The sequence below is a fragment of the Anabrus simplex genome, chromosome X (genome assembly GCF_040414725.1).
Source record: "Anabrus simplex isolate iqAnaSimp1 chromosome X, ASM4041472v1, whole genome shotgun sequence".
NCBI classification, from domain to species: Eukaryota; Metazoa; Arthropoda; class Insecta; order Orthoptera; family Tettigoniidae; genus Anabrus; species Anabrus simplex.
Genome location: NC_090279.1, coordinates 181,241,364 through 181,529,721, shown reverse-complemented (window position 1 = coordinate 181,529,721; position 288,358 = coordinate 181,241,364). Strand labels below are relative to the sequence as shown.

At 40.7% G+C, this 288,358-nt stretch overlaps 1 protein-coding gene across 5 annotated transcripts; it reads right to left on the bottom strand.

Moving 5' to 3' along the window:
• Nucleotides 1–113,503: 113,503 nt before the first annotated feature.
• LOC136886178 (calponin homology domain-containing protein DDB_G0272472) lies at nt 113,504–269,745 on the bottom strand. 5 transcript variants are annotated; one of them, XM_067158916.2, is made up of 13 exons: nt 269,650–269,745; nt 228,014–228,158; nt 192,098–192,294; nt 186,710–186,888; nt 182,101–182,247; nt 172,818–173,202; nt 153,697–153,878; nt 149,608–149,722; nt 141,983–142,176; nt 141,765–141,866; nt 132,469–132,636; nt 129,187–129,423; nt 113,504–117,157 (listed from the first exon to the last, which is right to left on the bottom strand). In XM_067158916.2, coding segments are annotated over exons 2-13 (2,379 nt in total). In that variant the 5' UTR covers nt 228,016–228,158; nt 269,650–269,745; the 3' UTR covers nt 113,504–116,686. The 5 variants fall into 5 exon arrangements, with proteins under 5 accessions (XP_067015017.2, XP_067015016.2, XP_067015020.2 ...); XM_067158915.2 differs by having other exon boundaries at nt 269,613–269,737; XM_067158919.2 differs by lacking the exon at nt 182,101–182,247 and having other exon boundaries at nt 269,613–269,737.
• Nucleotides 269,746–288,358: the final 18,613 nt, after the last annotated feature.

Genomic DNA, 288,358 nt, shown 5'->3' with positions numbered 1-288,358 from the left:
ATGGGGCACTGTGAAACAGATCCACTGATTGTTTTGGACTCATGGTCACTTTTTCATTATCATTCGTTTTACATTTTAGTCAGTGGATACATTTTGAAGTTTTAATTATTGTTTCAACATCATCATCAAACTCAACCATATTTATACCAATTCCCTCAAACAAGTATTCCTGCCACCTTCAATCACTCTCGGTCTCTCTCCATTTCTTACAGGGTTGATGACCTTAGATGTTAGGCCCCTTTAAACAGCAACCTTCATCATCATCATCATCATCATCATCATCATTTCTTACAGATTTCTTTCTCTTGAATCTAGTCAACTAAACCCTTATATTTCCAAACATCTTCATAGAACTTAAGACTGAACTTGCCACCCACTTACACCATTATGAATATCTTATCTTACCCCCTTAACTATGAAACTTTTCTCCAGTCCAAAGGTCTTGGTTTCTGCCCTTTCAAAATGTCTGCTCCATTCCAAATTCATGCTGATGCTCAATCCTTTGGAGAAAAACCCCACCACTGTTTCGATTGCAAACACCTATTAGCAGAGACGTATCATTATAACCAAGTGACATTCTAAAACCATCCAAAAAAGAACCTCAACCAATTTCACTTGACTATCTCCTTCAGTCTCTATCATTCTCTCAAACAGCCTATTAGACCCTAAATTTTTTAACTTGTCTCACTAAGCACAACTTGATGCACCTTGAGGACTACAATGCAACCCATATATCCTACAAAGAGTCAGTTATTGTCATCATTAACAGTCAAAGGCACAATCAGGAGACCCTATGTTAACTAGGACAACCTTTGCATCCAACAAGTGTTCTTTCATAGAACCCATGTTTGTGCCAGCTGTCCTACATCAGGCCTCAGCAAAAGTAAGCAGGAACACTGTCATATGCAGTGAGGAAGCTGTCCCCACTTTCCACAAAGTGACTGCCAGTATTTGCAGCAGTTCAGCTGCCCAAACCACTCCTTCTCTTCTCTCGTCTCACATTGCTCAAACCTTCTGAACACACCGATTCGTTCCTAGCACTATTTTCTATTTGCTTATTTGGCTCAACATTCTTCATAGATTGTTTTGTAGAAAATAATATTGAGTTGAGCAGACAACAAGAATATCTGTAGTGCCAAATGTATTCAAAACAAACAAGAAGCTGCCTTCTGTCCCCCTCCCTGTGTAGAGAATTGGCAGGTAGGGGCAGAGGGAGGGATAGCCTGCTGTCTTTGCTCCAGCAATAGAGCAGGAATGCTAACTTATGCTGTGACAATAACTAGAAGCAACATGTGTGAGCTGTTCACTTTCTCAGTACTGTCCTATATGGTGTAAGAATTATATTATATTATATTATATTATATTATATTATATTATATTATATTATATTATATTATATTATATTATATTATATTATATTATATTATATTATATTATATTATATTATATTATATTATATTATATTATATTATATTATATTATATTATATTGAATAATTTGAAATCATTCCTTCTATCAGTTTTCTACTTAGTCATCGTCTTGGGCTCTGCTCAAGTCGATGAATGTTTGAAGTATTAATCTGATGTTTATGCACGCCTTTCTACAGAATGCAATGGGAATTAAATCGAATTCCTCAATAATAACCTGGAGCAGATGAGCTTTATCTCTTGAATACCCCCAAAGAAAAAATGTGGTGGTGTTAGGTTGACGGATCTTGCGGGCCATTCAATAGGACCCTGATGTCCAGTCTACATGTTTGGATACTATTCGTCAAACTAATCTTGTACCATCGTACCGTAATGCGGCAGAGTTTTGTCTTGCTGCCACCATAAGTGTTCGAAGTCATCCCGTGCCAGTAAGAGTGGACCAATATTACACTGCAGCAGTTCCAGATACGTTTCTACTGTGATGTTCTGATTGAAAAAGAAAGGCCCAATTAAGCCCTGGTACATCACTCCCACCACACCATTACTTCTGGAGATAGGTAATTGTGCTGAACAGTAACATTTGGGTTTTCACATCTCCAGTAAACGCAGTTATGTCTGTTAACAGATCCTGACACAGGAAAATTGGCCTCGTCAGATGAAACAACGTGCTGTTCCAAGTCAGGATCATTTTCCAGTATCAAAAACTAGGTGTCAGCGAGTTGAAGGTGCTGATGGAAATCATCTTTGTTTCATGCATATAATAGCCTTGGTCAGTAAAAGTACAGTTTCAAGTCAATCACGATCTTCTGAAAACTGGTTTCCTTGATACCTAGCGTGATAGACAGCTGATGTTGAGACTTCATTTTGTGAGGAGAATGTGCTAATTCTTCGGCCATATGTTCTTTATTCTTTTGAGTTTGAACTGACCTGGGACAATCTGGCTTCTTTGGATAACAGACACTTCCTGCTTCATTTAACATCTTGTTTTAGTCATGTAGATCCATACAATTCTGTCATTTGGTGTTTAACCTCAGAAGCATTATTCGACACAGAATACAATCAAGTGCATTGAACTTATTTCTCCAAAGACAGTCTCACTTCTGCCATTTTCACTAATAATGTACAGTGATAAAAGGGATTCAGAATAAAAACAAAACAAAAGGCTTATAGAATACAAATGAGCATAATGGACCTACATAATCACATACAGTAATTACACATGTTCAAACATTTCCCCTTATTTCATGGCCACTCTGTATACCCATTGTATGATTTCTCGGTTAATGTAAACATAACGTCAGTTTCTTCCAGAAACATCTTACCACCCTTCTTAATAATTTTCCTTCAGACTGTCTCCATTTCCCCATCAGTATCGTCTCATTTTACACAAATGTCTTCCATACCAAGAGACTTAGGCCATTGAGTTTTCTCAACATGCAACAACCTAACAACCTATTATCACTTCTCTCGTGTCCCACATCATCCTAATCCCCAAATGTTTCACCAAGAGAAGAGCATTATATCACATTTCTGGACTGTGTAGCCATGTGGTGATTATAACCAGGGGAGACCCTATTCTACTTCAAATTCTTCATGGGAAAAACTCCTCATTTCTAACCCCTACAGCTCCTAGTCTGGTAGAATGTCATAGACAATATCCTCTTCCTTGGGCACATGTTCAAACATTTCCCCTTATTTCATGGCCACTCTGTATACCCATTGTATGATTTCTCGGTTAATGTAAACATAACGTCAGTTTCTTCCAGAAACATCTTACCACCCTTCTTAATAATTTTCCTTCAGACTGTCTCCATTTCCCCATCAGAATCGTCTCATTTTACACAACTCTTCAACTCTTCAACTCCTTCCTGAGCTGGATCAACTCATGTCCATTTCACCTGACAACATCTACTCCCCTCATGTCTTGACATCAATCTCCATGATGGCATAGTTGAAACTGCCATTTATATGAAACCCACCATAACATGTCAATCACTGTCATTCAGTTCTGCCATTTGGTTAAAACAGATTTGTTCAACCACTCCTGCAATAAAAACAACCTAAATAAAATTGACCTTAATCAACTGGCTGACAACAAGTTGTCAGAACTTCTACAAAACCAAACACAGTTCATGTCATAACCACCTTCTGTTCTGATCTTCACAAAATCAATTGTCTTAAACATCAATATCACTACCTCCCACAATACATTTTGGCATTTCCCAAATCTCATCTTTGACCATATCATCTCCTACTTAACTCTATGAAGATAATCATTGCAAGATCTGCCTTCATAGTGGAATGATTAGAACTATTAGCTGCTGCCCTCAAAGGATCAGGTTTGATTCCCGATACTGCCAGACATTTAACCTCTGAAGCGAGTATTTATCTTTACTCTGTTGAGTCATTTATTTTGGTCATCTTTCCCTCGTCAAGTATGGACATTTTTTCACTAGGGCAAAGTTAACGAATATAAAAATGTCAAACACACATACACTGTCTCTCCCATGCTATCAGTTCTGCTAGTTCTTCAGAAAATAAATGTTCGAAAATAATTATAGTTCGTCTTTGTTCTGTATCGGGTTTTGTGTAGCACTACATCCAGGTGCTCAAAAATATCTGTAGGTTCAGAGTTGTTCTCAAAGTGTACATGCAAACCAGCATCAGCAGTAAATAAAAACCTATTGTGCCATTCCAAAATTCCACCCACTCGGAATGTATATAATGACATTGTCACCTGCGTCATCTTCAGCATCTTTGTCACCACATGGATCACTAAAGCTGAGTCGAGTGGCTCAGATGGTTGAGACACTGGCCTTCTGACCACAACTCGGCAGGTTTGATCCTGGCTCAGTCCGGTGGTATTTGAAGGTGCTCAAATACGTCAACCTCGTGTCAGTAGATTTACAGGCATGTAAAAGAACTCCTGCGGTACTAAATTCCAGCACCTCAGCATCAGTTAGTGGGACATAAGGCAAATAAAATAATTATGGATCATTGAAATAACTGTCACTATCAACATCACTGTCTTCTGAATCTAACAACATACATATAATATATTTTTTGACTAAATCCTTCAATTTGTTTTTGCCTCCAGAACCACTGTAAGTTGCCATCCTAATAGCACTGCCTTCTAGATGCAAGAGCAGTGTGCCGTAGACGGGACAGGCGGAGCTCCTGCAAGCAATTTCCCCGCCCTTAACTTGAGTTCTGTGATCAGCAAGGTATACAACCAACACTCAACAAATGGCAGAAAGGTTCAGAAAAGATTTTATGCTTATAAGCAGGTCGTGCAATGTTCAGTGCTAATTTGAAATGGCTTGATGTTTGAAAGTGGTTCACACAACTAGCAGACAGTATGCCATGAAGCGTGTAAGCAACTAATACCAATACAAATGGTCCGTTATTGGACATTATAAATTTTCCAGCTAACTCATTCCTTGTTGCCAGCGTTTCGCCCCCGTGTGCTAGGCTGGGCTCATCAGTTGGTACCTAGCACACCTACCAAGACGCATGGCCAGTGCATACCGTGGAGGCCACTGCGTAGGCTAAGGCTGATGACACACGGAGCGGTTTTTGCCGAGTCGGCGCATGTTTCTATTGTTTCAGATGGGATGAAACAGACACAGCGGTGTTCGCCGACAGGCGGCAGATTTGCCGACCTGGCCTGTCGTTTAGCTGGCGGTGCAGCGAGCGTTTTGGAGAGTTTGTGCGCGCTTTAGCGCCATTGATTTAATACATTCAGCTGAATCACGACCGACTTGATGCATCACTCTAGCGATAGATCCAGTCGGCCGTGGCTGAATTTACGCGGCGATTGTATCATTGGTAAGTATTCCTGTATTAGATATCATGAAGTATCTTTGAAATTCAATAATATACACGTAAAAGGACATATAGAGTAAGTAGACTGTTGGAATAAGAACAATAATTTATTTTTATATAATGTTAGCTAACTTCCTCACCTGACGTCGCGCTCGCTAATGTGTTTTGTCCACTGCCAGCTCGATACGCACCTGATGACTGCTTATAAGCAGTCATTTTAGGTGCAGATCGAGCAGGCAGTGGTTTCATCACAGTCGGCAAAATCCGCTCTGTGTATCAATCACAGGCGGCGGCCGACGCGGCTGCCGACTCGGCAAAAACCGCTCCGTGTGTCATCAGCCTAATTGTAGCCACCGGCAGTGCCAATGCACTTTGAGAGACTTTGTCTCACTACCAAAAATTGATGCCTGCTTGGCCATCAGATGATACAGATGTTGATTCCCAAAGGGAATCTGAAATATTTGTTCTGAATGAGTAAATTTACAATACCAATACAAATGGTCTGTTATTGGACATTATAAATTTTCCAGCTAACTCTTCCCTATGAGAATCAACATCTGTATCATCTGATGGCCAAGCAGGCATCAATTTCTGGTAGTGAGACAAAGTCTCTCAAAGTGCATTGGCACTGCCGGTGGCTACAATTAGCCTACGCAGTGGCCTCCACTGTATGCACTGGCCATGCATCTTGGTAGATGTGCTAGGTACCAACTGATGAGCCCAGCCTAACACACGGGGACGAAACGCTGGCAACAAGGAACGAGTTAGCTGGAAAATTTATAATATCCAATAACGGACCATTTGTATTGGTATTATAAATTTACTCATTCGGAACAAATATTTCAGATTCCATATGGGAATCACATCTGTATCATCCGATGGCCAAGAAGGCATCAATTTTTGGTAGTGAGACAAAGTCTCTCAAAGTACATTGGCACTGCTGGTGGCTACAATTAGCGTACGCAGTGGCCTCCACGGTATGCACTGGCCATGCGTCTTGGTAGGTGTGCTAGGTACCAACTGATGAGCCCAGCCTAGCACACGGGGGCGAAACGCTGGCAACAAGGAATGAGTTAGCTGGAAAATTTATAATGTCCAATAACGGACCATTTGTATTGGTATTATAAATTTACTCATTCAGAACAAATATTTCAGATTTCCTATGGGAATCAACATCTGTATCATATAAGCAACTGACATGGCTAAACGGTATAGAATGGTAGGAGGAACAACACATGGTTACAATGGTACATTGGGAGTGTACCACCTCAGGACAAAGATATGAGTTTACTTTACTTACCATTGTTAAGATCTTCAACCAGTATAATATTAATCAGGAATACTACCAACAAAATCTTACCCTTTACTGCCATAAAAACGCCTTAACCAACATTATCTGTCAGCTTTCATAAGGAGCATGCTCAGCCTTCCATCACTGTATTGTTTCATCCTGAGAGACACTGAGTTGGACATCATTTGGTTCTCAGGTCCAGTGAAGCACTTGGCCTCAACAACAGATACTGTAATTACTTCTTTTTTATAATTATCTTCTCCCTCATCCTTTACACCATGAATCAAAATTCAGCTTAACTAACAAGGATAGTTTAATTGAAAATACTCTATATGTGCAATGTCTTCTTTACCTTTTTATGGATTCTAGTGGCATAGCAGTACAAATTGTGGTGTAAACTATACCTTAAAATATCTGCTGCAGTAAACTGTACAAAGGCCTGGTATTCTATCTTCTGTTCAACAGGTGGTACCTATGAGAACAGGACACAGAACTTAGCAACACTGAATACAAAAACAAAGAAAAATGTACCGTAAAGTGGGGTAACTTCGGCCATACAGGGTAACTTCGGCCACTAACGAATAGCAACACTTATTTTCTCCTGCCTCCTATACTGGAAAAGATGAACCACTTGCAACAACTAAAATGAACATACAATAGAATGCTCTATCAACACTCAGTAGTCCAAATAACATTGACGGGCTCATTGTTGAGTCAATCGATTTTTTTCGCAGCCCCGACTATGGTCTTGTCTGGTAACAGCAGAAAACAAACTGTTCTCTAGCCCCAGCATTCAATTCAACATTCCAGTGGTTTATGGGGTCAAAATTTAAGTTCATCTGGTAACTGATCAACACAATTTGATGCATTTTATTCAAATAGGTTTTTCAGGGAATAGTTTTGTGATAAAAGTTGTCCTCTTCGGGGTAACTTCGGCCATGTCAAGAACGTACAGAAAAACATTACGCGGCCGCGGATATTGTAATTACAATCCTGTTTGCTTCAAGAACGCTTTAGAAGAGATTAATAAAGGCACAATAACAATAAACGGGGAAGTTTATCCCGACAGGGAGGGGAAAGACAGTTTCCATTTTCAATGATAAATAGACGGATATCAGTTGACATGGACGATACACATTTAAGAACTTGATTGACGGCCCAGATATTTTCTAATTTAGAAGACAGTGTATTCTGAGAACAGTCTACAAGATTGCTACTTTTCCGACCGCCTTTTCTCTCCATACGATTGGGCTTTATGATTTCCGTACCTTTTATTTATTATCTTTTGTACCATTACAAATATTTATGCAATGCCACATGTAATTTGTAATATCATACAATGCTTGAACACTTAGGCTAAATAAAATAGTTTCTTTGGAGAAAATGTGAGTTTGATCACTATACATCTGTTTCACCATAAATCATTTAAATTTGTTTTTGATTGTTGATACTGGGCATTTTTCAGGTTTCTAAAAAACATTCACGGCGGCCGAAGTAACACTACATCGAAGAAAACTTCGTTTCTTGAGGTATTTTTATGGCGGTCGAAGTTACCCCAAAACACGGGGTAACTCCGGCCACTCTTTCGATAATCATTATTCATTACTGAATAACAATGAGAATTATGTTCATATTTAAAAATGAAGAACAAACATGGCAGAATTTATATTATATTTTTCAGAAAATTAGAGGGAATATTTCACATTTTAGTTTTAAAAATATACGAAAAAGTGGCCGGTAATAAAAATAATAACAGATACTGATAGATGTTGTTTACATCATTGGAGTTAGGAGCTCTCCCCATTCTCTGTAAGAATTCATTCCATAGGAAATGCTTTGACAAAACACAAATTGTGATTGAAGTTCAGCATCGGTAGCACACATTAACAAATCTCATTTGGCCTACTTTACTCTTCCTATAACCTATTAACAATAACAAACTGTGGACAGCTTTAAGAGATTACTTTCAAAAATGTTAAACAGGTTGTACGGGAATAAAACAATAATTTTCAAAGTCATGTTTATTCCTGGAAGATTACTTTCAAGAATATTAATCACATTGAGTTTCAAATGTTGTGTTTGTTCCTGGAAGACTACTTTGAATGATGTCAGACAAGTCAGACACGGAAAGTGAGAGAGGAGTAACACCCCTTTAGAAAACCTTGGTCCACCTGGCCCGACTGGTAACACCTTGTGAGGGTCTCTTGCAGTCAGTGGTGGCCGGTTGTCTCTCAGGTCGTGGGGGAGAAGTGGAGAGGGCGGCAGCCACAGTTGTTTTTCCTACAACTCTTTCTTTGCTACTAGCCAGTATCACCACACTCATTCAAGTCTTCCGAGTGAAAACAAACTAATTCACTGTTGCCAGCCCCCCACAAAACGTGGGATGCAAACCAGAGGCCCAATTTGAATCAAAATTACTGGTCTCAATTATTGCATATTAGTATAGTTATTTCTTATTTTTCTTCTTAAAATATAAATAATAGGGCAAACAAGGTCATAAATTATGATTTAATTTTACTGCATGAGACCATGGAGATTTGGCTGGCGCATGCTCGTACAGGGGTTTGTGAGGACATCTTTACAGTTACACTGCTACGGACTCTGCCCAAGTGAATGCCTCTTCCCACACCCTTCCTTCCCCCCACAACTGTCCACCAGCATGCTTCCCCCTTACATCTCAACCCCTTCACCAGCACTATATCCTCGGACGGAAGCTCGAGAGTCCGTGCCTTATCTTCAGCCTAAAAACATTCACCAGTGAACTGTGCGCTGAAAGTCAGTCAGTCAGTCAGTCAGTCAGTCAGTCAGTCAGTCAGTCAGTCAGTCAGTCAGTCACCTAAGTTTGATATTGCCAAACACTTTTCCTTATTGATAAGAATTTACAGTTTTACAATGAAATGTAATTTTCTTAGCATTATTCGAGTCCAGTATTTGACTTCAAATGTCGAGAGAAAATAAAAAGAACCTTTCCGTTCTCTAGGGAGGACACCATCCAGGAGTCCTTCAGGGCCGGCCACCATCCAGGAGCCCTTCAGGGCTGGCCACTACTGCTTGCAGCTTCGGTGGAGAAGATCTTCAGAATGGCATGGTTGACAAATGAGAAATTCCAGTAATCAATCTGCTGCCTTCTGGCTAAAGTAGGGGATTACTAGAGGCTAAGGGAATTTACGTTGAAAGAAAAACCCTCCACTGTGTTAGGCATTGCAAGTCAGCAGAAGAGGAAAATTAAGAATTGCTTTCAACAATAATAGATCAATCCTAAGGGTTCATTCCCACACCCGGCCTGCTGGAGTGTAGGATGATGATGATGAAAGGGCAGAAAAATAATAAAAACAATAATACCCATATAGCCTCAGCAATTGTGAGTAGGCATTTCAATGTGATGCAATTTAAACTGCTTGCATGTCAATTTTGATGTTCCGTTCTACTCTACCAAATGGCATAACAACCAGAATTCTACTGAGTGACCTACTGCTGAGTTTCATTACACTGACAAGTAAACACAAATGGTGTCAAACAATCATCATTTACATGTACATGCTAACATTGTAGAACATAGAGTATCATTAAAAAAGTATACCCACCCTTCCAGAATCTGACTATTTTTGCTGAATTCAAACCCACAATCAAGGGATCCCGAGACCACCTGAAATTAAATTTCTGAGAAGTATGTTAACCTAGATGACGAGGAGAGACAGACTGAGAAATGAAGAGAAATTGTAAGTATAAAGTTGGGTACCGACACATAAAATTATAAAATGGAAAAAAAAATAGAGTGAAAGGGTTCCAACACACTGTAATAAATAAATGAATGAGGAACTAAAGAATTATAAATGAAATGAAAGAAAGGCAAGTAGGATTATGGTGAAGAAGTATATAAGTAATAAGTAAATAAATAAGTTACAAGATTGCGAGAAACTGCAAAATTACCTCGATAATGTTGTGAGATGGACAGTAGACAATGGTATGATGATAAACGGGGTTAAAAGTCAGGTTGTGAGTTTCACAAATAGGAAAAGTCCTCTCAGTTTTAATTACTGCATTGATGGGATGAAAGTTTCTTTTGGGGATCACTGTAAGTACCTAGGTGTTAATATAAGAAAAGATCTTCATTGGGGTAATCACATAAATGGGATTGTAAATAAAGGGTACAGATCTCTGCACATGGTTATAAGGGTGTTTAGGGGTTATAATAAGGTTGTAAAAGAGAGGGCATATAAGTCTCTGGTAAGACCCCAAATAGAGGAAAAGTCCTCTCAGTTTTAATTACTGCATTGATGGGATGAAAGTTCCTTTGGGGGATCACTGTAAGTACCTAGGTGTTAATATAAGAAAAGATCTTCATTGGGGTAATCACATAAATGGGATTGTAAATAAAGGGTACAGATCTCTGCACATGGTTATAAGGGTGTTTAGGGGTTATAATAAGGTTGTAAAAGAGAGGGCATATAAGTCTCTGGTAAGACCCCAAATAGAGTAAGGTTCCAGTGCAGTGGACCCTCACCAGGATTACTTGATTTAAGAACTGCAAAAAAATCCAAAGAAAAGCAGCTCGATTTGTTCCGGGTGATTTCTGACAAAAGAGTAGCGTTACAAAAATTTTGCGAAGTTTGGGCTGGGAAGACTTGGGAGAAAGGAGACGAGCTGCTTGACTAAGTGGTATGTTAAAGATGTTGATTCCCATAGGGAACTTGAAATATTTGTTTGGAATGAGTACATTTATAATACCAATATAGTTGCACTAGGTGCATATGGCCCTGAGGTTCACTCAGCCTACACCAAAAATGAGTACCAGGTTAATTCCTGGGGGTAAAGGCGGCCGGGCGTAGAGCTAACCACTCTACCCCATCACATGCCAAGGTTAACAATGGTGGAAGCCTTTACCTTCCACTCCTCCAAGGGCCTTCATGGCCTGTACGGAGGTGACTTTGCTTTGCAATATAGTTGCACTAGCCATGCAAGTGTTATGTTCCGAGCTGTCAGTGGAGAGATGGCGTGGAATGACATTATTAGGTGAATAAGTGTGAGTGGTGTCTTTAAAAGTAGGAAAGATCACAATATGAAGATAAAGTTGGAATTCAAAAGGACAAATTGGGGCAAATATTCATTTATAGGAAGGAGAGTTTGGGATTAGAATAACTTACCAAGGGAGATGTTCAATAAATTTCCAATTTCTTTGAAATCATTTAAGAAAAGGCTAGGAAAACAACAGATAGGGAATCTGCCACCTGGGCGACTGCCCTAAATGCAGATCAGTAGTGACTGAGTGATTGAGAAATAGAACTAATTAAGAACAGCTAGAGGTACAAAATTACTGATCAGAAGACTGTAAACAATCACTTTGTAAGGATAAAAGTGTACTATATAACACTGATCTTTGTGAAATTCATGCTCCTGTGTGAAGATTTCCTCAGGCTGATAGCAATGGTGCAGAGATAAAGTAAATTAGGGAGAAACCTTGCTTGCCCCAGCATGACTGCATCTGGATGAGGGGAAATGATGAAGATAGCGAAAATAAGAATGATGGTTCTTCAGTGATGACATCAGCCACAAGATTTGCCAGACAATTTTTGTTATACATTATTCTGCATGATCTAGGTCAAGGCAAGGGGCATCTTTCCCATCTTACCTCTCCTGCTAACTTTCTTGGAGGATTCCATTTAGGCCTCTTCACTTTCTTTGGAGTCCACTCTTCATCACTTTCTTTCTGAAGCTTCTGTATTCTTGTCTTGTTTATTCTTGACAACATAAAGTCTGGCTTCCTTGGTGAAAAACCTGTAACAACACATCCAAAGACCAATTGCTATCATATGTTAATGACTTACTACTACTAATAATAATAAAGGTGTAGATAACATTATCTCAGAAGCCCTAAAGGTAGATCCAGATTTAACAGCAGAAATTATGGAGCCACTTCTAACACTAATATGGAATGAAGAACACCTTCCTGAGGAGTGGAAGAAGGGTGTCCTCATCAAGATACCGAAGAAGGGTGACCTCTCAGATTGCAATAACTGGAGGGGAATAATATTGCTCTCATATGGGGGAAAAGTGATGTCAAGAGTCATACTGAACAGAATAAGCATAGCCGCTGACAGGAGACTACATCAAGAACAAGCAGGTTTCAGAGAAGGTCGGTCTACTGTGGATCAGATTAACACACTAAGGCTAATCATTGAACAATTTGCTGAGTATCAGACATCTCTGTATATACTTTTCATTGATTTTGAAAAGGCCTTTGACTCTGTCAACCGGAGGAAAATGTGGAAGGCAATGGAAAAGTCTGGAATTCCACAAAAGATAGTCCATCTTACACAGGCAATGCATGATGGATATACTTGTCAAGTAGAACATAAAGGGAAGCTGTCTGAACCTTTTGCTGTAAAATCTGGAGTAGGACAAGGATGTCTACTGTCGCCAATCTTGTTTATCATGACACTGGATTGTATGCTGAGAGAGGCAACGAATAGAAAGCGTGGCATTCAGTGGGGATTAAATAACCTAGAACTGGATTATGCAGATGACCTTTGTCTTCTTGCAGAATGTTTTCGGGACATGGAAATCAAACTGAATTACTTAAAAGTAGAAGCTAAAGAAGTAGACTTACCCAAGATTAATAACAAAGAGACTAAAGAAATGTGCATAAACCATCGTAACAGTTGTAGCTTGACTTTAGATGGAATGGTAATAGAAAGGGTAGAGGAAATTTGCTACTTAGGAAGCATGGTAAGCCAGGATGGAGGTGCTTTTAGAGATGTGGTGAATCTTATAAATAAAGCCAAAGGAACTTTTGCACAGTTACGACCAATATGGAGATCCCCTCACATTTGTATAAAAGCGAAGCTAAGGATATTCAACTCAAATGTTAAATCTGTGTTACTGTATGGAAGTGAGACCTGGAAAGTGACCAAAGACATTACCACAAGGTTACAGACTTTTATAAATCGGTGTTTGAGGTACATTACGAGAATATGGTGGCCAAAGACCATCTCAAACAAAGACCTTTGGGAGGCCAAAAGTCAAAGTCCCATACAGGAATAGTGGAGATGGATTGGGCACACTCTGAGAAGACCACAAGAAAGTATCACAAGGCAGGCATTGAGTTGGAATCCAGAAGGCAGTTGCAGGCAAGGCAGACCGAGGATTACCTGGAAGAGAACCATAGACAAGGAAATTGCTGGAGTTAACAAGACATGGAGGAAGGTGAAAGCAATGGCGGCAGATAGAACAGGCTGGAGAAATTTCGTCGAGGCCTATGTTACACCTGGAATTAAAGGAAATAAGTCAAGGAAGTCAATAATAATAATAACAATAATAATAATAATAATCATAATACTCTAAGATAGAGAAGATCACGGACACAATGCGTAAAGGCAGAGTTCGCTTCTACGGTCATATACAATGGATGATCGACTCTCGATGGCCGAAACGTATCTTCAGTATTATTTATTTATTTATTTACATATTTTACGCCCACATTGGAGCACTGAAATCAATACATTTGAGATAATTTCTTCTTCTTCTTCTCCCAGAACTTTTTCATCCTCTCCGACCTGGAAGCCCTTTGTGTGTCCGATATAGTATATTGTTTCCGTTCAACTGCTTTTAGTTTGAGACTTATGCTTTTGTTCTTCAAAATCCTCTTCTCTTTTCTGTCTTTGATTTGTTGCCGAGTTATACCCAATTCTTCCAAATCGTCCTGAACTTCTTTGAACCAATTATTATTGATTTTATTCTTCAAAAAGTAATCGAATAGTTGTTTCAATATCCTGGTGTCTGCTAATCTTGATACGTGACAGAAAAAGGAAATTCTTCTTTTACGCATTGTAGATATTATTGATTCACATTCACGATAGACAATGTTGTTAGGCAACAATCTCCACTGTCCATCAACTTGGTGTTTTTTATTAATAATTGTTCTAAGAATTCTTCTCTCAGTTTTCTGTAATTTGTCTGTTGTAGATTTTACATTTAATTTGAATAAAGTTTCACTAGCATAGGTTGCCTCTGGTTTAACTATGGAATTATAGTGTTTCAGCTTAGCGTTTATCGAAAGAGATTTTTTTTTATAGGTTGGCCAGGTAAGTCTTTGTGCTTGTTTAAATTTAGTTGTTCTGTGTTCTATTGCTTCTTTTTCATTTGTGTTCCATGTTATTATTTCCCCAAGATATTTGAATTTCTGAACAATTTTAATCTCTTTATTACTGTTCAGCTGAATAACTGGTAAATCAACTTTAAAAGTTGGCATCATTTCTGTTTTTTCAAATGAAATTTGTAATCCCATTTTTTTAGCTATAATTTCTAGTTGTTCAATTTGAAATTTAGCCTCTTCTATTGTATTTGCAAGTAATGCTAAATCGTCCGCAAAAGCAAGGGAGTTGAGTTTAATATTTCTACCGATCTTGATAGTTGGTTGGCATTTCTTGTTCCATTCACGCATAACCTTCTCCAATGCACAATTAAATAACAATGGTGAAAGTCCGTCTCCTTGTCGAAGTCCAGTTCTTATAGTGAATGATTCTGATAATTCACCTCTAAATTTAACTTTTGCCTTCGTATTTTTAAAAGTCATATTAATGAGGTTAACAAGTTTTTGATGTAAGCCAAATTCTTTAAGGCTTTTTAATAATGAGTCACGATGAATACTGTCGTATGCTTTTTTAAAATCTACAAACGTGATGACCAGACCCTTACTTCGAACTCTTTGGTGCTTCATTATCCATTTTAAACTAATGATTTGATCTGGACAGCTTCTACCTGGTCGAAATCCTCCCTGATATTCTCCAAGTTCTTGGTCGAGTTGTTCTTGGATTCTTGTGTATATAATCTTGGATAAAATCTTGTATGTAATATCAAGTAAGGATATCCCCCGATAATTATTTGGATCGGAGCGATCACCTTTCTTGTGCAGCGGGTGGATTATCGCTGTATTCCATTCCTCAGGAAGCTTCTCCGTGTTCCAAATATCAATGATGTATTTATGTAGGTTTTGAATAGTCTGATCATTAGCATTCTTCCATATTTCTGCTACTATTTGATTCTCTCCTGCTGCTTTGTAGTTTTTAAGTGCATTAATTGCCGTTTTCACTTCATTGTAAACTGGTGGTATAATCTTTTGTAATGGAGTTTTATTTTTTGGGTTAGGATCAAATTCTAAATGTTCCACAGGATCCTCACAATTAAGTAACTCTTTAAAGTATTCTGCAAGAATGTTAGCATTATCCTGATTATTGTGTGCCATTTTACCATTTTTATTTCTTAACATAAGTGTGGGAGGGGTAAATTTAGATTGATATTGCTTGAATGTTTTGTAATAGTCTCTTGTTTTATGCTGATTGAATGTTTCTTCTATAGTGCTAAGCATTTCCTTTTGATAATTCCTTTTAATTGTCCTAATTTCTTTAGCTGTTTGTCTTCTGGCATTAATTAGTTCTTCTCGAGATTTTTCCGTTTTCCTCTGTTGATCATTTATCCATGCCTTGTGTCTTGCTTGAATTGCTTTGTCACATTCCTCGTTCCACCACGCATGTTTCTTTCTCCTTTTGATTGGGGCAATTTCTTCAGCTATGTTTTTAAGTTTGTTGATCATTGTCTCTAATTTGTCATTTAAAGGTGTTTTGGATCTCTCTAAATATATTTTATTATTTATTAAGTAACTGGGATCATAATTTCTCCTTGCTTTGAGATGATTATGTTTGTGTTTCCTTTTTGGTGTTAACTTGATTTTTATTTTTGAGATATAATGATCCGAGTCAATGTCTACCCCACGGAGGACTCTGACATTATAAATTTCTTTATGATAATCTTTATCCATGGCAACATGATCAATCTGAAACTCTCCCAATTTTACGTTAGGGCATTTCCATGTCATAAGTTTATGTGGTCGCCTCATGAATCTGGTGGTTTCCAAAACGAGTCTATGATCTGCACAAAGTTCAATTAATCTTTGGCCATTTTTGTTCGTTAATTTATGAGCTGGCCATTTTCCTACAACTGTGCGATACTTCTTTTCTCTGCCTATTTTAGCATTGAAATCTCCAAGTAAGATTTTTATATGCTCATCAGGGATCTTCGCTAATATGTAATCAAGTTCCTCCCAAAAGTTTTCAACTCCTTCTCTATCTTTATTGTTTTTGTCATTTGTTGGTGCATGGTATGTTAATGTCAAGAAAGATCTTAAAGAACTGGGCCTACAAGCAGAAGATGCACAAGACCAAAATCTTTTCAGAGCAGCCATCAAGACTTTTGGGACTTTCCGGGACAAAAAATGGGCAACTGGTGCTAAATGGACAGACGAACGTCGTGCTAAACACAGTGAGCTAATGAAGACGATGTGGATCAAGTGAAAAATGAACAAATGCCAGAATGTAAAGTGAGGCTTATCGTGGTCCCTAGTTGACCGATTAGCAAAGTTGAATGACTAATAATGTTGTTTGAGTCATCAGTCCATAGACTGGTTTGATGCAGCTCTCCATGCCACAATATCCTGTGCTAACCTTTTCATATCTATGTAACTATTGCATCCTACATCTGCTGTAATCTGCTTGTCATATTCATACCTTGGTCTACCCCTACCGTTCTTACCACCTACACTTGCTTCAAAAACTAACTGAACAAGTCCTGGGTGTCTTAAGTTGTGTCCTATCATTCTATCTCTTCTTCTCGTCAAATTTAGCCAAATCGATCTCCTCTCACCAATTCGATTCAGTATCTCTTCATTCGTGATTCGATCTATCCATCTCACCTTCAGCATTCTTCTGTAACACCACATTTCAAAAGCTTCTATTCTCTTTCTTTCTGAGCTAGTTATCGTCCATGTTTCACTTCCATACAATGCCACGCTCCACACGAAAGTCTTCAAAAATATCTTTCTAATTCCGATATCAATGTTTGAAGTGAGCAAATTTCTTTTCTTAAGAAAGCTCTTCCTTGCTTGTGCTAGTCTGCATTTTATGTCCTCCTTACTTCTGCCATCGTTAGTTATTTTACTACCCAAGTAACAATATTCATCTACTTCCTTTAAGACTTCATTTCCTAATCTAATATTTCCTACATCACCTGCCTTCGTTCAACTGCAGTCCATTACTTTTGTTTTGGACTTATTTATTTTCATCTTGTACTCCTTACCCAAGACTTCATCCATACCATTCAGCAACTTCTCGAGATCTTCTGCAGTCTCAGATAAAATAACAATACCATCGGCAAATCTCAAGGTTTTGATTTCCTCTCCTTGGACTGTGATTCCCTTTCCAAATTTCTCTTTGATTTCTTTTACTGCCTGTTCTATGTAAACACTGAAAAGGAGAGGGGACAAACTGCAGCCTTGCCTCACTCCTTTCTGGATTGCTGCTTCTTTTTCAAAGTCCTCGATTCTTATCACTACAGACTGAGTTTTATACAGATTGTAAATAATTCTTCGTTCTCGGTATCTGATCCCTATCTTCTTCAGAATCATAAATAGCTTGGTCCAATCAACATTATCGAATGCCTTTTCTAGATCTACGAATGCCATGTACGTGGGCTTGTCCTTCTTGATTCGATCCTCTAAGATCAGACATAAAGTCAGGATTGCTTCACGTGTTCCTACATTTCTTCTGAAGCCAAATTGATCTTCTCCCAACTCAGCTTCAACTTGTTTTTCCATTCTTCTGTAAATAATACGTGTTAAAATTTTGCAGGCATGAGATACTAAACTAATGGTGCGGTAGTTTTCACACCTGTCAGCACCGGCATTCTTGGGAATAGGTATAACAACATTCTTCCGAAAATCGGATGGGACTTCTCCTGTCTCATACATCTTGCACACTAAATGGAATAACCTTGCCATGCTGGTTTCTCCTAAGGCAGTCAGTAATTCAGAGGGAATGTCATCAATTCCAGGTGCCTTGTTCCTATTGAGGTCACTCACAGCTCTGTCAAACTCTGACCTCAAAATTGGGTCTCCCATTTCATCAGCATCAACAGCCTCTTCATGTTCCAGAACCAAATTATCTACATCTTTACCTTGATACAACTGTTGGATATCCTCCTGCCATCTTTCTGCTTTGTCTTCTTTCCCTAGAAGTGGCTTTCCATCTGAACTCTTGATATCCATACATCTAGATTTCCTTTCTCCAAAGGTTTCCTTGATTTTCCTGTATGCAGCATCTACCTTTCCCAGGACCATACAACCTTTGACATCCTTGCACTTCTCCTTCAGCCATTCTTCCTTAGCTGCCTTGCACTTTCTATCCACTTCATTCTTTAATCGCCTGTATTCTTTTCTGTCCTCTTCATTTCTAGCATTCTTGTATTTTCGTCGTTCATCAATCAGGTCTAGTATCTCCTGAGTTTCTTCCTTCCTAACATTTCTTCAGCAGCCCTACTAACTTCATTTTTCATGACTATCCATTCTTCCTCTATTATGTTTCCTTCAGCCTTTTCATTTAGTCCTTGTGCAACATGTTCCTTGAAACAATCCCTCACACTCTTTTCTTTCAACTTGTCTAGATCCCCTCTTTTTTGAATTCTTTCCTTTCTTCAATTTCTTCAACTTCAGATGGCATTTCATGACCAACAAGTTGTGGTCAGAGTCCATGCCTGCTCCGGGGAAAGTTTTGCAATCCAACACCTGGTTTCTGAATCTCTGCCTAATCATAATGAAGTCTATTTGATACCTTCCAGTGTCTCCAGGTCTCGTCCACGTATACAGCTGTCGTTTGTGGTGTTTGAACCAAGTATTGGCAAGGACTAAATTATGATCAGTGCAGAATTCAACCAGCCGACTTCCTCTTTCGTTCCTTTGTCCCAATCCAAATTCTCCTACTGTACTATCTTCTCTTCCTTGGCCTACCACTGCATTCCAGTCTCCCATCACAATTATATTCTCGTCACCTTTTACATATTGTATCAAATCTTCTATCTCCTCGTATATTCTTTCGATTTCTTCATCATCCGCTGAACTAGTAGGCATATAGACCTGCACTATTGTGGTGGGCATTGGTTTGGTGTCTATCTTGACGACAATAATTCTGTCACTATGCTGGTCATAGTAGCTTACCTGCTGCCCTATTTTCTTATTCATTATTAAACCAACTCCTGCATTTCCCCTGTTTGATTTTGTGTTGATAATTCGGTAATCGCCTGACCAAAAATCTTGTTCTTCCTGCCAACGTACTTCACTTGTACCAACTACATCTAACTTTAACCTATCCATCTCCCTTTTCAGGTTCTCTAACCTACCACAACGATTCAAACTTCTAACATTCCACGCTCCGACTCGCAGAATGTCAGTATCCATCTTCCTGATGATCGCCCCTTCTCGTGTAGTCCCCACCCAGAGATCCGAATGGGGGACTAGTTTACCTACGGAATATTTTACCCGAGAGGAAGCCATCATCAGTACATCATTCATACAGAGAGAGCTGCATGTCCTCGGGAGTTAGTTACGGCTGTAGTTTCCCGTTCCTTTCAGCCGTGTAGCAGTATCAACACAGCTAAGCCATGTTGAGTATTATTAGAAGGCCGTATCAGTCAATCATCTAGACTGCCACCCTTGCAACTACCGAAAAGCTGCTACCCCCCTTTCGATGAACCATTCGTTAGTCTGGTCTCTCGACAGATACCCATCCGATATGGTTGCACCTGCGGCTTGGCTATCTGCATCATTGGGACACGCAAGCCTCCCCACCGCGGCAAGGTCACATGGTTTGCAGAGGAGGGAGTAATAATAATAATAATAATCATCATCAATTTACAGTTCCAGTTTCCCGGGTACTGTTGGCGAGCCTCTTCCATTCTGTCTTATTGCGATACGTTCTGTTGTTAATGACATCCTCCAGTGTCCTTCCCCAATCTGCAATGTACATGCAGTGGGCTCTTGGTCTTCCCACCATCTGTTTCCCTGCCATATGTCTCTCCAAGTTAACATATGCTGTCCTTGTTGACTCCATCCTCATTACATGCCCAAACCACCTCACTCTGGACATGCTGACCCGATCAAACAATGATGTCTCAATCCCAGCTTCCTTCCTAACCACATCATTCCTTAACTTGTCCAGTTTGGTTTTCTTAATTGTGAACGTAAGGAACTTCATCTTGGATGCCTGCAACCTTGATGAGTCTTTCTTAGTGAGGGTGCAGGTTTCAATACAATAGGTTAAGATTGGTATGAAGTACTGACTGAACATCACCAGCTTTGATTTTGTTGGTACTTTGGGATTCCAGAGGAGTCTTCGTACTTGTTGGTAAAAGTGAGAGTTCTTCTGCACTCTATTTGAGGCTATTAGTATCAAAAGGAGCAATCTCCACCTTCCTGCACTTTACAGTGGGAGTGATTTTTTAACTAATGCATTTCGATTCACTCTATCTGGGTGATTTTTGTCTTATATACACAACAGGCAGGCTGTGAGCGAGTAATCAAAGAAAACCTACCATATAATTAATGGTTAATTAGGTATTTTAAATTGTATTTCGGAGATTGTCCCTTTTGATACTAACTTTCAGATTTTCGTCTTTTTGATACCAACATGTAAGGAGATTGCTCTTTTTGCTAATAACTTACAGAATTGTGATACCTACACTATTTTTCTTTACACTAGATTGAAAGGTCAAGAATGTCACTATAATGTACTGTACATTTATTTAAGAGTTACTAAAATGATGAATAATATTACCTAGACTGAAAAACGGAAGACCACCAGCACCAAACACATCAGTTTAGATTTGCAAACAATCTTATTGCCAATACATTCAATATAGGGTACAATAAAATTCAAAAATTAGCATTATCTTTCAGATAGTCAGTAAAAAGAAGGAAGAGAAGTCTGTAAACTAAGGATAGCTGTTATATTTTTTGCTAGTTGCTTTACGTCGCACTGACACAGATAGCTCTTATGGCGACGATGGGACAGGAAAGGGCTAGGAGTGAAAATGGGAAACCACGGAAAACCATCTTCAGGGCTGTCGACAGTGGGCTTCGAATCTACTGTCTTCCGAATACTGGATGCTGGCTGCACTTAAGCGACTGCAGCGGATAGCTGTTATAATAAAGCGCCCTGAGGTTATGATCAGTTCATATGGATATTGACTGTACAAGAGTATATAAGTCCATTTCCCAATTCAATTTCTACCTGGTAAGAAAATATTTACTGACTGAATGTTATTGCCACTTTTTTGCAACAACTGATTTCCATTTCCTATGATCGTGAGTCTATTCCCTCACTTTTGTGGGTGACACACGTGTCACGTTTTGCGGCAGCATGTCCATCACAGAACACACTGAAGAAAGCTACAGTTTATTTTGGTAATATAATATGTTCGTGCACGTTCATATACTTTCAAAACACCGAAAATACCTCCAGTATTACTATAAAACCGAAAAATAGGCATGCATAAGCAAGACAGTCTCAATTTATAACTCAGTTGAACCAATATGGCAGCACTCACATGGCGTGAGCAGAAAGAGCTGATTGGTAGCTCTGGAGATTGTCCCTTTTGATACCAACCGATGGCGGAGATTGTTCTGTTTGAAAGTCACACTGTACTTTCGTGGTCTAAAACGATGGTATTTTGTTCTTTTTGAAAAAGACAAACAACATAGTTTTATAGACAGCTATTTATACAATATAACGGTATCAATAACTCATTTCCAACGAAGAGTGGAGATTGCTCCTTTTGATACCAATAGCCTCATTTGCCACCTCCTTTGTGGCTAGTGTATCTTGAGATATTGCACTGTCGAGGTATGTAAAACTTCCCACACATTCTAGTGGATGGTTTCCTAGCATGATGTTCGCTGGTCATCCCTCTCTGTTTATTGCCATCACTACTGTTTTGAGTTCGCTTATTTTGAGACTGAACTCCTGGAACTTAACCTTCCATTCATTGAGTCTCGACTGTACTTCTTCCTCAGTTTCTCCCCAGATCATAACATCATAAGCGAAGGCCATTGCATTAAGTTCACCAGAGGTTTTCTTGATGTTATTCATTATGTCATCCATGATGGTCATAAACAATCATGGGGGTAGTGCACTGCCTTCCTGGACTCCACTTTCGGTCTTGAACCAGGATGAATGTCCGTCACCCAATCGCACACAGCTGGTACTGTTCTCGTACAGCATGTGAATTTTCCTCATCAGTCCCTCTGGCGCATTCCTTTTTCTCAGGCATTCCCATATCTTCTCTCTTGCAATGCTGTCATATGCCTTCTCAATGTCAAGGAAAACCATAAACAGATCTTTCTTTGCCTTTTTCCCAATACTTTTCCATTAACATACGGACACTGAAGATTAGGTCTGTTGTGGACCTGTTAGGCCTATAGCCATACTGTTCCTCTTCAAACTGTGGCTCTAATATGACTCGATCTGCTCTCTAATATTTTCTCAAGAATCTTAAGGGGACACTATAGTAAAATTTCATGAATTTCGAGGAAAATACCAAAATTGGGTTTAGAACTCTAAAAAATGCCCTGATGTGTGTTCTTTCGAAACATGCTATTATTTTCTAAATGCCACCATTTTTAAAGCCCACAGCACCTCCTTTAAATGGCGCTGCGCTAGCATTTAACTGTCCCATGCTCTACTGGACATGCCCCTCCAGTTGCTGCTTTCTCTTTCTTACGTCTCTCATTTGAATTTCAAATGTAATCTAAGCATTGAGTAGGTAATGTGGTATTCTGTATGGTGTAGTTTTAGAAATAATGCCAACATATCAAAGACTTGCATCAGATGCACTTATACAAAGGTGCACAAAAGGGAAGACACAAAATCTAAACGAGAACCTTCACAGTGTTCTTTGGAATAAATGTCCAAAAGAAGTATTTGTTACTAGGAATAAACTTCAGCTTGGTATTGTGAGTGCTGTAAGTGAGTTCAATATTGGGTGTGTTAGAACACTTGAAGTCCTTCAGTCCATCAGAAGGAAGCCAGTACCAACTTCTGCTGTGGACATCAGTCACCAGCGAGACCAAAGGCGCATACAGCAAAGCAGGAAAAGGAGCTCAGGTGAAAGCAAAGAGCTAAGGAAAAAGAATAATGTGATGAAAATATCACTGGAGGAAAGAAGTCTGAAGGGCATACTTATTGTGCAGGACAGTTCTAAAGTGAGTGAAGTTGCATAAATTTTTATTTTGCATTTTATGGCTTAGCAAAATCTTCATGATTTCTTTCAGAAAAATAATCCCTTATCATGCAATTTTTGTCTGATGTAGGTGAAATTTTACACAGTAGTAGTTAGATAGATGATGCATAATTATCAGTGTGCATTTTGATGTTTAATGTGATTCAATTCTTTTTTTTTACCTACCAAATGTATGTACACATACTTTTTTAAAAAAATTTAAACATTACAATTAAAAAACTTTTACAAGCCAATATATTTATCAAACAACAAAGTTTGATACTGATGTTTGTTGGCATAACTATACAGCATATTTGTGCAAAATTTGGTGCCAAATAGGGAAATATTGTGAAGCAAGGGACTTTTTTTTTTACAATGTTGGAAAAAGGAAAGTAAAAAAATTCCTACTCAAAAAGTTGTATAGATACAATATTGAAAGTTGGTTGCATTACTATATCTGAGGAGTTACACCTCAGAAAAAAAAAAAATTGTAAAAATTAATTGATAAATATAGAAGTTAGAAATTTCACTATAGTGTCCCCTTAAGCTCATGAGAAAGGAGAGTTATTCCCCGGTAGTTGGAACATTTTTGACGATTTCCTTTCTTAAACAGGGGGATAATGACACCCTTGCTCCAATCAATAGGTATCTTGCCATCTTTCCAAACTCCATTGAGCACTCTGTGTAGCCACTGTAAACCCTGGACTCCTGCTGCTTTAAGCATGTCCGTGCTGACTTCATCGATTCCTGGGGATTTCCCTTGCGGCATCTTCTTAATGGCTGCTTCTGTTTCTGCCCATGTAATGGGAGGTTCCTCTGTGCAGGTTTCAACAGCTGGTCCTTTTGTTCCCTGATCTGCTTCTGTCCTGTTCAATAGGTGATCAAAATGATTCCTCAGAACATCTGTGATGTCCTCTTCTTTCCTGGCCAGGTTTCCATTAGGATCCTCAATTGCTTTTGATGGTTTCAACTGAATTCCTTTTGTTTTTGATCACTCTGAACAATAGTTTCATATTGCCTCTGCTGTCTTCCTTCCGTTTTTGAGTAAATTTCTCCCAGCATTTTATCTTCTCCTCTTCTACTACTCTTTTAACACTCAATTTCTTGTCCCAGTAAACTTGCTCGAGGTCTCTGATCTTCCCCTCGTCTCTTACTTGTTCTGGCTTAGATATCTCTCTATCTCATTCTTTTTATGCTATGTTCCTTTCCTTTATTGAGGATCTTACTCTTTCATTCCACCAGGGTGTCTCTTTTTCCCTTACTCTCGGACTTGTCTTCCCACAAACCTCTATTGCTTCTTTTATCAAGGTGTTTTTAAATCTTGTCCACTCTAACTCACCACTCTCCACTTCTTCTGTAGGCAGTTGTCCTCTTATACGATCCTGATAGTCGGTCCTTTTTCCAATCTGTTGTAGTTCCCACGCCTTAATCTTAGGTGATTTCCTGGTTGTTCTCTTTGGTACATTAATGTCTTTCAGATCTGCTAGTAATAACCGGTGGTCACTATTGAGATTCTCACTTGGAATCACCTTTAAATCAGCCACAAGAATACTTCTTTCTTTATCTGTAATGACATAGTCAAAGACTGTCTTGCTCTTTCCATCCCAGCTGTAACGGGTTATCTTGTGACTGACTCTTTTGTTGAACCAACTGTTTTTTACTACCAAAAAGTTTCTTATGCAGAAGTCTAGAAGATGTTCCCCTCCTGAATTCCTTCTCCCATAGCCATGTGGTCCCATCACCTTCGTATAGCCATTCCTCTCTGTCCTGAGCTGTGCGTCGAGGTTCCCGATGATGATTGCCCCCTCTTTACTGATGGTCTCTTCTAGGTCTTCGAGAAACTTGTTCTTTTCATCTTGACTGAAACCCATCTGAGGGGCATATACTTGAACCAGTGTCAGCTTCTCTTTCCCAAGGTGAACTGCTGCCTTTATTATCCTCTCACTGATGTACTGGATCTTTGTAATACCATCTAAATCGTTAGACAATATCAATCCTACTCCATTTCTCATCTCTCTGTTGTTACCATTCCAGTAGAGGGTACAGTTTTTCCTCAACTCTTTCTTCCCTTTACCTTTCCATTTAGTTTCACTTAGTCCTAGGATTGATATTTCCCTTCTCTCCATGATGTCCACTAACTCTTCACATTTCCCAGTCTAACTCAGTACAATGATTGTTCCTATTCGAGTGTGTTGTCTTCTCCGGGGTTATTGCACAATTGCAAGGCTTGGCCTATCATCAGGCTGTAAGCCATCATACGTGGGGTGGCTCTACGGGTGCTGTTGTCTACTCTGAGTTCTTTGTTTGCATCCTAGGCTCGTTTAAGTGTTGAAAGCGATTGCAGCTACTCTTCAACTGACTTGCTAGGCCTAATGTTAGAGAAGATTTTCTGTCAGGGTTATCTCCCTTAGCCTTTAGCAGTCCCCTGCCACATCTGCAAGGCAGCAGCTTCCAGTTGAATTTATGTGTCATTTCCTACACAATGGCTTCAACAAGCCTCCTAAAGGTGAACTCCTCTGCCCATAGCCATTGGTTCTCCCTTAGTTTGTCAGGTTTGGTAACAGCTGCCCAACCCTCGGCCAGACAGTTGCAGGTAGTACCGTCTACTGTTGCATACAGTAGCAGGATGTACCTGACCTGACCATTAATGATGATGATGATGATGATGATGATGATGATGATGATGATGATAATAATAATAATAATAATAATAATAATAATAATAATAATAATAATAATAATAATAATAATAATGTTGATGATACACTGTTTAGAGCATCCCTTTTGATGTATTTTTATGTAAGACAAAAGAACAAGATTTGAGTCTTAAGAACTCAAAAAAATACAGGGAGAGGCAGCAAAAAGTTACAGGCACTTAAGCTGGTTTTACCATGCAGGTGGACTGGGGAATTACTTGCTTTGTTCCCGTGTAGTGGGGATAGATTGTGCAGTCAGACAGCGCAGCGAACATAGTTAGCGGTAAGAATACGGAATGAATGTTAAATTTATGGGTGCATTAACCGATTCTCCTATTGACGGCTGCAGTATGTTTTGCATATAAAGTTCAAAATTAACTGTATCATAAAAGAAAATTGGGCCAGTTATTCTGTGTGTAATAATGCTACATCATACACTAATTTTCTGATCGTGAAGAGGATTGTCAGTGTCTCAATACCTCAAAATTCTGATAATTTACATAACCACTTAAGTGGAAATAAGCTTTGTTCATCATAATTTAAAGAGAAGGATCGACAACACCACCATGGACAGATTGCGACATCTGACAGAAATTTACTCAGAAAGCTGGATCCTGTGGTATTAACAGTTGAACCACTGACGCTTTGTAAGGATAAAAGTGTTCTACATAATGGTGATGATTGTGAAATACCACACTCCTGCATCAATCAGCATGAAGATTTTCTCAGGCTGATACCGATTATTCTTGCTTGAATATCTGCTAGCTTCTCCTTCGTTAATATACTCTTCTTTGGTTCTCAGACCCTGTTACTCATCATTTCCTGAATAACTTGGTTATGTATTGTCTCAAAGGCATTGCAGCACCAAAGAAATAATGTAGAAATTTACAAATGGTTTGTCATTCACTTTCTTCCTTAGTAGAAATGTCTCGATTAGAAATATCCATTGTCCAATACTATACATCACCATACTGATAACTGATACACAGTACCAGCGATTGGGAATTAGAAGTTTGGGGGGGGGGGGGATAAAAATGTATAAACAACAAAAAGTACCCGGGTCCAGGGATATAGTGGCAGGGTTAGACATCAAAATTGAAAAAAATTGCTATAAAAAATTTCTGATGCTCTCTGAGCAAATTTTGATTGAGATGTTAACGTTGACAGTCTACCAACTTAAGTGAGGTAATAATTGTACTATACAATAAAACATTCACCAAAGGAACAATAATTACACATGTATGACAATTAAGTAGAGGTACAGTATGATTATACAATTAAAAAGTAATTCAATATTTAACTACACGTTAACAAAGCGACACACTAGACAGAACTGAACAGACATATTGACTGAGTGAGACTGCCAGACTGACAAAAGTGCGCGACAAGCAGGTGACCTTGGTAAAAATATACCCCTGCTACCCTTTGTCGCAGAACATGCTATAGATTGTTCCACAGGTCTCCACTACTTGCTGTGACGCTGTACTATTCGGTTAGCCATGACGAACGACATTTTGTGCGTGTTTCCGCTAATTTTTTTAAATAATAAAAGAAATTAAAGGAAAGAATTAGCTGAAAAGACAACAGGGTTTATACATTTCTAAAAATAATTCCCAGTTTCAGGCAGCTAAAATGGAATAAAAATTTAATTTTTCCTCCACAAAGTGGCGGGGGCAACTAACCCCCCTCGCCTCCCTCCCTCCTAATCGCCGCTACTGCTGATACAAATAACATTCAACCAGTGTAGAAATGCAAATTCAAAAACACTAATAATTTACGCTCACCACAAACTCCTCCCGTAAACTAAACATTCATTCCGTGTGCTTACCGCTAACCATGCTCGCTGCGCTGTCTGACTGCGCAATCTGTCCCCACTACTCAGGAACAAAGGAAGTATTTCCCCAGTCTACATGCATGGTAAAACCAGCTTAAGTGCTAGTAAATTTTTTGCTGGCCTCTCACTGTACTTACCACTTCTTGTGATATTATGGATGTGGAATTCTTCTCCTGGAACTGAAATGTTCACTGTAGGGACAGAAAAAAATTGAAAGAAGGGGAAATATTCATACCAGTGAAAAAAAATGTTAAAGCTATGAAAAAGTTAAGGATGAAAAACACGAAATTCTAGCTGTAAAGTTCATCTTGAAAGATAACATCTTGATGTTTTTGGGGTGTAGACCTAGAAGGGCTGACAATGATGAAGAATTATTTGATAAGATAATCAGTTATATGGGGAACAACTCAAAAAGGAATGTGATTGTTGCAGGTGATTTCAAATTACCAGATGTTAACTGAGAATGTAATGCGATTGACAGAAAGCATGTCCAACAAATGGTAAATAATTAAACTGGGAAGGATGACTAAATCAGAAAGTGATGCAGCCAACTAGAGGGAAGAACGTTATCGAGAAACTAAAGTGATTGATAGTACACTGACTGACAGAGCAAATGCAACACCAAGGAGGAGTGGTCAGAACTTTATGCCAATTGCAGGGTAGACTGACGTCACTGAGGTATGCTCATGATGTGAAATGCGCCGCTGTGCTGTGCACATAGCGAACGATAAATGGGACACGGCGTTGGCGAATGGCCCACTTCGTACCGTGATTTCTCAGCCGACAGTCATTGTAGAACGTGTTGTCGTGTGCCACAGGACACGTGTATAGCTAAGAATGCCAGGCCGCCATCAACGGAGGCATTTCCAGCAGACAGACGACTTTACGAGGGGTATGGTGATCGGGCTGAGAAGGGCAGGTTGGTCGCTTCGTCAAATCGCAGCCGATACCCATAGGGATGTGTCCACGGTGCAGCGCCTGTGGCGAAGATGGTTGGCGCAGGGACATGTGGCACGTGCGAGGGGTCCAGGCGCAGCCCGAGTGACGTCAGCACGCGAGGATCGGCGCATCCGCCGCCAAGCGGTGGCAGCCCCGCACGCCACGTCAACCGCCATTCTTCAGCATGTGCAAGACACCCTGGCTGTTCCAATATCGACCAGAACAATTTCCCGTCGATTGGTTGAAGGAGGCCTGCACTCCCGGCGTCCGCTCAGAAGACTACCATTGACTCCACAGCATAGACGTGCACGCCTGGCATGGTGCCGGGCTAGAGCGACTTGGATGAGGGAATGGCGGAACGTCGTGTTCTCCGATGAGTCACGCTTCTGTTCTGTCAGTGATAGTCACCGCAGAAGAGTGTGGCGTCGGCGTGGAGAAAGGTCAAATCCGGCAGTAACTGTGGAGCGCCCTACCGCTAGACAACGCGGCATCATGGTTTGGGGCGCTATTGCGTATGATTCCACGTCACCTCTAGTGCGTATTCAAGGCACGTTAAATGCCCACCGCTACGTGCAGCATGTGCTGCGGCCGGTGCCACTCCCGTACCTTCAGGGGCTGCCCAATGCTCTGTTTCAGCAGGATAATGCCCGCCCACACACTGCTCGCATCTCCCAACAGGCTCTACGAGGTGTACAGATGCTTCCGTGGCCAGCCGGATCTCTCACCAATCGAACACGTGTGGGATCTCATTGGACGCCGTTTGCAAACTCTGCCCCAGCCTCGTACGGACGACCAACTGTGGCAAATGGTTGACAGAGAATGGAGAACCATCCCTCAGGACACCATCTGCACTCTTATTGACTCTGTACCTCGACGTGTTTCTGCGTGCATCGCCGCTCGCGGTGGTCCTACATCCTACTGAGTCGATGCCGTGCGCATTGTGTAACCTGCATATCGGTTTGAAATAAACATCAATTATTCGCCCGTGCCGTCTCTGTTTTTTCCCCAACTTTCATCCCTTTCGAACCACTCCTCCTTGGTGTTGCATTGTCACTGTCAGTCAGTGTATAAGTGATCACAAAGCTGTTTTGAGTCATAAGATTATAACGGAGAAATAAAGAGTTTAAAGAGGAGATGTACCCAGGTTAGAAAGAAACAGTTAGGAATAGTCATGGAAGTAAGGAGAGACTGAAGGAACTTACTGGAAAATTTATTTATTTATTCGTATCGTATCGTATCAAATAGTGTCTGCCCAGAATTTTGCCAAATCACGGACATTAGGTGTTGCAGCCATCAAGTCCTCCAATTTGCAACTTAAAGGACACTTACTGCAGTTCATGAAATGGGCTGTGGTTTGGTCTTCACCGTATTCACATAGCCTGGATGTGCCAGGAAAGCCCCACTTTACAATATTGATTCTTGATCTACCAACCTCAGTGCAAAGCCTGTTCAACGATTTCCAAGTAGACCAATGTTCAATTTGTAGCATCCAACCAGCAAGTTGAGGATTTCTAGTTCTCCATAATCTCAGCCTTGTGGATTTAACAGATTCGTTTAGATCTTGGTTGTATTCAGGAAACTCCTCCCAGACCTCAGTCTTCTGTGGGCAGGGTCATTTCCGTACAATGGATGTGCACATGAGGCAAGTGCTTTAGTTCTCTCATTCATGGGCGTAACATCTCTTCCAATACCTGGTGGAGCTATTCCAGCCAAACAGTAGATTCTATCTCGTGGTCTCAAACAGCCAGTAATAAGTTGACATGTTTCATTTAAAGAAATGTCAACTTGTTTAGCATGACTGGATCTGTACCAAACAGGGCAAGCATACTCTGCAGCGGAGTAACACAGAGCCAGGGCTGTAGTTCTCACCATCTTTGGATGTGTACCCCAATTGGTTCCAGACAACTTGCGAAGGATGTTGTTTCTAGCTGACACTTTCTGCTTGATGTTCATGCAGTGTTGTTTGTAGGTGAGAGCATGATCCAATGTTACACCTAGATACTTAGATGTTGGGTAGTGATCTAGTTGAGTATCTTCTCATACTACCTGCAATTTCCTTGACGCCTGCCTGTTCTTTTAATGGAAGGCACATACCTGAGTTTTAGATGGGTTAGGCTTCAATTGGTTTCCTCTGTAGTAGTAGGATAGTTCAGAAAGAGCCTCTGATAACTTTTCTTCTTTGCTTGAGTAGCAATAATCTGATCATCCGCATATATGAAGCTTCTGGTGCCAACTGGAAGAGGTTGGTCATTCGTATATAGACATTGAAGAGCATAGGGGTAAGAACACTGCCTTGCGGCTAACCATTCTTTTGTTTCCTCCATTGACTATTCTGATCTTGAAATTCGAAGGAGAACCTATGATTTTGGAGAGGATTGCTAATGACTTAAGTCATCTTGTAATCCTTTGTCATGTTGCATAGTTTGCACAACAGTATACGATGATTAACTGTATCATATGTGTCGCTGGTGGTGAGTTAAGTAGGAGGAATCATTTAATTCTTGACATTATACTAAAAATTTGTCATGAAACCGTCATTGAAAGAAACTAAGGAACTGACATTTTTGACGAATTCAATTAAATATTTGTTTTCTTGTTGCTGTAAATTTATGTAAATATGTGTTTTATTTGTTGTGAAAGAATTTTCAGGACTCACAGAAGAGACAGTCATATTTATTTAATAATGGAGTGTTAAAAGGAAAAGACACATTGACAGTGATTTTAGGTATTTGAGATCTCCAGAAGTGTACATGTTGTAACCCATTGTTTGTATCACCCTGTAGTTGCCACGTGGAGGCTTCGATCACAAAATCGCTGAGTTATGCAATTGAAACCTCTAGAATATGTTTCCCACGTTACCATATTAGATAAAGTATTTTCATTGGCTGGAATAACAGCCACTTTGGTTGGTGAAAACTTCGGGTTGAATCATAGGTAGCTTCCCTGATTGGCTGTTTGAGTGTTTCTCAATTTCCGGCCCTTGGGCTCCTTAGCAGGAGCAAGGCTCTGTTCAGCGTCTTTGGTTTTCGTACGTCTTAATGATCGGACGCACCTTGTAAGGTGGTCCACTCAGCGGCTCCAGTCATCCCGGGGTAAGCATGTTTTCTTTTCTCAAATGTTAAATTAATATGTAAATTCATTTGTTCAGAGTTTACCTTAGACCCTGCTTTTCACCGTTTTGTTTTTGTAATGCCATAGTTCATCAGCTAGGCATATCCTTTGTTTTGGAGGCAATTCCTTTTATTAACCTTTTGTGTAAATGTAAATTTTAATTTTTCCGTTCAGGTTGCCTCCAGTAATTCCGCGTCAATTTAGTGTATACTTGTTGAGCTATGTGTCCCTCGCTGATGTGTATTAGGAGAGGACTGCACCTCTAAAGGCCCCTGCACAAAATTTAAATTTCCGTTGTTTTCTTTCCTTGTAAACTCTTTTCCATTTGCCTTGTAAGATGGTTGTAATTATGTCATATTCCCTGTTAAATTTTCCTTGTAAATTTCATTGTCGAAGTTATGCTCATCTATGTAAATGTAATATTGTGTAGAGATTTACTTTTCTGAAGAACCACCAATAGGAACCTCATGGTTCGATTTAACCTTCTTCTTAATTGATAATGTTATCCTTTTAATTTGTGTTTTTATACCTTGTTAAAATTCTATATGTTAAGTAAAACAGACTAAAGGGTCAATGTTCTCACGTTTCTTTCCCTACAACGTCACGTAAGATCTCTTCCTCTGTAGGGTTTCCCGGCCTGCTTCCCATTCATTGTTTCTCTAGTTATCATGTTGGTAGCCCTGCCTAGCCATGTGTTGTTGAAATTTAAAATGTTTTTCCTGGTGTATCATCAGCTGACGTTATTCATTCAGGTTTGTTATTTTTGGATTATTACATCATTACTTGTTTCATATGTACCTTGTATTATGTGCACTCTTCTGTAAAAGGGGGGGGTTACATCTGGAACTTAGATACACCCTTAAATAGAGCAGAGGTAAATTAGCAAACATTTGAGAAACAGCAGGCGTAATAGGTACCTGAGAAAGACCGGATTGGTTATGGGAAGGAATCACAGTTGTATAGTAATCTTGGTTCAAGCGCCCTTGGGAAAAAGTTGGAGTGCGGAAAGTGAGGTTAGGACTGTAACTAGATTGCAACGAAACCGGCGCCGATATTCGCATCTGCGAAACATTTTTGCACATTTGAGAAACAACCGAAGTGTTTGACATAGATGGCCCTTGGGCTCGGGGATAACTTTGCATAATTGGAAGAGAAATCGCTTGTGTTGCAACAGAAGTTTGAGATAAAGGTACCATTAAATTAACAGTTTCCATGGGAATGATAGACATACCAACTTGCGTAAAAGAACCATCACTGGCATTATTCACGGGCAGAGAAGCACTTGTAAATATAACAGGAGAAGATTGCAGGGGAACATTATCACAAGTTACCACATTACTAATTTGTGAAGCAGTTGATATAGAGATAGTGTCACTGTCACAAGTTTCAGATGGAGCAGACACATTAACTACAGAACTGGAGCTAGACGACGCATTGCCTTGTAGCAAGCCTACTATTTTATTGAAAATATCGGAAAACTTTGATAACAACAGCTCACATTCCTGTCGCTCGTTTATAGATAAATTAAGTTAACAGGTCGCAAATCCTGTCCACGTAATGCTGTGCTTGGACTTTCACATGTGTTAACTGAGCATTAGACGGTTTAGAGCAACAAAAGGACAAAAGAATAGCTTCAACTTCGGTAAATTTATCTTTAACAAGGGTCAAAGATGCACACACTTCGTCTGTTGATAGACTGGGCACGGCGATTGGTACATTAAGTGATTGCTTTAACAAGCTCGTGTCATCCCTAACCCTTCCTGTCGAATTCAATTTACAAATACGAAGTTCGTAAACTAATTCCTCAAATGGAATGGGACAGGGACCACACGAGATATATTAACAAGAAACTGCGTTAGGAGATAATACCAGGTTATTTTTTAGGTTAGAGAAGGGTTATTGCTTTCGCATCTCTTTCTTCCACAACCACGCTCTGCAACCAGATATAACCCCTCCACTTTTACAGAACAGTGTACATAATACAAGGTATATATAAAACAAGTAATGATGTAATAATCCAAAAATAACAAACCTGAATGAATAACGTCAGCTGATGATACACCAGGAAAAACATTTTAAATTTCAACAACACATGGCTACGCAGGGTTACCAACATGACAACTAGAGAAAGGATGAATGGGAAGCAGGCCGGGAAACCCTACAGAGGAAGAGATCTTACGTGACATTGTAGGGAAAGAAACATGAGAACATTGACCCTTTAGTCTGTTTTACTCAACATATAGAATTTTAACAAGGTATAAAAACACAAATTAAAAGGATAACATTATCAATTAAGAAAAAGGTTAAATCGAACCACGAGGTTCCTACTGGTGGTTCTTCAGAAAAGTAAATCTCTACACAATATTACATTTACATAGATGAGCATAACTTCTACGATGAAATTTACAAGGAAAATTTAACAGGGAATATGACATAATTACAACCATCTTACAAGGCAAATGGAAAAGAGTTTACAAGGAAAGAAAACAACGGAAATTTAAATTTAGCGCAGAGGCCTTTAGAGGTGCAGTCCTCTCCTAATACACATCAGCGAGGGACACATAGCTCAACAGGTGTACACTAAATTGACGCGGAATTACTGGAGGCAACCCGAACGGAAAAATTAAAATTTACATTTACACAAAAGGTTAATAAAAGGAATTGCCTTCAAAACAAAGGATATGCCTAACTGACAAACTATGGCATTACAAAAACAAAATGGTGAAAACCAGGGCCTAAGGTAAACTCCGAACAAATGAATTTACATATTAATTTAACATTTGAGAAAAGAAACATGCTTACCCCGGGATGACTGGAGCCGCTTAGCGGACCACCTTACAAGGTGTGTTCGATCGTTAAGACGTATGAAAACCAAAGACGCTGAACAGAGCCTTGCTCCTGCTAAGGAGCCCAAAAGCTGGAAATTGAGAAACACTCAAACAGCCAATCAGGGAAGCTACCTATGATTTGACTTCAGAATAAAGGAATTGAGAGGGATTATGAGCAGGAGACTGGGAAATTGAACATAGCAGAAACATCAGCTAAGGATAACATTTCACCAGCATAATTGACAGTCATAAATTTTACCAAAAAATGGAAGTGTATGTTTAGGTTAAGGAAAAACCAGGTTGCAGGAAGGATATTCCAGGAATCATAAATGAACAAAGGGAGTGTATATTTAAGAATTAACAAAAGGCAAAATTTTTCAGTCAGCAAGCAGTATGTAAAGATAGTTGGACGTAAGAATGATGTCCAGATAGAGGAGGTGACTAATACAGTACTAACGAAGTGCTGAAAATTATCTATGATAATAAAGATACAAAAAATTGAAAGCTGGAATTGATAAGATTTTTGGGGAAATGCTAAATGCAATGGGTTGGAATATAGTACCACATCTGAAATATTTATTTCATTACTGTTCACATGAAGGAGCTATCGAAAATGAATGGAGTGTTTCTATAGAAGCCACAGTATACAAAGAAAAGGTGGTGGTGGTGATTATTGTTTTAAGAGAAAGTACAACTAGGCAACCATCCTCTATATAACACTAATGAGAGGGAAATAATGGAAGGGATCTGACACATTGAAAAATGAAGATATCAGCCAAAAGAAGTCAAGGGCCACAAAGGGCATGAAAATGAAAGACTCCCTAGGCCTTGAGTGCTCTAATACCATCGGTATCAGAAAAGAACAAGGATTGACCTAGCGAAGTCAGGCAGGATAGATGAAAATGAGGATCCTGACACAAGTAAGTGGAAGCAATGCTAGGACTCAGCTAAGGGCCCTGTGGTCACCAACCCATGCTCCAGAGTTCAGAGCCCCTGGGGCCCCTTTTAGTCACCTCTTACAACAGGCGGGGATACTGTGGGTGTCATTCTACTGCCCCGGTGGTGGTGGTGGTGGTGGTGGTGGTGGTGATTATTGTTTTAAGAGGAAGTACAACTAGGCAACCATCCTCTATATAACACTAATCAGAGGGAAAAATGGAAGGGATCCGACGCTTCGAAAAATGAAGATATCGGTCAAAGAAAGACAAGGGCCACGAAGGGCGTGAAAATGAAAGACTCCCTAGCCTTCGCAAACCTAATAGCGTTGGGGTCGGAAAAAACAAGAGTTGACCAAGGAAGGTCGGATAGGATAGATGAAAGTGAGGAGCCTGCCACAAGTAAGTGGAAGCAATGCCAGGACTCAGCTAAGGGCCTCGTGGTCGCCAATCCACGCTCCAAAGTTCAGAGCCCCTGAGGCCATTCTACTGCCCCCACCCACAGGGGGATACAAAGCAAAGAGTGATGAACAAAGCAGATAATTACAGGCCGGTAATCTTGACATATGTTGCATGTAAGCTCTGCTTACATTAGACACATTAGACACATTTGTCAAATTACTAATTGGTTTGATTAAAAGCAGTTTGTGTTTAGGAAAGATAATTCCATTGAGGCTCAACTTGCAGGATTCCAGTATGGATAGTAGATATTTTAAATTCAGCAGGGCAAGTGGACTGTATTGCTATTGACCTATCTACAGTTTTTGATAGGGTAGATTATGGGAGAGGGGCTGCCTGGCCGAGGCAGTAAAGGTGTGTTCGGTTCGCCCGGAAGGATGTGGGTTCGAATCCCCATCAGGAAGTTGCAAAATTTACGAAACGAGACTTCCACTTCCGGAGGTGCATATGGCCCTGAGGTTCACTCAGCCTACACCAAAAATGAGTACCAGGTTAATTCCTGGGGGCAAAGGTGGCCGGGCGTAGAGCTAACCACTCTACCCCATCAGGTGCCGAGGTTAACAATGGTGGAAGCCTTTACCTTCCACTCCTCCAAGGGCCTTCATGGCCTGTACGGAGGTGGCTTTGCTTTGCTTTTTAAATTATGGAAGACTACTCATGAAAATGACTGTTTGACTAGAGAAAAGAGTGATAGAATGGGTGGCCAAATTTTCTAGAAAATAGAACTCAAAGAATTAGAGTAGGAAGCATTATCTGATCCTGTAGTGATTAATAGCAGTGTTCTGCAAGTCAGAATTATGGTACCTTTATGTTTTTTATATATACAAATAATATGTGTAAAGAACTAGAATCACAGATAAGACTATTTGCAGATGATGTTATGCTGTATAGAGTAATAAATAAGTTACAGACTGCATAAAAGACCTCAACAGTCATAAATTTTACCAAAAAATGGAAGTGTATGTTTAGGTTAAGGAAAAACCAGGTTGCAGGAAGGATATTCCAGGAATCATAAATGAACAAAGGGAGTGTATATTTAAGAATTAACAAAAGGCAAAATTTTTCAGTCAGCAAGCAGTATGTAAAGATAGTTGGACGTAAGGATGATGTCCAGATAGAGGAGGTGACTAATACAGTACTAACGAAGTGCTGAAAATTATCTATGATAATAAAGATACAAAAAATTGAAAAATTGGATGGACATCAGACAATGGTATGATGGTAAATGAGGCAAAAATTCAGGTTGAAAGTTTCACCAAGAGGAGAAGTCCTCTTTGTTTTAACTACTGTATTGATGGGGTGAAAGCGCCTCATGGGGATCCCTGTAAGTACCTAGGTGTTAATATAAGTTAAGATCTTCACTGAGGTAATCAAATTCAAGGGGTTGTAAATTTACAGATCTCTTCATATGGTAATGAGGGTATTCAGGGGTTGTAGTAAGGCTGTAAAGCAGAGGACGTATAAGTCACGAATAAGACCATAATTAGTGTATGGTTCCAGTGTGTGGGACCCTCAACAGGATTACCTGATTTCAGAACTGGAAAAGATCCAAAGGAAAGCAGCACGATTTATTCAGGGTGATTTTCAGCAAAAAAAAAAAAAAAAATTGAAAAAATGTTTGAAACGTTGTCTGGGAGGACTTTGGAGTAAAGAGATGAGTTCCTTCCGAACTGTCAGTAGAGAGATGGCGTGGAATGACGTTAGTATACGAATAGATTTGAGGAGAGTTTTTAAAAGTAGGAAAGATCATAATATAAAGTTGAAATTCAAGAGGACAAATTGGGGCAAACATTCATTTATAGCATGAGGAATTAGGGAATGGAATAATTTACCAGGGAAGATGTTTGATACTTTTTCTAACTTCTTTGAAATAATTTAAGAGAATACTAGGTAAACATCCGATAAGGAATCTGCCACCTGGGTGACAGCCTTAAGTGCAGATCAGTAGTGATTGATTGAGATTAATAATCTCTTTCTAGTATCCTCCTAAACACTTTCCCCATTATAATATAATTCCAAGTACATGCCTCCAGTTCTTTCACTCGACCACCTTTTGAATAAACTCTTCCACCTGAGATTTCCTTTGCATGCTACCTATACTGCTAGTGGTTCTGTGGTCCCCTCTCCCACACTTGCTGCATTCCTCTGTACTCCCTCCACTTCATATTTTAAGTAATCTTGTTCAATGCCGAGCAGAATGACCAATTGCTCAAAACAGTCATTTAAATACAGCCAGGTCACTGCCCCCCATAACAGCTCTCTGTAAGCAAACAGATATTGCTTTTCTGAGAAAATCCCTTGCAGGTAACATTCACATCAACCCCTTCAACCGCTTACACCCGAACTACCGTTCCGCTCAAAGAGGTCGAGGTGTGTAGGCTGTTGAATGAACTCTTCCTACAGAAAAAAGAAGTTCCTACCAAAATTTTTTGTGAAGTTGTAAAATGAATGTATATTAATGAAACATTCTGTATATAACATCAATTCTTACTTGTGTGAATGTTCAGTATGCGTGGGAGGACGGATGAAAGTTTATGTGATCCAGAGTGTGTGGGACTGTATGTGGGTATGAATGAACCAGCCTCACTGGGGTATATGTGGGGATTTGCGTGTGTATAAGTATAGTACGCAGACCTTTTCTTGATCCCAAGTTCCCATTCAGCACTATGGAGCTCAGGGATCAAGAAAAGGTTTGCGTACTATAGAATTACCTGAATGTTGACCAGGACCTCTGAATAATATGTCTATGTAAATACGGTATTTGTATATAAGCACATTCTCTAGCCCATAATTATAATTATTAATAGGTATTCTAATGTTAAGTGGCAAGAGGTGGTGGTGATTATTGTTTTAAGAGGAAGTACAACTATGCAGAGAGGAAAAAATGGAAGGGATCCAACACTTCAAAAAATGAAGCTATCAGCCAAAAGTAACACAAGGGCCACGGAGGGCATGAAAATGAACGACTCCCTAGGCCTCGAGTGCTCTAATACCGTCAGCATCGGAAAAGAACAAGGGAGGCTGGGTAGGATAGATGAAAGTGAGGAGCCTAACACAAGTAGGGCCTAAGTGAAAGCAATGTCAACACTCAACTAAGTGCCCAGTGGTTGCCAATCCACATTCCCAAGTTCAGAGCCCCTGGGGGACCTTTCAGTCACCTCTTACAACAGGCAGGGGATACTGTGGGTGTTTTTAAGTGGGAATGGAGGCACCTTCATGTATGTGGGGCTATGCCCTTACTCCATTCACCATCCCTGAATTGTATCTTCAATTTGTGGAAAATACCATATTTACACGAATAATCCCCACGACCGAATAATCCCCGCACCCTAACTTTAGGAAGGCTGATTTTGAAAAAAAAAAATGCCGATATTGACGCAAATAAAACGTGCACTCCAATTTCGTGCCTCAAATTTTTTAAAAATGTATGGGTATTATTCACGTAAATACGGGTATTTACGCAGAAAATCCCACACCCTAACTTTAGGAAGGCTGATTTTAAAAAATGCCAACATTGACGCAAATAAAACCAGCATCCCAATTTTGTGCCTCAATTTTTTTTTAAAATGTGCGGGTATTATTCGCGTAAATACGGTAAATAATAATAATAACAAGTAGCAGCAGCATCAGTAGTGGTAGCAGTAATAGTAGTAATAGCAGCAGTAGTAGTAGTCCCACACCCCTGAGGCATACTCCATTTGAAGTCTTACAAGTGTTAAATATACCATTTCATTTTGTATCTTTTTACATCTGAAGTCTTAGAAGTGTTTAAATATACCATTTCATTTTGTATCTTATTACATACATCTGTATTACCACATGCAGTGACCTAAGTGCCTTTTTGATCACATCCCTTACATATATTCCCCCATGAAATGTGATCTGTAGGGTAGGGAGAATCCCAGGTTCTGTCACATTTACCCGTACAAATATCAGAGTGATGATGATGATGATGATGATGATGACTACTTTTACAACTCATCAATGGCTTTATTTTCTTCTAATTTTCACTTACTGTTGCATCCACTATGACTAACTATTCAACTGAGTATCGTAATGATATATCTCAAAGTCATGCATGAAGGCTGGCTTCATAATATCTAATATCTAGAACTGATAAAGATCAACAAGGATATAATTGATGCTAGCATTTATAAGATTTGCTTTCATGTGACAGGATATTCAAAAAGTGAACCCCATGATCCAAACAGCTTTAAAATACTCACCTAACTCACACATCTTGTTGTAGTTAATCAGGAGATTGTGGAAGCGATTCTTTTCATATTCAGGAAGATCATTCCACTCTTGAAGAGGGAAGTATTTAGATACTTCCTCATATTTATTGACTGTATCCATTGTCAATAAACCTAAAACATAAATTTCACACATCATTAGAACTTTCAGCCCATATTCTGATGAATTATCTTAATGTAGGTCAAATGCAAGTCTGTGATCCATCTAAGGATACCGAAAGTCCTGGATAACTTGTTATTACAAATTCTGCAGGGAAGTACCCACTACCACAACAGCACAGATCCCAAGTTAATTTTTTTTTTTTTTTTTTTTTACAACTTGCTTTACGTTGCACCGACACAGATAGGTCTCATGGTGACGATAGGATAGGAAAGGCCGAGGAGTGGGAAGGAATAGGCCGTGGCCTTAAATATGGTACAGCCCCAGCATTTGCATGGTATGAAAATGGGAAACCACAGAAAACCACCTTCAGGGCTGTCGACAATGGGGCTTGAACTCACTATCCCCCGGATGCAAGCTCACAGCTGCGCGACCCTAACCGCACGGCCAACTCGCCCAGTCAAGTTTGTATTACACCAGAGAGCCATGACTGTCATCATGAAAATGTTAACGATGGTGCTCGAGTGATTACCACGTTAGCTTCTTGTATTGAAGATTGTGGGTTAAATCCTAATCTAGACCAGAGAATACCTGTTAGTGTGAGTGATGCTGGTGGTGATTACTGTTTTATGAGGAAGTTAAATTGGGCAACCTTACTCTGTTAACACTAATCAGAGGGAAAATATGGAAGGGATCCAACACTTTGAAAACTGAAGGTATTGGTCAAGGAAAGAGAAGGGCCACGAAGGGCATGAAAATGAAAAAAAAACCCTAGGTTTTGCAACCTAATATATTTGGGGTAGAAAAGAACAAGATTTGACCAAGGGAGATGAAAGGGTAGATGAAAGTGAGGAGCCTGGCACACGGAAGTGGAAACAAGGCCACTGCTTCTTTTGCAATGCTGGTCGCAGACTAAGTTCCAAAAATGAATAGTAACACTCCACATTCACAATCTGTCCTTCGGGTACAGTATGTGTTAGAATAACACCATCAGAGTCATAAACTAGAATCAACACCACCTACACATTGCTGGGGTTCTGACAAACTATTGATTTTCATAGGGACCAATAATTACGGTATTTTTTCGATTGGTGTTTATATTTTTGGCTCATATGATCGGCCGCGTCTCATCCAGCATAATGATATGGCATAGGAAAGCCCCCCTTTTATACTCGTAGAGCTCCACATCCATTTGCACAGCATCATATTATTGCTATCCCTGCAGTTTCATCATATGGTGTGGAAACCATCGCCATGCAATGTTTCTCATAGTGGTGGTGGTGATTACTGTTTTAAGAGGAAGTACAACTTCTATATAACACTAATCATAGAGGAAAAATGGAAGGGACCCGACACTACTACTCGCTACACCTCAAGTGCTCTAATACAATGGGGGTCAGAAAAGAACAAGAGTTGACCAAGGGAGGACGGATAGGATAGATGAAATTGAGGAGCCTGGCATAAGTAAGTGGAAGCAATGCCAGGACTCAGCTAAGGGCCCCGTGGTCGCCAAGTCGCACTTCAAAGTACAGAGCCCCAGGGGCCCCTTTTAGTCGCCTCTTACTACAGGCAGGGGATACCGTGGGTGTTATTCTACCGCCCCCACCCCGCAGTTTTTTTTTCTCATACCCAGGTGATCCTTCAGCATATGAAACATAGTCTTAGGCATTATTCCTTTGTCCCAGGCTAACTCATAAATCATCTGGCTGGTAGATGTTTAAAGTCAAAAACTTCATTATTGGTTCCATATTGAATCGAGATTCACAAATAAACAAGGGAATTATAAGGTCCACCTATTAAATACTGAAGAAAATTATGTGATAAATTCTACAAGTCTGTTAAATCTTCACATTTCATTTATTTAGTCATATGGGACTGGTTTCGACAAAATTGTGTATGATGTAGATGTTGATTCCCATAGGGAATCAGAAATAATTGTTCCGAATGAGTAAATTTATAATACCAATATAAATGGTCCGTTATTGGACATTATAAATTTTCCAGCTAACTCATTCCTGGCTGCCAGCGTTTCGCCCCCGTGTGCTAGGCTGGGCTCATCAGTTGGTACCTAGCACACCTACCAAGACGCTGGATAGTGCACACCGTGGAGGCCACTGCGTAGGCTAATTGTAGCCACCGGCAGTGCCAATGCACTATGAGAGACATTGTCTCACCATCAAAAATTGATGCCTGCTTGGCCATCAGATGATGTAGATGTTGATTCCCATAGGGAATCAGAAATAATTGTTCTGAATGAGTAAATTTATAATACCAATATAAATGGTCCGTTATTGGACATTATAAATTTTCCAGCTAACTCATTCCTGGCTGCCAGCGTTTCGCCCCCGTGTGCTAGGCTGGGCTCATCAGTTAGTACCTAGCACACCTACCATGACGCTGGATAGTGCACACCGTGGAGGCCACTGCGTAGGCTAATTGTAGCCACCGGCAGTGCCAATGCACTATGAGAGACATTGTCTCACCATCAAAAAATTGATGCCTGCTTGGCCATCAGATGATGTAGATGTTGATTCCTATAGGGAATCAGAAATAATTGTTCCGAATGAGTAAATTTATAATACCAATATAAATGGTCCGTTATTGGACATTATAAATTTTCCAGCTAACTCATTCCTGGCTGCCAGCATTTCGCCCCTGTGTGTCAGGCTGGGCTCATCAGTTGGTACCTAGCACACCTACCAAAACGCTGGATAGTGCACACCGTGGAGGCCACTGCGTAGGCTAATTGTAGCCACCGGCAGTGCCAATGCAACGGACCATTTATATTGGTATTATAAATTTACTCATTCGGAACAATTATTTCTGATTCCCTATGGGAATCAACATCTACATCATCTGATGGCCAAGCAGGCATCAATTTTTGATGGTGAGACAATGTCTCTCATAGTGCATTGGCACTGCCGGTGGCTACAATTAGCCTACGCAGTGGCCTCCACGGTGTGCACTATCCAGCGTCTTGGTAGGTGTGCTAGGTACTAACTGATGAGCCCAGCCTAGCACACGGGGGCGAAACGCTGGCAGCCAGGAATGAGTTAGCTGGAAAATTTATGTCCAATAACGGACCATTTATATTGGTATTAAAAATTGTGTATGTCATCATCAGCCAAAAAAAGAGAACAAAGACATAAGAAATACATTAAAATTTACATCTCTAGTAAAAATATTCCAATAATTTACAAAATTATTCACATCAGGGCTAAAATTTTAATACAAACATGGACTGGTAATCATATTACATCAGTGTATGTTTTATATGATGAGGTGTACACCATAATAATTGTAAATTGAGAGATATGCTAAAAATCTTTTTACAATACGCCTTGTGAAAGGGATACAATTGTCAATTTTTGGTATTAAGTAAGTGTAATATTTTTGTTTACACACTATTTAATACATTATTAAAAATAGATGGGCATTGTAATCAAGTTTTATGAGGCTAAAAAACAGGTACTCAATTATAAGTCGTTGCACAAAAGTATAAACAATGATGGTGTTAGAACATTCTAATTGGAATACAGCCTTTGTACTTAACAGAAATAATGAAGTTAAGTTCTATCAGCTTAGCACCCGAGGTTCCGTCTTGGTTCGAGACCGTTCTAGACCCACCTATGTAACCACGGATTTTTCATATAAGATCCTTTTTCAACACACTTTTTAACAAGAGCCTTGGTCATTTTATATTAATCAACCTCATATCATAATTTATTATGACAATCATGGACATAAAAGTGAAGCAAGCTGTTATAAAAACTTTATTTTAGTACTTTGGTTTTAATACCAAGACATCAGCGATCTATAAACTCAACCTGCCTACTTTGTTTAAATTGGCAGTTACTATATTTTAATCATTATTTCTGTTAAGTACAAAGGCTGTATTCCAATTAGAATGTTCTAACACCATCATTGTTTATACTTTTGTGCAACGATTTAGAATTGAGTACCTGTTTTTTAGCCTCATGAAACTTGGTTACAATCATCATCATCATTGTCATCGTTGACCAACTCCAGTTTCCCAGGTGTAGTATACGAGCCCCTTCCATTTCGTTCTGTCCATGAACCATTCTTCGTTCACAATCCACTCCCAATCCTGACCTCTCTCCTCTACATCCTTCTTCACTAAGTCTGTCCATTTTTCAATAGGTCTGCCTACTGGTCTCTTTCCCCCGATTTCTCTTTCATACTCCTTTCTTGCAGACCTGTTGGCACTCATTCTTTTCACATGACCAAACCACTTCAGTCTTGCCTTTTGGATCTTCTGGAATAAGGAATCTTCTGGTCCTACGTCTTTTCTGACATTTTCATTCCTGATTTTATCCCTCCTGGTCTTCTGGATCATTGTGCGTAGGAACTTCATTTCTGCTGCTTGGAGATTTGAGTAATCCTTTCTTGTTAATGTAGCGGTTTCCAGGCTGTATGTGAGGATAGGGGTGTAGTATGATTTATACAGTGTCATCTTGGTTTTGAGTGGTACAGTACTTGTTTATCCCATAGTAGCTGTCTTACTTGGAGGTAAAAATGTATTGCTTTGCTGATTTGACTATTTACTTCATATTTAGCTAAGTTATCCTTGGACATTATACTACCCAAGTACTTAAATTCTGTGACACTGTCCAGCTTAGTGTCATTTAGCATGATTTCTGGCTGATTGTCACCCTTCTGTACCTTCAACACCACTGTTTTAGCCTTGTTGATGATGAAACTTGATTACAATATCCATCTATTTCAATAATGTATTAAATAGTGTGTAAACAAAAATATTACACTTATTTAGTACCGAAAATTGACAATTGTATCCAATTTACTACAAGCCGTATTGTAGAAAGATTTTTAACATATCTCTCAATTACTGATGTAATACGATTACCAGTCCATGTTTGTATTAACATTTTAACCCTAATGTGAATAATTTTGTAAATTATTGGAATATTTTTACTAGAGATGTAAGTTTTAATGTATTTCTTATGTCTTTGTTCTCTTTTCTTGGCTGATGATGACATACAATTTTGTCGAAACCGGTCCCATATGACTAAATAAATGAAATGTGAAGATTTAACAGACTTGTAGAATCTATCACATAATTTTCTTCAGTATTGAATAGGCGAACCTTATAATTCCCTTGTTTATTTGGTAAATGTTACCAAAACTGGCCTGATTGAGGCATGTTGGCCATAAGGAGTCTGTCTTTGAAGGATTTGTACCCACTGTGCCACATTTCTTTCAGGCAATGCTGACTCCCCGCTTGCCGCACAAAGATCTTGATCACACTGTCATGTGGTATGGCTGCAGGCGCGTATGATCTTTATCTAAATGTGCTGTTCCCGTATCGAGAACATTGTGGCTCCTCACTTCCAGGCTGCCTGTTGACAAGCAACGCATTCTTCTTTAGTGTGGCACATGCGTAGAGCACAGGATGGAGGGTCCGTATACCGAAAGGCAGGTTAGGTAACAACATAACGTGTGATAGAGCCGAGAGAAACCATATTCATTGCCTGGAGTATACACAAATGCGTTGCCACTATTAAAGTACCAGTGCCAACCCTTGTATATTTTCCTTTTTATCCTAGACTTCTTGCATCACCGAGCAAGTTGACTGTGCAGTGAGCTTGCATTCGGGAGATAGTGGGCAGCCCTGACTGGCTTCCCATCTTCACACCAGGCAAATGCTGGGGCTGTACATTAATTAAGGCCATGGCCGCTTCCTTCCCACTTCTAGCCTTTCCCTATTCCATCGTTGGCATTAGATCTATCTGTGTCAGTGCTATCTAAAGCAACTTGTAAAAAAGCTTCCTTGCATCAAAACTGAAGATTCCTCAGTAATGGATGACACATTGAGATGGATGCCACCCACAATAACGAAGATGGGAAGCAGAAATAAACTCATTGGGGACTGACAAGAAATAGACCTTAATAAACTGAGATTTCTGGTGGTGGTGATTATTGTTTTAAGAGGAAGTACAACTGGTCAACCACCCTCTATTAACACTCCTCAGCATGAGCGGCGATTGGGGATTAAAAGTGCGGGGGAAAAAAGTATACAGACAACAAACAGTACCCGTGTTTGTGAGATATAGCAGACAGGGATAGGGGTGGGGATGATAAAACATCAAAACTGAAGAAACAAGCTACAAAATGGTAAGTTTTCTGATGGTCTCTGAGCGAATTTCAACAGAGAGGTAAAGGTTGAGAGTTTACCAATGTAAGCGCGGTAGTAATAGATTTTTTTTATTTTTAAGATTTTGATCCAATACTACACAATAAAACTTACACCAAAGGAACAATATTACACATTTATTACAATTAAATAGAAGTATGGCATGATTATACAATAAAAATCATTTAAGTTATTATTTAATATTAAGAATTTCATTATGGTCTGTATTGAATCGAGATTTACAATGCTTATTGAAGATTTGACTACACACTAAGAAACTAACAGACACTGAAGAGAATGCCAGACTGACGAATGCGCGCAGCAAACGGGTGAATCAAACCTGTGTCCATGACCTTGGCAAAAAAAAAAATATATATACACCTGTTGTGGCGCTACACAAATTGGTTAGCCGGGATGAATGACATTTTGTGTGTATGTCCGTTAATAATTAAAGAAAATTAAGGAAAGAATTAGCTGATAAGACAACAGGGCTTGTACAAATTGCTTTTTTAAAATCATTCCTAAGTTTCAGCCAGCAAAAATGTGAATAAAAATTTAATATGTTCTCCAAAAAGTGGGGGAGGGGACTACCCCCCCCCCCCCAAAATCGCCATTACTGCTTCTCAGAGGGAAATTGGAAGAGAGCTCATACTTAAAAAAATGAAGGTATCAGCAAAAGAAAGAGAAGGGCCATAAATGTCAAGACTGACTAAGCCTTACAAACATAATATCTTCGGGGTCACAAAAGCACCAGAAAAGGTGGGTAAATGAAAGACTGCTAGACCTCCAAACCTTTAACAGTTGGATGGGTAAAAGTCGACTAAAGGAAATATATAACAGAGAAAACCAGTGTTAAGTTGAAAACTTTTGCTAGTAGTTAAACCTTGCACCTACACATTGAAGGTTTTCAGCATGGCAAGGATAGGAAAGGGATAGAATTGGGATGGTAGCAACTGTGGCCTTAATCAAGGTATAAGGCCAGTATTTCCCTAATGTGAAAATAGCAAACAAAGGAAAACCATCTTCAGGACTGCCGATGGTGGGATTTGAACCCACCATCTCCCGAATGCAAACTCACAGCTACGCGACCCAAACCGTACAGCTAAGTTTAAAACAAGCCAGATTCATCGATAGGGGATGTGTAGGTTTTTGAGGATTAACAATATCATTCTGAGGCAGTCAAATTCATGTAGGCCTAAATCATCAATAAAATAATAGAATATTTCTATATTTTCGAACTTAGTAAATATATATTAAAATCGTCACAGACCTCACCGTCAGATATAATTGAGAGATGATATCTGTCCAATCAGGCCAACAGCTTAATTGTAAAACAATGCCTGTACAAAGACGGACATTTTTAAGCATCATCCTGCTCTGCTCTTAAATTACATTACAACCAAGGATCATTTAAGAGAAATAGATCCGTCACTCCTGTGTAATAAAGTTGGCTGAGAAAACAGGTCATGGAAGCTACAGTGGCCACTCTCTCTCTGCCAACATAAGGAAATAAATCCCACGATAGTACCTCGTAGTAAGCACGATGATGATAGTTGTTACTTTGTTAAAATTTTAGTTGTGATAGAGATAATGATTGTATTTCGGTAGGAAAGTTGTATCTAAAGCTTCTCTCGTGTCTTTTACTTGAAAAGTAAATTGCAATTACCGTATTTGTATGTTGGCAATACTGTTATAACGCTAGCTTGTATCGTTGTTTCATCGTTCGCATTTTAATGTAACTTTACATCTATTAAGTGATAAATTCAACATTGATTACTGAAAATGTTAATGCAATTCATATAAAACTCCAAAACGCCCATACTTGCCTAAATCACGATCTAACATAACCTCATTCTTTCATTCGTTCGTTGAACACTTCCCACGACTTTTATGTATGGGAATGGAAAACACGAGAAGGAAAGGATGAAGGTAAAACACAGCATAATGCACACAGTTTATATTTTGAATTTATTTATTCTAAACAGCAGGTAAGAAGCACAATCACACAGACGTTTACTCGCAACAGCTAGGTAGTTCAATGTGAAGTATGTTCATGATCATAATACTATTTCTTCACACTAAGAACGCGCATAATTATAATTTCACACCATACTCTCAAAAAACGGGATCAAAAATCTCGTTCAATGCGAAAGAATCTCAACAAATTTTCGTCTAACAAACACTATTACATACCGTACGACCAAGGTCCCTTCGCGCGCAACGATAACGGTGTTGTGTTTTGAATTTGCTGTACCACGCAACTGAATGTGTAATGCCAACTTCTGCCTTCTAAATTAACCCTCTGAAAGAGAATTTTAGTTTTCATTAGTTGGCAGAGATCGATTGGCCCATCTCAGAACTGCTTCGGACGCTCCCTATGAAGTGTCACCCCCCTGATTACAACTAATTACAATTCTTCTTGGGTTTTATATTATAAAACAAGGATATTCACTCGAGTACTTACGGTATCATACGACAGAAGTGTCCAATCATAGATTACTTTCATCAGTTCCTGCAGTTTACTGGTTACATTTCCGTTAACTTCTATAACGGACCTTGAAGTTCAATGCAACTCTCGTTAGTTTTATCTCTCTCTCTTAATTCGCTACAGAAACTAAGCTTTCATAAAATTCACTGAAGTATTCCGCTAGAAATCGTAAATATGTTTCATATTTAAGTAAAACAATACGTGGATGAGGTATTTATATAGGTTGTTTGTAAGAATTAGTAAATTTCAATCCAGCTAAATAACAGCTAAGAACGTCTGTTTCAAGTCGCCCGCTTTTTTCCTACCCTCTACTGGTCGCATCCCAAATCACGACACAATAGGGAACAAATGCCAACACTCAAAATAAAAAAAATTAATACATTCTCACACATTCTCGAGGTAATATTCCAACGACATTAAATAAATATTTAATTGCGCACAATGTGCATGAATACAAGTATTACACTGATTCACAAAAGTGTCTCAGAGATTCTGTTCTCAATTTGCACCTTAGTACATGGTATCTCTCACAGAGTTCACCACATCTTCTGCACTTACAGTCATGGCAGGGGTCATGAAATTGCATGGATTCACACAGTTTATGGTGAAATCCATGCACGGCGAGCCTTGTTGATATATGTCTTAATTTATAACCTCCTTGCATCCACTCTAAATTAATCATTGCGTCACTGAGGTAAAAATCGTCCGATATGTTGTTCCTCTTTTGAAGAAGTTCCTGCAGTAGTGCCTTATACGCCGCGGTGGTGGGAAGCAGGAACTTCAGACGCAGCTCTTCTACATAGAACAGTTCTCTTGTCAGTACGTAAACGAGGCGCGAAGGAGTGTACTTGGATAGACAAAGTACTCTTTTAAGAAATGCTGATTTTACATTCTCTAAACTTTGCAATTGTGCCTTGGTAAGATGCACCCATATGTTTTCTATTCCGTAGGACGCAACTGGACTGACTTTGAGATGAAACAACTCTATGGCCGTCGTCAGTGACAAGCTGCTGAGAAGTTTGATGTCACCCATTGCTTTAATGGCCGCGTTTAGTCTTTCTTTGACATGAAGGGAAAATTGTTTTCCAGCCGATTGAAATGTTATTCCCAAGTACCGGAAACTTGATACTGATCTTAACTGCCGGTCTCCGTAGTAAAATGTTCCATTCTTGCCTCCTCTCCTAAAAGTCATCGAGACGGTCTTATCCTCATTCAGTCTCAGCTTAGTATCTTCTGCCCATTTACTCACTTTGTTAAAATTACTTTGCAGGTCAGACTCTGAGATGGACGTTAAGGCCATGTCATCTGCATACATGAGTAATTTGACATTACTAGACGTTATCGATTTTGTAATGTCTGCCGTAGCAATAATGAAGAGCAAAGGGCTCAACGGGTCACCTTGGAGTACACCAATAGTTTGTAAAATGGGACCTGATTTGGTAATGCCATCACTGATTTCTATCCAATTGCTGGTGAGCAGATCTTTGATTAGTGGAAGAAGATAGAAACTATGGTCGGTGATATTTTGTAACTTCTCTAATAGAATAGTTCTGTCAATCGTGTCAAAAGCCTTTGAATAATCAATGAAGATGGCATGAAGTTTTCCTCTAGGTTGATCCAAGGCTTCCTCTATGTCCCGTTGAAGGCACTGAACTGCCTGAAGTGTTGACCTACCACTCCTGAAACCAAATTGAGAATCTGGGAGTTTGTCCGCAATGAACTCTGTAATGCGTTTATGAACTAAAGCAGTCAAGGTCTTTAAGAGAATACACTCCAGTGCGATACCTCTATAAGAATTGGGATCTGCTGTATCACCTTTCCCTTTATATAACATCTTAATTGTCGATCGTTTCCAACTTTCTGGTACTCTACCTTGACGCATACATTCGTTTAGTAGTAGTGATATCGAGTTCTGTAATACTGGGAAAGTAGCTTTCAAATGTTCGTTGAATAAGAGATCAGGGCCACATGCTTTCTTGTCTTTCAGGTTATAGATGGTATCTGATATTTCATCAAGTGTGAATTCCTCGTAATGGACGCTAGCCTCCGTGTGGGCTAAATGAAAGTTAACCGGCCGCGTATCTCTCTCCTGTAGGATTGCAGTTAGATGTGTCTCCCATACACTCATCGGTATATTCTTTGGGAATGATGGTTGCCTTGGGCGAAGGGCTTTATATGGATTCTGTTTCGCTTCCTCAATTAGTAGTCTCTCTTCCTTCTCTCTGAACTGTTTCTTAGCTTCTGCGACAATGACTTTATAATCTCTTCTTAACCTAGCGTAAACTGCTAACCGTTCCTTTGTCCGTTGCACTTTTGCATCCTGTAAGGCTTGTAAAGCAATTTTCCTTGCATTGAAACACGCCATAGTAAACCAAGGCTTCGCTTTTCTTTGGCGAATGTCGTTGGAGATGACAGCCTTTTTAATGATCTTTTCTAGTTTTGTTGCTGCCTCTGACAGAGTGCCACTTTGTAGTTTTTCAATAATTATCCTATTTTCTGAGTCACCAATTAAGGACAAATCAATCCGCCTGCTCACTTGAGTTGGTAGTACTTCTGGGCACGAGTAAAAGTTAACTAGTTTCAATCTCGTCTCAACTGGTAAATGTTTTTTCTCTGTTTCTGCTCTGACTACTTGACTGATTAGAGTTAATTTTGAGTTAATGAATACAAGGTCTATCGTACTCATGCCATTGTAGCAAATATATGTCCTCTGATCCTTATTATTGAGTAGATGAAAACCCTCCTCCTCTAAGTAACTACTGACCTCTTTTGTTTTCTGAAGTGGAATGTCTATACGGCAGTTAAGATCTCCCGCCAGGACTACTGCATCCTCTCTTTTTGTCACTTGCAAACAGCGGCTAATTTCATCAATAATATCCGTTGAACTGGCGTAAGGTTGAAAATAAACACCAATGAGAACACAGAGTCTAGTGCCTTGTGTATCTCGTAGGCACCGCCGTCTCGATCCTCTTATACTGCCTGCTCTATGCCACTAGTTTAACACAGGAAGGCGCGACTACCAATATTTCTCCAAGTCGCCGTAAGAGTGCAGCAGTAGACGCACAATCTTCGCTATCAGTGTGGGTGTAACACTGTGTTATTGGTGCATGAATGTGTGTGAAAACCTGAGTTATTTCGTATAATGAGTAAACGTGTCTGGTCACTTCCGTTCGTACAAGAGATATTTTGTATAGAACTGTGAAATGAATTAATCATGTTATGCTTATAGACACTTCAAAAGTGATTTTAAGGTGTTGGTACTTGTTTCTTTCCGTTTGTGCAAGGTATATTTTTCGCAGAACTGAAACTTCAGATTCTTTCCCCGAAATATTCAATTGTTGTGTACCATTTTGCCAATCTCGGCAAGGTGGTTCGCAGCCAGAAAAGATAAGACTCAATGAAATACCGTCTAGAAGGGAATTGGGAGAATAGCGGCTGTCGGCTTTATCTAGGCAAGGACCTAATAAAGGAAGTAATTGGATATCTTCAGATTACCCTCGTATCTGTGCCTTTACACCTTATTTCAGAAGGTGATGGAGCCTCCGCGGCTCAGGCGACAGCGCGCCGGCCTCTCACCGCTGGGTTCTGTGGTTCAAACCCGATCACTCCATGTGAGATTTGTGCTGGACAAAGCGGAGGCGGGACAGGTTTTTCTCTGGATACTCCGGTTTTCCATGTCATATTTCATTCCAGGAACACTCTCGAATATCATTTCATTTCATCTGTCATTCATTAATCATTGCCCCGGAGGAGTGCGACAGGATTCGATAGCCGGCACAATTCCTATCCTCGCTGCTAGATGGGGGCTTCATTCATTCCATTCCTGACCCGGTCGAATGACTGGAAACAGGCTGCGGATTTTTTTCAGAAAGTGATTAAAGCCGTGGAGGATAGTGAATTCCTTGTGATAAGAATTGTGACGGACAATCACAAAACAAACGTCTTCATGTTTAGACATTTTGGGCAACCTCATAGGCCCTATATCCAAACAATAATATTCCAATCAAGCTAGAAACAGGAAATCAAATCCTAATTTGCGGGTTATACGTTCGTGTTGTTGAAGAGAGGATGGAGTGTGACATTTGTGTCAGCAACATCTCACTGCCTAGAGCTTCGACACCGCTAAATGGAACTGATTATGCATCAGGACAGAGGAGGAGTTCGATGCCCGAAACCTTATTTTGTTGCTCTGGTGAAGCATCTGCAGGAGTTCGTTTAAGCTGCTGTGCCCTTTTGTCGAAGTCCTTCAAACGTACGAGCGTAATGTGAGGAGTTGCAACGTCTTCCCTTTCAGAATACCGGGCGAGTTGGCCGTGCGGTTAGGAGCGCGCAGTTGTGGGCTTGCATCCAGGAGATAGTGCGTTCGAACCCCACTGTCAGCAGCCCTGAAGATGGTTTTCCGTGGTTTCCCATTTTCACATCAGGAAAATGCTGGGGCTGTACCTTAATTAAGGCCACGGCCACTTCCTTCCAATTTCTAGGCCTTTTCTATCCCATCATCGCCATAAGACCTATATGTGTTGATGCGAAGTAAAACAAATAGCAAAAAAAAAAAAAAATCTTTCAGAATGTGTTTTGTTAGAGTGTGAAGTCAAAGAACATCAGCAAACTGTTAGTGATATTATCCTAACCAAGTTCGTAAGACCCCTGTTATTTGATATTGCGTTGGCAAGAACACAAAAAGTACGGTACCACGCCAAGCGTTCGTACAGGCAAATCGTTAAATTGTGCATGAAGAGGCCAACTGCGACTTCATACAGGTAATATTGCCGATATTTAATATTACTGATGTAATTTACGAGCTTCAGTGAACATATGACCATACTGCATAGTGTTTTATAGGCTGCCGTCATTAGAATAAGTTTAGAACATTGTGCGTCTATGTCTGCCATCTAGCGGAGAAATGTTGTCGCAGCGTAGTCGCAAAAAGGCTCGCATAGAGCAGGCAGTATAGGAGGATCGAGACGGCGGTGCTCGTAGGCAACGGCTAAACATACGGTACTCGTTACAGCGCCCCTGGTTGAAGCACAGCGAACTAACTTTTGCCTACAACTGTCATGGCGGCTGCCACATCTTCGTCTTGACAGTTAGCCCTTATCAGTTCAATGAATTGATGAGATTATACGTTATTGCAAATTAAAGATATATTTAAGAATAAACACGACATTTTCAAACATGCTTAATGTTGCATTGATGTTATAATGAAATAAGCGCAGTGAATATGGTGAGCATTTGCTTGGTTAAAACGAGAATTACGTACCGTATGTAGAAGAATGGATAATTCGGCGTCATGCACTAACGATAAAGTCATTCACTACAGAAAGACATGTTATACGTACAGCAGTTCATTGAGGAATTCACACCCGTAGAGAAAGATACCCTGCCTTTTCATGACATACCTTCAGTGTCATTCTGGTATAATTTTTGAATTTTGCTTCTTTGTCTGGTTTGTTACGTTTTATGCTTTTTGCTACTTATGGCTACTTTCTAAGAACAGCTGTGTAACATGTAGCACAGACGTCCGTTGGTTGCGGTGTACAATATCTCTACGGCATCCTCTGCCTGTCGTAAGGGGCCACTAAATGGGGTAACCCCAGATTCTAAAGTTGAGAACACCTGACCCCTGGTTGAGTGCAGCATTTCTTCCACATACGGTATCCTACCAGCTTTACCACTTTAATATTTCTACCGGACCTCTCTTGGTCAAACCTCGCCTGACTTCATTCGACAGAATTCATAGTAAGTATTTATTTATTTATTTATTTACCGGTATTTATTTATTTATTTTAACCTTGCACACCTTCTCAAAGACCGTACTCCATCACACAACAACTTCTGCATAGCCTTTCTATGGCAGATTCAGAGGAAATAAGCATATGTTTTGCCTACAAGTGTCACGGCTGCCAGTGGTTCAAGTAGATTCAAAGATGGCCATCAGATTAGCAGTCTATATTTTTAATGTCGTTGTAATATTCCGATTCAGTGTTGAGATACCCTAAGTAATATTAAAGTCTTTGGAGATATCATTATGAAAGTTATAATTACGAATGTAACTATATATGCCAGTAAGTGCGTCCAACGGTCCAAGAGACTTTGCTAAAATTTCAACCGATAATCAAGTGTTCCTTTTGTAATTCAAAACAAGCCAAGGATTTCTGAAACTGCATTGTTCCGTTCCTCGTGTTGGCTGGTAAAATTACGTTATGTCGCTGAAGTAAGGAGGACTATAGAGTGGCGAAGCCAAGGAAGAAATGAGTGGGAATTTCCGCCCCAACACTAACAAAACCACACAGCTAAAACTGCTGCTATGGAACACGGGAGGTGAGAAATGCCTTGATACATATTCCCCACGAAACACTTGTAAACATAGATATTATAATCGCAACAGAGACTTTCCTCTTAGAACCAGTACACATCCAAGGATTTTACAGTACACATTCATTCGCAAAGTCTACCGACGGCAGGCCGGAGGGAGGTGTTTCATGCTTCTTCAAACCGACTATTGGAAACATAACCAGCGCCACGAAAGAAGACAATTTGCTAATTACAAGAACAACACTTCTCACAACAGTAGGCCTGTACATGCCCCCACACTGGACAACGGAAGATGCAATAGAACATGTAATGAAAGCATTGACGGTGGTGAAACATGATGAGTCAGTCCTTTTAGCTGGATATCTTAACTGCAGAATAGATAAAATCAGTAACAAGACCGAACTGATCCTGGAAACACTCAGCGAGGAAGGCTTCAAACTCGTAAACGACCCAGAACTCAAAACATACTTCCGCACACAACGGCACCAGTTCAATTGATTTAGTATTTTATAGAGGAAAATATGTCCGAAATCTGGCCCAAGAAGGTTTATGGTCGTCTTCTGCAGCACCAATCAGAAAACATATCCCCATTGAAACTACATTTGAAATAGAAAATATGCAGACAAAATACTTTCTAAGACCACCAACGACAGACCATCAAGAAAGATTGATATAAATATCCTCAAACAAAACGAGACCCAAATAGAAACTTCAGTGCAGCTCATAGATGAGGGCAACACAACTGGAGCATTAGAACTAATAAATAACATACTTCAACGAGCTCTTATTCTACCAAGACAACGTAGAGCTCAGCCCTGGTTTAATGAAAAATGTTACAAAATGCGTACAGAAACACTAGAAGCGTTACACGTAGCCAAAAAGACAGGAAGAGATGAAGATCTTAAAACCTATGCAACTAAGAGGAGAAATTACAAGCAACTTTTGAAGGAAACGAAAACTGCATTCATGGAAGAGGAAGCGAATAGAATCGCAGAAGCAGCAAAGAAAGACCCATTCATTTCCCTGAGGAAACGAAATGTAACACAAGCCACAGTTATACCGATGAAAGAATGGGAAGAACACTTCAAGAAAATACTAAATCAACAGAACATTAATGTAGCTGTGTGCAGAAGCATAACTGAGGAACGGACTCAAAACCCACCACCGATAACACCAGAAGAGATTACAGACGTCATCACTAAAGCGAAAAGTAAGAAAGCCCCTGGGCCAGATAATATTTGCATGGAAATCTTAAAAGACTCATTGGAAACACTACGGTACTTCCTTTATGGACCAACCTCTTCAACAAATGCCTGCAATCAGGGACAATACTGGAAAGCTGGAGAACCGCGAAGATTAAAATGCTATACAAAGGTAAAGGGGAAACAAAAGACACAAATTCATACAGAGGAATAGCACTGGAGAATAACACCTTCAAAATCTATACTAAAATACTAACGAGGAGACTTGAACAGGAAGTAGACCCAAAAATACCAGAATGCCAATTCGGGTTCAGGAAGGGTAGAAACACAACACAAGCTGTAAAATTTCTTCTGGACGAAATAGAATCAGCACTAAGAATGCCCAAGGGAAAATACTACGCAGTCTTCATTGATTATAAAAAGGCTTTCAATCTCATAGACAGAAAACAACTACTACAAAACATCGAAGACATGATTGGAAAGACACACTACATTAGTAAAATAATAGAAGACATCTTGACATACAACGACATTGTAGTAGATGATGGAATAACAACATCTAACAAAATCAGCCAGACAAATGGTGTACTACAAGGGGACCCCATTAGCACAACACTGTTCAACATAGCCACTGCGAACATCACCAATATCCTTCGAAATACAATGGAGACGACGCTCCTGATGTACGCCGACGATATGGTCATAGCGGGCCCCAACAAAGAGGAATTACAGACGACATTAAACGCCCTGGCAAAATGGGCACTGGAGAATGGTTTCGAGATAAACATGAAGAAATCAGCGCAGATGACATTCAGGAAAGGGGGAACAACATCACCAAAGGACACGCTATTATTGAACAACGAAGAGATGGAAGTGCTTAATAAATTTAAATACCTAGGCATCACCCTGCAGACAACGGGTCGATCATTCAGCTACCATGTGGAAGAAAGGACAACAACGGCTATTAAATACATATGGCTAGGTATACTATTGATAGGGAAGCTGCCACCTGGGCGATCTAACACCTTCACTCACGTGCATCTCTGAAGATCCTGATGGAATAAGGTGGCAGGCGCATAATGTAATAATCTACTGGACTCAAGAACCTTCATCGCTTATCGCTGAATACAGCTATGACTCTTTTCGACGCCACAATAACACCAATAATAACATATGGCATAGAACTAATATGGGAAAATCTAACGTACAAGAACGTCGAGAGAATTGAAAAGGTGAAAGCAAGATTCATAAAGCACTGCCTGCGAATAGGGAAGTATGCACCATCGAGACTTGCCTATGAATTAGCAAGAGAGACCTTCTTCATAGAGGATATCAGGTATAAGCTAAGCTTGCCATCTACTGACGCTTACCAGGCACTTCTAGCTGCTAGACAAAGGAAACGAATGGACATCGACTTGGAATTTTACAGTACCGATGCAATGCAAGACAGATCATGGACAAACGCTAACGAAGAACAAAGACACACAATCACAAGACTAGCCATTCATGGCTACCACCACAAGTTATGTACCAATAAGAAATTCCACCTACCAAACGGGAATTGCATATGTTCGCTCTGTGGAAAGTGCTGCGAAAAATACCATATTGTGTTATGTTCAAAAAGGACCAAAAGCATCACGCAAATTAGCAAAGAATAATTTCAAATTTGATGTAATCACATTAAATATGCCCTTTCGGGTGCTTTTCGTATTATTATTATTATTCGACCGCCATATTTGAATCTTCTTGAACGCCGCGTCCGCCATACTATTAGCGATCAAAACAAGTGGGCGTGGCGATCGAACTACAACTCGTTGGTGATTGAGAACACAAAGTGCACGAAAAATAATCGTCACATTTTCTTCATTGCGAAAGTACTGAAAGGCGCATAATGTATTCTGCAAGTGTATACATTATTACGTATTAAACAAAGAAGAGAAATCAACGAATTTCCAGTACGGTTCCATAATTACACTGTCATTAAGCATTACAACACATGGAGAATGAAAATAATAGAACAGAAATCACTGAAGGTACGAAATACATACACTCTAAATGTACATTACCTGCAATAAAACTTGTTTTTGCTAGTGGCTTTACGTCGCACCGACACAGATAGTTCTTATGGCGACGATGGGATAGGAAAGGCCTTACAGCACATGGAGAATGAAAATAGAACGATAGGAAAGGCCTAGGAATTGGAAGGAAGCGGCCGTGGCCTTAATTAAGGTACAGCCCCAGCATTTGCCTGGCGTGAACATGGAAAACCATCTTCTGGGCTGCTGACAGTGGGATTCGAACCCACTATCTCCCAGATACAAGCTCACAGCCGCGCGCCCCGCAATAAACTTATTACCGGTATTAAATGTACATTAGGCCAGTCCAATGATTTAGAAAGAGGACACCTCTTTATACCTCGTGCCTATCAATAACAGACTCGTAAATGTATTTTTATCTTTTATTTTACAAAATATGGAATGTACTTTCTTCTTCGCAAGTAAAACTGCCGTTTCATGTTCATTTTAAAGTTCTCCAGAAAAATGGTTTTATATTTAAATCTCTTAAACGGACATAGGTCTATCTTTTACAACATTATAAATTGCCTGGTCATGGTTTAGGTGGTTTATTACAAAGGCAACCTTCTGTCGCTCATACATTCAAAGTTGTGAAATGTGCGGCACGTTAGGACTTGGGCAAAAGGGAAATGTTCAATAAATTTCCAAGTTTTTTGAAAACATTGGACAAATGGCTAGGTATACTATTGATAGGGAAGCTGCCACATGGGCGATCTAACACCTTCACTCACGTGCATCTCTGAAGATCCTGATGGAATAAGGTGGCAGTAGCATGGGCATATGACATGCTGAAAGCAACAAATACCGATTCTTCCAGCGAGTTGTTTCACTTTGTCGACCAGCAACAGTTCATTTCTTCCTGAAACTTTTTAAAATTTTGGAGAAAACACTCTCACTCACACCAACATTAGCGACACACACTTTCACATCCGTGTCACAATTTGATTATGGTCAGTAGCAGAAATGGGTACTCTTGCCATGCTTACCCAAGTCCTACACATGCTGTCTATATACCACCAACCTTCCAAGCGATGATGTTGAACTAATGGACAAGACAAATGCCTATCGGACAAATATCAAACCTGATCTGGGGTTAGATTCTCAGTGTATCTCAGATATTGGCCTATAGTACATACTGTAAATACGTCTGAGGTACCATGACATATACCATGTTAAATCAACGTGAAACCATTTTGAGCCATGAACAAAAATTCCTTCATCTATAGTTCTTTTTGGTACATTTATTTCAATGCAATACAGAGCATGATGAACCAATCCTACTGGTGTGCTAGCTGTGGAGACCTTAATTTCAATCAATCATCATTAATTTGCATTTAGAGCAGTTTCTATGTGGGGTGAGGGCATATGATTCTGCTGATGGCGACTCATCTGTTGGATGGGGATGCCAGGCTTGCTCAGACCCCTTAATAGGAGTAAGGTAAGTGCCACCACCGGGTTTCATCCTCTCCCTACCTTCGTCATACGCAGATGCACAAGTCGCTCATGAGCATAAGCTAGAAAGTCCTGCCTGCTTCTGGCCTCTCCAGACCACATAACATCATGTAATGGATTAGAATGATTTCCGATTTCATCCCCAGTGAAAGCATGGTGCCTTTATAATAATCTGCTAATACATTATGACTGTTTCCTTCCTACTACTTTCCCTAGTTGACTGCAAATACCAAACCACTTAAGCAGAAGTCATCAGACTGATGGCCATAATTGTAACATAATATTTATAATTTCATATTTTACAGCTTTGTACTGGTAGTTTATTGTAGGGACATGCTGCTCATTTTGAGTAGTGCCTGTTGGCTCAGTTTTGACATAAGTTTTTCACTCACCTTTGCAGCTGCCATTCAAAACTTGAGCCAGTAACATGCAAGATTTTCAATGAAACTGTAGCTTGATGATCTTAAAATCATGAGATTTAGAGTCTTGTGAAATTTTTACATTTTCTGTGTTGATCAATATGCTTTTTTAATGTAATGTATTAAGGAGAAAGTAAGTCAGCTTGTGTTCTTGTAACTGACACATCTGTCTGCATGTATGTATAAGTATTAATAAAGAGATGCAGTTTTATTTGGTACACCTATCTAGTACTTCAACAAGATACTGCTAGTTTTACATAGAGAATGTCACAGAGACAGTCAATGTCCAAGCAAAAAGTACTTTTCAGAAAGAGCAAGATATTTTCTTGCTTCATATACAGATACTCATATTGCAAAATATTCCAAGACAGGTGTTAGTTGGACCGTGAACTTATTTCAAAATGAAATGTGAATTATGACAGTAGTAAAATGACTGGAATCTACTGAACGAAGGTTATGAACTTTAATCCTGATTCTGACACTGTGAAACAGTTGACAACCTACCCACACGCACAGGCTCATCAGTATTTTAAGGACCTAAAACAAATGGGTGTGGTGATGGATCAAGGACACAGGGTGCAGGAAAAATGAACAGTACACAATTTTCTTCATTAGAAAATCATTAAAGTCTAATATATTTTCAGAAAGCAGTAACAATACAAAATTGCTTATTACATAAAGAAAAAAATCATAATATACTCATCAAAAATATTAAGTTTAACGTATTTCCTGAGGTACTGATAGGCTCGTGAGGAATAAAAATGTAGCGTCAAAGCAAATATTCTTATCTTATCAGTATAATTCTGAATCCTTGATCTGAAGTTCTAGAAGTTCCTTCAGTACACCTGTAAAACATTTGTCTAAAATTTCAGAGCCAGATTCACACAGTCTTTTATTAAGTCCTAAAATTAGCTGCTGGTAATTAATTATTTTACTCCTCTTTCTATTAATGTTCTGTTGAAGACATTTAATTTTTTTCTTTAAATTGGCATTTTCTTCCATTGCATTGTCATACATTCTTTTCATTTTGCGTGGACTAGGGACACAGTATGCATGATCATTTCGTATGATCTACAGTTCAGCACTTTCTGAAAAGAGGAAAAAAGTAAAAGTGAAACAAACGAATACACACAATCCACTGTTTCCGGTAGCATTACTATCGACAAATAAGGACTAGATGTTTCTACAAGGAAAAAATTGCCAGTTTACTGGATGTAGCGGCATTCCGAGAGACTACATCTATGATGACTTGAGACATGCTAAAGGAAAGCTATACAGTATTCAGACTTTACAAAAGCATTTGATAGTATTAACAGACAACAATACGTTAAAACCATGATGATAGGAAAGGACCACTTATTGGTAATTACTAAAATAGTTAGCCTACCGTATTTACTCATGTATTAGACCCCTTCGCGTATTACACCCCCCCCCCTTGGCTTTTCGAGTCGAATAAAATGAAAAAATAAAACTTACATACAAGACCCCCCCCAATGTAATTCATCAAAGAACGATTATGCTTTGAAGCAGCTACAAGCCTTACGCAGCTCTGATGACATCACACGAATTTGTGAATAGTTTCGTCCGTACGACTCACGCAATGATAACATGCGTCAAAGTCATGCGGTACATCTGTGTTTTGTAGTTAAGAAATGCCCTGTAGCGTAGGCCTACTGCAGCTCAGATGATGTCGCACAAATAGTTGAACAGTTTCGTGTCTGACCCGCGCATTGCAAGCACGCATCGGTCATGTATATACGTCTGTGTTTTGCAGTTAAGAATGTCCGCCAGCGTAATGGTTAGCACTATTAGCTGCTGTTCTCGGGAGCCAGAGTTTGATTCCCCGTACCATATTGCCAGAGATTTACGAATGGCAGGAAGGTTGATTTGCAGTAAAAATAGTACGTGCAACTCCCTTCCACTGGGAGCCTGTCTAAAAAAGAGCTGCACCACCTCGGTATGAAGGAACAAATTTACTTTAGTTAAGAAATATTCACGGTTGTTGCTAGGCCTATTAATGTAGGCAGGCGAGATCATTAACAAAGTGATATTTTAATATCTCGTAACTCGGGCCAATATAGGGGTTTTTGGGAGAGAAGTAGGTTTAAAACATAATTTTAAAAATCCAATCACAATTGTTTTACTTGCCAACATACCTAACAAATAATAATTTTTTTTAATGTCCCCACTTACTTTCTTTATTTTTGGAGAAGCCAAACAAAACATACTAGGGTATGCATTAATAAAAAATGGGAGACAACGAACGCGTGAAATTAAACATTATGATAATAAAACGCATTACCGCCACACCTGTAGATATCCATAAAAGCGGCAAACTTCCCTATTATTTATTTCTATTCTATCAGTCTTGGAACTTTTGGCACCATTCGGGCAATACCATACCTAACCTACACAATGCAGTCTCTCTTATCTTATTTACAGCTGTTTAGGTAAATCCTGATGTGATAAATGTAGAGAAATAGGCATGAAATGTGCTTAAAAATAAGGGTCTGACTTTCAAAAGCTGCAGTTATCAAAACAATGCTTCCAGTCACTATGTATTACGTTCGGAAATACAACTCGTAACATACCCTAGTTATCAGCTGGTGCTTTTGCACGCTTTCAACATGGCTTTATTCAGAAGGAGTAGCTTCTGCTACAAATACATCAGCTGGGAATAGCTTCACACAGTTTGGACTCTACAGTTGGGAACGAAACTATTTTTAAAAGGTTCAAAAAGACAGGACCTCGAATGCTCTCGGCCTTGATTGCAGTTGCAGCGCATGGCTGACGAGGTAGCAGTGAATATGACGTCACTTGGAATGACGACACACCGGTAGCAGGGAAGTTAGCTGCACAAGACAATTAAAATGATAGCATGTTGGAGCAGCCTACTATATACCTTCATCCAATACATCCGGTAAATTCTCACTCCCCAAACATGCTTCTATCTTCACTGCTGAAGCATTTGCTATTCGACAGGCCCTATTATATGTCAAACTTCATGCTATACCCAAAACCATTATATTTTCTGATTCACTGAGTGTTCTGAAATGCATACATTCAACTCAAAATCGCAGTTCGTGGTATGTTCTCAATATTAAAAAACTATTATTTAACCTAGCTCAAAACCATCAGGATATAACGTTGGTCTGGATTCCAGGACATTCTAATATTCATGGTAATCTTAAAGCTGATTTTCTTGCCAAAGACGCTGCTTTAGGACATGGGTTCAACTGTAACATCGCTCTTCCCGCTACTGATGTTCAACCTCTCATCAAACAGGCACTTTGTCAGGAATGGCAGGATGATTGGAAAGGATCTGCGACTTTTAAGGGTGGTTTTTATTTTAGTGTGCAACCTTCTATCTGTTTACGGCCATGGTTTGCTAAAGGGAACTACACACGTCGGCATGTTACCACTATCATTCGCCTTCGTTTCAACCATGTACTAACACCAGCTTATAAATTTAAATTAACTGACTCACCGCTATGTAACTGTGGTACCGCTATTAGGAATGCTAATCACATTATTCTTCAATGTAAAACATTTAACTCACAACAAAATATTCTTTTTCGTAGATTATTAGAACAAAAGGTTGCCTTTCCCACTTGTGTCTCTTGCCTGTTACCCAATCCCACACCGGAAATTGTACTAGCCATCACGGACTACTTAAACCAATGTAATATTTGTCTTTGAATCCTCCCACACACTTGAAATTCCTCAATGTGATGTATCTCGCTCTACGTAATTTCAACATTCATTTTTTTTGTTACTAATAATTAATTGTTCTAATCGTATAAATGTACTTTTCATATAATAATAAAACATAGAGACTAAAGTGTTCAAGCGAGTGTACAATTGGTGACTGGGTAAATTGCGTGTGTGCAGCGCCCAACAACACAAAGAAAGAAGAAAAAAAAAAAGAAATGATAGCAGTTACCGTATCAAGTTTTCTGTGTAGTACTGTAGGCCTACTGCTCAACTGACAGACAAAAGACTGGCCACTGAGTTATTTTGTATCAATATTGCATAATGTGATAATATGATACCCTTATCCCTTTTCTCTGTGGGGTCGAGTATAAGTGAGGCAAATCTTTGTAGCAAGTTTTTAAGTCATTGTTTTCCTTGGCAACCGTAGAGAGGTGTTGTTTGAACTTCAGCAAATAGCTCCAACGCCGTGTTCTGATTTTGATCCGTCAGTAAAAATACTTACTTCCCTTATGTAGAGGGAAAGTCGAATACGTTTAGTTGCAAGAGGGGAAAGAGGAGTAGAATGTGTTAGACAAGAAAATGATTCAGAAGAAGATATAATTACTTGAGGACAAAAGGACTGACTGTCATAAGGGATATAGTATAAAGGCAATGTGGGTAAACGGAGGAGCTCAAATTCTCTTGGTATAAGAGAACGAAATGCGGTATATAAAGCAGGGACACGGTTTCCACGGGGAGATTTGGAAGAATAATAAGAATGTAAAAGTCGTAGCTTAGGGATAAGCTGAGACCGGGTGACAGTAAAATGTTTGAGGACATACTTAGCGGCTATGGTCTGTCGCCGAATCTGTTTCCAGTTATTCGACCGGGTCAGGAATGGAATGAATGAAGTCCGAATTGTGCCGGCTGTCGAAACCTGTCACATTCCTCTGGGGCAATGATTAGTGACTGACAGATAAACCGAAATGATATTGGAGAGTGTTGCCGGAATGAAAGATGACAGAAGAAACCAAAGTACCCGGAGAAAAATCTGTCCCGCCTCCACTTTGTCCAGCACAAATCTCACATGGAGTGACTGGGATTTGAACCACAGAACCCAGTGGTGAGAGGCTGGTACACTGCTGCCTGAGCCACAGAGGCTGAGGGAATTAATTATTTATATAAAATCCATTTTTACAGTCGGAGGTGCATACTTCCCCTAGTGCACCGTCACAGCATTGTCCTACACAGCAGGCTTGTAGTGGTGTCTCAATGGCGCACTGTCCAACTCGTTGGCTGAACGGTCAGCGTACTGGCCTTCGGTTCAGAGGGTCCCGGTTTCGATTCCCGGCCGGGTCGGGGATTTTAACCTTAATTGGTTAATTCCAATGGCACGGGGGCTGGGTGTATGTGTTGTCTTCATCATCATTTCATCCTCATCACGACACCCAGGTCGTCTACAGGCGTCAAACAGAAAGACTTGCACCTGGCAAGTCGAACCCGTCCTGGGATATCCCGGCACTAAAAGCCATACGACATTTTAATGGCGCACTAGCCGCCAGCGTCTTGGAAAGGTGTAGCAATCCAACTGATGAGCCCACTACTACACTGGGGTGAAACGCTTGTACTTTCAAGATTAATAACAGCCTAAATAGCTCAAATGTTTTTAATAATGATTGCAATTGATGAAATTAAATTATGGTTTCCTTCTGGGTTGATTACAGGTTGCTTAAAGCCTACTCCGACAGATAAGCTCTATTACCTGGCTGGAATAGTGCCACCCTGTATATGTAGAAAAGTAGCTGCCAACAGGGAAAGGCTTAAAGTGGAATAGAAATGCGCCCACCTGCTGCAAGAACATATGAAGAGCTTCTTGAGGACATCTGAGGTGCTTGCTGTCTCACCAGAAAAGGCAAGACTGGTGCTGTGGAAGAAGAGGACTCCTCACCCCCGCTGATGCCAGCAATTGAGTAGTTACCACCTGGACATAATGAAAGCTGGCTAGTGTGGAAGTCCCTGAAGAGGCTACGATCAGGAGTGGCAAGATCCAGGGATTACTTGAAGAAATGGGGGCTCAGCACAAGTGATACAAGGTATGAATGTGGACAAGAACAAAATACGAGCCACATACTTCGGTGGCCACTGTGTCCAACATCTTGCACAGAGGAAGATCTACAAGCCATTCCGAGAGCATTGGAATTGCAAAATACTGGTCATGAGTAATATGATCTCACATGTTATGTTTTGTGTAATTCAAACTGACTTGTACATTGACTGTAAATTTTATATGTTTTTGACTCAAGTATAAAAGTCTGAAAATTCAGTAGGATTCCAGCAAGGTGTACCAGATATTTTAGATTCAGGAGGTTAAATGGATTGTATCACTATTGACCTATCCAAGGCTTCAGATAGGGCAGATCATGGGACATTACTGATAAAAATGAGGCTATTGGACCACTTTTAATTAAGTTGTTTCTTTTTCTGATATAATTATGTTATCATACAAGGGTTGGGGCAAAAGTCTTAGGAACTATTGTTTTTTTTCTTGAAGATACCAGTCCGGTTGGAAAATGTGACATATACAGACGAACGGACAAGGTGTTAAATACATGTGTGGACAAGGAATAGCACTTAAATATCGTAACACACTAATTTATTACAGTAGTATACAGGGCAATATGGCCTTCCTGGTGCAAAAGAATGAGAACACAGTACACATAAAGTTGATATGACAAACCTGGGCCTAAAGACCCTCAAGGTAGTCCCCTGCTACTGACACCACACTCTGCCAACGATGTGGGAGGCGCTGAATACCATCTGCCTCAGCATTTGCCGCACCTTGTGTGAGTCGGGTCACCTGTTGGCGCACAGCATTAGCAATGTCCTCTCGTGTTGCAAACCACCTACCACGTAGTGGTTCCTTAATCTTTCAAATGAGATCAAAGTCACAGGGCGAAATGTCGGGAGAGTACGGTGGGTGCTCCAATTTTTCCCATTCCCAGCATCGCAGTAGCTGCCCTACACACTCTGCTTTATGTGGATTTTCATTGTCGTGCAGGATTATTGCACTGTCCACAAGATCCAGACGTTTCTCCCGAACGCCACATCGTTCTTGTCGCACCAGGAAGTCCCTGTAGTACTGTGCGTTCACTGTTCTGCCATGTGGAACAAAGTGGTAAACAATGACACCCCTGACATCATACGCGATGATCATCATCAATTTGACTGAGGAAGAATTCTGGTGGACCTTCTGCCTCCTTGCTGATCCAGCATGTCGCCACTCCGCGGACTGACGTTTCAGTTCTGGTTCGTATGCCCTGGCCCAAAATTCATCGATGACGATTATTCGTGACAAGAATTGATTACTGTCCTGTTGCCAGCATGCAAGGTGGTCGGAGCATATTGCATAGCGCACCCACCTTTGAACTTCCGTCAGTGCATGCGGTACCCACCGCGATGCGATGTTGCACAGTTGCAGCTCATTACCCAATATGCTGTGGACAGTGCGTTTCTTGATGCCACTTGCCCTCTCTAACTCCAGTAGCATCCATCGTCTGTCTTCATCCAGGAGCTGCTCAATGACGGCACGTGCCATGTCGGTCCGCACACTGACAGGTCGTCCCGAATGTTGCTCATCAGTGGTTGACACACGTCCTTGCTGAAACTTTCCTATCCACCGTGCTACTGTACGGTATAGTAGGGCATTATTCCCAAGGGCTTCCACTAATTCACTGTGACATTCCATCACATTTCTCCCTCGCAGAACGGCTATTTTGATGTAAGCGCGCTGCTCAACACGGGTTACTTCCATCTCGCACGACACTCACCAACTGACTGACTTTACAGCACTCGCTGCGCTACTACCAGCTATCACAGAGCCATCTGTTGTTCTGCATGCACACTATGCCTGTAGAACTTCCACACGACACATATACATTTGTGATCCGTTCACATATCTACAAGAAAAAAGTAGTTGCCATGACTTTTGCCCCAATCCTCGTATGTTTTCTTTTTCAGGTAGTTTCTAAATTTATTTATTCATAAACTAGTTTTTTTTTGTTTTTTTTTTGCTAGTTGTTTTACGTCGCGCCGACACAGATAGGTCTTACGGCGACGATGGGACATTAAATGGCTAGGAGTGGGAAGGAAGCGGCGGTGGCATTAATTAAGGTACAGCCCCAGCATTCGCCTGGTGTGAAAATGGGAAACCACGGAAAACCATTTTCAGGGCTGCCGACAGTGGGGCTCGAACCTACTATCTCCCGAATACTGGACACTGGCCGCACTTAAGCGACTGCAGCTATCGAGCTCGGTCATAAACTAGTTTTGACAGACTGAAGAACCTATAGCTAGCCATTCACTGTGCTGCTTGGAGGATGCTGTGCTGAATGCATTCAGCCAATACACACTCCTGCATACTATCCAGCCTCAGCAATTTGTCTACATGTCTTGATGACCTGGGTTCGCGACTTGCCCGTGGCATCATCCACTTAAAAAACTAGCCTGTTGCAACTCAGACAAGAAGTTGTCATATTTCAGCCTGGTCCACAAGTGTGTTCGACCTTCCATTGTTTCAATGTACCCCTCCCACACCCACCTACTCCCCACCCTTCCATCACTAACCAACCCAAAATCTACTCCCACCATGCCCAGACACCAGTACAATCCTGGTGGATCAAATAGACAGGTCCCTGGCCTCCTCCCTACTATCAGCCCCCTCCTGCTATTAACAAGAATTCCAAGAGAGTAACCCAGGCACTTTTCTCCCCCAGTTGGTCCTCTAATAGCAATTTTGACCCCACTCCCCCATCACCAGCCCCCTCCCATGCCTCAACCTCTACATCCTACTCATACTCTGACTCTGAGCCCCTAATTAAGAATACCCTTTAAATATATTCTTTTGTATTGACAAGGCGTCTGACTCATTGGCTGAATGGTCAGCATACTGGACTTCGGTTCAGAGGGTCCCGGGTTCAATTCTCGGCTGGGTCAGAGATTATAACCTTGATTGGTTAATTCCAATGGCTCGGGGGCTGGGTGTTTGTGCTGCCCCCAACATCCCTGCTACTCAAACACCACACATAACACTATCCTCCACCACAATAACATGCAGTTACCAACATATGGCAGATGCCACCCACCCTCATCGGAGGTTCTGCCCTTACAAGGGCTGCACTCGGCTAGAAATAGCCACACAAAATTTTTATTGACAAGGTGGACCAATACAATATTTGTAGCAGTCAATACAGTCCAATTAGACCAAATATGGTTAAAATCATAGGTTCTTACCCTTTTTGATCTGTCAGGAAAGACTCTGTTTTCTCAGTATCCCCAAAATGCAAAATTCTTATATTTCCACTTGCACTTCAAGGACCAGTGCCCATGACCTAGAACACTATACTGGAAGCCATGACTGATATCATTCCAACACACATAGCATTAATCAAAGAGTCACATAATAATGATCACCCCTATTCAAAATTACTACCAATAAGATATCCTTGAAAGAATAATTCCACTTCAATACATCCCCCACCCCATTCTCATTTGTCTCACCCCCTGGCCCAGAAACACAAGAGAATAATAATAATAAGAAGAAGAAGAAGAAGATGCCAGTATCCAAACCTCCTTCCTCCAATCACTGTGATTACAGAAACCCAAAACTTATCAAGCCGACACTGAAACCGAACCCATCAAAGAACCTAATTTAATCCATACAGATAGCCAGACCACCCAACTTACAGTCTCACAAACCACCTAACAACCTCCTGACACCCAACTAACCCTGCCCGTCACTCTACCAGGGCGTCAGATTCAACTCATCCATGTAAACCACTGTTCCACCCAAGAAACAAATCCGTACCACCCACAATAAATCACAAAGCTGCCTACCCTGATGACCATGTGCTACAACTGCACCATTCAGTTGTAGAATGCACCAACTACACCTGCTGCTACAGATGTGGTAATCATCTCCACCACTCTGTATGTCTGGTACCACGGGAGCAGGTGAAGTGTGCTAACTGTCTCAGCAACCATGCAACTTCATATCCTGACTGACCGGGCGAGTTGGCCATGTCGTTAGGGGCACGCAGCTGTGAGCTTGCATCTAGGAGATAGTGGGTTCGAACCCCACTGTTGGCAGCCCTGAACATGGTTTTTCGTGGTTTCCCATTTTCATGCCAGGCAAATGCTGGGGCTGTACCTGAATGAAGGCCACAGCCACTTCCTTCCCAGCCCTAGCCCTTTCCTATCCCATCGTCGCCATAAGACCTATCTGTGTCGGTGCGACGTAAAGCAAAAAAAATCCTGGATGCCCTTTCTTCAAGAAGGCCATATCAAGGCACATTATGCCAGGAAAAGATAATTATTCTCAACACAGTATCAACATAACCAACCCCTGTCTCTGTTAAACCTAAAAATCAGACACACCTACACACATCCACACCCCATCACAATCAACCGTACCCCACATTCGTCCACCATAGAACTCTTTCAAGCTCTCCTAGCACTTAGAACTAACTACAACTAACCCACTCAAGACAGCCCCTCACCAGCCACTCCTCCCCCTACCCATCAATAGTTACTGCATACCTCAAATATTTAGCATCCCCCTGTATTACAAACTCCCAATACTTCTCCCTCCTTCCTCAACCTCTGGAGCACTACCTCATTCAGATCTTCCAGGTCCAGCTGATCCAGAGCATTCAGTATTAAACCCACATCTCAAAAGTGGCCTCCTTCACCACTGTATCTGTAGTTCAGTTTCCATGCTATGGAAGAGGCTACAAACAATGTAACATCTACAGTGTGAGATCAAGACTACAGAGGACGGACTTCATGGAGCTGAACAGTGAATGCTAAATAGTAATCATGTCATGGCAATCACGCGCTGCTGAAGATTTTGAATGACATTCCTGAGGTGTGTTGGACACAGAAGTTACATTGGAACTGGAAAATCTGCTAATTAAAAGTAATAGTGCCTCTGTGAAGATGGCAGAATACATCAACAGTATCCCTTGCCTGTCCTAAGAGATGAGTAAAAAGGAACCCCGAGGTCCTTGAATCAGGAATGTGGGTTGGCAATTATGGGTCCCTAGCTGAGGCTGGCATTGCATCCACTTAGTTGTGCCAGGCTCCTAACCCTCATCTTTTCTCCCTTGGTCAACTCTCGATCTCCTCTGACCCCTGTGGTATTAGGTTTCTAAGACCTAGGGAGTCTTTCAGTTTCCTGCCTAATGTGTCTTTTGCTTTTTCTTGTTGAAACCTTCAATCTTTGAAGAATCAGACTTCTTCCCTTTTTCTTCTGATTAGTGTTAAGCAAGGATGTTTGGCAAGTTGCACTTACCAGTATAAATGGTCCGTTATTGGACATTAAATTTACTCATTTGGGACAAATTATTCAGGTTCTGTATGGGAATCAACATTTATATCAAGTTGTACTTCCTCTTATCAATTAATCACAACTAATATGTATTAAAGAATGTTATCCAAGTGGCAGATTACCTACCAGTTGTTCACCTAGCTAGCTGAATGGTTAGTGTACTGGCCTTTGGTCACAGGGGTCCTGGATTCGATTCCCGGCAGGGTCGGGAATTTTAATCATTGTTGGTTAATTTCACTGACACGGGGCCTGGGTGCATATGTCATCTTCATCATCATTTCATCCTTATCACGATGCGCAGGTCATCTACGGGTGTCAAATCAAAAGACTTGCACCTGGCGAGCCGAGCATGTGCTCAGACACTCCTGGGACTAAAATCCATAAGCCATTTCATTTCTAAGAAGTTGGAAATTTATCAAACATCTCCTGTGGTAAATTATTCCAACCCCTAATTCCTCTTCCTCTAAACAAATATTTGTCCCAATCTGTCCTCTTGAATTTTAACTTTATCTTCATAATATTATGATCCTCTTACTTTTATAAACTCCATTCAAATTTACCTGTCTACTAATGTCATTCCATGCCAGCTCTCCACTGGCAGCTTGAAACATCCCAGCTAGCCAAGCTGTTTGTCTCTTTACTCCCACGTCACAGCCCAAAGTTTGCAACATTTTTGTAACACGACTCTCTTGTCAGAAATCACCCAGAATAAATCATGCTGCTATTCTTTGGGTCTTTTCCAGTTCTCTAATCAAGTAATTCTATGCAATAGAACTATAGTCTAATTGAGCTGTTATCTGTGAGTTATATGCCATCTCCTTTACATCTTTACTACAAACCCTAAATACCTTCAGAACCATATGAAGAGATCTGTAACCTACTGAGTGAGTTGCTCATGTGGTGAGGGTCGTGTAGTTTGCATTCAAGAGATGGTAGGTTTGAACTGGGGCTGTACCTTAATAAAGGCCATGGCTACTGCCTTCCCAATCTTAGCCCTTTCCCATCCTTGCATCGCTGAAAATCTTGGATGTGTTAGTGCAATATTAAACCAATAGAAAAAAGAAGAAAAAAAAGCAAGAAAAATATCTGTAATGTTTATTTACAACCTCATTAATGCAGTTAGTCAAATGAAGATCTTTCCCTATATTAAAACCTAGGTACTTACAGTGATCCCAATGATCACCACCACCACTGCCTGAGATGAAGATTAGCACCATGAAGATGATTCAGGAAGTGGCAGTTGAGAGGAGAAAGATTCATTGACATTTTAATTTGGAGGTCAAGACTGAATGTAAGTTTGGCTTCTGTTGCATATAACAGATCGCAATGGTATATATACTCATCTTTACACTGGTTAACACTATAACCTAGCCAGCCTAAGTTGCTCAAAGGGTGGATCACAGGCTTTCTGAGCCCAATCTGATTGGTTTGATCCTTGCTCAGTTCGGTGGTATTTGAAGGTGCTTGAAAATGCAGGCTTGTGTTGGTAGATTCATCATATGTAAAGGATCGATCAATCAATCATCTGATACAGGCCAGAATTCTGACACCTTGGTGTCTACCAGAAAGTAATTGGTGGGATGCAAAACCAATAACATTAGAGTGAACGTAACATTATAATAATAATTTTCTTGCTCATATAAATTCTTACATAAAGAGTTGAACCTGGACCAAGAGGTAATATCATTTTCTGGGGAGCCAAACTACCAGCTGTGAAGAGAGAGCATCACCTCCAAAATCTGAACCTGCACTCTCTGGGCATTCATATATCTGTACATTTGAGTATAATATTGGCATTATACCACGAAATGAAATGGCGTATGGCTTTTTAGTGCCGGGAGTGTCCGAGGAGAAGTTCGGCTCGCCAGATGCAGGTCTTTCGATTTGAAGCCCGTATGCAACCTGTGTGTCGTGATGAAGATGAAATGATGATGAAGACGACACATACACCCAGTCCCCGTGCCAGCGAAATTAACCAATGATGGTTGATGCTATTGAATAGACTAAATAACAGTGGTCAAATTACTGTCATCATTTCTAGTCTGAATTCTTTGTCTCAACAATGTTTTAAAATTCTTTTATTGTTGAATTATGCTTAACACTGCACTGCTCACATTGTGAATTCTAACGTGAGTGCTCATGTGGATGGCACATGTCATCCATTTTCTGTTGTTGTACCTTACGTATTAATATATGTATTTTATAGGTCATTTTGTCTATTAAATAACAATCTTATTTATTCATAAAAGTATATATTTTAATTTTGAAAAACTTAGTATCACGTGCTACAAACAATCTATTAAAGAATATGACAGAACTTCCCTTGTCTCTAGCCTTCTGTTCTTCCCTACTGTTTATGTAACCAAAATAGTTCGTATCTCATAACCTCTTTGTTGGTGGAGTTGGGCAGGAAGCACGTGTTTCATAGAGAAGACGGATCGAGAGCTTAATTTCCACTGTGTAGGTAATGTCCCAAGTTCTTGTATACTGGTAAGATAAAAGTTATAGATAAATTAAAAACTCCAGGGCTTACATGGATGACTATTGTCATCCTCTTGCTTTTGAGTGGTAAAGTAATGGAAGCATCTGGAGATATTAACCTTAAACTTCAGAAACATCTTTTTAGTAATTTTTTTTTTTTAGGATTATATAAAATACTCAAAGTATTTTAAAATGTACAATACTAAGTGAACTGTATCCGTGGATGACAATAGTCAACTGTGTGAACACCGGAGTGTTAACAAAGCTTTATTATGCAGTGTTCCCAAATATGTGGGAAGTAATCAGGGATGGAGGATGGATAATACTCACCAAAACAACACAAGAACTCGCTGTAAACATATGCCCTATATTCGATCATTTACGAGTTACAGACCTACCAAATTTGTACTGGAAGTATTGGTAATAGCCTTAACTGGCACATTCCACATTGGGAAGCTGTCACCACATTGGTATTCCAACAGGGATACTGCATTCTAATACAAGAAGTGCTCAAAACGTCCACCATGTGGCTGAATGCACATTTAAACACTCTGCCTCATTGATTGTAGGTCACAATCGAACACTCCAGGTATTGCACGTGTTTGATGGGCAACCTTCTTCCATATGCTGGCAAAGTACTGCAGTGTCCATAACAGCACGCCTGACTCCAAACTTAATCCTAAATGAAATATGCCTCATTTCTAACAAGTAACTCAAACAGGCATAGCTCGTAAATGATCGATGTTAGGGCATACATTCATAGGGACGTTTTGTGTTGTTTTGGGGTGTACTATCCACCATCCCAATTACTTATCTCTATAAATTCTGAACTCTGGACTTTGCTAGGTTTAGGAAGCATTGACATAAGTCCAGATATTGTGTTGTTGCAGTAGAGTTTTGGCAGTGGAGATGAAAACCTCATCTGAAGAAGATTTTTCTATTTCTTAATCCCAATGTTTATATAGAACTGGCAGTAAAGGAAATCAAAGTGGAATTTGGAAAGGAAATCACAATCCAAGGACAGGGAATCTAAACTCATAGATTTGCCGATGATATTGTTATTTTATCTGAGTGTGTAGAAGTTCTGGAGAAGTTGCTAAATGGTATGGCCATAGTGTTGGAGAAGGAATACACGATGAAAACAAATACCTAAGTCAAAAACAAAAGTAATGGAGAACAGTCAAACAAAGTCAGGTGATGCAGGAAGTATTAGATTAATAAATGAAGTCTTAAAGGAAGTAGATGAATATTTTCACTTGGGTAGAAGAATAACTAACAAAGGCAAAGGTAAGAAGGACATAATATGCAGACTAGCACAAGAAAGGAAGGCCTTCCTTAAGAAAAGAAATTTGCTCACTTTGAACATTGATATAGGAATTAGAAAAATGTTTTCTTTTGTCTGGAGTGTGGCACTGTATGGAAGTGAAACACAGACAACAACTAGCTCAGAAAGAAAGAGAATGGAAGATCCCAAAATGTGATGTTACAGAAGAAAGCTGAAGGAGAGATGGGTAGATTGAATCATCAATTCAATCAATACTGATCTGCATTTAGGGCAGTCGCCCAGGTGGCAGATTCCCTATCTGTTGCTTTCCTAGCCTTTTCCGAAATGATTTCAAAGAAATTGGAAATTTATTGAACATCTCCCTTGGTAAGTTATTTCAATCCCTAACTCCCCTTCCTATAAATGAATATTTGCCCCAGTTTGTCCTCTTGAATTCCAACTTTATCTTCATATTGTGATCTTTCCTACTTTTATAGACGCCATTCAAATCTATTCGTCTACTAATGTCATTCCACGCCATCTCTCCACTGACAGCTCGGAACATACCACTTAGTCGAGCAGCTCTTCTTCTTTCTCTCAATTCTTCCCAACCCAAACATTGCAATATTTTTTGTAACGCTACTCTTTTGTCGGAAATCACCCAGAACAAATCGAGCTGCTTTTCTTTGGATTTTTTCCAGTTCTTGAATCAGGTAATCCTGGTGAGGGTCCCATACACTGGAACCATACTCTAGTTGGGGTCTTACCAGAGACTTATATGCACTCTCCTTTACATCCTTACTACAACCCCTAAACACCCTCATAACCATGTGCAGAGATCGGTACCCTTTATTTACAATCCCATTTATGTGATTACCCCAATGAAGATCTTTCCTTACATTAACACCTAGGTACTTACAATGATCCCCATTTCACCCCATCAACGCAGTAATTAAAACTGAGAGGACTTTTCCTATTTGTGAAACTCACAAAGAGAAACTGAATCAACTTAGCAAAAGGAGATTGATTTGGCTAAATTTGACCAGAAGAAGAAATAAAATGATAGGACACCCAGGAAGTGTAATTGGTAAGAACAGTAGGGGTAGACCAAGGTATGAATATGACAAACAGATTAGAGTAGATGTAGGATATAGTAGTTACGTAGAAATGAAAAGGTTAGCACAGGGTAGGGTGCCATTGAGAGCAGCATCAAAGGAGTCTATGGACTGCCCATCCAAACAACAACACAATTCTAATCCAACTACATGGTATTTTGCTGGAAAATAAAAATAATTTGTAGTTCATCTTTTGAACTAAAAATGACAGTAGTGTCGTGTCATACCTATGGTTAATGATTTAAGACAGTTTCCCAAATGAAGCAGAGACTTTTGTTGGTTTCCGTAATAGTTTACTGTTTGGAATACGTGAACACAGGTTGTAAAGACTGATGTATGTATGACATATCTGCCATAGTACAATATTGCCTCAGTGGTTGAAGCAAGTGTCCCATTGGTCCACTAGATGATGGATACCTCGAGCTGTGGAACCATACTTCAGCAGCATCTTGGACTCATATTGATTGCGAGCCGGCATCCATTGATGGTTTTCTTTTTCATTTTCTCACCAGACTGTCCACTGTGCCCAACCTGGGTTTGGCATGTCCTTACTCATCTATGATGGAATTCTTATCAACATTTAGTGATATACACTTATTCGTACACACATCCTTCACATGACGGTAAATGCCATCGTAGACTAAATAACCAATGTTGGGTAATTCTGGACGAATTCATGGCAAAACTATACCTAATAACTTTGTTTCTGCACAGACAAACAACACTTTCTGATGATACCAGATTTCTTCCTGAGATGTGTAACCATCCACTGATGCATGCACAGTATTCTCTTCCTCCGAATAATAAGTAGCGGCGATGAGGGAGGGGGGGGGGGGGGGCAATCTGAAGGGGGAAAAAACCATTTTTATTCCATTTTAGCCAACTGACTACTTTTAAGTTTCGGTAGACTGAAGAACCTAACAGTTATTTTAAAAAATCGCCTCAAACTAGGAATTATAAAAAAAAGGTAATTTGTACAGTCCCTATTATATTTTCAGCTAATTCCTTACTTTAATTTCTTTAATTATTAAGAAAAATACTCAGTGGAAATATGCACAAAATGTTGTTTGTTACAGCTAATTGATTCGTAGAGTGCCACAGCAAGTAGTGGAAACTCACGCGGCAGCGTGTAATTTGGGCTCTGATTAAGGGTAGCAGGGGTATATTTTTGCAGAGGTAATGGACACTGAAGTATGATTCACCCACTTGCCGCGCTCATTCGTCAGTCTGGCAGTCTCGCTCATTCAGTGTGTCTGTGTAGTTCTATCTAGTGGCTGTTACTTTGTTAGTGTGCAGTCAAATACTAAATATTTTAATTGTATAATCGTGCCAGACTTTTATTTAATTGTAATACATGTGTAATAGTACTATTATTACTGCACTAGAGATGGTAGACTCAACCTTTACGTCTCTATCGAAATTTGCTCAGGGAGCATTACAAAACGAACCATTTTGTAGGTTGTTTGTCTTTCCAAATTTGAGATCCTCCCCCCCACTGACCCCACTGCTATAGCTCGCAGACCCGGGTAACTTTTTATTTTTGTGCCCCCCCACTTCTAACTCCCAATCGCTGCTTCTGCGAATAACGATGCTTGTACTTAAATCTAAGTTTCTTTTGGGCAACCCTGATGACAATTACTACATTCAGTTAACTTATATCTTTGACAAAATGAATTTGTTAATAATTATACAACACTTGAATATGACTGTCACCAAGCTCTCAGCACAATGAGATGAAGACTAAGCAAATGGAAGATCAATTTTCAGATGCAGTCCCGGGGTTGGTACATAGCTTGGCATGAAGGTAGGTGCAAAATACAGTGTTCTGTTATGACCATTACCACTTGATTACACATCTTATTTTGCAGTTGAGTGCGAGGTCAAGGTGCGGATGAGGCTTAAAACCATAGCCTCCCTGTAGTTTGCACGTGTAGTAAAACCTCATTAATGTAGACCCCATTAGTCCGGACTTTGCTTAATTCAGACAGATATTTAATAATAATACATCAAAGCAATTACAATTTCAGATCCATGATTTTCAATTTTTCATCTGTTGTCAATGATATAAAAACCATAAACTTTGATTAAGTTGTGGAAGAAGCTTTTAATAAATGAAGAGGTTGAACCAGATACAGCTGGATTGGAAATAGAGGATTTTCACAGCATCCTCCACCAAGGTGCTGAAAATTCAGCAACACTGGAAGAATTGAGTTGTGGCTAGAAGCAGATGAAGATGGTTCAGCTTATCACATTTTAACTGAGGAGGATATTGTTGAAAGTGTCATTGCTGCACAAAGCTCTGAAACGGATGAATATGAGCAGGATGAAGCAGGGTGATATTTTTAACCCTAAGCCAAAACTTGGTGAAATTAAAGACCATCTAAACATTGTCATTAAATACGTTGAAGATAACGTTGAAAACATATCTGCATATTATGAATATTTGAGGCATCTTTATGAGTTAATTATTAAAGAAATTAATGTCAAAGGAAGACAAAAAAAGTTCAGCAGTTTCTTCAGTCTAGTAAGTATATCAAGTGTGGTCACTTGCTCTAATTCTGTACTTCACTAGTTATTCTTTATTTTGTAGGGCCTAATACTGTTTGGCATTATATTTTGTACTAATAAATAACCTTTGTATTTCTTAAATTTAAAATGCTGTACTGTACACAGTACATGTTCCTTTTACTGAACAAAGTGTGTAAATATATTCCTTGGCTCATGTCATAAGTTATTTTGTTTAATCTGGACTTTCATTAATTCAGACAACCTAGAGCCTCAGTCAGTCTGGATTGATGAGGTTCTACTGTATTCTGATCAGACTTCTGTGAAAGATTATTCTCTGTGTTTTCATAACTAAAAGACATTATGGTCGTACAGCTGATAGCATGAAGTTTTTGGTTGATAGGGCTGAGTGGTTCAGATAGTTACAACACTGGTGTTCGGAGCCCAAGTTGGTAAGTTTCTCCAAGGAGATTTTGGTCTGGTAGGTTAGATTCAAACTATTCATTTTTTGTGTCTTCAAAAGCTAATACTTACCAGTATGCAACCTTATTCTGGCGGTTTTTTCTTCCTAAATTGTTAGAGTTCAACACTGCATGTAGATCTAAGCCTGTTTTTGAATCATATGGCCTTCCTGACGTCTAATGTAATTGGAGGATGTATTTGCTCTTGTGTATTTCTGTGGCAGTTGGTAGTATGACGAAGAGGTGTATTTTAAGCCCAATGCATACACCTACTTGAACCAGAGGAATTAACCAACATGCGACTAAAATCCTCGACCCTACCGGAAATCGTTACCTAGAGGCTCTTAAACCAGGTGTTTGCTTGCAAACCTCAAATTCTTAAACTCATTATCTATGCTCTGCTTCCCTACCTGACCAAACCCTACATTCAGAAAAGGGATTTACACAAGTAATTGTACTAAATATTATTTTTAAATTTACAATTTACATTTATTTGAACTGTAAATATAAGTTATAGCATAATACAGCCTAAAGCTGATGAAATGATTTGTTAAAGTATTTTATTTGGTCACAGGAGTTGTATGGTGGTGAAATGTGGCCAATGAGCTCCAACGTGACTGGCATTTGAGATGTGGTGTTGGAGGCACCTGCTTATGATCCCCTGGACGGGTTGAGTTACAAATAACAAGTTACAAATTCAATCAAGTTGGTGAAGGAATATTAATTCTTAGGCACTGCATGAAAGATGAGTCGCCTGGATTGGATACACACCCTTATGGCATGGAGTCTTGCTATGGGTCAGGAGGGAAAGAAACATCGAGGAAGACCATGTCACACTTATAGACCATCTAAAACAAGAAGCAAACCAGCCAAATGGCTGATATGTTATGATCGGATCAACTTCACAATAATATCTATCAAAACAGTGTACTGTGATGCTTTTCAGTAGCAGCTATTGACTCGAATATTCAGAAAATCCTCAATATGATGGATAGACTTGATGGAGAGATACGATTTTTAATATTACTTGCAACGGAACCCTTGAGACTTCTTTCAAAACTCCCTAAGATATCTTTCTCCACTATACACTTTTAAAAACTGTGAATAATATAAATTGTAGTACTCCTACACTTTCACTTGCATCTTATATGTATTTTGGCTGATAGGGCTGAGTGGCTCAGATGGTTAGATCACTGGCTGACTGAGCACAAGTTGGTAAGTTTGATTCCAGCTCAGTCTGATGGTGTTTGAAGATGCTCAAATATGTCAGCCTCGTCTCAAAAGATGTACCGGCATGTAAAAGAACTCTGACTTTTTATGAAGCTCAGTAATAATGCATGCATTAACAGTAGTGAAGTAGTTTGTTTTTGAGTTCTATCTTGAGTCAGGCAACCTGAAAGCGCCTTTTGGTAAAATGTAAGTCAGAAATTATGTTTAAACATTATCTGAGCTCAATTCCTACAGGAAAATGCATCTAATTGAAAAATACTTATAATTGGATTTTTAAAAAACTCTCTGGCTTTAGAAACTTAGAAAATTAGGACTGGAAATAAGAGGTAACCAAGAGTAAGAATAAGGCAGTGAGGAAGAATGTAAAAATTAAGCTACCGGTATGTACTGGCCTGTGATCCCTACAGATTGTAGGTTTCTGGAAGGTTTGAGATTATACCCCACCAAAATTTGAATCAAATAATTGTTAACCCTCTGAAGGTAAGATTTCTAGCTAATTATTTCTCCAAGTGCTGGATTGGGAATGCTATTTCTGTCGACAGGATTTGTGATTCGAACCAGAGACAAAAGAACTTTCTCATGGCTTCGCATGTGTGGAATTCTTTCCCTTTTGATATCAGGGCGGCCATACCTTAGTGCTGAAGTGCTGCAGCACATTGTCTATTTAAAAAGTAAATTACTTTAATAATATTATCTACAATCAAATACAGTGCAATGAAAAAGACACCAGCCAAAGAATAACAAATCATTCAACTTCCCTCACAACCAGGTATTTAGTCATGCGCTCCATGCTGGGTGCTGGCTGTGCAGATCACAGCTCAGCAAGAATTTCTAAGCCTTTTGCCAGAAAGCAGAAACTCTGCCTTTTGCGCATGCGTGCCCAAGATTTCCGATATGTTGTGGAAGCCCAAGATTTCCGATATGTTGTGGAAAGAACAGCCAAGACATCACTTCACAGTGAGTCTTCGTTCAACCACATAGAGGCATTTCGACCAAAATGAGAACATGGCAGGTGGCACCCTCTTGACTCAGCGGTAGTATTTAAGAGGGGACCGCTCAAAGCAAACGGGAAAATAGAATCCTGTAGAGCAAGCCATCAGCTGTTCCTGTCAGGTCTTCAAATACTCCCAACTTACCAATTCCATAGCCACATTTGTAAATTGTTGAACTATAAAAAATGTACTTTTTATGTTGTCAAAATAAGGGCAAAATATTGTGACTTCCTTTCATTACAAAATGTCTAGTTTATAAATTTCACTAAAACAACAAAACATGTAATTTTGTATTACAACGTTTCTGGTTTTATTTCAATGATTTTAAGTTGCTTGTTGCTTTCTCTCCTTGTTGCTTTCTCTTAGTAACCTTTGATACGTCGTGTTTCATTTTTCTGTTTCTCCTGAAGAAGAAAGGCTAGGTTCCTTTTGAAACGTGTTGAGAATGTTTATATAGTTCATTATATGGCATAAACCCAAAATATACTTCATGAAATGTTGAGAAGTTCTGTTTTTGCACGCTCACATCAAGTTTTTCTGAGTTTGTGAATGTTTTGTCATTACAGGTGTTGTTGTGTGTTTAATTAGTTTTTTATGAGGAATGTGTATATGTGTTGTGATTGTTTGTATGTTTTTATTTATTTACAATTTGCTTTATGTCGCACCGACACAGATAGGTCTTATGGCGACGATGGAATAGGAAAGGCGTAGGAGTGGGAATGAAGCGGCCGTAGCCTTAATGAAGGTACAGCCCCGACATTTGCCTGGTGCGAAAATGGGAAACCATCAAAACCATTTTCAGGGCTGCCGACAGTGGGGTTCGAACTACGTCTCTCGGATGCAAGCTCAGAGCTGTGCGGCCCTAACCGCATGGCCAACTCACCCAGTTTTGCATGTTTGTTCAGTATGAAAAATCTCATCAGTGGAGAGCCTCCTGAAAACCACGTATGTTTCTAAATATTTTTTTGGAGAGGGTATGGGTTACAGCTCACAACTAATTTTCTGTATCACCTGCCACTGCACTGTATCTGCTTTTCTGTGAGACAAAAAAAAAAACAACCAAACAGTCAATGTTTCAAGTACTTCATGCAAATAGCATTCTCATTGCCAGTTCACGAACTTGCTGCACGACGTGGAAATGCTTCCTTAACACCTAGTAGGCCCTAAAGAGCACATTTCTAGCAAATTGTTTGAGTTAGGAAGAAAACGCATTTGTGTATTTTTGTTTGTTACTTGTTTAACATCACACTAGCACATTGAAGGTTTTTGGCGACGGAAGGATAGGAAAGGGTTAGGATTGGGAAGGTAGCAGAAGGTACATTTGCCTGATTTAAAATGGGAAACCACGGAAAACCATCTTCAGGGCTGCCGACGGTGGGATTTGAACCCATTATCTCCCACATGCAAGCTCAGCTCACAGCTGCGCGACCCTAACCGCACGGCCAGCTCGCTCGGTATGTGTATTTCTATAGAAACTTTGATTCGCTTCTAAATCCTTTATGTAACTTATGCTACTTTTGTTTGTAAGACTAACCGCTTACTCGTTATTTTGGGTTTCTTTGAATTAAGCGTGCGCCAAAATAGAGAGAACCATTTCTTCCCCCTGGAAAACTGTTAAGGTTAGGAAAAAAATGCATACCGGTACCATCAATATTTTTCTACTAAATTGAACTGTACACTTGGTGACCTTCGGCTTTTGACAAGACTAACCGTTTTTTTGTTTCTTTTTCAAGAGTCCTGGGAGTACATTGCCTCTGACTTGCTTCACGTTAAGAGACAGCCTATATATGTTAATTGACTGTACCAGCTATAGGGATGGGCTTAGCAGTTATTTTTTATTAACGGTTATAACTGGAGCGGTTACACAAAAATACTCGTTAACGTTAACGGTTAAAAATAACCTCTAGTGCCGAAATGAGTGGCTGAGACGTTTGAGGCTCTGGTTCGATCCTGGCTCAGTCCGGTGGTATTTGAATACGTCAGCCTCGTGTCGGTAGATTTACTAGCACGTAAAAGAACTCCTGCGGGACTAAATTCCGACACCTCGTCTTCTCTGAAAACCGTAAAAGTAGTTAGTGGGACGTAAAGTCAATAAAAGTATTGTTGTTATTATTATTATAACCTATAGTACAAGAGGGGTACCTAATATTCGCTGCACAAAGGAAATACGGTGCCAGTAGCGATTTTCAACTGCATCTGAGAGCTGCTTCGAGAGGTCCACGTGTTTATACACTTGAGAAGCTATCTGACGGTGATGACGGCCTTGGTCAAAAATGCCGAGAATAACGACCGGGAGGATTCGTTACGCTGACCACGCGTCACCTCATAATATGCAGACATGCGGGGTGAGGAGCGGTCGCTTAGTAGGCCAAATGTCCTTCAAAGCAGGAAGCATTAGGGAGATATAGTACGTGCACCGGTGCATCAAAGAAACTGCTAGCAAATCTGACTGAGAAGAGAGAAGAAGTCCAACCAGACTTCTATGGCACAGGGGCAATGATAGATCGCTCGTGGACAAAAGCTAATTTTGAATTAAGACATGTCATTACAAGATTAGCAGTTCACGGTTTTCATCACCTACTCTGCAAATCAAAACACTTCCATGACCCAAGTATAGACTGTGAGTGTAAACTATGTGGAAAAACGTGTGAACAGTACCACATTGAATTCTGTACAAGAAGAACAATGTCTATAAGTGATTATGCAAATATGTAACCCATCAATGTAATCCTATATTCTCTGTTATGGCTATTTGGCTGCATTAAATATATTATTATAGTACGTGCACCAACTGCAAGGTTGACGTAAGGAGCGTAAGCTAAGTCATAATTCCCTTCTATGTAATTGCTATCGTCGCCATAAGACCTATCTGTGTCGGTGCGACGTAAAGCCCCTAGCAAAAAAAAAAAAAAAAAAAAAAAAATGTAATTGCTACATACATGAAGTCGATCAGTTTAAGAATGACGAAAAATTACCTCCAAATAACAGAAAGATACAGTAAATGAATGTAAAAATACATGCTTAAGTAACTTTATAGGAAAGCCAGAAGCATGAACAAGGAACACAACAAAAATTTAATCCACCATCATTTAAGAATATTGTTAATTACAAGCTGAAATAATTTGCATAAATTCTGATTACTGTGATGGAAACTGGTACTGAGTACGGCCGCACGGCTCTGCTCATTTCATAATTCCCGTAACTCTTAAAAACACGTCTACGAGTCAGTACTGATTACTTGAGGCGGCTACTGGTAGCGTGCAGGACCGCGCGGTGCCCTCGTTAACCGAGTACACACGAGTATTGGCGAGCCGCTGTTATTTCAGTAACTGGATATTATAATACTAGTTAGTAAAAATACTAGTTACGGGAGGCAGTTACTGGTAACGACTTCGTCCGCACACTGGCCTCGTTAACCGAGTACACACGAGTATTGCCGAGCCGCTGTTATTTCAGTAACTGGATATTATAATACTAGTTAGTAAAAATACTAGTTACGGGAGGCAGTTACTGGTAACGACTTCGTCCGCACACTGGCCTCGTTAACCGAGTACACACGAGTATTGCCGAGTCGCTGTTATTTCAGTACAGTGTATCTCCTGTAATCGTAACAAGCTCCAATCGCGTACTGGTAAAAGATCCTTGTTAAGTTATTTACCAGCCACAATTTTCATGGTAATATCATTTCCTGTCTGTAAAGTCTGCAAGGTAGATGCAAGTAGAGTAAGTTAAGCTTCGTAATTTCCTATTACGTACTATTTTGTCCGTCTCCATTGTACAACCGTCATCCACAGACAAATATATTAAGTCGTCATTTAAAAAAAGAACTAAACTGCCAAAAAAAAAAAAAAAAAAAAAAAAGGAATCCTACTTATTAACAGAGAACTGTACTGTAAAATGAATGTAAAAGGCACGCATAAACAACTATTTAGAGAAAAACTGAGGCAAGTGCTGAACAGGAATTATAATATGTTTAACAATACGGTAATTACAATAATTAAAAATACAACAGAATATTACCCTAAATAATATAAGAGGCAAATGAATGCAAAATACAAGCTTAAGTAAATATTCAAAGAAACAATACAATTTTGCTTTAGGTCGCACCGACACAGATAGGTTTTATGGCGCCGATGGGATAGGGAAGACCTAGGAGTGGGAAGGAAACGGCCGTGGCTTTAATTAAGGTACAGCCCCAGCATTTGTCTGGTGTGAAAATGTGAAACCACGGAAAACCATCTTCAAGGCTTCCGACAGTGGGGTTCGAACCCACTATTTCCCGAGTACAAGCTGCGTGGAACCAAGCCACGTGGCCACTTGCTCCGTACATATTTAGAGAAAAACCAAGGCAACTGCTAAATAGGAACTTAAATTTTTAATAATATAGTAACACAAATACAACAAATTGAACTCCACATAATAGACCTATACCGAGCTCGATAGCTGCAGTCGCTTAAGTGCGGCCAGTATCCAGTATTCGGGAGATAGTAGGTTCGAACCCCACTGTCGGCAGCCCTGAAAATGGTTTTCCGTGGTTTCCCATTTTCACACCAGGCAAATGCTGGGGCTGTACCTTAATTAAGGCCACGGCCGCTTCCTTCCCACTCCTAGCCCTTCCCTGTCCCATCGTCGCCATAAGACCTATCTGAGTCGGTGCGACGTAAAGCAACTAGCAAAAAAAAAAAAAAAAAAAAAAAAAAAATAGACCTATAAGAATAATATAAATGAATGCGAAATGTAAGCTTAAATAACTACTATTTGTCCAACAACTGGCCCGTTTCTTTGCGGAGCCGGGTATGTTCCTTTACAGTTTTGCTTTACGTCGCACTGACACAGATAGGTCTTACGGCGACGAGGTAGGAAAGGGCTAAGAGCGGCAAGGAAGCGTCCGTCGCCTTAGTTAATATGCAGCTCCAGCATTTGCCTGGTGTGAAAATGGGAAACCACGGAAAACAATTTTCAGGGCTGCCGACAGTGGGATTCGAACCCACTATCTTCCGGATGTTGCAAACTCACAGCTGCGCGCCCCTAACCATATGGCCAGCTCACCCCGTAGGGTCAAGTATGAAGTGAGATGAAGCTTCGTAGGAAATTTTACGACGGGATGCCCTTCCCGACGACAAACTCATCAGAGGACTTAATGAAATGATATGGCGTGTATGGCTTTTAGTATCGGGGTGCCAGGATCAGGTCTTTTGATTTGATGCCCGTAGGCGACCTGCGCGTCGTGATGAGGATGAAATGATGATGAAGATGTGAGATGAAGCTTCGTAGCAATTTTTTACGATCGGATGCTCTTCCTGGCGTCAAACTCATCGGAGGACTTAATCAGAGTTTCGATATTTACAGGTAATATCAGCAGGTAATAATGATAATATACCGAGCGAGATGGTTCTTGGTTTAGGGCACGTATTAGGTAGACTGAGAGTTCGAACCCCACTGTCGGAATTTCTGAAAATGGTTTTTCGTGCTTTCCCATTTTCACACCAAACAAATTAAGGCCACGGTCACTTCCTTCCCAGTCCTAGCCCTGCCCTATTCTATTGTCGCCATAAGACCTGTCTGTGTCGGTGCGACGTAAAACAAGTCTACTACTACTACTACTACTACTACTACTACTAATAATAATAATAATAATAATAATAAATAATTAACAATAATAATATAATTCTGTTCAAATCTTTTTTCAACTGTTATAGGTTTTTGAGAGACATCGGGGTTGCGGCATTTCATCGTGAAAAAAGGTTCTTCTTTAATTAACTGGCACGAGTCTCTTAAATTGGATTCCGCAACACTGGGCAAAGAGAGGCAGAGAGATACAAAACCTATAGAACACTTATGCACTTGCCGCACTTTTACCTTGCCTGCTTACATTAAAGAGTATGGACACAAAATTGGTTTACTTAAAAAATACTTATCTCGACTGCTGGCATTGCTATTTTTAATTAATTGTTGGATGAATCCTTTCCACGCGTTGTTTTAAATTTGATATGGAAAACTTATGCCTTTGCTGGCGAGATATAGTGTTTACAGTGCACTATGTCTTCTGGTATGGGCTATATCAAATTTGTTACTTTCATTGACCGGTTTCAGTCTCATCCTTGGCTTTGACAATATGAAAATGACTGAGGTATGAGTGATGCTAGTAATATCACTCCTTATGCAGCCAGTCCCTGTTATGAATGGCGTAAAAATATCACTCATAGGGTCGGTTGGTGCATGTATTTCAGTGGGCTTGGCAGACTGATATGTAATAGCAACTGCTGGCTCAGTGAGGAAAGCAACGGGAAACTACCTCACTCCTCATTTCCCTAGTACGCCTCTTCAGTGACACCTAAGCTATTTATGACAGCTGTTGGCGGAGCTGCAGAGGATCAAACCAGCCTTCGGGCTGAATACCCAACATACAAACATGGAAAGCTTGTAAGAGCATTTCTTCCCGCACATAGGACGGAAAAGTATGACCACATAAAGCTCGTCTTTACCCTCTTCAAAACGTTGAGGATATAAATGCATGGTTACAACTCAATACTGGTCAGTAAATTCCGCGTTAAGAGTAAAATACTAGTTAATAGAGGCGGTTACTGCTGGGGAATACGGCCACGCGCTTCCGGTGTTAACCGAGTTCATCCGAGTATTGCCGAGCTTCTGTGAGGATAAAAATCCGCGTTAAGAGTAAAATACTAGTTAATAGAGGCGGTTACTGCTGGGGAATACGGCCACGCGCTTCCGGTGTTAACCGAGTTCATCCGAGTATTGCCGAGCTTCTGTGAGGATAAAAATCCGCGTTAAGAGTAAAATACTAGTTACTAGAGGCGGTTACTGCTGGGGAGTACGGCCACGCGCTGCCGGTGTTAACCGAGTTTACCCGAGTATTGTCGATTCGCAGTTCAGTAACTGGATATCTCCTGTAACCGTTATATGCTATAACCGTTACAAGCGCGTACTTGTTAAAAATACTCGTTACGTTATTTACCAGCCATCACTAACCAGCTATGAGTTTTCCAAATTTGAACACGATCGGTCGAGTCATTCTTTTCTTACGCGAAAGATAGACATACAGACAGAGACGGACAAACATTCAGATTTTATACATCTGATTAAGGATTTTCCTTTTACATTTAAATCCGCTATCAAGGACGATTTGGGTGCATCCTCGAGCATCTTTGCTTTAGTGTGGTCGTGTGGGCAATATGGAATTTATTTTTAAGACGGGAAAGGAACAGTTTGACATTTTCGTAGTGCTGATAGCCGTACGGGGTAGTAAACCCTTCCCGGTGGTGCGGATCGTATTTGTGGTTTAATTATATTCCAGTTTTCGATTACGTGTTGAATTATCGCTCATTCAGTTTTCACCAATATACGGTGCGTTTTATGGAGTGGATTTGTAGTTTTAATGTGACAGTGTTGTGACAAACTGCTGAAGATTTTTATAATTCCACCTCTAAGGTACAGTAGGCACCATAATTGATTTTTTACAATCAACTTCAAAATACATGTAATATACCGGTACGGTAACGAAAGTTGATGGATGACAGAACTTGCGCTTTCTAGTGAAAGGTACTTTTCCCTAATATAATGTACAGTTTTGAGAATAGTTTTGTGAATTTCCGAGTCACGAATAATTAAAATGTTACCATAGAAACTCGATGATTATGACATTGTTTTCATTTTTGTTTAAAGAGATCCGACAATTTAGATGTTTAACATTTTAGACATCACGTTCTAGCAATTATCTGTGCCATTTATTCCTGTATTTATTCCTGCAGTCAATTCTTGTTCTTTTCCATTCACAGTAGAAACGTTCTGAATTTTCGAGGTTATCTTTTATTCTCCCCACCTTTCATGGCTTTCCTTTTTTTTTTTTCCTGATATGGTGCCGTATTGAATTTTCAAGAGTCTAGGAGTTGGGCTTTTTCAAAAAACTCCATTATCGTCATGTTAAGTCCTTCAGGCTCATCCCCACTCTGGGTGGGGGCGTTAGAATAATATCCACGGTAATCCCTCCTTGTCGTAAGAGGCGACTGACAGTGGCTTTTAACATGGGAGTGTGGGTTGACGACCACAGTGCTCTTAGCTGAATCCTGCCATTGCTTCCACTTATTTTTGCCAGGCTCCTCACGTTCATCTAGGCCTTATTCGACCTCCCCCTTGTGGGTGGGAGCTGTAGAATATCACCCACGGTAATCCTTCCCTGTTGTAAGAGGTGACTAAAGGGGGCCCCAGGTGATCTTAATTTGGGAGTGTGGTTTAGTGACCACTGGTCCCTAGCTGAATCCTGGCATTGCTTCCACTTATTTTTTTAGGCTCCTCACTTTCATCTAGGCCTATCATACCTAACCTCCCCTTGTGGGTGGGGGCAGTAGAATAACACCCACAATATCCCCTGCCTGTCATAGGAGGTGACTTAAAGGTCCCCCAGAGGCTCCTGACTTGGGAGCATGGGTTGGCGGCCACTGGGCTCTTAGCTGAGTCCTGGCATTGCTTCCACTTATTTTTCGAAGTGTTGGACCCTTTACATTCCTCCGTCTGATTAGTGTTAATAGAGGATGGTTGCCAAGTTGTACTTCCTCTTAAAACAATAATCACCGGGCGAGTTGGCCGTGAGCGTAGAGGCGCGCGGCTGTTAGCTTGCATCCGGGAGATAGTAGGTTCGAATCCCACTATCGGCAGCCTTGAAAATGGTTTTCCGTGGTTTTCCATTTTCACACCAGGCAAATGCTGGGGCTATACCTTAATTAAGGCCACGGCCGCTTCCTTCCAACTCCTAGGCATTTCCTATCCCATCGTCGCCATAAGACCTATCTGTGTCGGCGCGACGTAAAGCCCCTAGCAAAAAAAAAAAAAAAAAAAAACAATAATCACCACCACCACCTTCTTCAACCTGATCTGTCAATCTACTTGTGAGTTCAAGAATAGACAATCGTGAGCTGTCAAGGACTAACCTAGATAGCTAAATCTTCCTTCAGGTGAGTTTGGCCGTGGTTTGCTTTTCAACATTCTCCGTTCTCCGTTCCCATTTCCATTTCTCTCCTGGGTCGGGTCATTATTTTATTATTTCCGATCTCCCTACCACTTTTTTCCTGCTTCCAGCATTTCTTCTATCTTTCCTCCTTTCTTGTCTATACCCTTTTCCAGTGTACCCATCCACCTCTTTTAAGGCCTTCCTTGTGATATCTTTCCTGTTGGTTTCTCTGTTTCAGATACCTTATTTGTAACTTGTTCTTCTCTCATTCACATGATTTATCTGTTCCATTTCAGCTTGCTGGTTTCTATCCTGTCCTGTAGTTTTGAAACTCAAATCCTCATTCTAATTTCTTAGTTTATGATTCTGTCTTACCTCTAAAGAATTTCATCTCGGCTGCCTGAACTCTGCTCTTATCCTGTTTGACCTGCTCCATATGTCAATCAATCAATCAATCAATCAATCAATCAATCAATCAATCAATCAATCAATCAATCAATCAATCAATCAATCAATCAATCAATCAATCAATCAATCAATCAATCAATCAATCAATCAATCAATCAATCAATCAATCAATCAATCAATCAATCAATCAATCAATCAATCAATCAATCAATCAATCAATCAATTCTGTTGTTTATGTCATCTTTACTTCAATAACTTAATTGCAAAAACTTTGGAAATTTACTGAACATCTCCCTTGGTAAATTATTCCAATACCTAGGCCTAACTCAGGGCCTCGCAAACGCCCAAAATCTCACGTATGCAAATTGAGGTGCAGAGGTCCTGTGCACAGTGCATCTGTCCCACTCGGCTCGGTTTGGACCAGCGCATCACCTCGGGGCGACTCGGCTAAGCTCGGCTCAACTCGGCTCAACTCGGCTCGGATTTCGAGTGCTACGGAGCAAGTGAGGAAGAGGGAGACAGGCGGAGTGAGCGAGACAGGCGTGGGGAAAGAGAGACAGCGCTGCTGCTCCAAATCGAGGAGTGGGGGTCTGCACTCTGGTCAACTAAGCGAAGTCGTCTTTTGCACCGTGCAATGCACTGGTGCATGCATCCTGAGAGGCCCTGGCCTAACTTCTCCACTGATAGCTCTGAACATACTACTAAGTCAAGCAGCACGTCTCCTTTCTTCCAAGCCTTCCCAGCCCAAACTTTGCAACATTTTTGTAATTGTACTCTTTTGTCGGGAATCCCCAGAACAAATCAAGTTACTTTTCTTTGGATTTTTCCAGTTCTCCAATCAAGTAATCCTGGTGAGGGTCCCATACATGTAAACCATTCTCTAGTTGGGGTCTTTCCAGAGACTTACATGCCCTCCCCTTTACATCCTTACTATAATTATTGGCAGGTCGAATATGGAACTTCTTGGTTCCACAGTAGCCTATACCTCTCACACTCTTTGCTTGTTTTTACTCTTTCTAGTCTTCCCAGTTATCGTCCCATTTTCTGTGATTAATGTACTTCCCAAGTAGGACATTTACTGTACTTCTGTCTTTCCTCTTCCTACCTATAGTCATTGCTACTGTTTTTATTGTTCTCTATGCTTATTCCTAACTCTTCTATCACTTAACTCTGTTCTTGTTCTTGTACTTCCTTTTCATGTTCTCCCCATATCACTCTATCATCTGCAGATGGTAGGTTGTTTGCTGTGTTAATTCCCATTTTCTGTTATACACTTGTGGATTTCACGCATGACTGTGATGTCTTGTTTTCACAACAAACCATTTTGCTCCTTCTGTCTTGGTTTTTACACTTCTAACACATTTTTTATACAAAGTTTTCATAATTTTCACTTCTGCTCTGTCTACTTATTTTTTTCCTCAGTGCATCCCAGAAAGAGCTGTCTCATGGTACACTGTAATGGACCTTCTCTACATACCATACATAAATGTCATACACAAATCTTTCCCAAACTCCCACCTTTTCTACATCATGTACCTTAATGTGATGATCAGGTGAAATATTGATATGTCTTTCCTAAAAGCCATATTACCGAGCTCGATAGCTGCAGTCCCTTAAGTGCGGCCAGTATCCAGTAATCGGGAGATAGTGGGTTCGAGCCCCACTGTCGGCAGCCCTGAAGATGGTTTTCCGTGGTTTCCCATTTTCACACCAGGCAAATGCCGGGGCTGTACCTTAATTAAGGCCACGGCCACTTCCTTCCACTTCCTGGGCCTTTCCTATCCCATCGACGCCAAAGACCTATCTGTGTTGGTGCGACGTAAAAAAAAAAAAAAAAAAAAAAAGCCTTATTGTTCTTCCAGTGGTAGCTGGTGCAGAAAATCAGTTGTGTGCTGTAACCCATCGCCACTCCAAAAAATAAAAATATTTAGAAACATACCAGTATGTGGTTTTCAAGAGGCTCTCCACTGAGTTATCCACACTGAGCAAACACGCAAACAACCCAAACATTTATACACATTCCTCATAAAAACAAAACTATACAACTATATAATTGAACACACAATAACACCTGCAATGGCAAAATATTCACGATCTCAAACACTTGGTGTGAGCACGCAAAAACAGAACTTCCCATTGTTACCAATATCATTGAAATAAAACCAACAACGTCGTAATGCAAAATTATATGTTAAGTTTTTATAGTGTCATTTATAAACTAGACATTTTTAATTAAATAAAATCACAATATCATGTCCTTATTTTGACAACATAAAAAGTTCAATTTTTATAGTTCATCGATGTACAAATGTGGCTATGGAATAGGCAAGTTGGTAGTATTCTATCCAGTGGCAGCTGGTGGTTTAAAAGTTCAGTGGTGCACAATTTTTACCATTGATATAATATGATTACAGGCTAATTTTCAAATCCAGATACATCAACAATACATTTTATTATTAAAAAGAAAACAAACATTTTACATTTCTATTTTCAGGAATATTACTACAACCCAGTAACATTTTTTTCATTTAAAAACTGTTTTACCTATTGAAATGAAACACTTTGAGGTAGCCTAATTCCGGTATTGTATCTGGTTTCGAAATTAAACGTCACGTGGGCCTACCCATTCGTTTCACCTCGGATTTTTCTCCGGCAGTCTGTTGCGGAAACGGCCTAGACATTAAAGACTGCACCGAATTCATGATCTGGCAAAATACCACTAACTTATAAAAACGCACAATAATAAAAACACACAGCTGACATGAATGTTTACACAGTGAAATCAATAAGCTACGTATCTTGTACGCACATAACAAAGCTCACAACTACACAACTATACTGAAAGAAATGGTGGTTTTTATTTTCAAATTTAAAGCCATTAGTTATTTATCCAACCACCGCCGTCTCAAACCTATATACTGCCTGCTCTATGCTATGTGGTTAACATTCTTCTCAGCGTGAGCTCTTAGTGTCACGAACCTCTGCTAAGGGCACCAGCTAATGCACCCAACGTATCTCCGTACCCACGTTGTTGTGTTCCAGTGTGTTTGCATCGAGCATTTATGTGTGTGTGTCTGGTTCTAAAATGATTAATTGTTGTGTTCCTCTTTGTATATCAAAGCAGGAAATCCAAATTATTCAGGTGTGAGGATTCCTGTTATCACCCCAAGTAAAGAACTCTGGGAAAATTGGCTTAACGCTGTATCAAGGCAAGGATCAACCAAGCATAATCAATGGATTCCATCCAATTATTCCCTTGTTTGAAGCTTGAATTTTAGAGATGGTGGTAAAAGATAAAACTAAAATAAAAGTATATTGAAGCCAGGGAGCGTGCCTAGTCGGTCTTCGAATTATCCCCATTACCTTCAAACCAGAAAAATAGCTCCACGAAAGACCAGACAGCGACAAGATACTTCTTCGGAAGAAATCTGTGATGAAACAAGCTCTTCAACCGCAGGAAATACATTGGATGATGAGTATGAAATTCATTTGAAAAACAATGTATCAATCGAAGCCAGTATTCCAACGAGTAAGAATGACAGCAGTGATCAGAAAATCAGACATTAGAGGCTACGATCAAGAATTCTGAGACTGCGATAATAGCTGATGACTGACTAACCATAATTAAGTTAAAAGTCTACAGAGACAATTCGAAGACAACCCAGAAATTGATTGTTCGAATAAAGTAAAGGAAGCAGCCAAATATAATGGAAAAACGACCATTTTAAAAAATCAAATCTATAATTTTCACAAGACAAGATCCGGACAGTCAGAACAAATCATGCGGTAGTAGGGTGGCGTGAGGAATAGTATCCCAAACGGTTACGAATATGGCAGGACTTCTGGTCTAGTGTCATCTCCGTCACAAAATACTCTGGACAGGCAGCCTAAATGGAAAATGTTGATTGTGTTTGTCGCGATTTCCGAATTAGTGAAAGGAAGACTTAGAGCTGAATGTAAAACTCTCAGACCAACTGAGAGGAGTGCAACAGTGATCGCTGATTACATGGCTAATTAGGTACAGCTCCTCTACAACCGAACCAGTGACAAGGTCGTTTGCGTGGTCAACGTTGAAAGTGTATGCGGCACAGATATTGTAACATTTCCTGCTCTCGCGAATAAACTGTTGTGTTTTCTTGTAATCCGGCTTTCAAAGAAGTTATCTAGTCCTGCTGCCTACTTCCTCATTAAAGGCTAAGAAGTCTCCGATCTATCCCTTGTAGTTCAGAAATGATTATTGTAATGCCTTTTGGCAAAGCAATCCAGATTGTGTGCATTTCTATTCATCAGCTGATAAAATACATACAATGGTTGAATGATGATTTCATCAAGTACTTTAAAATAATTTGGTTGGAATCAAAACGTGAAAAACTGAAGTGTCTGACTAATGAGACGACAGATGCTGTCTTGCTAACTGTGAAATCTATAGTGGAATGTGTGTCTTATCTGTTATAAAATCGGTTATTTTATGTTCTCACTAAATGATTTTCTGGAGACGCAATAGAAGCTCTATTAAATTCATTGAGATTGGGTGGTGGATTTAATGACATGATGAACGCACGCACTGTATTATGTGCTATAAAACGTATCCTGAAAATTGGTCTTAAACAAAGGGTCAGCGAAATAGTGATAGAATTTTTTTTACGCCCTTTGCTGGTATATAACAGTAAGAAAAGTACGGAAAACGTGCTGTGTTATTTGTGTCGAGAAAATTCTGAAATTGGTATGTACCATGCAGCATGGGATGATCCTAATATAATATGTACTGTAACTGGTAAGATTTTATTATTTTACGTTTCTATATATTAAGCCAAGCTCAACTGTCAAATGTTGGTTTCTGTATGTTCATTATCTTCTCAATTAGTAACATGTTAAAGATTATTTTTCATTTTATATTGGTGTTACATGTGCTCTGGGTGTGGTAAGTGCTGCCATCTGCAATGTCGCTGTAAACGCAATTCTCGCGGCACAGAACAGGCAGTATATAGAGATTGAGACGGCGGTGTATCCAACAGATGAGCTTCCATCCAATGTCGCTAGGGGACATCCCTGTTCTATAACAGACTCTCACACTGAGCGCCAACTGTCTGTAGTGACTTTGCTAGTAAGTAGTTGGTTTTGTAGGAGCACGGCCGACTGGATCCCTCGCTGCGCTGCAACGAGCTAGCTAGAGTGATGCATCAAGTCGGCTGTGGTAGGAGGAGCCAGGTTGATAAACCTCCATTTAAGCAATGTATAAGAAGCCATGCCTACCTTTTCCTCTCCCCGCGCACCCCTCTAGCAGCCTAAAAGCACCCCTCGATCAGCCCCGTGCACCCCTCTGGCAGCCCAGGTTTCATCCTACCTCAGGTTGACTCTCTGCTGCAAACTTTGTGGCTCCTGCAGTGAACATCTAAGAGTACCGGCTTGTAGTCTCCTGTAGTCAGTATTTGCTCTTTCAAGCTCTTGAAAGGTTTATCTTGTTGAATGAAAATACAGTAGTTGAGTAATCCAAATTATAAAACTTATCTAAAATAAACATAAAAAATTAATGGGGGGTAGCGCAAACCTGCAATCTTATGGAGAAACCGCCCCTGATTCTGTCCTCTTTGGTATTAAGAGACCTGGTGCGAACAGCTCTATAGTATTTTGTTTTCCGTTTGCTTTGAGCGATCCCCTGTTAAATACTACCGCTGAGTTAAGAGGGTGCCAGCTGCTACGTTCTCATATCAGTCGTAATGCAAGTGTGAATAGTGCAAGTGCTGCCTCTCTGTGGTCGAACGAAGAATCGCTGTGAAGTGATGTCTTGGCTGTTGTTTCCACAGCCTATCGGAACACATTCTCTTTGTATCGGGAAAGTTCAGCACGCATGCGCAAAAGGCAGAGTTCCTGGTTTCTGGCTAAAAGCTCGCTGAGCTGTGATCGCACAGCACCCGACGTGGAGCGCACCAGTAGTTACCTGGTTGTGAGGGGAGTTGAATAATTTGCTATTCTTTGGCTGATGTCTTTTTCAATGCACTGTATTTGATTGTAGATAATATTTTTAAACTAATTTATTTTCCCTAATAGGCAATGTACTGCAGCACTTCTTCCATTTTTATCTAATTTCATCTTCAGTCTTAGAATATTCTCTCAATTATCTTAACAACATGCAAAGTAAGGGTGATTCCTGTTTAGTTGTTTCATTCCCTCTGATCACCTTTCTTGAATAATGGGATTATTAGACCCGTACCCCAATCTTCTGGAATTTCTTTTTTTTTTTTCCTTATCCCTCTAAATGATCAATACAACCACTGTAGACCTATTCCTACTGAGCCTGCTGCCTTTATCATCTCTGTATCTACCCCTGGTGGTTTGCCACACTTCATCTTGGGTTCTCCTATAACTAGCACCTGCTACCAGTATGTTATTCTTTGTTCTTCTCCAATCAATTTTTCTTCATGCTCCTTTCAACAATTAATTGTGTGAACCTAATATTCAGTCATTTTGGAAAATACTCTTCCCGTCTGCGGGGTATATCGCCTTTCTTGTGTCAAAATCTGTCCAGCTTCTGTCTTTACAAACTTTGTATCCTATCTTTTTTGTACTCTCTTCTTTACCAATCGATATAACACCTTTGTTACATATTGTGTAATAATAATAATTATATTCTGACAATATGCTCCAGTAGGCAGATATCATAACAACTTCAATAGAGCAAAAGCCATCTATCTTGCCCTACAAAATCTGATTTATAGAGTCAGTTCATTTGGAAAAGCAGTCCTACTCACCGATTCATTAGCTGCCATACAAGCAGTATCCTCAAATACCAATCCCCATTTATCAAGAATTCATGGCATTAAACATCTACTAAAAAAATTAAAACTTAAAGAGAACCATGACTTTACAATGGATCCCCCCCCCCCCCCCGCACATGTAGGAGTAGAAGGCAATGAACCGGCAGATAAACCAGCAAAAAAACCTGCACTAGTACCTACATGAGAACCAAACCTCTGGCAGCTAACTCAATCAAGAAGATAATCACAAATAAAAACCTTGAAAACTGGAAGGAAAAACCTACCCTTCTTACTACAATAAAGAAATGGAAAAAAAATAAATGACCTATGGGACAAAAATAAAAGCAAGCTGAGGAAAGAAGCAGTGACTATCTTCAGATTAGAAACAGGACATGACTGCTTAGCTGCACATCTAGCTAAAATCAAAATATACCCGACAGAAAAGTGTACCATCTCCAAAGTTACTGGATCGGTGATGGACTCGAAACACCTACTTCAGTGTACAGGACTCAACCGAACCCAACCCAACCCAACAAAAACAAGGAAATTTACCAGCCATATACTGGACAGCCAGCAACAGGATGAAACAAGACACTGTTCGCTAATAAATTTGTACATTATTATTGTTATTTGTATAATAATGTTGTTTAGGGATATCAATTTTTTTATTGAAGTTACTTCCGAATAAAGCCATAGGTTACAACAAAAAACACACACTAAATTCCCAGCCCAGCCAGGAATAGAACCTGGGACCCCTGGACCAAAGGCCAGCACGCTAACCATTTAACCATGGAGCTGGACATTGCACAATTAAACAAGGATTGGACTCATTTATTAACAAATCTATTTAACACATTCTGTTCAAAAAAACACTAGACATAACATATACATGTAGACTTTCAAAAAATATCATGTAAAGACCAAAGTCCACATTGGTGCTACCACATTCTGCCACCTAATTTTTTGAAAATAAAATTATTAAAACTGGGCAATAAGGTTTACAAAGTTCAAAACAAACAGCCTTATTCACTGCAACTCCAACTTATGTGGCACTTTCACTGGTCTTCCACATCAAGTTACTTTAGCTCCAATCACTAATAATGGTTGTTTCTGAATGACGACCTCAGGTGTCTTGGCATGGTCTCAAGAATCTGGAGCAGAAGCCACAGCAGAAATGAACTAGTTGCCTCCTCTTCAGGGTAATTGTCAAGCTGCCCTCCAATCTCCAATGGAAACACACATTGTAATGGGCGAGTCAAGGTTTCTTTTGTAGTTCTCAACTTAGTACTTGTATATTGCCATCACATCCCTGAATTAAGTCTTCTATATGTGCAAGAGGCCAGTCCATTCTTTTGGCATCGTCCAAGCCAATTAATACGATTTCTCCCACTGTAGGCTGATGAGTCATGTTACGATGAATACACTTCAGTGAGCCCAATATACTGAGTGGAATAGAGCTCTCACCTTTTCGTGAGTTTGTGTCAGTACTGTAGGCAACACTCTAAACTGTTCTTCTCAGTCTCATCTAAATCCACAGTTCCACTGCAATGAATATCTTAGAGGAAGACTGCAGGTATCAAGAGAACAGGATCTTGGTTGGTCTCTGAAGAAACAGTGATTGGTCTGAAGTTGAAAAGACTTCCACATTCGTAGTGAATGGTGTACAACTCACCCAGATTCAATGATGATCTTGCCAAGATCCATCAGAGAATCTGCTTAACAGTTTGACCCCCCCCCATGGCACTACAGCCCTTGAAGGGCCTTGGCCTAAAACAGTTTGAACCATCCTCTTGTAGAATCCTTCCCACCAGGAGGCAATTGGTAGGTTAATCTGTTATATTCTTTCAACTGAGCAGTACATCTTGATTTTGTCCCAATCAAGAGCTGTAATAGTATTCTCAGCACCTCAAAAACAAGTTGCATTGTCACTGTAGATCACACTCGTTTGCCTCTATATGCAACAAACCTTTGCAGAGCTAATGAAAATGAGTCAGTAATCTGAGAGAGGTGACGAACTCCAAATGCGTAGCTCTGTAGACTCCACTTGTGAATGGAGCTACCCACACCTTTTGGCCACCTTTTTAATATGAAAAGGCTTGCATAATCAGTCCCATGCACTTCTTACACTGAGGCATTGTTAGCTCTAGACTGAGAGTGGCTGGAAATCAGCATCAAAATTCTTACCGGCATGACGGCGACAGGCAATACACTTTCTCACCACTTTACATGTTGTTTGATGTCTTTTCAGTATTGACATATTGTCTCTCAAAATTGATCAAAGCACAGAGCAACAACATTCTTTTTTTTATTTATGTGATGATGGTGAATAAAAATCTTCAATGGGTGGTCATTGGGAATAATGACCAGAGTGGTAAAGAATATGCATAATCACTTTCAGTCAATCAGATCTTCACACATATCACATCATCATCCTTATAGGGGAACAGGTCACACATCTCGGGGTCATCCAATGACTGAAAATTTCTTCTTCCACGAGTCTCCAGACAGTGCTCTCAACAAGATGAAGTTGTTCTGCTGACAATGGACCATGCCTCTTTTCATTCTAAAAAAGGCCATTGTGCTTGGACCAAAACATCTAAGCAACCATATGAACAATTTGTTTGTGCATCCCCTACAAGGAAGATCTGCAAGTTTCAAAGGACAAGGGATGTGGTTTCACTCAACATCCTATGTTGATACTTGAATCCCTTTAACCCGATTCCTGACATAGACCGATCCCTCTTCTTACTGTTAGATCCAGGCAAACACTATGCTCGAGTCACTCCATGCATAAACAGGTTCAGTGCTCCAACCAGTGACACGTTGAACTGGCTTTGGTATTCTCGCTCCGATGGTACCTCCCATCAACTCCAATTGTGGCATTGTAAGTCCCTTGGCTTGTGCAATTCTTGACTTTGACTGTACTAAACTGTCAATAATATTTCCATCTTCAGTTTCATGGTGCAATAACAGTCTAGTCAACATCGAGAGTTCCACTGCGATGAATATCATTGAGGAAGACCGGAGGTGTCAAAAGAACAGGATCTTGGTTGGTCTGAGAAGAAACAGTGATTGGTCTGGAGTTGACAAGACTTTCACTTTCACAGATAATGGTGTACCACTCATCCAGGTTCAGTGATGCTCTCCCCAAGATTCATCCAAGAAGCATGGGCTATTGTCAACGGAACAACTTCAACTCGCTGAGAGGACTGTTTGGAGACTAGTGCAAGAAGAAAAAATTCAGTCATTGGATGATCCCAATATCTGTCAACTGTTCCCCCTTACCACTTATGCCAACGAAGAAGTGCAGTGAACGATTGTGTGATGCCCGAATATATTGATGGATGGTTATTTCTTTGAGCACATGAACTCGTTGGAGCCAAGCATTAAAAATCTTCGTATTTTGATTATCTGTAAGGTCGTGTCAGTACACTTTCTTCTCCCACAGGCTCTACAGTATCACCTTCAGGCTCGAAGTTGCAGGTCCACTGTAGCCAGTCGGATCGAATATCAAGGTGAGAGCATTCCTCTTTGTGAGAGAGTGTGCCTAAATATCTTTCTCCCACCAAAGGATGTTTAGACTGTGCGTGTCACACTTACGTCCCATTTTAGCCCCAGAATGGGAACCAGTTCTTCAAAACATCACCTGAGAACTCTCCCCCTATGAGATTGAAACCTGCTCTAGCCATAACACTTGTAGTCAGCGCCCGCAGATACTCGCATCTGACCGATTGTCTACACTCATTTTTAAATTATCAACATAAAATTTTGTCTAACTTTTCCAACCTTAGGCTACAATACTTTTTTACAGGACATTCTTCAATACATTTGCTGAGATGGTGATCGAGGACTGCGGTCTGGAGGAAAGGACTACAGGACCCTCAGAAAACCTACGCGGGAGCACCTCAGTGTCACCAATTTGCCTCAATAGTTCCACCACAGGAATTTCAGATACTCTGGGTTTTCTGGATGAATCGCAATCTGTAGAAAGGCTTTCTCAATGTTAGCTGAGACCCGGCGGTTTTCTTTCGAAATCACAGCAAAATGTCAGCTTACAGTTCGATGAGATTCGATCCTTGCTCCAAACAGTCATTGAGACACGGATAACTACCAGTTTTGGACATGGGTGGAGAGCAAACCAGGAGCGGAGGGGTAGGCGCAATCTTGAGAGCGCTAGCAGTTAGCGGCGAAGTTATGACATAAGAAGGAGATAATGCAGAAGCTGCTGTTATGACTGGAGGGATATTTAAGGGTTTATAATTGAAAATTCTTATGAAATTATTATATCATATACCGACGTGGATTTTACCCAAGAAAGCATGCCTAACCTCACAGCCGCTATCTTGGAGAGGCCTAACCTCAGTTTTACTGTGAGATGCCCTTCCCGACATGAATTGCACAAGATGGCGGCTATACACAGGCTTTTATGAGACTAACTTCTAGAACCTGGATCAGAGGTTACTGTGCAAGATGACGGCTATACACAGGCTCTTATGAGACGGCCTAGAGGCGCTTGGGCAAGATGGCGGCTATACACAGACTCTTACGAAGAAAGCTTGCGCAGGGGATACTGCGCAAGATGGTGGCTATACATAGACTCTTATGGAGAATGCTGGTCTAGAGGAGACATAGGATTTAAGGAGACGGCCTAAGGGCGCTTGTGCAAGATGGCGGCTATACACAGGCTCTTATGGAGAAAGCTAGCCTAGAGGTTACTGCGCAAGATGGCGGCTATACATAGGCAATTATGGAAAAAGATGGCTCAGGGGAGACCTAGAACTTAAGGAGACAGGCTAGGGGTGATTGTGCAAGATGGTGGCTATACACAGGCTCTTATGGAGAAAATTAGCCCAGGGGCTACTGCGCAAGATAGTGGCTATACATAGGCTCTTGTGGCCTCCTCCTTCTCTGATGTGCAGACGTGGCATGCTGCCCTTCTAGACACGACCCTTCTCCGACATAGTTTTTATGCTTCTCGACATGATCCTTCCCAACATAGCATGCTCCCCTTCTCGACCATATTTTGGAGAGAGGATTAAGCAAGCATTTGACAAAAGGGCTTCCTCCTCCTGGCTAAAGGACAAAAGGTCTCCTCCTCCTGGTAAAAGGGCAAAAGCGCACCGGCAAAAGGGCAACTCATCCTCCTCACAGTTACTGAGGTTAGCTCAATCCCTCCTCTTACGGACAGATGCCTTCCTGCACAAATAGAATTGAACGTCACATTACAAACAAATTAGTGCAGATATAGTTCCGTTATTAAACAGGTGTAGCGCTGTCCTCTTGTTCTCGTCGCATAAGATTTTACCTCTTTCGATTGTAGAGGGAGCGGCAGGAGGAGGAGGAGGAGGAGGCGGTATGGAGAAGGTAATACTTCTTCGTTTGCAATCAGCGCGCAAAAATATAGAATTGAATGTAGGACAAGCAAATGCTGTGTGTTACCATCCAACAAGGAAAACAAGTTCAATCCTGTTACAATTAGCACACACTAGAATTGACTGTAAAACAAGTTGACTATTAAACAGGAAAGATTTATAACACAATAGTTACTGTGCTATATGCCTCCATTCGACAAGACACGTTCATTCCTGTTACAATTAGCACACACTTGATTGTAGAACAAGCCAATGTTGCATGTGTTTATCCGACAGGTTGACAATTAGTGTTCAGAACAGAAAAACGTATAACACAAAACATTTGTTGATACGTACAGTTGTACTTCTTTTTTTGCTAGTGGCTTTACGTCGCACCGACACAATTAGGTCTTATGGAGACGATGGGATAGGAAAGGCCTAGGAGTTGGGAGGAAGCGGCCGTGGCCTTAATTAAGGTACAGCCCCAGCATTTTCCTGATGTGAAAATGGGAAACCACGGAAAACCACCTTCAGGGCTACCGACAATGGGATTCGAACCCACTATCTCCCGGATGAAGCTCACAGCCGCGCGCCTCTAACCGCACGGCCAACTCGCCCTGTGTACTACTTCTTAATCACTGCAGATAAAATGATTACTACTTAGCAGGGGATACATTTGTTCTAAGGTGATGGATTTTGCGGGATTCGAACACATGCAACATCTGTACAGTGATCCAGTTACCGTAACAGAATAAAAATCATACTACTGTGCAGATAAAATGATTTTACTACTTAGCAGGTTATACCTTTGTCCTACATCATGTTGTGTTAAGGAGAAAAATCATGGATTCAAACCCTGTTCTAACACCATAAAAATCGAACTTTGTTCACAAGGGAGAGGAATAGAAGTGTACTTCCTCTTAAATCAATAATCACTACCACCATGGAGATAAATGAGCTGTGAGAGGGATCGGAAATATATACACTGACTGACAGAGCAAATGCAACACCAAGAAGGAGTGGTCAGAACTTTATGTCAATTGCAGGGTAGACTGACGTCACTGAGGTATGCTCATGATGTGAAATGCGCCGCTGTGCTGCGCACGTAGCGAACGATAAATGGGACACGGCGTTGGCGAATGGCCCACTTCGTACCGTGATTTCTCAGCCGACAGTCATAGTAGAACGTGTTGTCGTGTGCCACAGGACACGTGTATAGCTAAGAATGCCAGGCCGCCGTCAACGGAGGCATTTCCAGCAGCCAGACGACTTTACGAGGGGTACGGTGATCGGGCTGAGAAGGGCAGGTTGGTCGCTTCGTCAAATCGCAGCCGATACCCATAGGGATGTGTCAACGGTGCAGCGCCTGTGGCGAAGATGGTTGGCGCAGGGACATGTGGCACGTGCGAGGGGTCCAGGCGCAGCCCGAGTGACGTCAGCACGCGAGGATCAGCGCATCCGCCGCCAAGCGGTGGCAGCCCCGCACGCCACGTCAACCGCCATTCTTCAGCATGTGCAAGACACCCTGGCTGTTACAATATCGACCAGAACAATTTCCCGTCGATTGGTTGAAGGAGGCCTGCACTCCCGGTGTCCGCTCAGACGACTACCATTGACTCCACAGCATAGACGTGCACGCCTGGCATGGTGCCGGGCTAGAGCGACTTGGATGAGGGAATGGCGGAACGTCGTGTTCTCCGATGAGTCACGCTTCTGTTCTGTCAGTGATAGTCACCGCAGACGAGTGTGGCGTCGGCGTGGAGAAAGGTCAAATCCGGCAGTAACTGTGGAGCGCCCTACCGCTAGACAACGCGGCATCATGGTTTGGGGCGCTATTGCGTATGATTCCACGTCACCTCTAGTGCGTATTCAAGGCACGTTAAATGCCCACCGCTACGTGCAGCATGTGCTGCGGCCGGTGGCACTCCCGTACCTTCAGGGGCTGCCCAATGCTCTGTTTCAGCAGGATAATGCCCGCCCACACACTGCTCGCATCTCCCAACAGGCTCTACGAGGTGTACAGATGCTTCCGTGGCCAGCGTACTCTCCGGATCTCTCACCAATCGAACACATGTGGGATCTCATTGGACGCCGTTTGCAAACTCTGCCCCAGCCTCGTACGGACGACCAACTGTGGCAAATGGTTGACAGAGAATGGAGAACCATCCCTCAGGACACCATCCGCACTCTTATTGACTCTGTACCTCGACGTGTTTCTGCGTGCATCGCCGCTCGCGGTGGTCCTACATCCTACTGAGTCGATGCCGTGCGCATTGTGTAACCTGCATATCGGTTTGAAATAAACATCAATTATTCGTCCGTGCCGTCTCTGTTTTTTCCCCAACTTTCATCCCTTTCGAACCACTCCTCCTTGGTGTTGCATTGTCACTGTCAGTCAGTGTATTGTTAACTTACCTTGATTTTAGGGACGGCTACTCACGCGACCCTCTCTTTTCTCTTTTGACTACATTATAAAAAGAATTACAACTTGCCACCGCCAGCTATTTACAGTCGTGTGTAAATTCGGTTTTTTGTCATAGAAGTCCCGGGTTCGATTCCCGACACTGTCTAGAATTTTAACAAAAGGCACACAGCATAAAATAAATTTCTATGATCACATCGTAGATTATATATACACTTACCTTTGAATACACATGCCTTAACCGCGCAGCCAATTCGGTTGCTGTTGCATTAGCAACTCTACTTTACAAAATATCATTGCAACTAAGATACATCTTCCATTATTTGCCTGGCGCGAAAATCAGAAACCGCGGAAACACATATCCTAACCGCGCAGCCGTTTCGCTCGGTGTAAAAAGCATTACAGCTTGCCACCGCCAGCTATTTACAGTCGTGTGCAAATTCGGTTTTTGTCATAGAAGTCCCGGGTTCGATTCCCAACACTGTCTAGAATTTTAACAGAGGCACATAGTATAAAATAAATTACTATTATCACATCGTAGATTATATATACACTTACCTTTGAATACACATACCCTAACAGCGCAGCCAATTCGCTCGGTGTTGCAATAGCAACTTTACAAAATATGAATACACTAAACCATCACCACCAAGTACTTCTGGTATGGTTCTGAAACAACACGCTTCAGTTGTTCCTTCCTGTGACTTGGCAACGTCGTGAATGGGCATACCAGGATCTAATTTTCGCTTACAGTACTCATATATATTAAACGCTTGCTCTCTGGCTTGCTTATAGAGAAACTTATGCATGCTGTTCACCTTCCATGATTTAATATGCGAAACAACAACGGCTCACTTCATTTGACCTGTACATCAATATTTACCTAGCCATCACAGGCACGAGACGTTTATTAATCTGATTGGCTTTCTGCGGAGTAGTGACGTAACTGATTAATGTTTAGAGCTAAGAACAATGTATTTTAAATCAGTGTGTTAAGTTTCATGATTCTAACCATATAGTATCCAAGTTAAGGAGAATGTATAGAATCAATGAATTTTCATGCACGTCTCCCCTTAAGTAAACACACAGTTCAACAAAATGACTGTCTCATCAACAATTTTTGCTATTTTGCTTTGCGCCGCACCGACACAGATAGGTTATATGGCGACGATGGGACAGGAAAGGAAGCCGCGTGGCCTTAATTAAGGTACAGCCCCAGCATTTGCCTGGTGTGAAAATGGGAAACCACGGAAAACCATCTTCAGGCCTGCCGATAGTGGGGTTCGAACCCACTATCTCCCGGATGCGAGCTCAGAGCTGCGCGCTCCTAACCGCACGGCCCACTCGCCCGGTCAAGAATTGTTAATACTAATACATTCTTAATATTTGTGTTAAATTAACATGGCACTAACTGTGTGTTAAACCTCTTAACAACTATTAACATTTCAAAATGGTAGCATATAGAAGACGTACGTTTGAAGCTTTACTGCTGTATGAAGACTATATATAAAGTGAAGAAGGCAAAGAACGACCCAAGTAAGAAAAACATGACTTTATAAAGTTGTCAAGAGAATGATTTCTACAAGGTACCTATTTACCAAAGCCATGACGAACAAGGAACTAGAAGAAATTGAAAATAGGTTAGTTTCCCACAGAGTGAAAGTTACCAGTGTCTCCACTGGAGCAATTGCTTCTAATTCTTAGATATTATGCTTCAGACTATTTTCGTGTAATTGTAGGTGACTATGTTCATGCGTCCAAGACAAGAGTATGTAGAACTGTGCAAAGAGTTTCTGCTACCATTGCAGAATTGGCAAGGCGTTACCTACATTTTTTTCCCCGCAGTAAAAGAATGCCCGAAAATCATTCAAGACATATCAGTTATCACATTTTCCCGGTGCTGTAGGAGATTAGATTGCACTCATATTATGATATAGCCGACCGTTCTTTCACTCTTCAAGCACGCTTGCACAGTTTAAAATTCAATCTATAATAACGTTTGTCTCGTAATCATTATAATAACGCTTTTGTTGTCTCTTACTGCACATGTTGACTTATTATCAGCTTCCGCTAACCGTAACCTATAATAATGTCAATCACGTGTGAGAACATAACCTATAGGCCTGCCGCTCTGAGCGCTTTATGAAAAGGGAACAAATTACGTTCATTGCCAAACGCGTTCAGAAATCTCACGGAAACGTGTTAATTTGTCTTCAGCAGTAATCGTTTCTTACCAGATGTTGGAAATGTGTTCGCGAAACTCGGGACTTTAACCGAAGTGTTAAATTAATAACAATTGCTAGTTGACATTTGTTTTAAGTAAAATTAAACACGGAGTTAAACTGGACATAAGTGTTTAAAGTGCTGTTACTCAGCTTATAGAAAGCGTTGTAGCTTGTGTTGGTATTCCGGTTCACTCTCTGCAATTCAACCTCACGAATCTGCAAAGTGTCGTGTGAATTGCATATGAAAATCTACAACACACGGAAGTACGCTGCCTAACACTTAATTCAGATGCCATGACATACACTAAACTGCTGCGTAAGAAACAATCGGGCTGTAATCTGTACGGAAGCTTATCGCAGACTGAGACTGTGACATCAGCGGGTGAGCTACATGGGACAGATGGCTATTGCATCATGCACTCGTCCAGACACGGCATCCCCTGTGGGTGGGGGCGGTAGAATAACACCCTCAGTATCCCCTGCCTTTCGTAAGAGGCGACTAAAAGGGGCCCGAGGGCTCTGAACTTTGGAGCATAGTATGGCGACCACGGGGCCCTCAGCTGAGTCATGACATTGCTTTCACTTGTGCCAGGCTCCTCACTTTCATCTATCCTATCCGACCTCCCTTGGTCAACTCTTGTTCTTTTCCGACCCCGACGGTATTACGTATGGAGCCCTAGGGAGTTTTCATTTTCACGCCCTTCGTGGCCCTTGTCTTCCTTTGGCCGATACCTTCAATTTTCGAAGTGTTGGACCCCTTCCATTTTCTTTCTGATTAGTGTTATATAGAAGATGGTTGCTTAGTTGTACTTCCTCTTAAAACAATAATCACCACCACCACCAGACACGGCATAGGGAATAATCGGTAACTTGACTGAGAATCGCACTGTGTGTGTCCTGTGAATTGATCGGTGAAGGGTTTTTATTGTGGAAGTAGGGGTAGTATGAAGGCAAAAAGTTGAAGCACCCAGAAGGGGAGGTGGAGACGAAATGAAACTTCACGGGTTGAGAGGGTATGTGATGTTATTTCAGTTATTACAAAATCGAGTCAAATTTACGAAGACATTGGCAGAACGAGCCCACTTATCACTATGATATTGCACTGTCTCTGACCTGGGTGCATGCACTGATTCGATTGGGAAGGGTATCATAAAGCTATTGTATCCTCTCCTGAGGCAAGCTGGCCCTCTACTGTTGTAACTGGTCCTTTATATCCTAGATACTGGCACTCAGACGGAGTTGACTTCCGGGCTGGCCCCCACACATGTTCTATTGGGAACAGATCTGGAGATCTGCTGCCCAAGGAAGTACCTCAACATCGCGCAGACAGTTCATTAGAGACACGTACCGTGTGTGGACGAGCATTGTTCTGTTGAACACCACGATACTGTCGCATGAGAGGTAACATATGAGGACGCAGAATGTCCGTGACGTACCGTTGTGCCGTCAGAGTTGTCTCAGTCACTACCAGCCATGACCTGAAGCCATATCCAATGGCTCCCTGCACCATAACGTCAGGAGTAGCACCAGTATGCTTCTCCAAAATATTGGAAGAATGGGACCTTTCCCGAAGTCACCGCCATACTTGCAGACGATGAATATCCGGGGCAATAGAGAACCGCGATTCTTCGCTGAACATAGTGCGACGCCAGTAATCCGAAGTCCATGCTTCCCGGTCAAGGCGCCACCCCAAACGCAACCGTTTGTGTTGTGGTATCAACGGCAGCCTATGCATGGGACGGCAATTCCCTAGTCCGGCTGTTGCTAGTCTCCGACCACTTGAGCGGGATGACAGAGAATGTTGAAGGGAGTCCATTACTTATCCTCGGATGGCAGGCGCAGATGTGAAGGGATTACGGTGTGCTTGATGCACAATACGGCGTCTCTCTTTGTAGTGGTCAGACGTGGTCGACCGGAACCTTGGTGACGAATATTTCTGTTCTCACGTTCCTATGCAGTCCAACATCGGGCCACTGTAACATCCGAATGCCCCACAAATCTTGAAATTGCACGATTCCATCAGCCAGCCAAATGGAGACCCACAGCAAAACTCCTTTCAACTCTGTCAGGTACTGATAACGCTTCCTGACACGAGAACGCGGCATCTCCGTTGTCTTCACAGGGATCACTCAACAGTAGTAGACCACACATCTCAACGGATATGTTTATTACTCCATTTCAATGTTTACATGATCTTTCTCAAAGTAGTCCCCCTCCTACTTCAATGCACTTTTTATAGCATCTCTGCCAGTCCTTGAACACATGCTGCAGACCATTCCTTGTTAGGTCCTTGAGAATCGCCTCAGTTTTCTTGAGCACTGCTTCAGAGTTCTCAAATCGAATACCCCGAAGGTTTGCCTTTAGCGATGGGAATAAAAATAAATCACAGGGTGCAAGATCAGGGATATAAGGTGGATGCTGTACACAGGCCATGTTGAATCGAGCCAGAAACTGCGTGACTTGATTTGCGACGTGAGGGCGTGCATTGTCACGATGAAGTCGTCAAACAGTCCGAGAAAGCTCTGGTCGTTTCTTCACAATGTGATTCCTCAGTGTAGTCAGTACTGACGTGTAGTATGCTGCTGTAACAGTAGTGTGAGGGGAAATTGCATGCTGGTAAATCATTGTCTGGTATGCGAAATGCACGTCTACAAAATAGAGCGTTACTACCAACCTAGAGATACGAGAGTGCTGCCGCCAACGGACATTATACATGGAAACCCGCTCGTTTAAAATATGTATGTTACAGATAGGAAACTATCACGGGAGCTACAAGAAAAAATCAGTCTCTGTCTTTGTCCATCAGTCCTCGTATTTAAGATCCAGTACAATATCCTAGATAATTCATAATAGATATACATCAAGAACTCACTCAGCACCCCCCACCATCACCTCTACTACTGTATCTTAGAAGTGAAGCTTGCAGCACGGTGTGTAGAATTATTTAGTTCTTTTTCCTTGCCGAACCGTGTTGTTTTTTGTACATTTCGTACAAAGGGCACCAAAAGTTTTGCAATACGCAAAAACGGTTGGCTGGACACCCCTGTTATGATGAGGAATGAAAAGAGGGGTAAAAACCGGCCTAGAAGAAAGCAAGCCCCGAACTTCACACCAGTTGTTACCAAGCAGTGGGATTGAAAGCAAATTAAGATGTCAGTGTGGTCTAAAGGCGAATATCGCGCAATTATCCGCTACAGTTTTCCTCGTGGATTTACTGTTGACCAGTGCCTGGAGAAAATTACTCCTGTGCTGGGGAAAGACTGTCCACGTCGGACAACAATTTTCCGCTGGTACAAATAGTTCCAGAGGCAAATTTTGGGGTTGAAGACGATTCTCGTTCTGGGCGACCGTCTGAATCAGTGACTGAGGAAAACATTGAAGCTGCGAGGAAAATGTTGCAGCAAGAGAGGCGGTTGACATATCGGCAGGTAGAAGAGACCCTCCACATCCCTGCACCAGCTATTCATTCTATTCTACACGACCATCTCCATGTTAGAAAGGTTTGTTCTCTTTGGGTGCCCCATTCACTTTCAGAGGAACAAAGGGCACATCGAGTGAAATGGTGCCGAAAAATGCTAAAACAGTTTGAAAATGGGACTTCGCGTAACATCAATAGCATCGTTACAGGTGACGAAACTTGGGCTTATTATTACGATGTGCCAACAAAATCCCAGAACAAGTTGTGGCTGTTTGAAGATGAGGGTTCTCTTGTGATTGTGCGAAAGTCAAGCTCAGCGAAGAAAAGGATGATTGCAGTATTCTTCACTAAATGGGGCACCCTGACTCTGCCTCTGCTAGAAACACAAAGGAAAGTTACTGCGAAGTGTTACAGTGAGACTTGTCTGCCTCAGGTCATCCAGGCTCTCAATCAGCTCCGTCCAAGGTCACGGCTCAACACTTGGCTCTTGCATCACGACAATATTGTAGCACATCGTGCTGATGTAGCAATGGATTTTCTTGCCAGATCTGGGTTGACTGTGCTTGATCACCCTCCATACAGTCCTGATCTTGCCCCATGTGACTTCGCACTCTTCCCAGAAGTGAAGCTGAAGCTCAAAGGGCGGCGTTTTGCATCCGACGGGGAGCTTCTGGCAGCATTGGATCGAGAGTGTGAAAATGTAACCGAAGAAAAGTGGCAGAGTTGGATCAGTGGCTGGTTTCGACGTATGAAGAAGTGTATTGAGTGTGGTGGAAATTATTCTGAAAAAGTCTAAAGCGTTCACTCACATTGCAAAACTTTCCTAGTGCCCTTCGTACAGTTTGCAATTGCTGCCTGGGAGACTGATTACCTCGGATCGCAGTAAATAGAGAAGTGGATGATCCGCCTAGTCAATACTGCTATGTGTTAAAAATGTATTTACATTTCACATTTACATTATATCTAGTAGCCTACATATTTCGATAATATGTTAATTCTCTTCTTAAGCTAATTAGGTTAAAATTCGTGTATTAGAATAAGATCTAATGAAAATTCAAGTAGGATGATATTAAAGGATGTATTTTTAATATTATCCTACTTGAATTTTATAAGGGAGTATTGGATCAACAAGGACACAGTGACGTCACATCGCAACAGTGCTCATTGCTCAACATTTTATCCACGTAGACATCATCCTACTGTGTTTATATTGAGATGACAAGATGGAATTTAATTCCATGCCACCATTCATCAATTTTTAATATGTTATATTGTACTTGTCACAGTTTTAGCTTTCTTAGCGGGGGCCACCTGTTTCATTAGGTCTTACTGTAATACACGAATTTTAACCTAATTAGTTGAAGAAGAGAATGAACATATTCTCCAAACATGTACAAGATATATTGTAAATATTTTTAACACATAGTATTGACCAGGCGGACCATCCATCTCTCTATTTACTGTGATTAAGTCAATATGGACCCAATACTGGCCATTATGATCAAGATTATTAATATCTCGGATCGAGTAGGGGTAGTTCGGTCGCCTTGACAAAGAATACTGCAATGTATTGGAAATGTCGGCAAAACTGTACGAAATGTACAAAAAACAACACGGTTCAACCCGGAAAAATTAACTAAATACCCGTACCACTGATGTTTTAGAACCTCCATTAATGAAGATGAATCGATGTGTCTCAATTGTCTTCACTTCAGTACTTGGTTAACCATGCGTCAGTTTAGAATACAGGAGCCGTGTGGTCATTCATTACAGCTAAACTAATGTCTTTTTGAATAAATACATTTATATTCTGTTCGTTAGGGGAGAGGAAGATACAATATCACATATAATGTTTATGAACTTCAGTTGGAATGTGTGATTGCGATTTGAAGGGTATTATGAGTGAAGGTGATATCTTTAGTGTAAAGAGTAAGTGTATTTGTTTTTTTTTTCTCCAATTGTATACAGACGTGTTAGTGAACTCTTAAGTTACATAACGCTTGTGAGAAGGAACATGACTTAAACAACTATTGTTAATTTTTACTAACAAATTGTTTACTTTATTTTATTTCTCACATACTTCATATATATATAGATAATTCAGTTATTGACTATTAATATTGTTTTGATATTCACATCACAGTAATATTAAAAACATAAGCTTTACATACGACACATTAATAGCTCTCCTGTGGGAAATTTTCTTTTCGAAGCTGTTGTAGTTAATATTCCTTTGCTTGTGCGTTCTTGTCCGTTTACTGTTTTACTTAGCGTTACTTGTGTCCACATTTGCTGCATATTTAAGTGGAAAGATACTATATAATGGCTCCTGAAAATCCGCTGTTGATGATGATGATCATTGGTTAAAGATAAAAATATAACTGGTCTTGAAGGTATACCAGCGTGTCTCATTTTAAATTTACTAGCCTTGTATGGCAGGGCCTGGAATCTGGGGATGATAGATTTGAACTTGTAAGTTTTGAGTGAATGGCAGGTATATAGCTTCATGCTATGTAATCGGCAATAAAGAAAGATAATATGCGTTGTTTATTCCAAATATGAGATCATTACAGGTGTGAAGATAGGAAGTCTTTAAAGAAAATTGGTAGAAAGCAAAATTCGCGTCGACGGGTCGAGTTGCGTTCATCAAGTAATTCTTTACAAGATTTCCTGCACTTGCTGATGAGCTCAGGAGGGGGATTGGGGGGGGGGCGGTTGTCATGGTAAGAAGTAAAAGTAAGGTCAGGTTTTTTGTTCTCTCCACTGTCGAATGTGGATGTGTGACAATAACTTCCCGTGAAGAGGTGTAATCGGAAAATGTTTTACCAAAACACAGTGAGAAGGGTACAGATTTGCTAGTTAATTTTTATCCATGAGCAGAAAGAAGACGAGTGACAAGTGATTTCCATTTGCCTTCCGCATGGATTGTTAAGAGCTGATACGATCAGCATTTGAATGTTCCATTCATACCTATTTAAACATTCTCTCTCTGTCTCACAAATATATTTTAAATGAGCCAAGACAGCGTGGTGAAAAGTGGAACGGCACAAATAAGACTCGTTCTGCGTATTTATTTACGAGTATTGAGAAACTCGTAATCATGACCAGAGCACCACGATCCACTGAGAATGTATTTCTAACGGTTTAAAGAGTAAAGCGGGTAACGAAATCTATGAACTTCTTTCGGAAATGGTAAGAAAGGAAATATTGCCAGCTCATAAACAGATTGCGGGTAATTTTCTGAATAATGAAGTCACGCAGAATTAAACGGAGCATTGTAGCCGAGAACAATCTTGCCAACTCATTTTCTGAAATTTGTAGCCGAGAACAATCTTGCCAACTCATTTTCTGTAATATCCCTGTAGAATATTCAAAATGTCTCCATCTTCACGTTCAAAATCCCTTCTCCAGAGAAAGTATAAGAATGTGAATATTGTACGAAAAACATCTAATACTCATTGATATAATTACTGTTTATGAAGAGAAATCCCTCTTTATAACATGGAAGCTATGCATTAAATAAATTGAAGTGAACACCCGTTAGGTTCTTATTCTTCTTCCCTCGCTTTCCTCAATGTTTATTTTTGGCTTTACTGCTCATTTCCTCCAAGGTCTCCCCGTAGTCATATTTTTCTTTACGGCGTTGAAACCATCAATTACCGCTACCGTCGCGGTATTTTAAAAACTTAAATACTGAAAACTATACCGCATGAAGTGCTTATCAAACTATGCATTTTAAAGAACTGACTTCAAATGCTTTCATTATTTTAATTTATTGTATACGTTGCAAAGAATTCAAAGATCATTTTTCGAAGTAAAGAAAATATACACTAGTGGGAGGAAAGATTTAGAAAGTGGAGATATTTAAGTACCTTGGAGAGTGGATGGACAACATCCTGTCAGAAGAAAACTGGTATCGAGAATGAACAAGATGAACTTGGCGTACAAACTAATTATGAGCATGTATTTTCAGCAAGAAGAATATCTCGATCAATTCAAAACTCAGACATCACCACACAGTGATCCGTCCGAAATCCTTGTATTCAGCTGAATATTTGAACCTGTCAGAAATAGGATTAGTGAAGAAGTTGGAGCTAGTGGAGAGAAAAACTTTGAGGAACATATCGGGACCATAAAGGACAGAGGATGGATCATACAGGAAGAAAGGAAACCAACAATTGTATCTCAGGTCGGAGAAAGATCTCAAACACCCCCCGGAAGAACCATGTTCTTCAGACATATCTACAGAATAGACAGGGGAAGACTGACCAACCAGACGAAAAGGTTTAAAAGACCAGAAAAAGTACGGTTCGCTGGCAACAGGTGATGAAGAAGGTGCTTAAAGAAATGAGAATTCAAGGAACGGAAGTCGGCAATAGGGAAGCTTACAAGTTGAGAATGAAGAACACCGAGAATTTTCAACAAAACAAGTTAAATCCCAGACCCAAACGCTGTGGACGGAAGGGAGGAGGAGACTGCAGAGTGAAAGAATGGAGCATCGGGCTAGGATCGAAACCCAGAAGCATCTGAAGTAGAATTAACGTGGTCCATAGGCGACCAAACTGAAAGTATAATAGTATTTTTTGGATAATTTCGTCAAAAGCTTTAGACCCATGGAAAAAGCAACAGGAATTATTCTACAACAGGTTTTCTACTTTATACAGGAGATGATGATGATGAAAATTAGAGAAACTGATAAATTTATTCTTTAGAAATATCACCTACCAGGTAAGACATTTTCCCTGTATATATTTGGTCGGTGAGTTTGATTGTTTTATTAAAAAAATGCTTTGAGTATAAAAGTGTAAAATAAGGTGACATTTCAGAAGTAGACTATTCACCGTTCTTTGTTTGTACACCTCGTCAAGAAGATTGCCCATCAGAGGAGATATGTTTGTCTGATACTGCCTGTAAGTACAGTACAACTGAATACATAGTTTTTGATCGAAGAATACATTAGGTTAACTGTACCCTCAGACTTCTTGTACATCTCAGGTCCTACACTCATTTCCGTGGCTGTCTTCTTTCCCAGGTGTAATGTGAAGAGCCCTTCTACTATGTTACAGATCGAGTTCCCATGGTTTACCACATTGTGTGTTTCATCCTAGCTCTGCCAACACTGAATTTAAGTCTTCTTGTAATGCTACTGACATTTCCTTTTGCTTAAAGAGGTCGTCCTTAAGTTTGTCTACGTTAGCCTTGAGAAGATAATTTCCTTTCCGTAAGACTGATAAAATGTTCTCATGTCTCTTAGCCCGTTCTGTGTAGTTTTTCTTTCGATCTTCTACTGGAGCATCTGCTGGAAGGTCTCCTTCACTTTCTTCCACTTCCGACTCCTCTGAGGAGCTTTCCTCGCTTTCTTCCTCCTCAGATTCCTCTTCTTCCTCGTCTTCTTCTTCCTCTTCTTCATCATCTTCATTCATTAGTTTGGACATCTTATCTACCTCTTTCTGAAGTTCTTTGTATTTCTTCTTTTCTGCTTTCAGAGCCGCTTGTTGGTTCTTGAGCTGCATGCGAAGTGCCCTCCTTTCTTTTCTGGCATTGTCCTCTTTTTCTTTCAGTGAATATACCTGTAGAACAAAAGAAGAAAATAAGAGAAAAATAATAATGATACAAGATGCAAGTTAAGCCTTATTACATTTCCTTATTAGTCTGAAAATAAGCCGCATCGTTAAAAAGTGAGGGTAGAAAATGAAAGAAATAAAAATAAAGAAGGAAAGAAAGAAAATGAAATTCTGCCTGCATAATAATAATAATAATAATAATAATAATAATAATAATAATAATAATAATAATAATAATAATAATAATAATCTACTAGCAGTTTCCTGTTGGCTCCGCCCGCAATGTACAAAGTAAGGTGATGTTCGTTACTATCCTCACGGATGTATTTGCAAAGTTTCGAGTTAATGAAATAAAGCACATGATCTGCTATGGTAATAGAATGTAATATTATGTCAACAAAACACTTGAAAATACATCATACAAATAAATTGAATTAAACGTTCCTTGGAACAACACTACACGCCGAACTGTTAAAAAGTCCTTCAAAGATCTTCGTCATGGAGACAAATGTACTCATAACTTATCTCAGAATCTACCAGTTTAAGTAGTTATTGCCTCATAAGAAAGCTCTTGATCCACCGAGTGTTTTTAGACCAAAACGAACTGCGTACCTCAATTAGAACGAAAGATATGATAGCTTCAATGAGAAAAAATGTTGAAGAATGAGATGTCAAATTGAATGTGCGCTCATAACTTTCCCTAGAACCAACAAATTTGAATATTTAAGAGCTGAAATTAAAGAGCTTGATCCACTGAGTGTTCTTAGGCCAAAACGAACTCCGTACCTCAATTAGAACAAAAGATATGATTGCTTCAAACACACAAAATGTTGAAAAAATCAATTTATTTGAGGAAGGCGGAAGTTAAGTGATTTATAGTACCTGATGACAAATCTGTGCATGAATACCTTTCAGTTAAAAAAATAAAGACAATCGACCGGATAGAATGGCCCCACTGCCTGTCTTTAGTTTTCACAATTTTTTAAAAATATATAGATATATTAAAAGAGTTTACTAAAACAGCTTTGGAAAATCTGTCCGTCCGTTCTACTGGACCGATTTGCTACATTTCTGTTGTATTCTCTCCGAAATTACCTGTCGGTGAATCATGAGACATTGATACGCCTCTAAGTTCAGCCAACTTTGAGTAATCATAAAATCAATTCTTTAAATGATCACTCCAGTAATTGCAGGCGAAGGCTTACCCTAAGCCGCAATACATTCTGTACTTAGCAGGTTGCTAAGCGACTAACACTTTCATTAATATTTTGATATATGCGATTTTCATCCTTAATAATGTCATTGCATGCAGCCATGTTTGATTACTACCTGTCAAGCCAGAGAGTATACACTTCCTCTGATCACGGAAGAATACTATTCCTTGCTATACTAGACTTAACTAAAGTTGGCGTCTGACAGGTAAGGTTGGAAGGAGGAGCACTGCACGTGCCATTTCACGATGTTGCCACATTCCAGCATTCCTTTCTACGTGCTCTTACCCCTCGCTTCCGGCTCACTTGTTCCCTCCTTCATTCTGACCGCTGTGATCTGTTGTAGACTACCTGGCCAGGCGGTGTCGTCCCATTTGCGATCACTCTTATACAAACAATCAGGTTCTTATCAGTGACAGTGACAGGTTTGGCAACTCCCAGAAAGACGAGCTTCCCTGAAGTTTTTATCTCCATGGCAACCGCAGTCGCCCCACCCTCGTTTCAATGGCAACCACACAGCCGCTCCCTTTATCCCGCCTCGGCAGGCAGTAAACGGACCTCCCTCTAAGAAATGTCAGACACCAACTCTTATTATTAGCAGTATAGATACTACTAACCTCTGAGCTCACAAGACAACCGTTCTATATAGAAGAACTGCGATTAAAAATGCCATTGCCTTCTACGACACAATATCTAGCTTAATTAAGAAGTGCAAGATAAAAAAAAAGCGAATATATGGATGGATTTTTACCGAACACACGGCATGATGACGTCAGACTGGATGAATTCTGACTACGAACCGCGCATAGCATAACGCGCTTCCTATGAAATGTTCACAAAACCACTAAAGAGGGCAGGCAAAACTATATGACTACGACAGGCGTATCAAGACGAGTTAATCGACCTATTTATAACGAATGTTGCGGAGCAGCGCGGGTCCTACATATTAAAAATGTTTACGAAAACAGATTTGTCCAGTCCCTCCGTCCGTTCTACTGGACCGATTTACTTCATTTTTGTGTTATTCTCTCCAGAATTACCTGCTAGTGAATCATCAGGCATTGATAGATCTTTAAGTTCAGTCAACTTCGAGTAATCCTAAAATCAAATAATTAAATGGTCACTTCGATAATATTGCAGGCAAAGGCTTGCCTAGCCGGTAATGCATTCTACTGTATACTGAGCGGGTTGCACACAGTTAAGGAGCGATATCTTTACGTAGAGATACCGACGAAGGTAAATGATTAAAAATTACGGCGGCTGTAGTCAAACCTACTATTTCAACCGAACTTGGTACACATATGACTTAATACTATCTGAAGAGAAATACCATGGGGGTAAGACACACTTAGCACCCCTAGGGATGGAGTACGGAGTGAGCGACATGTAAAAATAATCGAAAACTGTGTATATTAGTGTTGAATACATAGTTTTAAGGGTCGCTGAGATGAATTGTGACACTCTGGATGCCGTTTGAGTCTAAATTCAACCTCCACCAGAAAGCAGGTCATAAAGGGTGAGAAAGAAAATGTCCCAAATGACCGAGATTAGTATTGAATTAACAGTTTTCGGGTTCACTAGGCTGATCGGTGACAATCCCAATGACATTTGGAATTTTGTACTTCATATCCATAGCTTGACGCGTAAATATATAAACTTAAAGTTATCACTTATTTTCTTCATCTGAAAATATCAACTACTTCCAGACAATCTGGGCTGCCAAAAGGAAGTTCCACGCGAAACAAAATAATATAAAGCTAAAACTTCAAATTAAACACACAAGAATAATCGTAGAGATAGGATAGGAAAGGTGGGAGGGGGAGTTTTCATTCTGGTGAAAGAAGAATTTGTAAGCTACGAAAAAGTTAAAGATGAGACACATGAAATTCTAGGTGTAAGGCTCATTTCTAAAGATAATAGGCAACTTGATATATTTGGAGTGTACAGATCGGGAAAGGGTAGCACTGATACGGATTCGGAATTATTTGATAGGATAGTCAGCTATGTGGGAAACAACATGGAAAGAAATGTGATTGTAGCGGGAGATCTGAATTTGCCAGATGTCAATTGGGAAGGAAATGCGAACGACAGGAAGCATGACCAACAAATGGCAAATAAGTTAATATGGGAAGGACAGCTGATTCAGAAAGTGATGGAACCAACCAGAGGGAAAAATATTTTGGATGTGGTGCTGATAAAACCAGATGAGCTCTATAGGGAAACTGAAGTAATAGATGGTATTAGTGATCATGAAGCTGTTTTTGTGGTAGTTAAAAATAAATGTGATAGAAAGGAAGGTCTTAAAAGTAGGACTGTTAGGCAGTACCATATGGCTGATAAAGCAGGTATGAGGCAGTTTCTAAAACGTAACTATGATCCGTGGAAAACGGTAAATAAAAATGTAAACAGACTCTGGGATGGGTTTAAAGAAATTGTTGAGGAATGCGAAAACAGGTTTGTACCTTTAAAGGTGGTAAGGAATGGTAAAGACCCACCTTATTATAATAGAGAAATAAAGAGACTAAGAAGGAGGTGCAGACTGGAAAGAAATAGAGTTAGAAATGGCTGTGGAAGTAAGGAGAAATTGAAGGAACTTACTAGAAAATTGAATCTAGCAAAGAAGGCAGCTAAGGATAACATGATGGCAAGCATAATTGGCAGTCATACAAATTTTAGTGAAAAATGGAAGGGTATGTATAGGTATTTTAAGGCAGAAACAGGTTCCAAGAAGGACATTCCAGGAATAATTAATGAACAAGGGGAGTGTGTATGTGAGGATCTTCAAAAGGCAGAAGTATTCAGTCAGCAGTATGTAAAGATTGTTGGTTACAAGGATAATGTCGAGATAGAGGAAGAGACTAAGGCCAAAGAAGTAATAAAATTTACGTATGATAACAATGGCATTTACAATAAGATACAAAAGTTGAAAACTAGAAAAGCGGCTGGAATTGATCAGATTTCTGGGGATATACTAAAGACAATGGGTTGGGATATAGTACCATATCTGAAGTACTTATTTGATTATTGTTTGGCCGAAGGAGCTATACCAGATGAATGGAGAGTTGCTATAGTAGCCCCTGTGTATAAAGGAAAGGGTGATAGACATAAAGCTGAAAATTACAGGCCAGTAAGTTTGACATGCATTGTATGTAAGCTTTGGGAAGGCATTCTTTCTGATTATATTAGACATGTTTGTGAAATTAATAACTGGTTCGATAGAAGGCAATTCGGTTTTAGGAAAGGTTATTCCACTGAAGCTCAACTTGTAGGATTCCAGCAAGATATAGCAGATATCTTGGATTCTGGAGGTCAAATGGACTGTATCGCGATTGACATGTCTAAAGCATTTGATAGGGTGGATCATGGGAGACTACTGGCAAAAATGAGTGCAATTGGACTAGACAAAAGAGTGACTGAATGGGTTGCTATATTTCTAGAAAATAGATCTCAGAGAGTTAGAGTAGGTGAAGCTTTGTCTGACCCTGTAATAGTTGAGAGGGGAGTTCCTCAGGGCAGTGTTATCGGACCTTTATGTTTTCTTATATATATAAATGATATGAGTAAAGGAGTGGAATCGGAGGTAAGGCTTTTTGCGGATGATGTTATTCTCTACAGAGTGATAAATAAGTTACAAGATTGTGAGCAACTGCAACGTGACCTCGAAAATATTGTGAGATGGACAGCAAGCAATGGTATGTTGATAAACGGGGCTAAAAGTCAGGTTGTGAGTTTCACAAATAGGAAAAGTCCTCTCAGTTTTAATTACTGCGTTGATGGGGTGAAAGTTCCTTTTGGGGATCATTGTAAGTATCTAGGTGTTAATATAAGGAAAGATCTTCACTGGGGTAATCACATAAATGGGATTGTAAATAAAGGGTACCGATCTCTGCACATGGTTATGAGGGTGTTTAGGGGTTATAGTAAGGATGTAAAGGAGAGTGCATATAAGTCTCTGGTAAGACCCCAACTAGAGTATGGTTCCAGTGTATGGGACCCTCACCAGGATTACCTGATTCAAGAACTGGAAAAAATCCAAAGAAAAGCAGCTCGATTTGTTCTGGGTGATTTCCGACAAAAGAGTAGCGTTACAAAAATGTTGCAATGTTTGGGTTGGGAAGAATTGAGAGAAAGAAGAAGAGCTGCTCGACTAAGTGGTATGTTCCGAGCTGTCAGCGGAGAGATGGCGTGGAATGACATTAGTAGACGAATAGGTTTGAATGGCGTTTATAAAAGTAGGAAAGATCACGATATGAAGATAAAGTTGGAATTCAAGAGGATAAACTGGGGCAAATATTCATTTATAGGAAGGGGAGTTAGGGATTGGAATAACTTACCAAGGGAGATGTTCAATAAATTTCCAATTTCTTTGAAATCATTTCGGAAAAGGCTAGGAAAGCAACAGATAGGGAATCTGCCACCTGGGCGACTGCCCTAAATGCAGATCAGTATTGATTGATTGATTGATTGAACTCTAAAACTACAAAATAGTTCGTAAAAACCGAGCGAGTGGTTGCGCGGTTTGGTCATGCACTTGTCAGCTTGCATTGGGAGATAGTGGGTTCGAACTCTACTGTCGGCAGCTCTGAAGATAGTTTTACGTGGTTTCCTATTTTCACACCAAGCAAAGGCACCGACTGTGCCTTAATTAACGCCACGGTCGCTTCCTTCCCACTCCTAGCCCTTTCCTATCCTATCGTCGCCATAAGACCTGTCTGTGTCGGTGCGACATAAAGCAACTTGTGTGTGTGTGTATATATAACGAATGAACGGGTCGTATAATAATAATAATAATAATAATAATAATAATAATAATAATAATAATAATAATAATAATAATAATAATAATAATAATAATAATAATAATAATAATAATAATAATAATAATAATTGTACCGGGTGGTACACCTCCGCGCCGCTAATTCAAACTTTGCGCCAGTTGAAACTCCTCTACTGGAGGAAGCCTGAACTTTAACAACCATGTTAATTCTAAAGTTTCTCAGAAGATGTCTCTACTGTAAATTTTGAAGTGTTCTGAACATTCTCTAACAGATGTCTCTACCAAAACTGATAACGCTCTCTGGTGTAAAGGAATGAACTGTGCGGAAGAAATTTAACATTCATAAGTTTTGTTTTTGCTAAATTTTGTTCTGTGGTTTGAGAGTTGGCAATATAATCCTTTCTTTCCGCCTGTTTTGAATGTAGCCAATCAGGAATTTCTGTAAATAATTTTCCACCAATAAGGTGTTTCTTCTTCGTCTGGTGTATAAGTTTTTGCTGTTATCCAATAAAATTGTGTGGGCGGGTTGTAATCATTCATGAAACGTCTCGAATTTTCCGCGAGGATATATAAACTGCTGATTTTCTGGTCTCCTCGCCACTTCAGTAACATCTTTCCTAGTGTGATTATATAGCAGGGGGCGGGAAGCGCCTCTTTCTTCAGGCGGCAGTTCATCCATCAGGTAATGGCCTTTTAATAACTTCTTGGCTTGCTAGCTCAGCAGTTTAACCCTCGGGGCAAGTTAGAAACTTTTATCATGTAATCTTCCTTTAAAATGTAAAAGACACTCGGTATAAATTCCGTCTCTTTAACTACCAATCGGGATAGAGAGTGCCTAACCCTCTCGAGCTCCCTCTTATAGTGTTTTTGAGGTGACTACGTTTTCATAACCTTTTTTTTTCTTCGCTTCATAATGTAATAAAGTTTTCCTATCGTGTCACCTCCGTAGTATGAGATTAGCCCTTGCATTAGCGGCCTAGTGCCAAATAGGTTTTAAAAAGGTGTATTAGGAGTGCAAGTTACGCCTCCACTCAAGTTGGTATTTTGGGGCCATGTAATTGACCTGTTTCTTTACTTAATAGGCCTCAGTAGATTGGGTATTATTACCCCTGTTCTTATGTCCTGGAGGGCAGCTTAAAGGTGGAGTTTGGTTTGGCTTTTGAATAGGCTTGAACTTTGAGAGCGGGCTGCTCTTTCTTAAATTTTCTAAATTTGGTTTTTGTGTGCCTCGAGCAGGCTTAACTGGTAATTGGGAGCTAGTGCTCCTTGGCATGATTGGGCATGATTGGGGTTTTCTGCCCCTTTGTTGAACCTTGTTCATAAGTAAAGTTGAGCTCATTGCTCAGGGATTGTGAATCTGGGGCTCGAAGCCCAAAATCCATTAATAAACTGTAATTGTACATCCTTAACTTGTTGATATGCTACTGAGTACCTGTTATTCTTGTTATTTCTTGATCTTGAAAAGAAAATATAACCTTTGTTAAAGTTTTAAATTAACTTTAATTTCGTAAGTTGAGACCTATTCATCCCAGCACCTTCTTTCACCTCTAACTACCACGGATAACTCCGTAACAATAATAATAGGCCCCTTAAAACAACAAGCATCATCATCAATAATAATAATAATAATAATAATAATAATAATAATAATAATAATAATAATAATACACCTAGTATCGGACCTCTTTCTTTATCACTTCTGATCATAAATACGGGAGGATAGTTCCCTTGTTGTATTTCCTCTTCAAATAATAATGAGAAATGAGAGCCGGTGTTGTTCAGTGGTTACGAAATACCTGCAGAATAGATGGAGAAAGGAAACTTAGTGACTTCGAATGTGAAATGATTATTGGTTGTCGCATCAATGAGGGCGATTTCTATCTTTCTCAAGCTGCCCAAGTCAACTATTGGGGACATGTTTCAAACGCGGATACATAATCTCAACGAAACTATGGCAGCGGGGGCCACGCATATTAACCGATAGGGACTATCAAGTATTGAAAAAAGATGTACGAGGAAATCTCTTGACATTGTGTGGTACTATAGCCCCAGTGCCGAATTGTGCAGCTAGTACTGTACTACGGCAGTGCGCTGTTCAGGAAGTGTGGTGTGTCGCCAGCGACCTGGAAAGCTGCCTGTGTTCTTGGTACAAGTTCATCTTCTCTTTCTACGGGGTTCACATAGTAGTCAGTTTGTGCAGACCAAACTGTACATTGCCTACTGGGGCTGGGAAGCGACTATGCGAAGACGCGTGGATTCGCACCGAGCATTGCCTCTGTCTCCCACTTCCCTTCACTTCCCTCCTCTGTCGCACAGCAACAGGCAGCGGCTGGCTTTCTGGCACAGCAAATACAAGTTCGTCAATTTGAATGACGCACCCGAAAGGAACAAATTACCTAATTTTCTCGAAAAGAACAATCTTCTCCGCCAATCCGATTGTACCATCGTTCCTACCGTAACACGAAGAGCATTCCTGATGTTTTTGTCGGTGTAGTTCTGGTACGATGCGGCAGCCAGGTTGGAGGGGTGTCGTTGCGTTTCGCCAATGGTATTATTATTATTATTATTATTATTATTATTATTATTATTATTATTATTATTATTATTATTATTTATTATTATTTATCGATACGGCCACCTGTGGGCCACGTTTACACAATCTTCCTCCTGTCACGCAGACTGATATCCTTCTCTTTACACTCTCGCCAAAGATTCTTGAGTCTTTGACTTCTTCTTGCTCGTTCTTCCACCGAGATGTTCCGTGGCTTCGCATGTTGCTCTTCAGACGCATTCCTCAATCCCGCAACCTTCTTCCTAAATGATGTCCTTTCGTTTATATCCTCCTCCTTGATACCTATTTCTTCCAAGTCATTGTGCACCTGTGTAAGCCATCCCGGTTGTTTTTTCCACCTTTCCTGCAGAAGAAGTATCCTGTTGGCCAATCTCTCAGGGTTTATTCTTTTGATATGTCCATAAAACGCGTCTCCTTTTTTATTATTTAATGGTATTATTATTATTATTATTATTATCGTATGGCATTATTTAATGGTATTAGTGTTTGATACTTAACTTTAGAGGTACTATGCTGTATTGTTTTATTCTTTATATAACAGTAATAGCAACTGCAGTTTTGTCTTATCAAATTTAAAGAAGGGTGCGGAAAATTATTTGGGCCGGAGGCGTTGCAGTAGTTAAATTCGGCCTTGCTCGTATTACTAAAGAGCACGTAAACGCTGGAAGGATATACGGACAGTTTGACCAGCTGCGTGCTGTGGTGAGCACTGTGTGTTTTCAGCATGATAATGCTCCCTGCCATAAAGCAGGCTCTGTTCGTGAGTGCATTGTGGACAGCAAGGTTCCAGAAGTGGATTGCTTAGTCCTGAATCCCATCGAACACGCCTGGAATTAACCAAAATGGGGCCTTCGCTCCAGACCGCCTTTCCTCCAGAGACGCCTCACACCCCCTTCCACAGAGTTCGAGCTGCGTTGAAGTCTCCGCATTAATATAAACTACTGGGAAGTATATCCGAGGAATACTTAGGCCCCGTATTCACCAATGTCAGTTAGTTTTCCTGTTTTCTTAGATTTCCAAAACTCGGTTAATGTCATCGTCTCGGATAACGCTCACTTTCGTATTCACCACAGAATTTATTATCTCGGTTTACCAAAACTAAGTTTTCGTTTCAATCCGAATCTGAACCGTAATTTTTTTATACTGACACACGGGAAATAAATGAATATGTGGTTGTCGCCACTATCGAAATGTGGACTAGTTTTTGATTCCACTCGTGGTTTGCAAATAATTTGCATAAATTATGTCCGCTATTGAGCAGAAACGAAGAAAGACGCCTAATATGACTTTCCAAGAGAGTGAATTGTTGTTGAATTTGATGTTAGAAAGCACTAACCACATAGAGAACAAGAAAACAAATTATAACCTACACATTGTACATTTCACTCAAAAAATAAGGCAGTATTTCTTAATTCTTCATAAAAAAAGGCATCCAGTCTTGTACCGTACAAGGTGTACGCTATAATCGGGAACTCATCTTAGGCCTACCTATGTTTTCGGAATTCCAGGTTATGTTCCATCATGGATAACACTGACAATGTCAAACCTGCAGATAAATTGTGTCTGAAAATCAGTGTCGTCGTAGTCCTCGATATATGTCCACCTAGGACATTTATTATTTACATGCCGTAATCTTGATTATATTACTCGTGGATGTGATTTTCTCTTTCAGTTAGATATTCCAGTCGTCTACGAGCTGCCATCTTAGAAGCGTATTATCTAAGATTTCCCATTTTACCGGCCAACCAATCTCCGGTAAAATTTTAAACCGATATAATACTCGTTATCCGAGATAATGTTGTTGGTGAATACAAAGGTAATTGTTATCTCGGTTTACCTACCACGGACCTACTACGCAGGCGTAGCAGGGGGAGAGGTGTTACTCCCACGTGGCGCGTCCCAGGTGGCAGATAAGGGGACTTGAGTGAAATAAAATAGGTCTCGCGCACCAGACACACAACCTCCTGTGGGTGGGGGACGCAGACGAAGAATACACCCACGGTATCCCCTGCCTTCGTAAGAGGCGACTAGAAGGGGCGACCAAGGGATGATTGAATTAGGACCATGAGACTACTTGTAATTAGTACCATCACGCGGGGAACGCCACGTGTCCTCTTTACTTGAGAGTAGCACCACTATGTTAGGTACATAATAGGCATGTGATTAGTAGCAATAGTGTGTGAATCAGGATGGGTTTTACAGTACCCGTGATTACCACTATGTGAGGAACACCATGGGATAGTACGAGTCCCTGTGATTAGTACATCTATGTGAGGAACACCATACGTTTGCGTTGCTTGTAAGTGGAGCCGTAATGTGAGAAACACCATAGGTCTTCGTTACATGTGCGTATTACATTACCTGAGAGTAGTACCACAATGTGTGGAATGCCGTGAGTCTGTGCTACTTTTGATTAGTACCGCAACATGACAAATACCATGGTTCTACCTTTACTAGCGATACGTACCATTATGAGGGACCGATGACCTAGATTTTGGACCCCTTTAGACAACATCATCGATTCAAAATTGTGCTTTGGAAACAGTCCTTTGGTCAGTAATACTATTTATTGGTTTACGATAGTTTCTGGGAATGTGAGGCGTTGCGGGTCTGATCCACTGATTGTTTTAAATTCATATTCATGCATTCATTCGTCGTCATCACGTTTTGAATTCTGGTCAGTGGATGATTTTGTAATTTTAAATTGTCGTTACATTTCGTCCTATTTTTTTACCATTAGGGGCCGATGACCTAGATGTTAGGGCCCTTTAAACAACAAGCATCATCATCATCATTATCATCATTAGAGCCCGGATTTTTATGCATTAATAGGTTAGAATGCAAACTTACTGAAGCGAGTAACTGTATAGTCTACCTTCACAACCATTGTGCTATAGGATTTGCATAAACATTAGGGGTATGGCCCATCAGAACCCCTATCCTCCTCAGTCCGTATGTAGCATATGCTCTACATGTGGTTTTGTTTACTTACAATAATACAAAATAATTTAAGGAAAAAGTAATAATGGTAGGAAAGTAAACTTTGAGTCCTGATGTAGCATATATGCTACACGCATAAAATAACTTGGTGAAACACGCTAATTTTCTATGGTGAATTTTTTAAAATTATTTGAGCAAAATATAATACATTGAATGCAAAAAAAGTTCGGGACTGAAGAGGCTATAATTTATGTTACTCTTGCTACATTATGGACGAGCGGGTGGCCGACACTTCCTACTAACCAAATTAGTTTGCAGTCTAACCTGTTAACTTACTGCATAAAAATCCGGGCTTTAATCATCATCATCATCATCATCATCATCTCCGTTTACCCAGCTTTGAACTAAGATAAAGCTATTACTCGAATTGGTGAATACGGGCCTTAGAGGACAATTTCGAGTAGGTAGCCGTATACTTTTGATCAGGAACTGTAAATCCTGAGAGTAGGACTACAGACAAAAGAAGAATATCTACCTTTGTATTGAGCAGCCTGAGTTCCCTCTGTATCCTCTTCTCCCTCAATGCTGCTGCCTTCTCTTCGTCTTCAGAGCTGTCTTCTTCTTCCTCTGTCTCTGTGTACTCCTCGTATTCCGATTCTTCATCCTCCTCGTTTTCCTGATTTGGTCCTGCCATTGCATTTGCAGCAGCTGCATTTACGTTGGTCATGGATGCGAGTTTCTTATTGGAAGGCTGCTTTGTCAGTGGAAGATCCTGTAAAAAGAAAGCACAGAGTTAATTGCTGTCACCGTCTTACAGATATTTTTATTATTACTTTAGAACAGAGGTGCTCACGCTGGACATTACGTCCCGCGGGTGCCCAGGGCTGTAAGTGGGCGGACTGGCAGGCGATGAGCGCAGCGTATGCTATTCAACCACAGTGACATGGTTACGTTACAGGCCGTGAAGGTTGGGCGAAGTTCTTCCAGTCACTCTCGACCACTGCGACGATATCGGTGTTTGAAATGGAGGCAGCAAATAATTAAAGAAAGAGAGAAGAAATCCACGTTATTTTCAATTTACGTTATATAAGTTATTTACCTTCATTGCAGTTCATGTATTTTGACCGAATAAAATAAAGAGTTAGGTCTACAACCTCAAATATGTTTATAATGTACATAATGAATTACAGTTTTCACTGTTACAGTTTAAGAGGTGCTTTAGAAGTAGTTTTAGTATAATACGGAGTTAAGGTTGCCTCCACGACTCAAGCGGCAGCGCGTCGGCCTCTTACTGCTGGGTTTCGTGGTTCAAATCCCGGTCGCTCCATGTGAGATTTGTGCTGGACAAAGCGGAGGCGGACAGGTTTTCTCCGGGTACTCGAGTTTTTCTTGTCATCTTTCATTCCAGCAATACTCTCCAATATCATTTAATTTCATTTGTCAGTCATTAATCATTGCCCCAGAGGAGTGCGACAGGCCTTGGCAGCCGGCACAATTCCTACCCTCGCCGCAAGATGGGGGCTTCATTCATTCCATCCCTGACCCTATCACTGACTGGAAAACAGGTTGTAGGTTTTCATTTTTACGGAGTTAAGGTGGATAAGCTGTGGCTTGTAGTTGTTACCGCAAATAACATCGGTTAGGTTATTTATTTCAAGGCATGCTGTATTTCTATCTGGTAGATATATTTGCATTGTTGTTGTACTTTAATCTTGGACAGGAAATGCCATGCCCTCTTTCGTGATGAAACTCCCTCCCGCCATTTAGAGGCTAGCTCTTATCATTGGACTCCTATTAAATTTTAAATATCACCGAGCTCGATAGCTGCAGTCGCTTAAGTGCGGCCAGTACCCAGTATTCGGGAGATAGTAGGTTCGAACCCCACTTCTGGCAGCCCTGAAAATGGTTTTCCGTAGTTTACCATCTTCACACCAGGCAAATGCTGGGGTTGTACCTCAATTAAGGCCACGGCCGCTTCCTTCCCACTCCCAGCCCTTCTCTGTCCCATCATCGCCATAAGACCTATCTGTGTCGGTGCGATGTAAAGCAACTAGCAAAAAAAAAAAAAAAATTAAAAAAATACTATTTTCAGAAATTCGGTGAACTTCTTGAATTACATAACTATATTACTTTTTGCTTAATAAATAACGGAAATTATACTTTTTAAAAGGAAGGAAATACTGTCATGTCCATCCAAGGAATTGTAAATCGTACCTTTATTGATTGTAGCAAAGAAAAAAATCATGACGTGTCAGTTTTGTTTGAATGAATAAATATAAGAAAATGAAACTGACTCTTCATATCGAGCGCAGTGTAATTCACTCTGGAATATCTTGAAAACGTCAGTATCTTTTTGCGATTATAGCATTTTGTTTTAAAAACTGCAGCCCAGTCAGCATTTCGTTTGAGTAGTGGAGGAGAGCTTTATAATCACAAGCGAACGTCAAAGCTGCCTCCCTTCATTGCAAAGTGTATTCGCTCTCTCGCTTCACTGTGACGTATGCTTGTTACGTAAGCTGCCCTGCCGCGCTGGGCTAGCCTCAACGGGCGCCCAGCTGACCACCTCTGCTTCAGAACTAGATACACATTCAAGAGAAGTTGTCGGAGTAACTGAGTGTGTGAACTACATACATACAACCTCGTTGATATGGAAATTGAACCAATGCACTGGATTCATTCAGCTGATTCAGTAAAAATTGCACACACAAAATATAACAAATTTACACTGACAGGAGAAAAAGTGAGCTAGAAACTGGCTCTGGTATAGCAATATTTTAATATAACATATTCTTGAAGAGCTTGAAATACAAGTTAAACACAAATATTCTAATAATCAGGCAGAACAACTTCATACTAAAAGCCCTAGAACAAATAACATCCATAAATATTGATGAAAGAACAGTTAGCATTTTAATTATACCGACAGCCGCATAACGTTACGACTACTCAAGAATAGGAAGACATCTGATAGAATACATTAAGAAAAACATTAACATGCTTGAGGTGCATAAGTGGATAGTTGAATTCAAATGGATTAAGGCACATACAGGGCAGGAGGGAAATGAGCTTGCTGTTCAACTAGCGAAAAAGGCCGTGATTAGGGAAAGACATCCTGGAGTGTTATACTGTGTGTATGTAAATCTGTAGTATACTACAGTAATCAAAGCGATCTCAGTATAGTAATGTGTCAAAATGAATGGAATTAAAGCACTAAAGGCAATATCATAAAATCATACTTTACAAACAAACTCGACAGACTGAAACTAAAGTTAGATTTAAATCCATATTTAACAAATATGCTAACAGGACATGGTCATATCAAGTCGTATTTGTACAGGTTCAAAATTATAGACAATCCAATGTGTCCTTGTGGTTCGAGTGTAAACTAATAAATCAAGAAAGAGACATGTTAATGGGAGTAATACTGACGGAAGAAAAATGGCCAGTAAACAGACTTATAGGTAAATACAAAGACAAATTCTTAAAATCATAACTAGTCTAAGGGACAAAGTTATGTCTAACTAAATAATAGATTAGCATTATTTGTTCATATTCCATTTTGCAATTATGTAAAGGAACAATCTTTATAGAACATAGATTAAGAAAATACCTTTACATATAATATTATTCCTGTAATGGAGCGTGAGGAATGAATTTCAATAAAATAAAAAAATACATACATACATACATACGAGGGCTGAAAAAAAAGTAGTGACTGTAATAACCTACCCATAAGCCCGTCTGGTAGCAATGCTTGTTCCATAAATAATTTTCTTAGATTTATGCATGAACTATCTTGTGAGTTAACATTTCTTACCTTGCCAATATTTGCTAATTTTCGTTCTAGCGCTGCCGTTTTTCTCCTTTCCTCTTCTAGATCAGTTCGCGCCATGTCTAGCTGACTCGCAGCCTCGTGGTACTTCTCTTCAATTTCTTGCGTCTGCTTTTGGGTTTCCTTTAGTTCTTCTTTTAGTTTTACCACCTCCTGTTCATCACAGAAAGAAGAAATACATTTTAAGAAAGTTCTTCATGATTACACCTTGTTAATTTGGGTGCATTTCAAATACTGAATAAACTATCCTATCTACTTTGAACCAGAACTGGTATGGGGTGGAGGAGGGAAAGGGCAGTGCGAAGATAAAACTCAGATCATTTGTCAGTTAAAGATGCCAAAATTCCGGGAAGGGTGCGAAGGAGAGGTTAGGGAGTAAAGCAAGTAAGCTTGCATTTTTCCGTGGTTAAGAATCATATGGTTCTGAACCAGGTTAACATTGACTTTGCGGCTACTCCGGTTCGAAACTAACAGATAATGGACAGTAAAACTTTGAGGACATCGATGTCATACAGCTGGGTGTAAGGGGCACCATTCCTAAACTGCTGGTCACCTACTTAAGACACAGTGGGCCGATTGCAGCAACGATAACTAGTTTTAAGCCTCAGACATCGTCTACCTAAACAACGTCTAAATCGTTCACGATCTTCCATTGCATAAATAATGTTCAGTCGATGTTTAACTAGACATCTCTTAAAGTTTCAAATTTGGTTTGAAAATGGAGACAGAAGTATCTTTCATGCAACTCTTTGATTGTCGCAACCAATGAAATTCGTCGGTGCGCGCGCCGAACGCCAGTCAGCTGTTTGTCTTCCTACACATTATTAAAATATGGCTGATCATGACTTGCCCACAGATAAGAGTATCGCTTTCGGTGGAAATAATCTCATAATATTATCGACACTAAAGCGACACACCATCGTACGGGAAAGTGTAGCTTTGATTATAGCGTTGTTACAGAGAGTGTAATCTACTCATAAATACGGTAGCTTCGACGAAGGGAAGATGAAGCAATAGTAATGTGTAACCGAGTGCTTGTACGGGCCATATAGATGTAGCTTGCATTCTGGAAATCGTAGGTTCGAAACGCATCATCGGCAGCCGTGAATAATGTTTCCCGTAGTTTCCCTATTTTTACACCAGACAAATACTACGCCTGTTATTATGGCCAGGTCACTTCTTCCCCAGTCCTCTTTAAATGATAATCACCACCACTTGCCTTTTCCTATCTGATAGTTGCCGAAAACTTATACGATTATATACACTGACTGACAGTGACAATGCAACACCAAGGAGAGGTGGTTCGAAAGGGATGAAAGTTGGGGAAAAAACAGAGACGGCACGGATGAATAATTGATGTTTATTTCAAACCGATATGCAGATTACACAATGCGCACGGCATCGACTCAGTAGGATGTAGGACCACCGCGAGCGGCGATGCACGCAGAAACACGTCGAGGTACAGAGTCAATAAGAGTGCGGATGGTGTCCTGAGGGATGGTTCTCCATTCTCTGTTAACCATTTGCCACAGTTGGTCGTCCGTACGAGGCTGGGGCAGAGTTTGCAAACGGCGTCCAATGAGATCCCACACGTGTTCGATTGGTGAGAGATCCGGAGAGTACGCTGGCCACGGAAGCATCTGTACACCTCGTAGAGCCTATTGGGAGATGCGAGCAGTGTGTGGGCGGGCATTATCCTGCTGAAACAGAGCATTGGGCAGCCCCTGAAGGTACGGGAGTGCCACCGGCCACAGCACATGCTGCACGTAGCGGTGGGTATTTAACGTGCCTTGAATACGCACTAGAGGTGACGTGGAATCATACGCCATAGCGCCCCAAACCATGATGCCGCGTTGTCTAGCGGTTGGGCGCTCCACAGTTACTGCCGGATTTGACCTTTCTCCACGCCGACGCCACACTCGTCTGCGGTGACTATCACTGACAGAACAGAAGCGTGACTCATCGGAGAACACGACGTTCCGCCATTCCCTCATCCAAGTCGCTCTAGCCCGGCACCATGCCAGGCGTGCACGTCTATGATGTGGAGTCAATGGTAGTCTTCTGAGCGGACGCCGGGAGTGCAGGCCTCCTTCAACCAAACGACGGGAAATTGTTCTGGTCGATATTGGAACAGCGGTTGACGTGGCGTGCGGGGCTGCCACCGCGTGGCGGCGGATGCGCCGATCCTCGCGTGCTGACGTCACTCGGGCTGCGCCTGAACCCCTCGCACGTGCCACATGTCCCTGCGCCAACCATCTTCGCCACAGGCGCTGCACCGTGGACACATCCCTATGGGTATCGGCTGCGATTTGACGAAGCGACCAACCTGCCCTTCTCAGCCCGATCACCATACCCCTCGTAAAGTCGTCTGTCTGCTGGAAATGCCTCCGTTGACGGCGGCCTGGCATTCTTATTAGCTATACACGTGTTTTGTGGCACACGACAACACGTTCTACAATGACTGTCGGCTGAGAAATCACGGTACGAAGTGGGCCATTCGCCAACGCCGTGTCCCATTTATCGTTCGCTACGTGCGCAGCACAGCGGCGCATTTCACATCATGAGCATACCTCAGTGACGTCAGTCTACCCTGCAATTGGCATAAAGTTCTGACCACTCCTTCTTGGTGTTGCATTTGCTCTGTCAGTCAGTGTATATAAAAATCCCATACAACCTACTTTTTAGTTTTCACTATTATGTATGTTTACTTGTCAGTAAATACAAGGGAATCACTTCCGGTTGATGTATGTGACAGCCCTCTGACGATCGGGACACGCAATTCGGATATGTATGTAGTCGAAGTGACCTATAATTCCATGGAAATTACCCCATGTACATAATAAAATATATCGGTTGCCAAGAATTGTATTCAAGTTGACATTTACCGGACTGTCCCTTTGTCAGTCCCACGAACCTGCTACGCGTAGCAGGGGGAGAGGTGATACTCCCACGTGGCGCGTCCCAGGTGGCGGATAGGGGGGTCCTAACCGGCTTGCCGGCGGACTTGAGGGAAATAAAATACCTCTCGCGGACCAAACACACTACCCCCTGCGGGTGGGGGACGCACATGTAGAATACACCCGCGGTATCCCCTGCCTGTCGTAAGAGGCGACTAAAAGGGGCGACCAAGGGCTGACTGAATTAGAGCCATGCAACTAATTTTGACTCGTACCATCACGCGGGGAACACCATAGGTTGCCTGTACTTGCGAGTAGTACCACTAAATTCGGTACGAAATAGGTTTGCGATTAATAGCAGTAAAAGCCTGGCCTGGTGGATTCCAGTACCCGTGCGTCGTACCCATGTGTGCAACACCGCGGGTCTGGGCGTAGCCTGTGAGTTGTACCACTATATGAGCAGCACCGTGGGTCTGCGTTGCCTGTGATTAGTACCCACTATGTGAGGAACACCACGGGAATACCGGCGCCCGTGTTTAATACACCTAGGTGGGGAACCCTCTCGGTTTGCGTTGACTCTGAGTTGGGCCATTGTGTGACACACCATAGGTCTGCGTTACTTGTACGTATTGCAATACTTGTGAGTAGTACCATCTTTTGTGGAACACCGTGAGTCTTCGCTACTTGTGATTAATACCCCAACATGACACATACCATGGTTCTCTTTTACTCGCGACATGTACCATTCTGTGGGGCCTTAGACGTGGATTTTGCACCCCCTTTAGACACCAAGCATAATTGTGCTTTATAAGTGGTTCCTTGGTCGGTAATAATGTTATTTTCGATCTATATTGAGTCCGATCCAGTGGTTTTTGTTTGTTTGTTTTGTGTTTTGTTGAGTTCCTGTCCATCCATTCATTCTTCATGCCATATTTTATTTTTATTTTGGTCAGTGGATGCCTTTGCAATTTTTGTTCTTTCATTTCGTTCCATTAGGGGCCGATGCCCTTCGATGTTAGGCCCCTTAAAACAACAAGCATCATCATCATCAACCTTTGTCAGTCTCAAGAAACAAGTCTCTTGAAAAGCGAAGCCTTATTTTAAGATCTATCTAACCGTACATGTCAAATTAATTCCTGCGATTTAGCAGCGGGCGACCCACAGAGTGGCCGTCGGACTAACCTTTGTTCCCGGAATCGTCTCAACATGATAATACAAATTGCATGTTTCATGGTACATAACCTCTGATTGTGATTCAGTCCTCTCATTTGAGGTTAAACAGTGCTCTCGGTAGTGTTTAAACATGACCGGTTGAACATCGGTTTTAGACAGTGTCTAAGTGATAAATAACGTCTCTGCAATGCGGCAGCCATACTCAGGTATTGTTTAACCGTAGACATCGCCTAAACACCGTTTGTGCAACCGGTCCATAGTTTCCATCAATGAAAGTTTATCATCTTTTCTCAATACCGCATAGCCCAGTTTTGTTCATATCTATACTGACAGATCCAAGACCTTAACAGGCGTGCGTTATGCGTTCTTCTGTGTTGCATCTCAGGTGTCAATAAAGTACTCCTTACTTCAAGAGACGTCTATCGTTAATACAGAAATTTTAGTTATTCACTCAGCCATTAGCTATGGAATGGGTTACTTCTGTAAGATTCTAATACTTTCTGACTCACAATGTGCCCTTCAAATGCTAGAAAATTCTCGCTGGGACCTGTCTACTCATCATTATGTAGTTGACATTTTGAACTTAATCCATACCGCCCAGAAAGCAGCTCAGGAAGTACGTCTCCTATGGATTAGTGAAAGAAGCCACAACATGTGAACGCCGCCTCTACAAACAGTTACCATATTCTGATTTCCTGCCTACATTCAAGCAACAGGCCTACAGAAAATGGTCTAAGAAATGGAAAACGTCACAGCTTGCAAGAGGTAAGCACTGTGCTAAAATTCAGCCCACCATCCTAACATAAGTCTGGTTCAAGAATTTGAAACTAACACGGTGACAGCTTTCATCTAATAAGAATGCGTCTGGGTCATGGATGCTATTCGTCTCCACAGGATCAAGGTATTGGACACCCCTCACTTCCCCCGAAGACCCTGAAAAAACAGCCGACTTGAACCAAGCCTACTGTCATGTAAGAAGTAGGCCCTACTCCCAATAGCAGAACCATCTGTACTCTTCTCTAGTGAAGTTAAACTACCCCACTACCAACTTCAATCATCGTCCTCTTACCAAAACCTAACTCCACAGTTATGCGCTGTAATTTGTCAATATTTATCAGACTGTAATATTAAATTATGACTCTATTTCTACCACGAAGACCTATTAATGTATGCTCTCTAACTCTGCAAATGCTGGCCGCATGGTCTTCCGAGGCCGAACGCCATTAGTAGTAATTCAAAAAATAATAATACAGACGACACTTTGATGTGACGAATGAGACTATTGTGAGCTGAGGCATACATACATTATACATTATACATTATACTATTATCATCATTGTTTTAATATACAAAATAAGAAGGTTTATCCGAAATATGTACAAATATCGAACTACTGTGATAATAGAGCGATACGATAGAGAACCAACTATCTGTAAACGAATGGAATCCAGCAAGAGATAGTCGGTAGCCCTGATGATGATTTTCTATTTTTACACCATGCAAATTCTGGGGCTGTACGTTAATTAAGGCCACGGTCGCTTCCTGGCCCTTTCCATCGTTGCCACAAGACCTATCTGTATGTCGGTGCGACGTAAAGCAAATAATTGTAAAATAAAAAAGCCAAGTGGGACAGCATTATCTAGGTTTTCTCAAAAGTATTTTGTACCTACTTAACCATTCCATATTCATCCGTAGCGTCATTGTCACTATCTTGTAGTAAATATGTCTCTTTTTAATTTCATTTACAAAATTCAGTGTCTTTCCAGTCCTACCCCTGTTCGCGGTACTCGCAATTGATTCTCAGCACTCACTGATATAAAACACGACGCATGCATTTGCCAAGAAATGGTCAATTTCTCAAACTAAATACTGCGGGCGCGCAAAACATGGCAGTAAACACCTAGTGAGTCCCTGCAAGGATCACGTTCTGGGTCGTACAGAGCACATGGCTGTCGTATTGGAGCGCATAAAGGAATTTACGGAAAGACGAGCAATACTCAAACTTACTGGAAAGGTTTTCTAAAATTCACCAATAGATAGCAAAAGCGATTATAGATAGCCAGGATACCTATTGGTGGATAACCCAACTTACGAATACATTCTGAATCGAAAAACACCTAAAAAGTATCAAATCCACTACGTAAGTGCTGTTAACGCCTTTAGGTGTTTAGCTCAGCCCCAGTTGAGGGGTTAATTTTTGATCCCGACGTCACAGTTACTGCAATAATCTCTTCATCATCCATTCTGAAACTGCTGTTCGCTCGACAAGCGACGAAGCTGGTATACTTGGAGACAAAACATGATGGTCAAAGTTCCTGGAAGCGAGCTGGAAGCCAGCAGTTAATCACACCCAGCATCCTGCTGAGTTAACGAGTTCTAAGTGATCCTTGTTTGGTGTGGAGAGGTTGCCAAACCACTTTCTTCCACACTCTCTTCAGTTTTTACTCTTTCTTCGTATCGAGTGCAGTAGACGATTTGGCAACTCCGGCTACAGTAGACGTAGTAAATCATATAAGGGCTCTCGTCCATTGGAAGTGGAAACCTGCGAAAAGCTGCGATGACGAATTCGCACGAACACGCGCGAAAACGGCCGAACGATCCAAACAGTAGAATTCAAGCGGGACTGCGTCCTTTGGAACCGGCGTTGTTCGTCAGTGAACGCACGAATACCTGCCAACTGCGAACTATCCAGATTGGTTTGGATTTTTCGGCCGAAGAGCTGCGTTTTATCATTAATGCTGAAAAGCTGATACTTCCGGTACAAGATGGGAAGTTTTTGTAGGACCAGTGATAGTCTAATTACCACATGGGGCATGTGCAGAAGTTGATATGGAATGAGATGGCGAGAGAAATGGGTGAGCCAGGTAAATTTAATTTTATATAGTTTATTCATGTTATACCACTTTAGGCCTACTTGATTTTTATATCTAAAGATTCTCTACAACACAAGTTCAAAGTGTAATTTTCATTAAAAACTCTAGCAATATTTGTTTTCCCGTCCGAACACTTCATACCTACGTCTGATTATTTTTTGTAAAATAGGTTCTAAAAGTGCCGTGTATAATAAATCATTGCCTCCAGTGTTCAAATTATAGTAAATAAAGGTGAAGTTTCTCATTCCATGTAAATGTTAACATTCTGTGACTTGACAACGAAACTCCACACATACGCCCAAGTGCTGTGGCCGCTCGAACCAACCTTTATCTCACTGATGGGAGAGAATCATTTCCCCTATTTCTATTACCTCTCGCTGTTACAAAACATATATACTCTGGGATAGTAGAAGATTTCCTTTGACTGGGAATTAGGAAATGAATCTTAAAATTGGAAAAAATAGGTAGAAGGGGAGAAATTCTCCAGCTCCCCACTTCAAAATGAACATTGCTTACTTCATAGTTACAGCTGAACGTTTTTTAGGTGAAACAGTTTCTCGAAAGTTACTGTATTTCTTTAATTAATATTGTATTTTTTGTAATATGTATCGAAATGTTTAACATTTCATACGAAAATAAACGAAGTACTGTCTCTGGTCCTCTTCCAGATCAGCCCACATATGTGAAAATTCCCCAAACATTTGTCCTTCCGATAAAATATAACTTAACCACTCCCGCCGCCTCTTCTGTGCTCTTCTCGCTAGCAGGAGTGTACCTCACACAGATCTTAAGGAAGCGCCGTTACTTCACGCATATACCTGCTAATAACTCAGCCGAATACGCAATCAAAGAACGATAGCGGTCGCACGATTTCGGACGAACTGACTTCGCACAGATTTGTCCGAGCTAGCAGTTTGCATGTTTCCGCTTCCAGTGAAGGAGTATCCTAAGCCGCAAATATACACTGGGTTGCCGCTGGAGATTAGTGGTGTCAGACGAGGTCGTAATGTTTTGTCTCCAAGTATTGTGTGTTGGCTGTACAGCATACGCGGCGTCTTTTCTGGTAGCTGGACGCCATGCAAACGCTGTTGATGTCGCTGTCACGGCATTTTCATTTGTAGGCATGCGTGCCAAGACTATTCGACTATGTCTCTTCTAGAGCTATAGAGGAGGGGTTGTCAACTTCTTGATTAGGGCACAGGAGCTGGATGAATAATTCTGTGAGATAAAAGGATACATTTGTATATGGCCCATTGCACGGAAAGGGACCTAAGTCCTTTTTTAAATTTTTGAGATGTTTGTGGTTTTAAACTGACATAAGATGCTGAGCACTTTGAAAACAAGAGTTCATGATTCTAGTTCAATACTTCAGAAGATATTAACCTTGACTGTTGCTATTAAGAACGCTGTATTTTGAGACACACGCAGTTCCAGCTTTCACTAATTTTCGTACCAACTGTCCAAAGTTTTCAGCACATCGAGTGGTGAAGACTCGAACTGCTGCGTAACTTAGTTTGTTAAGAAGACTTACAGGTAGCGCAAGAAGTCAAAACATAGAAATTCAATTTTTACACCTCAGACACTTTTGTTAAGGGGTCCGGGAAGTGTGAATCAACTTAAAGGCGCCGCTTTCCATATTACTCTACGTATCTCAGAAAGTATCGGAGATATTTAATTGATTTTTTCTACCTTATTCAGAACGGTTTAATTATTATGCGTGCGGAGTTTGAATGTTCTGTCCCAAATTAAATACGCTTTTGAAATATTGTAATTAAAGTTGATAAAAAATAAATATTCATTTTATGTACCATTTCCTGGTAAACTACTTGCAATACACAAAAGAAGCTTGCTGTGTCTACTTAATATATATTCGATGAGCTGCAAAAGCAAGTTTTCTATCGTATTTTATACATAAGCGGAGAAATTATTTTTAAAGTTTTATCTTGATATTTAAATCATTTTGTGAAATTTTCAGCGCGTATCTAGTTTATCTCCATTAACTGATCAAGACATTTGAATAACTTTACTTCTACAGCTACACGTATACGTTCTATAACAAAATGCGACGTTTCAAGAAGATTGAGCGTACAGATTTTCAGGAAAAGGTACATTAATTTCAAAAAATATTGAGCAACAATGTTCTTACAATGTGCTTTTTAAAAATGTTATTTTTAACAAAAATATTTGATATGGAATATTCAGATTTTGCGCTCATAATAATGAAAGTGTTCTAAATACGTTCAAAAATGTTCAGTTACATATTTCAGATACTGAGATAAATATCCATTGCCGCGCAAAGGATCACACATAAAATATAATCTTATTAAGAAGGACATACCTTTTCTACTTCACTTTTCTTTTCCTGTGCACTCGGCGCCTCCGACTTCTGTTTGGCTAATTTCTCCTTCTCCAACTCTACCTCCAGATTGAGTATCCTGGCCTGAAACAAAACATTATCATAGAATTATGTACGTAGTTTTAATTTTTTCAGTTGTAATCGTGAGGGCATTGCGTGATTTTAAGGCATAATACACAGTGGCATGACTATGTTCTTACCAGCAGCCTTTTGTTTTCTCTCTCCACCGCCTCCTTGTTCCTCAACTCCAGTGCCAACATCTGTTTGGTAGACTGCAGATCGTCCCGCACTTTGTCGATGTCGTCCAACTCGTCGGGCTCAGCTTCCACCGCTTCCACTTCCGCTTTCTGTATCTGCTCCTCGATGGTCAACTGCCGCCTGAATTTTCGGAGACCTGCCAAAAATAAGTTGTCTCTTGAGTCAAGATAAACAAATAAAATACTCTCAAATGATGCAAGGACAAGAGAAGGAAATAGACTGACGCGGAAGTAACCCTTGTTAATGGACAGGACAACTGTCCATCACAGAAAATACTGGAAACCGTGATTTCGATGCACCAATTGGTTGCTGTCACATGTCTGCACATGCTCATATCCTGCATGCCCCGAGTACGTCACTGTGTCATTACGTGTGGTGATTGAGTGACCAGTTGAATGCAACACAAAATGGCGCTCACTATAAAACAGCGCGTGTTCATTGTCGATTGTTATTCGAAGCACGTTTCGTGGAAAACCTGTGCGGACCTGCTTTGGCAAAACTTCCAGCAAAGTCTGCAATGCGAAACTTATTTGGCAAAATGGCGTGAAACGGGCGCTGTAGCGAATAAAATCCCTCGCTATCCCGAAAGAGTTTGAACACAAGAAAACATTGCTCGAGTGGAGGAAAGCCTGGACATGACCTTGTTGTCGTTTCAAATACACATGGCATCGAGATACTTTGGTTTAAATTTCACGTATTTACATCATATCATTTTTCACCGACCCCGCGTGTCTAAATCACGTCTGGGGAACTGGTGAAATCGAGGACACATCGTCTTAGTCCTAGAACATTTTCACAGGAAGCTACCATGACCGCTTTTCTTAACAGCGTGACTATTTTGCTTACGATACTCAGGAACTCGCCTTGATCCTGCCAGGCTCAAAATGGAAGTAAGAAAAAGCGTTATGTGTTATTTATTTGTACCTGCGATTAATTAATAGTCGAAAACGGAGAAATACTGTAGAAGATTTTACAAGAGAGATCAAGAAAGGGCATATTTTGTACACTGCACTTTGATTTCGGGAAGAATTCAGACAAGTTTTTCACTTTTCTGTGCATACTCCGATTGTCCGCCTGTTGCCATTTCTTGATGGATGCAGTATTTTTGTATCCGTCTCTTGGCACAGGCCAGAGCAAAGTGTAGCTTCCACCGAAGTCCCAATCTCATCCATGGCTGTGACAATATGGAAGCTGCTGGGGTATGGGTGGTGCTGAGTAATGACATTCAGAGCACGGCAGTGTGTCTGAGTGTTACGAAAGGTGTTGCTCGTAGGATCAGTCGTGCTGCAGTAGCACCTTCTGGTCCAATGAGGAAAGCAATGGCAAACTACCTCACTTCTCATCTTGCCTCGTATTCCTCATTTGGACTCTGCCATTGGTTTTTGCGGTTTCCTATAACTGCATAGCCTTTGTTAGTGCTATTTGAGGATCCAACCAGCCTTTGGGCTGATGACCTGGCCTAACAGACAGGCACTCCAATTGTGGCCTCTTATGTACATCCTTATTACGACCCCTAAATAACCTCATAACCATATGAAGAAACCAGTAACCTTTATATACAATCTCGTTCATATGATTACCCCAATGATGAGCTTTCCTTATATTAACACCTAAGTACTTACAGTGATCCCCTTGAGGAACTTCAAACCTATTAACACGGTAATAAAAACTCTTGCGTGAAAAGCACGACCTGACTTTTTCATTCCGTTTATAATCATACCATTGTCTGCTGTCCATCTCACAATCCTGTAACTCTGCCTGACAAGTCCCCTGTCATACCGAGGCGAAACGCTGGCAATTTTACGATTGAAAAGAGGTTGAAACATTGTTGCTGGCTTAGGAAGCCTACAAGATTTATAGCGACTGACCAAGCGAGTCGTGGAGGCAAGTGACCAATGGAACTCAACACTTAATGTAAATAATACACGTTTTATGGCAGTATCCCGAATACAACACCAAGAGAACTTGATGATCATTGGAGAGACAGTACAGCAAGAGAAGAAATACAAGTATTTAGGAACAAATGTGAACTACAACATAAACTGTATTGAGGAAATAAAGTCCAGAAATGCATTCAATAAAATGAGGAGAGTGTTCTGTAGCAGAAACCTTAGTTTACATCTAAAAATTAGACTTCTGAGATGTTACGTCGTCTCCACCTTGTTCTATGGAGTTGAGACCTGGACCATAAAGAAAAGAGAAATGGGCAGATTAGAGGCGTTTGAGTTATGGGCGTACATAAGGATACTACGGTTGATTTGCACGGATAAAGTCACAAGCGATGAGGTAATGAGGCGAATGGGAAAGAGAAAGGAAACATTAAATGCTGTCAAAATCAGAAAGCTGCCGTATCTCGGTCATATGATGCGAGAAGAGAAATATCATTTACTGCAGTTGGTCATTCAAGGGAAGATACAAGGCAAAAGAAGACACATTTCTTGGATTATAATCTGAAACCTTGGTTCAACTGTTCCACTGTTGAGCTGCTTCGCGCTGCATCATCTAAAACAAGGAGATGGCACTTGAAGAAGAAGAAGAAGAAGAAGAAGAAGAAGAAGAAGAAGAAGAAGATTGCAATAACTGATTACTCCCTCCCTAGTTTTAGGTGATGAGAAACTGGGGGATGGGAGTATACTATTCTATTCTTAAAACAATACTTTAACGTCTCTTAAGGTTTAAAATTAAGCCAAAGTGATATTTATTCGGCAATAACAAAACTGGAATAAACAAAAATGGGGTAAAGTTACATAAATTGAGAGATAAGCGTCAGAATGGCACGTCAGGATAATAAACTGTTACCTACGACACTATTAAAGGTTTTTAACTCGTGCAACGGACACATTAGAGCGAATACCCAACCGGGGTGAAGGAGTCACTGAATTAACGCATGCATAAAAGGCAACCTTGATGTAAAGCTTACCCATTATCAATTTGATGAGGTGGTGCACAAAGACGTTCTCTCGTCAGCGAGAGAATGTTAGGTTTGATCCACAAGGCCAGTAGAAGCAAGTAAACAATATTCTATTGCGTTCTAAATAGTTTGGACAGAGTTCAAATTGGAATGTCCATGATTTCTCTAATTAGTAGTGATTGGCAAGTGTTGACTGAGTCCATCTTGCGCAAGAAGGTATGGCGAACGTGTTTTTTGTACACAGTAGAACGACTGCAGCTAGGTACATAAACGCGTTGTGTATGACCTTGAATTTAGTGGGAACTAGCCCAGTAGTAAATAATGTTATTCCTCATCTCCCGTCATACCACTTCATTTTTTACTCTGGTTTGACATTCGCAGGTTAGTCAACAATTTGGTGTGATATTACAGTAAATGTCCTTAACACGAAATCCAAGGGACCGGAAAATAAAGAGCTCACGTTAAGAAAATTCGTGTTATACGAGTAAATTTAGAGTTTGAATGTCAGTCACTTTATAGTACGGTATTACAGATCATTGGTGCATATTAAAACAAGCATAAAAATATCATAAATGGTCATTAACCAAGTGAACCTACATGTGTTATTTCTTGGGTTAAGTAATGTTTGGAATGCTCTGATTCCCCCCCCCCCCCAAAAAAATGCGAGTTTAAAGCAAAATCCAGGCTAAAAGTGTAAAACAAAATGCAGTTTATTAAACCTAACCTTCTATAATATACATTCTAAAATTGTAAAATTTGACTATTGCTAGTAGATAACATTTAGGTGTTAGAAACATTGCAACTTAATACGTCGGCAATTTCCTTGAATGTGGTAGAAACTAACAGATATTGCTGGTCAGTGTACCAGCATTCGAGACAATGTGGTCTATTTCTAAACAACTACGAACAAAATTAATAAATATTTGTGTAGAAGAAAGGGTCTTGAAAAAGTCTTGAAAGAAATTGCCGGAATTTTCAACGAAAAAACCACGAAAACTGCTGTATCCATGGCCATCTATAGGTACGGAGGTAAAGTCTTTATTATTTATATTATACGTTCGTTGTCGCCGCACTTTTATTAATGCATGATAATTATTTGTTGGGTATATTGAAAAGTAAAGCAATCGTTATGCTTTGACCAAGTAGATCACACTATAAACCTATTTCTCCTAAAATTGCGTAGACCTAGCTTACGAGATATGAAACGATTACATGTGTAATCACCTGTTATATTAATGCAACTTTTGTGAATATTTCGTAACTACAAGCCATAGACATACCATGTCATTGCATTGCGCGGGTCGGATTAAGGAAACAGTTCGCCTCTTTGCGTGACGTCATCGAAGCTACAGTACACGGCATGTACATCATGAAGGAAGTGATTCTGTTCATCATGAGTGATGTAGTAGTGAAACAATTAATTGACAGGAACTGTCGATGCCTTTGACATGTGGTGAAGCCAAACTGGCAAGCTTCGTTAGGAATCGTGGCCAAAGACTTCCGATTACATCTAGAAGTGATGCAAGTATTAGTACCATTCGCTGGGAGGTGTTTACATTTGCATTCCATAGGCCAGCTGTGGCATAAGGATCACTAAACTGAACGCTTACCGCCGATTACAGTGGTGCAAAACACGTCGCCTGTGGACTATAGAGCAACGGAGAGACGAACCACGCTGCACGTTGTGCGAATTCGATGGACATATAATGGAACTGACGAATACATACTGGAGTGCATTGTGTGAAATTTGGTGGAGGAGGCGTTATGGCGTGGACCTGCTTTCCGTGGTTTAGACTTCATTCACTGTTTTAGTTCCTCGAACCATGAATCGCGAAGTCTGTCGGGAAATATTGGACAATTCTATTCTAACCATCCTATACCAGCTATTAGGAACTGACCCTTTTCATTTTCAACTTAACCCTCGACTGGCGTTGTGAAGACTTTGGTACGTAAATGGCGTTGTGGGGTCGAAAATTATACCATAGAGTAGATGACCACAAACACCTTTTATTTAAGTTTCAAAAATACACATCAATTATGTTCCTTTATACGTTTTGCATTACCTACAATGAAAAATAACATCTTTACTGGTTACAGATTGTGGGATAATGCACAATTGTTTTACCGTCATTGATTTTAAAAGAAAATGGCACTCCCATGAATTAAATTTGAATGAAAACACATTTTAAATGTTCATTGCTCCAAAACAAATTCAAAGGTACATTTAAGTATTATAGTATACAAAACTCACAAAAAATTTGAATTTCACAGTCATTTACGTCATTTTCACAATCACTTAAAACCCACTACATGTCTTCTTCTCCACAATCCTTACACACCACGGAACGGCAAGTTTGGCAGGTTGGACGGTCACATTTTACACAGTACTGATTTGTCTTTTTTTCAGCAGAGCGAAGACACAGTGCACATCACTTCTTTTGAGTTTTGATTGGATGATTGCACCTTTGGAACAGTTTTCTTATTAACAATTCTTGACACTACCAATTAATTGACCATCCAATGTTTTCAGAAACTGAAAGCTAGTGACAGGCATGCAGTTTTTGAGCGATGTCTGTACAATGAAGGAATTTATTCCAGTAATATTGAGGATAGTGAAGAAAATCGCGAGAGGCCATCTGCTCGTCCTGATCCTATATAGGATCACACACTGACATGCCAGGGCGAGATGTGTAAGCCTTAACGAAGAAAAAGTGCCAAACACGCACTTCGAATGAAATATGAACACTTAAAAATTTTTAAGTCACGACAGACTTCGTAACACAACGCCGTTGTGGGGTCGTAAACGGCACCGCAGAATATTTAAATCAAGTTTCTGAGAAAACCAATATTTACTAAAAGCTACAAATCAAGACAGCAGTTGACTTTGCACTAAGTGACAGCTACAGTGAATGGCGATAGCCAAAATTGAATGCAGAGGGAACGCCAGGGGTGTACAAAGTCACTGGTATCTTTAAAGACCCCACAACGCCAGTCGAGGGTTAACAATGCACTCTTTCATAAATAGTAGGTTATGAGTGAGGTGGTTTGTCGAAATTTGAGTAAATGAAATAGACTGTCTGGCCCAAAGCTACAGTATACCCAATTAAGCATCTCGGGGATGAGTAACAGCGCTGTTTTACAGGAGGAATGGAAGAAATACCTTCAGACTTCTACCGAAAGTTAGTGGAAATTATTATCAGAAGCATACAGGCTATGACAACAGCGAAGGGTGGTTCGACGTCATACAGATATCATAGCAGCCATATCTAAGTCAGTACCTAGGGCTGTCCGGTCATTAATTGCAATATTGTCCTAAAGTTTTGAGAAGAGGGGTAATGGTGCAAAATTTATTGAACTCATGAGCGCTGCAGCAGTTAAAATCGACCATGACTTTTGTTGAAAGAAATGCACACTCACTGACAAAATGGTACGCACCTGCTAGGATTTATTGGATCCAAATTACATATGGTAAAAGTTGCGCAAGAATTTTATCTCACTTATTAAAAACAAAACTAATGAAATGTACCACAAATGGAGAAGGAAAGGCGGAAATCAGGTCGGACGGAGAAAAGCTGCCATAGGTGAAAAGTTTCCTCTACCGTGGCAGCTTAATTTTCATCTGATGGAAGGAGCCAAAATGAGATAAGCATAATATCACAAGCCAAGGAAGTCGTACACAAGAAAAGATCGTTGCTCACATCTAAAGAAACTATCCGCCTCATGTGATCTGTCACGCAAAGAATGGGAGGAAAACCCATTGTCAGCTAGTTGCCGGTGGGGTCCGATATCTGACCACACGAGGCGGGGCTGGGAGTGGTGTCTCGTGTTGGACGGGCAGTTTTCCTTACCAGGGAAGATATCACGACCAGCCAGTTCTTTTAATTTAGTTTTAGGCAGTAGAATACCTAGTTAGGATGTTAGTGTAGATTGTAGTTAAGGTAGTATCTTACATGTGGTGCTGGATATCCGCGCAGTGCGGGATGCTACAGAGTAGATTTTTGTAAATTTAGACAAAGAAGATTTAGGTTAAATTAGTTATAGATTTAGTTGTAGTTAAGTAGTTAGTCCAGTCAAGTACTATTTTATTTATTTCCTTATACCGATAGTTCGTAACTATCGTGGGGTAATAAAGATGTAATGTAATGTAACCTAAGGCAACTAGCATAGACGTTCGCAAGGAACACATAAAAACATCTGTATGGAGTGTTGGACTGTATGGGTCGGAGACCTGGTCTCTCATGGACAGGATAAAAGTAAAACCCAGGTCTTTGAAATGTGGTGATGGCGTCGTGTGCTAAAATACCATGGACCAGTAGGGTAAGCAATGAAGAATGCTTAAAAGTTTGAATGAAAACTACCAGCTGGTAAAAGTAACAGAAAGTAGAAGGAATAGATTCATAGGTCACCTCTTAATACATTCAAACTGGTGCGCCAATCTAACGGAGGAAAGGATTGAGGCTAAAAGGAGAAGAGGATGACCTGGAAAATAATTTACGACGGACATCAAGAATGGACAACCGTACGCAACCGTAAAGAAGTTAGCACTGGAGAGAATACCTTACTTCTGTCATGAGTATGATGCTCACCGACCATGTAAGGTCGAGGAGATCAAGAAGAGAATAGTATATTTTTATTAGAGTTCTAATGAAGACTTACCTTCGAGATTGGGTTTACTACGGTCGTTGCACTGCACTCTCTTGAGTGGAACACCACCTTCTATCTCCTTAAGTAGTCGGTTGTGCACGTTAGGTTTTTCAGACTCGTACATAAACTGTGAACAGAAATAATAATAACTTATATTACCAAAACATAGACAACAGATAGGTCCGGGAGCACAAGGGTCTAACCTACTGCGAATGGAGAGAAGGCATTAAGATGATCACGAATGTGTCAGCTGTTAAGACGGTACCGGGCAGATCCCAGAGAAACATTTGTCACATTACCGCATTTTCACTAAATCTAACACCCACGTCTACAACGGTATTGTTCCTTCGGGTAGGTAACTGCGGGCTCATATGCCGGGTGTTTACGTGATGATAGAAACTTTCAGAGATACTGCAGAGGGGCACAAGTATCAGTGTGAGGTAGGAAACTTTTCGTTCCTGTGGTATCCAAATTCTGAAACCTTTGGACTGCTCCGCATATCCGCATACCACGTGGGGTAGAATTTTCCCATGTTCGGCGATTGGTTTAGGCAGTAGTATTCACATCCAACTTTTTTCTTTCGAATTTGTAAACATTTGGCTTTATAAGGAGTTAGTACACACAGTTTGCTTGTAGGACACATATTCCTAACGCAATTCGCTGTTGAAACAGCCTCTTCCCAGAAAGAAGGAGGGAGTCAGGGCTTCGCGCTTCTCTGTGTTTCCGAACGTTTTCTGAAGTCCTGAAACTTATTAACGATTTCATTTTCCTGAGGAAGAAACTTGACTTCGCACCATCCAGTCGCTTCGTCGACGAATGTGACGAAGTAACACGCGTTTCCGTTCTCGCATGGAGCCTCAAATGTCTGAGTGAATCAACTCCCCTTCGGAAAGAGGATACGTGCCATCTTTCCTTGACGACAAATCTCACATTCAAAAGCCCTCTTCAGTGTCAATGACTTCGATTTCCTCTTTTATATGAGCGACAAATGAGGTACTATCGTTCACACGTCTGTAACTCGAATGGATGTTTTGTCGAACACTACGTGGTGACCCTTGTCTTCAATCTTCCCGACTGACGGTAGGTTAGTACGCAGATCAGGCACATATAATGTATTGCACAGGTTTAAAAAGACATTGTCACAACACCTTTTGCACTTATTTTCGTCGTGGAACAGCTCGCTAATTTTAAATTTTCATAAACATCAGTTTCCACCAGTGAAAAACAGTCCAGAGTTTTACACACATGCGACTGCAGCCGCTTTTGAGGCACCACATTTTAGTCCATCACGAATTAGACGAGTTCAGTTCTGACGATATGTAGCGAGGTAGTTTCTTGGGCCTTAAGTTAGCCTCTATGGCTCAGGCGGCAGCGTCCTGGCCTCTGGGTTCCGTGGTTCAAGCCATATGAGATTTATGCTGGACAAAACGGAGGCGGGAGAGGTTTATCTCCGGGTACTCCCTGTTATCTTTTATTCCAACAACACTCTCCGACATAATTTCATCTGTTAGTAATTTATCATTGCCCCAGAGGAGTGCGACAAGTTTTGACAGTCGGCACATTTCCTATCCTCGCCGCTAGATGGGGTTTCATTCATTCCATTCCTGACCCGGCCGAATGACTGGGACCAGGCTGTGGATTTTCACTTCCTTCGGTCTTCTGGACATTAACCTTTTTACTCGTTTTGCACTCCTTCGCCTTGTGACCTCTCTTTTTACATCCATAGCAACGAGGAGTAGCGAATCCTCCTTTTTTCGCCTTTATCCATCTTGCTTGTAGGCTTTTATAATTCTTGTTCTTGTAGTTTTCTTCGGCAGTATAGTGTTTTGCATCACGTATCGGTCACTGCTTGTTGCGTCACTTTCTCCAACGATTTTTGGAAGTTCGTCGCGGGACTCTATCGCGCATCGAAAATAATAAAAACTGACTGGCAAGCTTTACAGAAGTAATATGGATAACAAATCGTCGATTGATTGACACGTCCATACCATTCACTTGTCCACGGCGTCGAAAACCCCCGTAAATGGTGACGTAAGTCTCCATCTACATTCATTCTTTGAAGCACGATTTGCTTTAATATTGCTTTCCGCGTGGCTCCTTCGATTTGTAAATCGACTCTAGTTTCAGCCATAGTTCGCGCGAAGTGGCAAAATCTGTTATCCATTTCAATGCGGAGGGTTTAATTAGCAAGATAATATCTGACATTCCCTCACTGTCACGTTCTTTCCATTCTGTAATAGCGGCCGCGTTGTGGTTCGAACCCACTATCTTCCGGATGGAAGTTCACAGCTGCACGCGTCTAACCGCACGGCCAACTCGCCCAGTTTATTCGATTCTGTGGATCACCGGGATGGGCGAAGCAGTAGTACAGTATTTATAATCTGGGGCCATCCCCGCGTTTATATATACACATATAAGAAAATGGAAATTGCAACACCATGAAGGCATTGGTCGTTTGTGTTAATTTTCAAGATATGGAACTATGCCATGTAGATATGTAAACGATCAAAGTTTCAGACCCATTGGATTGTTGCTACAGGTCTCCCCACGTGATTGGTCGCGGAGGAATCAACTCCAGTATACGGACTCTGGTGTGGCGCAGTTGACTTGCAGTCTGTGCAGTGAAGTGTTCCCCGTCAAACATGCCTCGACGACAGAGAAGAGCACGCTATCAACAACTGTCGCCGTTTGAGAGGGCTCGGATAATTGGGCTGTGTGAGGCTGGATTATCGCTAAGGACTGTCGCTGCACGTGTTGGCCGACAGGGATCTACGGTACAACGTGTATGGCAGCAGTGGTCAAATGAAGGTACCAACACTCGTAGACCTGGCACAGGCCCAGCGCGACAGACAACTGTGAGAGAGGGTCGACACATCATTCGGATGGCCGGGATGGAACCCCATGCAACAGCAGCGCAAATTCGAGCAGCTGTAGCACCCCACATTACACAACAAACAATTGGCAATCGCCTGCGTGCAGCTGGCTTACGATCCCCTGTCCCTGCAGAAGGTGTTCCATTGACCCCATAACAGCGACGTGGAAGGCTGGCCTGGTGTCGAGAAAGATCGACGTGGGTCGACGAATGGCATAGGGTCGTCTTTAGTGATGAATCGCGCTTCTGTCTTGCCCGCAGTGATCGCCGGAATCGTGTGCGCCGACGTACCGGGGAGGAGGGGCCGCCCAGATCTTATTGTCGAGAGGCACACAGGGCCAACACCAAGCATTATGGTCTGGGGAGCTATTGGCTTTAATGTGAAATCACAATTAGTGCTTGTTGAGGGCACTATGACTGCTCGACAGTACGTTGATAGGGTACTCAATCCAGCAGTTGTCCCTATGATGGCGAACATTGCTAATGGGATGTTTCAGCAGGACAATGCCCGGGTTCACACTGCACGCATCTCCAGAGAAGCTCTCCACGACATCACAACCTTAGAATGGCCAGCCAGATCCCCGGACCTCAGTCCTATTGAGCATGTGTGGTACATGATGGGCCGACAACTGGCCAACTGTCCTCAGCCACCCACAACTCTGGAACAACTGACCCGTGCAGTGCAGCAAGCATGAGTCACAATTCCTCAGGAAGCGATCCAGGGCCTTATTGACTCCATGCCTCGACGAATTCATCAGTGTATTGCAGCTCGTGGTGGGCACATCCTGTATTGATTGTTGTCCAAACTTGCGGTCAGAGGGCCCTGATTGTGTAATCATCGAAGCACAACCGAACACTCGTCCTGCCTGTTCAATTGCAGCAATGTAGCACCACTCCTGCTGGGTGTTGCAATTTCCATTTTCTTCAGTGTACTACCAATAGGTAACACCAAAATAATAGCTAACACGAGTGTAAGAATGTAACGTTAATAACGGCAATAACATGCGCTCAGTAGGAAATCTACTCGTAAACTATACATTCATTCCGTACGTTTACCGCTAACCGTGCTCACTACGATTCCTGACCGCGCACTCTTTTTCCCGCCATTCGGAAACAAAGCAAGCATTTTCCCAGTCTACCTGCACGGCGACACCGCCGAAGAGCTGGCAACTTTTCGCTACTCTTACAAATTAACACATTTTTTAAAGAGCATATATATGTATACTTACTGTGTCTTTTACCTTGACCTTGGGTAGCAGCGGACTACTGCGGTCATTACATTGGACGTGCTTCAATCTTTTGTTTGCGACTTCCACTTCCTTCATCATGGCTGCCCAGTCAGGGCGCTTGCGCGGCCTGCTCCGCAGTGCTTCCAGTTTGGCTGCTTTCTCTGGTGGGAGAGGTTTGCGATCTGGAAAGAGAATAATCATTGAAAGAACTTGCTGGTCTGCCCTTTGATGAAGAACAAATGTTCAAAAGAAGATCTTAAGGCTGCAAATACTAAAGCCGTAACTGTTGCTACTCACTAGCAAAATGTTATCTGCTTCGGACACGGAAATGAATGAATGAATGAATGAATGAATGAATGAATGAATGAATGAATGAATGAATGAATGAATGAATGATTACCAAAGTATAATTCTCCTCCCATGTGATAAAAACCCTGGAGAGATAGTGGGTTTGAACCCCACTGTTGGCAGCGCTGAAGATGGTTTTCCGTGGTTTCCCCACTTTCACACCAGGCAAATACTGTGGCTGTACTTTAATTAAGGCCACGGCCGTTTCTTTCCTACTCCTAGCCCTTTCCTACCCCATCTGTGTCGGTACGACGTAAAGCAACTTGTGATGTGTATTTTCTTTGCAACTAAAGCACAGTTTACATTCTCCGTTCAATTCTCATGCGCGCACATCTCCCTAGCGTCTGCATTCCTGGTGTCGTAAAACTTTGTCCGAAGAAACTAGTTTGCAGTTGACGTGCAATCCTTGTGGGTAGCAGTCAGGAGTGCGTAGTGTTACTGTTAATTTAATTCAACTGTGACTCATGTAGTGCATTTTCGTCCGGCTCCATGACTAAATGGTCAGCGTGCTGGTCTTTGGTCATAGGGGTCCCGGGTTCGATTCCCGACACTGTCGGGAAGTTTAAGCGTCATTGGTTAATTTCGCTGGCACGGGGGCTGGGTGTGTGTGTCGTCCTCATCATCATTTCATCCTCATCACGACGCGCAGTTCGCCTACGGGGGTCAAATCAAAAGATCTGGATCTGGCGAACCGAACAGGTCCACGGACACTCCCGCCACTAAAAGCCATACGCCATTTCATTTCATTGCATTTCCACAATGAATGAGTTACAAAGGAAAGAGGGTTCCAACCCCACTGTCGGCAGCCCTGAAGACGGTTTTCCGTGGTTTCCCATTTTCACACACCTTAATTAAGGCCACGACCTCTTCCTTCCCGCTCCTAGCCCTTTCCTGTCCCATCTTCGCCATCTGCGTCGGTGCGACATTAAGCAACTCGTAAAAAAAAAAAAGGGCACATGGCACCTTTCATTGCTCTAGAGAACTCAATTTCAAGTCCACTTTCTAGGATTTTATTTGTCCATTATTTTCGTTTTTTTTTTTTGGATGAATTATGCACAGGTTCAGTAAATACCTGCATACTAATAGCCGCCATTTTCAAAGTGTTAATTATTGAACATTTATTGTAAGCTTGTATATGAACTGAATATTTGAGATATATCCATGCCATATTTCAGCTCAGTTGGTCCAATAGTTTAATCGTGATTGAGCGAGAAGTGGTAAAGATACCATCTAATTTTAAACTGCCGGGGTGAGTGGCTCAGAGGGTTAAGGCGCTGGCCTTCTGACCCCAACTTGGCAGGTTCGATCCTGGCTCAGTCCGGTGGTATTTGAAGTTGCTCAAATACGTCAGCCTCGTGTCGGTAGATTTACTGGTTCGTAAAAGACACCTGCGGGACTAAATTCCGGCACCTCGGCGTCTCCGAAAACCGTAAAAGAGTAGTTAGTGGGAGGTAAAACAAATAACATTATTATTATTATTAATTTTTAACTGATACGATTTTCTTTAAAAGAAAATCGCAAATATTATTATGTTCAGGTCAATATCTTGTAACAAAACATAGCAGATTCATTTAGTTTCACACCTCTTATAATTAGATAGTTAAAAACCAAGTCTAACTATCGTCGACTTGGTCTCCCTCTAGTTATTTTACCCTCCAAGGTCCAGTCCGTTATTCTCCTAGACCTAGATAACCTCTCCCCCCCATTTGCCTCACATGACCGCGCTACCGAAGCTGATTGATACGCACAGCTTCATTATCGAGTTTATTCCTAACTGAAGTTTTTATCTCCCCATTTCGAGTACCCTCCTGCGATTATTCTCGCCTGTTTATACCAGCATTATTACTTTCATTTCTGTCCGGCTCCGTGGCTAAATGGTTAGCGTGCTGGTCTTTGGGCACAGGGGTCCCACTTTCGATTCCCAACAGGGTCTGGAATTTAACCATAATTGGTTAATTCCGCTGGTACGGGATCTCGGTGTATGTTTTGTCTTCATCATCATTTCATCCTCATCTCGATGCGCAGGTCGTCATATCAAAAGACCTGCATTTGGCGAGCCGAACATGTCCTCGGACACTCCCGGCACTAAAAGCTATATGCCATTTCATTTCATTTTCCTTTGGCCGATACCTTCATTTTTCGAAGTGTCGGGCCCCTTCCTTTTTCCCCCTCTGATTAGTGTTATGCAGAGGATGGTTGCCCAGTTGTACTTCCTCTTAAAACAATAATCACCACCACCACTCTAATTCGAATAAAATAAAGAAGCAAAATAAAACATTTGCATTTTACTGTCCCATAAATACGGGATTTTTGGCGTCCTGTACGGAATCAATTGGGGAACACCTGGCAACTCAATGAATTTGTAACACACTTACAGGCTGGTAATTATTCGGGGGGGGGGGGATGATTAACATGAACACAGGCATGTGAAATGAACAACAATTATTAATGTAGTAAAAATATTCACAAACAATAATAGAGTTTGTTTCTCAAATACATTTTTGAACGAGTCTTATGCACGGAGTTTTCAATAATATTCACAAGTGAACAGAAAAATAGATCTTGATTCATAAATACAGTAAATTTTTTGATGGAATGTTTTATGTTATGATAAATAATCACAAGTACAACTTCCTTCATAAATACACTTTCTTAATAAATGTCCTATTACTGTACATTGAACCTCCGTGGCTCAGACAGCAGAGTGCCGGCCTCTCACCGCTGGGTTCCGTGGTTCAAATCCCGGTCACTCCATGTGAGATTTGTGCTGGACAAAGCGAAGGCGAGACAGGTTTTTCTCCGGGTACTTCGGTTTTCCCTGTCATATTTCATTCCAGTAACACTCTTCAATATCATTTCATTTCATCTGTCATTCATTAATCATTGCCCCAGAGGAATGCGACAGGCTTCGGCATCCGGTGCAATTCCTATCCTTGCCGCTAGATGGGGGCTTCATTCATTTCATTCCTGACCGGGTCGAATGACTGGAAATAGGCTGTGGATTTTCATATACTGTACGTTATGCATTTCATGGTACGAAATGTGGAAAGTTCTACCAGCAGATGTACCGCTTGAACAGTCTCCATTGGTAAATGTAGTTGTCTAAAGCAATGCTCGCTTTCTAATCTCATTTATTGATATAAAACCATCTACCACGTTCTCCAGATTTAATGCCCTTGCAGCCTCCGAAGACTACGAATCTCAACGATTTAAGGGGACTTAACATCTAGGATGAGAATTTTTTTCGGGGGGTGGAAATGGCACTCTGCTCCCTCTGCCTCCACCCCCCCCCCCCCCCAAAGTCGGCACCACTGCACACTAAGCCGCGTTTACATGTGCATTAACGATATTATTATTATTACAAACTTCCCCCATGAGGAGGCTGCCACAAGGACAAAGTATGTCGACTGCACGGTACTTTGTTTTCTAAGTTACTGTTGACTTTGCTACTGTGCCAGGTAGAATAATCCCAAGGCTCAGGAATAAATGTGCAATATTGTTGTTCAAATGCTATATAGATGATTGCGGAGTATGGTCACTGAACCTCGTATTGCGGCGATAGCGATGTCGTGAAGTCGTGTCCGGCTGAGGCCGAGAGAATCCCATAGCTGTACAAGAAATTTAGGGATTGTGCCTCGAGCTCCGATCATGAGTCCATGGACGGAAATATTGTCTAGGTGATATTTATCTTTATAGTAGTTTACAGTTGGCTGGCAAACTGACTTCTTTTCGGCGTATTGTGGGATCTAAGATTAGGCCTTGCTTGCTAGCAGGTTGAAAAGCTATCATGTCAATACGCCTGTTACTCCCGTCGGAAGCTAGGCCAGAGACATCTTCGTGCACCGTGAAACCGTGATCCCTCAGCGAGGTCGCAATCATGTGTCGTATTGTATGATGGCGGGAATTTCTCAATACCTCCCCGTGAGGGCAGGCTCCCAGGACATGGGCAAGAGTTTCGTGCTCTCTGTGGCAACGCCGACAAAGGGTGTTAGCCTTCACTCATGCAGGGAATGTGACAATTGAGAATGTTTCTTCGAGATTGGTGTTAACTAAAATTTCCGCCATCTGTTGGGAATATAATCCAGTCTTTCCAGGTGGTGACTTCCGGTAACCGTTCAGCCACCATCTCCTATGGGAGATATCTATCTTCTAGATGAACGACGCAGAAGTTACGTCATTCAGTTTTTGATTTTGCGTTCATCCTTCATGGAGGTAGTTTATTTGGGGCGATGAGTCAATAAGTGAGGAGATTGGCGAATTGCCTCGCGTGGCTCGCGGCATCTGGACCAATCTTAGAGAGTCATTGCCAAAGTATTTATATCTTTCTACTACTGGCTCGTGTTGTGACCAGCATGTCGATTGATGTGTGGGTGGTACTGGCAGACATATGTTTTATACAGTCAGACGCGTAAAGTAATGTCGAGACTGAAAGATTAAACATGTGTCTATATTCTTCGGAGAATCAGTGAAGTTGCTCAAGGCACTGTTTCTCAACTGCCGAAATCTCAGATGGATCTTAGCAGGAGGCGGGATGATCTCGCTTGGCTGAAGAGTTTGCAGTGAACTCCTGAAACAGGTTACGACTAGGATGATGGTAAATAACGTCAATGACAAATTAACACGCCGATTGTTCGAAATTGCTAACAGTGACAGGTTAGGCCGGGATTGTCAGAAAATGACCATGGATCAGTATGGTGTTTCTGCCTGCGGATCCTAATTTCGCGGATCTAAACCAGGCGGAGTTAGTGGAATGTTTGCATGGCGGGTTAAAATCTATTAGCCACGCGATGCGGTACGATGTCGTCATGTAAAAGATCTCTGGTGACGCGTTTGTTGTTTACCCAACAAAATTTCAGTGACACTCTAGATTTCTACGTTTACAAGGAAGTCTTTCAGTAGTGCTATGAAAGATTTCCGTCCGCTGACGATCCGGAAGGAGGAGGAGAATTCGCGTTCTATTCCCGGGAACGAATTCAAATTTAACTTTATCGTTTTAGACACGGTGGTTGGAAACAGCGTGAACCGGGTGGGGGCGGTAGACTAACACCCACGATATTCCCTGCCTGTCGTTAGCGGGGACTAAAAGGGGCCCGGGAGCTCTGAACTTGGGAGCGTGAGTTGGCGACCACGGGCCTCTTAGCTGAGTCCTGACATTGCTTCACCTTACTTGTGCGAGGCTCCTAACTTTCATCTATCCTATCCGACCTCCCTTGGTCAACTCTTGTTCTTTTCCGACCCCGACGGTATTACGTATGGAGGCCTAAGGAGTCTTTCATTTTCGCGCCATTCGTGGCCCTTGTCTCCTTTTGGCCGATGTCTTCATTTTCGAAGTGTCGGATCCCTTCCAATTTTCTCTCTGATAAGTGTTTTATAGAGGATGGTTGCCTAGTTGTACTTCCTCTTAAAACAATAATCACCACCACCACTGACTTCGAAAAAATTAATTCGATATTTCGCCCTGTTGTCATTTTATCAGCTGCTTAAAGTCAGCGGATATTCGCGGATTTCTATGTACGAATGTAAAATAAACTGACAAAATCAAAATAAAGTACATTATATCCGACTTAAATACATGATCACAGTTATATCGGTATTGCAAGGGAAAAGGGTTAAGTAAAACTCAGTCTTGGTTCGCCCAACAGGGATTCGTTCCTCTGCTGTCTGGTGGAGTAAAAAAAACGTCGAAATTGAAATCAGGCAGCCGAAATGGCATCATATAAAAATACCTGCACACCTTAGCTGAGGACATACGATTATTATTATTATTATTAAGTTGATGCAATGCCAGGACTCAGCTAACGGGCCCGTGATCACCAATTCACTTCTTCTTATTATTATTTTTCATCTGTTTACCCTCCAGGTTCGGTTTTTCCCTCGGACTCAGCGAGGGATCCCACCTCTACCGCCTCAAGGGCAGTGTCCTGGAGCTTCAGACTCTTGGTCGGGGGATACAACTGGGGAGTATGACCAGTACCTCGCCCAGGCGGCCTCACCTGCTATGGTGAACAGGGGCCTTGTAGGGGGATGGGAAGATTGGAAGGGATAGACAAGGAAGAGGAAAGGAAGCGGCCGTGGCCCTAAGTTAGGTACCATCCCGACATTCGCCTGGAGGTGAAGTGGGAAACCACGGAAAACAACTTCGAGGATGGCTGAGGTGGGAATCGAACCCACCTCTACTCAGTTGACCTCCCGAGGCTGAGTGGACCCCGTTCCAGCCCTCGTACCACTTTTCAAATTTCGTGGCAGAGCCGGGAATTGAACCAGGACCTCCGGGGGTGGCAGCTAATCACGCTAACCACTACACCACAGAGGCGGACATATTATTATTATTAATTATTATTATTATCAACAACAGCAAGTTCGGTTCGGTTTCTTCAAATATGTGCAAGTTAGCTTTACTCTTTACGAAATTTACCTTTACGGCATGTCTGGTTATTCGAAGATTATTAGTCAGGTTGTTTACATTTTTAGAAAATAGACTTAAGTTGTAGGTTATGTTTAAAAAAAATATTTGTGGCAAGTTAGGTCACGTTTTTCCTCAAAGTATTGCAAGTGACAGGTTAGGTTTACGTTTTTCGAAAATTACGTACACTACTAAAATTATTAGTGATAGGTTAGATTTAGTTTATCGAAAATGATTATTATTGGCAGGTTAGGTTCAAAAAACCTGTGGATGGGGGACGCAGATGAAGAATACACCCACGGTATCCCCGGCCTGTCGTAAGAGGTGACTAAAAGGGGCCCCAGGGTCTCTCAACTTCGGAGCGTGGGTTGGCGACCACGGGACCCTTCGTTCAGTCATGGCATTGCTTTCACTTACATGTGCCAGACTCTTCACTTTCACCTGTCCTATCCGACCTCTCTTGGTCAACTCTTGTTCTTTTCCGACCCCGACGGCCTTAGAGCATTCGAGGCCCAGGGAGACTTTCATTTACACGCCCTTCGTAGCCCTTGTCTTTCCTTGTCGGGTACTTCATTTTCGGAGTGTCAGATCCCTTATATTTTCTCTCTCTCTACCCCCTGTGGGTGGGGGACGCAGACGAAGAATACACCCACGGTATCCCCTGCCTGTCTTAAGAGGCGATTTAAAGGGATGACCAAGGGATGCTGAATTTTGAACCATGACCTTAGCTGTGATTAGTACCATCACGCTGGGAGCACCATGAGACGACGGTTCTTGCGATTAGTACAGCTACATGAGGAACACCATGGTTCTACTTTACTAGCAATAAGTACCAATACGAGGGGCCGTTGACCTGAATTTTGGTCTCCTTTTAGACAACAAGCATCAGTCGATTCAGGATTGTGCTTTGAAAGCAGCCCATTAGCCAGTATATACACTACCATTGTTTTAAGTTTGTTTCTGGCAAGGTGGGGCAGTGTGGGTCGGATCCACTGATTGTTTTAAGTTCGTACTTATTGTTCATGGTCGTGTTTTTTTAATTCTAGCCAGGGGATTGATTTTGGAATTATTTTTAACTTTTAATGTTGTGAGTTGGAACCGCTGTTTACATTCTTTCTTCATCATCAAGTTTTGAATTTTGGTCAGTGGATGAATTTTAGAATGTTAAATTGTCATTACATTTCATCTCATTTCGTACCTTTAGGGGCCGATGACCTAGATGTTAGGCCCTTTAAACAACAAACATAAGCATCATCATCATTATCAGGTTAAAACATGAACGAGTAGAAAGTTAGATTTTCCCTCTTTCGAAAGTTACTGTGTCATGTTCAATTCTGATTACTTCGAAATTTCTATCATTGGTAGAATCGGTTCGCGTTGTTACACACATTATAGTTACGAGTTCGCTCTGGATTGTTCGAAAATCCCTTTCCGTGAAGGAAATTACAGCAATTGACGATACTCACGGATAGGTCTTATGATTGTTCTTAACTTAGAATGACCTTTACTAGTGTGGACGAAAACAAATATTAACGTACTTGTATGGGCAAAGTCGGGAGTCAAACCTTGTACACCTATCTAGTGTAGGTATCAGGCTAGGGATATGTACGTACTAAAATTAGCTTTATCATTTCAGCGTGTTTGCAATGGTATCGAAGGTGTTGATTAGTTTTGTGAGAAATGGGTTTAGTTTTAGCTATGACACTTGTGTTGGAGACGTTTTATTTCTGAACATATTTTCAGTTTCAACACGAGTTGCGATATACAGAAACACATTTGGCAGACATAACTTGGCCGTGTGCCTTCACTAGAAATTTATGTTAATACAACTATGGTATTCTTCGACTCTCTCTCATTTGTTTTCTATTTCCTCGAGACCAATAGTTTCATTCGTATTACGCCCCTTTTATGATAAGTAGGCCGTCTTCTGGCGCTGTCATAAAATACAATTGGTAACCATAATGGGATATATACAGAATGAACCGAAATTTGCACACTCGGGCGTCACAGCGAAACTCCTCACATGCCAGCAATTAAAAAAAAAAAGTCTATCTCACAAAATTTCGTCCTGCGAGCATATCCGGCAGAAAAAGGACGTTGAAGAGTGGCAATCTGGCAACACTGTAACCACATGTACGGTAACTATCTCTGTCAGCACATATTAGCCCTGCTGTACTGTTTGTGCAGTGGATAGAGTTTTGGGTGAGCATGTAGGAGGTCGAGGGGTCGGTCCTGGGTTGAGGCGTATGTTTTTTATTTTATGAATGTAGTCCAGGTGGTATGGTATCTGGCATCTTAATCGTCAACAGTGATTGCAGCGGGTCCTCTAGAAACCATTTGCACTTACATACTACGATCCTAGAAATGGACGTACAATCGTTTTCATTGGTCAGCTTGGAAAGACGCCCGAATGCGCGAATTTAATTTAAGTTCACTCTGTATATTCGTATTTTCGTATTTTGCGCTTCACGTACCGTGGATGTTGAACTACTGTTGGAGGTTTCGTGTTCAGCATAATTTTCTCCGCCCAAATCCACATTTTCTTTCTATCTTGCCTTCTTTGGTTGTATCATGCTGTATTTGTCATCTCGGAAGATGTGACCGAGAAATGCTGCCATTTTTGCGAGGGTTAAAACTTCGCATTACTCTCCGACACGACAGAGTGCCTCCTCGTTGCTGATTTTCCCTGTCCACGAGATTTTCGACATTCGGCGATACTTCAACCATTCAAAAGCCTGCAGTCCGTAGATAGGTGTAGTCGTCATCCTGCAGCAGCAGGCACAAAGGTAACCATCCTTCATGCATTTCTGTTTAACTAGGTCGTTTCATGTCTTGATACTTCATGCAGTGTGGAGTGTGGTCAGTATACTGGCCTACGGTTCAGAGGGTCCCGGGTTCGACTCCCGGCCCGGTCGGGGATTTTAACCTTCATTGGTTACTTCCATTTGCCCGGGGGCTGGGTGTTTGTGCTGTCCCCAACATCCCTGCAACTCACACACCACACATAACACTATCCTCCACCACAATAACACGCAGTTACCTACATATGGCAGATGCCGCCCACCCTCATCGGAAGGTCTGCCTTACAAAGGCCGCACTCGGCTAGAAATAGCCATGCGAAATTATTATTATTACTTCATGCAGCGAACATCTTTGTTGTGAATTTGTTGAATATAAGATGCTCTTGGTCTTCGTCTACTGTTTTTTTCTTTCATGTCGTCCCTCTAGTATGATCAATAAGATCTCTTCGTGCCTCAGGATATAATCTACTAGGCTCCATCTTCGTCTGATAAAGTTTTTCCAGGCTCCGTTCTTTGTGTATTTGCATCAGGACTTGTTCATTTGCCATCTTTCTGTCCAGCCAATTTTGAGCTTTCGCCTGTAACACCACAGCTGCACAACTTCAAGTCCTGCACTTTTCATATTTTCTCACCGCCCAAGTCTTAACGAACTTTTTCCTGACCTCATTACTCAAGATCTTCGATGTTAGGGCACTTTTCTTTTTGAAGAATTCCTTTTTGGTCTGAAAGATTCGACTATTGATATCAGCCTTACTTCACTCGTCAGATGTAAATTTACTGCCCAGATAAAAAGATACCTCAAACATAAACAAGATTTTATGTTAGCCTACGGTATTTCTATAAGTACAGGTAGTAGACAAAGGAGTATTTAGTTCATAAATGTCAAAATAATTAATTTTGTTTCCTGATATGAAGATAATTAAACGTATTTACTTAGCGTTTGTATACAAAATAATTTATTTTCTTTCGTCGCCATGATCTCATGAAGTGAATAGAACGAGACGTCAGACACAATAAAACAGAAGTTTAAATCTGGTTACATACACGCCCCTTCACTAGTTGTAACCGAGAGTCGTGAAAGCAGCTGCTAGGCTGTAACTTCCGTCAGAGCGCATACTCTGCTCCTTTACCTGCCTGAGCTGGAACACTGCTCAGAGACTCTGACAGAAATACACTGACTGACAGAGCAAATGCAACACCAAGAAGGAGTGGTCAGAACTTTATGCCAATTGCAGGGTAGACTGACGTCACTGAGGTATGCTCATGATGTGAAATGCGCCGTTGTGCTGCGCACGTAGCGAACGATAAATGGGACACGGCGTTGGCGAATGGCCCACTTCGTACCGTGATTTTTCAGCCGACAGTCATTGTAGAACGTGTTGTCGTGTGCCACAGGACACGTGTATAGCGAAGAATGCCAGGCCGCCGTCAACGGAGGCATTTCCAGCAGACAGACGACTTTACGAGGGGTATGGTGATCGGGCTGAGAAGGGCAGGTTGGTCGCTTCGTCAAATCGCAGCCGATACCCTTAGGGATGTGTCCACGGTGCAGCGCCTGTGGCGAAGATGGTTGGCGCAGGGACATGTGGCACGTGCGAGGGGTCCAGGCGCAGCCCGAGTGACGTCAGCACGCGAGGATCGGCGCATCCGCCGCCAAGCGGTGGCAGCCCCGCACGCCACGTCAACCGCCATTCTTCAGCATGTGCAAGACACCCTGGCTGTTCCAATATCGACCAGAACAATTTCCCGTCGATTGGTTGAAGGAGGCCTGCACTCCCGGCGTCCGCTCAGAAGACTACCATTGACTCCACAGCATAGACGTACACGCCTGGCATGGTGCCGGGCTAGAGCGACTTGGATAAGGGAATGGCGGAAAGTCGTGTTCTCCGATGAGTCACGCTTCTGTTCTGTCAGTGATAGTCACCGCAGACGAGTGTGGCGTCGGCGTGGAGAAAGGTCAAATCCGGCAGTAACTGTGCAGCGCCCTACCGCTAGACAACGCGGCATCATGGTTTGGGGCGCTATTGCGTATGATTCCACGTCATCTCTAGTGCGTATTCAAGGCACGTTAAATGCCAACCGCTACGTGCAGCATGTGCTGCGGCCGGTGGCACTCCCGTACCTTCAGGGGCTGCCCAATGCTCTGTTTCAGCAGGATAATGCCCGCCCACACACTGCTCGCATCTCCCAACAGGCTCTACGAGGTGTACAGATGCTTCCGTGGCCAGCGTACTCTCCGGATCTCTCACCAATCGAACACGTGTGGGATGTCATTGGACGCCGTTTGCAAACTCTGCCCCAGCCTCGTACGGACGACCAACTGTGGCAAATGGTTGACAGAGAATGGAGAAGCATCCCTCAGGACACCATCCGCACTCTTATTGACTCTGTACCTCGACGTGTTTCTGCGTGCATCGCCGCTCGCGGTGGTCCTACATCCTACTGAGTCGATGCCGTGCGCATTGTGTAACCTGCATATCGGTTTGAAATAAACATCAATTATTCATCCGTGCCGTCTCTGTTTTTTCCCCAACTTTCATCCCTTTCGAACCACTCCTCCTTGGTGTTGCATTGTCACTGTCAGTCAGTGTATATTGACCACTAAGTACGGTTGTCTTCACTTCATCCAGCCGGTATTCACGCGATTCTGTTATGTCTTCATTGATGTGGAAATTATTTATATTTGCACATACATATTAGAGATATATTGGAGTGCTTGTGGTGTCCCGAGGAATAAAATAATCTCACAATTCTTCACTGTAAGATCTTCGTAGGCATTGTTGACCCATGTGATTGACAGCCTTTCAGCGACACAATCTCAACATCGCACTTACAGGAGATCCCCACATTACACCGTGGATGATCTGAATTCGATTCGGTTTCGATCAGATTTTTCTAGACTGAACAAACCCGGGCTTCTGCTCGGTTGTGCATAGCATTTCTGAGCACTCTGGAGGGGCAAACAAGTTCCATTCATGAGAACATCTTTAAGCCAGGTTGAATTTGTTAGCTACAAGATTCTCCGTCGTACAAATAGGTGACCGAGCTCGATAGCTGCAGTCGCTTAAGTGCGGCCAGTATCCAGTATTCGGGAGACAGTAGGTTCGAACCTGACTGTCGGCAGCTCTGAAGGTGGTTTTCCGTGGTTTCCCATTTTCACACCAAGCAAATGCTGGACTGTACCTTAATTAAGGCCACGGCCGCTTCCTTCCAACTCCTAGCTATTCCCTGTCCCATCGTCGCCATAAGACCTATCCGTGTTGGTGCGACGTAAAGCAACTAGCAAAAAAAAAAAAAAGGTGGATATCGTGAGCGTAATCGGTACACATGTAGATAATTAACGTCCACCATGCATAGGTAATTAGTGGGTTGGTTTGGATCAATGTTATATCGCCGCAGCGAAACAAGGAGCTAACAGAAAGTGATGTTATCATTGCAAGATAGTACTGAGCCGTCTCAAACACCGCTGACAAAAAACAACCGCGTTGAACTTGTGTGGAGAAAATATTATAGTGAGTCTCTCAACAGCAACATCCGTTTCCTCATATTCTTTGCCTGAAACAATATGCAAATTGAAGCTATTTCCGCACTGGCCATGAAGGCCTTTGGATCAGCGGAAGGTAAAGTCTTCCATTATACGTAACCTCGACGCTCAGTGGGTTAGGCTAGTAACATCTATGCCCTCACGCCTATGCCCCATCATTTAACCTGGCACTCATTTTTCGTGTAGGTTGAACGAGCCTAAGGACCATGTGCCTCTTCAGAAGTACATATCTCCTTTCTAAATTTTCGACTTTCGAACCAACGTCCTTCCACGTGAACGTTTATGGCTTGACCTGACAGCCCCTCTAAAACAACCTCAAAATTTTTAAATAATATTTCCAGCAGTCTGCAATACGACGTTTCAAAGAGTGACGTGCAGACTGTTTGACCTAGTCTCTGTGAGAATTCGAAGTAATTTCTTAACTGCGGAGTGTTTCGTTTGTTTTCCCCTGTAAAATAACATCGGTTCCTTCGAAATGCCCGTCTTTGTACGTTTCTCTGTATTTTGTAATTACATCGATATACATATCTGGAGCATATTTCAAAGTAGAGAACCTTGAATGAATTAAAGATAAAGGAGCTAACAGATGGTCAGTACACACGCTCTTATTTGTCCCAGTTGGAACGAGGCCAGCTTTGATATGTGTATTATCCGCACACTTTATCTTGGTGCATTTACACTCTAGTGCTGAATCGGTCGACCTCGGCGATCTTCGAGATTCGTACTGGCAACCTTTGAAGCACAAATTATGAATCGCTTAAGCATCGTTGTGCGACATCTGGCGTACACTTTACGTACTAGTACTGTTGTTGTTTACACAACAAAGCCAAAGTATAGAATTCATGCTAGGAACAAGATTCGCATCGAAAAATGTTTTATAATGTTATATAATGTGTATGTGACATAGTTGTTGGGTTAAGATGATAACGGTTTAGACATTTCATATCGATCGATCATATTCTCGATTCAATTCAGATTTCATTTTCATTCGGTTGGCAGCACCAGGCAGCACTATCGATACCGGGACAGCTCCCTCCTTACTCCTCACCCCCGTACACAAATGCACCAAGATAAAGTGTGCGGATAATAGTGCGTTCTGCAACTCCTCCTTTTGGTGTAACTGACTGAAGGTGAAATGAATTGTAGGATGGTGATGATGATGAGGATGATGAAGATAATAATAATAATCCCTTATCGAAGCTAACCACAATGAGACCAGGAAATGGTCCGAGGAACGCAAGGTATAGTACAGCAAGGAAATGAAGTATTTTTGAGCCATCAGAAAATCTCTAGGTATCAACATAAAATCAGCCGTCAAACCTCTCGCTAAAACAAAAGAAGCGGCAAACAACAACAACAACACAGCTTAAGCACAAGCATCGTGGTTCAAGGGTGGCCTAAACGAACTCAAAAAAGATTAAAATAATAGATTAACAATAATACGACCACAACTAGTGTGGACAGGCTTCTTGATCTGACGTTATTCTGACTAAATGCATGTCCATTTTGACCTTTCGTTTTACTGTAGCAGATGACAGAGAAACCGAAGCCCTCTTGGACGATCTACTGCATTTTGTTTGGTAAACATTGCATGTGTCGTCAGATCTATTTTACTGTCCATAATAATACATAACTGCGAACAACTCTCGACAGATCCTTGTTTTTCAAACGACACCTCTCTGATATGGCTGCTAAGTGTAAAACACGTAAATATATCTCCAAAAAACTTGTTGGTTCCTCTTGGCGAGATAACGTTCATATCCTAAGATCCACAGCTTTAGCCATATCGTATTCTGTTGCTGAATACGGCTATTCGACTTCGTTGAACAGCGATCACTGCAAGAAGATAGCTGTGCAAATCAGTCCACCTCTCCTCATGTGAGTATTGGGCTTCGAACTTCCCAGACGCCAGTGAAGGATCATCAACCCGATCCGCACAGGACAAGGCAGATGAGGATATCTCCTGCAAATCGTACTCGATCTTAACTGGGAAGCGTGGATTGACGACCACGGGGCCCTTAGCTGAGTCTTGGCATTGCTTCCACTCACTTGTGCGAGGTTCCTCACTTTAATCTATCATAGCCTATACGGCCTCCCTTTGTCAACTCTTGTTCTTGTCCGGTCCTGATGCTATTAGATCATTTGAGGCCTAGGGAGTCTTTCATTTTCACGCCCTCGGTGGCCTTTGGCCGATACCTTCATTTCTCGAAGTGTCGGGCATCTTCCATGTTTCTCTCTCTGATTAGTGTTAATAGAAGGTAGTTACCCAGTTGTACTTCGCCTTAAAACAATAATCACCACCACAACCACCACCACCACCATATCCTACAAACGTTACAACATATTGTCACAGACTGCCGGATACGGCCATTTCACGGCTCAGTAATGGGGTTACAATACGTCTCTGCTGAAGCGCCTGAAAGGATTAAAGCCTAAGATTTCACGAACTTGAGATTTACTCACTTTATTTACCTTATGTATACGTAAATAACCCTGGATTCCAAAAGTCCCCGGAAAATTATATTTTTTGTTTTTAATGTAAAGATAGTACGCCTAAAGGATACTATTTTTATGGAGTATTGGTAACATTTATGACGTCACTTCCATAGAATATTCATAATCAGAACGATGTTCTCTTTGCTTGGCAACCCGTTTTTGTTGTTGTGCTATCTCGCAACGAAATTCGAATTCCACTAGACGGATACTGAGACTGAATTATTTTAACTTTGCATATACTGATAACATTATTATTATTATTATTATTATTATTATTATTATTATTATTATTATTATTATTATTATTATTATTATTAATGTCTGCTTGTCCGCTTCCTTGGCTGAATGGTCAGCGTTGAGACCCTTAGTTCAGAGAGTTCCGCGTTCGATTCCCGGCCGGGTCGGGATTTTAATCGCGTCTGATTCATTCTTCTGTCTCGGGGACTGGGTGTTTGTGTTTGTCCCAACACTTTCGTCTTCATATTCAGACAACACACTACACTACCAATCACCACAGAAACGCACAGTAGTGATTAGATCCTTTCATATAGGGTTAGCGTCAGGAAGGACATCCGGTCGTAAAACAGGGCCAAATCCACATGTGCTGCTCAGTTTGCACCCGCGACCCCAAAGGTGTGGGAAAAGTGGTAGAAGAATAAGAAGAAGAATATATACCACACTTGGTGAGACAGTTAATGTAGTCTAGAATTGAACATTTGGTTTAAATTGAGCAAATAGTTTCGAAAAAGGTATGATTTTTTTTTCAAACTGCTCCAGGTGAAATATTTTTTGTTTTTCTGGCTTGAAGCTTGGTTGTTAAATTTAGGAAGGTCAAATATTTCTTAATAATTGAGAGAGAGAACCGAGGGAGTTAGTCGCGTGGTTAGGGGCGCGTAGCGATTAGCTTGCATTCGGGAGATAGTGGATTCGAATCCCACCATCGGCATGCGAATAATTACAGGATGTATACGTTGCTCAAACACTCTACGGTTCCCCTCTGTCAGTGTCACAGTCCTGACGATGGTTTTCCGTGGTTTCCCATTTTCATACCAGGCCAATGCTGGAGCTATACCTTATTTTAAGGCTATGGCTGCTACCTTCCCAATCCTAGCCTTTTCCTATGCTTGCATCGCTGAAAACCTTAAACCACTTGCATGTTAGGCCCCTTTAAACAACAAGCATCATCATCAAACTACTTGCAAACAATTAAGAGTTTACATGTGTACTTTTTTTTTAATAATTAGAGCTTTGTGAACATCGTTGATTTTTGTATGGCTCAAAGTACTTTTTTGAAACTTTTTAACAATTTTTAGTATAGATACCAGAAATTATTGACTGCATATTGATGCATGTTTGTGCAAAATTTGGAGTTATTCAGATGAAAACTTTGTTTGTTCTTTGTTTTACGTCGCTCAGTCGACGAAGCGATAGGGCGACAGGGAAGGGAGCCCCAGCATTTACCTGGTTTTAAAACGGGAAAACATGGAAAAACATCTTCAGAACTGCTGACAGTGCGATTGTGGAATCCATCTCCAGAATGCAAAGTCATAGCTATGTGATGCGAACCGCATATCCAATTTGCTCAATTGAAACTGATTTGGCTGGAAGCATTTTGAATACCGGACCGCTGAATAGGCATACCTAGTTAAGGGAAGATTGTACCTTGTATACTGACAATGTTAAATTTGTCTCATTTAGGTACATTTATCTCAAGAACTATCCATAATAAGAAAGTACCATTTTAGTGACTGGTAGGGTATGATAGTCTCTCCCAAATGTCATTTTTGTAGCTAGATAGTTTGCATAATTTGGTTTTATAAATCATTTTTAAGTTATTAAAAATCCATATTTTTTCAATTTAATTAAAATTACCAATTTTTCAGAAACTATCTTAGGACAATGAAAATTACACATATTGCAAAGGATAAGCTTGATTAAAATAGTTATGTAATTATCAATTAATTAAGTTGAAAAATATGGATTTTTTCATAACTTACGAAACGATTTTAAAAAACCACTTTATGCAAACTGTCTAGCTACAAAAATGGCATTTGGAAGAGATAATCATTCTCTACCAACCACTAAAATTTTACTTTCTTAACATGCATAGTTCTTGAGATAAATGTACCTAAATGAGACAAATTTAATATTTGTCAGTATACAAGGTACAATCTCACCTTAAAGGGGTGCGCAAGTGTGATTCAAATGTCTCCAGAGAACCGTTAAAAATAGCGTCACATGAAAAGAAAGAAAGAAAGAAAGAAAGAAAGAAAGAAAGAAAGAAAGAAAGAAATGATGCTACCATATTTCCCAAAATTCGGTATATTTACTAGCATTATAATCTCACTGTAATCCTTTTTTTCGTTGTTATGGTCCAAAATCTCAATAGGATCCCCACTTAATGCATTATTCTCTTGAGAGTTTGCGGATAATATTCCATTGGAGTTTGGAATAGTCCTGGATTGCGTTCGAAATGTCCAGACATGAAGAAAGTACTGTGTATCCTTTTAATATCACAACTTTCTTCTGGCGCTCTTGACTTCACATTCTTCATATTCAGCAGCTACCATTTTGCACACAGGTATATATTTGCGTTCTGTATCAGATATGACTTAATTTCTGACGATTCCCATGATCGTTTGGAACAAGGATAGGACTACGAGCTTTTTTCTGTCGTCGTTGTCGACCGCAAACATGGTTCATGTCTGGTCGGTTGTCTCGGCTTTGCCGTTACCATATACTGCAATGGGAAGAATACTTCCCATTTTCCTCGACCACACGTGAACCACTGTTGTCTGCTGTAGCCAATCACTTCCATTGACCACTGCCCAACTGCAGCGCTTTCCTTTTCACAGGGGTGATATATCAACCACATCATGACAAGTTCCTGCTGGAAGTTACCATGATGTCAATACGGCCTTCCTCATCGACGCATCTCTCCTTGAAATAATTCGTCCAAATTCCTGTGGTAGCTCTATGAAAGCATTTGTAGACATTTTGAAGAACTGGAAAAATTTATCCAGATGATTGTAAAGTTCGTGATATAAAGAATGAAACTGCCCAAACTGTAGCCGGAATTTTACAATTGGATTGAACTACATTCTTCGCGTTTTTCTCCATCTTTTTCAGCGTCGTCGCATGAGCAAAGGAAGTACAGCCTCCTCATCAGAATTAATACCTTTAATGATTGAAGTTCCAACTATCAAACGAAATTACTCCATACGCGGTGAAGCTGGCCGGACCACATTTTGACGCAGGTCTAGCCACAATGTGTGGTTATACTGATCTACAGAAGTGACTGGGCCGGCGACAAAGAGTGCATTTTTGTTGTCGACAGGAAAATGTTATGATTAAGAGTAATGGGGTATGTTATTTCTAAACAGGCATTTTCTGTAGCGCATAGCGGTCTACACCGTTGCACTGTTCTGATGTAAATGTTATTTTGGAACTTAACCTTAGATGTACCTTCAATTATATAACTTTTACTGATAAATCTTAACAAAAAAATGTAATGTAAATGTGTACTTACCGAAGCCTGGTGGAGGTGGAGGTGGCATGGGGGGTGCTGGCGGTTTTGGTGGTATCGAGGTCTGGCTTGACTTCCTCTGTAACGGCGTGGCGTCCGCGCTGCTCTTCCTTTGAGCGGGAGGTGCTGTATCTGTGCTGGGTTTCCTCTGATTCGATGGCGCTGTGTCTGTGCTGGGTTTCCTCTGAGTCGATGGCGCTGTGTCTGTGCTGGGTTTCCTCTGAGTCGATGGCGCTGTGTCTGTGCTTGGTTTCCTCTGGATCTCTATCTTACGCTCCTTAGGAGGTTCCTCTTTCTTCTGTTTTGACTCCATTTGGATATCCAACTTCCTTTCACGGGGAGCAGCATTCTGTTGTTTGGGAGCCTCTTCCTTTTTCGTAGACTGCACCTGTAATTAAGCCACACAATTACGTATTTGTTTTCGGAACACATTTCCTTCCCTTAGAGTCACGAGAAAATTTAATTCATCGTTTCATATATATGGGACGAGGTCAGTTGGGCTTCCGTAGAAATATAGCATGCACGAAACAGTCGTGACTCTACGCCTTATCTTAGAGAATAGAATTAATTTAATTTAATTTAATTTATTGCTTGCTGCATGATTTTCATCCCGATTACAACAGTATTCTTTGTGATACAAAGTAAAATTTCAAATAATATTAATTAATTAATTAATTTATTTATTTATTCTCCAAGAGAGATATCAGTTTTACAAGTAGTAAATACGGGGGTCCTGAAAAAAAAAAAGAACATAGTTACTTGCTTTGTTGAGTATCAGTATGTATAGTTTAGTAATAGGATTGACTCCCTATTTTTAGTGATTTTTTTTATAATGCTACTTATTCGGGGCGTCGACCTAAGATCATCTTTTGCCCCTCACCACATGTTATGAACCTTCGTGTATTTGGAAATTGCGGAAGTGTAGAGTGTTGAATGTGAGGAAAGGAACATTAAGGACGACACAAATACCCAGTCCCCAGGCCAGGGATATTAACCATGTACAATTAAAAAACCCTGACACGGCCGGGAATCGAACCCGGGGCCGCCGGGTGACAGGCGAACGCGTTGCCTCCTACATTAATAATAATGTTTAAGGCGATCTCATTTAGACAAAACAAAGACAGCCCAAGGCTTTTAATATATTTCCATGTCAACTGCCAAACAGTAGTCCTACAACACACCAGTTTTTCAAAGGGATCAGAAAGGTATGGTAGACAGGGTTCGTAAGTGGACTACTTCTTCTAGTTGATTTGAGATGCCTGATTTTGATCCCTCTCAAAGTGAATTGTTGGATCTAATAACTTACAACAGCTTTCCCGACGCGCCGGTTACTTGCGACAATATCAGCTCGTCTGAAAGATCCTTTAGAGGACTCACTATACTTCTGAATGGGTTTCTCCATCATAACGATCTCAAACATGAGGCTAAAGCATTTCTAGCCTAGGTAATTAAATATATTCTAATCTATCATGTTATTATGGGTTTGGGCTTACAGTAGCCTACATTATCCCGAAATACTTTATATACGAGTACTGTACATCAGGCATGTCAAACACAGGGCTCACAGGAAAGATGCGGCCCCCAAACAACTTTTGAATTTAATTAATAATTATACTTTAATATGTAGAGCCTAATATATAAAGATTTCATATCGTCTGAAAATTCCTCTTTGTTTAGTGACCCATTCTCTTTTCATGCTCAGAAGGTAGATAGCAAGGTCCAAGTGTAACTTGACACTTTATCAGTTGAGAATATTTTACGATTTTTTATCCACATAACACATTATGTATCCAATAGGTATCCAAAGAAATACGAAAAACTCTGTGACTCCCTTGGAGTTAAATTTGTCAGTCATATTAGCCCTATATATATTATGAGTTTGATATACCTGCTATGCATAGTGTTGCATCGCAATTGTTATCTAACAATGCTAGCCAGGGATTCTTTTAGAAACACTGTCATGTTTGTTTTTAAATCAAAAGCGTTATATTTCCGAGATGAGCTTATATAGATACTGTATAGTCTGTAATGTGGTGAATTTTGATGGGCAGAGGTTCTGAAATTTTTATTTTAAAATGTTACATTACACCTTTAATTTGGGGATGGCACATGGGAATTTAGGAGGAAATGGAACTCAGAAGTTCAAGCCCACGTTCATAGTATTTGTGGGTATAGAAAAAGCATATTTTGGATCAAATGTCGACAAAGATTTGTTACCTAAAAACTGTACAAAAATCAAACTAGACTATTCCGAAACGAATAAAGTAGGGCTACAGTTTCCATCCCTCCTTTTCAGTGTTAATATTGAATAGGGAGTAAAGAAAATCGTAGGAAATTCTGGAAAATGAATCATATTTCAAAGAAAGGAAATCAAACCGTGCGATCATTTCGTTGATATTGTTATTTTATCAGAGTCTTTAGAGGACGTAGATAAGTTGCAGAATGGTATGAACATAATCTTGGAGTGGAAGTACAAGCTGAATATTTTAGAAATCAAAAAAGGAATGGAATGAAATACAGTGGTATGAAGTCAGGCGATGCAGGAAATATTAGGTAAGGAAATTAAGTCTTTAAAGGGTGGTAGAGGAAAAGTATTTGCATTCTTCCCATAGTTTTAAAGACTTTCTAACACATTGTTAAAATGCATTACTTAAAATTATATAACCAGTTGAGCTATATTAGCAAAATAAGAAGCAATGTTTCTGTTTCTTAAGAATCATTTGCAACATTGTCCTGTGTGGGACAGGTTTATTCTCTCACATTTTCGTCTTCATGGAGCACAACTTCTGGAATATGTTGTTTATACTACCAAAATATTTTGTGTGTGTGTATACTTGCTTGTCAATGAATTGCTTCTTTATCTACAAAATGAATTACAATAACAAAGTTCATAACGTTGAATTTTTAATACAAACACGTTACAGTTAAATATATGTTATGATTTTGCAATGTAAGCTATTGCTATTAATTAGGGCTGCAAAAACATTATCTTAAAATTAAAATAGATTTTTGTATATAAATTCATTTATTAAACTTTCAAAATATCACACTTAACAATAGTTTTAAATACTTTTATGTAACTAATTTCATTATAACCAACTAACAAACACAATTGAAAAACCAACAAATGAAAGCAATTACAAAACATTCAAATTATAAGTGAACAAAAGCTTGCAGACAAGAGAAAAATTTTTTTGCGGAAAGGAAGATAATTTTCATGCAACGTTTGTTTGCAAGTGCTTCTTCAGGAAGTGTTGAACACATTATTTTGACATTGAGATAGATTTTTTTTTTCGAAGATTGGGAATTATCTGGGCATAGAGAAATCTATATATCTTTACAAATGGTTGAACTCTTTCAGAAACGTTTTAATTTCATGAGACGTTGTGAAAACTGCAATATTTTATAGATTTTAATACGTTTGGACGTTTGCTAATTATTATAAGGATTTATCCACTTATTTCGATGTGATTGACAGGATAATACAAATTATAAAATGCAAGTTCATTTGTAGCCTATTGCTACTTCCTGATGCGTGCTGTATCTTTGCAGTTGTCTCTTGATACATGCCAGAACAAAATGTAGCTTCCACTGGAGTCTCCGTCTCATTAATGGCTGTGACGGTGTGGAAGTTGCTAGGGTATGAGTAAATTAGAGAAGGTGAAGCTTTATCTGTCCCTGTAATAATTACGATGGGGATTCCTCAAGGCAGTATTATTGGACCTTTATGTTTTCTTATATATATCAGTGATATGTGTAAAGAAGTGGAATCAGAGATAAGGCTGTTTGCAGATGATGTTATTCTGTACAGAGCAATAAATAAGTTACAAGACTGTGAGCAACTGCAAAATGATCTCGATAATGTTGTGAGATGGACAGTAGGCAATGGTATGATGATAAACGGGGTTAAAAGTCAGGTTGTGAGTTTCACAAATAGGAAAAGTCCTCTCAGTTTTAATTACTGCGTTGATGAGGTGAAAGTTCCTTTTGGGGATCGTTGTAAGTACCTACGTGTTAATATAAGGAAAGATCTTCATTGGAGTAAGCACATAAATATGACTGTAAATAAAGGGTACAGATCTCTGCACATGGTTATGAGAGTATTTAGGGATTGTAGTAAAGATGTAAAGGAGAGGGCATATAAGTCTGATGAGACCCCAACTAGAGTATGGTTCCAGTGTATGGGACCCTCACCAGGATTAATCGGTTCAAGAATTGGAAAAAGTTCGAAGAAAAGCAGCTCGATTTGTTCTGGGTGATTTCCGACAAAGGAGTAGCGTTACAAACATTTTGCAAAGTTTGGGCTGGGAAGACTTGGGAGAAAGGAGACGAGCTGCTCGACTAAGTGGTATGTTCCGAGCTGTCAGTGGAGAGATGGCGTGGAATGACATCAGTAGACGAATAAGTTTTAGTGGTGTCTTTAAAAGTAGGAAAGATCACAATATGAAGATAAAGTTAGAATTCAAGAGGTCAAATTGGGGCAAATATTCGTTTTAGGAAGGGGAGTTAGGGATTAGAATAACTTACCAAGGGAGATGTTCAGTAAATTTCCAAATTCTTTGCAATCATTTAAGAAAAGTGTAGGAAACCAACAGATAGCGAATCTGCCACCTGGGCGACTGCCCTAAATGCCGATCAGTAGTGATTGATTGATTGATTGATTGATTGATTGATTGATTGATTGATTGATTGATTGATTGCTGAGTAAGGGCAATCAGAGCACTACTAGTGCTTCTGTTTGTTACGAATGGTGATAGTCATAGGGCAGTCGTGCTGCAACAGCACTTCAAGGCCAGTGAGGAAAGCAATGGCAAACTAAATAATTTCTCTTTATGCCTTATACGCCTCCTCATGACGCCGCCCTAGATTTTTATAACCGCATAATCTTTGATGGTGGTGTTTTGAGGATCCAACTAGCCTCATGATTAAAGACTTTTTTGCTAGTGGCTTTATGTCTCACCAACACAGATAGGTCTTATGGCGGCGATGGGATAGGAAAGATCTAGGAGTTGGAAGGAAGCGGCCTTGGCCTTAATTAAGGTGCAGCCCCAGCATTTGCCTGGTGTGAAAATGGGAAAGCACGGAAAACCATCTTCAGGGCTGCCAACGGTGGGATTCGAACCCAGTATCTCCCGGATGCAAGCTGACAGCCGCGCGCCCCTATCCGCATGTCGAACCCGCCCGGTGATTGAAGACTTAACGGACAGAATTTCATTTGATGTCAGTCTACATGAATATTTCTGAACCTCAAAGATCAAGAATCGTAATTCCATACGCGTTATTCTCCTGGGTTCATGGATACATAGGGACAATCGGAAGGGAAAAAGCAGACTTACTATTATAAGAAGCTGCAAAATCTACGATGGAAATTTCATACAACAGATCCTACAATGTGTTATATGAAGGGAATGATTAAAGAACACATAACTCTCCAATGAAATAACATTTGGATCGCAACAATGAGAGGACCCGTTGCGAGAGAAATATTATTTTCCAGTTTAAAATTTTTGTGCCGAACTTTGGCTTACTCAGTTCTTGTTCGATCATGGCAAATTTACGTAATAATTTGAGTGATTTAAGATCTATGATAATGATGATTATTCACGCTTTTGTGGATCCCCTCAAACTGTAAATCATCTGCGTTTTGAATGTCCTGTATTTGGAAGCAAGACATACTCTAGATTGCCACCTGAACTATTGTGACAATGAACTGACAATACCTCTGTATCATATACTATTAAAAAATAACGTTGCTTTCCTCATTTTCTAAAATTCATTCACCACATTTTTAATAAGCTTTCACTTTTGCTGAATCTTATCTAATTGTTAACTAAAACCCTAATATGCTGTACAAAATGGGGTTGTTTTGTGTGTTGGAAATTCAGTAATAATATTTGACTCTAAAATACGAGTATCATTATTATTATTATTATTTGTTGTAATAGTGTCGGCGGCCCCGAAGATGGTTTTCCGTGGTTTCCCATTTCACACCAGGCGAATGCTGGGGCTGTACCTTAGTTAAGACCACGGCCGCTTCCTTCCCAGTCCTAGGCCTTTCCTATCCCATCGTTGTCATAAGACCTATCTCTATCGGTGCGACGTAAAACAAATTGCAAAAAAGAAAAGAAAAATGGTTTAAAAATGCACAAATAGGTTAATAAATCCTGTAGTATACACATAAGCCTATTTTCACTCTTTCCAGTTAGTCTATATTTAACAATGAACTATGGGGATTATGGTAATTATGACCACGCTCTCTCTGCGCCGCTTCTGACAAAGTAGTTTATATGTATTCTGCGTTAAAAGTATATTTATTTCAAATCAATGAAAAGAGTTATGTAAATAATCGTAACCTTATTATTAATTTAATGGTTCCCTATAGTTGCACACTTCTATCTTGAAATGAAGATATAATATTTAAAATGTCCACCTGTCATCAGTTTTGTTTAGTTATACATGCTCCAGTCTATTAACTGAATAATTAATTCACAATCTGTTACATCTATTCACACTCATTCCAGAATTAAATATATTTTATAAATAATAATCCACTCACTCACTCTTTCATTGATTTATCCATATTAAATTTCATTAATTCATCACTACAGTAATAATTCCGTACCTCTTCTATTATAAATTCAATCAGGTCACTATTTAACGAATTAGTTCTTCAATTAATTAATCAATAAATTAATTCATTATCTCCTACCTGAATATCAATCTTGTTTTCTTTTGGAGACATCTCTTTATTCAGCTGTTGTTGATGAGTTTGCAGTTGTATTTTTTCCTGCTGTGTTGGTGTTTGTTTTGCTTTTTCCTGTTGACGTTTCAGATTCTGTTCTTGCAGTGCAGGTGGTGGTGGTAATGGTGGTGGTGTGATTATTGCATATTGTGGTCGTTGCTGGGGTGACAGTGTTTGTTGTTGTGACTGTTGTTCCTGATTTTGTGGTGATACTTCACGTGGATTTTTTTGCTGTTGTGAATTTTCGCTATGTTCTGGTGATTGTTTAATTTGATCTTGTTTTTCAAGCGATGTTGCTTTTTGCATTGATGATTGTCGGTATTCTGTTTGCTTTGGGGGTTGCTTCTGTTCATGATGTGTTTCCTGTGGTGGCTGATGTTTCTGTGTCTGCTGTGGTGGTAGGTTAGATTGTTGCTGGTGCTGTGTTTGTTTTAGTGATTGGTTATTATGTGGCTGATGCTGTGTTTGCTGTGATGGTTGGTTATGTTTTTGATGATGCTGTGTTTGTTGTGAGAGTTCCTTCTGTTTTTGTAGTTGCTGTGTTTGTTGTGGTAATGGTTTCTGTTGTTGGTGTTGTATTTGCTCTTGTGATGGTGTTTGCATTTGCTGCTGTGGCATCTGATGTTCCTGAAGTAATGTTTTTGAGTGTTGTTGCTGGTTTTCAGGTGTGTGTTGTGACTGCTGCAGCTGCTGTTTTGAATCTGCTTGTTGATGTGGTACTTGTCTGGACTGTAATTGTACTTCTATTCTAGTTTCTTTTGGTGACGTTTGCTTTGATGATGTCTGTAAGGAATTACATGCATAGCTTTTAACCAAATGTGTTATTCTGACATTGCACTTGAATTAGTTACATTGAGCCTTACAGTCATGAGTATCCTGTTTATAATATGCTATAGTGAATATAATAGGAAAGACTCTTAGCCCTGTAAACAAATTATGCCCAGTATTAATATTATCAAATCATTGCGGTCGTTCTTCACACATTTTATCCTTCTACTTCTGAAAACAGTGTTTCGTATTAAAAAACGCAAAGACATTTGATTCTAACATTCATACTAGAAATCTGAGTTCATGACTGCTTATTAGCAGACTTTGACTAATTCAGACCGTGAAATTCAGGAGAATTTGCAGTGGTTCATTGCTACTGGTTCGTTAATACGATTATTATAAATGTACATTCTTCCAAGAAAATACTTAAATAAATGGATAGAGGAAACCTAAACAGCTTGCTTCGCATCGATCTCGGTTTTGACATTCAGCCATTAAAATTCAAGCATTTGGCGTAGAGAATCGAAGAGTTTATTTCCTAAGGGGTATCTGTTATTCATTCAGAATGAGTCCTATTTCTAACACCAATTCTGTCATTTGGTCATATGGGTTTTGGCCAGGTATATAAGACCTGGTACTGTTCCTAATACCATGTTATAATTCACTTGAATATTCTAACGAGCAGTCACCTAGAACTGAACCTCAACCGGTTGAGTGGCAATTCAAATCCTTGAGGTAATAATCCTCCGCATCATCCACAGTAATATTTTTCGGTGAAAGATTGATATACATATAAGAAACTACTTAGACGGTAGCTCTACTCGCTCAGACCAGTTGGGAACTGGATGCCACTCACTCATTGTGTTGAGAGAGTTAAATTAGTATAAGTCTGAATTATTTTAGTTCGCGTTTGACAGATTGGCTCGTACTCTGGCAAGATGAGACTTGCCATTTCAATAAAACATGGTGTTAAATCACCCACATTCTCACCCAAAAGTTCTAGTATTTGACACCTCAGTATTCGGCATATTCTTCGGGGTTGGGGGTTGAATTCTAGATCGATTTTTTTTTTTTTTTTTTTTTTTTTTGCTGCTTGCCTGCAGCGGTCGAAGGCGAGAACTTACAAGAGCGACGTGAAAGTATAATTTTCAGTAATAAAATACAAGAATAGTATTATAATTCTATTCATGGGAGTAGATATTTCCGTAAGACTTTTCTAATCATTCGGGGCGATTTCGATGATTTTCAATCTCGGGACAACACCCCACTGTGGAACCATATTACCGACATTTCGGAGGAGATTCATCATTTCTAAGGAAGACAATTTGCGCTTCCATGATGCAGTCGTCAACAGTATTTTTTACTAAAATGGCCACCTTACTTGCCTGACATGAATCCTATGGAAGATGCCTGGATTCCATTAAAACCACTTTTTGTGCCACGCAATTAGTAAAACCAACGGAAAGTGATGTTATTTTATGCTTGATAATGGGCACTTTAAACGATGCTACGCTTTACATCAATTTATAAATATTATCAAGGAAAATATAAGAATTATTAGAAAATGTCGAGTAGAAATTTTGTGAAAAGACCAGGAATTTCCGGTATAATTGCAGGACTCATGACCATGATGTATATTACTTTAATCAAATCATTCCACTTATAATGTGGGCTTATCACAGGAACGTGTAAAGCAGCTACATAAGATCTACAGTGTAGATACTACTCACAATCACATGCCGTGTACAACTACTACTACTGTGTCGTGTCTCAAACCTGAATGTCCATCTTGTTGTCCCTCGAGTCCACTGCTTGTTGTCTCTGTAGCTGAGGCTGTTTCTGTTGAGACTGTTGTTTTGCGGGTGGAGCCTGTTTGCTCTCGACTTTTGTATCTACTTTTGGTGCTGTCTGCTTGGATTCCGTCTGTAATGAAGTGTACTATTGGTTATGTATGCATAGAGTGATAGTGACGTAGTGACTGGAGCGTTAGATATAAGGTGGTAAATGCATTGAGTAGAGTGGATGGTTTGAATGAGTGACGGCAGTGAGTCAGTAGATTGAAAGGCGTGAGGTTGTGAATAGAGTGGCTGAAAGAGTTAATACAGTTAAATACGTGGGTATGTTGTTGTGGAGAGCGAAGGGATTGGATGTCGTGGAGTGAGTGAATAAAGCGGATACCCTTAGAGTTAACGGAGTGAGTTTCATAGAGTAATATTAGAGTAAAAAGTGTGGGTGAATAATAAACAGCTCGAGGCACTTATAGTGCAGAAAAGGTGGAAACTACAAATATCGTTGGATAAAACTAAATTCTTATGTTCAAAGAAAGATATCAATAGCCGGACAACAAAATATGGTAAAATTGACAGGTTCCCTTACTTTAAATACATCGGAGAATTTATCGAACCGACAGGCCTTGAAAAGATCTCACAACAAACTCGTCTCTAAAAACTTAAAAAAGCACTAGGGTTAGTTCAAAACATCTACAACAAAAAATCCATGTCAAGAGATACACAAATACGGCATCACTACACAGTCGTAAAACCAACAGTCCTTTACATAAATGAAACACAGGCACGCAACAGAAAACAAGAACTTGAAGAAATAAAAAAAGGGTGAGAGGAAGATCATTAGGAAAATCTTAGGAGCAAGATACACCCAAGGCGGTTACAGGTTACAATCAGTCAAAACAACAGAAAAGTTCTCAAACATTGAAATTGAAATTAGTAAAAGACGAATTAAATTCTTCGGTCATCTCACTAGATTACCAGAAGATCAATTTAAAAAAAAAGGATAATATATTATGCAACCCCACTTAAAAACTCAACATCCTGGCTTAAGGAACTTCGAAAGGACCTCAAAAACGCAAACATAATTTCAACAGACATTCTAGAAAGAGACATATTTAGACACAAAGTAAACAACTGGGAAGTTACATCAGATCAATCACAACAAAAACAGTACAGACCAAAGTGGTCGGAAGAACGATAACCAGGTCTCCTTGGAAAGAATGAAAGACTTGGAACAATAAGAAGAACCCACAGAAGAATTTATTGAGTCTTCCAATATTGGGTGAATTCGCTACTACTACTATATTAAAGAAGGAAACAGATAAAGCAAAGCAAAGTCATTTCCGTACAGGACACGAAGGCCCTTGGAGGGGGGAATGTAAAGGCTTCCATTATCCATAACCTCGGCACTTGATGGGGTAGAGAGTTTAGCTCTACGCCCGGTTGCCTTTGCCCCCAGGAATTAACCTGGTACTCATTTTTGGTGTAGGCTGAATGAACCCCAGGGCCATGTGCACCTTCGGAAGTGGAAATCTCCTTTCTTAAATTTTACGACTTCCTGACGGGGATTCGAACCCGCGTCCTTCCGGGCAAACCGAGCAGATAAAGCAGGACTAAAACTTTCCTTTGAATAAACCAAATATATTACCAACATCAAAACAGTCCCTCACCACGTGAAGACAGAACATGGTAATATAGAAAGAGCTGACAGATTCAAATACCTTGGGGAAATCGTACAGCTGAAAACTATACTGCTAATAATAAGAGTTGGCGTCTGACAGGTAAGGTTGGAGGGAGGAGCACTGCACGTGCCATTTCACGATGTTGCCACATTCCAGCATTCCTTTCTACATACTCTTACCCCTCGCTTCCGACTCACTTGTTCCCTCCTTCATTCTGACCGCTGTGATCTGTTGTAGACTACCTGGCCAGGCGGTGTCGTCCCATTTGCGATCACTCTTATACAAACAATCAGGTTCTTATCAGTGACAGTGACAGGTTTGGCAACTCCCAGAAAGACGAGCTGCCCTGAAGTTTTATCTCCATGGCAACCGCAGTCGCTCCACCCTCGTTTCCATGGCAACCACACAGCCACTCCCTTTATCCCGCCCCGGCAGGCAGTAAACGGACCTCCCTCTAAGAAATGTCAGACACCAACTCTTACTATTAGCAGTATAGCGAAAGAGAAGGCGCTGTTTTTCACAGGAAACATGCTCTATACAAGAGAAAAGCCATCTCAAGGCGAGCTCAACTAAGACTCTACAACACAATGATTAAAGCAGAGTGTTTGTATGCTAGTGAATGTCTCCGAATGACAGGAATGTCGGGGCTAACATAAGCTGAGAAATTGAGATAAAGATCCTCCCCAAGGATATGGGTCCAAAAATCGTGGATGATCAGTATAGATTACGAAGAACTGTACCAGGAAAGCGAAAGATTGATTGAGCCAATGAGGAAAATAAGAGTCAAATTCTATGGACATCTGTTTAAAATGGATCAAAAGAGGCTCACAAAACATATGTTTAAGACACTTGACCTAAAGTTTCCGACAAATGGTTCAGGGAGATAAGAAATGACCTTTAGCAACCTGGATTAAATCGGAAATACATTCTAAACCGAACAAAGTGTAGATCAGGGATCGAAAGCTTCAGAGGCTTCCATGACGAACAGAAACTGAATAGGGGATGGGCAGAGGAAAGAGAAAGAAAGCTAGAGAAAGAATGCAAAAGATTTTGGGCTGCAAAGAAGGCTTCTAGTAACGTTTGATTATTGCTTAACGTGGTCTAAAAGGGTCGTAAACAAATGTAATGATAATAATAATAATAATAATAATAATAATAATAATAATAATAATAATAATAATAATAATAATAATAATAATAATAATAATAATAATAATACGTCCCACTAAGTACTTTTACGGGTTTCGGAGACGCCAGGGGTGGGTATCGTAGAATAGGAAGCGTAGAATAGAATAGGACGAGTAGTGAAAGCAGGAAATATCGTAGCGTATGTTTAGTGAAGAGTGAAAGGATAATTATTATTGTTGTGTGTTAGTGGAGTGAATAGAATGAAAGAATAAGCATTATAGAATATGTTTAATGGAGTGAATAGAGTGAAAGGGTAAGTATTTTACAGTGTATTTAGTGGAGTGAATAGAGTTGGAGAATAAGTATTTTTACACTGTGTTTAGTGGAGTGAATAGAGTGAAAGATGCAAGTATTTTACAGTGTATTTAGTGGAGTGAATAGAGTTGGAGAATAAGTATTTTTACCTGTGTTTAGTGGAGTGAATAGAGTGAAAGATGCAAGTATTTTACAATGTATTTAGTGGAGTGAATAGAGTTGGAGAATAAGTATTTTACACTGTGTTTAGTGGAGTGAATAGAGTGAAAGATGCAAGTATTTTACAGTGTATTTAGTGGAGTGAATAGAGTGAAAGATGCAAGTATTTTACAGTGTGTTTAGTGGAGTGAATAGAGTGAAAGATGCAAGTATTTTACAGTGTATTTAGTGGAGTGAATAGAGTTGGAGAATAAGTATTTTTACCTGTGTTTAGTGGAGTGAATAGAGTGAAAGATGCAAGTATTTTACAATGTATTTAGTGGAGTGAATAGAGTTGGAGAATAAGTATTTTACACTGTGTTTAGTGGAGTGAATAGAGTGAAAGATGCAAGTATTTTACAGTGTATTTAGTGGAGTGAATAGAGTGAAAGATGCAAGTATTTTACAGTGTGTTGAGTTGGAGTGAATAGAGTGAGAGAATAAATATTTTAGAGTGTGTTTAGTGGAGTGAATAGAGTGAAAGATGCAAGTATTTTACAGTGTGTTTAGTGGAGTGAATAGAGTGAAAGCATCAAGTATTGTAGAGTGTTTAGTTGGAGTGGTGCATTACACTGAGTTGTGTATTCGGTACATACAGAGACCGTGATAGAGTTACAAACACATCCAAGCACACATTTTCCCGTACCTTATCTCGTGAGGAAAATATATTTGTATGCAATTTTCTGTTATGTTCAGTGAATAATTAACTTAAGTCAAAATAAAACGGTCCAGGTAACAAAGGTGAAACTAGGCAACCTCACAGTTATACACAGAACAGATAACATTTTAGACACAATACAAAGTAGATGTAAATAAACTTACTACGTATCTTATGACACTTTACAAAATAAGTCATAAAAAGAGAAACTCTCTGAGTATTTAGAACTTTCGTTTAGCTTTCCTGTATAAAAAATGGAAGTTATGTGAGTTTTTCCTTCACTTTACTTCGGTTTTGTATATACGTGATCTGATCCTGTAGAACTTAGCTATATTCAAAATGGTTTCTCTAATATTAGAGAAGCTATTTTGAAAACTGGAAAAAAATTCCGAACTGGCAATGATTTGTTCTTTAAAACGCTGTTGAGATATTGTTACAAGAATTATGCATCATTTCGGTAAAGAGCTAAAAGTTGTAAATGCCTGAAGTGTAGTTACCGAATGTAAACTGGCTGATTAAATTATAATTTCTGGAACAAGCTTCTGGATAAAGATTTGTGCCTTAAAAAAGCAACATAATGATAATTCTCCACGCCGCCAAGAATGAAAGTTATTTACCTGTATGTTGATCTTTTTCTCATTTGGTAGTTCTTGTTTCTTGGCTGCCGCAGCGTTCATCACCTCCTGTTTTACCTTGGCTTCCGCCACACCGTTCTCAGCGTTCGGTTGTGATGGAATGATGGTGATCTTGCTTTGTTTACGGACCGGCGCTGGTTCAGGATTTGGTGCTGGTTCATCTGAAAGAAACGACTCGCAACTTAAGTATACTTGTGAGAAGTGATTCCTTTAAAACTGTACTACAGTAATTATTTGGTGACACACACTATCGAGTAGAAAAAAATAGTAACAATTAAAGACTTGAATTGTAAGAAATATGGTGTTAAGGACACAGGGTAGACTTGGAGGTAGAAATAAGCACAACAAAACATGTTTTTATGATCTTGTCATATTTCAAACCTATTAAACATGGAACACTCAAATTTTATATATGCACTATATAAATCTTTTTTAACCCCCAAAAAGTATAGCATGATTTTTGCACCGAGCTCGATAGCTGCAGTCGCTTAAGTGCGGCCAGTATCCAGTATTCGGGAGGTAGTGGGTTCGAACCCCACTGTCGGCAGACCTGAAAATTGTCTTCCGTGGTTTCCCATTTTCACACCAGGCAAATGCTGGGGCTGTACCATAATTAAGGCCACGGCCGCTTCCTTCCCACTCCTAGCCCTTTCCTGTCTCATCGTTGCCGTAAGACTTATCTGTGTCGGTGCGACGTAAAGCAACTTGCAAATGTTTTCTTGCATACATTTCTAAAAAAATAATTTCATGATTGTTGTTTAAGGTTTTTCTCTAAAGGTACCCTTTTCTCTGAAACCTTTGAACCAAATGAAGTAATATTTGTTGAGGGTATCCACAGGGATAGTAGCTATATAACAGGTGACAGTTATCTTCAAAATGAAGGTAATGTTGATCAAAAAAATATGAAGTACGGCAAAAAAATCAAAATATGGTGGGTTCAAGTTTAATATTTTTATAACCAAGTTATTAGAAAAATTATATAACATTTCATCTAGTTTGTAAATCTATGTCTATAAATCATATGTATGAAGTTTAGTTGTTCTCTCTCTCTCTCTAGGTCAAATTCTGTGAAAAGTGCGCCGCGACGTACAGTAAAAAAATCGATTTTGCCCATTAAAATAATGAAATAATTCAGAATGTGACCATTCAGCAGTGGAATATGCAACTTGTTCATGAAGAACAATGCGAAACTTCAAGAAGCGTAATAGTATTGTGTCGCGGAAAATAACATCTGTAACGACGAAAAAGAAGACCAACAAAGAAGTAGAAACCACAGAGTTCTACGTCCACGAAAACGTGATCAGAGTGTGTTCAGTGTGCGGAAATGACATTAACTTTACAAGGGGAAGAATAATTTAGCGCTGAAATGAAATCTGTGATTTCCACCACACACATTTGCACCATAATACCGAGAGTTACCGCAAGTGGCGAACTTACGGGGCCTTAATGCATCAGTTTAAGAGAGTCGAAAGGTGTGTTTCGTAAGACGGTGAAAAAGAACATGTCGTCTCCATGTTTTCGTCCCAAGCGGCATCCTATGCAATATTGTTTCTTACTTAAAAAGTTTTACTTGCCCTCATCCTTGCTTCGTTAGGTGTGGTTGGTGTGGAACCGCTTTGTGCTAAAATTTTTCTACCACGAACACCACTGTTGCAGGAACTATAAGGAGTAACTGATTAACATTTATTTCCATCAAAGCAGTCTTATTCTATTGCCTTTACTGACCCACAATCAATGCAGGAATTAAATTATTTCTCTTAATGCCGTTACATCGTTTTCACGATGTGCTTCGCAATTATTAACGGTATAGCGTAGCCAAGCGCGCCAATTCAAACCTGCGAACTTTTAAGGTTTTCTGTAGGTCGCGTAAGTAAATTTCCGAAAGAAATGTTTTGGCCGTTGTTATTCTTGGCCCATTTAACGCGTGTGCAAAGTTTACGTAAGATCCGTGATTACTCGGTACGCGCCCTTCCCTTGTGAGTGAATTAGTGAGATCTGACAGTGAGAACCATGGGCACTCCTTCCCCCCCCCCTGGAATTCTGAAATGGTTGATGTTCAATTGTTTAATATCATACCAGATTATTTCATAAATTGAATTTTCTGACAGTCATCTAGCGTCTGTTATAACCGGAAATTTCTGTGAACAATTTATGTTCCTGACGTTGTAAGTTATTGGTTTTTATATTCAAGAAAATTGTTAATGTGCCCCCCCCCTTCCGCCTGGAAAAAATCCTGCGGGCGCCCATGGTGAGAACTAAGAGCGCGAACCACGAACCTACTGCTCTGGCGTAGCATGGGGAGAGGCGATACTCCCACGTGGCGCGTCCCAGGTGGTGGATAGGGGATCCCTAACCGGCTTGCCGGAGGACTTGGGCGAAATAAAACATCTCTCGCGGACCAAACACACAACCTCCAGCGGGTGGGGGAAGCATACGAAGAATACACCCACGGTATGTAGTAAGAGACGACTAAAATGGGCGCTCAAGGGATGATTGAATTTGAACCATGAGACTACTTGTAATTAGTATCATCACGCGGGGAACACATTTACTTGCGAGTAGTACCATTGTTAGTTACACAATAGGTTTGTGGTTAGTAGAAACAGTGTGTGAATCAGGATGGGTTTTATAGTACCCGTGATTAGTACCACTACATGCGAAACTCCACGGGCTTTCGTTGCCTGTAATTAGTACCATTATGTGAGAAACAGCACGGGTCTTGGCGTTGCCTGTGATTACTACCCACTATGTGAGGAACACTATGGGATAGTATGAGTCCCTGCGATTAGTACACTTTTGTGAGGAACACCCTGGGTTTGCGTTGCCTATGAGTGGCGCCGTAATGTGAGAAATACCATACGTTACCTGTGAGTAGTACAACAATGTGTGGAATACCATAAGTCTACGTTACTTATGATTAGTACCGCTACATGAGAAATACCATGGTCTTACTTTCCTAGCGATAAGTACCATTATGAAGGGCCGTTGACCTGAATTTTGGACCCCTTTAGACAACAAATTTCATCGATTTAGGATTGTGCTTAGGAAGCAGCCCTTTGGGCAGTACATGCCATTATTTTAAGATAGTTCCTGGGAAGGTGGGGCATTGCGGGTCAGATACACTGATTGTTTTAAGTTCATAGTCATTGGGCATCGTCTCTGTTTTTAAATTCTAGCCGTCGGATTAATTTTGGAATTATTTTAAACTTTCAATATTGCGAGTTGGATCCGCTGATTATTTTAAATTCATAGTCATCCATTCATTCTTCATCATGTTTTGAATTCTGGTCAGTGGATGCGTTTTGGACTTTTAAATTGTCATTACATTTTGTACCATTTGGGGCAGATGGCCTAGATGTTAGGCCCCTTTAAACGACAAGCATCATTATCATCATCATCATCAACTTGAGTACGCGTCGGTAATTTGGTCTCCCATTTACAAATCTTATCAAAACCATGTGGAGAAAGTTCAAAAACGTTTCGTACGTTATCTTTACTTTAAAAAATATAACAGGTTTGTTCCTAGCGGCATAATTCACTATAAAGATCTCCTGGAAGAATTTAACTTCACTTCATTATTAAACAGACGTATAATAAATGATCAAAAATACCTCCATAGAGTTATCAATAATGTGGTAGATAACAGTTACTTTCTACAACAATTCTTGTTCAATACCCGGAAAGGAAGTTTAAGACACAGACATCTCTTGTTTCTTCCGATTTCTAAAACAGTATTTTATAGAAGCTCACCACTGTTCAGAATGTGCACTACTTATAACGTCACAGTTCAAAAATTTCCTGATCTTGATCTAGACTTTCCTGTTAGATACAATTATTATGTAAAATTATTGAAGAAGGCACACAGTTGAAGTAATGGTCACACTATGCTGGGCACTTTGAGTTCAGTTCACTATTTCTGAAGGTTTACCCTATAGGTGTATATATGTACTATATTTATACTTATTTCTTGGTTAATTTGTGTTTCATTTTTGTGTTTTATTTTATTTAAATTCATATAATTTAATATAGATGAAGAAAATTTAGGGAACACTGCAAACAAATTATCATTACTAATGTCTATTTGCACTTAAGATTTGATGTGCTGTTCATACCTATTGCTACAACTCATCTCTCACCAAACACATATATTTCATGCGTTACTTTCTATGATTTTCTTTTTGTATGTCAGTTTATTTAACTGGTGTCAGTCTAAGATTGGAGTTATTTCTTTTGTAGATCCTAATTCCTAATTTATTTTATGTTTCTGTTTTTCTAATTTTTAATTCATTTTTAGATATTAAGTATTTTAGGTCATAAGTCCACTTCGAACCTGAAAAAGTCTACTTTTTAAATTAATTTTTAGATATTACAGTAAGTATATTTAAACTTGAAAAAGTATTAATGTGCTGTAAATTCCGTTTGCTACTCTACTTGTTAATAATGTTGTATATTTTTATTTTTAGATATTTAGTTCTTTATAACAATTGTTATTTTTAATAATTAATGCATAATGACTAAGCCACCTGTAATTGGAGAAAAATCTCTGTTGGTGGTATGAAATAAATATGAAAGAGCGCGAACTGTGAAATTGTGTGTCCTGTACTATGGGTGTAAATTGTGATCTCGGTATGCCTGTGTGTATTAATGTGCAGATTAAGCAAGTAGATGATAAACCTTACAAGTTTAACGCTATAAATTCCTGTGTTCATCTATCTACCCCGCCAACGCTTAACAATATCAGTAATTCTATGCTTTTCCATGTAGTGGAGAAAATGTACGGGTGCGAAGTCTTTTACTTCGAATTAAACGCGAATTTTTAATATTGTGTTGTATCGGAATGTCACAAGACAACGAGAAAGTTTTAGTTAAAAACGTTCCATTAAACCAAGTTCTATTTTATATAGAAAAATGAATTGAAAAATAAAAGGTTTAATCATACATCAAAGGTGTGTGCATCGGAAACTTGGGAGGCAAAGTCAAGGTGAGATGTTTAGCTTTTGCTGATGATCTAGCAATCATTACTAAGGCCAGAATAGTATCCAAACATAAATTCGTGGAGAAATATAAACAATAGTAGCAAGTTGTCCATTGAACGCAAGATGGAACACAGTGCATTCATGAAGAGATTTTGGGAGGATAAGAAGGTGAAACGGGCCAACGAACAAGTTCGAACGCGCACTTTGAATGGGGATAACGAAGAAGAAGAAGAAGAGGTAGAGGTTTGCTCTATTAACGCGTACTCCCCCCCCCCCCCTTCCCGTCGAATAATGTAGGTATTTAAAGAGGAAGCTCAATCCTGAGAATGACATGAACCTAATTAATATGAAAACAGTAGTTATAGTTTTATGGATTTAGATATACGAAACTTACCTCGACTTATCCTGCGATCCCTGGCCCTTGCTAAGGTCCACGGAGCGGTCGGCATGGGCAATGGTACAGGACCGTCCTTTATCCAGGGCGGTCTGCTGATGGGCCTCTGAACAGGAGCGGCAGCATTGTTATTGGCTGCAGCCCCTTGCTGCTGCTGAGGTTGGATCGTCGGCATCGGAACAATGAAAATGGGAGGCCTGCAACATGCAAGTAACAATAAACATATTAGATGAGGTTCCCTTTTTAGAAGGATAAATATATTAAGATTTGAATTATGATCGGATGGCTGTTTTCACCTGCTCTCTAATTGAAGGGGTGTCTATAGTGAGTCTAGAACAGAGGTGCTCACGTTAGACTTTTCATCCCGCGGGCCCACAGTGTACAAGTGGACGGGCGAGCGATCAGTGTGTGCACTTCAGCAACAGCAAAGTAGTGGTTACACCACAGACGGTGAAGGTCAATGAACGGTGAACGTTCATTTGATTACACTGACTGACAACGGGTAGACATCTGACATGGTGTTTACTGTTTCTACTGCAGTTTTTCATGCTGATTTCAAATCTGAAAACGGTTTCGCTCCATCACGTCATGTTTTGAAGATGTTGGCAAAAGTTTTATTTTTCATTTGTCGAGAATTGTTTTCAATGTTTATCGTTATTTTTCATACAAATCCGAACATTTTCACTTGCTTCTATTTTTGTTGTCAGTGACATTGGACATTAATATGTCCAGAGATTGCATTATTCACCATATCTGTTTTGCTACGTGCGCGGGTATGTAGAAAACAAATCCAATAACTGGCATGTGGTGCTTTTGCACTAACTTTAGCTAAAGCTATGTTCATTATTACTCTATGTAGCAATTAGTACTCCAGTGAATCCTCTGCCTATGAGTTGTTTTCTTTGATACAATGTTAAACATATGTAAGTGGTTGATGTCGTATATCTCAAGAACGGTCGGTGATAGAGACAAATGATTTGCCTATTTTGAATCAACATGTTTCGATTGTCTTAGGACGCGTGTTGGATACAAAGATATTCACCGAAAGTCATTTTTTGTTCATCAGTGTTATTACGGGAATAGTGGTTACATTTTACAGTGGTCAGAAATTTTCAGTATAACTTACGTTGTAAGAAGTTGGTTATTTGTTCTGTTTACGTACATTGACAATAAAGAGTTTAAAGGTAGCTCAAAATAATTTTCTGTACGCGATGAATTACAATTTTTGCTTAAGAGGGGTATGGTTTAGAGGTTACATCATCGACCCCACTGCTCACTTTGAAAGGCACAAGTCACAGCCCTCAAATGTCACCTCTTCCTACAGGAAGAAATACTAGCTAGAGGAAACCGACATTGTGGGTCTGTTGATTGGAGCGAAGGGAACAATTCCCGTTTTTGCCGCCAATTTTTGGAAGCAGATGCCTCTGAAAATTAAAACTTTAGTGGAGATTCCCATCATAGCCTTAAGGGTTTTTGTTGATAATTCTAAGAAACCATTGTTCCAAATTAGGTTACCATCAAAATTTCTCAAGAATATTTATTTAACTTCTAAAAATGAATATAAAATTATGCTTTGTCGCAAGGCAGCCTCTGCATGAGAGGAAGTATTTCATTAAAAAATCAGCAAAGCGGATAAACTATGACTTGTTCTTGCTTGAGTTTAAATGATCTGATAAGCTCATCAACAATCCAATAATGTTTTCCAGGACTAACATTAGTTAATTATTTATTTGAAGACATACTGTATACCTACTGTTGTTGAATTTACAGTGTTGTTGTAATTGAATAGTAAATATATGTCTCTTCACTAGTGGTGAAACTTGCTATGTGTTGTCAATGGACGTCTCATGACAAGTTTTAAATACTATTTTCAGAAACTCATTGAACAGGGAAAGTCACACAACATTAAAACACTGTGCAAAATCAAGCATTAAACTTGTTGAAGAATGTAAATACGTTACGTTTTACTGAAAGAATAAGAGGAATTTTACTTTTCTTAGTGGAAATTATGTCATTGTAAAACGTATCTGTGCACTGTGACACGAAACATCTAACGTGACAGTTTTCTTTGTATGTGTAAATATGGAATAAAACCACTTTTGCCGGGCTGAGTGGCTCAGATGGTTGAGGCGCTGGCCTTCTGATTCCAACTTGGCAGGTTTGATCCTGGCTCAGTCCGGTGGTATTTGAGGGTGATCAAATACGCCATCTTCGTGTCGGTAGATTTACTCGCACGTAAAAGTACTCTTGTGGGGCTAAATTCTGGCACCTCGACGTCTCCGGAAACCATAAAAGTAGTTAGTCGCCTAAAACCTTCCATGTATTAGGGCGACGTTAAGGGGGGAGACCCAGCTTAACACGGAGAATATAGGCCAGTATTCATTCGATTGTTAAATATGCTGCAAACGTTGTTAACAAATGCTGCACATATCCCAGTATTGGCATGCTTCAGAGCAATCAGAAGCAACTTCAATAATGTCAAATTCTAATAATTATAACATTTAAAAATAAAATAAAATAAAAAATTCCCGCCTTTTTAACAATATATCACGGTTTCCTTCATAACTCTCTTACTGTTTCACGGATAATTATGATTTATTCAGATTTTCCTTGCATAGTGTTGTACTACAATCTTTACCACATTCAGATCAATAGGATTTAAATTAGATGTTATATAAGATTTTTATTTCTTCTTCTTCTTCTTCTTAAGCCGTTGTCTCCAAACGGAGGTAGACGATCCACACGGCCAGCTCCGATCTTGACGTTGCAGCCATGTCATGTGGATTTATTGGAATATCTCTCAGGATCTTTAATGCAGTGGTTTCCCGTTGCCTTCCGCATCCTAATGCCGTTGACCAAACTGGTTCCTCTGCCTTTGGGAACAATTTCTTGTCCCCAGGACAATAGAGTGCCCTTACCCATACCCGCTCATCCACTCTCAAAGAGTGGTATAGGGGATCACCTTATACCGGGAGATAATCGGTCCCTTCATTCATTATTTTTTATATGCAGCCGTTGCCCCCTCTCTACCGCGGGGAGGTGAATGTCAGGATTTCACCGTCATTGAAACAAGGACCAAATGGCATTTCCTTGTTTCTGGTGCTCGGAATAAAACGCTGCAAAAAATCCAAATCACAGTCCTATGTTAATGATTGAGGTTAATTTTGTAGCTGGAGGTTTGATTCACACTTAAAAAAAAGAAAAGTACGAAAATTCTTATAAAGTTGGAATTTATAAGGGAAACAGTGATATAATTTTAAAATGGCGGGAAATTTTGAACATTTTATTTTAAATTATTAAAATTCTGATATTATTGAAATTTTGTCATTAATGCTTTCACGGCCCATACTAATAGACATGATATTGTATAGGCTTTTGGCCTTGTGCCGTGTTAAGAAAACAAGGTGAAATTCTTAACATTTCACAGAAAATTGTGCTCTGCGTCCTCAGAAGAATTCTCGACTGTCCACGAGAAAGGCTTCTTAAACAATGACACTTTTGAATTTGGAACGTTATAATAGAAGTAGAAGTGGAAATGGTACGTTCATTGAAATTGCTTCTGGTTGCCAGCAAGCATGCCAATACTGGGATATGTGCAGCAATTGTCAACAACCATTGTAGCATATTTAACAATCGAATGAATATTAACCTTTTCTTCCTTTGTTAAGCTGGGTCTCCCCCAAGGCATTAACAAGTATATTTTTATTGCCTGTTAGGTCTATTCATATTTTGGGGTGGTGAACTAGATGTTAAACCCCTTTAAACAACAAGCATCATCATCATCATCATCATCATCATCATCTATTAATATTTAAAACTTTTCTGATCCTGTTTATAATAAACAGGCATTGTGGATCAGACTTTTTACATCCATGTTCGCTACTCACTCGTATCACGTAATTTTTAAATTTTATTTTGCAAATTTTAAATCTTCGTCTCATAATGGCACCAGGAGCCGATGGTTTAGATGTTAACCTCTTTATAAACAGCAGTCATCATCGTCATCATCATCTACTCTCTCATTGGCACCTTTCTTTAATTTAAGGGCAGGAGCACAATGATGCTCAGTTCCCTGACCACACATAGTGCAGTTCCCACTGAACTAGAAGTTGCCTTTCCCAATTCTAAAAGACAATTGCACTGGCGGGCGCCTTGTTCTCATTGTCTCTGGATCCTTTTCTCTCATTACCAGTTTATTTTTCTTGCTCGGAATTTCCGCTTGTTCACACTGGATGGAGTGTGGAGGCGAGGTTTAATTTCCTGGCAGCGCGCGCTGTTTGTCTACCGTTACGGTGGATGGAGCTCGATGGTGCATGTTGGCGCAATGAAGCGCTCAGATATAGAACCTTTGTGCCCTTGTCTTAACAACTCAGGCACGTGCCAACAAATATGAAATCAAGGCAGTAGACATATGTCATCTTTCAGGTAACAGCAGCAGAATGCATTGCCAAAGTCCTTGGATGTATTACTCGAAATTAGCTTGATTCTTTTTTAGACACTTAACTGGAGTTTAGTAAACATTATTGTACGTTTCGGACCAGTGTTTTTATCCCACATTCGCCTCTCAGCGTTAGGTTGTAGCTTAACACGTAAAGGTTTCAAGCGATGAACAGAAAGGCAAAAGAAACAAAAGAAATCAGTGTTACTAAAGTGTAGATATGTTCAATCGATTATCATGATCTGCAGTGAGGACTGTCATCCAGGTGGCAGATTCTCTATCAGTCGTTCTTTGAAATTTATCGAACATTTCCCTTGTTAAATTATTCCATTTACTTACTCCTCGTCATATACGTGAATATTTGCCACAATTTGTTCTCTTCAATTTAAACTTTTTTTGTATTTTGAATGTTTTTCCTACTTTTAAAAGCTCCAATCAAGCTTATTCGTTTACTAATGTCATTCCACGCCTCTCTCCACTGACAGCTCGGAGCATACCGCTTAGTGGAGCAGCTCGTCTCCTTACTCCCAAGTCTTCCCAGTACAAAGTTTGCAACATTTTCGTAACCCTTCTCTTTTGTCACAAATCACCAAGAACAAATCGTCCCGCTTTCCTTTGAATCCTGTCCGGTTCTCGTACCAAGTACCCATGCATTGGAACCATACCCTAATCGGGATATTACCAGAGACCTATATGTCCTCTCCTTTACATCCTCATAAACACGTGAAGAGATCTGTGTCATTTCTTTACTATTTCATTAATATAGACATCGCCATCCGTTGCATGGGGACCAGTGGGCTGTTTTATTGTTTTTAAATGTGAAGTTTATATTTTTTATTTATTTCAACTTATCTTTTATTGTACACTAAGTGTTTATTCTTTTCACTATGTTTTTATCTATATTGATGTATGTTTTAATATGATTTGAGCTTTTAAATTCAATAAAATACATTATTTCACTTCTAACATAGTGCTTTCTGAAATTTTATCGCATTTTAATCCGTTTTAATTCATGTCATAGGAATATGAGATATAGCGAATTAGATTCACTGACTATTTAAAATTCATTATAGCTTTTCTTATTATTATCATCTTAAAAAATCCTAGTCAGTGGGTAAAGTTTAAATTTTAACCTATCATTTAATTTTGTCTGACCGGGCGAGTTGGCCGTGCCGTTAGGGGCGCGCAGCTTTGAGCGTGCATCCGGGAAATAGTGGGTTCGAACCCCACTGTCGGCAGTCCTGAAGATGGTTTTCCGTGGTTGCGATTTTCACACTGTACCTTAATTAAGGCCACGGCCGCTTCCTTCCCTTTCCTAAGCTTTTCCTATCCCATCATCGCTATAAAACCTATGTGTCTCGGTGCGTCGTAAACCAAATAGAAAAAATTGTCTCATCACATATCATCAGGGCCCGATGACCTAGATGTTAGGCCCTTTTAAACCATCAACATCTCATTTCTGTTTATTTTATACATTATACTTGTCGTAGATGGGAGCAAACCCTGTTCATGTCTACTGATTTTGAAATAATAGCGGTTTATAATGTTGACATCTCCTAAAAATCGGATAGCTAAGTACGTTTGACCAAAGGACCCAACGCATGGTATATAAATCATCCGCTACGCTTTAGTCCCCATTAGTCAATGAAGCGAGGAGGCTCAACAGGCTAGGAACAAGGAATTTAACAAGTATTGAGAAGATTCTTCCTGGAAGGTGTTGAATAAAGATGTCATCAACGTATCCGGTTATTTCTTCTCTCAGGAAGAATCAAAGGAAAGCGTCACGAAGTTTGACAAGGAGTTCCTGGACATCCTTCGGACACCAGATTTTCATTCTGTGATAGACGACAACAGCGGAGACTCCGACGGTGCGACCGAGACTGAAGAGTCCCGATGATCGTGTAAGGGACAGTAAAAATACCCGGGTCATCTGCCAGAAAGTATAGTATAACATTTCGTACCTCAAAAGTAATCACCAGTACTGTTAAGACATTAATCCCACTGGGTGACGAAATGGTCAGCCCAGTTCTTGAAAAAGCTGGCGGCCTGTTGAAGGAACCACTTCTGTACTCAGTCACAATCGTCGTCGTCCAATGCAAACCAATGTCTACGAATGACCTCCTTCAGCTCCGGCATGCGGCCGCAATCAATCCACAGAGCTATGAAGACGCGTTGCGTGCAATCAAGCCAGAACACCCGGGCAGCTATGAAACAGCGTTATCCTTCTTGATGACAATGCCCGCCCCTACACAGCCAACTGTATATAGAATACGCTTCAGAGATTTAGGTGAGGAACTATTCAACAACCTGCCTACAGCCCAGATCTCATCCCATGTGATTTTCACAAACTTACACAACATTTACTTAAGATAATTTATTGATTTATCGATTGATATATAGATTGATTGATTGATTGATTGATTGATTGATTGATTGAAAACATTGGTTCTCTTATCTCAACTACTTGTATACATAAAATGTACAGCACCTCTATAACGTATAGGTTTATTCCGTAGTAAAATATCAATTTACTTAAGATGCTCTGAAAATATATCTGTTATCTTAATTCTACTACTTTGAAATGTATTGGACTTTATGAGCCATGGTTCAGTTGCCAGTTATGGAATAAATAAATAAATATTTTACAATTTGCTTTTATGACGCACCGACAGAGATGGTGATGATGGGACAGGAAAGGGCTAAGAGTTGGAAGGAAGCGACCATGACCTTAATTAAGATACAGCCCCAGAATTTACCTGGTGTGAAAATGGGAAACCATGAAAACCATCTTCAGAGCTGCCGACAGTGGGGTAAATAAATAAATAATTTAAAAGTAAACTATGGAGGGAGGTATATGGCTGATCTCATGAAAGAAATTTGACTGACATTGCTGATGTATTAGAGAATTTGGTTATATCTGAATTTAAGCCCTCGGTGCTAGATTTTGTTTATGAGTTGAATTATGTTAAGGGTTGTCTTGTAGGCTATGTTGTGGCTGCAGTCTTGTACGTCTAATTTCCTGAATTGGACATAAATATGTCTTATGGCTGTGTGGTCATTAGTGTAAAGTGACACCACCTGTGTGATGGAAATGTAACGCTAGCAGCCGTGCAGGCAGTGATGTATGGTATGGGTGAATCGTCACACAATGTTACCTAGCAACCGTGCAGGCGGTGATGTAAGATATGAATAGATGGCCAGACAATGTTACCTAGCAACCGTGCAGGCAGTGATGTAAGGTATGAATGGATGGCCAGACAATGTTATCTAGCAGCCGTGCAGGCAGTGATGTAAGGTATGGATGGCCAATGTTACCTAGCAACCGTGCAGGCAGCGATATAAGGTTTGAATGGATGGTCAGATAATGTTACCTAGCAACCATGCAGGCTGTGGCTGGTTGCCATCTGAAATCAGCAGCCGTTTATGGATGGCCATGACCTGGAGATATATTTCTTTTTGGGCTCTTGTGTGTACTTTTTTAAATTTTTGAAATACATTGAGACATGGCTCTTTTTTCTGTTTTTCTTTTTTAATCATATTCATCACCATTATCGTTATCATAACGTTATTAGTTTTACGTCCCACGAACTATTTTTGTGGTTTTCAGAGACGCCAAGGTGCCGGAATTTTGTTCAGTGGGAATTCTTTAATAGCCAGGGACCTCAGTCGAGATCGAATCTGCTCTCTTGGGCAGAGAAGGGAAACTACTAACCGACTTCGCCACAAGAGTCGGCTATTTTCTCGCTATTTTATACAACTAAATTCTAAGAAATTAAAGCGCAGTATTCAAACGCCACTCACTGAGCACATGTGGCTCCTTACTTACGTGAAGTACAGCACGGTTTAAGTCCTCGTTCACGTGAAGTTTGAGAAAGATCTTTCAAGAAACCTGAAGGTCAAAAGCAGTGATGTTACAAAGTTGTCCACCCTGTTTCCTGCCTGCCATCCTTGAGTGAGTGTTTTGGACATGACACGGATGTTCCATGGAATGTTTATTTATCGTACCTCTGGCGCCATGCCCAGACCTCCTTCTACGTCATACGAAGCCGAACGCCTGAACTGTACGCTGCCAGATTCCATCATTCTGGTTGTTAGTAAAACGGCTTTTCACACATTTAGATTAATGGGAAGAAGGTGTGGACTACTTGCGGTGCTGTAACCCAGGGTTGGCCAGCTCATAGCATATCAAGGGTAATAATAATAATAATCGTATGGCCTCAGCTACCGTGTGCAGACATTTCAATTTGACGCCATCTGGCTGTCTGCTCGTCAATTTCGACGTTCCGTTTTACTCATATCAAGGGTAAACTTAATTTAACAAATCCATCTGGGGCCCGCCTCTGTCGTGTAGTGTGATTAGCTGCCACGCCGAGAGGCCAGGCTTCGATTCCCGGCCCTGACACGAAATTTGAAAAGTGGTGCGAGGGCTGGAACGGGAGCCACTCAGCCTCGGGTGGTCAACTGAGTAGAGGAGGGTTCGATTCCTACCTCAGCCATCCTCGAAGTGGTTTTCCGTGGTTTCCCACTTCTCCTCCAGGCAAATGCCGGGATGGTACCTATCTTGAAGGCCACGGCCGCTTCCTTCCCTCTTCCTTGTCTACCCCTTCCGATTTCTCCATCCCCCCCACCCCCACAAGGCCTCTGTTGAGCATAGCCGGTGAGGTCGCCTGGGCGAAGTACTGTTCCTTCTCCCCAGTTATATCCCGCACGACCCAAAGTCTCACGCTCCAGGGCACTGCTCTTGAGGTGGCAGAGGTGGGATCCCTCTCTGAGTTCGAGGGAAAACCAACCCTGGAGGGTGAACGGAAAGAAAGAAAAGAAAAGAAATCCGTCAGGGGCTAAATCATGCATCAAGTTTTGTTTTATCCAGAGTTGGGAAGTAATTGATTAAAACTAATTGAATTGTAACGATTACATTTTTAGAAATGTTTATTTGTCATCATCATCATCATCTGTTTACCCTCCAGGTTCGGTTTTTCCCTCGGACTTAGCGAGGGATCCCACCTCTACCATATCAAGGGCAGTGTCCTGGAGCTTCAGGCTCTTGGTCGGGGGATACAACTGGGGAGTATGACCAGTACCTCGTCCAGGCGGCCTCACCTGCTATGCTGAACAGGGGCCTTGTGGAGGGATGGGAAGATTGGAAGGGATAGACAAGGAAGAGGGAAGGAAGCGGCCGTGGCCTTAAGTTAGGTACCATCCCGGCATTCGCCTGGAGGAGAAGTGGGAAACCACGGAAAACCACTTCCAGGATGGCTGAGGTGGGAATCGAACCCACCTCTACTCAGTTGATCTCCCAAGGCTGAGTGGACCCCGTTCCAGCCCTCGTACCACTTTTCAAATTTCGTGGCAGAGCCGGGAATCGAACCCGGACCTCCGGGGGTGGCAGCTAATCACGCTAACCACTACACCACAGAGGCGGACATGTTTATTTGTAAACGCTCCTTTTCACAAAATGACACTTTTTACTCGTAATTTACTTCTTCAAATAAGATTGTAATCGTTCCATTCTGGTAATCGACACATATCGTATGGAGCTCTAACACTCGCAAAACGTTACACCAAGAGTATTCATTTGTAAAAACCAGAGCACGGTACGGAGCAGAAATATGGGGCATTGAAGAACTAGAGGTAATAAATAGTAAGTTCACGGGGCGAGTTGGCCGTGCGGTTAGGGGCGCGCAGCTACGAGCTAGCATCCGGGACATAGTGAGTTCGAACCCCACTGTCGGTAGCCCTGAAGATTGTTTTCTGTGGTTTCCCATTTTCACACCAGGCAAATGCTGGGGCTGTACCTTAATTAAGGCCACGGCCGCTTCCTTCCAACTCCTACTTCTTTCCTCTCCCATCGTCGCCATAAGACCTATCTGTGTCGGTCCAACGTAAAGCCACTAACAAAAAAAAATGTTCTGGGTAATTTCCGACAGAAGAGTAGCGTTACAAAAATGTTGCAAAGTTTGGGCTGGGAAGACTTGGGAGAAAGGAGACGAGCTGCTCGACTAAGTGGTATGTTCCGAGCTGTCAATTGAGAGATCGCGTGAAGTGACATTAGTAGACGAATTATTTTGAGTGGTGTTCCTAACAGTAGGAAAGATCACAATATGAAGACAAAATTGGAATTCAGGAGGACAAATCGGGGAAAATATTCGTTTATAGGAAGGGGAATTAGGGATTGGAATAAATTATCAGGGGGGATGTTCAATAAATTTCCAAATTCTTTCCAATCATTTAAGAAAAGGCTGGGAAAACAACAGATATGAAATCTGCCACCTGGGCGACTGCCCTAATTGCAGATCAATGTTGATTGATTGATTGATTGATTGATTGATTGATTGATTGATTGATTGATTGATTGATTGATTGATTGATTGATTGATTGAAACTGAATCACTTAGGATCAAATACCTGAGTAGTGATCGTACAGCAAGGGTATAATACTTCCACTTACTTGTGCCAGGCTTCTCACTTTCATCAATCCTATTCGACCTCCTTTGATCGAGTGTCGTTCTTTTCCGACCCCGGCGGTATTAGAGCATTCGAGGCCTAGGGAGTCTTTCATTTTCACGCCCTTGCCTTTCTTTGGCCGATACTTTCATTTTTCGAAGTGTCGGATCACTTCTATTTTTTCTATGTGATTAGTGTTATAAAAAGGATGGTTGCTTAGTTGTACTTCCTCTTCGTTATGCATTCGTTCATTTACTGGCAGCTTGTGTTACTGGCTGAGATTTAGGTAATCTTTAACTACAGAACAACTTCCTAAGTTTGGATGTGATTGATAATGGAAAAGGAAGAAACATACAGCTGCAAAACGGGTTAAGGCATTTCCACTCTCTTATTTGAATAAATGTCTGGCTCCATGGCTAAAAGGTTAGTGTCCTGGCTTTTGGGGCAGAGGTTCCCGGGGTTCGATTCCCGGCCAGCTAGGGGATTTTAACCTTCCTTGGTTAATTCCGATGGCTTGGGGATTGGGTGTGTGTGCTGTCTTCGTTATTAGAAATCACCATAGGTAGGGCCCCATCCTCATAGACGCGCAGGTCGCCCATGCAGCGTCAACTCGGAAAGAGCTGCACCAAGCCACACGCATTTATTATATTATTATTATTATTATTATTATTATTATTATTATTATTATTATTATTATTATTATTATTATTATTATTATTATTATTTGAAAAATGTAGTGAATTAGTTGGTCCTCAAAATAACGAAAACGTGAGTGTGGAATACCAACTTTGTTCTGGAGCAATGTTTCTTTTGAACATTTCAGGTTTCATGTTTAATTTTACTTAGCGATGATGGCTACTGAATGTCTCCACGCTAACAACAAAACCACAGAAAGTGAAGTAATATATTTTTCCTCAAAAACCTTGTGCTATCATTTCAGACCCATGTGAAAAGAAAAGACAGCGATTTCGTAGTTGTAATTTCACTGATTAGTTGTTGAAAAAAGTAATTTGTAATCGAGTAAATTATTTCTCAGTTAACAAGAATTAAGCCCAGCGGCTGTGAGCTTGCATCCAGGAGATAGTGGGTTCGAACCCCACTGTCGGCAGCTCTGAAGATGGTTTTCCGTGGTTTACCATTTTCACACCAGGCAAATGCTAGGGCTGTACCATAATTAATGCAATGGCCGCTTCGTTCCCAATCCTAGGCCTTTCCTATCCCATCGTCGCCATAAGACCTATCTGTGTCGGTGCGACGTAAAGCAAACAGCAAATAAAGACATATATATATATTCGCGCGGAAGGATAAATACAAGTTTTGCAGGTAGATACGTTTAGCTATTTTGGCTATTATTGCTTTGGAGTGTGGCGCTGTGTGGACCAAGACCTTGGCGCCCAGAAAGGAAGATGAAAGGAGTCTAGAAGCCCGTAATCTAATATCATAGAACTTGAAAACAGAGATGCAATGAGTATGATATAAAAATTGGCCTTTCCGTGACTAAAGCGATGTCAGTAGGATAAACACCTAAGGGAACCGAATGTCAGGTTGGGAATACAAAACTGAAACAGGCAGACCGAGCAAGTGGCCGTGCGGGTTCGAACTCCACTTTCGGCAGCCCAGAAGATGGTTTTCCATGGTTTCCTGTTTTCCCACGAGGCAGATGCTGGGGTTGTACCTTAATTAAGGCCACGGCCGCTTCCTCCCCACTCCTAGGCCTTTCCTATACCATCGTCACCCCATAAGACGGTGCGACGTAAAGCAAAAATTCGAACAAACAGATCATTTGAAGCATTTAGGATCCGTATTCTCCCACGATTGTAGTATAGTAAGTGAGGTTGAATCAAGTGCAGCAAAGCTAATTGCAGTGAGTTCACAGTTGCGATCAACAGGGTTCTGTAAGAAGGAAGTCAACCCTGCGACGAAACTATCTTTACATCGTCCTGTTTTCAGGCAAACTTTGCTTTACGGGAGTGAGACCAAGACGGCGATGATTAGACTCAGTTTCTAATGATTGAAAGTTCCGAGATATAGAACTAAACGTGGCTACAGAGCTGGGTACAAATAGTGGGTTGTGGTGGCGTTTAGTAACTTCACAGAGGCTTGCAAACTGAACGCTAAATGTCATAACAGTCTATAATGAAGACGCGTGTACAATCTGTGACAACAAAGTTCGGTAAATAGTCCTGCACTATCAATATAGGTGAACAATGCACGACAGTAACCTTACTGTCCTTCGAAATAGTCCCCTCCCATAACTATGCACTGCTGAGATCGGCGATACATGTCCTAGAAACTTTGCAAGAAGGCTTCCTTTGGGATGGTGTTCAAAAGTCTCGTCACGTTTTGTTGGATGTCAGGAATATCGTCAAATCTCTTTCCTTTCAAAGCGAGTTTGAGTCGTGGGAATAAGAAGAAGTCTGGAGGATTGAAATCTGGTGAGTATGGGGGATGTTCAAGTTGCACCACGCCCTTTTTTTGCCATGAACTGTTTGACGATATTGGCTGTGTGTGGGCGAGCGTTGTCATGGACAAAAAAACATGAACCTTTTTGTGCGTACTGGGGTCGTACCCTGCGTAGACGTTTCATGAAACGGGTCAAAATGTCAATGAACGCCGTGCAGCATTCAACGTCGTTCGCTCAGGTATATATTCCTTGTGGATAATGCCTTGACTATCGAAAAATGTGATGAGCATCGTTTTGATGCGCGACTTTTCGGCTCTGACCTTTCTCCGAGGAGGGGATGCCGGAGAACACCATTCCATGCTTTGCCGTTTCGTTTCAGGATCGTACCTGAGACACCAGTTTCATCCTCAGTGATGATACAGTTCAGGAAATTTGGTGTCGCACTCGCCGTTTCGTCAAGATCCTGTGAAGCCTATAAACGTGCCTGCTTCTGATCGTCCGTCAAGTGATGTGGCACAAGACGAGAACACGTTTCCTCTTCCCTAACTTCTGGGTAACGATTTGTCGCACGGATTCACGGTTAATCTAAAGTTCATCCGCTATCATGCGCACAGTTAATCGCCGATCGTTCGTGATTAATGTCCTCACCTTCTCAATGTTATCGTCACTGACAGCGGTTGCCTGTCTTCCGCTACGGGGTTGTCAGAAACACTTTCCCGGCCTCCTCAAAAAACGGGCGAATCCCTCGTACATGTCAAGGACAGTACTTTATCTTCCTAAACACGTACCAGCATCGCATGCGTTTCTTTCGGTGTCTTGCCAAGCTTAAAACAAAACTGTACATTGATCTTTTGGTCGTTCATGTTCCTCTTCGCAGTTCAGAACCAACACACTAAACACGCACTGTGTCAAACAGGTCTTACAGGACACACACACGATGCTCAACTGAACAACGTTGGGAGCAGGTGGTCAAAACCTGCTGCTACGCAGTTGCAGCGTTGTGTGTCGCTAGTGTTGCCGTATCGACCATTCTGACTTCATTCACCGAACTTTATTGTCACAGGTTGTATTATTATTTGAATATATAGTTTCGGTCAGTCAGGACCACGGATAATATTTGTCAGCCTTTCTGGATTAGCAGTACTCCATCCTGGTCGAGAATGCAGTTCTTCGCTCTTCAGAGCACTTTGCGCAGATCGTCTTCTCACTCTTTCCAGAAGATCCTTGATCCCATAAATGCCGGTCCTGAACTTCCTTCTTTCTCAAGCCGGTGCCTCAGAGACACCGATGCCCCTCTCTGCGTATGCCCCTGCATACTCTGCAAAATTATATTTTTCCTTCTATGTGTAAAGTTGCTTCTCCGTACATCCATTGCTGAAGCAGAATGCATTTAGGTGTTTCTTTAATCCCCGCCACCGAATAATCCCCGCAGCCTAACTTTAGGAAGGCTGATTTTAAAAAATGCCAACATTGACTCAAATAAAACCCGCACCCCAATTTCTTGCCTCACTTTTTTAAAAAATATGCGGCGATTATTCGCGTAAATACGGCCCACCGAATAATCCCCGCACCCTAACTTTAGGAAGGCTGATTTTAAAAAAAGCCAACATGGACTCTAATAAAACCCTCACCACAATTTTGTTCCTCATTTTTCAATATGCGAGTATTATTCGCGTAAATACGGTATAGGTTATAGATCCATCATGGAGGGGGGTGACAAACTCATAATGCACCGAGCAAGCTTGCCAGCTTCGGAGTATTACACACAGCTCTTGAATAACACGAAATATGAACGACAATGATGAAAGATAGGTTAAAGCTACAAGATACTGGTCTGGACAAGACCATGGTCTGCATTGTTTCGGTCCGACTGGTGACAAGACGATAGGAATGAAGAAAATGGTGGCATTCTTTGGTTTCTGGCTGCCACGGTCATAATTCTTCTATATAAGTAAGGACAAGTTATGCGGCGGGTGGGTTCTTCCCTGGCAAGCATATAGAAAGGGTCTCTCCACTCTGCTACACTTCAGGTATCGTAAAACATAATTATTTTTGTATGATTCCATCATCCGGACACCACCGCCACCGTAATAAACACACACATTGTCAAGCTCCTGTTAATATTACTGACTCTCAACAACAATGAACTGTAAAGACTTCCGGCAACGAATGGAATTTTATCCATAATCATTTCATTGCGTTTTTGTACCAATTTGAATATCGGTATACAATAAGGCAGAGGGGCCAAATTTCGTCCCCGCACCTAATTTCGTCCCCCTAGGGATTTGCAGTTTGTACGGTTGGTACCTAATATTTAGCCGTGCGGACAGGAGTAGCCTCATCCCGTCGTCTTGTTGTGAGTTGGCTGTGTGCACCACGTTTAGTTCCGTGTACAAGGAAGATTCATTTTTCATGCTGAGCTGAGTTCATGCAGCATTCAAATTAAGATCATGTTATTCCTAGAGTGAGCACTGATATGTGTATGAAATACGAAATACTGAACTGCATTTCAGTCGTGTGGTGTAGTTCGTGTTGTGTAATCGTTGACATCAGTTACTGTAGCGGCCATTATCATAAACCAGTGAGTGTTCGCAATTTCGTCCCCCTTATTTTTATTTGTTATTTATGAAGTTTCTCATTATTTTCAGGTGGGAAAACTCAAGCAGTGGGATAAGGAGGCCATGAGGCAGTGAGGGAAAGTATAATGGGTTACAGACGTGCAAGTAAAGCGTTTAACATCCCACGAGCAACGCTGAAAGACTGTGTTAAAAAGAATACCGAGAAAACATTTTTCATAAATGGCCTTGAAGTAATTCGCTATAGGGAAAGTGTTTGGTAAGGTTAGAAAGGAAACATATATTAAAATTCGCTTTTGCTCGTTGGGGACTCTGCTCCCAAACTTCCGGTTACTCTGCATTAGAAGTGGTCATTTAGAAGATTACTGTGGCGAAACGGTATGTCATATCAACAAAAGATTTGCGTCACCGGACCGCTTTTTTAGTGGCATACATGTTTAGTTCCAGGATATTTTCTCGCATATTGGCGATTTATAGTATAGATTGAAGTAAACATTTCGGTGTGGGGCAATTTTCGTACGATTTTTACAAGTTGAGAAATGATTTTGCCAACGTAGCCGACAGCTACAGTCTTGAAACTTGTTAGGCGTATCGACGATGAAACGACCTACAATTTCCGTTCTTTGACGTTTTGGCATATCTCTATCGGCTGGACTTTAGATTGTTTTAGAAACTTAGATTGGGCTGAAATTGCAGTACAGTTTCCGCATATTCCTTTCATTTTTCCGTACATGTATGGTTGCTAGAATAATGACATTCGGTTTAGATATGGCCAATGATCGTGCCAAAGAGCCTGCTGAATTTCATACTTCTATCTGCCTCATAAGTGTGTGAATCAGTAAAATAATACATGGAAACTAAACAAAATTGACCAAAAATGGGAAAATGAAGCTCTATCTATGGTAGAAGTGGTCGAGATAGAAAAAAATGCATAGGACCAAAGTTGTAGATCTGTTCATTTTAGGTGCCGAAAATGTTATCCATTTTAATAGGAATTACCGTTTACCTACAAAGTGCCTCGAAACGATGGTCTGCACCGGAATAAAAATTGGCTCAATATTTCGAAATTCTTTGGAGGTAAAAATTTAACCTTGCATTTTTTTTGGAATTTCCCCGTCGGTTACAGGGTGGAAGCTATAATTTTGCTAAATTTCAATTCTCTAGCGCACCCGAAATTTGCGTTCGCCATTTTGTTTGGCGGGGGAGGGGGAGTAAAAATTAAAAATTTGAACTTTTTGAATTTTTTCTTAGGTTGCAGCCTAATAGCTATCAGACTGCCAAATTTCAAGTGTCTGCTCTCCTGGAAGTGGGTAAACATTAATGTCAGTGAGTAAGTGATTCAGTTAGCCTTCTGGCTTTATATAATAGGGATTAATTGTACTTTTCATAAATTCTATGTGGGACGAAATTACGAACACATTTTTTGAAGTTTAGTTTTTGTAGTGTTTATGTCAAATTTTGACTACCTTACGTTATAACAGTTTCTTTGTAACTTGCCCGTAAGTGGAGAATGTATTCAGTAATATCTAGCCTTGTCCATAATATTCCTGAGTTTCTACAAGTGCAAATCTGCTAAGGGGACGAAATATGGGCCCCTTACGTTATATCTGTTGTTTAATATAAAATGATAATAATAAAAACTGCAGTTATGCAGTGATATGCACATATGTTAAGAATATGCATGTATTACATGAATATCAATCAATCACTAGTGATCTGCATTTAGGGCAGTCGCCCGGGTGGCAGATTCCCTACCTGTTGTTTTCCTAGCCCCTTCTTAAATGATCGCAAAGAAATTGGAAAATTATTGAACATTTCCCTTGGTAAGTTATTCAAATCCCTAACTCCCCTTTCTATAAACGAATATTTGCCCCAATTTGTCCCCTTGAATTCCAACTTTATCTTCATATTGTGATCTTTTCTACTTTTAAAGACACCACTCAAACTTATTCGTCTACTGATGTCCTCCCATGCCATCTCTCCACTGACAGCTCGGAACATACCACTTAATCGAGCAGCTCGTCTCCTTTCTCCCAAATCTTCCCAGCCCAAACTTTGCAACATTTTTGTAACGCTACTCTTTTGTCGGAAATCACCCAGAACAAATCGAGCTGCTTTTCTTTGGATTTTTTTTCCAGTTCTTGAATCAAGTAATCCTGGTGAGGGTCCCATACACTGGAACCATACTCTAGTTGGGGTCTTACCAGAGACTTATATGCCCTCTCCTTTACATCCTTACTACAATCCCTAAATACCCTCGTAACCATTTGCAGAGTTCTGCACCCTTTATTAACAATCATATCTATGTGATTACCCCATTGAAGGTCTTGTCTTATATTAACACCTCGGTACTTACAATGATCCCCAAAAGGAACCTTCACCCCATCAACGCAGTAATTAAAACTGAGAGGACTTTTCCTATTTGTGAAACTCACAACCTGACTTTTAACCCCGTTTATCAGTTATATACACTATTAAACTTAGCCATTCGATTTTAAATGTTATGAATCGCCTTTATTTCTAATGGGCATATTATATTTTGAAACAAATAAAACATGCAAACATGCCAAAATCCACCTTCCAGTTATTATTATTATTATTATTATTATTATTATTATTATTATTATTATTATTATTATTATTATTGAAGTTGCAACTATATCAAACATTGTTCTTTCTTACGGTTAATTTTTTGCCTGTTATTTTGATACACGATGGCAATTGTAACTACATGTTTATTACAATCTCTTATTCTCTTTGCCTCCAAACCGCCGAATCTCCTGGCCAGAGAGAAGGCGATGACTCACGGACGGTGATTGTCTTGTGCCCTCAGGTAAGACGGGTGCTAATCACATGTTGAGGCTGACTCACAGAGGATAGGATTGTCGTGTCGTGTCTTCGCCATACCACTTGCCGCTATTTGTGGAAGCTGACTAACACTCGAATGCAGAGACGCGTACCGAAATAGCGACACAGCAGCTGGAATGTGTTTGAGTCGATTTTGAGGGTCAGACGAGTCCTTGGAAGTTTGGCGTGAGCTTATCTCCTTGCAGGCACTTCTAACGATCTCCCAGCGCCGTTCGTTCATGACTCTCCTACAGAGAACTCAGTTGATGAAGTCATTTTTGACTTACAAATTAACCGTAAGAAAGAACAATGTTTGATATAGTTGCAACTTAAATAATAATAATAATAATAATAATAATAATAATAATAATAATAATAATAATAATAATAATAATAATAATAATAATAATAATATCAAGACAATTCTCAAAATTGACAAGCTAAATCAGCTAACAGATGTATTGGACAAATTTAACATCCAAATTTTAGCACTTAAAAATATTAGATACCGTGATGAATTTTTTTAAAATCAGTTAATTATAGAATCTACAAAGGTAAACCGGCCATCCACCTTCCTAATGCACCATTACAAGTCGGCACTGGATTTGCAATCAGAAGAAATATCACAAATTCAGAAATGAATTTTACATTTCCTTCTCCCTGCACATGGTTATAAGGGTATTTAGGGGTTGTAATAAGGATGTAAAGGAGAGGGCATACAAGTCTCTGGTAAGACCCCAACTAGAGTATGGTTCCAGTGTATGGTACCCTCACCAGGATTACTTGATTCAAGAACTGGAAAAAAAATCCACAGGAAAGCAGCTCGATTTGTTCTGGGTGAATTCCGACAAAAGAGTAGCATTACTAAAATGTTGCAAAGTTTAGGCTGGGAAAACGTGGTGGAGAGGAGACGAGCTACTCGACTAAGTGGTATGTTCCGAGCTGTCAGTGGAGAGATGGCGTGCAATGACATCAGTAGACGAATAAATTTGAGTGGTGTCTTTAAAAGTAGGAAAAATCACAATATGAAGATAAAGCTGGAATTCAAGATGACAAATCGGGGCAAATATTCGTTTATAGGAAGGGGAGTTAGGGATTGGAATAACTTACCAAGGGAGATGTTCATTAATTTCCATATTCTTTGCAATCCTTTAAGAAAAGGCTAAGGAACACAACAGATAGGGAATCTGCCAACAGGGCGACTGCCCTAAATACAGACCAGATTGATTGATTAATTGATTCATTGATTCCTTGATTGAATATCCCTGGTCATAATCAAATTAGGAATTAAAATGTATACATTAATCAATGCACATGCATTGGCAAACAACTACAACCAAAAAGACACACAACAAGTAGAGAAATTCTGGGATCTGCTGGAAGAGACTACAGCAGATTTCCAAACATCACTTTAAAATTCAGCTAGTAGATTCAGCGCGCAAATTGGTAAAGAAAATAAATTTAGGACCATTGTAGGACTATACGCTACTCACAACTGAACCAACAAGAACGGAGAAAAACTAATAAGCTTCAGCAAGAATTTTGAGTTAAAGCTGATATCAACCCATTTTCTGGCTCTTCCACACAAGAAAACAACCTGGAAATCACCAAATTTTCACTTAGGAGAATTTCAAATAGACCATGCAGCAATTTCTAAAACGAAATTATGAATGTTAAAGTGACAGACCCAAACTCAGAATAGTCAGAAACGAAAGAATTGATCCGGAATTTCTTAAACAAAATGAAAAAAATTTCCTTGCAAATATTTTCGACCAAAGTCCTTCCAATTGGATAGAATTGAAAGCTAAACTCATAGGAGTTCCTTCGAATTGAAGCCTGGTAAAATTGGAGTTCCCATAAAATAGAACAAATCTGTATCGGTTTTGCTGATTGCCTTGTCTATCCCCCAGCTGAGAATACATAACTTGATTTGGGGAGTGGAATCGAGAATAAACAACCTCAAGAAATACTGTACCGATGTCACCAAAACTGGACAATACAACCATACCCTCCAGCTAACCCATGGTTCTCAAAACGGATTTTTTTCTATTTGCTTTACGTCGCAGAACGGAATAACAATAGAAGTTATATCGCATCATTGATCAGGATGCACTATAATCATCGTAGCTTTCCAAGTCATCTCTGTCGCATAAATGTAGTGAACTCTCTGTACTGTGTATGTAAGCGGAATATTATTGAAGACATTAACCATCTCTTCTTCGTCTCTTCTTCGCCTGCAGCAGATTTTTGGAAACAACAGAAGACTTTTATAAAATCACTAGCCAGACTTCAACTCAGTATCTGCTCTCCTAGCTTCACAGGACAGAAATATTTACTTGGCAGTAATCCAATATCTCAGAACCGGGCGAGTTGGCCGTGCGCGTAGAGGCGCGCGGCTGTGAGCTTGCATCCGGGAGATAGTAGGTTCGAATCCCACTATCGGCAGCCCTGAAGATGGTTTTCCGTGGTTTCCCATTTTCACACCAGGCAAATGCTGGGGCTATACCTTAATTAAGGCCACGGCCGCTTTCTTCCAACTCCTAGGCCTTTCCTATCCCATCGTCGCCATAAGACCTATCTGTGTCGGTGCGACGTAAAGCCCCTAGCAAAAAAAAAAAAAAATCTCAGAGACACGTTTCTGGAAACCTGATTTAATGTATACTCCCGTTCATGAAAACCAGAACACCTTGAAATAATAGAGTTAGGAAGTTCATATTCACAGGACGTGTGCATTAATATGTTCTGAAGAAGTGATTAGCATTTGAACCAGGTCGGCCCTCAAGTTCAAGGTCCACATCGATATCTCTGCGCACCACCACCGACTGGTGAAATGTGCCTGCGACTCTCGTATTCGCGCTATAAACCGAAGGTAATGGATCAGTGTGACTTGAGCAGACGTGCAGGATGCCTCGCAGATGTATGAAAGAACCGCACCGTCAAATGAGTGCGCTTGAAAGTGGGCGCATTATTGGCATGAGAGAACGTGATGCATCCATCCGGGAAATTGCTGCTCGTGTGGGACGAAGTGTGATGTCAGTGCAACGGGTGTGTACAGAATGGTTCACTAAAGGACGTAGAACACGACGAGATGGGTCTGGTCGCACCACCCAGAACCCCCCGAGAAGATCGACACCTCATCCGAATGGCATTGCGGGACAGATCTGCGTCCTCCTCGGCTCTGGCGCAACAGTGGGACAGTGTAACAGATCGTACACTATCAGGAGTGACAGTCCATCGCCGTTTATGACGGTCTGAGTTACCGGCGCGTCGTACACTTCTCCGCCTACCTTTGACTAAGGTTCATAAACATGCTAGACTGCAATAGTGAATGGAACGACGTCACTGGGGACAGGAATGGCAGCAGATAGTGTTTTTCGACGAATCCAGGTTCTGTTTATTTGAAAATGATGGCCGCATTTTGGTTCGCCGCAGACAGGGTGGGGGAGGCATCACATTGATCGCACAAGACATACAGTGCCTACTCAAAGCTTTATGGTGTGGGGTTCTGTTAGGCATAACCACAAATCACAGTTGGCGCCGTGTTCAGGGCTCTGTGACGAGTTTGACCTTTTGAATGACATCCTGCGACCCCTAGCCATACTCTTTCTGCACGACACCCCAGACGCCATATTTCAGCAGGACAATGCGCGGCCACATGTTGCTGCACGAACATCTACCTTCTTGTTGTCACAGAATGTCAGACTGTTGACTTGGTCCTCCCGATCACCGGACTTGTCTCAATCGAAAATGTGTGAGGTATGGTGAAACGACGGGTGCAGCGCTGTGATCCAATGTCAACCACCAAAGATGAACTGTGGAACCATGTGAATGCAGCATGGACGTCATTCTCGCTTTACACGCATCATGCCATTTCGCATGGAATAAGTTATCACTGCCCATGGAGGACCCAGTGCCTACCAGGCAACAGGACACATGCTGAACCTAGGTGACTGAAATGCTAATCGTTTCTGCAGAACATACTAATGAACACGTCCCGTGAATATGAACTTCCTCTCTCAAGTCTTTCAAGGAGTTCTGTTTTTTATGAACATAAGTGTATTATAAACTGTTCTTTTGTGTGTGTTTTATCTCGTTACTTGTCAGAATATTAATTGTAAACTTTCGTGTCTGCGTTGCCTGAGAGTAGTGCCATTATGTGAGGATTTCCCTGGGTTCGTGTTGCCTGTGGGTGTTGCCATAATGTGTGTTACACCATGGGTCTACATTGCCTATGATTAGTACCACTATGCGAGCAACAACAAGAGTCTACGTTACCTATGATTAGTACCACTATGCGAGCAACAACAAGAGTCTACGTTACCTATGATTGGTACCACTATGCGAGCAACAACAAGAGTCTACGTTACCTATGATTGGTACCACTATGCGAGCAACAACAAGAGTCTACGTTACCTATGATTGGTACCACTATGCGAGCAACAGCAAGAGTCTACGTTACCTATGATTCGTACCACTATGCGAGCAACAACAAGAGTCTACGTTACCTATGATTGGTACCACTATGCGAGCAACAACAAGAGTCTACGTTACCTATGATTGGTACCACTATGCGAGCAACAACACGAGTCTACGTTACCTATGATTAGTACCACTATGCGAGCAACAACAAGAGTCTACGTTACCTATGATTGGTACCACTATGCGAGCAACAACAAGAGTCTACGTTACCTATGATTGGTACCACTATGCGAGCAACAACAAGAGTCTACGTTACCTATGATTCGTACCACTATGCGAGCAACAACAAGAGTCTACGTTACCTATGATTGGTACCACTATGCGAGCAACAACAAGAGTCTACGTTACCTATGATTAGTACCACTATGCGAGCAACAACAAGAGTCTACGTTACCTATGATTGGTACCACTATGCGAGCAACAACAAGAGTCTACGTTACCTATGATTGGTACCACTATGCGAGCAACAACAAGAGTCTACGTTACCTATGATTGGTACCACTATGCGAGCAACAACAAGAGTCTACGTTACCTATGATTGGTACCACTATGCGAGCAACAACACGAGTCTACGTTACCTATGATTAGTACCACTATGTGAGCAACAACAAGAGTCTACGTTACCTATGATTGGTACCACTATGCGAGCAACAACAACAGTCTACGTTACCTATGATTGGTACCACTATGTGAGCAACAACAAGAGTCTACGTTACCTATGATTGGTACCACTATGCGAGCAACAACAAGAGTCTACGTTACCTATGATTGGTACCACTATGCGAGCAACAACAAGAGTCTACGTTACCTATGATTGGTACCACTATGCGAGCAACAGCAAGAGTCTACGTTACCTATGATTCGTACCACTATGCGAGCAACAACAAGAGTCTACGTTACCTATGATTGGTACCACTATGCGAGCAACAACAAGAGTCTACGTTACCTATGATTGGTACCACTATGCGAGCAACAACACGAGTCTACGTTACCTATGATTAGTACCACTATGCGAGCAACAACAAGAGTCTACGTTACCTATGATTGGTACCACTATGCGAGCAACAACAAGAGTCTACGTTACCTATGATTGGTACCACTATGCGAGCAACAACAAGAGTCTACGTTACCTATGATTCGTACCACTATGCGAGCAACAACAAGAGTCTACGTTACCTATGATTGGTACCACTATGCGAGCAACAACAAGAGTCTACGTTACCTATGATTAGTACCACTATGCGAGCAACAACAAGAGTCTACGTTACCTATGATTGGTACCACTATGCGAGCAACAACAAGAGTCTACGTTACCTATGATTGGTACCACTATGCGAGCAACAACAAGAGTCTACGTTACCTATGATTGGTACCACTATGCGAGCAACAACAAGAGTCTACGTTACCTATGATTGGTACCACTATGCGAGCAACAACACGAGTCTACGTTACCTATGATTAGTACCACTATGTGAGCAACAACAAGAGTCTACGTTACCTATGATTGGTACCACTATGCGAGCAACAACAACAGTCTACGTTACCTATGATTGGTACCACTATGTGAGCAACAACAAGAGTCTACGTTACCTATGATTGGTACCACTATGCGAGCAACAACAAGAGTCTACGTTACCTATGATTGGTACCACTATGCGAGCAACAACAAGAGTCTACGTTACCTATGATTGGTACCACTATGCGAGCAACAACAAGAGTCTACGTTACCTATGATTGGTACCACTATGCGAGCAACAACAAGAGTCTACGTTACCTATGATTGGTACCACTATGCTAGCAACAACAAGAGTCTACGTTACCTATGATTGGTACCACTATGCTAGCAACAACAAGAGTCTACGTTACCTATGATTAGTACCACTATGCTAGCAACAACAAGAGTCTACGTTACCTATGATTGGTACCACTATGCTAGCAACAACAAGAGTCTACGTTACCTATGATTAGTACCACTATGCTAGCAACAACAAGAGTCTACGTTACCTATGATTAGTACCACTATGCTAGCAACAACAAGAGTCTACGTTACCTATGATTAGTACCACTATGCGAGCAACAACAAGAGTCTACGTTACCTATGATTGGTACCACTATGCGAGCGACAACAAGAGTCTACGTTACCTATGATTGGTACCACTATGCGAGCGACAACAAGAATCTACGTTACCTGTGATTGGTACCACTATAGGACGAAGACGATGGTTCTGTTTTATCCACAGCCTGTCCCCAGTCACTTGACCGGGTCAGGAATGGAATGAATGAAGCCCCCATCTAGCGGCGAGGATAGGAATTGTGCCGGCTGCCGAAGCCTGTCGCACTCCTCTAGGGCAATGATTAATGACTGACAGATGAAATGAAATGATATTGAAGAGTGTTGCTGGAATGAAAGATGACAGGGAAACTCGGCGTACCCAGAGAAATATCTGTCCCGCCTCCGCTTTGTCCAGCACAAATCTCACATGGAGTGAGCGGAATGTGAACCACGGAACCCAGCGGTGAGAGTCCGACTCTATGCCGCGTGAGCCATGGAGGCTTCTCTGCTTTATCAGTGATTACTATTATGAGGGACCGGTGAAATGGATTTTAGACCCCTTTGGACAACAAGCATCATCTCTGAAAATAAGGAATTGTGAATTCGGTCCACTAACTGTTTTGGATTCATGGTCAGTTTTCCATAATCATTCGTTTTCGATTCAAGTCAGTGGATATATATTGAAGTTTTAATTATCGTGTCATTTCGTTGCACCTCCTACCATTAGGGGCCGATGACCTAGCTGTCAGGCCCCTTTAAACTACAAACATCATCATCATCATCATCATCATCATCATCATCATCAAACTTTGGTGCGATGTTTCTTTTACTGGCAGAAGCGTATTTCCTGTATCGCTGATTCTTCTAGAAAAACTATTTCATGTAAATAGAAATTTGGAAACATAAATGCAAAATAAGTGCAGCTGACTGTTTAGTTTAATCGCCAATTGCCAGCCAAGAAAGGGCAAAATCTTGCTTTGGTAGGTGTGTGTAAGCTAAGCAGAGACTATGGCCGGTCGATGAAAATACGAGTAGGTGGATGTTTCATAGTCATTGCCTCAGTGCTTTTGGTGTTGAGCTCTTCCTGCCGTTTTACTATGGTCTGTTCTTCTAAGTCAGCGCTTGTAGTATTTATTCCAGATATTGGAAGTATCTCCTGTAAGAAGTCCAAGTTTCATACCCAAAAGTTCGTTTTGGTTTCACTGTGTCACTGGAAACAGTTAGCTTGATTTGAGCACTGAGAAGAGGCTTTTGGTGAGACAACTAAGTACCACATGAGACCACCTCAAAGACTAGAAGGCACCCGTAAGGGTATAGAAATACCTGGTGACTAAAAATTCCTACAGGGATTTTGAATAAGGGGCAGCTTTCCATTATGGTAAAGAGTTCATGCGTTGTACATATTTATTTATTTATTTATTTATTTATCTATTTATGTATGTATGTATGTATGTATGTATGTATGTATGTATGTATGTATGTATGTATTTATTTATTTATTTATTTATTTATTTATTTATTTATTTATTTATTTATTTATTTATTCTTCAGGACTGTGTCTGCGTATATATTTGAAACGTGGAGAAGGTATGCCCACTTTGTTACCCTGACTGTTCTATTTCGGCTTCTTTGAACAAAGGAAGATAAGTAGAAAGAAAGATCACGTTAATGTATGTAAGTATATTTTACTAATGAGACAAGGTATGAATAAAATGTGTGCACAGTCATATTTGTAGCCCCATCAAGGTTCTTCTGTGTAGCGATGTCGGGAATGTTGTTGCGAAGTGTAGCTGGGAGATTGCCATGGTAGTGCACGCGAGTTAGGAATAGATTCACGACAGCTGTCTCCATGTTCGCAGTTGGCTCATGGCTGGGAGAAGTAATGGAGGTCTGCAGTCAGGAGCGATGTTTAACAAGGGTTTCGCTGTCAAGGGGCTCTGCCTGGACTTCATGGCCTCCTTGTTTAGTGGTTAAAAATGTATTTAATGGTTCAAAATTTGTTGTTGATGCGTATTTGCAGTATTTCTGTTCATCAGCTTCATTTATTACATACATACATAGTTCTTCACTTTTGTAATACCACCGTCGTCGTCTAGGTGTTCTTCTGGTCTTCTTACCACGCCCCTTCCCCCCGTTGACCGAGCCTATTATTCTTCTAGATAACCTATCCTCCTCCATTCGCCTCACATGACATCGCCGCTGCAACCGGTTGATACGCGCAATTTCACATGTCGAATTCATTCCTAACTTAGTCTCTACTTCTGTGTTGTCCTGCCATTATTCTTCAGTTTGAAATAACCAGCGACATTAAATTAAATTATAGCTCTCTTTTTTTAGCATGAAAACAAAGGCAGGTATTTATACCAAGTGGAGCTATTTATCTACCCTAGTACACTGTCACTGAATATGGTTTAAAGGGTGATTTAAATAGTAATGTCTCAACAGTATATTAGCTAACATCTTGAATAGGTATGGCATTTCTAACTGATGAACCTGCTGTCACAGCTACGAAACGCTGGCTATTTTACGATTGAAAAAGCAAAGAAATGTAGGAACACGTGAAGCAATCCTGACCTTAGAGAGCCGAATTAAGAAAGATAAGCCCACGTACATAGCTTTTGTCGATCTAGAAAATTCACTCGATAAAGCTGATTGGATCAAGCTATTTTAAATATACTGTAGGTGATCGGGACCAGATCGCGAGAAAGAAGAATTATCTACAATCTGTAGAAAAATCAGTCTGCGGTGATAAGAATCGAGGGTTTTGAAACAAAAGCAGAAATCCAGGAAGGAGTGATACAAGACTGCAGTTTGCGGTAAAGAAAATCAAAATGGAATTTGGAAAGGAAATCAAAACCCTGAGATCTGCCAATGATGATGAAATTTTATCTGAGTCTGCAGGATATCCTGAGAAATTGCTAAATGGTATGGGCAGATTCTTGCGGAAGGAGTACAGTATGAAAATAAATAAGTCTAAAAGATAAGTAATGGAGTCCGATCTAACAAAGTCAGATCATGCGGGAAGTATTAGTCTTAAAGGAAGTAGATGAATATTGTTACTTGGATAATAAAATAACTAATGGTGGCAGAAGTAAGGTGGACATGAAATGCAGACTAGCACAAGCAAGGAAAGCCTTTCCAAAGAAAAAAAAAGGAAATTGCTCACTTCGAACACTGATATATGAATTAGAAAGATGTTTTTGAAGACTTTCTTCTGGAGCGTGGCTTAGTATGACAGTGAAATGTGGACGATAACTGGCTTAGAAAGAAAGAAAATAGAAACTTTTGAAATGTCATATAACAGAAGAATATTAAGGGTGGGATGGATAGATTGAATCACGAATGAAGAACTACTGAGTCGAATTGGTGAGAGGAGATCGATTTTACTAAATTTGACGAGATAAAGAAATAGAATGATAGGACACATCTTAAGACACACAGGACTTATTCCGTTGGTTTTCGAGGGAAGTATAGGTGGCAAAAACGGTAGGGGTAGACCAAGGTATGAATATGCCAAGCAGATTGGAGTGGGTGTTGGACGTACTGTAGTAATAACGGAGAAATGAAAATGTTAGCACAGGATAGGGTGGCATGGAGAGCTGCACCGAACCATTATATACACTGATGACTCAAACAACAACAACAACAGCAACTTTAAGTGTTTGCGTATTTGAAGTATGGTTCTTTACTGGCCACTTAACTGTTGAAATTATTTCATTTACGCAAGTAAACTGTGCATAAATAAATAAATAAATAAATAAATAAATAAATAAATAAATAAATAAATAAATAAATTTAAAGTTATTCTAGGGCCATTACTTTCAAAATGGTCGAATCAGTTCTTGAAATCTATCCATCCAGATGTTTCATCCAGCTCGACATGTTCTAGAACTGTAAACGCTTATTGTGTTACGTAGTCTATATAGAAAGCAGCAGTTGAAAGAAGGAACTATTTTGCATAAGATGAACCTGCAAAGCATATTAATACGAAAGCAAGAAGGGGAAGACTTCCATCATCTCCAAGTTTAGTAACTTGATTCAATCTAAAATAGAGTTCTTGACCTACGTACCATGGATTACGTTCTGTTAAACTCCGTGTGGCCACTTGCAGATTAAGAATATAAACATGTAAAGTGGAGCCAGGAAGTCGTTGAACTTAGGAACGGACGTTGTTTTTGGTCGACGGGATGGACTCGTTCATCACAGCCCCTTGAAGTGTGCCATGTCAGTCCGTAACAAGCTGTCGAGCTGGTCTCGCCGTGTGTCTGTACTCTCGAAACTAAACACATTGTTTCTCTCGTCTAGTCCTCGATTTTGTTGAGCGTTGTTGTTGTTGTTGTTCTTCGTCTTCTTGTCCTCAGTCCATAGACTGGTTTCGTACAGCTCTCCATGCCACCTTATCCTGTGCTAAACTTTTCATTTCTATGTAACTACCACATCCTACATCTGCCCTAATCTGCTTGTCATATTCATACCTTGGTCTACCCCTACCGTTCTTAGCCCCTAAACTTTCCTTAAAAACCAACTAACCGAGCTCGATAGCTGCAGTCGCTTAAGTGTGGACAGTATCCAGTATTCGGGAGATAGTGGGTTTGAACCCCACTGTCGGCAGCCCTGAAGATGGTTTTTCCATGGTTTCCGATTTTCACACCAGGCAAATGCTGGGGCTGTACCTTAATTAAGGCCACGGCCGCTTCCTTCCCAGTCCTAGCTCTTTCCTGTCCCATCGTCGCCGTAAGACCTATCTGTGTCGGTGCGACGTAAAGCCAATAGCAAAAAAAAAAAAAAAAACTGCACAAGTCCTGGGTGTCTCAAGATGTGTCCTATCATTCTATCTATTCTTCTAGTCAAATTTAGCCAAATCGATCTCCTGTCATAAATTTGATTCGATTTAGTACCTATTCATTCGATCTATCCACCTCACCAGCATTCTTCTGTAACACCACATTTCCAAAGCTTCTATTCTATTTCTTTCTGAGCTAGTTGTCATCCATGTTTCACTTCCATACAATGCCACACTCCAGACAAAAGTCTTCAGGAACATTTTTCTAACTCCTGTATCAATGTCCGAAGTGAGCAAATTTCTTTTCCTAAGAAAGCTCTTTTTTGCTTGTGCTAGTCTGCATTTTATGTTCTTCTTACTTCTGCCACTGTTAGATATTTTACTACCCAAGTAACAATATTCATCTACTTACTTTAAGACTTCATTTCCTAATCGAATATTTCCTGCATCATCTGACTTCGATTCCACTCCATTACTTTTGTTTTGGACGTATTTACATCTTGTTCTCCTTCCCCATGACTCTGTTTATACCATTCAGCAATTTCTACAGATCTTCTGCAGTCTCAAATAAGGAATCTGAGGACATTAAGTCAGCAATTTAATATACTTGATCTCATTTCCAAAAACTGATGCCTGCCTGGCCATCAGATGAGACAAAGTCTCTCATAGTGCATTGGCACTGCCGGTGGCTCCAAGTAGCCTACGCAGTGGCCTCTACGGTATGCACTAGCCATGCGTCTTGGTAGGTGTGCTATTTACCAACTGATGAGCCCAATTTAGCATACTGAGGCGAAACGCTGGCAACCAGGAGTGAGTTAGCTGGAAAATTTCTAATGTCCAATAACGGACCAACTACATTGGTATTATTATAATATAATTAGACTTGTCCTGCGGTTTGCTTGCCTTCCCCAATTTTTTTTTTTCATCCCTTCTCACCCGCTGTGCCGAACTACCGATCGGATTTCGTTCAAACTACTTCTCAAACAGTCTGAGGAGTAATAAGAACAAATTGCGACATTTTCAGCGAAATCGGTCAAGCAGTTTTTGAGACTATAAAGTACACACAAAGAAACGTTCATTTTTATACAGAGAAATTTATTTACTTTACGTATCCTAGTCAAGGATAAATATTCCATAATTCAGCAGGTTCAATAGCTTTATCGTTGCCTTCAAATATATCTTGAATGGTGTGAGTAATCACATTATTGAGGTTGTAAGTAAATGTTACAGTTCTTTTTTTTTTTGAGGGTATTTGGGGGATGCAGTAAGGATGTAAAGGAGATGGCATGTAAGTGACTGGTAACACCCCAATTAGAGTATGGTTCCAGTGGATGAGAATGACACCCGAATTGCTTGATTCGATAACTGGAAAAGATCCAAAGAAAAGTAGCACGATTTGTTCTGGATGATTTCCGAAAAGAAAAAAAAGAGTAATTTTACGGAAAATATTGGAAACTTTGGGCTGGCATGATTTGGGGGTAAGATGATGAGCTGCTAGATTAAGCGGTATTTTCGTAACTGTCAGTGGAGAAGTGGAGAGATGACTTGGAATAACAGATAGGCTTGGATCGAGATTTTTTTTAAAGTAGGAAAGGTGAAGATGAAGTTTGAATTAACGATGACAAGTTGGGGAAAATATTCATTTGTATGAAGAGGAGTTAGTGATTGGAATAATTTACAAGCGAGATGTTCGATAAATGTATAAATTGTTTGAAATCATTAAAAAAAGAGACCAGACAATTTATTGTGTGTGTGCCACCTGGGCGACAAGGAGATACACGGGATTCTGGATGTCACCGCGTTCGGGCGGTGAAATGAACTGAGATGATTTCCTCTTCAGTATGCCAAAGATACTCTTATTTTATATATGTTACGAATATATATTTTTGGACATGTTCTAAACATCAACCATATTTGTAGCATAAACAACAAAGTTATGAACACTTTGGGCTTGTACAGACATCGTCAGTGTTGGTGGGTCGATGCAGACAAACGCAGGCTCACCTACCTGCTGCATGGGGCGGGGTTACTACTCTTCCTCGTTCACTGGTGGACACGTTATTCCATAGCATGGCTCTAATGCTTTTGCAAGTCAGCAGGATTGAATTGTTATTATCAGGGAAACACTTATGTCACCAGAATAAATCTCACTTGCAATCCCATCAAACAAGCACCGTTTGGAGATGGATAGAATACATCGTTTAACTTGATTACAAGTGGTTTAAACTAAATATTATTGTTTATTATTTGTTTATACAAGGTGTGACAATAAAGTAGGCGAAACTCTCAGGACACATTCCTCGCACGTAGAAGGAAGAAAATTTGTTTTTTTCCCTTTATTTCCACGTTAGAGCTCATTTCTACAACAATCTACTTACTTAAGAATTTTAATTAAAAGTTTTATCTTTACAATACCAAAAGTTATTTATTTTTCAAAATAACATGTATTCGTTAATTGAGGACATGTTTCGTTCCCATTTGGGGACATCATCAGGTAATAAACAAGACAAGTTAAAATATAACAGTGATATTATATTAGGGCCAGGATTTTTAGTTAATATCAAAGTTCGAAATATATACATAAAATGTAGTACATATAGATGAAATATGTAATTAAATATGTAATATTCACAAAATATGTAATATTCACAAAATATGTAATTAAATATGTAATACTCGAAAAATATGTAATTAAATATGTAATGTTCACAAAATATGTAATACTCGCAAAATATGTAATTAAATATGTAATATTCACAAAATATGTAATACTCGCAAAATATGTAATTAAATGTGTAGTATTAAAATTAATTAATGAAATATGTAATATTCATAAAATTTGTAACTAAATATCGTTCCAGCTATGGAAAACTAGCGAAAGTGATAAACTAAGAAACCTGTAGTTGTAAAGTTTTGGTCTAGATTTTTATCATGTCTACCCTCTGACAAAGTCTTACATCTGCAGCTCATTCTGTATGGCTAACACATAAAACCAATTACAAAGGGCACTAGGAAAGTTTTACAATACGCTAAAACGGTTGGCTGGACACCCCTGTTATGGCGAGGTATAAAAATAAGGGTGAAAACCGGTCTAGAAGACAGCACCAGCTATTCATTCAGGTCTATACGACCATTTCCATGTTAGAAATGTTTGTTCCCTTTGGGTGCCCCATTCACTTTCAGAGGAACAAAGGGCACATCGAGTGAAATGGTACCGAAAAATACTAAAACAGTTTGAAAATGGGACTTCGCGTAACGTCAAGAGCATCGTTACAGGTGACGAAACTTTGCTTTATTATTACGATGTCACAACAAAATCCCAGAACAAGGTGTGGCTGTTTGAATATGAGGGTACCCCTGTGACTGTGCGAAAGTCAAGGTCAGTGAAGAAAAGGATGATTGCAGTATTCTTCACTAAACGGACCATTCTGACTCGGGTTGTGCTAGAAACACAAAAGACAGTTACTGCGAAGTGGTGCAGTGAGACTTGTCTGCCTCAGGTCATCCAGGCTCTCAAGCAGCTCCGTCCAAAGTCACGGCTCAGCACTTCGCTCTTGCATCACGACAATGCTCCAGCATATCGTGCTAATGCAACAATGGATTTTCTTGCCAGATCAGGGTTGACTGTGTTTGATCACCCTCCATACAGTCCTGATCTTGCCCCATGTGACTCCGCACTCTTCCCAGAAGTGAAGATGAAGCTGAAAGGGCGGCGTTTTGCATCCGATGGGGAACTTCTGGCAGCATGGGATCAGGAGCGTGAAAATGTAACCGAAGAAAAGTGGCAGAGTTGGTTCAGTGACTGGTTTCGACGTGTGGAGAAGTGTATTGAGTGTGGTGGAAATTATTTTGAAAAAGTCTAAAGCGTTCACTCACATTGCAAAACTTTCCTAGTGCCCTACATACATAAACCCTTCGTCGCATTGAATCATGAATGCGCTTATGTATCCCTGCGACGAAGAGTTGATTCAAGTAACAGTGCTAATGGAGGGCATTCTGAACTTTTGATATAAGATGAAATTTCATGTGGTTATGCTGGTAATTTCTGTTCTTGTGTGTTTACCGTGATTAATTTACTATATAGAGTTGTAGAAAATGAGATCTAACGTGGAAATAAAGCATTTCAGCAACTTTATCCATATAGGCCTACCGTATTTTCTTCTTCTACATGTGAGAAATGTGTCCCGGAACTTTGGCCAACTTTATCATTACATTCTGTATACAGTAATTTGACATTCTTGTACGCATTAAAAGCAATACTTAACATTAAGCTTTCACTCCTTAATATATATACTGGGTGGTCGAAAATAACGTGAACCGGATGTATAAGCATTAGAAGCATGGTCATGCTGATAAAATAATTTGAAAAATTTATTCGATTTATCACACCGTTTTCATTTTATCATCTTCCGCAGTTACCCAATCCGATCACTTCGCGGGCGAATTCAAATGGGCTTCGCGCGTTGTTCTGAACTCTGTAGGTGGCTTAGACCGGCTTGAGAGAAATCAGCATCAAACACACCATGCGCTTTAGCCGGTGTCGACGTAGCGTAGCTGCTAAGGCGCCGTGCTGTCTGCTCGGAGGTTCCATTTGAAATCCCTCCCATGAGGAAGTTTTGTTTCTTCGATTGGTGCTCTCAAACCGGTCGGAGGCCACCTGCAGTTTTAGCAGCACCACAGGGCAAAGCCCGTTTGAATTCGCCCGCGAAGCGATCTGATTGGCTAACTTCAACAGCAATAAAATAACAACGGCAAGAGATATCAAATTTCTTTCTTTCAAATTACGTATCAGTATGACCAACCCTATAATGCTAATATACCCGCTTCACGTTTGTTTCCCACCGCCCTGTATTTGAGCTATTCTTAGATCAGATACAAATTACATGTATTGTAAAGAGTTACGTAGTTAAATATCTTTTCGTTTGAATGGTTTAAGTTCCTGAGAAGTTTTCTTTACACAATTTATGCACTATAAATTTCATGTAAACCTACAAAAAAAATAAAGGAAAAGGATTTGTAGTTTACTCTCCATTGCTTAAAATGAATTTTGCGAATCGTGTCTTTAATGACTCAACCTAATGGAACATATTTGTGATAAGGTAGTTCAAGCCATAATTGTGTAACATCCTCGCTATTCTTATACAGGGTGTTTCAAAAATAGGGGGCATAATTTCAGGTATGTATTTGTTACATGTAGACAATCAAAATAGTGCATTACAACATGTGTCCGGAAATGCTTCATTTCCGAGTTATGGCGTTCACAACACTGAACTTCACCGAAACGTCGATGCCTCGATGACTTCGATCGAATGTTTCCTGATCAATGGATAGGTAGAAGTGGCCCGATTGCTTGGTCTCCGCGCTCACCTGATCTGAACCCTCTCGTTTTCTACTTGTGGGGCTATTTGAAATCATCGGTGTATTCGTCTCCGGTGCCTGCTGTGGAAACCCATCGGAATCGAATTGTGGCATCGTGTGAGGACATACGCAATACTCCTGGAGTTTGGGATCGTGTTCGCAGGTCAATGAGACATCGATGTGAGATCTGTATTCAAGCAAGAGGTGGACATTTCGAACTTCTCCTGTACTGACAATAACCTGCGGAAGAAGAACGTTTCGTTGAAGTTCAGTGTTGTGAAGGCCATAACTGGGAAATGAAGCATTTCCGGACACATGTTGTAATGAACTATTTTGATTGTCTACATATTACAAATACATACCTGAAATTATGCCCCCCATTTTTGAAACACCCTGTATTTTTATGGCTAAGCTATTCTGGGAATTAATTGGGACTTAACAAGCTAGGTGTTATTAATACTTAAGCCACACTGTGCATGGGATGTGATGGTGAGATGTTAATTAAGCAAGCAAGCAAGCAAGCAAGCAACTTACATGATTGTGTAAATAAATAAGCAGCACTAATAGCAGAAGTTGTTAGCAGCGGTTTATAAAGAAATATCCTCTCCTCCTTCTCTCAGCCTTCAGGTCGCTGAATCTCTCTCCGGAACTCGATCGTCGTATTGGCTTGTCGTTTGGTCTGTTCATACCACAAGATACAAGAACATTAGTTGGTTTAATTAATATTGCCTTTTTAAAAAGAATTAAATCCAAGTATTTTAGTCTACTGAAATGTGATACAAATAATGAAGGACTGTGCATTACGTAATGACAAGGTACATTTAATAATAAGAATATCAGACTACTGTCTGTTTGATCATCAGTCAAGAGGACTCACATAACATCTCCATGGGTAACGTCGTTATAGCGAAACATCAAACACCAGTGGTGGCACAAAATGAGGCATAGTACGCAAGATGAGGAGTAAGGAAATGGCGGGCTAAGTACTCAGAGTTTTGAGGCGATGGCCTTTGACGCCAACTTGGCAAGTTCGAACCTGATTCAGTCCGGTGGTATCTGAAGGTGTGCTCAAATCAGCCTCCTGTCACTAGATTTACTGACACGTAAAAGAACTCCTGCGGGACTAAATTTCGGCCCCTTGGCCTTTGCAAAAACCATAAAAGTAGTTAGTGGGACGTACAAAATCAATAACATTATTATTATGATTATTATTATTATTATTATTATTATTATTATTATTATTATTATTATTATTATTATTATTATTATTATTATTATTATTATTATTATTATTATTATTATTATTCGAGTAAGGATGTTTGCCATTGCTTCTTCATGGGCCAGTGCTTCTGCAACACGACTGACCTCATGAGTAAAGCCCGGACTTTTAGGCTGTAATTCGTTAGAATGCAAACTTACTGAAGCGCGTTGCAAGTTTTATGTAGCCTGCTCTACAGTTATGTAGGGAGAGCTGCATACACGCCGTTCCCCTTACGTTTATGCTGATCTTATAATACACCCGTTGAGTGGCTAGACTATATTTTGTACTCGCATAAATAAGATTTCAGCCTGAAAATTCGAACCCAACCCATGATTAAACATACTTTGTAACACTCAGACGCAGTATCTGTGTTCCGAATGTCATTTCTCAAAGCCATCTAGCTTCAGTACTGCCACAGTCATGAATGAAACTGAGACTTCGGTGGCTTGAGCTAAGAGAAAGGTGCAAAAGTACTGTATCCATCAAGAAAGCGGCACAAGTTCTATTACGTTCTGGTAAATCTACCGACGCGATTTTTACGTATTTCAGGCCTTTCAAATTACTATTGTATTGACCTGCGTTATCACGGTTTGGCTCCTTGGGTGAATGGTCAGCGGAATGCCCTTTGGTTCAGAGGGCCCTGGATTCGATTCCCGGCCTGGCGGGTATTCAAACTGTGTATTCTTAATTCCTCTCGCTCGGGAACCGGGTGTTTGTGTTCAGTATTAACACACATTTTTCACAAGCAGACAATCCAATACTAACAAACAGAGAAACATGCAATAGTGAATTAAATTTTCCACTTAGGGTTGGCGTCAGAATGGGCATCCGGTCATAAAACTAGACCCAATGATTTTAGAAAAATACTAGAAAAAGGAGACTAAATTAATTTTCCGAGGTTTTTTTTTTTTTGCTATCTAGATAATGCCAGACACAGTGTCAATTCTGGATACTAGATGCCCAATTGGAACTCGATATGAAATTCCACGGAATGCCTTCCATGTTCATAGTCATACTGCTCTTCTCTGTAGCTACGTTCATTTTGATGCTGATCTCATGAGCTTGCTTATGCATCACGGCTTCTTCACGAACACGCCTCATTATGTAATGCTGATCTGCCAGTGTGAACTTAAGACCTCTAACTGTATGGTGCTGTACAAGCAGAACACCGAGAATAGCGCTTCTATTTACAGTGCCTTGGTCCCGGTGTTGGATGTCGTGAGAATGGTTTTCCATGGTTTTACATTCCCCTCGCTAAGGTGAACATCGCAGCCCTTTCATCTTCTCTGCACCTCAAATCACCGGAACACGTCTTCTGGCCTGTGAGAGGGCCCTCTAAGAGGGCCGACGTTCTTCATCAGGGTACGTAATGAAAACATTTTGGCAGTAGTAAAACAGAGATTTTTTTCAACTTTCACATGATCATTACGTAATACATCAAGCCCTTCATTTATATTAATAATTAAATCTAGGTTTTTTCCAAAGCTGTTACAGTATTTACCTTCTACAATATAGAGACAGATTGGAAGTCAGGTTACATTTTTTCCCATGGTAGAGTTAAGAATATCCCATGTGAACTCAGTAATAGCTTAGAGTGTAACCTTTCTCGTGACATAGTTGGTAGAGCACGCTGAAGCATCATCAACTATACTCTGTTTACGGAATCTGTGAAGTAGCAGTGAGGAAAACAACCTTCTGCGTGTACAGCGTCACAGCTGGCTGGTCCAATCAGTAGTCAGGGTAAAAGTAGTCACCTTGACGCTGAGAAAGTACAGGAAGCACGTGCGGTCAGGCTCCTCCCTCTCCTGAATGACGTAATGAGCGATCTTACTTCACATATTCCGTGAACAGAGTATAGTCTGGTAGAAGTTCAGCCTTTGTCCATTATATAACTTCCTTAAAAGCTATTCCATTGTAAATTACTGAATGTGAAATCATTACATATCTTAGGCATTAAAAAAGGGAATTACATTAAGATATATAATGAACTCTGGTATATTCTTTTATCTAACCCTGAGGAATCTATTTTCAAACTGATGTCTTTCTCATATTCGTCCTCATATTCGTATCATTTAAATGCATCCCCATTTTCTTTTACATGAGATCTGGTAAATTGATGAATCACCCTGCATTAGATATTCCAAATTCTACCATGGTACGATAAATGTTAATCTGAAAGATCAAAACACAAGAAAATACAGAACACAAAATCAGTGTTTCTGATGAAGACGTGAAGAATTGTTCCGTTTCATGACTGTATGTATGTTAAATGCTACGTATACTAGTTGCAATTTCATATATAGTTCTCGCAATTTACTCGGTACGAATCAAGTGTTTAGCAGAACAACCCGCCGGCTAGACTGTCGACCAGTAGTTGATGATTCATGTACGACTGTCTGCGGTCGGCTGAACTCTAGACCAATACCAGGTGGCCTTTGACCAATAACATGCCTCCATTGTACTCCTGTGTGGACTTCAAAATTGTTTTGGTCATTATGGAAGAAAGTGCGAGAACTATATCGGGTAGTAAGCACAACCTATTACAAACATATTCCAAACTCCTCCTTGATACGATAATAATGTTAATCTGAAAGAGTAAAACACAAGAAAATGTAGAACTCAAAGTCACTGTTACTGTTGAAGATGTGAAGAATCGTCACATTTCATGGCTGTGTGTATGTTAAATGGAATTATTGCTACGTATAATAGTTGAAATTTAATATACAGGGTGGTAAGCAGAACATAATACAAATGGCTAGTATTTGTGAATGGTTCTAAGGAGATATAACTATTAATAAAAACTCATTTCTTGAACGTGCGTTTTCTCATTTTACCATTTCTCGCCAGTGGTTGTCATTTTCCTCTATTCTTCCCCATTTAGCTTTGTCTGTTACACAGATTAACTTGGATTTTGTACTTCCTTCAGATTTTAACTCATTTTACTTAGAAACGTTGACCCTAAAAGAGCACGTGGTCATGGCTACTGGCAGTATGAGGATCCCCCGAGGATTACAAGGCGTCATCTGATAAGGTGGAAGATAGTGTCAGCCCTGGCTATCAAAAACTTCGAGGTCTACGATGAAGTATTCGTAGAGTTGACATCGTGACGATCGATAAGAACACGTAATCAGGCTTTGTGATTGATTCAAAAAGAAAAGAGATCCATAAACACAAAACAAATTATTTCAAAAACATAAAATATTAAAGAAGTTAGCTTTTTAGGGCTTCCGGTGGGATGCAAGTGAGTAATTCTCAAATTCATCTGTGGCATTTGTGTAGGTAAACTAGGACGTAGATCTATTGGCACCGAAGGGGTTTCTTCAGATTCTGAGAAATCATTTCCACACTTCACATGAGTGTAGTCGTAATATTGAAAAATGTGTTCTGACAGTTCTTAGAGGGAGGTCCGTTTATTGCCTGTCTGGTGGGGAGAAGGAAGTAGGGGGTATGATTGCCGTGGAAACGACGGCGGATCCACTTGGGTTGCCATGGAGATATACGTGCTGGTCGGTTCGTGTTGCTTGAAGTTGCCAAACCTCTCACTTCTGAGGTACGTCCAACAGAACACAGCGGTATGAACGAGCGAGTCTGAAGCGAAAGGAAGAAAAACGGAATGCGGCAACACCATGGAGTGCATCCTTCCAGTCCTATCTGTCAAAACGCTTCTTTTAATATTACGGGTATAGTCTATCTAAACACTTTGGGCCGATTGCAGAAACGGTATTTAGACGATGTCTATGGTTAAACAATGCCTAAGCATGGCTGCCGCATTGCAGAGACGTTATTTATCACTTAGACAATGTCTAAAACCAATGTTCAACCGGTCATATTTAAACACTGTCGAGAGCACAGTTTAACCTCAAATGAGAGGAGTGAATAACAATCAGAGGTTATGTACCATGAAATATGTAATTTGTATTATCATGTTGAGACGATTCCGGGAAGAAAGTTTAGTCCGACGGCCTCTCTGTGGGTCAGCCGCTGCTAATTCGCAGCTATTTGTTTGACATGCACGGGGAGATAATCATACAGTAAGGTTTCGCTTTTCGAGAGATCTGTTTCTTGAGGCTGACAAAGTGACAGTCCGGTAAATGTCAACTTGAATACAATTCTTGGCAACCGATATACTTTATTATGTACATGGGGTAATTTCCATGGAATTATAGGTCACTTCAACTAGATACATAACAGAATTACTTGTCCCGATCGTCTGAGGGCTGTCACATACATCAACCGGGAGGGATTCACTTATATTTACTGCCAAGTAAACACACATAATAGTGAAAACTAAAAAGTAGCGTGTATGGGATTTTTATATATATAAAATCGTATAAGTTTTCGGCAACTATCAGATAGGAAAAGGCTAGTGGTGGTGATTATCGTTTAAAGAAGACTGGGGAAGAAGTGACCTGGCCATAATAACAGACCTAGTATTTGCCTGATGTAAAAATAGGGAAACTACGGAAAACAATCTTCACGGCTGCCGATGATGCGTTTCGAATCTACGATCTCCAGAATGCAAGCTACTTCTATATGGCTCGTACAACACACTCGGTTACACATTACTATTGCTTCATCTTCCCTTCGTCGAAGCTACCTACCGTATTTATGAGTAGATTACACTCACTGTAACAACGCTATAATGAAAGCTACACTTCCCCATACGGTGGCGTGTCGCTTTAGTGTCGATAATATTATGAGATTTAATTTCCACCGAAAGCGATACTCTTATATGTGTGCAAGTCATGCTCAGCCATATTTGAGTAACGTGTAGGAAGACAAACAGCTGACTGGCGTTCGGCGCGCGCACCGACGAATTTCATTGGTTGCGACAAGCAAAGAGTTGCATGAAAGGTACTTCTGTCTCCATTTTCAAACCAAAATTGAAACTTTAAGGGATGTCTAGTTAAACATCGACTGAACATTGTTTATGCAATGGAAGATCGTGAACGATTTAGACGTTGTTTAGGTAGACGATGTCTAAGGCTTAAAACTATAGTCATCGTTTCAGCAATCGGCCCTTTATTTCTTACTTTCTTAACCTGTTTACCTTCTAGGGTCGTTTTTTTTCTTTCGGACTCAGCGAGGGATCCCACCTCTACCGCCTCAAGGGCAGTGTCCTGAAGCGTGAACTTTGGGTCGGGGGGATCAACTGGGAAGGAGGGCCAGTATCTCGCCCAGGTAGCCTCACCTGCTATGCTGAACAGGAGCTTTATGGAGGAATGGGAAGATTGGAAGGGGTAGACAAGGAAGAGAGAAGGAAGCATTTGTTTGGAGGAGAAGTGGGAAACCGCGGAAAACCATTGGATGGCTGAGGTGGGAATTGAACCCACCTCTACTAAGTTGACCTCCAGAGGCTGAGTGGACCCCGTTTCAGCCCTCGTACCACTTTTCAAATTTCGTGGCAGAGCCGGAAATCGAACCCGGGCCTCCGAGAGTGGCAGCTAATCACGCTAAGCACTACACCACAGAACTGTAAATATTTGCTCTGTGACCTTAATTGTTTGGAAGACATAAAACCAACCTTTGGCCTTCAAGACTCGTAAAAACCCGTAGAGTACTAGAAGAAAGACCATTTAAAAAAAGTTTTACCTGAGAACTTGAATCTGTGTTAGCAAATGTGTCCAAGTGAATCATGTAGCATTCGAAACGCAGAAAAATTGATATTGAGCGTCGAGAATTTAATGATTTGTGCCATGGTAAATACTGTATTTATTTTAAGTAACAACGAGATGGTACATCGCGTTACATACTTACAAGGCAATGTAGCTATGTGGGTTTGTAGGAAAGTTTTCAAATTTTGAGGATTTGCCCTTCGTTAAAATATATTTTGCCCCTGTTCGATCGTTTTTGCCAATGGGCCTTAATTTTTTCAAAATTTAACATTTAAAAAATATATTCTCAACCTTTTGTAGTCTTACTCCGCGGATTTTTCTGACATGTCCCCGTGGCGTAGTAGGTAGCGTATTGTCCTTGGGAAATGAAGTTTCCGAGTTCAGATTCGACCTTGATCTTTTTCTTTCCTTTTCATGTAATGTATTTGGTGCAATATGTAATTGTTAGATTACATCAAATACTACATTATTAATTGTTGATTTTTTCTATTTAGAATATTAATTAATTTTTACTTTCTTTCTTAATCTGCTTACCCCCCAGGGTTGGTTTTTCCCTCGGACTCAGCGAGGGATCCCATCTCTCCCGCCTCAAGGGCATGGGTCCTGGAGCGTGAGACTTCGGGTTGGGTGATACAACTGGGGAGGAAGACCAGTACCTCGTCCAGGAGGCCTCACTTGCTACGCTGAACAGGGGCCTTGTGGGGGGATGGGAAGATTGGAAGGGATACATAAGGAAGAGGGAAGGAAGTGGCCGTGACATTAAGTTAGGTACCATCCCGGCATTTGCCTGGAGGAGAAGTGGGAAACCACGGAAAACCACATCGAGGATGGCTGAGGAGGGAATGGAACCGTCCTCTACTGAGTTGACCTCGCGAGGCTGAGTGGACCCCGTTTCAGCTGGCACGGAGGCTGGGTGCATGTGTCGTCTTCATCATTCCATCCTCATCACGACACGCAGGTCGCCTACGGGCATTAAATCAAAAGACCTGCACCTGGCGAGCCGAACATGACCTCAGATACTGCCGGTACTAAAAGCCATACGCCATTTCATGTTTTATTATTATTACTTAGTCCGACCCATTGGCTGAATAGTCAGCGTTGAGGCCTTCGGTTCAGAGGGTCCCAAGTTCGATTCCCGGCCGGGTTGGGGATTTTAATCCCGTCTGATTAATTCTTCTGGCCCGGGGAACTGCGTGTTTATGTTTGTCCCAACACTCTCCTCTTCGTATTCAGACAACACACTACACTAACAACCACCAAAGAAACACTCAATAGTAATGACATCCCTCCATGTTGGGTTGGCGTCAGGAAGGGCATCCGGTCGTAAAATGGGGTCAAAACTACATTGCGCGACACAGTTCGCACCCGCGACCCCACAGATGTGGGAAAAGCGGTGGAAGATTATTATTATTATTATTATTATTATTATTATTATTATTATTATTATTATTATTATTATTATTATTTTACACCGGGCGAGTTGGCCGCGCGGTTAGGGGCGGGCAGCTGTGAGCTTGCATCCGGGAGATAGTGGGTTCGAATCCCATTGTTGGCAGCCCTGAAGATGGTTTTCCGTGGTTTCCCATTTTCACACCAGGCAAATGCTGGGGATGTACCTTCATTAAGGCCACGCCCACTTCCTTCCTCCTCCTAGCCTTTTCCTATCCCATCGTCGCCGTCAGACCTGCCTGTGTTGGTGCGACGTAAAGCCACTAGCAAAAAAAAATATTTGCATTTGTTTAGCACACTAAGGAACACTTAGAGCCATTATATAGCATCTGTATTCTTCATCGTGCCCTTCTTATTCTTATTTTCCCTAACATCCTTTCATTATGGGTCTGTCATCTCTCTTGTGTCTATGCGATCTTTAGTTTCAAGTTTCTTTCCGTTGGATTCTTGGATGCAAAGTTATGGGTGTTCATCTTCAGTCTGTATATATTCCTTGTTGTCATTGGGTGAATATCAACTTCTGTGAGATCTTTTTGTGTGTCTACTAGCCAGCGTACTTTGTTTTTCGTCCTGTATTTATAACGAAAAGGATTTTCTTAGTCAATGTGATACATCCCAAATGTCCATAGAATTCTATACGTATTTTGCATGTGACTGAAGTGAATTGCTCACATGATGATTAGGGTTCATCGGAGCTTTTTCGCATCCAAATACCATCTTTATTATTAGTAATATTCTTATTTTATTGTTACCAATGATACGTTTCGTAGAGAACTTTGCTCAGCGTCTTAAGCGGTAATAGCGGTAATGTAGTCAGTCACAAAGAATAAGGACGTAAAGAATTTCAACTTGTTTTTTTCACGACACGGCTTAAGCACACAAAAAGGAACATGCCTCAATGTTGCACGTGAATGGCTGGTGCTGCAGAAGTATAAAGTTAGCATATATGGCATATATATATCGTGAACCGTACCAAATACCATACACGCTGAGCGAGATAGCTTAACCACGTGGTGAATGTAAATATCTGAGTTGGCAACTAGGTTTCGAGATTGCACTCTGCTCTGCGGATAAAGTCGATATGAATGGCAGCTTGGGATTGGTTGGATGTCTATGTTTCAGAGTATAATCACCAGACAGAGCCAAAATCGGCCAAAACGTCAATTTAGAATTGAAGCAGTGCGGAGTATAGCTACAAGATATATTTTGTACAAGTTAATTTTGGAAGAAAATCTCACGAGGAAGACTTTTCCTAGAATGAAAGTTTGAATTTAGACGTTGGTAATAGAAGTATAAGTGGTAGTTTCATTCGCCACCAGATGGCTTACCGTACGCGGTACAACGCTAGCATTCTACGCGGACGCTGACGGAATCATCAGAACCAATCTAAGGAGTCACATAACAGATGTGCACACATTATGGAAATATGACACTGGCACAAGCATGGAATGAAACACCTGGTGATGAGGAACATACGTAAATCCTTAATGGCTGGTAACCACGTATTACTTAACTGATTGCCAGAATCCCTGTTGAAACTGTTAGGATTTCTACGTATTTCCACAGCTTCCCGTATAATCCTGGAACAGTAGTGTCTAGTGTGGGTAAGAGCTCGAACACGACATCATGACCCGACGATAGGGCGTGCTCAGCTATTGCTGATTTGTCGTTCATGTTCATTGATACGACTACCAATGGACCGGCATGTTTAGCCAATGTATACCTTGCCGCAAGTACAGGGAATTTTGTATACTCCAGGATGTAAAAGTGGCGACAATTTGTCCTTGATTTTACCCAGACTGTGAACAATTTTAGTGACGGTGCCAAACACGGTTTTCATCTTCTGAAGACGCAGAGCAAAGTTCTCTGCGAAACGTAAATATTTTCACGTCATTGTCTTAACACGGCATAAGCCCAGAAAGCTTATATCATTCTTATTTTCTTGTTCAAATTTGTTGTAAGGAAATGAAATAACTGTCTGCATATCAGTCCATTCTAAAGTAACCTGTTATCAGGAGTGTCAGTGTTGTAATAAGTATTTACGTAAAATGGTTTTCTTTTCCAGTGAAGTGTATTGGAAGTTTGTGTTTCTCCAACGGACTTAAACTACTTGGTGAGTTAAATCTGAGATTTTAGTACCGGTATGTCATCATTAACTCTTTAACGTCTATATTCACTTTCGAAGACTACTACTACTAAACGTGTTTTATTTCGTACCCTGAAGGGGTGCGGTGGGCCTCTTAGAGGTGCGCGCCTTCTCTCTGGCCAAGGAAAAGTATTGGCGGTAGGCTGTCACTATTGTGACGGCTGCAGGGTTTTGAGGGTTAGAAATAAAAGACAAATATTGTGAGGATAATTATTAAATTTGTTATTCTATACAACTGACCACGATGTGTTCGTAACGACAACTAACCTCCAACTGAGCGGGCGACTGAACACAGCGCCATCTTATAACAGAGTATGCGTGTGACGTCACATATTTTGCCGTAATTTGAGGCACTTTTTCATTAACACTACGTTTCAGATTTTCAATTTCGTTTTTGCAACTGAGAGCCTCCTCTTTTTTCTGTCAATATATACATTAAACATAATCGTAAGTTAATACTTAACATTAATTTTAACATTTTTTCTTTCCATGTATCCCAGGGCCTCTCAAACGCCCAAAATCTCACGCGTGCAAACTCACGTGCAGAGATCCTGCGCACAGTGCATCGGTCCCACTCGGCTCGGCTCGGATCAGCGCGTCGTTTCGGGGCGATTCGGCTAAGCTCGGGTCAACTCGGCTCGGATTTGGAGAGTTACGGAGCAAGTGAGGAAGAGCGAGACAGGTGTGGGGAAAGAGAAATACAGCGCTATTGCTCCAAATCGAGGAGTGGGGGTCTGCACTCTGGTCAACCAAGCGAAGTCGTCTTTTGCACCGCGCAGTGCACTGGTGCATGCACCCTGAGAGGCCCTATATGTACCCGTTGTCGAGGAACATAAGTCTACTTTAAACGGATCTGTCTCAGCTTTCGCCTTAGGACAGCCGACAGTGGGGACCAGTCCTTCCGAACGCGGAGGTGCAAGGGTAGCCGAAACTAGTCACTATTAAGCTACAGCCTACTCTACCGGGTGAACTTGGATGACTGTGAGACCAAGCCACGAGATAGCCAGAGTCCCTGTTGAAACTGTTAGGATTCCTACATATTTCCACAGCTTCCCGTATAAGCCTGGACCTGTAGCCCCTCCTTCCCATAAAATAACCTAAAACAGTGGTATAAACTGAACAAAGATGCGAGAGTTCAGGAAAAAAATACAGAGGTCTAGTAGCACAATTTTAGGTTCGAGATGGAACTTCGTGATTTTTGAATGTGGTCCTAAAGAAAAGTACATTCTAGATATTGTTCCCTCACCTGTTCGGCTGCTCACAGAGATGAGTTACGTCAGCGAATGAGTTGGCAGTGGTTGATAATTGTCTGGCTTTGTTGGCGGCATTCTTCACTAATGGAGGTTACGTTTCTGGGCAGCCACGGCGAGTTCAATATCAAGGGCCGTGGCGAGAGTAGAATGGGTGGCAGGGTGAAAGGAAGGGAGAAATAATAGGAGATTATGGCTGAGATTACGGAAAATGGAATCGTGGGAAGAACAGGAACAAATATTGTAAAGTGGTATGTAAAGTGAAGATTAGAAGAAAATAACTGAGATCAGGTGATACAGAAAGAGGAGAAGAATGGGAGAAAACTGTCGAAAACAGAGGAGTATGGAGAGAGAAATTTAGAAGGAACGGGTAGGGTAGTTCAGGTCGAAGGGGAGGGTTAAGAATAGAAGAAAACTCTGTTAATACGGTGGTATGGCAGAGAGAAGGTTGGAAGGAAGGGATGGAATTCATGATGAGATAAACAGAGTGGTATTGAGAGAATAAGAAAATTTTTGGAGGCGCCGATGTGCCAGAATTTTGTTTCAGAGGAGTTCTTTTACGTGCCGGTAAAACTACTTTTACTTTTATTTGCTTTACGTCGCACCGACACGGATAGGTCTTACGACGACGATGGTGTAGTAAAGGTTTAGGACTGGGAAGGAAGCGACCGTGGCCTTAAGATACAGGGTGTGATAATGGGAAACCACGGAAAAATATTTTCAGGGCTGCCGACAGTGGGGTTCGAACCCACAACCTCCCGATTGCAAGCTGACAGCTACATGGGCAAACCACGTAGTAAATCTACCAACGCTGTCCTGACGTATTTTGAACATCTTCAGGTAACGCTGATTTAGAATCGAACCCGCCAACTTGAGCTTAGGAGGCAAACGCTCTACCCTCTGAGCCACTTAATTTGGTAATATCAGAAGAAAGAGCTTCCGATTAACAGAGAGATGAAAGAAGGGAGAATAAGAAAACGCGGAAAACAGAATGGAAGAGAAAACTGTAGAGGTGAATCCGGCATGAATGGAATTCAGTGTGCACGAGTATTTTGTATGGCAGAGAATTTCATGCCCTGATGGCTGAAAAGTGATTAAGTACGTACACTTAAACGGGGATGTTGAGTTGGGATCGAATTGCTCCCATGGAACTCACCCCTCCAGTAGCCACAACTTTGGGAAATCACTTGGAATGAAAATCCACAGCCTGTTTCTAGTCATTTGACCGGGTTAGGAATGGAATTAATGAAACTCCATCTAGCGGCGAGGATAGGAAATGTGCCGGCTGTCGAAGCATGTCGCACTCCTCTGGGGCAATGATAAAGGACTGGCAGATGAAATGAAATGTTAATGGAGAGTGTTGTTGAAATGAAAGATGTCAGGGGAAAGCAGAGTACCCGCAGAAAAAGCTGTCCCGCCTCCTCTTTGTCCAGTACAAATCTCACATGCAGTGACTACGGTATCCAGCGGTGAGCGGCCGGCGAAATCAGTTAGAATATAAGTTAAAAATAAGTTTTTTGCTATTTGTTTTACGTCGCACCGACATAGATGGGTCTTATGGCGACGATGGGATAGGAGAGGTCTAGGAAGTGGAAGGAAGTGGTCGTGGCCTTAATTCAGGTACAGCCCCAGCATTTGCCTGGTGTGAAAATGGGAAACCACGGAAAACCATCTTCAGGGCTGCCGACAGTGGGGCTCGAACCCACTATCTCCCGATTACTGGATACAAAATATTTTTTAAATACGGTATAGTGTCCGCATTCAAACTGGGCTAGGCTAGGTTAGGTAATTATGTAATGATTTCATCATAAATTCAATTGTTTAAAACCTTATTGCATGTTTCATAAAAATACGTTTTAATTAAGACGTTATAATATTAACCATTGAACAGGGATATAATAATTTCAACGTTTGTTTGTTTGTTTGTTTGTTTGTTTGTTTGTTTGTTTGTTTGTTTGTTTGTTTGTCTGTCTGTCCAACCCTTGTCCCGTTTGTCTACGGGGTCGGGTATGAGGTGAGGTGAATCTGTCGTGGCGGGTTTTTATGACGGGATGCCCTTCCTGACGTCAACCTCATCAGAGGAGTTAATGAGATGAAATGAATAACGTGATATATGATACTAGGAACGGAGAGGGTGAAACCCGGTGCCTGCACGTAGCCTACTCCTGTCGAATAGCACCAAGGGGTCTGCTCAAAACTTAACGTCTCCATCCGACGGACCCATCACCATCAACAGCGTCATATGCCCTCACTCCATATGAGCACTCCGGAGAGCTTTGGAATTCAATCCAGGCTTTAGGCACGCAATCTAGTGATTAGAAATTGTAGACTACAACATCAATCAATCAATCAATCAATCAATCAATCAATCAATCAATCAATCAATCAATCAATCAATCAATCAATCAATCAATCAATCAATCAATCAATCAATCAATCAATCAATCAGTCAATCAATCAATCAATCACTACTGATCTGCATTTAGGGCAGTCGCCCAGGTGGTAGATTCCCTATCTGTTGTTTTCCTAGGCTTTTCTTAAATGATTGCAAAGAAATTGGAAATTGATTGAACATCTTCCTTGGTAAGTTATTCCAATCCCTAACTCCCCTTCCTATAAACGAATATTTGCCCCAGTTTGTCCTCTCGAATTCTAACTTCATTTTCATATTGTGATATTTCCTACTTTTAAAGTCACTACTCAAATTTATTCGTCTACTAATGTCATTCCACGCCATCTCTCCACTAACAGCTCGGAACATACCACTTAGTCGAGCAACTCGTCTCCTTTCTCCCAAATCTTCCCAGCCCAAACTTTGCAACATTTTTGTAACGCTACTTAATTGTCGGAAATCACCCAGTACAAATCGAGCTGCTTTTCTATGCATTTTTCCCAGTTCTTGAATCAAGTAATCCTGGTGAGGGGTCCCACACACTGGAACCATACTCCAGTTGGGGTCTTACCAGATACTCATATGCCCTACTACAATCTCTAAATATTCTCATAACCATGTGCTTATCTGTTTTAGAAACAATCTGTAGTAACGAGAATCGAGGGCTTTGAAAAAGAAACAGTGATCCATAAAGCAATGAAGTAACGGTGCATGCAGTGAAGGAAATCAAGGAGGAATTCGGGAACAGATGCACAATTCAAGGAGAGGAAATCAATACCCTGAGATTTTTTGATGATACTGTTATTTTATTTGAGACTGTAGAAGATCTGGAGAAATTGCTGTTTGGTATAGACAGAGTCTTGGGTAAGGAGTACAAGTTGAAAATAAACAAGTCCAAAACAAAAGTAATGGAATGCAGTCGAACGAAGTCTGGTGATTAGGAAAGGAAGTCTTAAAGGAAGAACTGTAGATTAATATTGTTACTTTGGTTTTAGAATAACTATCGATGGTAGGAGTAAGGAGGGCATAAAATGTAGACTAGCACAAGAAAAGCAATTTGCTCACTTCGGGCATTGATATATGAAGTAGAAAGATTTCTTTTGAAGACTTTCTTCTAGAGCGTGACATTGTATGGAAGTGAAACATGGACGAGAACTGGCTCAGAAAGAAAGAGAAGAGATTATTTTGAAATGTGTTATTCCAGAAGAAGTGTGAGATGGTAGATCGAATCACGAATGAAGAGATACTAAATAGAATTGCTGAGAGGAGATCGATTTTTGTTAAATTTGACTAGCAGGATAGATAGAACTATAGGACACATGTTGAAATGAAATGCCGTATGGCTTTTAGTGCCGGGATATCCCAGGACGGGTTCGGCTCGCCAGGTGCAGGTCTTTCTATTTGACTCCCGTAGGCGACCTGCGCGTCGTGATGAGGATGAAATGATGATGAAGACAACACATACACCCAGTCCCCGTGCCATTGGAATCAACCAATTACGGTTAAAATCCCCGACCCGGTCGGGAATCGAACCCGGGGCCCTCTGAACCGAAGGCCAGTACGCTACCGTTCAGCCAACGAGTCGGACAGGACACATGTTAAGCATTCAGGATTTGTTCAGTTGGTTTGTGAGACAAGTGTAGGCAGTAACAACGGTAGGGGTAGACAAAGTTATGAACATGACATTCATATTAGACCAGATGTAGGATGTAATAGTTATGTAGATATGAGAAGGTTAGCACAGGATAGGGTGACATGGAGAGCTGCACCTTTTTGTCACCCCTGCCCTACTGTCTTTGCGCGCGTGTGTGGCAGTCTCTGTCAATTTAAATTCCTTGAAACGCTAGCTATTTAGTACACAGGCTGTGATTGTTGTTTCTTCTTATTTTCTTTTGGAGCGTGACTCGATCACGGCTTTCTCATTTGATGCTTAAAACAAACCGTAACAGCTGCTGGCGATGTCTTGGCATCGGCACAGGAAGTCGTAAGAAGAATTGAGTCAAGTCAGGAATAGATCGGTGAATGAGGCAATATCTGTCGTAGTAAGTCAGGCTTCGAACTCCACGAGTTTTAACGCTCCAACACTCCTATCTGATGGGATACTTTTATATTTTCTGAACCGTACCTTGTATAAGAATTTGCTTTGCATCGCACCGACACACACAGGTCTTACGGCGATGGGATAGGAAAGGCGCAGGAGTTGGAAGGAAGCGGCCGTGGCCTTAATTCAGGTACAGCCCCAGAATTTGCCTGGTTTGAGAATGTTAAGCAACGGAAGAATCGCACCTGGGTTAAACCTTCACCCGTTATCTAGTCGCAGGAAAGTAGCCGATCTTAGATTCCTTTATAACTCTGTTAACGGTTTATTTGGTTCTCCTAAACCTGCATCCTTCTTTTCCTTACATGTTCCAACTCGCTAAACCAGGACTAATCCGCCCCTTCATATTCCGTATTCCCGCCTCTCTCTCGTTCAAAGAAGTTTATTTATCCACATACCAACCCTCCTTAACTCTTTATCTACTGACAGGAACTTGGACGTTTTTTTCTTCGTATGCCTCCTTTAATCGATTCTTCCTTAACTTAACCTAGTTCATTTTCTTCATATTCCTTTTTTTCTCTTCTCATTGCTGTCCTCTCTTTTGTACATAATATAATATTTATTTATCTATTTATTTATTTTTTACTGTACTATACCGTTACTTATGTGTTATATCTGTATTTATCTTACTGTGCCTAGCTATAAGTTCTTCTCTTCGTTTTACGCTCAATCTTCAATTTTTCTCGTTGTTTTTTTAGCCTTTACGTTTTGTTGTTATTTGTTGTGTCTCTACAGTTATTCTGTTAGTTTTTAATTTTTTCCTCTATTTTTATCCGTAGATGTTTTTTCGTCATTGTTCTTCCACTTATTTTTTATGTTTCCCTTGTGCTACTCCATTGTAAATATGTTTTTCATTGCGGAACTCTGTAATTCGGCTTCTCGCTGTTTTGGTTTCCCATATAAATAAACAAACAAATAAATAAATATGAATGTTTTCAAATCGAAATCATTTCTAGACCAGTGGTATTCAAACGTTTTGATTGGCGGACTTTCAGAATACAATTGTTTTTACCTTCGTACCACCCAAAATTCGAGTATATTGCGATATGCCAAATAATATAAACCACTATCATCATCATCATTATCGTTATTATAATCTTCATCATCGTCGTCGTCATCATCATCATCATCATCATCATCATCATCATCATCATTTTCATCACATCTTCGTCGTCATTACCATTATCTTCGTCGTCATCATTATCATTATAATCTTCATCATCGATATCATCATCAACGTAATCATCATTATCATCTTCATCATCAACATCATTATCATTATCTGCGTCGTCATCATTATCATTATCTTCATCATCATCATTATCATCATCATCATCATCATAATCGCCATGCGTAGCTTATCCATGCACACACTGAAAGAGTTGTGACCGGCGATTTAAGGGCACATACTCTTCCTGAAACCACCAAATTTTCAACTGAAAATACCACCCCAGCATACCAGGAATCAAACTACGATCTCCGGGATGACAGGCAAGCAGCTAAACCGCCACACCACCCTGTTCCTCAAGAATACGATAATGATGATATTGATGACCATGATGATGCTTGTTGTTTAAAGGGCCTAACATCTAGGTCATCGGCCCTTAATGGTACGAAATGAGACGAAATGCAATGGCAATTTAAAAGTACAAAATTCATGCACTGACCAGAATTCAAAACGTGATGATCAAGAATGAATGGATGGATATGAATTTAAAACAATCAGTGGATCCGACTCGCAATGCCTCACCCTCCAGGCAACAATATTACTGACCACGCTCTGCTTCAAAAGCACAATCCCGAATCGATGATGCTTGTTGTCTAAGGAGGTTCAGTATCCAGGTCAACGGTCCCTCACAATGGCACTTATCGCTAGTAAAGTAGAACTATGGCTTTTCTCATGTTGCGGTACTAATCAAAGGTAGCGTAAACTCACGGTGTTCCACACATTATGGTGCTACTCACAAGTATTGTACGTCGTACAGATAACGCAGACCTATGGTGTTTCGCACATTGGGGCGCCACTCGTAGGCAAAGCAAACCCATGGTGCACCTCACATGGTGTTCCTCACATAGTGGGTACAAATCACAGGCAACGCAAACCAACAGTGTTGCTCATGTAGTGCTACTAATCACAAACCTCTTGTGTACCTAACATGGTGGTACTACTCGCAAGTAAGGGCGACCCATGGCTTTCCCCGCGCGATGGTACTAATCACAAGTACTGTCATGGTTCTAATTCAATCATCCCTTGGTCGCCCCTTTTAGTCGCCTCTTACGACAGGCAGGGGATATCGTGGGTGTATTCTTTGTTATTGTTTTTACGTCCCACCAACTACTTTGACTAATTCGGAGTGTACGAGCATTGAGTGGCCAGACGTCACGGTAAGGGGTGTCCCATTAGAAGATGTACCGTGTATGACCCCTGAGCGTTGCGGCTAGCTGCGGCGTAGCTGGGCAGTCTGTCACAGACACCATTGTCGTGAAGATGGCAACACGTAGCGAGTTAGAACGTGGGATGATCATCGGCGCACGGCGCATGGATCATAGCATTGCGGGGATTACACGCGAATTCGTGTTTCCGAGATTGGCAGTGTCGAGGGTGGCTCTTCAGTATCGCAGAGAGAAAGTTACCACTCGCGTAAACCGCCGTACGGGAAGACTACAGGTGTTTGACGAACGGACATCACGTCGCCTCTGCAGAACCATACTGAGCGCTCGATGGGCTACTGTGAGTCAGATCACCGCGCAGTTGAATGTTGGGAGTCAGGAACCCATTTCTACCTGGACTGTAACGAGGCAACTGCACCGCATAGGCTTCACCAGCCGACAACCAACTCGTGTCCCTCTGCCGACACCTCACAACGTGCATGGGCCCGCGAACATCGGCAGTGGACCATGAAACAGTGGCGGCGTGTGGTATGGTCCGATGAATCCCGGTTTCAGTTGTATCGAGCTGATGGGTGTGTGAAAGTGTGACATATGCCCCATGAAGCTATGTATTCCGCGTGTCAACAAGGTTGTGTCCAGGCAGGAGGTGGCTCAGTTCTGGTCTGGGCGGCGTTGTCATGGTCGCAATTAGGCCCCATTGTCCATGTGCAGGGAGCGCTGACAGGTGCACGTTATATGGGCATTCTTTCAGACCATATGCATCCCTTTCTAGCCCTAGAGTACCCTGATGGAAATGCCATGTTTTAAAAGGACAATGCGCCATGTCACCGCTCTGTGGTGGCGCGCAGGTGGTTGGAGGGTCGCTCCAGTGAAGTTACGACCCTGGATTGGCCCTCCAGATCTCCTGATCTTAATCCAGGTCGATGCTTGTGTACGCTCCATGAACCGCGCACCAAGTACACAAGATCAATTGTGCGTGGCTCCAGATCCATCCAGGATGATTCCAACACCTTGTAGAGTCGACGCCTAGCCGTATTGTTGCCGTTTTGAGGGCTCGCGGTGGAGCAACTCCTTATTAACAACACATTCAATGTCTTCCTATGAATTTTGGCCATTCATTGTACATCGCCATTGGACAAAGGAAACCTCGTAACTCCTTTGCAGTAAAATTTACGAAGAAACCTAATACTGAGCGGTCAGCAATGGCTGGAGAACTGTTATTCGATCATTGGAGTCTTGTATTCCCTTCTCAGGTAAAGCTGCAAGCTTTCACATGACAGATGGAGAAACGTGGTTTCTCGTGAGTGGAATTACGAGGTTGTCATTGCATAGCAGCGATATATATAAACATCATCATCATTAGTCGTTGTGCTCATTACTGAGCGTCGTGACCTCATAACTCTATCATTTCCGTGTTGTAACCTTGACAAGATGTCTCCATTCCGAGCGGTTTTCACATTTCTTTAATATGATCTGAAGTGGTAGACCAGTGATCTTCTTCGCCTGATCTATCCATGTACTTGCTGTTCTTCCTCGTGGTCTGCTGCCTTCGATTTTGCCTTGCAAAATGACCTTTTCCAAGTTCTTTCCGTCTCGTCTTAAAATGTGACCAAGGAACTGGAGGTAACACTTACTCTCACGGCAACATAGGCGGTTCTTGACGCAGAGTTCGTCCAGAATGGAGACATTAGTTCTTCTTTCTGTCCAGGGTACACGTAGCATTCTCCGCCAACACCACATCTCAAAGGCATCAATGCGCTTTTTGTCTTTAGCATTCACGGTCCAGGTCTCGCAGCCATACAAAATGATTCTACTAAGCGCATCTTCGTGGCTTTTGATATTGTCTGGTTCTTCCAGATCTTAGTAAGTTTAACCATTGATCTATATAAATATACACGAGTATAATTTCTAATATCAGAATTACTATTGTACTAATGACAATAAAACTTTAGCCACGCCCCCTAATGCTTTTAAAATAAACCTTCAGTCTGAATAATATTTGAATCAGTCATTTAAGAAGGGACACGTTTCCAAACTTTCCATTTTCTTATTTATTACAGATTAATATTCTTCTCGTCCTGGTGCACCTTTTCATAAAAAGAACGACAATTATCGACCCAGTGACATGCTGATATTTAAGTTAGATTTGTGTGCGGTTTGAAAGTAATTTACGAAAGGGCACATATCCCCGGAGAAGTGCCCTTTCTTGAATGACTTCTTTGCTGCCTGCTCTTTGGTCAAACAGCAGAGTACACCTTCACTTGTTTACTATCATTACCAAGATTATGGCATTGATTAATGCAGTCTCTGAGTGTTCTGGTGGCCGAAATTTTATAAGAGGGGAGGACCGTCGCGTGAATCTTGAGGAAGAAAATTCGTTTCCAGCCAGTATCATTGAGGCACTTCCTTTACTTTGTCAAAGATCCAGGAACCGTGCGGACAAAAAAGTTAATCAACGCCCTTATTGAACATACCTTATCTGAGAGCAACGTCCAGCTTCCTAACGAACTAGTCTTTTTGCAAGTTGCTTTACGTCGCACCGACACAGATAGGTCTTATGGCGACGATGGGAGGGGAAAGGGCTAGGAGTTGGAAGGAAGCGGCCGTGGCCTTAATTAGGGTACAGCCCCAGCATTTGCCTGGTGTGATAATGGCAAACCACGGAAAACCATTTTCAGGGCTGCCGACAGTGGGGTTCGAACCTACTATCTCCCGAATACTGGATACTGGCCGCGCTTAAGCGACTGCAGCTATCGAGCTCGGTTACGAACTAGTCAACGAAGAACCAATTCCTATTGACGGGAATAAGATAAATGATCTAAATTGTCTAGAAGTGTACAGTCCGACGGAGTACAAAGACGTTTTCAACGAAATACTCGTCCGACTCCATGGCTAAATGGTTAGCGTGCTGGCCTTTGGTCACAGGGGTCCTGGATTCGATTCTCGGCAGGGTCGGGAATTTTAACCATAATTGGTTAATTGTCTTGGCACCGGGACTAGGTGTATGTATCTTCTTCATCATAATTTCATCCTCATCACGACGCGCAAGTCGCTTACGAGCGTCACATCAAAGGACCTGCCTCTCCGTAGGCCACACGCCATTATTATTATTATAACGAAATACTCGTGTGGCCAGCTGTTCATGTGACTAACGATAATTTTGATCGACTGTCATAATTCAAATGGTTATAACTGTAGAACAACGATAGAGTGTGTCCAATTATCTGAGTAAACAATGTGTTTTTGCTGAAGAAGTGACTTTGAATTCAGCCATCATTATAGAAAGAGCACATGTCCACTTTTTTATCAGCCAATTTCCATAAAGTCTCTTTACTCCATATTTTCTGAAGTAACCTAGACACAACCAACATCAACGGACAAAACACATACATTTAACGCAAATAGCAACACTGGCTTTTAAACCAGTTTTTGCTGCTCCTGAAAAGTTATATTTCTGGACATGTGCCCTATCTTAAATGACTGATTCTCATTTAGAAGATTGTGAATCTAATTTTGTTAAAATAGTGATGGATTTAAAAAAAATTTAAGTGCAGTGTTGATTGAATGTGTATGTTTTAGTTCCATTTGTCAAGAAAATAGTGTAGGGTAAGTTTCTGCTCCTTTTTCATTCTTCGACTTTGGAGCTGACTTTCTTCAAACTTCAAAATCTATCACTTATGTACCTGCTTCCCTAAAACCAACTAACGTAATACTATGATATTTTAGCAATTGCTCAGTGTGTATGTAATACATGCGTGGATCTACAAACACGCCGTTTTGACGAGTGTTTTTTTTTCAGTTATGCCTCATAATTCATTATTTAAAATTGTAATTTAGCTTTTCCAAAAATAAAGCATGATTACTCCCGCATTTATTGAAGTACAGTTCCAATTGTAGATCCCAGCGCTTAAAAACAATTGAGGAATATGCTGTGTAATTTTCATACACTGATCTTACACTTGTGACAATCACGTCTTCGGTCTGCTGAAGAAAGTCCTCAAGAGTAAGCGTTTTACCATCGAACGAGCAGTCCCTGAGCGCGTGGAAGAGTGGTTCAACTAACAACAGGGCGCCTGAACGAGGGGGTGATTATCTGTTTCCTCTCTCGAACTATGATAATTATGATGTCACATTGATATAGCGTGTGTTGTTCGAATACACATATAAGTGTACGTTTCTAGACACCAGTCTCTTGTAAGCAACCCCTATAGACTATGTTCTAAGGTTGGTACATCCAAGACCAATGCATTGAGTAAAGAATACAGGAAGCTGCTCGCTACAATACTCTCTGTGGTTATCGCTTGAAGCCAACGGCCAGGCCCCTTCTGTACAACATAACATGGCAGTTCTTACATTGTAAATATATAAAAACCAAGACATTTTCTCAGGAGTGGGGAAACTTCGAATCGCACAATTATGTATAATCGTTTTCAATATAACATGGGGATTAACTGTAACAAAATTCTCTGGCCAACAGACCTGTTAAGGATTTATTAATAAGTTCTACAGGAGAGTTCTCACTTCTCGCAGGCTTAAATTCACTCTCTCGCTAGCTGACTCTCGGTACTATAAAATGAGTATCTAGAAAATAGGAGATGTAAATCTACACCAGATATCGATAAAGCCAAGGGGAAGGCTATTAATAACAGCATGCCGCAGTCCAAATGCTTGAGGGGAATGTGCAGTATATCACCAAACCAGGCTTACAAACATTGCTTACGGTACTACATGTTTTAGAGTGGTGGTGGTGGTTATTGTTGTTTTAATAGGAAGTACAATAATTAAGTAAACTATCCTTTATGAGCACTTTTTTTTCTAGGGGCTTTACGTCGCGCCGACACAGATAGGTCTTATGGTGACGATGGGATAGGAAAGGCCTAGGAGTTGGAAGGAAGCGGCCGTGGCCTTAATTAAGGTACAGCCCCAGCATTTGCCTGGTGTGAAAATGGGAAAGCACGGAAAACCATCTTCAGGGTTGCCGATAGTGGGATTCGAACCTACTATCTCCCGGATGCAAGCTCACAGCCGCGCACCTCTACGCGCACGGCCAACTCGCCCGGTTTTTTGAGCACTAATCAGAGGGAGAAAATGGAAGTTATTCAACACTTCCGAAAAATGAAGGTACTTGCCAAAGGAAGACTAGGGCCACGAAGGGCGTGAAAATGAGACTGCCCAGACTTCCACACGTAATACCGTCGAGATCGGAAAAAGAACAAGAGTTGACCAAGGGGGGTTGGATAGGATATATGAAAATTAAGAGCCCATTGGGCCCCTTTTAGTCGCCTTCTACGACATGCAGGTGAAACCGTGAGTTTTTCTACCGTGTCTACCCACAAGGGGATACATATTTCAGAGCTGATAAGTAAGTCTAACCTAAAAATTCTTACGAAATGTGGACGGTGCTTCTGGGACTCCAAAATACTAGCACAATAGCAATGGAGGAAATATAATATATTGTACTACATATTATAAACCATACTTATAATCTTAGCTGTGAAATGTTATTCCAGGAATATTTTTGGTTTTCCGATTTGTGCAGCTGTACGCACAACACGACATTATAAATAGCTACAACGCCAACTTAATATTAGTATCTCTTTTACGCTTTAGTGTGTCGTACAGTGTTCATGTCTGAAAATTCTCGCAATAACAATTTGCGTGCACCGTATTCACTTCAGTGAACTGTGATAGGTTTTACTGTAAAAAAAAATCACGCGTTCTCGCGCTTATATACGACCACGCCCCCTATGTAGAGCACTGCCATTAGGCTTTACTCTCAGACATCTCCCTGAACCAATGTTCAGCATCGGGTTTTACTTGTGAATTCACACCTTGGTAAATGTGGAGAAGAACTAAGCATGATCACTTCTTAACTGTAGCTTCAGTCCTCTACAGAGTACCATAGAGGTCTTGGTGAAGGAAACGCCCAATGACTTCGACCTGTCAAAGGCTGAACAGATTTGATTTAAGAGACATTCGTCAGTTTTAAGGTACTTGTGGGGAAACATCCCTCCATCCCAAGGCAGCAGGGTGCAGTACCCCCCAACTGGCCAGCGCGAGGAAAGGAAATTCACGTCCAACATAATGTCCGAAAACATGGTTGACGTTCTAAATTTTGCGACTAAGGTCAAGTACTTGGAAGAGCATTCTTCGACATCGTACGTAGTCAACTTGGAGACGAATTATTGAGAACTGAGAAGCTATTAGTGGTGGTGGTGGTGATGATTATTGTTTAAGAGGAAGTACAACTGGGCAACCAACCTCTATATAACACTAATCAGAGAGAAAACATGGAAGGGAACCGACACTTCAACAAATGAAAGTATCGGACAAAGGAAGACAAGGGCCATGAAGGGCATCAAAATGAAAGACTTCCTAGGCCTCGAGTCCTCTAATGCCGTTGGAGTCGGAAAAGAACAAGAGTTGACCAAGGGAGGTCGGATAGGAGAGATGAAAGTGAGGAGGAGCCTATCACAAGTAAGTTGAAGCAATGCCGGGACTCAGATAGGGCCCCGTGGTCGCCAACCCACGCTTCGAAGTTGAGAGCTCCTGAGGCCCTTTTAGTCGCATCTTACGACAGGCAGGGGATACCGTGTGTGTTGTTCTACCGTCCCCACCCACAGGAGGATGAGAAGCTATTAGGACCTGTTCATATTTGATAAAAGACTAACAACAACACTAGATTCAAAAGGTAAATACATTGTGCGATCTTATTTAATGGTGTAATTGCTATGCCTAATAAGTTAAGTGTAGAATTCCCTTTATTCCACTTGTGAACCTTCACAGTCTTTTCTGTTAACATGTTTTCTTGTAAACTTTTATAGTAACTGCTATGCTGCTCTTGGCACACTCATATACAGGGTTATTCACCTAAGATGTTACACAGAAATAACGTCTAAACCATTAAAGATATCGGCATTATGTTTACATATTAGTAAATGGTACCCAGGAGCTTATAAAATAATGTGCTACATATTCTCATGGAGGTGATCAATAATCGAGATATTGATACCAACTCCGTATTTTTAAATAGAATGGCACAAATTCATACAGCTGGTCTAAAAGTTCAGCTGCGTACAAGTTCAAATATGTAAGTTTTTTTAAATCGCACAGTTAGTTTTTGAGATATCAATAAGAACAGAATGCGCTGTTCTGCATGCCTAATCAGATAGCGTGAAGTCGAGCAAGGACGTATTGACGCGCAAGCAGGTTCTTGGGTGTGATTCCAGCCACAGAATGGATACCAGGCATGTAAGCATATCGTACACATGTGATGGGTTTGCAAAGTGTGTATGACAGGACAGGGAGGTGTGATGTTTGTAAAAGGAATAAAATAATTACGTTGACTTCAAAGGAACATAACGAAAGCTATAACTGCCACTGGTTTGAGTGTACAGTACATACTACTGTATGAATTGAGAAATAAACGTAATTCAGTACACCGGAAGAGCTTCTTCTAGAAAAGAAAATTAATAATTTCCGAATAATCTCCCCGTCGTGTGTTCGCCAGTCATACAATAACGTTGCACACCCAGGGTATGTTACGGTACATCACATCACGTCATGTGTACATGCCTGGTATCCCTTCTGTGGCTGAAATCAATGCCAGGAAACAGCTTGCGTGCCAATACGTCCTTGGTCGACTTCACGCCGTCTGATGCGGCATGCAGAACAGCGCATTCTGCTCTTATTGATTTCTCAAAAAGTAACTGTCCGATTTTGAAAATACTTAGATATTTGAACTTGTTCGCAGTTGAACTTGTAGGCCAACTGTGTGCATTCCTGCCGTTCCATTTAGGAACATGTAATTAGTATCAATATTTCGGTTATAAATCACCCCATGAGAATAAGTACATCCATCATAAATATAAAGGTCTTGGTTTGTTCAGTGCCGAATTGGAAGCTGTTCTCCAACAACTCAATGGATTTAGGACTCTACATTATCTGCACACGCATACATCATTAACTCCTGCATTTTCGATTAGGAAAGTGACGTCCGTCTGCGTAAATCGAAATGAGTAAGATCTGAGAAATGTTTAAGTACCAGGGGCAGTTGTATAAAAATGCTCGCAAAGTTAGGACTGAACTCCGTGACATAAAATATCAAGAGTATTGTAAACTGCCTCAGAAGCGTGAAGGTGTAATTTTTTAATAAAGACTACACTCCTGTTAATAATTGGATCTGGCACCAGAATGGACTATGTAGTTCCGAATTGAAGGATGTCCTCAGAATGAAGTGTAATATTGTGCCGGAGAGAAGTCTGGACGGTAACTACTGTCAGTGTTGACACAGTGAGATCGAAACCATTCCACACGGCGAAATTCTTCGCAATGCCCGTCATAATACCATCCGCCACATGCTAGCCGACTCTGTACAAAGAATGGGATATACCACTCATGAGGAAGTATCTGGAATCGCTATACAAGGGAGAACAAGGCGAATAGACATCATAGTAAAGCTGACTCAAAAACTGGCTATAAACTAGATCCAACTTTCAGGGTTGAGCTGAGTTCAGATCAGCCACATGAGGTTGACAATGAAAAGAAGGCTATTTACGAACCTACAGTGCTCTACTACATACTTCATGGTGATCATTGAGAGTACCTAGCTGTTAATATAAGCAGACCACTGATGGCTGTTTGATTAATTGATTGATTAATGAGGTGCTAGTAGATTCCCAGTGGTATCTGGAGCCATGATGCCTACAGTACCTCCCACAGCGGCTGAAGGGTGTGTGATGGAGGATCTATAGCTTGAATACGATGATTGAGGTGGTCCTACGGTTGCTGAACAAGGATCAAGTCTTGAAAATTAGAGGGCCGAGGAAATACTTGATGTCTTGCTCTCGAACTACCGTCGAACATTTCTAGCCGTGTGACATGTCGCATTGTCTTTCTGGGAGATCCTGTCCACTGCAGAAAAGGAAATTTGCAGGTAGATTTGAACGTGATCAGCAAGCATGCCTTCCATATACATAAGTTGACCCAGAGATCGCAATTAAAGAAATCCTTAGATCATATTTTAGTCGCCATCATCTCGTGTTCTTTAAGTAATGGTTCCAGAGTTCTCCGTTGTTTCTCGCCTGACAGGTCAATGTACGTCCGTTCGATGAAGCAGAAAACTGGCTGCCACGCTTGTCAAGTAACTGTCGATTGTGGTGGTGTAATGTCGCACTGACCTGATATAAACTATACTAATTATTAGCAGATGGCAGTATAAACTAAGGCATGTAGCAGATGGTTGTTGCTACAGTCCACAGATGTTTCTGATTTACTCTGTCGCAGTAGAAGCTGTAATGCTTTCTGATTTATACTATTTAATAGGAAATATCGCAACTGACGACTATTTTAATAATACTTGTGTTTATTAATTGGAGTGTTTCGAAAGTTTTCTTTTGAATTCGGGCCATCGATTGTTTTGGTTGCTGCCAGAAGCTGAATGTTTGTTTACGTTTGTATTGACGTCTTACTTGCGCAAGTATTTAGGTTCTCACTGCTTCACTTGGCACGCTCTGAGAATTTGACTCGTGATATATAGCTTGTTGTCCGTGGAATGACTTCTAAATTCCCAGCAGTTTTGAAGTACCAGTTCTAGTCTGAAGCCGTTCTGAGGGTCTGTATTTGTATGCACGCTCAGGCGTCGCAGTGTGTTTGCTACTGACTCACATCATTGCTTGACCGGATGGTTCTCAAACTCTTGGAGTCTAATAAAATAAAGCCATATCTGTACAGTCATTGAAGGCACGTGATAGCGTACAAAGTAACGTCTTCTATCATTCGTAACTTCTGCGCTAGTTACCTTGGTGGATCGCCGCTTTCAATCTTGGAATTTATTAAGTTGCAGTCACTGTGGACAACTCTTTCGAATATTTGACTTCTTGTCGGTAAATGGAACCGTGATGGTGTAATTAATACATATTATTGTTGGTTAGAATATGTACTGTAGCAGTAAAGTATAGCTTAATCATGTGTTTGCGCCAGTTTGTTAGTTGGAATAAATTTGGTAGGGGGACCAAATTCCATCCCCGCGCCTAATTTCGTCCCCCCAGGGATTTCCAGTTTGCACGGTTGGCACCTAATGTTTAGCCGCGTGCACACGCATAGCCTCATCCCGTTGTCTTGTTGTGAGAGTTGGTCACACTGGTCACATGCACCACGTTCAGTTTCCGTGTACAAGGAGTATTCTTTTACTTTTTTTTTGCTGAGCTGAGTTAGAGCCTGTTATTCCTAGAGTGAGCACTAATATGTGTGTGAAATACTGGACTGCATTTCAGTCGTGTGGTGTAGTTCCTGGCGTGTAATCGCTGCAGTGAGGTGGTTGGCGTTAGTTACTGTAGAAATTATAATAAATCAGGGAATGTTCGTAATTTGTTATTTATGAAGTTTATTATTATTTTCAGGCAGGAAAACGCAAGCAGTTGGTTAAGGAGACTATGACAAAGGCTATTAAGGCAGTGAAGGACAAGATAATGGGTTACAAGATAATGCAAGTAAAGCGTTTAACATCCCACGAGCAACGCTGAAAGACTATGTTAAAAAGAATACCAAGAAAACATTTCTCATAAATGGCCTTCAAGCAATTCATTAGAGGAAAAGTGTGTGGTAAGGATATAAAGGAAAGATATATTAAAATAAATTGTACTTTTCATCAATTTGGTGGGGGACGAAATTACGGACACAGTTTTGGTAGTTTTAGTTTTTTGTAGCGTTTGTATGTCATATATTAACTACCTTTCGTTGTAACAGTTTCATTGCAACTTGCCTGTAAGTGGAGAATGTATTCAGTAATATCTAGCCTTGTCCATAATATTTCTGAATTTCTACAAGCCCAGATCTGCTAAGGGGACGAAATATAGGCCCCCTACCATACCAGTTACTTGTGATTGCAATAATTGCGATAGGCGATGTTCTCTTCCCCGGTTCATAGTTATCCGTGACTGGTTGGAAGTGGGCTGGAGTCTGTTCGTTGTCTTCATTCATTCATATCTACTTAAATTTTTTTATGAAAACTAAAGTCTAAAGTCTAAAAACTGAAAGGTATTCATGCACAGATTTGTCATTAGGTACTATAAATCACTTAACTTCCGCCTTCCTCAAATTATTTGATTTTTTCATTTTTTGTCTCTTTGAAGCAATCATATCTTTGGTGCATCAAGCACTTTCTTTCGGGGTAATAACTTCTTAAATTGGTAGCTTCTGGGAAAAGTTATGAGTACATTTGTCTCCGTGACGAAGATTTTTGAAGGACTTTTTAACAGTTCGGCGCGTAGTGTTGTTCCAAGGAACGTTTAATTCAATTTCTTTGTGTGATGTATTTTCAAGTGTTTTGTTGACATATTATATTCTATTACCACAGAAGATCATGTGCTTTATTTCATTAACTCGAAACTTTGCAAATACATTCGTGAAGATAGTAACGAACAACACCATACTTTGTACATTGCGGGCGGAGCCAGCGCAGCGGGAAACTGCTAGTGTAGTATGAATATACAAGAGGAGGTATCCGAGACTGTAACCTAGCAACCGTGCAGGCTATTAGCAACAGTTGATGGGTGGCCACGACCGTGAGCATACACATAAGACATATTTATGATCCTTTTGTATTACCAAAGGGAAATTTCTCACCATTTTACAGGTGACCCGAGCCATTAAGACATATATATGTCAGTAAGAGTGTTTATTTAAAAGCAGTTTGCTAGCATTTAAAGATGAAACGAGGTCTGTCTGTCTTCCAAACCGATATTACGTCCAGACCTTTGGTGGAATTTCACGAGATTCTCGAAGGAAATTTCCACAGAGTTAACTGTGTTTTTGTTTAAAATTTGGTCCCTAAAATATATCATTTCCGAAATGCATTGCAAATAGCTTGGCAGCTAAGAAATGAGATTGTATCTGTTTCTTGCTGCTCAATCACTTCAGAACTACGCGAGCCATTTGCTGTGAATATATCTTAGATATTCAGTTCACCCATTTTGATTTTGCAGCTGTTAATCGTTGGAAAATGCAGTTCATTGGGCTTATTTGTCGGTATACTGGTTGAGTCCACTGCGCCTAACCTTGTCTGTTGTTAGGCATCCCAACGAACGTCGGTGGTGTGATGGTCCATTCTCCTTTGCCACATACCAAGCTATATTCTCTTTCAAAGCACTTACTGCGTCATCATGTATGCAACAGTTATTTACACAATGAATCAAACTGTAGCTTTCGACTGGATATGAAATTAACGCTTAAAGCGATGGCATACTGATAGAAAACATGTGTGAGTTTGTAAAACGGGAGATGGCTGTAAACCAAGTGAATTTCTAGTGCTGAATTACAAGCTGAATAAATCAGAAGTACTGCAAAGAAAAATTATGCGGAAAATACTCGGTCCACTAAGAACTACAGAACTCTGGAAGTCAAGAAGTAATGATGAAAAATATCGGAACATAGAAAACGTAAAGCAAACAACTCGGAAGAGGTGATTGATATTTTTTGGGTATTTGTATATAGAATGGATGACAACAGGTTAGCCAAACAGATTTTCAAATATCTTAGGAACAAAAAGTGAACAACAACCTGGATTCATGCAGTCAAGAAATATTTTGAAATAAATAATATAAGAGAAGAAGCAGCAACAGACAGAGAGAGAGAGAATGAGAGAGAGATTTTTTAAAGAAAGTGTTAAAAATGGGATGATTGTAAGGTTGAGAGCGAAAGAAAATAGGCTCAAAATGGTTCTAGGAGAGGAAAAGGAGACATAGTGAGTAGATGGAGTATTGGAGGAAGAAGAAACGACGAAGGATGAAGCATTGAAATTGTGAGATGGTCCCTAGAAGACACTAACGGAATAATAATAATAATAATAATAATAATAATAATGCAGCGACACTTTTTTGAACTGTTTTTATTCTGATACGTATTTGTAAGTGCCAACGGCCGTAGCCGTGTTGAAACACCGGATGCCGTGAGATCTCCGAAGTTAAGCAACATGAGGCGTGGTCAAGATTTGGATGGGTTGTCACGCGCTGTTGGTTGGTGGGTGGGGGGTAAGGGAATGGAGGACTGGAAAGGAACTGGCCACCCTACCGTACGTAAACTGCGGCTCAGGCACACCTCTGCGGAGGTTCGGACCTGCCTTCGGGTAGAATACATCCTTACCTTACCTGATTTGTAAGTGATACAAATTGCCAAACAACAGCGGTGGGGTTCGAACCAGTTACGTTGCGTATAGACAGTGAGTCGTTCCATTCTAATTCTGGTTTCATGTTTGTGTGTGTTGGCACGTCCTTATTGCGCTTTATGCTTCGTCTGTGAAAATACTCACACCTACAAAATTCTATCTTAAACAGGCTAATCTTTTTCCTGTTTCTCCTTCCGGGTTCGTTGCTCGCCCCTAACTTGTAACGACTTGACCTCTTTACAGTGTAGTGTATGAAGCAAGCCAACAGGATGCATGGGTAGCAAAGTCTACGAAGGAACGTTCTCGAAACGCCTAACGGATACTTTATTTTCTATACCATCGGTTTCCAGCCTGCGATACGTGAACAACAGGTGTTCGAGCTGTGCCGGTGCCGTGTACACGGAAGACATTCAATACTTGCGGGAAAAAAAGAATAATAGTTATTGACGCAATCGCCGCGGGAAATGATCTGGTACGTCACGACTGCGATGCTTAAGTCCAGAATTTCGAAATGAATAACGCAAACGTATCACTTTAGTGACTGTTGCGTACAATATTTTGTTGCATAATACGGTGAATTGAAACGTTTATTTCAGAAACCACCTGTGACACTTTTGTCAAAATTGAGTTTTTGACGGGATTGTACTATTCGCAGATAAATGCATTGTTTTTAGCTGAAATTATGTGTTTAATTTAGAAAAGTTTTTCTGCGGTAAATTCGTTCCTCCACTCATGAGGGTTCGTGGCCCTGTTAGGATAACCTGTTTTGTGACTCACACAGAATCACACAGTTGTGCGTTTATTATTGAATCTCTGCGACAGAGGTCGGTTTGAGATGCTTACGCATAACTTCCCTGTCCGTGGGCACTCTTTTTCGCCTTGTGACAGGGATTTTGGAAATATTAAACGTCTCTTGAGGGAGGTGGTCACAATTTATACTCCAGGTGAGTATGCTGAGCTCATGTTAAAGGCAAGTGTGTCAGGATGTTTTACCGTTTATCATCTTACCTCGGACGATGTCTTAAGTTTAAAACATACAAGAAAATAACAAACTGTAATGAAACATCAGGCAGGGAAGTACCAAGAGAACGTAAGGAGCCATTCAAGGTTTCTAGTTACAAACAGTTTCTGTACTATAAAGATACTCCAGGACAAGTTGTGGCAAAGGCGTTTATTGGAGGATTTTCATCTACTTTCGCATTACTGAAAACTGACATTCCACCTGAGAAGGCTTATCCTTTGGGAAAGGAAAGTTGATTACAATAATATTAAAGGGATATAAAATTATTGAGCAAGTAAAATAATTTCTTAGCCTATAATAACTTTATAAACTTTCACTGGGTTCTGCACAACGCAATTTTTGATTTTAGGTTCCAATCAACAAAAAGAACGTAGAAGACTTGAAGAAATAAATGGACTCCACCGTTGGTTATGAAGACTTTTATAACAACATCATTCAATGGCCAACAACCGAGAAAGAACCTGCTGAGGATATGCCAGAGGCTGAATAAATCCAGAAAGTGTTTTACCGTTCTAATTTGTATTTTGTGGTTCATTAACTGGTATCTATTAAATTTTGATGAATAGAACGGTGTTATTTACGTAACCTTTCATCTTAAAACTTGCATAGATTAATCAATTAGCTCTTTTTTAATAATTGCTACAAAAATTAACAGGAAAAGTTGTTTATTTCAGAAACAACCGGAGTACACTATTTTTTAAAAAATTGTTTATCGCATTTAATTTTTAAAAAAGTTATTTCATGTTTACTACACTTTTCTAGCACATTAAAGTTTAATTTTAAAAATTTAGAAGGTAATCAGACTTCAACTTATACTCCCACACAGTTGTTTTCATTTTCCCAGCAGTTTGAAAAAGTGCACTTAGTTGGTTTCTGCAATTAGCGATTCACTTTACTTATTCCTTTATTCCTCCTCTTCTTCTTCATTCTTCTTCTCGATTCGAATGGTTCTACTTTTAGGTTTTGATCTTTGCACATTATTCTCGCATTTTTTTTTGCTTGTGTAACTCCTTTCTCTCATCTCTCCAGAGGGTACCTTTCTTCAGGGGGTTTTTTCTTCTGAAATCCATGGAATTCTTTCAGGGCAGGTCGTACAGACCGTCTATCTTGAAAATCTGTCAGCCAAGTGGTACGAATCTTCTTTTTTCTTGTGCCAAAAGACGAACAGGTGATTGGTCAGTCTTTTGGTAGGCAGTCTTACCATATGTTCATAGAAAGCTACTCTCCGTTTCCTAGCACAATCAGAGAGCCTCACTATATGTGTTCGTAGAGCTCGGAATTATGCCGTCTACGGAATTCTTCTTCTTCCTTTACCGGACCGAACATCTTCCTGAGAATTCTCCTCTCTCTGACTTCCAGTTTCTTCATCAGACCTCTTCGGTTCAATGATAGATACCCCATGGCATACAGAGCTACTGACGGACGTGTAGTGCTTCAGTTTCAGGTTGTGTGACAGGCATTTCTTGTTATAAGTGTTCTTTGTCAGTCGATAAGCCAGTTCCAGCTTGTTGACTCTGATGGATAATGATGCTCTTTCTGATAAGTGGTGAATTTACTTATTTTTAATTAAGTGAATTTTATTATAGTTTGGATTCGTCGTGACGCAAATCGCCCATGTTTGATCCATGCATTGACTTTTATTGTTTTGTTGTTCTTGTGTTGTGCTGTGAAAGATATAAGGGTTATGTTGTAATAAAATATAAAGATGAATGTTATTTGAAGCTGCGAACAGTCCACTAAGCTACCAGGCTCGTAAACATGGTCTTCTGGTCCTGGATTAATGAAGGCAATATGATTAACATATCATCAGTCAGAATTGTGATGGCGACAGATTACTTGAACCGCGCGAGTTGGTCGTGCGGTTAGGGGCGCGCAGCTGTCAGTTTGAATCCGGGAGATAGTGACTTCGAACCCCACTGTTGGCAGCCCTGAAAATGGTTTTCCGTGGTTTCCCATTTTCACACCAATTAAGGCCACGGCCGCTTTCTTCGCACTCGTAGGCCTTTCCTATCCCATCGTCGCCATAAGACTCATCTGTGTCGGTTTGACGTAAAGCAAATAGTATATTTTGAAAATAAATGAAGGAAAAACAACATTTAATCGGGACTGAACACGAGGTGCAAAAGTGTGCGGTCGCGGTGAAAGCCAATGCACCACCGCGTCGGTATCAACCGTCATTTTCTCGGAAACGGTCGAGTGTCTACGCTTATTTCAACCGCTCTGTCACCGAGCAAAGTTTCTGGCAAATCAGGTTGTTCTCATCGTCAGCCACTTAAAACTGTGGGATATCTGACTCTCGCTTTGCAGCTAGCATGGGGTTGGAATTGCAGACGAACTGACCAGGACTTTTATTTCCTCAGCGCCTGGAAAAATTCAGTAGTGTATTGCAACTCCAAGTGATCACACCGTGTTCGTCCAAACGTAAGCACAAAGGAATAGGAAAGTATTATCATCACTTTAGTCTCAATTCTCTCACTACATGTACAATGGCAGCTCAGCAGTCCAACCCCTTCTTTGTGGTGTTGCTGTTTCCTTCTGTTTCAGCAACATCCTGAAGATGGTTTTCCGTGGTTTCCCATTTTCACACCAGGCAAATGCTGGGGCTGTAAATTACACTGACGAGGGAGTAAAAGCTAGGAACACTAATGCAGTAGTACGAAGAATGTATATCCTGATGTCTTCCTGAGAAAATGCATGTCCATAATGTCAAAAATTACCAAGATATGACTGCACGATGCTAGAAAAGCAGTCGGAATCGATAAGATTTCTGCGGATGTACTTAAGTACTTATCCTGGGGGAAAAGAATATCAAAACAACACGAAATAAGGAATATAGAGTACGGAAATTTTGGAAATATATTTGTCTAGGTAACATATTTAATTGATTAATGGTTCATGATTACAGGTTAATATCCGCGCGAGAAAAGCCGTCGCAAATGTGCCATGCTGGTCAGATTAATAACCGGTGTAATCGCATGCCTGTTGCACTTGGTGGGTCAATACAGGGACGGTTAACGCTGGTTGTGGATGACGCTGGAGGTGTCGTCCAATAATGTCCCATACGCCCTCGATTGGAGACAGAGCAGGCCAAACCAACATGATGACACTCTGTAGAGCACGTTGGGTTACAACAGCGTCATGGGGACGTACATTATCCTGTTGGAAAACACCTCCGGGAATGCTGTTCATGAATGGCAGCACATCACGTCGAATCACCAGACGGACGTACACCCCTGCAGTCTTGGGTGCGTGAGTTTACCACGGGTGTGCTCCTGCTGTCATAGGAAATCGCTCCTCAGACCAGAACTCCCGGTGTAGGTCCAGTGTGTTGACGCCGCAGACAGGTGGAATGCAGACGCTCACCTGGCCTCCTTCTAACCAACACACGGCCATCACTGGCACCAGGGCAGAACCTGCTTTCATCGGAAAACACAACGGACCTCCACTCCATCCTCCAATGAGCTTTTGCTTGACACCACTGAAGTCGCAGACGACGGTGGTTTGGGGTAAATGGAATGCACGCCGCAGGGTGTCTGGCTCGGAGCTGTCCCTCAGGTAACCGATTTCGAACAGTTCGTTACGTCATTGTAGTGCCAACTGCCGCCCGAATAGCTGCTGCAGACGCAGTGCACTGCGCCAGAGCCAGACGCCGAATACGGCAGTCCTCCCTCTCGGTGGTGCCACGGCGAGCGTACCTTCTTGTGACCACTGCTGCCAGCACGCATGCACAGTGGAGACATTCCTGCCAAGTCGTTCTGCAATAGCGCAGAAGGAATATCCACCTTCACGTAGCCCTATTATCGTCTCCTTCAATCGCAGTGAGCAATTGATACTGGCCTCTTCGTCGTCGTAAAGGCATTCTTGAGCCACTCCCAGTCACTCCGTCCAGTCTCACAGGTAACTATCGCTCTCGCACAGTACAGCCCGAAGTGCAACGTCATGTCTGGCCAATGCGATTTGCGGAAAATGTAAATCAACGTATAAACACGCCAGTGTATTTGATTACTGTTTGCATGAAGGAGCTATACCAAATGAATGGAGAGTTGCTATAGTAGCCCATGTGGATAAAGGAAATGGTGATAAACATAAAGCCGAAAATTACCAGTCAGTCGGTTCGGCATGTAAGCTTTGCGAAATCATTCTTTCTGATCATATTAGACATGCTTGTGAAATTTATAACTGGTTCGATGGAAGGCAGTTCGGGCTTAGGGAAGGTTATTTCACTGAAGTTCAACTTGTAGGTTTCCAGCAAGATATAGCAGATAGCTTAGATTCAGGAGGTCAAATGGACTGTATCGCGATCGACCTATATAAGGCGTTTGAAAGGGTAGATCATGGGAAACTACTGGCTAAAATTAGTGCAATTGGACTAGACAAAAGAATGACTGAATGGGTGGCTATATTTCTAGAAAACAGAACTCAGAGAATTTGAGTAGGTGAAGCTTTATCTGATCCTGTAATCATTAAGAGGAGAATTCCTCAAGGCAGTATTATTGGACCTTTATGTTTCCTCATGTAAATGATATGAGTAGAGAACAGGAATCAGAGATAAGGTCTTTTCGGATGATGTTATTCTGTATAGAGTAATAAATAAGTTACAAGATTGTGAGCAACTCCAAAAAGGCCTCGACAATGTTGTGAAAAGGACAACAAGCAGTAGCATGATGATAAACGGGGCTAAAAGTCAGGTTGTGAGTTTCACAAATAGGAACGTCCTCTCAGTTTTAATGACTGCATTGATGGGGTGAAAGTTTCTTATGGGGATCACTGCAAGTACCTAGGTGTTAATATAAGGGAAGCTCTCCATTGGGGGTAATAACATAAATGGGTTTGTAAATAAAAGGTACAAATCTCTGCGCATGGTTATAAGGGTATTTAGGGGTTGTAGTAAGGATGTAAAGGAGAGGGCATATAAGTCTCTTGTAAGACCTCCAACTATAGTATGGTTCCAGTGTATAGGACCCTCACCAGCGTTACTTCATTCGAGAAGTAGAAAAAAATCCAAGGAAAAGCAGCTCGATTGTTCTGGATGATTTCCGACAAAAGAGTAGCGTTACAAAATGTTGCAAAATTTCGGCTGGGAATACTTGGGAGAAAGAAGACGAGGTGTTCGACTAAGTGATATGTTCCGAGCTGTCAGTGGGGAGATGGCGTGGAATGTCATAAGTAAGCGAATATGTTTTCGAAAGTAGGAAAGATCATAATATGAAGATAAAGTAGTAAATATTAATTTATAGGAAGAGGAGTTATGGATTGGAATAATTTACCAATAGATATGTTCAAGAAATTTCCTAATTCTTTGCAATTATTTGAGAAAAGGCTAGTAGAACAACAGATAGGGAATCTACCACTTCGACGACGGCCCTAAATGCAGATCAATGGTGCTTGCTTGATATATCACTCGGAATGCCCATTGTAATCAGTTGTGTTAAGTCGACGGAAACCTAATCTATATATTGTAATGGAGATTTTGTTTTAATTTATGAACAACTTCGTTATAATATGAACAATAATGCCTGTCATAATATTAAATATATTCTAATATAGTTAAAAATAATTCTTCTCAATAACAGAATGTGCAGAAGTCGTGAAAAGAAAAAATAATTTATATTAAAAGTATATGTAAGGGGAGGTGACGTTGATGTTGGTAATGTACTGTGTATTCGTAGTTTTGTACGAGAAGGCCAGAAACTATTTAACAACATAATTTCTCGCTTTCACAATGACCTGAACTAAATACATAGAAAAGTACTCAAAGATGGTCCAAAGATAAAAGCTTCCTCAGTATGATGATATGTTCTGATATAAGTTAGAGACTAAAGATCTAAGAACTGAAGTTTCCAAGCCATGAAAAATAATAAGAGGATCAAAATTCCCTCCCAATGATTAGTAGAAAATGAAATCGAAATAATATTGTAATATAGTAATAGTTCGAACTACGGATCCAAGCGCTGTAATTTGCACTAATACAACGTGTGAGTAGGAACCAATGGACCATGTATTATCATTGCTTCAATGCGAACCCCCATACTGCATGGTCAATGGCAGATTTATAGTCCAACACCTTACACAGTGGACTACTGAATTTTTAGAGCTTTTAGATTTGTAGGAAGTTAATGTGTCACCTAAGATCAAAGATTAAAGTATCCTTCTTTTAGTTTTTAATACTGTAAATTAATGAGGAAGTAAGCTCTAAGAACAAATGTTCTGGACTGTTATTTTTTACAAAATAAAATGGGAACCAAGAATGTCATTCTGGATGTTCTTCCTGTGCTATTTATACCGAAATATATGAGTATCCAAGGGTTTCTATATATCCGTGATTTTAATGAAATATTGTTTAAATAAATTGTTTAATAATGATTAATTACAAGAAATGAAAGTCATATTTCAAAGTCTGTATTGGCTGTAATAAATTAAAATATTCAGTAATATGTAATGTCATCTTATAGATTATTTAATTAACATATTCTTAAAAATGTACATGTTTTGAACCATCGTCAGCATTATAAAGGACATACATAAATATACATTATTGATCTACAAATTTTGTTCGAGATAATTTAATATAAAATATGTAGTTAAAATCGAATACACTAAAATATGGTGATGACCGTAAAATCCTATGAATTTTTCGCCCTTTGTGATTTGTACGATGTTCATGTGTCGCCTAAGATCAAAGAGTATTTCTTTTAATATTGATTTTAGTACTGTAAGTTTATAGAGAAATCAAACTACATATGCCGCACTTACAAAAAATATTAACCAATCAGCGTTTCAGTTTCCGTATTGACTACATACGAGACAACGGAGATATTATAAAGTTTATTACTTGTGAAACAGACTACAGTGGATGGAGCCAATATTTATTCATAGGATTTTACTTCCTTCACCATATTTTTCTGCAAATAAGTTTTAAGAACATATTTTATGTCAAATTATCTCAAAAATACTTTACAGATCAATAATGTATACTCATATTATAAAGCCCGGATTTTTATGCAGTAACAGGTTAGATTGCAAACTAATTTGGTTAGTAGGAAGTGTCGGCCACCCGCTCTTCCATAATGTAGCAAGAGTAACATAAATTATAGAGGTTCTGATGGGCCGTACCCCTAATGTTTATGCAAACCCCATAGCATAATCGTTGTGAAGACTATACTTGCTACTCGCTTCAGTAAGTTTGCAATCTAACCTATTAGCGCATAAAAATCCGGGCTCTACGTCATATATGACGATGGCTCAAATATACGAAGCATATACAGTAGAGTCTCGTTAATCCGAACTAATTGGGACCGGAGCCTGTTCGGATTACGAAATTTTCGGATTAACCGGAAAATATTTTCTAATAATAATGTTATTGCTTTTACGTCCCGCTAACTACTTTTACGGTTTACAGAGACGCCTAGGTGCCGGGATTTTCTCCCGCAGGAGTTCTTTTATGTGCCAGTAAATCTGCTTACACGAGGCTGACGTATTTGAGCACCTTCAGATATCACCAGGATCGAACCTGCCAAGCTGGGGTCAGAAGGCCAGCGCCTCAACCGTCTGCGGAAAATAGTTTCTACAATACAGTACAGTACATACTGTAATTTGAAATGCCCATTCTTTAGCAGTTACATTAACAAAATACAAAATTACAGTAGGGTATTTAAGAACCCGTAGACGAGGAAACGACAGTGAAAATGACATTAGCGAGTGGATGGAAGGTGACTGTCATCAATTACAAACAAACCAAGGAATTGTAGCTATGGTGGAGAAAGAATCTGGAGTTGATGGGGAACAGAGTGACGACGAAGAAGACCACAATGAACAACTAGTGTCACATTCAGATGCCTCGGCCGCCTTAGAACTTGCCGTACGCTACGTCGTGCAACACTCCACTGCTACGCCCACTGATGTAATGTTTATGAGACGCTGGTTTAACACTGCATCTTCGAGTAGGTTCCAATCACTACGGCAAAAGAACTAACAGACTTTGTAAAGATACACTGATGGTTTATGATGTGTAATTATTTTTACATTAAGTTATTCTAGTAAAATATGACTAGTAAAATGTAAGGAAATCTTCATTCTATAATATGTTCTTTCATTTCAATAAGGAGAATATTTTTTAAAAATTGAATACTTCAGTTCGGATTAACCGGACTTTCGGATTAACGGGGTTCGGATTAACGGGACTCTAGTGTACATCAAAAAAGCTATGTTAATTAATTAATCTGTAAGATTGCATTACATACTATTGAATAGGTTGAAATTTTATATTTTAATTTGTATAATAATTATTTGTTCGAAATACAGTGGGTGCTAATGATCTAAGAAAAAAAGAGGTCAATACTGAAAACCTAAGAATATCGCGATATGATTTTCACTTCAATTAGAAACTAGAACAATATACAGTGCTTGTCAAAACAATAAGGACACCGCCGTCCGCTGTCTGCAATGATGCGCTATTTTTTGAATTATTGGTAAAGACTACATAGAATGAGTAGAACATTAGACTATACGATGATTACTGCTCTGTTGTTCAGATGTTTTACGTAATTAATTGTCGATGGTAAATCATCCTTTATATGGTATATGTAAAGAAAAATAAGGTTTTCCTGGTAGAGGACAGCTTTACAACAGGGAATTACAAAATTTTAAAAAAATATGTAAGCTCATTTTATCCTAAGATAAATAGTGTGAAAACTGGAATTGCATTAAGTACATTAACATCAATTTGATGGTGTTAGCGTACAGTACCCCTTGTTCTAGGGCAGCTATCCCTTGTGGATTCTCTCTCTTTTATACAAAATAACTTGGAAAGTGAATATTTTTGTGCATAAATTCACTCAATATAGTTTTATACCAGATAGTTAGAAAACTATGGATCTCAAAACCCAAGTTGCTGTGTTGCGAAATATACTAGATACTGGAGTTCTAAGAACAGGAATTATCCCAATGGACATTTTTCTTTACAAATGTGAATATAAATATTTAATAAGTAGAGCCCGGATTTTTATGCATTAATAGGTTAGAATGCAAAGTTTCTGAAGCGAGCAACAAGTATAGTCTACCTTCACAACGATTATGCTATGAGGTTTGTATAAACATTAGGAGTACGGCCCATCAGAACTCCTATAATTTATGTTACTCTTGCTACATTATGGAAGAGTGGGTGGCTGACACTTCCTATTCACCAAATTTAGTTTGCAATCTAACCTGTTACAGCATGAAAATCCGGGCCTTGTTAATAAGGAAAGATTCCCTCTCAACGTAAAATTCATGACTGGGTGCTCGGTGTATTTTTGAACAGTGTTTTGTTTGTTATGTTTTGTAATGTCACAGTACTGAAATGAGGCTTACCGTGGATGATGTTATCAGATGATATCCTAACACTCACCGATCGTTAAGTCGTCGTTGTTGAGCGATGGCACTCACACTACTGCCGTTCTGCCCGACCCAGGCATCATTACCACCACCACCACTACCAGCGCCACTGCTATTTCGAGCGCCTCGTGACGTCACGACGTCGGTTTTATCTTACAGCAACAACCCACAAACCTTAATATTTTACCTCCTTCTCTCTCTACATTGTGTGTGGGCATACACAAGCCCATTCATTTTGTATGTTTGTGCGCGGTCTTATTGCATTTAATGCGGGAATGTATTTGCAGTCCTTATAATTGAATCGCTAACTGCAGAAACCACCTAAGTTCAACTTTTCAAACGGTTGGGAAAATAAATAACTGTGTGGCAGTATAAGTTGAAGTCTGATCTCCCTCTAAATCTTTTTAATGAATCTTTAATGTGCTGGAAAAGGGTAGTAAACATGAAATAATTTTTTTAATTTTTTAATACCATATAGACATTTTTTTAACATTTCACTTAGGTTGTTTCTGAAATAAACAACTTTTCCTGTTAATTTCTGTAGCAATTAAAAACAGCTAATTGATTAATCTATATACGTTTTAAAATGAAAGGTTAAGTAAACAACACCGTTCTATTCATCAAAATTTAATAGACATCAGTTAATGAACTACAAAATACAAATTAGAACAATAATAGGCTTTCTGGCTTTATTCAGCCTCTGGCATATCCTCGGCATGTTCTTTCTCGGTTGTTGGCCATTGAATTATGCTGTCATAAAAGGTTTTACTGTCCAAAGAATAGAAGTTGTTACAGAGGTCCTCTATAGTTTCGTCAGAAGTTTTAAATGACATTTAAAGTTGCACATACAGTTTACATTTTTCAGCGGGGATTTTCGTTTGTGGGACACGTATCTCAGTCCTTGTACTCTAGCTTTCTGAACAACATTCCGCTTGTACTTTTCTTTACGTCTCACTCCACGTTTACGCTTAAAATTAGGTTCATCCTCTGAACTGTCAGACATGGTTTAAGAACTAAACACTACTTAATAATCACTAAACACACTATTATTTCCACTGCAAACACACACTCGACCACTCCGTGTTTACTGTCGTAACAACAACAACAACAACAACAAGAAAACTCAGTAAAAACAAGAGTCACAAAACAGGTTGTACTAACAGGGCCACCAGCCATCATGAGTGGAGGAAGGAATTTCCGTCGCTTAGTTTCTTTCTGAAATAAACTCATTATTTACACAGCTTCCTAACAGCATTGCTTATATGGAACATACGTTGTTTCTGCAAAAAAACCGATCTAATTAATGAAGAATTTTCCGAATTGCACGTAAAGAAATAAGCAAATTATTCCTCTCTAACGAGAAATATATAGTCTTCTTCTTCTACTACTCTTCGAGATATCATATAATAATAATAATAATAATAATAATAATAATAATAATAATAATAATAATAATAATAATAATAATAATAATAATAATAATAATAATAATTTCACCTTACTTGCCTAACATTTGCTGATGACATTGCTATCCTATCCAACAACAGGCAGGAAGTAATCCAGTCTGTAGAAAGACTTCATGAAAATTTCATATGAAAAGGCGAATTATATGGAAGGGACTAGATCAGGTTTCAAAAATCAGCCATTAATCACCAAACATGGAAATATCGCTCAAGGAGACAAATTTAAGTATCTACTGTAGGTGAAATTATTGAACCAACAGGGTTAAATCAGTAAGCTAACAAAGAACGAATTGAAACACTTCAAAAAGCATACGCAATTACTTGGAACACATACAATAAAAGAACTAGGTAAAAAAGCAAAATTACGACATTATAACACAATAGTTGTCCGGATCCATGGCTAAATGGTTAGCGTGCTGGCCTTTGGTCACAGGGGTCCCGGGTTCGATTCTCGCCAAGGACGTGAATTTTAACCATTATTGGTTAATTTCGCTGGCACGGGGGCTGGGTGTATGTGTCGTCTTCATCATCATTTCATTCTCATCACGCCGCGCAGGTCGCCTATGGGTATCAAGTCAAAAGACTTGCACCTGGCGAACCGAACTTGTCCTCGGACACTCCCGGCACTAAAAGCCATACGCCATTTCATTTCAACACAGTAGTTAAAACAGAAGCACTTTATGCATCTGAAACTATTATAGGCCTAATTGGTGGCAGATCTTGAATAAAGATGATCGGAAAAAAAGTTATATCCTCGGGAAAATCTTAGGACCAAAGTGCGAAAATGGAATTTGGATGAAATCTATCAAGTTACAAAAAAATCACAGACACAATCAGAAAACAACGATTACAAATTTATGGACAAGGAATATTTTAAACTTAGCCTTATTAATGAAAAATCTCAATAATTGGATAAAATAAATCAGTGAAGACCTAAATGGAATTGGCATTAATGGAGAAACCATTCAAGAAAGAATAAAATTCAGAAAGTTAATTCACAAACACACATTTTCTGTAAAGCCCACCCGATTAAATACAGGATGGACTGAACAACGTAAAAAAGAACGCAGCGAGAAGATGAAGAGATATTGGGAAGAGAAGCAGAAAAACAAGAAAGGGCTAATAAGTTCAAAAGCGCTCCTTATTTGGGCATAAAGAATCAAGAATAATATCTAAAATTATAGAAATTGAAAAGCATGAAAGTAAATTCTCCGAAAAATGTATGGTCCCATGAGAAGACAAACTGAATGGAACTAAAAGAATAACAGCGGACCTGTACTCATTAACTGACAGGTTCACTGATGCCGAACGCAAGAGACGCGTGGAATTCTATGGCCATATCTAGAGGCATGAATTTTTCGCATTAATTTTTGAACGATTTCGCGAGAAGGATACTAATTTTCGCGTTATTTCGCGAAATAGATTTTTCCGTATCGCTTTAATTTCGCTTTAATTAAATTCTAAAATTAATCAATAAAGGTTTAATTACTATCACTGATCGTAATTGTGGAGGTTTAATTGATAGACTCTACATACCTGGTACATACTTTTGAAGCCATTTCCGCATTGCAGGGTCGTCTACCTTCTCCAGCGGAATGTTGGCTTTGAGTAGCTTCGCTGTTGTTTCGTGAATAAATTCTATTTTTTCACTCTTAGCTTTCTTTTTGCATATCTAATGAGACTTCTATTGTTGCCTGCCGTTTCATTGTTGGAGTGCTAAATTTACGTTCTGAATGTTCCTTATTTTTTAAAATAATGTTTTGAGACAGTATCTTTTTTCTCCCAGTCGATACGAACATTAAAAAATTTACACATTAAAATATTGCTTTCCGAAATGTATTAACCCTCACTCGAAACTGTTTAGCTCTGCTGTGCACCGTAACACTTGTCGAGCGACCCATCTTCGCTACTGTCTATGATCACTTTCTTAATTCTACCCGACCACGAAGCCGAAATACACCAGTCAATTGTGCTGCTTGTAGACGTCATTAGGGATTCCAGGATTGCACAATGCCGTGAGGAGACAGGCTGGGGTGGGATTACAAGCCACCACAAGAACAACAAACCAAACATTTCGTTTGGTAAGAAACCTGGAGCCAACCCCTTTTCTTTGATGCCATGTCTTAAAGAGATTTTCCAGAACATTAATGAAAACATATTTCTTTCCTATTGATGAATCATTTTTCGCCCTTCCTTTTCTTTTCATACATAATCTTGGAACAAAATGTCAAGTTCGTTATTCACTACAGATTTCGCTGTAATATCCCGCTTATGGCGAAATAATAGAATCTCGCTTTAAAATGGCCTTATCGCTTTAATTCGCTTCAATACGGGAACATAATATCCATATTTTCTTAAGCAGAAACATATGATTCGTAAAGATATCGCAAAATCGCTTCAAAATATTTTTGTCGCGTTTATCGTTAATGCGAAAAAATCAAATCAAGATGTTTAGGGATTTTCAACCCTGAAATTACCAGGGGCATCGCGCGGTACTGTTGCAGGGTTGCACAACTCTCAATAATTTTGCACTCCATTTATCCTCTTTTCTTCTAATGTTTTTGTTTATTAAACCTAACATGTATTCGAAAACATGTTAAAATCAACCATCTTCGGTCGTTCGCTGTACTAATGCTTCGTAACGGACCAACAAACTCAGGGAGTTTGCTTTCCTAGGGCAACTCCCTAGCGGACAGCGCGGCGCAATGTAGCCTACCTCAGCAGGGAGAAGCCTAAGCCAGCATAGCATCAGGTAGCATGCTCGCCGGTATCGGTCTCAGGGAGTTCCACGAGACTAGCAAGCCCCTATCGAGAAACAGTTCCAAATGTCCCCGTTAGATTGCGCCACTCTACTTCATTCCTACTTTCTGTCCTCTCGCAAAGGTAATTTATTTCCATTTTCTAAATGTACAAATTTCATTTACGTTGCACCGACGCAGATAGGTCTTACGGCGACGATGGGATAGGAAAGAGTTGGAAGGAAGCGACCGTGACTTTAATTAAGGTACAGCCACAGCATTTGCTTGGTGTAAAATTGGAAACCGCAGAAAACCATCTTCAGGTCTTCCGACAGTGGTGTTCGAATCCACTATCCCCCGAATGCAGGCTCACAGCTACGCAACCCTAACCGCACGGCAAACTTGCTGGGTAACTCCTTTTCCACGCCATACCAGACCACCCACAATATTACCAACATCTTGCTTCAGTGAAAAACAGGGCGGCAAATTTTCAATCCAAGTGAGGCAAAAGTAACTTTCCCTGTGGGTGGGGGTGGGGGGTAGAATAACACCCACGGTATCCCCTGCCAGACGTAAGAGGCGACTAAAAGGGGCCCAGGGGCTCTGATCTTTGGAGCGTGGGTTGGCGAACACGGGGCTCTCAGCTGAGTCCTTGCATTGCTTCCACTTACTTGAGCCAGGCTCCTCACTTTCATCTATCCTCTCTGACCTCTCTTGGTCAACACTTGTTCTTTTCAGACCCCGAAGGTATTACGTATGGAGGCCTAGGGAGTCTTTCATTTTCACGCCCTTCGTGGCCCTTGTCTTCCTTTGGCCGATACATTCATTTTTCGAAGTGTCGGATCCCTTCCATTTTTCCCTCTGGTTAGTGTTATATAGAGGATGGTTGCCTAGTTGAACTTCCTCTTAAAACAATAATCACCACCACCGCAAACGTAACTGTGCCAGGCTGAATGGCGCTCGCCTTCTGACCCCAACGTGGCAGGTGCGATCCTGGCTCAGTCCGGTGGTATTTGAAGGTGTTCAAATACGTCAGCGTCGAGCCAGTAGATTTACCGGCACGTAAAAGAACTCCTGCGGGACAAAATTCCGGCACCTTGGCGTCTCCGAAAACCGTAAAAAGTCGTTAGTGGGACGTAAAGCAAATTTTTTTTGCTATTTGTTTTACGTCGCACCGACACAGATAGGTCTTATGGCGACGATGGGATAGGAAAGGCCTAGGAATAGGAAGGAAGCGGCCGTAGCCTTAATTAAGGTGCAGCCCCAGCATTTGCCTGGTGTGAAAATGGAAAACCACGGAAAACCATCTTCAGGGCTGTCGACAGTGGGGTTCGAACTCACTATCTCCCAAATACTGGATACTGGCCGCACTTACGCGACTGCAGCTATCGAGCTCGGTGTCCAATTATTATTAAGAGTAACTGTAGTTACAGTGTATAATTAGCCTCCTGGGTTGTAATTGCCAGATATATGTTTATTACCTTAGAGTTGTAGTAGGAATGTAGTTCATTACTTAACGACAATAGCGTTTCTTGTTATTTCTGTAAGCTATAAAAATGTAACACAGAAAATATTGGTGCAACACCCAGATTCAGATACCACCAGCCGCCACTGCAAATGATTAGCGTTTCGCTTCGCCCCTAGTGCTAGTGCACCGTCACTGCATTGTCCTACGCAGGAGACTTGTTGTAGTGGTGTCTCAATGACGCACTGCCGAGTGAGTTGGCCTTGCGGTTAGGATCGCCTAGCTGTCAGCTTGCATTCGGGAGATGGTGGGTTCTGCAGCCCTGATGCTTCCCAATCATAGATGTGTTTGCTGGCGGCCTAAGGTAGTGTTGTCACGATGTTTTGCGAAATAGGAACAACGGAGTTGGATAAAGATTGAATGTAGTGTCATCAATAGAGTCCGGATTTTTATGCATTAATAGGTTAGAATGCAAACTTAGTGAAGCGAGTAACAAGTATAGTCTACCTTCACAACGATTATGCTATCGAGTTTGCATAAATATTAGGGGCACTGCCCATCAGAACCCCTATAATTTATGTACCTCTTGCTACATTATTGAAGAGCGGGTGGCCTACACTTCCTTCTAACCAAATTAGTTCGCAGTCTAACCTGTCGCTGTATAAAAATCCGGGCTTTAGTCATCAACGTCTTCAAGCTGCTTGCGAGGAATCTGCATTGCCTTACAGAACAGTGGCATGGTGGGTTCTTCAATGAGGGACGCCGAAATGTGGCAGATATGCGTCGGCCAGGTCGTCCTAGTGTCTTGTGAAGAAGAAGTGGATAGGGTGGATCATGGGAGACTACTGGCAAAAATGAGTGCAATTGGACTAGACAAAAGAGTGACTGAATGGGTTGCTATATTTCTAGAAAATAGATCTCAGAGAATTAGAGTAGGTGAAGCTTTATCTGACCCTGTAATAATTAAGAGGGGAGTTCCTCAAGGCAGTATTATCGGACCTTTATGTTTTCTTATATATATAAGTGATATGAGTAAAGGAGTGGAATCGGAGGTAAGGCTTTTTGCGGATGATGTTATTCTCTATAGAGTGATAAATAAGTTACAAGATTGTGAGCAACTGCAACGTGACCTCGAAAATGTTGTGAGATGGACAGCAGGCAATGGTGTGTTGATAAACGGGGTTAAAAGTCAGGTTGTGAGTTTCACAAATAGGAAAAGTCCTCTCAGTTTTAATTACTGCGTTGCTGGGGTGAAAGTTCCTTTTGGGGATCATTGTAAGTATCTAGGTGTTAATATAAGGAAAGATCTTCATTGGGGTAATCACATAAATGGGATTGTTAATAAAGGGTACAGATCTCTGCACATGGTTATGAGGGTGTTTAGGGGTTGTAGTAAGGATGTAAAGGAGAGGGCATATAAGTCCCTGGTAAGAGCCCAACTAGAGTATGGTTCCAGTGTATGGGACCCTCACCAGGATTACCTGATTCAAGAACTGGAAAAAATCCAAAGAAAATCAGCTCGATTTGTTCTGGGCGATTTCCGACAAAAGAGTAGCGTTACAAAAATGTTGCAATGTTTGGGTTGGGAAGAATTGAGAGAAAGAAGAAGAGCTGCTCGACTAAGTGGTATGTTCCGAGCTGTCAGCGGAGAGATGGCGTGGAATGACATTAGTAGACGAATAAGTTTGAATGGCGTTTTTAAAAGTAGGAAAGATCACAATATGAAGATAAAGTTGGAATTCAAGAGGACAAACTGGGGCAAATATTCATTTATAGGAAGGGGAGTTAGGGATTGGAATAACTTACCAAGGGAGATGTTCAATAAATTTCCAATTTCTTTGAAATCATTTAGGAAAAGGCTAGGAAAACAACAGATAGGGAATCTGCCACCTGGGCGACTGCCCTAAATGCAGATCAATATTGATTGATTGATTGAGAAGTAGTGCATGCTCTTGCCACGTTACTGGACGCTGATCGACGCTGTACGATTCGTGAGCTGTCCCGAGACACCGCATTTTCGCATACGACTGTGCTTCACATTCTGAAGGTACACGTGAGTATGACAAAAACTGCATCAGGATGGGTTCTGCGTGATTTGACGGAAATGTAGAAATGATTACGATGCGACGCTGCTGCTCGTAACCACTTGTAGGCTATATCATTACGCTGGATGAGACATGGTCCAAATCATACGAGCCACAACTGAAACATTCTCACATCAAAATGTGCACATCCTTGGTCGTTAGTTATTTTCGTTTCATCACTTTGATGACTGACTCGCTCTTGAACTCATAGTACCGGGCGAGTTGGGAGCGCGCAGCTGTGAGCTCGCATCCGGGAGATAGTGGGTTCGAATCCCAATGTTGGCAGCCCTGAAAATGGTTTTCCGTGGTTTCCCATTTTCATACCAGGCAAATGCTGGGGCTGTAACTTAATTAAGGCCACGGCCGCTTCCTTCTCATTCCTAGGCCTTTCCTGTCCCATCGTCGCCATAAGACCTATCTGTGTCGGTGCGACGTAAAGAAAAATAGCAAAGACCTCATAGTAATGGGGTGAGAGTCTAGCAGAGTTCTCGGATCTAGAGCTTAACATGTGATTTTGTTCGCTGAAAGTCATGGCCTACATTGTTCAGCGGAAATTCTCCACATAGTGGAGTGGAGACTCAGCAGTGCACCGTAGGAACACGCGACGTCAGGATGTATTGAGACGGGAGACAAAGGGGTACTAAAATAACCTTTTGTTTATTTACAGCCAGGCTGCGGAACACTTACTGAGGTACACGGTGTTTCGATAATGATGACAAGGTAAAATACTACTGTCCGCCTTTGTGATGTAGTAGTTAGTGTGATTAGCTGCCACCCCCGGAGGCCCGGGTTTGATTCCCAGCTCTGCCACGAAATTTGCAAAGTAGTCCCAGGGCTGGAACGGGGCCCTTTCAGCCTCGGGAGGTCAAATGAGTGGAGATGGTTTCGATTTCCATCTCAGCCATCCTCGAAGTGGTTTTCCCTCTTTTCCCACTTCTCCTCCAGGCAAATGCCGGGATGGTACCTAACTTAAGGCCACGGCCGCTTCCTTCCCTCTTCCTTGTCTACCCTTCCAATCTTTCCATCCCCAACAAGGCCCCTGTTCAGCATAGCAGTTGAGGCTGCCTGGGCGAGGCACTGGTCATTCTTCCCAGTTGTATCCGCCGACCCAGGGTCTGAAGCTCCAGGACACTGTCCTTGAGGCGGTAGAGGTGGGATCCCTCGCTGAGTCCGGGGGAAAGCCAACCCTGGAGGGTAAACAGATTAAGAAGGAAGAAAATACTACTTAGGTGGTCATTGATGTTTCTAGGGGGAAAACATTGGCAGGTGATGCTTGAGAACACGTCAGTATTTCATCTCGTGATGATTCGATGTGTGCAGAGAGAAATTATAAATGAGACAGTAGATAAGGTTTCTAATTTTCTTGCTAGGTGAATACCGGAACTGTACTTCAATTAATGCCACAACTGCCACCTTCCTTGCGCTGTCCCTTTCCTATAGTTTCTTCTTTATTTTTATTTTTCTTACAAGTTACTTTACGTAGCACCGACACAGATAGGTCTTATGGCGACGATGGGACAGGAAAAGGCTAGGATTGGGAAGGAATCGGCCGTGGCCTTAATTAAGGTACAGTGCCAGCATTTGCCTGGCCAGTAAATGAAAAACATTGTTTTCTGTCTCATTTCTAAATTCTCTGGTTTGGAATTGGGAAACTGCAAGAAACCATCTTACGGGTTGCCGACGATGTGGTTCGAACCCACTATCTCTCGAATGCAAGCTGACAGCTACGTGATCCAAACTGCGCAGCCTTCCTCTTCTTCTTCTTCTTCTTCTTTCCACCTTATCGCATTTCAGAGGTCGGCTGTAACAATGAGTGAACTTGATTTTGTGTATATTTCGCAACCTGTTCCCACGCTCCTTTCTCCTTTACATCATCTTTTGTTGGCCTCTGTAGATGAGTGGTAAAGTGTCGATCTCCAGATCTCAAGATAATGGGTTCAAACCCGACAGAGTTAGTCTGATTTTTGAAGGGCGGAGAAAGTCCATTCGACACTCTGTCGTACGATGTCGTCATGTAAAAGATCTCTCTGGTGACACATTTGGTGTCCATCCGACAAATTTCATTAAATCTCAGCCATAGACGCCCGAGAGAGTTTCAGTTTGCTCGGTCTGCCATCTAGTAAGCCTAGAGTGAAACAGAACGACGAAATCGACGAGCAGACAGCCAGATGGCGCCTTATTGAAATGTCTACACGCGGTATCTGAGGCCATACGATTATTATTATTATTATTATTATTATTATTATTATTATTATTATTATTATTATTATTATTATTATTATTATTATTTGCTATTTGCTATTTGCTATTTGCTTTACGTCGCTCCGACACAGATATGTCTTATGGCGACGGTGGGATAGGAAAGGCCTAGGAATGGGAAGGAATTGGCCGTGGCCTTAGTTAAGGTACAACCCCAGCATTTTCCTGTTGCGAAAATGGGAAACCACGGAAAACCATCTTCAGGGCTGCCGACAGTGGGGTTCGAACCCACTATCTCCCGGATGCAAGCTCACAGTTGCGCGCCTCTACGCGCACGGCCAACTGGCCCAGTATTATTATTATTATTATTATTATTGTTGTTTTTACGTCCCACTAACTACTTTTGACGGATTTCGGAGACGCCGAGGTGCCGGAATTTTGTCTCGCAGGAATTCGTTTACGTGCTAGTAAATCTACCGACACGACGCTAACGTATTCGAGCACCTTCAAAAACCACCGAACTGAGCCAGGATCGAACCTGATTATTATTATTATTATTATTAGCCTATTATTATTATTATTATTATTATTATTATTATTATTATTATTATTATTATTATTATTATTATTCCTCTTCATCTCTTCCTGTCACTGTTTCATCCCATGCTCTCTTCACGGCCTGTGTTTCCTCTTTCCTTTCAACATTCGCAGATTGTAATAAGTAGTACAGTTTTAGTTTCTCTTTTGCAGGGACGGGTTCAGATGGGGCACTCGCCTGCATCGTACACATGTATAAGAAATTTGTTTGATGTGTTTATCATCATCATCATCATCATCTGTTTACCCTCCAGGTTCGGTTTTTCCCTCGGACTCAGCGAGGGATCCCACCTCTACCGCCTCAAGGGCAGTGTCCTGGAGCTTCAGACTCTTGGTCGGGGGATACAACTGGGGAGATTGACCAGTACCTCGCCCAGGCGGCCTCACCTGCTATGCTGAACAGGGGCCTTGTGGAGGGATGGGAAGATTGGAAGGAATAGACAAGGAAGTGGGAAGGAAGCGGCCGTGGCCTTAAGTTAGGTACCATCCCAGCATTCGCCTGGAGGAGAAGTGGGAAACCACGGAAAACCACTTCGAGGATGGCTGAGGGGGGAATCGAACCCACCTCTACTCAGTTGACCTCCCGAGGCTGAGTGGACCCCGTTCCAGCCCTCGTACCACTTTTCAAATTTTCGTGGCAGAGCCGGGAATCGAACCTGGGCCTCCCGGGGTGGCAGCTAATCACGCTAACCACTACACCACAGAGGCGGACTTGATGTGTTTATAACAAGTTAAAATAAAGTATAGAATGGTTCAACCTTTCAATGCTATTAAAATAAGAAATGTAAGTTTACATTCCTATTTAATTAAAATTGGTATCGGTTTCGACCAGTACTTTTGGTCATCGTCAGCCGATCACAAATAAGTGTAAAACGATGCACAGATAAATAAATTGGGAAGTATAAAGAATTATGTAGGTTGCTGATAATGAAGTACTAAAATAAACTGTATCTGACAGTATCATCTAAACTTCATATTTTTACCTGTGCATCTTTCAACGCAGAGTACTCGTTAAATATTTTAGTGATTTGTAAATTATGTTCATATAAATATATAATTCGCTGGGGCCATCAAGGACCACGTTAAGTCTTGTTGCATTTGACAGTGAACTTGGCCTTCTTTAGAGCCCAAATTTCCCTCATTCTTTGTGAGTGGGCCTGCGTACGCTCCTCTGTCCAAGGGGCACCGTGTCTTCTCTTCGGTTGCTCGTCTCGGTTTAGCCCGTTCGTCAATATTTTCTTGCGGAAGAGATCTCTGTTAAGGGCGTCTTCAGCTGAAATATGTAGCATTTGCAGGTCTTCTTTGGTATTTCTAAACCAGGGAATTGTGGTTTTGGGGTTTGAATCAAAAAAGTGAAAGATTTCTTTAGTTAACTTTCTTCCGTCCATTCTTTTCAGATGACCGTAATTCGTAATTTCTATGTTACATACATAAGCAGATTTTTAAGACCTTCCATTGGGGAGTAAGTATGAAATTAACTCGTCTTCATGTTACAATATTGAAATGTAAACAGACTGACAGTTCTCTCGTTCTCTGGATAAACTATCAGTAAAATTACCGGTACACTATGTAACCCGCAATTTAACATTATTATTATTATTACCGGGCGAGTTGGCCGTGCGTGTAGAAGCGCGCGGCTGTGAGCTTGCATCCGGGAGATAGTAGGTTCGAATCCCACAATCGGCAGCCCTGAAAATGGTTTTCCGTGGTTTCCCATTTTCACACCAGGCAAATGCTGGGGCTGTGCCTTAATTAAGGCCACGGCCGCTTCCTTCCAACTCCTAGGCCTTTCCTATCCCATCGTCGCCATAAGACCTATCTGTGTCGGTGCGACGTAAAGCCCCTAGCAAAAAAAATTATTATTATTATTATTAATAATAATATATTGTTTACAATCTCGTTTGAGACTTCAGTGATATAGGCCATGCTTCCCCTAGTGCACTGTCACTGCATTGGCCTGCGTTGGAGGCTTGCAGTGGTGTCTCATCGGTGCACTGATGAGCCGACTGCTACACTTGGGGCGAAACGCTCGTAATTTCACAATTGAGAAAGCGTAAAGCGTTAAGAATTAAAAAGCTTAAATGTTAGAAGAATGTTAGAAAAAATAAGAATATAGCCCTATCACTACTGTCAATCAAACTATTATGTTCATTCGAATTTCGAGGTTGTTTATGAAATAAACAATAGGTCTATAAAATATCCAGTTACACCATTATTTTCCTCGTTTTATTTCACGTTATTCATGTAGATTTGGAATTTTAGATTTATATTTCTTATGGCAGATGGAACACAGGAAGTAACAATTTTTAAACGTGTTTCAACGATACGTCAAATTTAAGAATATTTCTTTAAAAAAACACGGTATCTGATCGAATCAATATTTTAACAAAATATACCATGGAATGTTTTACACATTGTTTATAAATTTCAGAATTTTATGTTCCCAAGAAAAAACTGTTATTAATTTTGGAAGGCAACTTTTTCTCGGCTCAGAGCGGTTGGAAAATTGTGTTCTTGGTCGTGTTTTGATCTTTATATACCTGATGGTTATGCTTTATGACTTTGCAATACGTAAATTAATTAAATTCCTTTATATCAGTTTGTAATTATACTGGATAGAATGATATGCATCACTGGCTGGTCGGTGTAAGGAAAGACGTGAGATGTTGGCGCGGCGGTTGCTGCACTACCTCCTTTGTTACTCGCAACGGTTCCGGCGACAACCTTTGTCTAAAAGCAACTGTTTTCCCCAGCACTAGTACGTATGTAGAATCTTTTTTTTTTTCTTAGCAGCATGTAAGTTATCAGGAAAGTTCTGCCACCTGTTGAGTATATTCGGAAGCTGGGTAAGATATGAGAATCAAAGAATATCTAGCAGAGAATAGTATTCTTCTTTCATGAGAGGAAGTGTATACTCTCTGGCTTCACAGGTAGTAATCAAACATGGCTGCATACAATAACATTACTTAAGATGAAAATCACATATATCAGAATATTAATGAAAGTGTTAGTCGCTTAGCAACCGCTAAGTACGGAATGTATTGCGGGTTAGGGTAAGCCTTCGCCTGCAATTATTGGAGTGATCATTAATTTAATGATTTGATTTTATGATTACTCAAACTTGGCTGTACTTTAAAACCCATTACTGTCTCATGACTCACCGGCAAGTAATTTCGGAGCGAATACAACAAAAATTATAATAATAATAGTAATAATACAGCCAATAACATTATTATTGTTTGTTAATATAGCATTACATTCTATTTACAACAACAGTGCATACATATTATTTCATTGTTCCGAAACTTTGTAAATACATCCTTGCGGATCTTAATGAAGAACATGATACACTGCGGGTGGAGGCCGGCGGAAACTGCTAGTTCATACTTAGAAATACTGTAGGTTCTAAAACTAAACTGTCTTTAGAAAATTGTGCCATATTCACAAATAGAAATTAGTTTCTCTGTTAAACCTGAGTTGTCATTTACAATTTTTTCCGAATATACAGCCTGTGACAATAAAGTTCGGTGAATAGTCCTGTACTATCAACATAGATGAACAATGCACGACAGTGACCTTATTGTCCTTCGGAATAGTCCCCCTCCATAACTATACACTACTGAGTTCGGCGATACACATCTTGGAAATTTTGCAAGAAGGCTTCCTTTGGGATGGTGTTCAAAAGCCTCACCACGTTTCGCTGGATGTCCGGAATTTCGTCGAATCTCTTTCCTTTCAAAGCGAGTTTGAGTCGTGGGAATAAGAAGAAGTCTGGAGGATTGAGATCTGGTGAGTATGGGGGATCTTCAAGTTGCACCACCCCCTTTTTTTTGCCATGAGCTGCTTGACGATATTGGCTGTGTGTGGGCGAGCGTTGTCATGGACAAAGACCGTGAACCTTGTTGTGCGTACTGGGGTCGTTTCATGAAACGGGTCAAAATTTCAGTGTACCGTGCAGCATTCAACGTCATTCCCTCAGGCATAAATTCCTTGTGGATAATGCCTTGACTATCGAAAAAGGTAGTGAGCATCGTTTTGATGCGTGACTTTTCGGCTCTGAACTTTTTCCGACAAGGAGATCCCGGAGAACGCCATTCCATTCATTGCCGTCTCGTTTCAGGGTCGTATCTGAGACACCAGGTTTCATCTTCAGTGACGACACAGTTCAAGAAATTTGGTGTTGCACTCGCCGTTTCGACAAAACCCTGTGAAGCCTCTAAACGTCCCTGCTTCGGATCGTCAGTCCAGTGATGTGGCACAAGACGAGAACACGTTTTCCTCTTTCCTAACTTCTGGGTAACGATTTGTCGCACGGATTCACGGTTATTCTGTAGTTCATCCGCTATCATGTGCACAGTTAATCGCCGATCGTTCGTGATTAATGTCCTCACCTTCTCAGTGTTTTCGTCACTGACGACGGTCGCGGTCTTCCGGGACGGGGGTTGTCAGAAACACTTTCCAGGCCTCCTCGAAAACGGGCGAACCATTCGTACACACACTTCAAGGACAGTGCTTTATCTTCATAAACCGGTACCAGCATCGCATGCGTTTCTTTCGGTGTCTTGCTAAGCTTAAAACAAAACTGTACATTGATCTTTTGGTCGTTCATGTTCCTGTTCGCAGTTCAGAACCAACGCACTAAACACGCACTGTGTCAAACAGGTCTTACACGGCACACACACGATGCTCAACTGAACAACGTTGGGAGCAGGTGATCAAAACCTGCTGTAAGGCAGGTGCAGCGTTGTGACTCGCCAGTGTTGCCGGATCGACCGTTCCGACTTCATTCACCGAACCTTATTGTCACAGGTTGTATTTACCATAACAGTGCATACGTATTATTTCATTATCCCGAAACTCTGTAAATACATCCTTGGGGATCTTAATGAACAACATGATACACTGCTGGTGGAGCCCGGGGGAAACTGCTAGTACATACTCATAAATAGGTTCTAAAACTAAACTAAACTGTCATTCGAAAATTGGGCCATATTCACAAATAGAAATTAGTTTCTCTGTTAAGCCTGAGTTGTCATTAAAAAAAATTCCGAATATACAATTAAAAAGTAGTTTTGAAATTGAAATTTGGTTACCATTTGAATGTTCTTTCAAATATAGCATCAGAAGTTTAGCATTTATAAACAGCTGTAAAATGAAATAATATTGGGAATGTGTTACACATCTGTATTTCCCACCATAGTATAGACCATCGGTTTACAGGCAATAAAGACAGAAAGAAAATAGCCATTACACCTCTGCTAAACCTAATTAACTACATCTACATCTACTCAGTATCATCCCATTCGTGCGCAGATAGCCAGCACACATGCAGGATGCCACCGCATACAAACTACGCTAATCGCATAACTACCTAACCCACCACCTAAAACTAATTAAAATAGTTGGCTGGTTGCGGCGTCTGTCTCGGTAAGGAAAACAAGCCAACCAACCCGTACACACAGCCACCATCCTCGCCACGTGAGAACGGATACCATATCTCACCGGCCCTAGTTGACGTGTTTTCCTTCCCTATCTTGCATAGCAAGCCATATGTGGCGGAAACCGGACCGACTCGTGGCCTGCCACACTCTTCAGCCCGATGTACTCGTCACACCTACTCTGACCCATTGCCAGCGCACTTCCTTCCCTCCCCTCTTTCTTCACATGCAGACATGCTTATGCATAACTTCCTTTGGATGGGTCAGGACCACCCATCTCTCTACCTTTAATACGTCAAGCACTCCTCTATCACGCTATTCCCGAGAGCTACATCTCACATACACACACAATGCTACTACAAGGTCTCCTGTATCAGAAGTATGAATGTGTTATAGATAAATACAAATATACATTAACATTAACGTTACAACTACACAAAATACATGGCACTTTACAGATATGTTCCATGAGGTCACATTGAGTCCATCCAATAATCAGCGACAGCAGTTCCCTCCTTGGTCGTTTGAACGAGGTATTGAAGTGTACATTGGACAGGGCACAGTTGATGGTTACACATGTGTAGAGTAGCTTGTATTTTCCCTCAGTCAGAAAGTTCTATCTGTTTTTCTAAATACCTCCACCTCTTGAGGTTGTCCCTAGATCTTCCAAAACCTCTCTTCAAACGATTAAGCTACCTCAAAGTAGCGCAGATGAGCTGATGTCCACGAGGTGGAGATTTATGAGGTACCACCCACTCCGAAAGGGGCTGGACCTACTTCGCCAAATGTCTCGGCGCACTTTTGCAGGTGATTTGTTTAAAGTGGCAGAGACGTTGATGAAGCTCTTTCTTGATTTTAATCTTCTAGGAGACGGTCGAAGACCATGTAGCGGGTGACTCCTGTTGGACCTGGGAATGTGTTATTAGTTACCTTCGGGTCGTAAAATGTTGCGCGATATCCGCGGAATTCCTAAAAATCTTCTCGTGGAATCCTCTTCGGGATCGTAACTTTAATACCATTTCTAAAATATCATAATCATACTTGTTTGTCGTTGACATTCTTATAAAAATCATTGAGGACTTATGTCTAGTATACTTTGGTCTTTAGGACATTTAAGAAGAGTCCATACAGTTGTGCTACAAATTCCAAACTTTGAACATTCTCACATTCTCTCACACTTATTGTATGTGTATGTTCTTTTATATCTTTTCAGACATAGTAACTGTATTATATAAAAATTATTAATGTCTAGAGCTATGGTTTCTAAATCAAACACAGGCCATTTTGTATGCACTTTATTCTATTTAAAAGTAAGCATTCACTGAATAAAATAGTAAATACACATACATTGAAATAAATACATACAGTTAGCTATATCGCATCTACTCCCATTCCAGAAATAATTGATCAGGATTCTAAATACAATCCTGATCTCTTTGGTAGACTGGTGAAGGATTTGACGAGTCATGGAAGAAGGTATTCTGAGGTACGTTTGCGTTGTTGAGTTTATACATATTGAAATATTATTCCTACATTAGTTAATAATATACAGTAATTTATATCTTTATGTTGAATCACTCCAATTTCCATGTAAATAATTTACCTTGAGAAAATTTTATTAAAATACACATTAGATAGAGCGTTTTTCTAAAATTTGTTTTTATTTATTTGGAATGCCATTTTGTTTAATTAGTCGTCTCGTCTTTACACAAGCACCCAGTCTTCTAACAGCCGATGCCATCTATACTCACTCTTCGAATCCACTGAACCACTTCGATATCCTCTGTAGTCAATCGAAACACACCCTGGTTGGTTACAGTCGGAAGAAAAGCACTACTCACATTGTGTGAACTCGAGGACTAAGCGTTTATGAACGTGAGTTATGGAAGTCTCCTGTACTTGAAAGAGATCAGTTACAAGTTCCTCATGATACTACGTTGCAAATGATGTTCTGAGTGTTCGTTAAACACGATGTGTAGCACTGATTTCATCCGTGTAGAGTTAGAAGTTTCCATGTACTGTTACCAGTCCCTTGAACTGATGAATGTTACTGCTGAAGACAGGTAAATATGATTGATTATAATTTACTAGTGTTCGTAAGAGTTGGATGAGTCCGTGGTAGAAGATCAGTCTCAGAATTTTATGCTAACAAATGGATGGATTATTTCAAGAAGTTGGTGGAAAAGAAGGAAGAACATGAAGAAATTCGCAAATAAGTCGCAGATATTTATGATGATTAATGATGGATGTTTCCGAGATACGAGTAGGAATTTAGGAAATCGCGCCAACAAATCAAGGCTTAATCTTCATCCTAATGAATGGGTAGGTACTTCGTGTCAGTAGATCAATCTTTGGCTTTTATGCCAATGAACAGGTGGATGGTTCTAAGATGGGAGTATGAAACTACGAAGAACCAATGCCAGATTTTAATACTGATGAATTTCTGGCAAATTACTGATATAAAGTGTAAAAAAAACATGGTAGTGTGTGACAACTGATCATTCCCAGATCTTTGCTGAAATAAACGTCTTTATCTCTCGAAATGAATGGGAAGATCATTCGATGCGGAGGAATCTCGTGGCACCAAAATGGCGGCTGGAATGATTTCTGGAAATGGCTGGAAAAGATCTGACATGTGAGGAGGTCATTGAGAGCAGTCCATTCGAAAATTTTAATACTGATGAATAAGTACACGAATTCTAATAAACGGCAAGGAAAAAATCAAAGGACATGGAGAA

Bases quoted from the DNA above. Each gene is read 5' to 3' on its own strand.
- LOC136886178 (XM_067158916.2), bottom strand. The intron at 186,889-192,097 runs GTAAGTTTCGTA...CGTTTCTTTCAG, and splicing joins GGATCGCAGGATAAGTCGAG to ATGAACCAGCACCAAATCCT. The intron at 142,177-149,607 runs GTAAGTCTTCAT...TATTTTTGGCAG, and splicing joins TAGTAAACCCAATCTCGAAG to GTCTCCGAAAATTCAGGCGG.